General features: G+C 43.0%; 3 protein-coding genes across 14 annotated transcripts in view; 2 read left to right on the forward strand and 1 right to left on the reverse strand.

Annotated features, from left to right (window-relative positions):
- Nucleotides 1–678: 678 nt before the first annotated feature.
- On the forward strand, nt 679–157,743 carry ZRANB3 (zinc finger RANBP2-type containing 3). 10 transcript variants are annotated; one of them, XM_084775786.1, is made up of 21 exons: nt 679–1,585; nt 8,660–8,827; nt 48,549–48,567; nt 61,832–62,010; nt 64,727–64,958; nt 67,600–67,685; nt 83,644–83,815; nt 85,153–85,269; nt 109,341–109,460; nt 112,913–113,032; nt 117,339–117,518; nt 122,068–122,217; nt 133,889–134,294; nt 137,055–137,249; nt 142,135–142,226; nt 144,762–144,863; nt 146,009–146,151; nt 150,552–150,662; nt 151,718–152,108; nt 156,088–156,219; nt 157,074–157,743. In XM_084775786.1, exons 1-21 carry the CDS (start codon nt 1,524–1,526, stop codon nt 157,170–157,172), a joined length of 3,276 nt encoding a protein of 1,091 aa, XP_084631912.1. In that variant the 5' UTR covers nt 679–1,523; the 3' UTR covers nt 157,173–157,743. The 10 variants fall into 10 exon arrangements, with proteins under 10 accessions (XP_084631912.1, XP_084631910.1, XP_084631914.1 ...); XM_084775784.1 differs by having other exon boundaries at nt 680–1,585; nt 142,132–142,226; XM_084775788.1 differs by lacking the exon at nt 679–1,585 and adding an exon at nt 8,306–8,421 and having other exon boundaries at nt 142,132–142,226.
- A 12,577-nt stretch (nt 157,744–170,320) lies between these two features.
- Nucleotides 170,321–234,922, reverse strand: RAB3GAP1 (RAB3 GTPase activating protein catalytic subunit 1). 2 transcript variants are annotated; one of them, XM_084783822.1, is made up of 25 exons: nt 234,849–234,922; nt 234,698–234,753; nt 228,367–228,442; nt 220,723–220,855; nt 218,986–219,064; nt 213,381–213,500; nt 210,631–210,796; nt 207,353–207,452; nt 201,920–202,001; nt 199,533–199,601; nt 197,417–197,490; nt 192,726–192,818; nt 192,103–192,269; nt 189,606–189,695; nt 189,144–189,316; nt 187,490–187,544; nt 186,883–187,242; nt 185,121–185,258; nt 182,194–182,421; nt 176,230–176,326; nt 176,033–176,136; nt 175,603–175,718; nt 175,083–175,185; nt 172,611–172,631; nt 170,321–171,855 (listed from the first exon to the last, which is right to left on the reverse strand). In XM_084783822.1, exons 1-25 carry the CDS (start codon nt 234,864–234,866, stop codon nt 171,619–171,621), a joined length of 2,955 nt encoding a protein of 984 aa, XP_084639948.1. In that variant the 5' UTR covers nt 234,867–234,922; the 3' UTR covers nt 170,321–171,618. The 2 variants fall into 2 exon arrangements, with proteins under 2 accessions (XP_084639948.1, XP_084639949.1); XM_084783823.1 differs by lacking the exon at nt 172,611–172,631.
- Nucleotides 234,923–244,062: 9,140 nt separating this feature from the next.
- Nucleotides 244,063–257,950, forward strand: part of MAP3K19 (mitogen-activated protein kinase kinase kinase 19) — a 38,808-nt gene continuing 24,920 nt past the window's right edge. The window contains exons 1-4 of one of the 2 annotated variants that reach the window (XM_084796089.1): nt 244,063–244,331; nt 248,184–248,379; nt 250,892–251,080; nt 257,420–257,574. In XM_084796089.1, coding sequence (XP_084652215.1) covers nt 244,285–244,331; nt 248,184–248,379; nt 250,892–251,080; nt 257,420–257,574 — 587 coding nt within the window. In that variant the 5' untranslated portion in view covers nt 244,063–244,284. The remainder of the gene's footprint in view (nt 244,332–248,183; nt 248,380–250,891; nt 251,081–257,419; nt 257,575–257,950) is intronic. The other variant, XM_084796090.1, reaches the window with a different exon arrangement.

Genomic DNA, 257,950 nt, shown 5'->3' on the forward strand with positions numbered 1-257,950 from the left:
CGCCACCTCCCGGATCTCCAGGGCTCGCAAGAGCAGCAGCTGCATGCAGTAGGGACGCTCGGGGGAACCTGTCCCCAAGCTCCCCCGCTAGGCCTCAAGGGGTTGGCGCTGCACATGGCCCCCAGCGAGGCGGCGGGCACCGCGCGGTGGAAGCGGCCGACGGGTTCGCCTCGGAACCCGACGGCCCCTGCCGGGTGGCCGGGCGGGCGAGCGGGGAGGGACGGCGTCTCCTCTGCGCTTAGCTCCCCCGGCTGCTGCCTCAGACTCCCGCTCCGTTAGCGCTACCGGTCGGTCGGCGGGCGGGGGAGGGGAGCGAGCGCGTTATTCCCGGGGCGCCGCGGGGGAGGGGACGGCATCTCTTACCCGCGGTTACTGAGGAGAAGGAGCAGGAGGAGGTGGCGGGAGCGCGGCGCGGCGGGGCGACGGCGGGGCCGGCTGGTTGCAAGGAAGAGTCTCACGGAAGGGAATTAACCCCATCACCAGCCCGGACACCGGCTCCAGCGGCAGCCGCGGCGGCAGGATCCCGCCCCTTCCCACCACGCACTGGCCCCGCCTCTCCGTCGCGTTGACGCGGAGCTGGCGCCCTCATACGCTAGATAAACACTGAGTGACAGAAGGATTACCCAATCGTTGCTTGAAAAGCCACCTTGGCCCCACCCCCATTATCACTGCGGGCCGCGGAAAAACGGGGCTAACTCTATCTCCACCCCCAAAAGAGAAAGAACCAATCCCTGGCAAGTGATAGCCCTTGAAGGACGCAAAAGACAACCAATAAGGAAGCCAGGAGGACAGCCATTTTGCCCACTTGTGAAAGAGCCACCTTTTCCCACGAGTAGGAACCTGAGGTGGGCGAGTTCCGGGAGATTTTAGACAGTGGAGATATGAAGGACAACTATATATCTTCAGGGAATGATTTTTAGAGTTTTCAAAGTACGAAAGGAGACATTTGTCCTTCATGGTGGGGAGATGTGAGGAAGGCTTTAAGGATATGGCTCCGCCCCTTAGCGGTAACGGGCTCCAAGCTGAACACCTGGTTTCTCCAGTCTCAGTGGTGGACGGCAGGACTACTGAACACTTTGGCTTCTGAGACTACAGTTCCCAACATGCTTTGCGAAACCCATGACAGTTTCCTCGGTTTGCTTCCTGTGGCATCTCATGGGAAATGTAGTTCTCGAGAGGCTACCGCGCACCCTCCCTTCTCCAGATGAGTAAGAAGAAAAATGAATAGTTTGAAGTTGAGATGAGGTAGCCACACTGAAGGAGGAGCAGGGGAGAAAACAAAAAAATAAAAGGTCGAGAGATTTCTCGGGACACCACAGGTCTTGTATTTGAACTCTCCCACTATCAGGTCATTCCTTTAGCGTCACTTCCGCTTAGCTGAAGACACTTGCAAAAAGCTTGGCGGGAATTGTAGATGCCGAAGCTAGTGCACCAGTTTTTGCGGTCTGCAAGTGCTGTGTAGGGCAAGAGATGGAAAACTGCGCTTTAAGAAAAGAGTGGATAAGAGTCGGGCGTGGTGGCTCATGCCTGTAGCCGCAAGAAGCCGAAAGAAAGGTCGCAGCGAGTTCACAGCCGGAGCTACAGAGTGAGTTTTGGAACAGCTGGGACTACAGAATTGACCTTGTCTAAAATACCCCCACCCCTCAAACACACACAGAACCCCAGCAACATGAAAAGGCATGGATGTAAATCCCGAGCCCCCAATGTAATTTTTAAATCCTACTTTTTAGTCCAGCGACCCCAGTGTTTCTTATCAGACCCGCTCACTGGTAGATTGCACTTTCTTTTAGTTTGTTGAGGATGCTTTAACTAGCCTTTAGCCACTACATGAAGCAGCATGGGTTTATGTCCTCAGTTTGACTAGACTTGGAAGTTCCGAGTAACCCCCTTCCACCCCCTTTTTTTATACAAACATTCTCCAGAAGTTGCGTTTGAAGGAAGAAGAAAGTTCAGGAATGTTGGCATAATGGAATGGTCTTATTACCATTCTCTCTTGGAGTAATCCATCCATCACAGTAAGTGGCGACCAGGTGACACCTCTAAAACCCCCGATGACAAAAAGACATCATCAAAAAGGCTTCAGAATTCACAGCCTGGTAAACGTCACAAAGGAGGCATGCTTCTTAAAGTCTCCTCCATCATTTTTTACCGATACTTTGTCTTACAACTTTTCTTATATTTAGTGAGTATACCAGATTTAAAAGGTTGAACAATGCACAGACAGGTAAGTTTTTTCTTTAAAAGTAGTGAGGAAGAGAAAAATTAAACAAAATTTATGTCATTTGGTCTTTTAATAGCTCCCTAAATTTCACATCTGCATAGTCATGTTTTCTGTGTTGATTTGATTTCCTCTTTGCTTTCTACCTTTAGATTTACAAAACCACGTTGTTTTTCTATTTCTGTTATTTTTAGTAAAGTATTATTAAGTCGGTGTCCAGTATTGATAAGAGGTGTTTATGTTGCAGGTGTATGAAAGACGTAACTGGTGGAATCCTAGATAGAGAAATATATCTGTCACTTCCAGGCAGACAAAGCAGTCTTACTGTTTGTTTGTTTGGGTTTTTTGTTTGTTTTCTTTTCAAGCCAGGGTTTCTCTGTGTAGCCCTGGCTGTCCTTTGTGGACCAGGCTGTCCTCGAACTCACAGAGATCTGCCTGCTTCTGTCTCCCTGTTGTTTTGTTTCTAAAGAAAAAATGGTCTTTGCTTTTTCAATGTAATCTTGTGTGTGTGTGTGTGTGTGTGTGTGTGTGTGTGTGTGTGTGTGTGTGTGTGTGTGTGTTTATAAACTCTCCCAGAGTAAATCAAGTCAATATGTAGTGGTAATGACAATCATATTGCTGATTAGTTTTATCTGAGCCAAAAATGGGCTCTGTGTGTTTAGTATATTTTCTGTCCCACATCTGTGTTTTATTTTTTGAATGCTGGAGAAAAACCGAGGGCCTTGCATTTGCTAGGTATGTGCGCTATCACTGTCTCACGTCCTCAGTCTTGGTATTGCTTAATAATTGAAGAAATTGAAGCCCAGCAACTGCAGTAAAACGTTACAATCTGATACCCTTAGTCAAGACAGTTTGGGTCTGTTTCATTTTGTTTTTAGCCGGGCATGGTGGCACGTGCCTTTAATCCCAGCACTCAGGAGGCAGAGGCAGGCAGATCACTGTGAGTTCGAGGCCAGCCTGGTCCACAAAGTGAGTCCAGGACAGCCAAGGCTACAAAGAAAAACCCTGTCTCGAAAAACCAAAAACCAAACCAAAACAAAAAATTATTTTGTTTTTAACCCTAAACCATTACTTCTCAAATCTCTGTAAATCTCATAGACCTCTGCCTTCCTCTGCCACCAGAATGCGGGGAGTAAAGGCAGTTACCACTATGCCCAGCAAAAATGCATCACTTTTTGTTTTGCCTTTAAAGATGCATTTATTTTGTATGTGAGTACATGCATGTGTGTGCACTTTGTACATGCGTGAAGAAAGCATTGGATCTCCTGAAACTGAAGTTCCAAGTGGTTCTGAGCCACAGCGTAGATGCTACTAATCTAACCTGGGTCCCTCTGCAAGAGCAGCAAGTGTTCTTAATCACAGCCCCATCGCTCCAGCACCTCTGCAGAAAGACCTGTGTTAATGACATGCTACTGCTTTATTTAAAGCTCGGTGGGTTGACTATGACAATATTACTGTTATTTAATTTTTAATGGCTACTTGTATTCCATGATATAGCTCAAACATAACCTGTTCATTGCTAATGGCTACTTACAGTTTCCAGTTAGTAAAAAAAAAATTTTTTTTTTACCATAGTGAAAGCATATAGCAAAATCTACCATCTTAAGTATTTTCCCCCCAAGACAAGGTTTCTCCGTGTAGCCTTGGCTGTCCTGGATTCACTTTGTAGAACAGGGTATCCTTGAACTCATAGAAATCCACCTGCTTCTTTTACAGGTATGTGCCAACGCACCGGACATCTTAAGCATTCTTAAGTGTGGCCATTGCAGTGCATTAACCATTTGTACCTTGTTGTACAATACAGCTGGAAACTGTTTCTCTCTTACACAACTAAAGTTCTGTCTTCACTCTTCCCTGGCCCCTTGCAAACACCATTCTGCTTTCTGTTTCTAAGAGCTTATTTTATAGCTCATGTAAAGTAACAAGGTCCTGCAGCATGTGGCATTTTGTGGCTAGCTTATTTAATTTGATGCCTCCAGAGTTCGTTCATGTTGGATGTGGTAGGATTTCCTTTGCAGGCAGGGCTACTAACATACCACATTTTATAAATGAATTCAGCTGTTGGTAGGCATTTGGGTTGCTTTTCCCTCTTGGCTTTTGTGGCTAGTGCTGCAGCAAACGTGGGAGTGCAAATTCTTTGTTTATGTGTGTGCACAAGCACTGTGGACTGTAGAGAGAAGAGTTTAACCTGGGATACTCAGTTCTCTCCTGTCACGTGGGGCTAAAGAGCAAGCTCAGGTCAGTGGGCTTGGTGCTAGGAGCTGTCACCCACTGAGTCATCTGCCTGCCTAACTTTGTTTTTGTTTTGTTTTGTTTTTGTTTTTTTGAGACAGGGTTTTTCTGTGTAGCCTTGGCTGTCCTGGACTCACTTTGTAGACCAGCCTGGCCTCAAACTCACAGTGAGCCTCCTGCCTCTGCCTCCCGAGTGCTAGGATTAAAGGCATCTGCTACCATGCCCGGCTCTGCCCGCTCAACTTTTTAAAAGGAGGTTTAGCCACGGGGTCTCTGTAATTCCTAAGTTGTTCTCCAGAAGGAAATTTCCATTTTCTTTTTGATTTTTTTTTTCCCTCCCCAAGACACGGTTTCTCTGTATAGCCTTGGCTGTCCTGGACTTGCTTTGTAGACCTGGCTGGCCTTGAACTCACAAAGATCCACCTGCCTCTGCCTCACTAGTGCTGGGATTAAAGGCGTACATCGCTACTCCTGGCTTTATTTTCTTTATTATAGCACTATTTGAGAGAACTTGTTTCCTACGTGCGTGTGTGTGTGTGTGTGTGTGTTTGTGTGTGTGTTTATGTGTGTGTGCTTATGTGTGTGTGTGTGTGTGTGTGTGGTGTGCAGCTGCAGTCCCTTTTGTGGGAGCATGTGGAAACTAGACTTTCACTTAGGGATTTCTTCCATCTCTTCTCCACCATACTTTTTGAGGCACTGTCTCTCATCGATCCTGAAGTTTCCCATATCAGTTAGACTGGCTGGCTTGGCAGCTGCCAGGACCCTGTTGTCTTTGACACCCCCTACCCCACCCCATCCCAGTGCTTGGGTTACAGTTTAATTTTATTTGGGATCTGAAGTCTGAACTCAGGTCCTCAGACTTGTACAGCGAACATGTTACCCACTGAACCATGCCCGTCCTCTACCCCCTCCCCCCCATTTCCCATCTCTTTGCTCTACCCTGTCTGATTGTAAAGTGAGGACTCATTAATATAATTTCTATCTATTTGAATCCCACTGGTGCTGCGCCGGTTTTATATGTATCTCCCCCACTGATGGCTAGTTTCTTTTGTGTAGCCTGCTGCTGCCCTAGCATCGTAGTAATTTTAAAGTTAATACTTCAGGCTAGGCCTGTCGGCACATATCTTTAATCCCAGCACTCAGAAGGCAGAGGCAGGTGGATCACTGTGAGTTCAAGTCCAGCCTGGTCTACAGAGGGAGTTCTAGGACAACCAAGGCTACATAGAGAAACCCTGTCTCAACATCCACCACCCCCGCCCCCCCCCCCCCCCCCCCGCCCCAAAAAGAATACATGACAGGTTTTTTTTTTCAGATTGTCTTATATTTTAGGAATCCTTACATTTAAACTTTTCTTTTTTAACTTCTAAATGCTGCTTTTTCATGTAAAGAGTTTAAACTACTTTAATATTTAAATCTAACAGTTATTTTTTTGTAGTGTCAATCTATGATGGTGAAAGTAGTTATCCACTCTAGTGTACAAAAAAAAAGCATCATTAAATTTTATAGTTACCTGTATTATTCTTAGTATAAAGGATAAAATTGGGCTTATTTTGTAAGGTGCTGGGGTTTTAACACAGGGGTTCCTGCTTTTCATCACTGAACTAGCACTTGGTCCTGCTTTGTATTTTTAGAGGAGCTTCAAGTAGCTCAGGACAGCCTTGAACTCCCTATGTAGCCTTTTTCTCCTGCCTCTACCTCTGGAGGTCTGGGGTTACAGGCACATGCTAGGCACTCCTTAGATAGTGTCAGGTGACTGATTTGGAAGCTGTAGAATGGAAAAGTTCAGACTTTTCAATCACACCGGTCCGAGTCCTAGACTCAGTATCATGACCAGTAAGTTTTAAGACCTGTGTATATTATTTATTAGCTCAGAACCTCATTTTTAACATGCAGATGGAATGAGAAAAAAAAAAAAAAGAAAAGAAATAAAAAGGAAAGGAACACGACTGTTCCTAGGTATGGTAGAGGAGAAAGTATATGGTAGGGGAAAGGGCAGAGGCCGGACGGCTAGAAGAGTCCAGAGTGGACATGGCCAGGCTGCGCTGGGCTGTGGGAGAGACAGGAGAGAGGGGAGCCAGGTGCAGGAGCCAAGAGGGCAAAAGTAGAAAAGGGGCAGGGAACCAACATGTCTGGATTATATAGGGAAGGGCCCGTGGGGGGAAGGGCTGCCCTGTCCCTGGAATGAACAATTTAGGGTGGAGGGGAGGGTCTGCCAGTCTTACCCTGCAGCAGGTAGGCACTGAGGGATGCTGGGAGAAGCTGGCAGCCTGGAGTGGTGTGAGGAGAGGAGGGTCTGCCAGTCTTACCCTGCAGCAGGTAGGCACTGAGGGATGCTGGGAGAAGCTGGCAGCCTGGAGTGGTGTGATAGGTAAAGTAGGCCCCTCCTCTGCCCAGGGTTTGAAGTGTCGCACAGATAAGAGCATTTTGTGGGCCAGTGACATGACACAGTGGATAAAGGCACTTGCTGCCAAGGCCGAGGACCTGGGTTCAGTCCCCAGATTTTGCTTGGTGGGAAGACGGTTGGCTCCCAGAAGTTCTCTGATCTCTGCACAGATGCTGCAGTGCTCTCAAGCACACACCCCCACACCCACACCCACACAGGATGAATAAATGTAAAAAACAGGAAGCATATGCTTTGTAAGTTGCTTTGAGAATTACAGAAGAATTTCTTAGCATAGTGTCTCCATGGACGGGATTTTCCTGTAAGTGGGGCTTGGTGTTGGAGAGCACAGCTGCTGTTAAGTTTCAGACTTGGAACAAAAGGCTGAGGCTGGGTTCTCCCAGCATCCCTCAGTTCCCACCTGTTCCAGGGTACTGCTGGCATACCCCTTTCTCCACCAAGAGCTCTCCAGCCCACGGGACTGGACTGCACCTCTCTGTGCGGTCCAGACATTTTGGTTACCTGCCCCTTTATACCTTTGGCATCCTGGCTGCTGCTCTTTGTCTGTCCCCCACCTCCCCCTCCCCCCAACACACACACACATGGCTCAGGATCATGACCATTCTGAACTCTCCCAGATGTGTCTACCTCTGGCTATGCTCTCCCACATGTCTATAATAAAATTTCTCCTAGGAGGTAGCTAGGAGCTACCTAGGAGCAATTATGACATTTACTTACTTATTTATTTATTTTCGCTCATCTGTCATCCAATAAGTAGAAGTTATTTTATCACTATTCTAAAAACAGTTTCCTATGGAAGGAACGGAGTCTTTGCTTTTAAAGTAATGGCAGCTTAAGAAGCCTTGTGATAAGTAAGTCAGAAAATACTATGTGATTCTATGTTTATTGTAATCGATATACTATGTTCTAGTATTAAATTTTGCCAACAAAACATTCCAGTTTATTAAATGAAGACTTTAGTTTACTGATGGCCTATAAATATAATTATATGGGGCAAGTGCTGCCAAGAGCTCTGAGAGAGGGACCAAGTGGTGGTTTTCAGAGCACCTCAGTGTCCGTTGTATTGAAAACTGAGTTAAGGAGGAAGTGGACATGGCCAATACCAGTTAAGTTCTTCCAGGGATTCTGACTAGTGACAGTGGTGGGGCAGGCCAGGCAAGTAGATTTGTAAATGATTGGATACCATCAGAGTGCAGAATCAGGAGGAATCTGGAATTTAGAGGCGTTCCTTGTGTGTAAATGTGGAAGTTGTTGTCAGAGAAATTACACTTGAAACCATGGGAGTAAGATAACCCTTAAAAATAGCGAGAGCTCCTAGGAACTGAGCCTATTCCATGCTGCCTTAAAAGTAGACCAGGCGTGAAGTTTAGACTAAAAAGAATTACCTACCGGTGAGGTGGGATTGGAACTCTGAGGATTATGTGTTCTAGAATCTGAGTGATAATATGATGGAATGAGGAAGGATTATGCAATGAAAGGGCCAGTGCCTGTCTTTCCTAAGCAAGCCAGTGGCTCTGTATGTGCTGGAACTCTTCCAGGAACACTTTTTTGATCCCTTCTGCTTTTATTAGTAAGGTAGTTTATTATTCGGGCTTCAAATTTAAAATATATGCATACTATTTAATATATGCACATATATTAAGCTTAAATAAAGGATATATATATATATATACACACACACACACACACACACATATGTACGTAGACAGTATACCCAAGCCAGTATAAGTAATGTAATTGTCATGTGTGTGATTCTGCAATACGGACAATAATATTTCACTGACCCCTTTGTTTATCCTTGTTTTTAGGCCCACCATGCCTACAGCTGGCAACAAAAAGAAGGCTCCTACACCTCCGATTTCTTGTTCAACAAGCAAATCATATACACAGCTGGACTATTTACCTGACAAGCTCAGAACAAGGCTGCTTCCATTCCAAAAAGATGGCATTGTTTTTGCCCTCAGAAGAGATGGCAGGTATAGTACTTTGATAAGGCATGCAAAAAATTACTAAAATATGTGTTAAAAAACCAAGAATCTATTCCTTTCCTGTATCTCAACTATTTCTTTGGTCAAACTGATTATAAATGAAATAGGCTCTACCCATAAGCTGTAATTGACTTATACTTCAGGTGGAAAAGCATTTAACAACACTGTTCTTTAATCGCTTTGTATTTATTTATGCCCTTGCTGTACATATGTGCCCTAGTGTACTTGGTGAGTCAGCTTGCCAGAATAAGTTCTCTCCTTCCACCATGTGAGTTCTGGGAATGAAACTCAGGTCTTCTGCTATCGTGTGTGTGTGTGTGTGTGTGTGTGTGTGTGTGTTTTGGAGACAGGGTTTCTCTGTGTAGCCTTGGCTGTCCTGGACTCGCTTTGTAGGCCAGGCTGGCCTTGAACTCACAGAGATCTGCATACTTTGCCTCCCTGAGTGCTAGCATTACAAGCATGCACCACCCTATAAGGCACACTCAAATTCTTGTTTATGGCATATCTTCTGATTTGAAGTGTTTGTCTCTGGAATTCTGCATTCCCGCTATAATTTATTCAGCATGGTTTCCTTTGTAATCCCATTTTGGATCTTTGAACACAGAAAGTCCGTGATTAGTGTTGATTCTAGGAGGAGAGGTAGTACCGTTTCATTTCTCTCCCGTCCTCTCTTTTTCCCATAATTCCAGCTAGCCTTTATTTCAAATTCTTTTTACCCAGTTGGGCACACTCCCAGTGCAGGGGAGGCAGAGGCAGGCGGCTCTCTGTGAATTTGAGGCCAGCCTGGTCTACAAAGGGTTCCAGGATAGCCATGGCTGTTACACAGAGAAACTTTGTCTCAAAAAACAACCAAACAACAACAAAAACCCCAAAACTTTTACTTTGCCTTGTTTCTATTAATGTCTCTTACGATGTCTGTGTGCCAGATGACGGCTTTGCTTTCATTGTTGGGTTGTTCTTGTTTTTCATACAGGGTTTCTGTACACATCCCTGGCTTTCCTGGAGCTCTCTGTGTAGATCAAACTCAGAAATTAGCCTGCTTCTCTCCCCTGAGTGTGGGACTAAAGGCATAGGCTGCAATGCCCAGTTTGATAATGGCAATTTAAAAAATGTTCTCTCGACAGGCGTGGTGGCACACACCTTTAATCCCAGCACTCCGGAGGCAGAGGCAGGCAGATCACTGAGTTCGAGGCTGGCCAGAATTACAAAGGAAGCCCAGGACAGCCGAGGCTACACAGAGAAACTCTGTCTATGGAAAAAAAAAATCTCTCACAGTTCTAACTTAATGTTTAACAAACCTATTCCGTTTTTAATTTTTTTCTTTTTATTCTTTTTTTTTTTAAAGATTTATTTATTAATGCATTCTATGTGTGAGTGCTCTGTCTTCATGCACACCAGAAGAGGCAATCAGATCCCATTGCATTGGCTGGGAGCCACCATGTGGTTGCTGGGAATTGAACTCAGGACCTCTGGAAGAGCAGACAGTGCTCTTAAGCACTGAGCTGTCTCTCCAGCCCTCTTTCCTTTTTCTTTTTCTTTCTTTTCTTTTTCTTTTTCTTTTCTTTTCTTTTCTTTTTTATAAACAGGACTTCTTTGTGTAGCCCTGGCTGGCCTGGAACTCACAAAGATCCGCCTGCCTCTACCTCCTGAGTACTGGGATTAAAGGCATACGCCGCCATCGCAAAGCTAGAAATATAAAGGCTTATTTAATTTACATATATGAGTATTCTACCTACATGTTTTTATACCACTGCGTGCCAGGTGCCTTCAGAAGTCCAGGAGTGTTTCAGATCCCCTGCAGCGAGGCTTACGTATGGTTATAAGCCACTGTGAGCATGAGGAACCAGAGCTGGGTCCTCTGCAAGAGCAAGTGTGCTTAGCTGCTGAGCTTTCTGACGTGTTGGCGTGTAGTGGGTATCTGAAAAGGCTACACTCGGGAAGCATGCGGTTCCGGAAGTAACAAGAACAGCTACAAAAAGGGACAGCCCCGGAAAACGTGCTTAAGTTTTAAGTAAGGTTATGACTTGAGACTGATCTGTATTCACAGTTACTCTAGGGCGCATGGAGCCTGTAGGCTGCACGCTGGCCACACACGATGCACACTCTTGTGTGTAAGTCTTCCACTTACCATCATTGTGAGAATAATCTGTATTCTTGCATGTGGCTATACTTTATAAATTCTCCTCATACAAGATTCCATTGTGAGCCGGGCAGTGGTGGCGCACGCCTTTAATCCCAGCACTGGGGAGGCAGAGGCAGGTGGATCGATGTGAGTTCGAGGCCAGCCTGGTCTACAAAGTGAGTCCAGGACAGCCAAGGCTACACAGAGAGACTCTGTCTTGAAAAACGGAGGAAAAAAAAAAGATTCCATTGTCTGACTACAACAAAACATGTTCACTCTACTTATGATGGTCATTTGGTTGTTTCTGGGTTTCAGGGCCTTACCACTACTAATTCTTACACAAATAAACACTCGGATAAACATATATACAGTTTCTTATGTTCATCTCCCAAGAAGAGCTCCTGGATAATAAGATGCATGTGTTCTGCTTTAGTGGATACTATTTGTGTGGCCTGATGGGGTATCATAATCAACGTGTCACTATCAAAGCCGTTAACAAATACATTGCCTCTCACTTCCTGGGGTTAGTGGTCCAAAATCAAGTTTTTGGCCAAGTTGATGTTTTCTGAGGGCTGTGAAGAAATGGTCTATCTACTTCAGGACTGTCATAACTGTTTCCTTATTTTGTTTTGTTTTGTTTTGTTTTTTCAAGACAGGGTTTCTCTGTGTATCCTTGGCTGTCCTAGACTCACTTTGTAGACCAGGCTGGCCTCAAACTCACAGAGATCCACCTGCCTCTGCCTCCCGAGTGCTAGGATTGAAGGCGTGCACCACCACCGCCCCGCTTGCCCACCTTTTTAGATATCTGTGCCTGCTGCCCAGAAATGAAGACGATAACCTCTGGACTGCCCATCTTGGCTTAAAAATTGTTTTATTTATTAGAATAAGAATGTTTGTAGCTAGGTGTGGTGGTGACCGCCTTTAATCCCAGGGAGGCAGAGGCAGGCGGATCTCTGTGAGTTCAAGGCTAACCTGGTCTACAAAGCAAGTCCCTGACAGCCAGAGCTACACAGAGAAACCCTGTCTCCAAAAACAAAAACAAATACAAAAACAAAATAACATATATAAGGGAACCCAAGCTGTACAGAAACAATATATCATTTGCTCTCTAGAGAGCCAGAAAAATGGGTTGAGCATAGTTCACTATGATTACAAAGACCGGAGAACAAGGTAACTTATGGCGAAAAGCCTGCCTTTGAGTCCTGGACAACCAAGAGCTCTCTTGTCCAAGGCAGGCCACAAGGAATCCTGGCTTTAATGGAAGGACGAGTTTTTGCTTGTAGTTTTTTTTTTTAATATAACATTTCTTTCATTTTTCACATCAACAAAATTTGTAGTTCACATGGAATAATTTTTATTCCTGGTACAAAGTAAAGTCACAATTATTTTTTAAGCATGTCCAATGGGTCTTTCTTACTTTAATGAAAAAGCTGACCTAGCCCACTGGCGTACACTGACATCACTGTCATTAGTCTGGGTCTTCTCTTTAGGCGAGTGCTGTCTAGTGGAATGTTCTGCCAGCACGGACATGTTCTGTATATAGACCATTCCAATCAATACCTGCCTTAGCAACCGTGGTTATTGAATTCTAAAAAATGTACCTAATGCAAGTGAAGTGTGCATTTTAAAGCTTGGCTAGCTTGAATTCACTTAAATTTAAGTCTGAAGAGTCATACGTATCATCTGGCTATGATGTATCATAATGCAGCTGTACATTTATTTCTCTGTTAGGAACTTTTTTTATTCATTTATTTTATTTTATTTTATTTAGTTTGCGTATGTGTGTTATGTGTGTGTGTGTGTGTGTGTGTGTGTGTGTGTGTGTGTGTGTGTGTGTGTGTAAATGCTTGCATGTGCCTATGTATAGCTAGAGGTCAGAGGAAGACATTGGATATCCTGTTTTATCACTCTATTTCTTTTGGGAGGGGCATAGTTCGAAACAGGGTTCCTCTGCATGGTCTTTGGCTGTCCTGGACTTGATTTGTAGACCAGGCTGACCTCGAACTCACAGCGATCCTCCTGCCTCTGCCTCCCAAGTGCTGGGATTACAGGAGTGTGCCACCGTGCCTGGCTCTCACTCTATTTCTTAGTCCTTTGAGACACTGCCTCATTGAACCCTGAGCTGGACTGGGAGCTTGTGAGCTCCAGCAGCCCTCCAGGCTCTGTCTCCAGCAGCTCTGATGGCAGGCACACAGTCATCCTCAGCCTTTTCTATAGGCTCTGGGCCTTTGAACTGAGGCCCTCGTGCTTCTGTCTGTAGCAAGTGCTCTTCCCCAGCGAGCCACCCCTCTCTTTAGCCCACCAATTGTAATTTTAATGATTTGTTTTGTTTTTACTTATGTGTGTGACTGTGTGTCTCTGTGTGCGTGTATAACACATGTGAACAGGTGCCCAAGGAGGCCGGAAGAGTCTCAGATTCCCTGGAGATGGAACTAAAAGCAGTTGCTAAGCACCAACCGTGGGTGGAGGGCACTGAATTCAGGCCTCTGCAAGGATGGGAAGTACTCCTAACTGCTGAGGCATCACTCCAGACTTTATTTTTAATCTTTTGTTCTTTTGTTTTGTTTTGTTTTTGTCTTTTTTCTTTTCTTAGTTTTCTGAGACAAGGTTTCTCTGTGAAGCCTTGCCTGTCTTGGACTTGCTTTGTAGACCGGGCTGGCCTTGAATTTAAAGAGATCTGACTGCCTCTGCCTCCCTGAGTGCCGGGATTACAGGCGTGTCTCACTGTGCCTAGTTTATTTATTTATTTAAGAATTATTTAATTTATGCAGTGTTGTGCCTGCATGTGTGCCTGCACGCCAGAAGAGGGCACCAGATCTCACTATAGGTGGTTGTGAGCCACCATGTGGTTGCTGGGAATTGAACTCAGGACCTTTGGAAGAACAGCCAGTGTTTGTTTTTTTGTTTGTTTGTTTAGGTTTTTTGAGAAAGGTTTCTCTGTGTAACAGCCCTGGCTGTCCTAGACTCACTTTATAGACTAGGCTGGCCTTGAACTCAGAGAGTTCCACCTGCCTCTGCCTCCTGGGATTACAGGCATGTGCCGCCACGCCTGACCTGCCAGTGTTCTTAATCTCTGTGCCATCTCTCCAGCCCTACTTTTAATCTTAATACTAACTTTATTTTAATTATTAATGGAGAAGCACCTGTAATCCCAGAGCCTCGGGAGGCAGAGGCTGGCAGATCTCTGTGAGTTTGAGTCCAGTCTGGTCTACAAAACGAGTCCAAGACAGCCAGGGCTACAGAGAGAAACCCTGTCTCAAAAACGCATATATATATATATATATATATATATATATATATATATATATATATATATATATATATACACACACACACACATGTATATATATATAATATTATATTATATTATATATTAATGGAGGAGGCACATGTGCTGTGTCATGAGTGTGGAGGTCAGAGGGCAACCTTGTGGAGTTGGTTCTTTCCTTCCCCTGTTATGTGTAGGGCTCAGGGATTGAGCTCGGGGCACTGTGTTTGCATGGCTGAACTGTCTTGCCTGACCTATCCTCCAGTTTGTTGCCCTTCCTCTTCTCAAACAGTACCCTTTCTACTTTTCATACAGATTCTACACGTGAAAGAAATCACGTGACCTTTATCTTTTTCGGTTTTTCTTACTTTGCTTAACATGGCGACCCCCCAGTTCCATCCATTTTCCTGCAAATGACACAATTTTGGTCTTTGTGGTTTAATACGCTGTATTTAATAGGCTGTATTATGGTTATGGACCACACTTCCTTTACCCTTTCATCTGTTGCTGGGCATTTGTGCTGATTTTGCAACTTGGCTGTTGTGAATAGTGTTTCAACAAACTTGAGTGTGTGTGGTTCTCTCCTGTCTGCTGTCTTTGACTCTCTCATTTCTGTGCCCAGGTATGCTGGATGTGGTAATTATATGGAGCGTATAGGGATCATATCTTTAGCTCCCATCAAGTTTTATTTAACTGACCCATTCTGAGAGAGGACCACACTATGTCCCCTAAGCTGGCCTGGAACTTGCTGTGTAGCCAGGCTTGAGCTCACACTGGCGTTCCTCCTGTTCCGCCTCCTGTGAGCCAGGCTTAGGTGAGTACCATGATGCCTGGCTGCGTTTTTAGTACTTTGAGGAGCCTCCATAGTTACTGCCGTAGCGTCTGCACTGATTATATTCCTACTAAAACTGTATGGACTCTCACACCGTGCGCATCCTCAGGAGCTTTCCGTTGCTTGGTGATAGACAGCCTGTCTGGCGGGTGCTTTTCTCTTCTCTCTGGCTTCGGAGTAATTTGTTCTTTCTGGTTCCCACTTTCGTTCACAGTCCCAGGAGGGAAACTTTCAGCCCAGCATCTTTTCCCATGAGCTCATAATTTTTGTCCTCTGCAATGACTAGGTCTTCAATATCAATTTCCAATGTTATTCCTAGGAAATTAAGACATTTGATTGTTATAAACTGTCATTCTGTTATAGTTTTCTCACTATCCAGAAGTTTTATGTGGTATAGTTTTCTTTATTCTACTTGACTTATGGGTGATACTGTGCATTCACATTAAAGATTTTACAGTTGTTACCTGTACCAGTATCTTTTTAAAGGATCCTGTTCATGTAATTATTTGGTTTGTGTTTATATGTGCACATGCACATGCCACAGTGTACTGTTCTGTCTTTGGGACTGTTCTGTCTTTCCACCATGTGACATCTAGAGGATAAAACTAAGGTCATCAGGCTTGGCAGCAAATGACTTTACCCACTGAGCCAATTGGCCAGGTCCCAGTGTTATCTTTGTTCCATTCTTTTCCTCCTTGGATTCTGTTTACATCTATGTTAGACCTTTCTTCACTGTTTTTTATATCTCCTACCATCTTTGTGTGTTTGTTTGTTTGTTGGGACAGGGTTTTTCTGTGTAGCCTTGGCTGTCCTGGACTCACTTTGTAGACCAGGCTAGCCTCAAACTCACAGAGATCTGCCTGCCTCTGCCTCCCAAGTACTGAGATTAAAGGCGTGCGCCACCACACCTGGCTCCTACCTTCCTTTTCACTTTTATTTTTTGCTTCTTATATCTATAAAAACATATGTGTGTAGATGTGCCTCCATATTTACCCGTTTGTGTACATTTTCACGTACACACGTGTGCTTACCTTCACTCTAATTTACTACCTTTTACTGTTTGTTAGACCAAAGCCACTTGTTTTCCATTGCTCACGTGGGAGAGTTGTATTATTAAATATTTTTTGCACAGAACAGTTTCCATCACACCAGGCTTTGGGAAGCGTGGACATGTTTGAGGATTGGCTGGGTTTCTGTGTCCAGCTCAGGGATTAGCTGACTAGTGTCAAAGGACAGTCAGTTCTTTCCTTTCCTGCAGTTAGAGAATAGGAGCATTGTGCACTTCACTCTTAGTTCCAGCAGGGTATTTTTAAATCCTGTCATATCCACTTCAAGTCTGTTGTATCTTGTTTCTTCTCATGTTTTGGTTCTGTGTTTCTTTCTGTATTATATACATGAGGGCAAATTTGTTTTTGTTTTGTTGCTCTCTCTTATATATTTTTTTTAACATTCTAGTTTTTTTTTTCTGTTGCTGTGATAAAACAGTTTGACTAAAAGTAACTTACAGGAGGAAAAGGTTTACTTGTATTATGCTTCCAGATCACAGACTTCATTGAGAGAAGTCAGAGTAGAAACTCAAGCAGAAACCATGGAGGAATTGTGCTTGCTAGCTGGCTCAGAGGCAGGACTACCTGCTCAGGGAATAGTGCCACCCACAGCTGGCTTGCCTCTCCTCCCTAATTAATAATCATGGCATACACACACACCCCTGCCCACAGACCAGTCTGATCAGGTAGTTCATCAATTAAAACTCACTTCTTAGGTGACTAAAGGATGAATCAACCTGACAGTAAAAGCTTACTAGGGTGTCCTACATATTTTCTGGTAATTAATCATACATTGTCTCAGTAATTAAGTATTTTTGGTTTTCTCAAGACTGAGTTTCTCTGTGTAGCCTGGGCTGTGTTGGACTTCCTCTGTAGATCAAGTTGGCCTCAAAGTCACAGAGATCCACCTTTCTCTGCTTCCTTGAATGCTGGGATTACAGGTGTGTGCCACCATGCCCAGCTGAATTAAGAATCTTAATGTGTAGAAGCCTCAGTGATTAGTAAATTCTCATAATGAACATTAGCCAAGCTGAATTCTTTGGTCTTTCCTTGGCCAGCCATGTAACATAAATATTAAATTCATTTTCAGGAAAACTTCAGGGTGTGATTTTTCTTTTTTTGTTTGCTTCAGACATGATCTTCTATAGCCCAGGCTAGCCTTGAGCTTTCTATGTAGCTGAAGGCAGGTCTTGCTTTCGGACCTGCTAACTCTGCTTCCCGGGTGCTAGGCTTATATGTGGTCACTGCTTTATCTAGCATTTGACAATTCCGAATTTTGATTATCAAATCATGTCAGATGTATTTGCTTTTTTGACCTAAAATTTAGATATGATTTACCTCAAAATGCACAGTGTTTGTGTGTGTGTGTGTGTGTGTGTGTGTGTGTGTGTGTATGTGTGTGTGTGTGTCTTTTAAGGCTCTTGTAGGTTTTGTAACCGCAGACTGTCATCAGTCACATCATAGCTATTCCTAATCAACTGTCTCCTAAATTTGGCAACACTGCTCTGACTTCTTTCACCACCGTGCTTTTCTTTGTAATTTCAGTTTTGTTTAGTGTATGCATTGTTTTGAACAAGAATGGTCTTCATAGGCTAATAGCTTTGAATGTCTGGTTCCCAGTTGGTAGACTGCTTGGAAAGCATTGAGAGATGTGTCCTTGTTGGAGGAGATGTGTCATTAGGAGTGGGCTTTGAGGTTTAAAGTCCGTGCCAGACCTAGTCTCTCTGTCTCTCTCTGTCTCTCTATCTCTATCTCTCTATCTCTCTCTATCTCTTTCTCTGTTACTCTCTCTTCTGTGTGCATGCATACACCTCATGCTTATAAATTAGATAGAGACCCTGATTTAAGCTGCTGCCCCAGTTCCACGCCTCCTTCCATCCTGTTTCCCACCGTGATGGCCGTGGGCTAACCCTCTGAAACTGTAAGCAAGTCCCCAGTGAAGTGTTTCCTAAGTGTGGTCATGGTGTCTCTTCACAGAAGTAGAAAAGTAAGGCCGCTTCCCCGCTTTCCTCCGTAGTGAGCAGAGTTTCTTCCCCCTTCCCATTTTGGCAGTCAGAGCACAGTTGGCCTTGGTGCTGATCCTTACGCATCTTGTTTTCTTGATTGGCTATGGTCTCGTGTTTTCTTTATTTCTTTCTATTGCTTGAAGCAGTATTTTCCGTAGCTCAGACTGGCTCCAAATTTGCTAAGTAGTTGTGGATGACCTTAAACTGTAATCCTACTGTCTTGACTTCCTAAATCCTGAGATCGTAGGAAGCTGTGCTCTGGTTAAGTTGACCACACCCATCATTTTCCAGGAAAAGGAAACCAAGACACACTTCACATTTTGTAATCGACACTATACTGGCTAGGGGCACAATTGGAAAATTAGAACATTCCTTATGGAAAAATACTAATATTATCAAATAGCTGACTTTGTTAGCACTGGTCTTCAGCAGACTTTTGAAAGCAGAGAGAAAGTTGCCACATTCAAAATGTGAGCTGTGTGTTGGTTTCTTTTCCCTGGAAAATCATGGGTGTGATCAATTAAACAGAGGCAATTGAATCAAAGTTTCGTATAATTGCCAGACTTGGGAAGTCAAGGCAGTAAGATTAGAGTTTACGCCATCTACAATGCATATTTGTATAATACATATCTAAGTACATGAGTGACTGAAAAGCCAGTGAGCGCTGAGTCCTGCATAGATTACTGGTTAAGATTCTGGCTTCCAAGCCGGGCGTGGTGGCGCACACCTTTAAACCCAGCACTCGGGAGGCAGAGGCAGGCGGATCACTGTGAGTTTGAGGCCAGCCTGGTCTACAAAGGGAGTCTAGGATAGCCAAGGCTACACAGAGAAACCCTGTCTCAAAAAAACAAAAAAAAACAAAACAAAACAAACAAAAAGGATTCTGGCTTCCTGTTGATCTGTTCTGCACTATCACTTTCACCTCATTTTTTGCTTCCAGGTACTCTGTAAGATTCTGGGCCCTATGAAATGTGCCACCTTGGTCCCACTTGTCCTTCCTTGTTTGGAGGTTACACAGTTGCTCTAGGCATAGTCTCCTTGGACCATCCACTGCTCCCAGCTGGCTCCAGCTTTCCTGTTGGTTCTACCTTTGAACTGCACTAGGGCAGGCACCAGGAAGCTGGGCTAGACTTCAGTTATGTGTGCTTATCTGTGACCTGTCTGCTGGCATTTCATTTGTCAATTTTGCCAGTAGCCTCCTGAGCTCCTGTACCTGTGCTTTATCCCTCTTTGACAATTCTTTATGTGTAAATTCATGACAAATTTGTGGCACACACCTTTAATACCAGCATTCTGGAGGCAGAGGCAGGTGGATCTCAACGTGTTTAAGGCCAGCCTGGTGCAGAGATAGTTTCAGGACAGCCAGGGCTACACACATGCGCGCGCGCGCGCGCACACGCACACACACACACACACACACACACACACACACACATACACACACACACACAGAGAGAGAGAGAGAGAGAGAGAGAGAGAGAGAGAGAGAGAGAGAGAGAAAACAAACTCCAAAATTTTGTCTTTCCAGACTAACGTTTTTCTTATTTATTTGTTTTCATTCAGGCCAGGCATGGTGGCACACATCTTTTATCCTAGAACTCTAGAGGTGACACAGGGAGATCTCTGAGTTCAAGGCCAGCCTGGCCAACCCATCCTCCTGCCTCTGCCTCCCAAGTGCTGGGATTAAAGGATGTGCCAACATGCCCAGCCTAGTTTTTAAAAATATTCAATATTTAAAATTTCTTCATTTATGAGAGAGAGAGAGAGAGAGAGAGAGAGAGAGAGATATTACATATATGTGTGTCTCAAAGCATGCGGTAGTATTTGTGTGGAGGTCAGAGGCCACCTTGTGGAATTGGTTCTCTCCTTCTACTGTGTAAGTCTGAAGGATTGCACTTGTATAGTCAGGCTTGGCCACCAGTGCTTTTACACTGAGCCATCTTGCCGCTCAATATTTAATATTGTTGTGACCTGTTTTATCATTTAGATTTTTAGGTACCCTTAGATTTTTTCAAGGATAATAGGTAACCATGCATTAAATCTCTCCACCTTTGCTCCATTATGCTCAGCATGAAAAGAAAAATGAAATTATTGACCCTCTCTCTATGTACATATTTCAGCTTACATGTATGTATTTGTAGAAAGGACTGAGAAACAATATATGAGGCTGTTAGCGTACAGTTTGTTACGTATATTTTCTTCTGAGGAGACAGGAGAAGCCTGTCTGACCCTGCAAGACTTGTTACAAGGCTTGATTTTGCATCTTGTGTCTACTGCCTCCATCCGTGCTGTGGTGTGTGGATGTCATCTGATGTAAAATGTATTTCCATTTCTTCCGGAAATACTGGTAGAGTGATTTGTTTTTACTTTGCTGTCTGAATGGAGAAGACTTTAGCTCCTGTTCAGAAAGATCATGGAGGCCCTGCAGTAACTTGTGTCCTGGAGTGTATCACTAGTGATGAGCTAATCCCTTTCATCGTTTTCCTTTTCTCCTAAAACTGAAGTTTTCCCTTTCACTTTAGATTAGATGCTTTTGTAGTGCTGTGATCTATATTTCTTTGGTGGAAGACACATTCAAATTTGAAGCACTTGGTGATTTTGTTACAAAAAGATCCTTGGTTAATTATTTTAGTATGAAGGCATAAACTTTCCAACTTATCATCCGAGTTTAATAATCTAAAGATAATTAGGATAAGTATGAAGGAAATTCAAGTGTAACTTTTAAAACCTGGAAAAAGCTTTAAAAATGTACTAATTGATTACATACAGTAGTGTGTATCACGTTACCAATAAGAAACCAAATCTTAGCTGGGCATGGTGGCACACGCTTTTAATCCCAGCACTTGGGAGACAGGCAGGAGGATCAATGTGAGTTCGAGGCCAGCCTGGTCTATGGAGTGAGTCCAGGATATCCAAGGCTACACAGAGAAACCCTGTCTGGAAACAACCCCTCCCCCCCCAAAAGAAACCACTCTAAACAATTTGTTTTGTACAGTTATTTCATTATTTTCCATTGTCCCAATCCAGTATAGAACTTTATAGATTGTCAAGTGAGAGATTTGGCTCCCTCTGTCTGAAAGTATTGTTGACACGTACCATATGTCAAAAATTGGTGTGTGTGCACGCCCATGTCATATGCATATGTATGCACGAGTTTTAGGGTGCATATACGCATTGCTGAGTCCAGTGATCAGCGTCAAGTGTCCTTTCCTACCACTCTCTATCTTGTTTTTTTCAGAGAGTTTCTCACTGAGCCTGAAACTCACCATTTCTGCTAAACTAGCTGGCCAGCAAGCCTCAGGTCTCCTCCTGCCTCTGCTTCCCCAGTGCTGGAGTATAGGCGTGGTTTTCATGTGAGTGCTGGTGATCCAAAATTAGGTCCCTGGGCTTTTAGAGGAGATGCTTTACTCACTGAACCATTTCCCCGGTCCCAATAGTTATACTTTTTAATAGATGGACTGAATACTGCTTTTTATCTCTTTCATTAGGCTCTTTGTTAGGAAAGAGCTTATAAATGTAACCCTTATTCACCTGTTTTAAATGTGGTCTTAGAAGCTTGCTGCCTCTGTCTGCTAACCTAGGCCTAGTCCTGGAAGCTTCTAGCCTAGGCCTAGAATGTTTTCAGCCTCTGAGACTCACTGCTTAATAAACTCACCCTTACTTGTTCTTTCTCAGCTCTGGGCAGGTTGGTTCAACTCAGCTGTTCTGGCTCAAACTCCTCTCCAAGCTGACTGATTCAAACTTCTCTCGCCTCTGACTGAATTGCTCTGTTTGACCTTAAACAACTCTAGCAATCTATTCTAATCTTTTGGCTTCTTCTCATTCTGTCTCCACCTGTGTTTAGCTTGTTGTCTGTCTCTGCAACCTGTCTCTGTACAACTGTCCTGATACAACTGCCTCCTCCCCCCCTCCTCCCTGCACTGCTCTCTTTTAAGTCACCTCTCTTTGATCTCTATTGAGTGAGAATTGGGCATCTCCTGTTCTAGCAAATCTTCTCTGATTCATTACTTTTTCTGCCCCTCAATTAGACATTATTTTCAAATATGAATGCTTCCTTTTTTTATTTGTTTGTTTTTGTGTTTTGAGACAGGCCTTCTCTGTGTAGTCTTAGCTATCCTGGACTTGCCTTACAGACCAGGATGTCCTTGAACTCACAGCGATCCATCTGCCTCTGCCTCCCGAGTGCTGGGATCAAAGGCGTGCGCCACCACACCCAGCGAACATACATACTCTTTGTTGAAAATACATATAACAGCAAAATTAGAAAAGCACACACTCACCCTAATGGCTCAAATGTCTATCTATGTATATAGCTATAGGTCTGTCCTCCTAAAGTATAGCTATCTTACACTATGGTTAGAAAGGGAACTTGCCCCAACTGCTGTGGAAAGCAGCTTGACAATTTCTACTACACATCAGCCAATGTGTTCTCTAATCCACTAGTTTAACTTTCTGAGCTTATGAATGCGCATATATGATTACTAAAAGATAGTTCATAGCAGCACTGTTCGTAACTACCTAAACTGTCTACTAACACAAAATAAGGACTACTTGTGGTATGATGTACAATAGAAAATTTACAGCAATGAGAATGAATTGTTGTATGGATCCTCAACACCACAAAAATATGTGTGCTTTCATTATTGTTTTAAGGCAGGGTCTTTCTGTGTAGCCTTGGAGCTCACTGTGTAGAGTAGGCTGGCCTTGAGTTTACAGAAATCATCCTTTCTTTACCTTCCAAGTGCTGGTAAAAACACGCGCCAACATTTGGTGTATATATATGTTCATACAAAAGCATGTGTGTGTGTGTGTGTGTCTGTCTGTCTGTCTGTCTGTGTGTCTGTCTGTAGAGGAAAGGTGCTGAGTTTCCTATCTTCTCATAAAGGTCTAGGCAAAAGTCTGCCAGCGTCCTGCTAAGGGTCAGAATGTGTGGGTGGGAGCATGTAGATGGTGTGTTTTGAAATAAGGCAAGGGTCTTTAGACTTGCATCTTGGTTCTGAGTCTGTAGTCATCCCTGGCATCATGAACACACAGGCTCCTCCCTTTTTTATTTAAGATTTGTAACTTAGAGCAAAAAGTTCCTCATACCTGAATATGCAATACTTCATAGTGCTAGCAAACTAAACTAAACTAAACTAAACTAAACTAAACTAAACTAAACCGGATTGGATTAAACTAAAACCAATTTCTTTCTTTCTTTCTTTCTTTCTTTCTTTCTTTCTTTCTTTTTTTTTTTTTTTTTTGAGGGGAGTGGTTCAAGACAGGGTTTCTCTGTGTAGCCCTGGCTCTCCTGGTGCTTTGTAGACCAAGCTGGCTTGGAACTCACAGAAATCCCCCTGGCTTTGCCTCCCAGAGTGCTGGCATTTTAGGCATGTGCCACTGCGCCCAGCTTAAAACCAAGTTCTTAAAGTTTTATTTATTTTTACTTTATATGTATGGGTGTTTGTCTGCATGTTTGTATGTGTACTACATGCATGTGTACTACATACATGTGGTGCCTTTTGAAGTGAAGTACATTATATCCTCTGGAACAGAATTGTGGACGGTTGTGAGTAACCATGTAGGTGCTGGGAATTGAGACCAAGTACTTTCAAAAGAACAGTAAGTGCTTTAAACTGCGGAGCCGTCTCTCTGTTCCTAAAGCATAGATTTTTTTAAAAAATGTTTTTATTAATATTCTGATCATATTTGCCCCTCTCTGCTTATCTCCTTCCCAAGTAGCCCTTTCCACTGTCATGTCGTGTGTGTGTGGGTGTGGGTGTGGGTGTGGGTGTGTGGGTGTGTGACCCCAAATGAATTTAATGAGGGCTTCTTACAGGATCAGGGCGGCAGGAGTGTTTACAGGAACTTAGCAGTGCCCCTTTGTACCACTGAGGAAAATGTCTGTTCTCGCCCAAACAACCATTATTTCCTGTAGGTCCTTGAGGGGTGGAGGCAAGTGTGGGGTGGTGAAATCTCTTGAGGCCCTCCCCCTACTTACAAAACCCCTGAATTTTCTCCCAACTATGTGAAGTTCTATTCTAACAGGTCCAGGTTGCTAACATGGTCAAACATGGCAGAATCTGATGAATTCATATTCTTCACTTAAACTTAGCTGAACCTATAGTAACTGTTCTTGATATTAGCATCCTCCAGTAGCTTTTAAAGCATGGTTTTCCTGTCAGGTGAACGAGGTTCATTAAAAAGGGAGATTTTTTTGTGTGTGTTGTGAGGTTAGTGCTGTGATAAAATGTTTTCCATTGTTCTGGGCCACATTGTTCCACTGGGGTGGGGGTGGGGGTGGGGTGGGGTGGGGTGGGGTGGGGTGAGGGGTGGGATGGGGGTGGGGCAGCAGGAGGACTGCCATGGCAGTGTAGCCAGGACCAGATTCTCTTGACACTCACCTTGATCGTCCTAAAACAAATATGAAGATACTGTGTGTGATTTTATAGTTATCAGAATAATCTCATTGCCTAACATTGTAGAATGATAAAGTATTATTTTAAAAATTAAAAGCAATGTGTATTTTTATGTTTCTTCTTTAAAAAATATTACAATCTTGAAACAAAGGTAATATATATTACCTGAGTTTTATGGGATAGTACTATGTATTACTTCTAGAGTATTGAATGGACAATTGAAAAACTTCCCATGTATACCATAAAATTGACCTGTCAATGAATGTCCCTTACCAACCCTTATTTTTGAGCCTATATAAAGATTTTGATATTGTTTGTATACACATATATTTGGGATCGCGTAAGCTGTCATAGCTAAGTGTGATGCTTCTAGACTGTTTGACATTTAATATACAATTGAAAGACAAGTACTCTTAACAAGTTACTTAGGATACTGATATTCACAAAGACAGAACATTCGTGTTTATCTGAGGCAAGAGAAGGAGAGAATCCCGAATGAGTTAAAACAAAGGGCTAAAGAAAAGGTTTAGAGGTTAAGAGCACTGGCTGTTTTTCCAAAGGTCCTTAAGTTCCGTTCCCAGCAACCACATGGTAACTCACAGCCATCTATAATGGGACCTGGTTTCCTCTTCTGGCCTACAGGCACAACACTGTAAGCATAAGAAATACATTTTTTTTTTTCTTTTTGGCTTTGTGAGGGAGTTTCTCTGGGTAACCTTGACTGTCCTGGACTCGCTTTGTGATCAGGCTGGAATGACAAGTCAGAGAAAGATTTGACAGAATGAGTCAGGATAGTATATGCCCCACTCTCACCAGAAGAGACAGGAAAAAGAGGACTTAGGAGAGCCACACTGAGAGGGCGCGGGGGGGCGGGGGGAGAGGTTGAAATTTTACAGGGACAGTTGTACAGAGACACGTTGCTGAGAGAGAACAAGCTAGACACGGGTGAGGACAGAATGAGCCACAGAATGAGAAGGAGCCAGAAGATTAAGATTTCTAGAGTTATTTGGGACCAAGCAGAGCAATTCAGCCAGAAGCTGAGAGGAGCCAGGATGAACCAGTCAGCTTGGAGAGGAGTTTGAACCAGAACAGCTGAGTTGAACCAACCAGCTAGAAAGAGTGAGCTTGTTCAGCAGTAAGTCTCAGGGTTTGAAAACATTCTAGGCGTAGATTAGATTGTGTGGAGGCTAGAAGCTTCCAGGACTAGGCCTAGGTTAGCAGATGGAGGCAGTAAGCCTCTGAGACAAGAAGTCTGGCAAATCCAAGTTACTTTTACATATAGGAGCTGGGGAGATGGCTCCCTGGTTATAAGAGTACTTGCTACTCTTCTAGAGGACCTGAATTTGGGTCCTAGTGCCCATGTCAGTCACAAGTGCTTGTGATTGGCAACCGAGGGAGCTGAACACTGTCCACAAGCACCTACACTAACACGCACGCGAACACACATGCACATGCATGCATGCATAGGATCAAATATAAAAATCTTTAAAAAATAAAGTTATGTTTTGTTACAAACAGTTTACATATTTCCCAAATATCTTTTCTAAATTATTACAGCATTAAAACACACTGGAGTGCTATTTTTGAAGCCAAAGAGTTTTGTTACTGACATGATAATAATTTGTTGTTTATACATTTTGCAAAATATTAAAATGTTCCAAGTTACCATATTCTTTAAATAACACAGGGTAAAATGTTGTCTCTAAAGTGTTGGCTTGTGAGTAGGAGGGAAATTATACATTACTGTGTTATATAAAAGTGACTCACGAGTGGGGGAAAGATCCCAAGAAGACCAGGACACCCACACTAGAAAAAGCCAGCATGTGCTTTTCCTTTTTATACCCTGTTCCAGCAGTCTGCTTAATGAAATGCTATTCATTAAACAAATTTCGGCAATTTCTTCATTGCCGTGGTGAATATCTTTCTGTTTTTAAAAGAATGAAGTAACAATTTTAAATCTTGAAAATTGCTCAGAAGACAAAAAGTTTAATTTCATGTTTGAAGTAATTTTCTTTGCTTCAGGGTTTCTTAAACTTAAAATCCACAGAATAAAGCAAACTAACATGGGAGTATTTTAGGTTATCTTTAAAATAAAATATCAGTACAATTAAGTAATATTTCAGCAAATCGGGTCCCTAGTCTGATAAAGAGACCAAGCTATTTTACTGAATGTATTATATATGTTTCATATCTCATGTTCAGTCTTTTTGATAGTTTATTTTTTTAGATTTGTTTATTTAATGTGTATGAGTGTTTTGTCTACGTGTATGTATGTGCACTACCATGTAGGTGTCTGGTGTTTGCAGAGGGTATAAGGAGGTATCAGATTGACTGTAGCTGGAGTTATTAGACAGTTGCAAGCCACCATGTAGATGCTGGAAACAGAACCGTGGTCCTTTGGAAAAGCAGCCAGGGTTCTTAACTGCTAAGCAGTCTCTCCAGCTCTGATAGTTTAATTTTAATAAAGGCATACTTTTGTGTGGTAGCACTAAATAATCTTAACAATATTTCTTATGTTACCCCAAAAATGTTTAAGTTGGATATCACAAATAAGGTTTTGTTCACATGAAGAACTTTCTGGTGTTTTTCTTTTGTTTAGTTAGCTTTGGTTTTAGGTTGCTGTTATTCTCAAGCAAAAGTAAAGTGAAAGGTTATTACAGAAAAGAAACACAGCCGGTCGCATCGCAGGCAGAGGAACTGTAGGAGGAAACACAGAGCTGGCAGTGCAGCTACACCGCAAAGATGTGCATTTCATTCGTGGAGAAGGGTTTGAATATTCATGCCCTTTCAGGAAAGATTTTGAGTCTTGATGGTTTTCCTGGTAAGGAGGGGATTTTAATTGTGCATGCTTCCTTTACACAGGCCTCAAAGCTAACATGTCACAGAGAGGGCTTAATGAGGCAGTCAGATTCACAGCCATCTGGGCAGTCATGGGTCTGAACCAGTTTCCCATGGCTCCCTGTTTCTCTACACACTTAGTTGCCTGCCTGCTGGCTGGGAGTGTGAAGCCTGCTTGTTTTGTTTGTTCTCACATTGTAGTCACTGCTGTAGCAGCAAGCTGCTGGGTTCCTATAGAGTATCCCCATACTGTACTTGCTTCTCACTCTTAAGGGAAGCTGAGGGACACGGGTCCACTTGTGGAGCTGCTGAAAGCTTATGTGGGACTGTTGGCTCTACTGCTAGAGAAACACAGCTCCTTATATGCCTGTTCCCAGCCCCGATTTCAGGATTTAGGTTGTCACATTTGTCAGTGGTATGGCCTAGAAGGTGCACATGCTCGTTAAATTGAGATGGAATTGTTTGCATCCTGGAGAACACAAACCTGACCAAAAGTTTAAGAAATTAATAACAGGATTATACCTGTTATTAGAAGTCCTAAGAGGCATACACCCAAGTTACACTATGTAGAGCAATTTATATTCCTATGAACCTAGTGTCTGTATGTCGGAAACAGAACATTATTGATTATTTTTGTCTTAAAAAATGTTCAACTATTTGTGTATATGGTGTGTGTGTGTGAGAGAGAGAGAGAGAGAGAGAGAGAGAGAGAGAGAGAGAGAGAGAGAGAGAGAGAGATAGGCAGGCAGGCAGGCAGACAGGCAGACAGAGAGAGCTTTTCAGAATTGGACTTCTTTCTTATTTCAATTAAGTGTATGGTTCCCCGGCTCTTGGGGTGCAGAATTGAATGAGAGTGTCTTATAGTCAAGAAGTTCATTGCCAGGTAGCAGAACACACACAGAAATCCGTGTCACAATGCAATAGATTCCACAGTGGAGGCATGGTGACAGCATGCAGGGCATCCTGGCTGCGGCTGGAAGCCAGAAACACGTGTGGCCTGGAACTAGCTCGCAGAGGGCTGCTCCAAACTGGATCTTGAAGGTTGAATACGCATTTACTAGTTGAATAAGGTGGGATATAGGAAGGGAACTTCCACAGGATCATTTTAGGCAGAAGGAAAGCGATCCACCTGCCTCTGCATCCTGAGTGCTCGAATTACAGCCTTGTGTCACCGCATCCGGCCTAGGGAGATTTGTTAAAGAGGAATACTGGTATTATTCTAGAAAGTTTTTCTTTCTTACATTTGTAGGAAGGCCTTTTCTTTATTTATTTGCGTGTGTGTGCGTGTGCGCGTGTGCGTGTGTGCGTGTGTGTGTGTGTGTTACTGTATGTGTAGAGCTCCAAGGTCAGCCCTGTGGGATTAAGTCTCTTTCCACCATGTAGGTTCCGAGTACTTCAGGTCATGACAGTTGGTACCGCGTGCCTTTACCCACCGAGTCACCTCACCAGCCCATAGACATTTGCTAAGATTATTACTGTTTTGCTTTATTTTGTTTTTTGTTTTGTTTTGTTTTAAACAGGGTTTCTCTTTAAAGCACTGGTTGGCCTGGAACTTGCTTTGTAGACCAGGTTGGCTTCGGACTCAGAGATCTGCTTGCCTCTCTGCCTCCTCAGTGCTGGGATTAAAGGTGTACACCATCACTGCCTGGCTGTATTTTCATTTTAAGAAAGACTTTGTGGCCAGGCATGGTAATGCATGCCTGTAATCCCAGCACTTGGGAGCCAGAGACAGGTGGATCCCTGTGAGTTTGAGGCCAGCCTGGTCTACAGAGCTAGTCCAGGACAGACAGCCAAGGCTACACAGAGAAACTTTGTCTCAAAAATAACCAAACCGTGTATGTAAAGTTAGGCAAAAGATTCGTTTATCACCACGTAACCTGTTACGTTGGTTAGCTCCACTTGAAGTAGTAGAAAACTGAGGCACAGAGGTGAGCTCATTCAACCATGCTTACCAGCAGAAATGCTGGAAGCTACATCCATTTGCTTGCAGAGCCTGAGCTTCCAGAGCTCATCGTAGCTCAGGGGGTCTGAGAATTGGGACGAAGAAAAGCACAAAATGAGGCTGGAAGCTTGCTGGTGAGGAGCTAGAGGAAGGCAGCCGGCAGCTGGACTAGCAAAGGACCAGGAACGATTTCTGTTTAATTTTACAATGGCAATGCTTAGTGTGTGTGAATGCCAATAAAAATTACCCAGCAAAGAGCAGGAAAAAAAAAAACGGGTCAAAGAAGAGAAAATCGATACTGAACTATTATGTTCGGGAAGGAGCGAGATCTGAGCATCGAGTTAGGCCTGAAGGAGTAGCAGCTGGGATAGAAGGCGATGAGCGAGTGTGGAGACACAGTTAAGGCTGTATATCTCTGCGTCAGCTTTTTACACTGCTCTGCTTCTATGTATAGTACTTTAAGTAGCCACTGATAGAAACAATCCTCTCTCAATACAGTTTATCTTTTCATAATTTCAATTGCAGCAGTTGTGCTTTAAAAATGTTAAATGGAAAATTCGAGAAGCAAGCGATTCATAAGTATTAAATTGCACGACATCCTGAAGTAGCAGAGTGGAATCTGGCGACATGCTTCCATAACCCTTCTCGCGTGTGAACGATCTTTTGTTCGGGATGTCTGCTGTATACACTACCCACATGCTGGTTATTAGATCCATTGTCGCAGAGTTATAGTGACAGAATTATATGTTTAGGTAATGTCTTCCAAGAGAGTGTATGAGAGAACACATTCATATAGCGTTCGCTGCCTCATATTAGTATAATTGCGGTTTCTTTATTACTTGTTAATGTCTTACTGTGTCCAACATGTAAATTAAGCTTTACTGTAGGGATGCATGTAGAGGAGAAATGGTATTTATTTAGTATTTGGTGTCTAAGGTTTCGGGCGTCTACTGGAGTTCCTGCAGTCTATCCTTGAATATCCAGGGGAGTCTAGTGTACCTGTATGAGCCTCATACTAGCTGACGTGCTCTGGAAATCCATCTGGGAATCTGCACAACTAGATGGAGGGTTGGTTTCTGAGGGTTTTAGATACAGCAGTGGCCCGATGCTCTGCTGTAGTGTTTACGTGGAAACAGGCAATGAAACCTGCCTGGCAGAGCACCAGACCTTCAGCTAGGGTACAATCAGCCACAGGAGGAGGACTGTCCTGGGACCCAAAGCCACGGTTACTGCCCACCAAAGAAAATGAAGTCCTGACACCCAAATCAACAGTAGCGGTGCTATGCTTAAAGAATGTAAACTTCTTCCAAGCACTTGTGTTTACAGTCATCTTTCAAATAGCAAGATCACAGAATCCCAAAGCTTGCTTACTGTTATGGACTATGTAATAGAGGAGAAAATTGATACCTATAATTACTATTTGATTCCCAAACATAGCTTTTGGTAGAACTGCTAGTTCTTTTCTTTTTTTCATCTTGTTTTTTCAAGTCAGGGTTTCTCTGTGTAGCTTTGGCTGTCCTGGAACTCACTCTGTGGACCAAGGTGGCTGCAGATGCATAGAGATCTATCTGCCTCTGCCTCCCCTACCGCTGCGATTAAAGCCATGCGCTGCCACCACTTGGCTGCAAGTTCTCTTTATTAAAAGAGATTTTATTATTTTGCTTTTGTCTATGCATACATAGTTGTGTATATATGCACATGTGTCAGTTTGGGTTTCTACGGCTGTGAAGAGACACCATGAACGTGGCAGTTCTTTTTTTTTGGGTTTTTTGTTTTTTTGTTTTTTTTTTTTTTGGTTTTTTGAGACAGAGTTTCTCTGTGTAGCCTTGGTTGTCCAGAACTCACTTTGTAGACCAGGCTGGCCTCGAACTCACAGCGATACACCTGCCTCTGCCTCCCGAGCGCTGGGATTAAAGGCGTGCGCCACCACGCCCGGCTGGCAGTTCTTTTAAAGGTAAGCATTTAACTGGGTCTGGCTTACAGTTCAGAGGTTTAGCCCATTGTCACCATGGCAGGAAGCATGGTGGCACACAGGCAGACATGGCGCTGGAGAGGGAGCTGAAAGGTCTACATCTGGGTCAACAGACAGCTTGAAGAGAGCGACGCTGGACCTGGCTTGAACATATTAAACCTCAAAGCCCACCCACAGGGACACACTTCCTCCAACAGGCCACACCTCCCAGGGCCACTTCCTATTGATCTATGGGCCCATTTTCATTCATACCACCACAATACATAGTCATGTAAGTGTGCACGTGCGTGTGTGGTGAATAGTAATTGATGCAGGGTGTCTTTTTTCTATGGCTCTCCAAACTTTTTGAGACAGGGCCTCTCACTGAACCTGAAGCTTGCCAGTTTGCCTAGACTAGCTGAGCACTGGTGATCCTCTTGGCTCCGCCTACCGAGTGCTGCTGAAGGTATAGCTGAAGGGACCCTCCCCAGGGACCCCAAACTCCCCCAAAGACCCCAGTTACTTGCCTAGACCAACCCCATGACAGGGTTCAGGTTTTCACTCTGCCTAACAAGGCCAAGTTTCTAACAATTCCTGGAAATACCACAAGTTATGGACAGCTAGTCAGCTTATAGAACAAAATGACCGGATACCATGTTTTTATTACGTCATGGCCTTGGTAAAGAACACAGCTGGCCCCATCCAGTCCTGAATTCTCTCGTACACTATGACCCAATTCTGTCATCCCAGACCCCTCCAACTGTCTATAAGTTGAGCCTGCATGCTTATTTCGGGGTCATCCTTTAGAGGAGAGAGGTGATCCTAGCATGATAGAATAAAAATACTCTTTGTTTTGCATACTGCCTTGGGGTCTTTCTTCAGCAGATCATGCGAACCCTATCAATAGCCATGCACATCTTTACCTGGTTTGGTTTGGTTTGGTTTTTGTTTTTGTTTTCATGAGTTCTGGGGCATCAGACCTAGTTCTTTATGTTAGTGGGGTAAGCACTTTACCCACTAGTTATTTCTACTCTAAACTACATGTTCTTTGTTTGCTTGTCTTGTCTTTTGTTTTATTTTGTTTTGTTTCTTGTTGTTTTTGTTTTTCAAGAGGGGTCTCTCTGTGTAGCTTTGACTGCCCTAGACTGGCTTTATAGACCAGTTTGGCCTGGGACTCACAGCGATCTGCCTGCCTCTGCCTGCGCCACCACCGCCTGGCTTGTTTTTTTGAGACAGGGTTTCTCTGTGTAGCCCTGGCTGTCCTGGACTTGCTTTGTAGACAGGGCTGGCCTCGAACTCGCAGCGATCCACCTGCCTCTGCCTCCCAAGTGCTGGAACTAAAGGCGTGCACTCCTCGCTCAGCTTAACTACGCGTTCTCACCTCACAGTTCCCTATTATTTCACCCACACTCTCACTTCAGTAACTTTAAAATTGCTTCTTCAGATTCTTTGCTTATATATTTAGGATTCCTGTTGTGCGTGACGCACATCTAAAACATTTTTACTTCTAATGCTTATTCATTTCTTTCAAGTCCTGCTTTCAGATTGCTCACCCGTTTCTTCCTAGTCCTCAGCATCTAATTGGTGTCCCTCTTCAGATATGTAATTTAGATGGTCAGTTATGTTTGTAAAATATCTCTTGTATAACACTCCCAATTTATTATTTTGGATGAAATAGGGTACATAGTATATGGCTCTTTCTTGAGTTCAATCCCCAGGGTCTACATGGTGGAAAAAGAGAATCTACTCTAGGAAGTTGTTCTGTGACTTCCACACGTGTGCTGTGGTATTCTGCCTCCTGCTCTCATATCCGTGTGTCATACACACAATAATGAAAGTTTTTAAGGTTATATCAGCGATTCTTTTTTTTTCTTTTTTCCCCCCTTGTTTTGTTGTTGTTTGTTTGAGGCGGGGTTTTTCTGTGTACCCATGGCTGACCTGGACTCGCTTTGTAGACTAGGCTGACTTTGAACTCACAGAGATCCACCTGCCTCTCCCTCCCCAAGAGCTGGGATTACAGGTGTATGCCACCATGCCCAGCTCAGAGAACTTACTGTTTAGGTAAGTTCTTATAGGTGTGCTGTTTATCACTTAATTTTGTTTGTAAATATCTAACTTTTTTACCATTTGTTTTTATTTATATATAGCATAACTTACAAATAGTACATATATATATATATATGTATATATGAATTACCCAGTACTGATGAAGCACCATGGAGAAATTTCACTCCTAATGGGGATGTCAGCCTCCATGACCATTTTTAGCCTGCAGTTGAGTTATAGCAAGTGACACTTGTTCTTATGTCTAATGTGTTACCTAGTGGCTACTGTGCCTACAGAGCATGGCGGAGGGCATAAATTTCTCATTTCAATTAATTTGGATTTTTAAATTACTCATAAACTAGTGACTACACTATCAGATAGAACAGCTCTATTGGGTTATAGCTTATATTAAATTAATTATGTCATAAAATGTTGATGTAAAAATACTATACTAAATTGAATGTGTTGCTGAGGTTCTGATTTGGACAAGAGGCATAATTTATTTAAATTCATCATCCTATCTATGTACAGAATAACTTAAAATTATCACTGGGTATTTTTTTTGTGGCTGAATGTGTAAATCAGTGTGACATAGGAATTCTGAGTCAGCTCAGGAAGAGGCGTTTGAAGTTTTCCTGCGCTCAGGCTTTCTTTCCACCCATCACAGGCTCCCTCTCATACAGTGAGGAACGCGCCACCAGGTGCTCCCGAGTGACAGGGCAGGGACAAGAGATGGGAAGCTGTGGGGTAAAGCAACAGAAGATTTGTCACTTCAAGTTCTGGTTTTTTGTTTGTTTGTTTGTTTTAATTCTTACATCTATTGTCAAATTAGTGTAAATCAAATCAACATAATTTCTTTAAGTCATTTTTAAAGTTAGTGTTCCAGAAGGCTTGTCACCAGTCAAGGTCAGTCCCTCTACGTTTGACTGCATTGCTGCAAGGTTTTTGTTTTGCTTTCTTATTTTTTTAAGGAGAATTTATATATCCTACACACACACACACACACACACACACACACACACACACACACACACACACACTCAGAAGCAGATGAATTCTTTTGCTTTTGTTCAGATCTCACTTTCTTAGACCTTTACTTTTTTCTCCAGATTTTAAATGACAAGTGATGCGACTAAATGGATTTTTCTTTTAATCAAAGAAGCAAATACTATTCTCCCTTTGTGTCTTCCTATGACAGAATAATCATAGGGCATTGATAATAAGAGGAAATTACAATGATGTGATATTCATTCTTGTCTGGCCACATATGATTTTTTTTTCTTATTCCTTTAATTTGAGGCTCAGCTTTTACTGAACAATTTAGACACTGGAAAATGTATCAGAACTAGATAGAGAGATGAATGTGCTGCTCTGGTGATGGGTCTGTATCCCAATGCATTTTGAGTATAAGTGTTGATTGAGAAAAGAGTAAGGCAGAGGAGTGGCTCAGAGACAGTGATCAGGGTTCCCTCAAATTCTGATGCCACTATTGCCGTATTGGGCCTTTCTGAACTGTGAAAATCTGGGAGTTATTCACTTATAAAAAAGAAAGGCTGTCGGGCAGTGGTGGCGCATGCCTTTAATCCCAGCACTCCGGAGACAGAGGCAGGCGGATCACTGTGAGTTTGAGGCCAGCCTGGTCTACAAAGTGAGTCCAGGACAGCCAAGGCTACACAGAGAAATCTTATCTCAAAAAACAAAAACAAAACAAACTCAAAAACAAAAAAGAGAGAGAGAAAGGCATGAATGCTGTCATTTCATTTTACAGTCACCCCACAGAAAAGTTAAAGAACTTTCTTGGTCTCCGTCTATAGCTCAGTTGGAGGAATGCTTTCCCAGCATGCATCATGCACTTAGCTTGGTACCCAGTAGTGCACAAGCTGTGCATGACGCTTATGACTGAAAACCTCCCCTCAGGAGGTGGAAGCAAGAGCATAGAAAGTTGGACGTCATCCTTGGCTAACTAGTTGCTAGGCTATCTGCATTATAATCTACAGACTTCAATGTTTATTAGATTGGGAAGTCAGAGACCTGGGTTTTAGATTTTAAAAAATTGTGTATTTACTTTTGTTTGTTTGTTTGTTTGTTTTGAGACAAGGTTTCTCTGTATAGCCTTGGCTGTCCTGGGATCACTTTGTAGACCAGGCTGGCCTCGAACTCACAGCGATCCACCTGCCTCTGCCTCCCAAGTGCTGGGATTAAAGGCATGCGCCACCACGCCCAGCTCTGTGTATTTATTTTGTGTGACATATGTGTACATGTTCCACAACACGAGCGAATATCAGAGGACAATTTGTGGAAGTTAGTTCTCGCCGGTGATGTGAGTGTGGGATCAGACTCTGATAGCTAGCCTTCCAGCAAACAGCTTTACCGACTGAACCGTCTGGCCTGCCCCCTGGGTCCAGTTTTTGCTCAAGTATTAATTAAGTTCCTGGCCTTGAGTAGGTGGTTTTGAGCAGTGTTTTATTTTTCCCTTTAAAAAAATCTGGTATAATTTGATCACCCTTAAAATAATATTTCCAAAGTACTGTTGGTGTGTGTGTGTGTGTGTGTGTGTGTGTGTGTGTGTGTGTGTGCGCGTGCGCGCGCGCACACACACACACACGTGCACGCTTACTGTCACTATAAAAACATGCTTAAGATAATGACTTTTAAAAAGAAAATGTTTACTTTGGCTCACGGTTTTAGATATGTTAGTCCATGATTTGCTGGCAGAAATCTATGGCAGAGCAGGACTTCCCGCGTAACCAGGAAATGAAAAGAAAGGACTTGAGTCTCAGTCACCCAAGGGCCTTGCCCCGGTCCCCACCTCTACACAGCTCACTACCTTTCAGTAGTATTATATTTTTTTTTTTAAAAAGTTGCCTCCTGGGAACAAGGCTTTAAGATGCAAACTGTTGTATGGAAAAATAGTACTAGTTATGTATAGTGGTTCTTTTGTTTAATTCCAGTACTTGGAAGGCAGAGACTGGTAGGTCTCTTGAGTTCAAGGCCAGCACAATCTACAAAAGAGTTCTAGGCATTCCTCGACAGTGAGACCCTATCTCAATAGTGATAATAATAAAATTAGTATAAACTACCCTACATCTCAATTTAAAAGTAGAACATTCATGATGCATTAATTCCACATGAAATGATTTTGTTCTATTTTAACATAAAGAAATTAGACTTCTAAATTTTCCACTATGACATCTCTAACTTGTAATAATTTTTTTCCCTTAATATTTCTTCCTTCTGTCATGAGTAGTTCAGCATCCTTCTGCTACTAGAGCAAACATGACTAGCATGGTGTGTAATGACTGTGATGATGGTATTAGTACCACTTTCTTCTTCCACCAGCTGTGTAGACCCATCAGTACTGCATAAGTCACTGACGTGATTTATGATGCACATACGACCTTTCTTTGACAGCTTTGACAGCTACACACGATATTGTCTCTTTTGCATCTCTGAAATACATATTTAAATCCAAGGTGCCTAAAATTGATAAATATTATAGATCCGGAGGCTGAAGAGATGACTTAGCACTTAAGAATACTGTTGCAGGCTGGAGAGATGGCTCAGAGGGTAATTCCCAGCAGCCACATGGTGGCTCACAACCATCTGTAATGTGATATAATGCCCTCTTCTGGCATGCAGGTATATAGGTAGGCAGAGCACTATATATATAAATAAATAAATCTTTAAAAATAAAAAAGAAAGAATACTATTGCTTTTGTAGAGGATGTAGGTTTGGTTCCCAGCACCTACATGGTGGCTCACAACTGTTCATAAATCCAGTCCCAGGGGATCTGATGACCTCTTCTGTTCCCTTTGGCATCTGATACACATACAGACAGACAGACAAAACACACAAACACGTAAAATAAAAACAAATCATCTTTTAAAAAATGTTATAGATCTTATACCACCCTTGTCATAATTCTAGAAGCTTTCTCTCCCTAGAACTGACAAGCTGCTACCAGCCATGATATGGATGTCAGACCTGGAAAGGCTGGTATAGGAACTCAGTTCAAGGCCAGAGGCCTACAAGACAGTACAGATGGGTTACATCGTGACATCATCTCAGCAGAACTCCCCTTTTTATTTCTGCTCATCCTCCCAGGGGCTAGGTGCTGTGCACTCACATTGCTGAAGGTAGACCATGCTGACCTCAAACTCACAGAGAGCTATTTCTTCTGCCTCCTGAGTGCACCATGCTCACTGGCTTTCTTTTTGAGGCAAGTTTCTCAGCTATATCTCACCTGGAATTTACTGTCCTCAAAGCTCCTATCCTTGTGGCTCAGCCTCCGCTGTGCTGAAGGCATAGCTTGTCCTGATTTAAGTTTGTTTTTGTTTGTTTGTTTGTTCTAGATTTATTTATTTTATGTATATGAGTGTTCTGGCTGCATGTACACCTGCAGGCCACAAGAGGGCTCTTAACCACTGAGCCATCTCTCCAACCCTCCTGATTTAAGTTTTGACTAAAGTTTTCCGTGTGAACGGAAAGCACACCCTCAACAATGTAACTGAATAGCTCTGTGAATTTTTCACAATGGGAACTAGGATTTGGATCCAGAAATATATTTGGCTAAACCCAAGACATCCAGGATGTGATCTCCTCATACACTATTACCTCCTTTTCCAACTAATCATTTTTATTTTTATTTTATTTTATTTTATTTTTTTGAGACAGGGTTTCTCTGTGCAGTCTTGGCTGTCCTAGACTCACTTTGTAGACCAGGCTAGCTTGAAATCACAAAGATCCTGAGTACTGGGATCAAAGACGTGCACCACCACACCCCGTTTCATTTCAGAATATTTTATAAGAAAAATCACACTTTGCTAAATTGTGTTTGGCTTCACCCTAAAACATAAACTACTTGGCAGCTGCTTTCTGTGAACTTTACCCTGTCATTTGTATAACTACAGATTGTTGATTCCCAGGGTTCTACAAGAGTCCCTTCTAAGAATGTCCACAATTTCCTCACTGCTCCTTCCCGTCGTGTTGCTGAACCTGAGGTGGTTTTGTTTCGTTTTTGTGAACAGCACCACCAGGAACATTATTGTTTGTTTAGTTATTGTATTTGTTTGAGTTCTAAGTTTAAGAGCTGTTCCCAAGGCAAGCACAGACATTAAGTAATGCTAAGCAGGGCTGTAAGATGGCTCAGTGGTTAAGAATGCACACTGCTCTTCCAGAGGGCCTAAGTTCAGTTTCCAGTATCCATTGTGAGTGTCTTACAACTGCCTGTAACTCCAGCGCCAAAGGATCTGGTGCCCTCTTCTGGCGTCTGCTGGCATCTGCACTCATGTGCACCAACCTGCACCCAGTCACATACATATATGTAGTTTAAAAAATCTTAAAGCCAGCCAGGCATGGTGATCCACATCTTTAATCCATCTTAAAGTAAGTACATGACGAGGGAAATAAAAACTAACCTTTTTATTCATAAGCATTCCTTGTGTGACCTTCAAGATTGCAAATGTTTGTGTCCTTGACTTTCTGAAAGCCTCTTTTTTTTTTTCCAATTTAACATGCTCTTGTTACGTTCAAAAATAGTTGTGTTATGATATATATAATATAAATTTTAGTTTTTTGTTTTAGTTACTTATTACTGTGATAAAATACCTGACAGAAACAACTTAATGACGGAAGGGTTATTTTGGTTTACAGTCTGTTGTGGAACAGAAGACATGGGACAGGAACATGTGCTGGTCATGCTGTGTCCAAAGTCAGAAAGCTTAGTGGTCCTATTATATTCTGAGGGGCTCTTGATTTCTAATAACACTGTCTACCTCATCCTTATATCTGTCCATGAAAATTGAAGTGATATTGTCTGACTTTATTATGAAACAATTATAATGCGGAAAGTTGTCTTTATTTACTTACATATTTTCATAGACTCGATCAAGCATATCTGAGTTACTTTTGATTTTTGGGGTTAGGTAGGAGCATGCTCGTCAGAGGCAGCTTGCTGGACTTGGCTCTCTCCTTCCACCAGGGGGGCCCTGAGCCTCTAAATTAGGTTGTCAGGCTCGGCAGCAAGTTGCTTTGACCTCTGGTTTATCTCACTGGCCTTAGTATTTGTATGTAACTATATTTTTGTTTTTAACTCCATAATATTCAAACAAATGTTATTGTTAATAAAATTTAGGCCGCAAAAATTCTGTATGAATTGTTAAGTCAACTAGGTATTTTTTCTTTTTACTTAAAGGCTTGTTTTGTTGTTGTTGTTTTTAAGGCCAATTATTTTCTTCTTTGCCATTTATTCATTTTCTACAGTTGTTGATTGAATATAAACTAGAGGATATTTATGGGACATATTTCTGTGGCAGTGTTATTAACTAAGGTTACAGTATTATTATTATTTCTTTAAACAGTAAACATTTAAAGAAATAGTAAACAGAAAGAAAGCATAGTCATTTATACTTGCCGATATATTCAACATCCCCAGTGATAGTTACTCTTTAGCATAAACCTAAATTTCTATCCAGTACTATTTGCTTGAGCCTTCTCCCCCCCCCCCCATGTAAGTCTGCCAGTCTGCAAGGAATTACTTGGCTCTTGTTTATCAGAATGTTTGTTTAGCTTCTTGATTTGGAAGGGTATTAGTGTTGGGCAGAGAGCTATGGGTTAATAGGTTATTTTTTTTCTTTTTGGTAATATAGTGATAGTATTTCATTCTATTTTTTTGATAACCCTTGGCAATTCTTTTTTTAAAATATATTTTATTAATTAATTGATATTACATCTCAATGGTTATCCCATCCCTTGTATCCTCCCATTCCTCCCTCCCTCCCATTTTCCCCTTACTCCCCTCCCCTATGACTGTTCCTGAGGGGGATTACCTCCCCCTGTATATGTTCATAGGGTATCAAGTCTCTTCTTGGTAGCCTGCTATCCTTCCTCTGAGTGCCACCAGGCCTCCCCATCCAGGGGTATAGTCAAATATGGGGCACCAGAGTTCGTGTGAAAGTCAGACCCCACTCCCCATGCAACTGTGAAGAATGTCCTGTCTATTGGCTAGATCTGGGTAGGGGGTTCGAAGTTTACTGCATGTATTGTCCTTGGCTGGTACCATAGTTTGAGCAGGACCGCTGGGCCCAGATCTGCCCTTCTTCTTGTAGGTTTCTAGGATCCTCTGGATCCTTCTGTTTCCCCATTCTCCCATGCTTCTCTCATCTAGAGTCCCAATAGGATGTCCTGCCCTCTGTCCCACTTTCCTGGTAAGTGAAGACTTTCACGGGATATGCCCCTTGGGCTAGTGTCCAGATAGAAGTGAGTATATACCATTTGACTCTTTCTGCTTCTGGGTTAACTCACTCATTATGATCATTTCTAGTTCAATCCATTTGTCCACATTTTGGGAATTCCTTGTTTTTAATAGCTGAGTAGCAAGCATTCCATAGTGTATATGGACCACAGTTTCTTTATCCATTCTTCTACTGATGGACACTTAGGCTGTTTCCAGGTTCTGGCTATTATGAATAAGGCTACTATGAACATGGTAGAGCAAATTTTCTTGTTGTGTGCTGGAGCATCTTCTGGGTGTATTCCAAGGAGTAGAATAGCTGTGTCTTGAGGAAGCCTTATTCCCAGTTTTCTGAGATAGCGCCAGATAGATTTACAAAGTGGCTGTACTAGTTTGCATTCCCACCAGCAATGAAGGAGTGTTCCTCTCTCTCCACATCCTCGCCAGCATGTGGTGTCACTTGATCTTAGCCATTCTGATGGGTGTAAGATAGAATCTCAGCGTTGTTTTGATTTGCATTTCCCTGATGATTAAGGAGGTTGAGCATTTCTTTAAGTGTTTCTCAGCCATTTGATATTCCTCTGTTGAGAATTCTCTGTTTAGTTCCAAGCCCCATTTCTCAATTGGGTTATTTGGTTTGGTGGTGTTTAATTTCTTGAGCTCTTTATATATTTTGGATATTAGACCTTTGTCAGATGTAGGGTTGGTGAAGATCTTTTCCCAGTTTGTAGACTGTCGCTTTGTTCTCTTGACAGTGTCCTCTGCCTTACAGAAGCTTCTCAGCCTCATGAGGTCCCATTTATTAATTGTTGACCTTAAGGCCTGGGCTGTTGGTGTTCTGTTCATGAAGTTGTCTCCTGTGCCAATGTCTTCCAGGCTCTTCCCAACTTTTTCTTCTAACTGATTTAGTGTCTCTGGTTTTATGTTGAGGTCTTTGATCCACTTGGACTTGAGTTTTGTGCATGGTGACAAATATGGGTTCAATTGCATTTTTTTACACGTAGACATCCAGTTAGACCAGCACCATTTATTGAAGATGCTATCCTTTTTCCATTAAATAGATTTGGATTCTTTATCAAAAATTAAGTGACCATATGTGTGTGGATTCATATCTGGGTCTTTAATTCGATTCCACTGATCAACCAGCCTATTGCTGTGCCAGTACCATGCTGTTTTAATTACTGTTGCTTTATAGTACAGTTTGAGATCAGATATGGAGATTTCCTCCAGAGGATCTTTCATTGTACAAGATTGTTTTAGCTATTCTGGGTTTTTTGTTTTTCCATATGAAGTTGAGAACTGATCTTTCAATGTCTTTTTTAAATTGTGTAGGTATTTTGATAGGGATTGCATTGAATCTGTAAATTGCTTTTGGTAAGATGGCCATTTTTACTATGTTAATTCTCCCGATCCACGAGCAAGGTAGATCATTCCATCTTCTGATGTCATCTTCAATCTCTTTCTTCAGAATTTTGAAATTTTTTTCAAACAAGTCTTTCACTTGCTTGGTTAGAGTAACTCCTAAATATTTTATATTGCTTGTGGCTAACGTGAAGGGTGTAGTTTTCTTAATTTCTTCCTCTGCATGATTGTCATTTGTATATAGGAAGGCTACTGACTTTTTTGAGTTAATTTTGTATCCAGCCAATTTGCTGAAGGTGTTTATCAGCTGTAGTTTTACTTAGTTTTATAAACAATAGTAAATATGTAAAAGCTAATATAAACTATTGGCTCAGGGTTATTTTTTAAAAGATTTATTTATTTTATGTATATGAGTGTTTTGCCAACATATGCAGATGTGGGCCTCATGTGTACCTGGTACCTGCAGGTGTCAGATGAGGGTGTAGGATCCCCTGAAACTGTTGTGATTGTGGATTACCACCTGGGTTCTGAGAACTGAACCTCTTGCAAAACACCCACTTGTCAGGTCAGGGATCCATGGGAAAAGCCGTTCTGGAACAAGAGTGGGGGTCAAGGCACATCCAAACCACAGAAATCTCATCCCGAGATTGACAGGAGCAGCATTACTCCCTTTCCCCCAGTCTCTCCATGGCCTGAACTAGCCTGTGCCCCCCACTTTGCCCTCCCCAGAGGAGGTCATGTAGCCAGGTTAAAAGGGGCAGCACAGGAAGGCCCCTTATGCAAATGAGATTTCATCACCCTGAAAGCCCATACCCACCCCCAAAGGTTTAAGTAGCCATTGCTTCCCCATTAAATGAGCTGTCTTGCTGAAGCCTAAGTGTTTACCACTGCCTGAGCTATCTTTCCTCTCAGCCTCGTGTCCTCCTCTCAGCATTCACCAATTGGAATTGCCAGCCAATTGCTCTGCGATGGCGGAGAAGTGGAGCAAGAAGGCACTGGTGAGCCATATCTTTAGCCCCTCAGCTGGAATTTTGATGTATCTTCCTAAAGCAGGAGAGGAAACCATTTTCTCAGTATGTCTACCGGGACACGAAGCTAGTTCCTGTTTTATTCTTTATTGGTAAAACTGCATGGCAATTTTGTGCTAATGGGGTCAGACTAACGAAGCATATTTTCGTGCTATTACAAGCATTTGACTAGCTTAATATTTTTTTAAAGCTAATAGACAGAAAAGGCAATTCTTTTAAAAATTCATTAGGTTTTCAGAACATACAGAAGCTTTACTTGCATTACCCTGTGTCTCTATGTACTCAGAAACTGTCGGAAGCTTTTCTCTCTTTCCGGTACATGACTTATATTAATGGTAAAAAGCTCTAAATTAACAAAAACATTAAATGTGACTTTGTTTTTCGGGGTCTTAGCTAGTAGCCATTAGCATTGCCTCAGTCCTTCCTCTCCTTTAGGGTTGTGTGTGCCTTCCATGTGCTCCTGAGGTGGCGGCTGAGGACATGTCTGGACCGGATGAGAACGGTGAGATGATAAGGCTTCTGTTCCAGCTTTATTCCTGTTGTTGTGACCAAAAGCAACTTAGTGGGGAAAGGTTTGCTTTGGGGTTTGTTGTTGTTGTTTGGTTGTTTTTTATTTGTGTGTGAATGTGGGGGGGGGGTTACTTTGGATTACAGTTACATGTCACTGTCCATCATTTTGTGGAACATTTTTAGATGCTTTGTCATCAGAGAGTGGCACTACTTAAGAAGAAATAGGAGGTGTAGCCTTGTTGGAGAAAATGTGTCATCTGGGGTTGGCTTTGTGGTGCCCCTCCCCCCTCCTTCTCTCTCTCTCTCTCTCTCTCTCTCTCTCTCTCTCTCTCTCTCTCTGTCTCTCTTCATGTTGCCTACGGGTCCTGATGTAGAACTCTGAGCTCCTTCTCCAGCACCATGTCTGCCTGCATGCCACCATGCCTCCCACCATGATAATGGACTAACCCTCTGAGCTCTAAGCCAGCCCCAATTAAATACTTTCTTTTATAAGAGTGGTTCTAATCACAGTGCCTCTTCACTGCAATAGAACACTGACTAAGACACCAGTTAAGAGTGATTGTAGGAGTAGGCATGATGGCACATGCCATTAGTCCCAGCACTCGGAGCCAGGGGCAGGTGGACTGTTGTGAGTTCAAGGCCAGCCTGGTCTACAAAGGGAGTCCAGGACAACCAGGATGACATAGAGAAATCTGGTCTCAAAAAAAAAAAAAAAGTGATTGTAGGAGGTGGTACAGACCTAAGCTCTCAGTGGTCCTCAGGATACCAACCAAGAGCAGGCCTCTGAAGAATAAGGCAGGAATTGTGAGTCCCCCAAAGCGAAGATGAGTTCCCTCCCAGAGGCACTAGTCATGTTTGAGCATGAGCCAGTTTCTGTTGGAGGCAGGGTGGTACCTGAGCAATGTCATCTTTCATCTTCCTCTGCAAGCAAGCAGGTTAGTTTGAGGATAGAGAAGCTGGAGTAAGTCTTAGTGGGCGAGGCACATGTTTGTGATGGGAAAGGAGTAAAGACCTCTCAGGAGAGACTCTGCCAAAGTGTGAAAAGCTCTTAATTGGCTGTCCTGGACTCACTGTAGACCAGGCTGGCCTCGAACTCACAGAGATCCACCTGCGTCTGCCTCCCTGAGTGCTGGGATTAGTGGCGTGCGCCTTCCTGTTTCCTTCACATATAGTGACTTTATTATTGTTTCATTGTCTTGAGTTGACTCCTTCAAACAAACAAACAAACAAAAACCATTCCCTCCTCGAGGGAGGCTTCTCAGGAAGTAAAGGAAACTTAGAAGGCTCAGGAAGTAAACAAAACTCAGAAGAAATTTACAGGATTCACAGTGAGTGCTCCTTCCTGCAAGGTTAACCATGATGCAACAACACCTGTTGAGAGAAGACTCCTTAACCAGAACAAACGTTCCCAATGCAGGAAATTGCCACATGCAGCCCTCTTGCATTAACTCCCATACACGTGTTAATCACTTCAAGTCAGGGTTGGAGGGCACCCACTGAGATTTCCAAGTTTTTTGTTTCTCAGGACAAAGAATCACACCTTTGTGATCGCATCAGGGAAAGGCATATGCTCAAAAGTACTATGCAGTAATGTGCATGATTCTGTACAAACCATTTAAATAGCACCTGTATTCTCCTGTGTTTGTATAGTTTTTCTAGTGCGTTCTCTGTTATGTGTATGTAGACAGGTGGGGAAGGGTTTCTAGTTGTTATTTCAGCTGGTTCTTTTCCTTTTTTTTAAATTTTTTTGTTTTGTTTTGTTTTTGTTTTTCAAGACAGGGTTTCTCTGTATAGCATTGGCTGTCCTGGAACTCTCTTTGTAGACCAGTCTGGCCTCGAACTCACAGTGATCCACCTGCCTCTGCCTCTTGAGTGCTGGTGGAATCAGCTGGTTTCTTTCATGTGCTGGAAGAAGGCACGGGATCTCTTGGAGTCACAGTTATTTGTAAGCTGCCTGATGTGGGTGCTGTGATGTGACTTGGGTCTGCAAGATAGAGCAGTAAGTGCTCTTGTGTTAATCTAGACACTGTTGTCTTCAGTCTCTGCACTTCTGCCATGCTGATGGACCCGAATCACAGCAGTGTACAACTCAGTATACTTGGAAAGAAAAAGGTCATCTCTCGGTTGACAAAGGATGGGAAATAGCAAGGACTTGGCTGCTGTTTGTACTACCTACAGCCATGAACAGAACACAATCAGGGATGTTATAATGTGCTCTGCGGCTCTACATCTGTTCACTTTCCCATTGGCATTGTTATTCAGGAGAAGTTTCATGGTATCTGAAATTTCTTGGGTGGCAAAACAGATCCACAGGGCTTGGATGACAGCAGGTATTGCTTGCTCAGGACTTCAGCCCAGTTATTCCTTAGAGGAAATGATATTGAATTTGTTTTGAGTTCAGCAGCTAAAAACCAAGGATATAAGAAAAAAATTGGATGTTATCTATGTCTCTGAGAAAGAAACAGTGCGGCAGGCTGCTGAGTAAGGCCTGATTTACCAAGTTGCCAATACAAGGTCCTGGAGTATAGCACTAACTTTGGTGTTTTAGTGATTCATAATAATGAAATATTTTATGGAAAAATAGTTAATCTCTCATTTGGTTTGAAAATCATGCCTTTATGCTTTTAGAGGTAGGGGTGTGTGTGTGTGTGTGTGTGTGTGTGTGTGTAAAATAAAAATGTACTTTATTCATCTCATAGTTTTATATTTTTCCCTTTTCCTGTAGTTGTAAGCCCCTCCTGGCTTGAGTGACTAGGCCTCCCCACCCCCACCCCCACCCCACCCAGGCTTCTCTAGTGGTCCTCCCTTACATTCCCTGTTCTCTATCATTCCTTACCCTGTTTTAAATAGACTTAAGTCATGTCGTTTTTCTTCTAGTCACTACACATAAGGGAAAGATCAAGTTCACTATCTCCCCAGAACAGTGATGGTTATACAATAGACTCTGAATAAATAACATACACCTCAAGAGGCATCTTTAATTGATTTCAATCGGGTTTTATTTTCTTATTTAGGGAGAGTGCACTTACCTGTGTGTGACTGGTGGAGATTGGAGATTGACTTGAGCCATCTTCCTGTCTCACGCTCTACCTTGTCTTTTGTGGCAGGGTCTCTTACTGAACCCAGAGCTCAGCATTTGGTTAGCCTGGCTGGCCAGTGAGCCCCAAACATCCCCCTGACTCGACTTTTTCTGTGCTGGCATTGCAAGGGAGCTCCACCACACCCAGGTTTTATGTGGGCTTTAGAGATTGGACTCAGATCCTCATAATTGCATGGCAAGCATCTCCCCAGCCCTTGACTTGGATTTTCAATCGAAAAAGTCGATATTCATATGAATCTGTCTGGAAAAAATTCCGTGTTATTTCTCGCTTTCCTACTTTCTGTAAAGAATGTAATAAACCAATTTATAGTAACATAATTGAGTTTTAATTTTTCCTTAGTTGAGATTATTTTTTTGTTCCCCTGATGTGCTTGCTGTCTCACATGGACCATTGGTTCTCCCCACCGTGCTTGCTGTTCTCTTCTGTTTATTTCTTCTGCTTAGAATCGGTTCATGAGCCCAGCCCTCACTTCTCACTGCATCACATTTACTTCTATAAACTATTTTTTAAAAAAGAATTCAGCAGATTGGGGCGATAGCTCAGTTGGTGGGATGCCTACTGCACAAGTATGAGCACCTGAGTTCTGATGCCCAGGACTCATGTAAAAATCCAGATGAGGTGCTCTATGCCTGGTGACAGGTGACTCCCCTGGAGCTCAGTAACCAGCTAGCCTACCCAGGTCAAAGAACTCCAGGTTCAGTGTGAGTTCCTATCTCAAAATACGGTGTTGGAGAGACCTTTCATTCTGGCGTCCATGTGCATGGGAACACACGGAGAACATGTACACATGCGCCCACACCCTCAGTCCTCCACACAAGCTTTTAAAAATAAAGAAAATGTAGCAAAAATAATAGAAATCAAATACACTTCAACAATAAACTAAGCTATAGCACACACACTTAGATGCAGCATGTAAAGTTAGACATCAGCTCTGTGGCAGAATGTGGCTGCTAGTCAGCGTAATGACTAGTCTTGTCAACTATACGCACCTAGAAGCACTTGGCCAGAGTCTCCGTGAGTCTAGATCACGTTGGCCTGTGGGCCTGCATAGGGGCTTTTGTGCATTGCCTTCATTGATGTGGGGGGCCCAGCCTGAATGTGGGTAGCACTGTTAACTAGTTTGGGGTCCTGGGCTGTCTAAGAATAGAGGAAGCAGGCTGAGTAGGAGGCATGCATGCGTTAATTGATTTCTGCTCTTGTTTGTGGGTGGGATGTGGCTGACTGTTTTGAGTTTTTGTCGTCTTGACCTCTGTGCTGTGATGAGATGGACTAAAACTGTAGGCTAAGTTAAACCTCCCTGGTCTAAGTTACTTTTTGTTGGGAATCTTCTGTTTGTTTATTGCAGAAACAAAATGAACACCTTCATTTTCTCTAACTCTATCTATCTATCTATCCACCCATCTATCTTATCTATCTATCTATCCATCCATCCATCCATCTATTCATCCATCCATCCATCTATCCATCCATCCATCCATCCATCTATCTATCCATCCATCCATCCATCCATCTATTTATCTATCTATCGAGACAGGGTCTCCCTAGGTAGCTCTGCCTGGCCTGCAGCTCACTATATAGACCAGGCTGGCCTTGAACTCAGAGGTCCACTTGCCTCTGTCTTCCAAGTGTTGGAATTCAAGGCTTGGACCATCACACTGTTCTTTAATCCAGTATCCTTTTCATCTGTAGAAACAGCTAGGCTTATTCATAGTTTAAGGAAGGAATTAGAAGGCATTCTTCACAATCTTGTGCCATTTTGCTCCTCAAGGATCTTTTTGGCCGCCTCCAATGGCCAGCAGTGGCAACAGCTTATCTGAAGCCTTGCCCCTCCCACATAGACGCGGGTCATTGGCAGCTATAGAGTTGTGTGAAGTCATCACTATCCAGCGTTCTCTTGCATTTACCTCAACCTCTCTGGATTAATCCTTTAGCATTTGTAAAGTGTTCTGTGGTGAGTTATCAGAACTGTGAATGTGTTTCACTTTGATGATTAAGACATTAATTTTTGGTTTTTTGTTTTTTTCTAGGTGTATGGTGGCGGATGAAGTAAGTACTTTAGAGCCATTTCTAAAAATATACAACCAGTGTTTACTATCTTCTGTGTTTTATATTGACTATATAACTCTGTTTTCTCACGTGATCCCTATCTATTTCATGGAGGAAAACACAAACAAAAGTAAATTTACCGTATAATAGCCATTTCCTCTTAAATATGTCTGTGTACAGCACATATAATTGTGTGTGTGCATGTATAAACCTTAAACAAACAAACCAGCTTTGTTGAGATAGAAGTTAACACTATTTGCAGTCTTCACAAGAACGTCTCTGGAAGAGTTCACAGCCATTGTACACTTTTGAACCTTGGCTATCTTAGTAACCTCCCATTGCTGTGATAAAGTATCATGACCGGGGGCAGCTTAAGGTGAGACAGGAGTGTGTTTAGACTTACAGTGTTGTGCCTGCATGTACTCCTGCACACCAGAAGAGGGCACCAGATCTCATTATAGGTGGTTGTGAGCCACCATGTGGCTGCTGGGAATTGAACTCAGGACCTTTAGAAGAGCAGCCAGTGCTTGTAACCTCTGAGCCTTCTCTCCAGCCCATAGACTTACAGTTTTGAAGGGGTGGAGTTCATCATTCCTGGCAAGACATAGAACAGGCAGGCCAACATCCCCAGCCCTAGTATAATGAATTTAAAGAATTCATTTAATAATTCCACAATACTTTTTTTTTTTCCAAGACAGGGTTTCTCTGTGTAGTTCTTTGTACAATGATCCACCTGCCTCTGCCTTTATTTTTTATTTATTTATTTTTTGGGGAACACTTCCGTTTTAATCCGATATGATTACCTCTTTCTTTTCTGTAGCTTTTTGAAATTTTATCTTTTTGTTGTGGTTGCATGTGTGTGATATGCAGGAATGTGCATAAGTATGTTCAAATGTGTTTGGTGCACATGTGCATACATACACGTAATTCACATGGAGGCAGAGGTTGCCATCAGGTATATTCCTAGACTGCTCTGCACTTCCTGACACATGCTGGAGCTCACAGGTTCATCTACAGCAGCTGGTCAGCTTGCCGTGGGGTTTCCTAATGTGCCTCCAGCATGCAGGGATCCCAGGCCGGCTGCCCAATGTCTGCCTAGCTTGTCTATGGTTTGTATGGATCCGAACTCAGGTGCTCAGTGTTTATACTGCAAGCTCTTCAGCCTCTGAGACATCTTCCCAGTTTCTTGAAGAGTAATTCTTCTCTATCTGTTAGGCTTTACAGGATTTGTGATGTGAAATCCTAAGTAATAATACTAATTAAGAAAAAAAAATCCTTACCTTTACACATGAGGGTTTTTAAAAACTAAGCTTGTAGGAATGTGTATCTAAGAGCATACCTTAAGTCACTGATACTCTCTGTAGTGGTGAGTATAAATGTTATTTTTTAAATATAATATTAATATGGTTAAAAGTTCTGAAGTAAGCCTTGTGGTGTTGCTGCAAACCTTTAATCCCAGCGCTTGGGAGGCAGAAGCAGATGGATCTCTAGGTTTGAGGCCAGCCTGGTCTACAGACTGAGTGCTAGGACAGCCAGGGCAACACAGAGAAGCTCTGTGTCAGAAAAGAAAAAAAAGAAAAAGAAAAGAAAGAAAGAAAAATGAAATAGCTCTGAAGTAAAATGAGCACACACATTATCTATGTGAACTCTGGTTTGCCCTTCGTTCTATAAACTGCCTTTATTTTTTTGTTCATCCTCAAGATGACATGGAAGTTTTCTAAAAAGTTCAAGTCATGGCCCGAAGGCCAGATGCCTTTTGACAGTTAGAGTCAAGTTTTCGGTAGTGAATACTCCTCAGTAGCTGGAAGCCTTAGAGCAGTTGTCTGTGTGGCTGAACCTTCTTGGAGATGCTCGAACACCTGTGGGGATGTTGGGGACTTAGCTACCTGTGTGACCTTGCTTCTCTGGCTTCAGGAGCATAAAGCCAGCATCGCTCCTCACTGTTCCCTCTTTCCTGTGGTCCTGTCACACCTGAGTCTTTGAAGCACTGTATAATCCAGTTATACTATAAATGACTCCCGTTGACTACACATTAAAATGATGATTGAAGCATTGCTTAATTCAGCTTAATTATGCAGTCGTTATGCGTTCCAGTTACATCATAGAACTCTATTTCAAATAAGCAACAAAACCACAATATTTCATAAAATAAACTATAAACTCCACTTAAACTGTTACTCCCCGCCCCCCTCATCTCTTGGATCAATGTAATAGAGGGTTGGTTCAGGGACTGTGCATTGAGTGTATAAAAAAAGTAGACACTTTTTAATGTAATAACTTTTCTTTTATTTGAGAATTTCGTACATGTATACAATATATTTTGATTATATTTACCTTTCCCATCCACCTTTTCCTGGGCCCCTCCGCCTACGAGCACATGTCAACAGTTACAAATTTCTATTGCATAAATAATGACATTTGGATTTCAACTGGTACTGGACATAGTGTAGTATTATATGTTGTTTTGTAATGATTACTTTTCAAGCATTGTTAGAGAATTGTCCTTCCTTATTTGAGATTTATGGAATTGTTAAAATTTTATTCACAGCCAGGGGGTGATGGTTCCCGCCTTTAATCCCAGCACTTGGGAGGCAGAGGCATGCAGATATCTATGAGTCTGAGGCCAGCCTGGTCTGCACAGCGAGTTCCAGGATAGCCAGGGCTACACAGAAAAACAAAACAAAACAAAATTCTTTTTTGGCTCACAAGATTATGTTTTAAACCTTAATTTTTTTTGTGTCAGCACAAAACATATAATTCAAATGATAGTATATAGTAAAAGTATTAACTCTACCTTATTTTCTAGTGCTTAAAGGTTATCATCATTCATGCTATAAGATTATAATTTAGAGAGTTGTCATAATACTTTTTACTTAAGAAGACAGAATGGACAGTCTGGATTGATATGACTAGCCTATTATTGTGTCAGAAGGGAAAATGGTTAATGAATTGACCTAATTAGTTTTAGTTGTCAACTTGAAACAGCCTCAAGTCACCTGAGACTGGAATCTGAATTGAGTGATTGCCCAGATCAGATTAGCCTGTGTGGGATTGCTTTAGTTACTAATTGATGGAGGAGGACCCAACCCTCTGTGAATGGCACCATTCCCTGGGTGGGTAGTCCTGGGTTCTGTAAGAAAGCTCGCTGAACATGGGTTTTGAGGAAGCCATTAAGCAGCTTTCCCATGGTTTCTGCAATACTTCCTTGGCTAGAAGTAAGTTCCTTGGTCTGTGTTAACCTGTGTGGAATAGCAGCCATGCCTGCCTTCAGGCTCTGCTTTGACGCTCCTCAATGATGCATAGTGACCTGGAAATGTAAGGGGTTGTAAACCCTTCCCTCCTCTCAGCTGCTTTGGACATGATGTTTATCACAGCCAACTATCTGGGATGTATCTAGAAAGGAAACTAGAAGTGACTTCTCCTGACTAAAGTTTCTATCATGAAATCCTAATAATATCTTTTTGGGTGTTTAAAGCTTTAATTTGAGAAAATTATATATATTGTATATTGTATTGTACTGTACTGTATTGTATTGTGTTGTGTGTGTCGGTGTGGGTATATGCACAGGAGTGTAGGTGCCTGTAGACGGCAAAAAGAGTTGAGTCCCCTGGAGCTAGAGTTACACACTATTGTGAGCCACCCTACAAGAGTCCTGGGAGTAGAAATTTTTTTTCTTTCCTCTTAGTGTAGCACTTTTAATCACTACTTGCATTATAGCCCCACCACCGATGAGTGCTTTGATTTTGCTGTTATTACTAGAAAAACCACTTAACACAGAAAAGAAGGCAGTATATCAAATAAAGGGAAAGAGACCATTTGCTAACATAGAGGTGGTTCTCGGCTTCATTTATCTGATGGGCCACTTGGACATATTTATAGATAAGAATTTCTAAACAAACAAAAGTATTTCTAAACATAGTTACTGTTCCCAATTCTTTTCTGTCATGTTTTTCTGGAACAGGAAGTTGGAGAACAGAGACTGTGGGAGGTGTTCATTGCTACTTTAAGCTCATAGACATAAATGTTTCTGAAGGCATTTATTCTCAAGTAATTTCAGTTAAAGAAGAGTTGAAAAGAAGAGTTGACAGACTATGCACTTTTGAGCCAATTTTTCACTTAGTGTCACTTAGGACGTTTGGAACTATTATTAAATCCTACTGAAGGAAAGGGGAGGAGAAAGAAGAGAGAAGTTATATAATAATCTACTGGTATTATTGGAGAAATAGTGTGGTATTCCTCCCCCAGGGAAACATCAGAAACTAAATAGAGTCCAAGATTCATGATGACTGTGCATTATAGGAGAAATTGCCTGTAACTATGTCTAACCCTGATGAAATTAGGGCTTTTTGTTTGTTTGTTTGTTTTTGTAGTTGTTGTTGTTTTTTGCTGTGACAAAATGCCCTGACAAGAAAGAATTCCAGATTATAGGACAACATAACAGAACTCACAGTGGTAGGACTGGAAGCACCTAGTCACACTACCCTTAGTGAAGGGCAGAGGGAAATAAATGCATTATTTTCTTAGTTTGTGTGTCCTGCTCTCCTACAGTTCAGGACCCAAGGAATGGTGCCCTGTCTCCCTGTTGGCTGGCTCTTCCCATGTCAATACACAATGAAGGCACACACACACACACACACACACACACACACACACACACACACACACACGTACTACAGGCCAACCCAATCTAACAGTTCCCTCATTAGGACTCTTTCCAGATGATTCTAATTTGCGTTAGGTTAACAGTTAAAAACTAACTACCATGGTAATGTATTCATATCATTATGCATACACATAAAGAAAAAAAACCTGTATTGTTTGGACCAAAAATACATACTTTTGATATGGGATGGTTTGTTTTTAGGTAAAAACAAAATATTTGTAAACATTCTCTAAATGCATGAAATTTAATTTCAAGCTGTATTTAAAAAGCCCTGATGGGGGCTGGAGAGAAGGCTCAGTGATTAAGAGCATTGGCTGCTCTTCCAGAGGACCTGGGTTCAATTCCCAGCATCCACATGGTAGTTCCTGAAGATCCAACACCCTCATACAGATGTACATGGAGGCCAAACACCAAATGAACATAAAAGTAAAAAATAATTAATTAAAAAGCATTGACAAATTTCTTTTCCCTAGGTGTTCAGTTGTTTGTTTTTCTTAGGCATCCTAATCCATTTAAGTTAGAAATACTATTGTTTGTAATATTTCATAACCTTGTCTTAGAATGACAAGGTTGATATTACAGCCTGATGTCTCTGACATTCTTGTTTCTGTTCCTACATAACCTTGGCTTTCCTGGCTCCCCTTTAGCATTTACAAATTATACTGAGCCGCTGCGGTTTCCTTCTGGTCAGTTGTGACATTGTCCAGCTGCTAAGGATAGCCTTAAGTAGCATTTTGTTTTCTTGTTGCCTCCCTCATCTTTCTGGGTTTAACAAAATTATTTTTTCTTTGAGAATATCATACATGCTTACTGTGTATTTTGATCATGTCCACTCACCATATACCCCTGCCAGCACCTCCGAGAAAACCTACCCCAACAAGTTCACTGTGAAACAGGGACTCTCAAGTAGCTTAGTCTGGCCTCCAGTTGGCTATGCAGACAAAGATGAGCCCCTGCGTGTTGGATTGATGGGGACACCAGGCCCTGGGCGCTAGACAAGCATTCTAACAACTAAGCTACATCCCTTGCCTTCTTTCCTTTAAAGACAGGATCTCACTATGTAGAACAAACTCACAGAGATCTGTCTGCCTGTGCCTCCCAATTGCTGAGATTAAAGGCATGTGCCACTACACCCAGCTAAATCTTTCTTTTCTTTCAATCCTTTTTTTAAAATAATGTAAAAAATGTTTTAATTGTGTATTTATATGTCAGGTTTTACGGATGTGGGAATAAGTCCCCATGGAGGCCAGAAAATGTCAGATAACTGCTAAGCTGTCTCTCTAGCCCTTTAACACTTTATGTCTTTAGTCAAGGCCTCTATTTTCACTTTGGTGCTGTGTGTGTGTGCATGTCTCATTTTTCAAAGGTCTCAGTTCTGAATATTGCATAGAGAGTCTTTGGCATTTTTTAAATGATTTGTTAATTTTATTTTATGTGCATTGGTATTTTTGCCTGCATGCATGGCATGCATGTCTGTGTGAGGGTGTCGGATCCTCTGGAACTGGAGTTTACAGGCAGTTGTGAGCTGCCATGCGGGTACTCGGAATTGAACCCAGGTCCTCTGGAGGAGCAGCTAGTTCTCTTAACCACCACGCCATCTTTCCAGCCCCTCTTTTACATTTCTTAATCAAACTTTTCAAAACTTTCCCAACTGAACTTTCCAGTTTGTTTTGGGTTCTAAGCTGATTTCTATATATCAACACATGGGTTGCCAGATGAGTTCAGATACTTGTCAGCCAGAGGCATCCTAACAGCCTTGAAAACAGTTGTCTTGCTAAACGTTTGAATAACTTGCTTTTGATTGATTTGCATTTGATTTCTTGTTTTGAAAGCAAATATAACTTGCAATTTTATTTATCTCATTCTACCATAATTATATGTGTCATTATTTATAACTGAAAAATGTTATTATAAAAGACTGATCTGAATTTCAACATGACAGCCTTTATTCCTAATTCTGATGTTATGCTCAAATTAATTACAGTGTTGCCATATCAAAAAGACTGTAACACATCATACTGTGGTTATTACAATACTGTGCATCTGATCGTTTGTCATATCCCTACCTGAACTGTTCTATACTTGTTAATAATCAAATACAAGTTTTTAGCGTCTGTCCTTTGTTTCCTGGTCTTGGTTTTGTTTTAATCATTACTGATCCCCAAAATGCAGCCTCATCACCATCCATATGAGACTTTATTTTTCATTAAAATGCTGTTTCCTCAATATGAAGAAATTGTCTTTTTAGTAATAGCAAATAATTTAAGAGCTTTTTTAAAACATTAGGAATGAAAATTAAGTTTTATTAGTTACCTTTTTAACATTTAAAGATTATCTTATGGGAGCTGGAGAGATGACTTAGCTGTCCAGAGCACATTTCCTCCTTTTCCAGAGGGACCTATGTTTGGTTCCCAGGAGGCACACCAGATGGCGCATAACCACCTCTAACCTTCATTCTAGGGGAATATGATGCCCTCTTGTGGCCTCTGAAGATACTTACACACTGTGGCATATATACACAGAGACACATAAATAAATGTTATAAAAAAGATTATTATAACATTTTTATCTTTACTAATATGATGCGTTGTAGTAAAAATTTCTTATATTGAATATTTCTTGAAGTAGAGCTCTTGGTTAGGACTTGTAAAAATTATTTTACTGAATTCTGTATCCTAATGGTCTACTTAAAATGTCTTTACCATTTCATAAAATGTTTTTACCAATGCTTACATACAGACTTGATCACTATCTTTTGTGGTGCTTTTTTCTTAGTATTAATATTACACTGACTTTTAAATTATTTTTTAAAGAATTAGAAACATTTCCTCTCATTGGCATCTAGAATAGCTTAGTGTCTTTTCATTGTAAAAGAAGAGTGCTCTTGTTCTTCCTCTAAGTAAAACTTATGGTTCCTTTCAGAGCTGTGTGCTTGTGTTTCCCAGTCATTTATTTAGAAGTAATTTCACAGTTACAGCAAAGTTGAAAGACGTGAATAATTCTGTCTGTCTGCCTATATATGTATGTGTATGTGTGTATACATATATATGTAAATATAATGTAAATATATAAATTTAATATAGATTAAAGATATATTATATATCTATATTTGTGTATGTATTTTAATCTATATTTCTCTGATAATATTTACCTACTCATAAGTCTGCAACTAATAACATTTCCTAAAAACTTGATATAAAAATGCCATCTTATGTCTATATGTAGAAAAATGCAATTAGACTCATATTTATCACCCTGCATAAAACTCAAGTCCAAGTGGATTAAAGACCCAACATAAAACCAGAGACACTAAATTGGTTAGGAGAAATAGTGGGGAAGAGCCTGGAACACATTGACACAGGAGACAACTTCCTGAACAGAACACCAACAGCCCAGGCCTTAAGGTCAGTCATTAATAAATGGGACTTCATGAGGCTGAGAAGCTTCTGTAAGGCAGGAGACACTGTCAAGAGAACAAAGCGACCACCTACAGACTGGGAAAAGATCTTCACCAACCCTACATCTGACAGAGGTCTAATATCCAAAATATATAAAGAATTCAAGAAATTAAACACCACCAAACACAATAACCCATTCAAGAAATGGGGCTCAGAACTAAACAGAGAATTCTCAACAGAGGAATATCGAATGGCTGAGAAACACTTAAAGAAATGCTCAATGTCTTTAGTCATCAGAGAAATGCAAATCAAAACAACTCTGAGATTCCATCTTACACCCATCAGAATGGCTAAGATCAAAAATTCAAGTGACACCACCTGCTGGCGAGGATGTGGAGAGAGAGGAACACTCCTTCATTGCTGGTGGGAATGCAAACTAGTACAACCACTTTGGAAATATATCTGGCGCTTTCTCAGAAAAATGGGAGTAGAGCTTCCTCAAGACCCACCTATTCCGCTCCTTGGAATATACCCAGAAGATGCTCCAGCACACAACAGAACATATGCTTAACCATGTTCATACTGGCCTTATTCATAATAACCAGAACCTGGTAACAGCCTAAATGTCCCTCAGTTGAAGAATTAACAAAGAAACTGTGGTACATTTACACCATGGAATACTGCTCATTTATTAAAAACAAGGAAATCCCGAAATTTGTGGACAAATGGATGGAACTAGAAATGACCATACTGAGTGAGTTCACCCAGAAACAGAAAGACTCACATGGTATATACTCACTTATAATTGGGCACTAGCCCAAAAGGCATGTCCCATGAAAGTCTTCACTTACCAGGAGATTGGGACAGATGTGAGGACATCCTACTGGGATTCTAGGTAAGAGAAATGTAGGAGATGGGGAAATAGAAGGAACCAGAGGGTCCTAGAAACCTACAAGAAGAACATTATGATGGGTGGATCTGGGCCCAGAGGGGTTCTGCTCAAACTACTGCACCAACCAAGGACAGTACGTGCAGTAAACATCGAACCCCTACTCTGATCTAGCCAATGGACAGGACATTCTCCACAGTTGTGTGGAGAGTGGGGACTGACTCTGACATGAACTCTGGTGCCCCATATTTGACCACCTTCCCTTGGTGGGGAGGCCTGGTGGCACTCAGAGAAAGAATAAGCAGGCTACCAAGATGAGACTTGATAGCCTATGGCCATGTAGTGGGGGAGGAGGTCCCCCTCGATCATAGACCTAGGGGAGGGGAATAGGGTGAAAGTGGGAGGGAGGGAGGATTGGGAGGATACAAGTGATGGGATAACAACTGAGTTGTAATCTGAATAAATTCATTTAAAAATGCCATCCTAAAAAACCTAGTATCTAATGGCTGTGAGAAATGACGTCACAGTCTTGCCACACACCTTCACAGATGGCCCGTGTGGAGACGTGTCTCTGCTTCGCTCTTTGCCACGGCCCAGCAGTGCTTCTCCAAAGCCGTCCTTCCGTCTGTGGGCCTACTCGAGACCTTTCCCCAACCCACCACAGTGCTTAGGGGCGGGGGTGGAGAAGAGAGATTGATATGTGTTTTATTCTCTCCCTCCTGCTAACTCTGCACAGTCTTTGACCTTTTTATCAGTGGATTCTCTTTAAGAGAAAGACTGCCAGCCAGGCGCTGTGGCGCACACCTGTAATCCCAGCACTCAGGAGGCAGAGGCAGGCAGATCTTTGTAAGTTCGAGGCCAGCCTGGTCTACAAAGCGAGTCCAGGACAGCCAGGCCTGTTACACAGAGAAACCCTGTCTTGTAAACCAAAGAGAGAGCGGGGCAGGAAGGGAGATTGGAGAGGAAGAGAGAAAGGGAGAGGCAGAGGCAGAAAGAAAGAGAGCTCAAGAGCAAGCAAGCCTGCCCCTGCCAAAGGGTGAGCCAACCAGCAGTGAAGTGTTGATATCTTCCCTGAAGTGTGGCCTCAGTGAATCTTCAGTGTGGAGAGAGAGTGATGGAGCCTGAATGTATTCCTGTGGCCACGCCCTACTGTGGGTCTCCTATGAGACAGGAACATTCAACACACACACAGAATTCTAAGAAGAAAGTTTTCACATATCCCACCTAAAACTCAGTAGGAAAGAAAACTGTAATTTAATATTAAGAAGATAAACTCACAAGGATATTGTTCTACTTAAACAAATGCCCGTTAAAATCAATGAATAATAGAAAATAGACTTTAAGTCTTACATTTCCCTGTGTGGGTTTTCTTAATTTAAGTCTCTTAAGATTTTAAACCTGCTTACTTAAAGTAGTTTCCCCAGGGAGCCTCTTCTGGGACAAATAGGACATCCGGTTTAAAAATAATCTCTCCCACATTTCTACACTAAAAAGGTGCTAGCAGCTACTTTTAACTCGAAAGTTTGACATTTTTCCAAGTTGAAAAGGTTCTCCATAACTGGCATGGTCAGTGTTTAAAAACTGCTGTATGAAAGCAACCACAGTATGCTGGGCCACAGCCCCAGCACTCAGGAGGCAGAGTCAGGCAGATCTCTGTGAGTTTAAGGCCAGTGTGATCTAGAGAGCAAATTCTAAGATAGCCAGGGCTACACAGAGAAACCCTGTCTTGAAAAACAACAACAAAAAAGCAATTGCAGCATAAAAAATGGAACTAAAATTCTGTACTGAAATCCCTGTTATTTAACTGTTCCTTTTAGTTTTAATGGAAAACTTGACATTATTTTTCCAAATTAAATGGTGAATTACTATTTTTTAACCATTGATAAAATGTAGTTAAGTTTCTATATTGTACTTAATTCTCATGTAGATATCTGTGCTATCAGCTACTTTTAACTCAGAAAGTTTGACACTTTTCCAAGTTAAAAGTCAGCTTTGGTTCTTAGTAGCGATTTAGTCTCAAGTGTGAAGGAACACTGGAGGTTCCCACTTTAACAAATTGAAATTTAGTCAATTAAGTATAGTTTTCATATACCAGTATTATGTGGTGTATTGCTGCTTTACTTGAGTGTTAGACTGTTTCAAATTCTTCTCAATATACTGATGTCTAAGTAGACAATGTAAACACTTATATCTAACAATAACAAGGAAACATAGTCACACACAGTAATCTTCCCTGTCTTAGAGATGGGACTGACGTTGTGACTCCGGCAGGCTTTAAAATCGCAAGGTAGACCGGGATGGTTTGAAACCCAGAATCTTCCTGCACCACTACGACAACTACCTCAATTTCATCCTTAAAACATCTTGATCTGGGCACTGAAGAAATGGCTTCAGAGGTTGAGAATCCTGCCTGTTCTTCCACAGGTCCTGAAAATTGCACAGTCTGTGGGTATAGTGAAGTCATTAGGGGTCAGTTTAACTCTACATCCATTTGAGAGAACGGTATTAATACGTTCTCTCTTAGGGTCTGTGGCCTATCTAACTACAGGGTCATGGACCACGTGGTAGTAGCAGCTATAAGTTCCATCTGGTGCTTGGTTACCCTGTAACATCTGTGCCATTATACTGTTGGGTGTATCTTGTTTAGCCCACAGTGCTCCCCTTTTCTCCTTCCTGTCACTGCACCCCATCTCCTCTCCCTTGCTGTCCCCTCCCCATCGCCGGTCACTAGATTCCTGCCTCCTGTGTTTTCCATATGAAACACATGAGTCTAAAGATCCAAAGTTAGCATCCACATACAGAAGAAAGTGGGATGCTTGTCTTTCTGGGTTTGTATCTGGGTTATTTGATGGATTTTTATTTGGGTGTTGAAGAGGAATGAAGTTGTAAAATTCACAGGTAAATGAATGGAGCTGGAAACAGCTGTCCTGAGCGAGGTCACTAAGATTCTTGTTCGTACTAGCAGCCATGAAAGGAAAAACACATAGACAAGGTTTCTATAGCAGACCTGCTGAAATTCCCAAACTCACTTCTTTCTTTAATCTCACTCACAGCAATCGAAACTTATTCTTTTAGGATTTTGTCCATTTTCTTCCTTCTCCTTCCTTTTGAATAGTCTGTAAAGCAAAGCCTGTATATTTTAGGTTTTTTTTTTTTTTTTTTTTTTTTTTTTTTTTTTTTTTTTTTTTGGTCACAATTGTTAACGTAATTTCTTCTTTGTAAATGTAAGGACCATTGTGGTGAAGGTGAAATTTACCCAGATGGATAAACCAGGTGAATTAACCTTGTTTTTGTGTTGTGTGTTCTCCTTTTAAAAATTTTTATTATTATATGTGATAGGGAGGGTGTAGCTCACCACAGGCAGATCTCTGTGAGTTCAAGGCCAGCCTGGTCTACAGCCTGGTCCACGGCAGCCAGAGCTACACACAGAGAAACCCTGTCTTAAAAAACAAAAATAACAACAAAAATTAAAAACAAAAATAAGCCGGGCATGGTGGTGCGCGCCTTTAATCTGAGCACTTGGGAGGCAGAGGCAGGTGGATCACTGTGAGTTCGAGGCCAGCCTGGTCTACAATGTGAATCCAGGACAGCCAGGGCTACACAGAGAAACCCTGTCTTGAAAAAACAAACAAAAGAAAAAGAAGGTAACACTTTGCTCCCTTTTAAGAAGTCAGCGCAGGAGTTGCTGGTGGTTGGGCCGGGTGCCCACCATCTGCTGAGCCAGAGCTCTATGCTGAGCCACACCCTCCCCAGCACAATTTACTCCTTTTCATCTGGGGACATTTGGCTAGAATGTCCCAGGTAGAGCACATTTGAATTGTCCAGTTTCTGACTATTGGGAAGAAAACCTTTATAGCAGTTCATTTGGGAGCTTCATTTTCCATGGAAATAGCCCAGAAAAGATTGGTAGGAATAGCATAGAGATGGTCAAAGGAAAAAAGACACCACAGACCCTGAATCTCATCCTAGTTTTGCATCAGGTAGCCATGGTTTATATAACTCAACCTCTCTATCTTACTTTTTCTTTGGAAAACGCGTTTGGAAAATGATTTTCTGCTAGGTAGGAAAAGCTATGATGTTTATATCTAGAGATCAGCTGGCTTTAAGTATAATAACAAAACTGTTTTTAAAATAGTAGAATTTCCTTAGTGACTAAATCTTCCTAGTAAGCCTGAACTTTTTATTAACTATGTATTCCAATTAGCATAACAAAATTATTGATGTAATACTTCTTAATATTTGATCATTCTTTCCAGATATATGGCTTTATTTGTAACATTTTTTTTTTTTTTTTTTTTTACAAATTTTGTTCAGATGGGTCTAGGAAAGACAATCCAAGCAATTGCAATTGCTTATTTCTACAAAGAGGAGTGGCCTCTGCTGATAGTCGTCCCTTCATCCCTGAGATACCCTTGGGTAGAAGAACTCGAAAAATGGGTCCCCGAGCTAGGACCAGAGGAGGTCAATGTTATCATGAACAAAACAGACACTGGGTAAGAAGAACTGATTTGTCCTGAAGCAAATAAAGTATGTGTTCTTTGCACTTAGTTCATACTTACATATTGGTTTGCTTTTGATTTTTTTGGCACTTATGATCAAACTCAGCACTTGACACATTACATTCATGTTTGGAATGAAATGTCAACTGCCGTCATTAGAATAAGGTGATGTAGTTTGCTTTGTTTTACATTTTAAAATGTGAATTAGTTACCTAAATCCCAATACTGCATTTAATCTCTATTACCTGTGGTATACTTTTAGAGATAGTGTAAACTATGCATACTTTAAAAGGCATGCATAATTATTTCTATATACTTGAAACTAGTTTATGATTCAAAAATAAATTCTATTGCTTCATCAAGACTGATGTTGTGTGAGCTTTTATCAACAACCCTGACATGGTTTGCTTTCCAGGTTGGTGATAATGACAGTTTTATGTATGACTCAATTTTAACAGGTTTGATTTTATTGGGCTAATATATAATTTTGCTATTTTAGATCTTGAAAACATTTGCTTTATTTGATAGTTACTTATAGTCCTTGCTCTAAAGATATAATATTTCTTTCTTATTTTGTTTTTTGTTTTTGTTTGTTCGTTGTTGTTGTTGTTTGTTTGTTTTGGTTTGGTTTTGGTTTTTCAAGACAGGGTTTCTGGGCTGCTGGGATTAAAGGTGTGTGCCACCACTGCCCGGATTAATTTTTAATTTGTTTCACTTGCTTTGTAGCAACTCAACTAAATCAGCCTATGTGAATATGTTACTGTATAAAATATACAGTTGAATGATGCAAATTATCTTGTTTTCAAAGGCATACACCTTTAGTCGCAGAGGCAGGCAGTCTCTGAGTTCAGGGTCAGCCTTGTCTACATAGTGACTTCCAGTCCTGCAAGGGCTACCTAGTTAGATACTGTTTCAGAAGAGGGAGGGGAGCCAGGCATGGTGGCACATGCCTTCAATCCCCACACTCAGAAGGCAGAGGCAAGCAGATCTTTGAGTTGGAGGCCAGTGTGGTCTACAGAGCCAATTCCAAGACAGCCAGGCATACACAAAGAAACCTTGTCTCGGGTGAAAAAAAATCTACATTTATATATTCTTATTATCTACCCTTTTTCATCTTTTTCTAAAAGCATTAGATCATCTATTGTTCATTATTTTTTAGGAAGTATATACTCTTGTGATTGAATAGTGACGGTGGCTTTCATTTACATAATATCTGGAAGATGCTAACCAAGGACATAAAAGTTACTCCATGTCTTCTCGATCCTTAAAGAAGCAGTTTTAGATACATACCGACCCGTGGCAGTGTACCTGCCTAGAGAGATGACTCCCAGTGCCAGCTGGTCCTGAACTGACACCCAGTCCTGATAGGTCAGAACAGGAGCCACTGAGATGGCTGCGGTGACTGTCCACACCATTGTCTGGGGTATATTCCTCATGTGTTCCCTAGCTAGCCCGTCTTTCTCTTCTACAGCCTCTTCTGCTCCCTGAGCACACGGAGGAACCCGTAGTTCTCTGTGTTAATTAGATGTATCCAGGCCTTCAAGTGCTACTCACGACTTAGAAGCTCTTGCTTCTTCCCTGGAGGGTAGAAAATGGAGCTAGGGAGTAGGGAGCGGCTGTGAGGATAAACACCTCTAGCTTGGGCATGGAGGCCTACCTCCATCCTCTGCACATCAGAGGTGAAGAAAAGGAATAGGACGTAAAAGCTGGGCTAGCATGTTAGCCTACCAGTAACCCCAGTCCTTGACTTGTGCGGAAATGACAAGGGGCCCAGGGCAAGCTGGCTAGCTAGACCAGCGGGACTGGAGAGCTCTAGGTTCAGCAAGAGACCTCGCCTTATTAATTCTGTGCAGAGCGAAGGAGGAAGACGCTTCATTTCAACCTCTGGCGTCCATAAGCATGCAGACAGGTGCAGTACGCCTTCACATACCATGTGCCTACATGCATACAAGCACATAGGCAAAGGAAAAGAAGGTAGCAGGTGAACGCTAGCCTGTACTGTTCCGTTGGTGATAACAGAGAATGCAAAAGTGGTATGCGTTAGTGTTCAAGAGCTTTTCTCCTTACTTCATCCTAGGCTAGGAGCAGAGCACTTTGTGTAGAAAGATGAATGACGCGTGTTTCCTTCCCTCACCAGTTTCACACATAGTAAGAAAATGTGTATAGGAATAATTCATAATAATAATGAAAGACATTTGCAGATAGATGTCTATAGAGGGCAAAGGTTTAAGGGGCCACTTTATTTTAGCTCAGTGGCTCTCTGTATAAGGGGAGGGGCCTTCTAGCCTATCCCAGCACCCAGCACCACAGTGCCTGAGGGCCGCGGGGGGGGGGGGCAGGGGGGGGGTGGGAGAGAGCAGCAGTGTGAGTGCACAGCAATGTTAGGTGCTGTCCTGACAATGCCCATGGCACCCAGGTTGAAAAAAACAAAGGCATGGAGGAAAACGTTGTCATAAAGTAACATTCTTGTCCCAGTAAAATGTGGCTTTCTAGTCATCAAAACCTTACAAAATTCAGCCATTTGACCAGAGTTCTAAGTCTTGGCCTAATATATTTGAGAACTGTAAAATCCGAGCTGTGTGAATAGTTGAGGGTTAGCAGTAAGCCCATCTTTTATTTTTTCTCCTTTTTTTCCCCCCTCTCTCTCTCTTTTTCAAGAGCTGTTTTGTTTGTGATGCATTTTTTTAAGCAGGTGGGTTTCCTTTTCTAGGAGAATACGGACCAGCAGAGTGACAGTTCTGGGCTATGGTCTCTTAACCACAGATGCTCAGGCTTTGGTGGATGCCCTCAACAGCCAGGACTTCCAAGTGGTGATAGTGGATGAGTCGCATTACATGAAGTCCAGAACTGCCGCCCGCAGCAAGATTCTCCTGCCTGTGGTGCAGAAGGCCAGGCGAGCCATTCTTCTTACAGGAACCCCAGCTCTGGGAAGGCCTGAGGAGGTACTAGGATTGCTGTGCTCCGAGGAATATTACAACGAATCTATCTTCTGCTTAGTTTCGAGTCAGATGCTTCAAGTGCCAGAAGAGTAAATTGGAAAGTTCCAGGGCTCTATTAATGATTAAACATTATTTTTTGTTATGTCTGGGTTTTTAAAACCTGTTTATTTCTAAGTCTTAGCCATATTTACAGGTGTGTATTCAAGATAGTTTTACCTTTATTATAAGGTTTACTTTTCTTTTTCCTTTCTTTTTATTCTTTCATTTGCTTGCTTGCTTGCTTGTTTGCTTGTGGGATGGTTTGTTTTGACCCAAGGTCTTATTATGTAGCTCTGGCTGGCTTGGAATGTGTTGTGTGGTAGACCATGCTGGCCTCAAACTCAGTCACCTGCCTGCTTCTGTCTCCTGAGTCGTAGAATTTAAGATATGTACCATCACACCTAGCTATTATAAAGTCTCTTTATTTAGTACATATTGAAATTTAATCTACTGTGTGTGTGTGTGTGTGTGTGTGTGTGTGTGTGTGAGAGAGAGAGAGAGACAGAGACAGAGACAGAGAGACAGAGAGACAGAGAGAGACTGACTCCTGCCATGTGACCTGCTATCTCTCTCAGCTGCTTTCCACCTGATTTTTTGAGGTGGGATCTCTTGGTTTCCCTGGCCTCGCTGGCCAATGAGCTCCAGGACATCTGTTGTTATACTGCATTGCTGAGCTTCTCTGTTGTTCTTTTCACTTCAGTAGCTGCACTTTAGAAAACAGAGTCAAACGATGGCCCATTGAAGGCCAGGTTTGGCGTCTAGTTAGAGAGGAACTGAAGCTAGGAACATAGACATGCTCAGAGTGGCTTTCTCAGTCACTTAGTTCTTTCTGGCCATTGTATCTAAGGGATCTAGTTTACTGGCAAACAGTTTTTATAGTGTCGTTCTCAAGTACTTTGTATCTCTATGAATGTGGTGGTGTGTGCTTATGTATGCCTAATTTTAGTAAGCTTTTGTTTCATTGGTTAGCTAGCTAAAGTTTAGTCAGTGTTACTGGTTGTTCTAAGAACCAGTGTGGGTTTGCCAATTTTCTACTTTATTTTCATCAAAATGTGTACAGTGCTTTTTCTTCATTGCTTGCTTTTTCATTTAGCTTTCTAGCTTCGAAGGCGGGTTGTTGATTAGAGATCTCTGTTTTCATGTTAACACAGGTGCATGCGGCAAAAGACTGTACTCTGGATGATTCCTTTTATATGAAATACCAGGAATAGAAAAATGTATGGAAGTAGAAAATAGCTTAGTGCCTGTCAGGATCAGGAGGGAAGGGAAGAGGGCTTTGGTTACTAAGGGAGGTGGGTTTCTTTGTAGGAGGGCACAATACTGTGCAAGTAGTAGTGTAGCTACTGATGTATAACTTTATGGCTACAAGCCACTGAATTTTGTACTTGAAAGGTGAATTTTATGGTATATTAATCATATCAATAAAGCCATTACATTAAATAACCTATTAAAAATAACAAAAAAAAACCCAAAACAAAACAAAGAACAAACAAAAATAACAGTAAAATGTTATTGTGTGCAGCCTATCAGAGTTGTGAAATGAAAAAGCATGATACTATTGGCCCAAATGGTAAACTTGAACTAATCTCTAAAGGATATTTTTAGGCTCAGCAGGTATAATACTTAATGTGCAACTGTGAGGCCTAGAGTTCAATTCCTATGACCGCACATAAAAGCCAGGCAGGTGTGACAGCTGTAAGAGGAGGAGACAAAGAATCTCCCAACAAACGAGGTAGCCAGACCTGCATAAATGCAAGTTCCGTGAGAGATTCCACTTCAGTTTATAAGGCGCAGAATGATTAAAGAAGACACTGAAGTCAACTTCCCACCTACACATGAACGTGCACACCGCACACAGAGATATAGATGCCAACAGAAGAGAAAAAGCATTCTCCTGGGGCCAGGGATTAAGCTTAGTGGCATAGCACTTGCCTACCATACCTGAGGCCCTGACTTTAAACCCTAACAACAACTGTTCCATCTAAAACTTACCCAACAGGGATGCAACTGGGTGGTTGGGGGTCTGGTAGCACACGCCTTTGATCCCAGCATGCAGGAAATCAAAGCAGGAGGATTGAAGTTTAAGGCAAGCTTGGCTACATAAATGTCATATTTCAAACAAACAAATGTATTTGAATGGATGGATAGATAAGTAAATAAATCACTGATGCTTATGAGTAGCATATATACACAAATATAATTATGTAAAAGTACTTATTTTTATAACTTCATAAGACAGAAGCAGCCAATACATTCACTATTAGGCATCTTTGTAAATATTTTATCACATATATACAATAATAGATAATTATTCAGGCTTTTAAAAGTTCTTTATTATTATAGTACACTGCTTAAAAATTATATACAGGAGCTGGAGAGAAATCTTTTTAAGAGTATATTTTTATATCTGTGTGTATGTGCTATATTTAGAAACATAATTTTTGTCACTGAAGAGTAGATAGGCTGGGGGAAAGAGGAAAGAAAGGCCTTGACAAAGAAGTATTTTTGCTTTTATACCTCTTACTATTTTTATTAATTTCTTTTATCATCATAATAACTTAGTTGAAAATATCGTGAGCTATTAAGAACATTTGTGTTGTTTCAGCTTTTTATGCAGATTGAGGCCCTTTGCCCACAAAAATTTGGAACTTGGATCGAGTATGCTAAAAGATACTGCAATGCACAGATCAGGTAGGATAACTGTTCTCCATAAGCTTTTTTCTGGACATATTTAAACCTCTAAACATTAACCACTGTTAGCCATTCCTTATTCCGATGGTTTTCAGACTTGTAGCTGTGGAAGAATTTCTTCAAGTAAAAGCTTGTATGGGTGCCCTGCATATAATGTAAAAGAAATAGACAGGTGCGGTGGCACATGCCTTTTGTGCCAGCACGTGGGAAGTAAAGCAGTAGAGTTCCTAGAGGCTAGACTTGGCCTACACAACGTCCTTGTCAAGGAAGAGCAAAAATGTGCCTGTTCTTGAGATGAGTATGTGCAAGGAGGTGTGCTGTGCTACTTTCATTGGACTGTGTGGGGTGAATGGTTTAGAGGAGACAAGTTTTGGTGTTACAGGATTGTCTAAGTCACTATTCCATTGCTGTGAAGAGACACCATTACCAAGGCAACTGATGAACGAAAGCATTTAATTAGGGGCTTGCTTACAGTCTCAGAGGGTCCGTCCCTGACCATCGTGGTGGGAGCAAGGTAGCAGGCAGGCAAGCAGGGATGGAGCTGGAGCAGTGGCTAAAAGCTTACAGCCACATCTGATCCAATGGTTGGAGGCGGAGAGCTAGACTGAGCCTGGTGTGAGCTTTTGAAATCTCAGAGCCCGCCTCCAGTGATGCACCTCTGCCAACCAGGCCACACTTCCCAGTCCTTCCCAAACAGTCCACCAGCTGACAACCAGTCACTCAAACACAGGAGCCTAGGGAGGGCATTGTCACTCAGCCCCAGGAAGTGAAGAGGTATATGGAACCTGGTATCGGCCGGTGCAGGACCTTTCTGGACTCTGTTCCTTATTATGTCTTGGTATATTTTTGTTTTAGAAAACCATCTTGATTTGAGATTTCAATCCCTTATAGACAAAGTTATGATTCCCATACATTCCCCTTTTGATGATGTGCATTGTTCCCGTGATAGGTCTGTTTGTTAATAGGTTTAAGTATTGATTAATAAAACAAAACCAAAAAAAAACCTTTATGGAGATGCCACAGTTTGTTGACATGATATATATTTCCTAGATTTGGTACTGAACAACTAGCACAGGCCTGTCTGTCCTACTGTCTGCTTCTTGATTAATATCTGTCATAGCGGAAGTGTGTACCTCACTCATTAGTGCCAATGGTAATTCAAAGAGAAATAGTTTGCCTTTGTGAAATCTTGTGTAATGGTGGAAGTTATCGTCTTTTTTCTTCTTGCTAGATAAAGTCATTTCAAGATCAACACTGTGCTTCTCAAAAGCATTTTCTTTCCTTTTCTTTCTAATTGTGTGTTTGTATGTACATCTGTGAATGTGTGTGCACTTGTGAGAGCAGGTAGCCATGGAAGCCAGAATAAGGAGTCAGATCTCCCATTGCTAGAGCTTTAGACATCCAAACGGGTGCTGGGAACTGGACTTCGCTCCTCTGCAAGAGCCGTATGCATTTGTAGGAGCCATCTCCAGCCCTCTGAAGATGCTCTCTTCTGCATCCACTTCAGAGGCCTTCCTAGTCCTTTCTATCTCTACCTTGACAGCACCGTGGTTCCATAAGCTTTGATTCAGATCAAGGCATTTCCTGGCATTTTAGGTTAGTCTGTGGGATGCTGTATTTCTTTCCACGGTGTTTTTATTCTGGAAAGGTGTCATTTTCACACTATAATTTTACAGAGTGCAAATTATGGATCGTTGTTCCATTCTAGACCCATATTTCATATTTGAAATGTCATGCTGCGCTCAAAATAAAGTGAAGTGCTCAACCAAGAGTGTTACTTTGTCTTTAAAAAGTGTATTTAATTCCTGAGAACGGCCTAAAGAAGGATGTTAATGCAAATGCAATCTGAAGAAAGAACTTAGGGTGTAAGTAACCAAATACCACATGCCCTGTTTGATTTGAGAGACACAGAGAGAAGGGATTACGGAACCAGGGTACCCTTACTCAAAATGCCTCTATATACGTGAGTTCCATGTAGAGGCAGCTATAAAGACAAATAGGATCTGGAGAGTGAAGTTCAGTGAATAAATCGATCAACGCTGTTTAAGCAAGGGAAGGTTTAGAGCCCACTTAGTGCCCTGTGTACCTTTGGGGGTTAAAATGCTTATCCTGTATCTTGCTATTTTCTTTTCTGTTTCTCCTCATTTTTCTTGGCAACATGAGAGACCTCAGAAGTGGCAACTTTAATAAGTTCTCCTGGACTCATAAAAAGAAGACATGTGGGTAATCCAGGCAAGCGTCATCTGTCGGGAGCTATCCTTAAGTGTGTGCTTTGGAGCCAGGGATTGTAGCGCAAGCCTTTTATACCAGCACTGGGAAGGCAAAAGCAAGTGCGTCTTCAGTTAAAGGCTATTCTGGCCTACTCGGTGACTTCTGATTTTGAATCATCCTGTACTGCGTTGGAGTATGAGGTCATTCCATCATACTGCCTCTGGTTTGATTTTTAATTAATCTGTTCACTCAAAAATTAATTTTTTAGGGGGATGGAGAGATGTCTTAGTGGTTAAAAGTCCTGTCTACTCTCCTAGAGGACCCAGGTTCCATTCTCAGCACTCACATGTCAGTTAATGACCATCTGTAACTTAAGTTGCAAAGTATCCAACATCCTCCTCCACAGACACTAGGTGCTGCACAGAAATACATTGTGGCAAAACACACACACACACACACACACACACACACACACACACACACACACACATATATATATATATAATAAAAATATTTTTAGGTTACCTGGTATATGCCAGGCCATGTGTTATCCATCAAATATGTTCTAGGGATCAAAATGATTCAAGCTGTCACTGAATTGTCAAGTCCCAGCACTAACCAGGTGATTATAGGTTTGATGATGTCATGGGAGGGTGGGGGAAGGAAGGGAGGTTTTCGGTGGCTGAGTTTGCCAGAGTGAACCAATCAAGCCAGTTCTGAAGCATCCTGTGTGTACATATATTTCTTTCCTTTTCAGGAAGTGGGAAATCTATATGCTAAAACCAGAACAAGAGAGACCACTGTGCACTTGAGGAACTAAATATTTGGCTGAATATTGTAGAACTAAACTGAGGTCTCTAGACAAAAACAGATAGTCAGGAGATAGATAAAGATAGACTTAGGTAGGAGTCAAATTACAGTCTTGTTCATCAGGATGCTAATAGGAAGACATCGTGGGCGTCTTTCCTTTTACTCAGTCTTTTGCAAGCTTTGGTTATTGCTATTCTGGTTTTTTTATTTCAATAGAAATACGTAAGAAAATTTACTATTTAGCCATTTTAAGTGTATAGTTTAGCTTTAGGTATACTCACATTGTTATAAAACAACAGAACTTGGCTGGGCAATGGTGGCACACGCCTTTAATCCCAGCACTCGGGAGGCAGAGGCCGGTGGATTGCTGTGAGTTTGAGGCCAGCCTGGTCTACAAAGAGAGTTCTAGGACAGCCAAGGCTACACAGAGAAACCCTGTCTTGAAAACCAAACAAACAAACAAACAACAAAGCAACAAAACACACATACAAAAAACCAAAACAACCCAGAACTTTTCGTTTCTAGCACATTCCATCACTCTAGTCTAAACCTCTGTACCCAAGTGTTCTCCGCCTCTTTATCCAGCCTCTGCACTGTGGAGTTGTAAAGCGTGGGATTGTTATGTGTGATCAGATTTACAAGTTTCTTTGTTATTTTTAGTACTGTATTTTTACGGGGTTCAAAATCTTAAACCAATAGAAGAGTAAGCAAATTCTTCTCTTTTTTTGAAAAAGGATTGTTGTATCAAAAACATAAGCATTTTTGTACTTTCTAATTTTGTCCCTTTTTCTACATAAGTATTTGTATCCCTTCTTACAATTGTGTGGCATATTATTGAATTTATATTATAATTTCAGAGATGTCAGTGGGTTTGCATTACTAAGTGGCATATTATTGGGCCTATACCATAGTTTCTGTAGTGACAGGGCTTAGGAGAGCTTATATCTCATGACATTTTCTTTTCTTTTTTCTTTTTTCTTTTTTCTTTTTCTTTTTTTTTTTTTTTTTTTTTTTTTTGGTTCCTTTGGGGTTTTGAGACAGGGTTTCTCTGTGTAGCCCTGGTCTCATGACATTTTCTTATGAAAGAGCGTTTGTTGTGTTAAAGAAATGAAGAAGTAGGGGATTTAAAGTGTGAAAGTTTGACGTGGTCTGAACTTCTGGATGATGGGAACTGAGACAATGAGATAAGTACCATATGGTGCGGTATATATCCCCACACTGTGAACCCTGAGGTTGTGTTATTTACTGGAAAAACCTGTTTCTACTTGTGGTTTGGCTCAGCCTCAGCACACACTTTTAATCCAAGAGCTTTCTGCTTAAATATTGTAAACAGGATTAAATAAAGTCAACCATAGCTCAAGAGGCCGAGCACACCACCAGTTGCCAGGAAGGGAACATAAGATTAGTAAGAAAAAAAAAAAACCATAGAGTATAAGAGGAAACCAGGAGGAAGGATAGAGAGATGTACAGGAAGTAGAAGGGAAGGACATTCAGTTTCGGAGTCCTTCTGGGATGGCTGTTGAGGAGGAAGGTCAGCCGGGTCCTTTCTCGGCCTCTCTGAACTAGCAGGCATTCACCCCAGCATCTGGCTCCAGAGTCTTTATTGGTAAACTCAAACAATTGAAGTTTTGTTTAAAAAACATCTCTAGGCTTAATAGCAATGCTGAGTAGCCATTTGAGATCAGGAATCGATTAGTAGCCGAGCCAGACTTCTCCATGGTGTTTCCACAGCTGTGTGGTATAGGCTAAAGTCTGTATGCCTAGTGTCAGATCTGTCCGATATTGAAAGTTTTGAAGCAACTTATAATGGATCTATGAAGGACAAGGAAGCGTAGTTATCTTAGTAAGACTCAGAAGTCAGCATGGGCAAGGAAGGTGTGGGAACAGGAAGGGTATCATGATGCTGACAAAGTAAACAGTGACATCGTAATGAGACGGGTACAGTGCGGGTGAGTCAAGAGGCACCCCAGAGGACTGGGCACAGACCAGGGTCATTGTTATTTTAGTTTCCTCCTATGCTGTGTTTAATAAATCAGAGCTCTAAGGTAAAGATTTTTATTTCATAAAGTATGAGTTTTTTCAGGACGAGGATAAAGTAAGCACCATTTCCATCTGTTGCTTGTTGTGCTTGACATTATAAATAGAGTCGTTTCCAGCTCACCTAAATATTCACCTACACACTTATTGGAAGCTTCTCTAGCCTTTCCTCAGTGGTAATTGCTGATTTTCTGAATTTCCCTTTCCTTGAGATAATTCCAGTTTGTTTTCTTCATAGAAGGCTGGGCATTAGGGTCAGCAGTTAGACATTCTGTCAGAGCAGAATTTTCTTTCTGGCATTTTACTAACATAAGGATTTTGGCATCCTTGCAACATTTAGTAAACCCTAAACTTTTTCAGAGCACCTCTCTCTGTCCTTTTCTCTATTTTTAGGATCAGAACATCTTTCACAGCATGTCTGAGATGCTGCCCTACAGGGTCCAGCATCATCTTGGCAGGTAGTTAAGAAGGCAGCCACTTGGCTGGAGCAGAAAGAGATACATTTAAAAAAAGTTTCACTTTACTTTAAATATATTAAATTATGTATATGTCAGGGAGAGGGAATTGTGCACATGGGTATTGGTGCCCTTGAAGGCCACAGGCAGCTGATCCTCCTGGAACTAGCTACAACAATTGCAGGTGGTGAGCCATCTGACACATAGGTGTCCTCTGCATGAGCAGAAAGCTCTCCTCAGTACTAAGCCATCCCTCAGCCTCCAAGGGCAGACGTTTTTAGTTTTCTAGATAAGGCTGGTTTGATGACAAGATTATAGCTGTGAAAATGAGATGCTGGGAGTAAACTGTAAAAAAAAGAAGTACAAGGATATAACATGGACTTAAAAATCATTATTTTGGGACTGGAGAGATGGCTCAGAGGTTAAGAGCACTGGCTGCTCTTCCAGAGGTCCTGAGTTCAATTCCCAGCAACCACATGGTGGCTCACAACCATCTGTAATGTGATCTTCTGACCTGTAGGTTTATGTGCATACAGAGCACTGTATACATAATAATAAGTAAATTAAAAAAAAATAAAAATCATGTTTTAAGAAGCATGGGCGGCAGTGGTGCACACCTTTAATCAATGCACTCAGGAGGCAGAGGCAGGTGGATCTCTAGTCTACAGAGCCAGTCTGGTGTACAGAGCAAGATCCAGGATAGCCAGGGATGTACAGAAAAACCCTGCCTCAAAAAATGGAAGGAAGGAAGAAAAAGAAAAATAATATTTTCTTTTTTATATATGATTTTGTTATAATTTTTTGAGTTTATAGTCACATCGTTTCTTCCCTCCCGTTTCTCTCTCCAGTGCCTCCCATCTACCACCTCCACCCCTCAAATTCATGGCCTCTTTTTCTTTAATTTTTTGGTGTGTATGGGTGATGGGTGTGTAGATTCCTAAATAAATGAATGCAACCTCCTTAGTCCATATACTGTTACTGTATGCGTATGTTTTCATGGCTGCCCATTTCATACTGGGTAACTAGCTGGCGTGCTATCCCTGGGAAGACTGTTCACCCACTCTCAACAGTGCTTAGTCGCATGTAGCTCTTTGTCTAGAGCGGAGGCCCTGAGTTTCTCCCCCTCCCGTGTTAGCATGTCTATTGCTGTTGTATCTGGGAGAGGGTGGTCAGTTCAGCTCTGCCAATGCCTCCCATTATTGATTGCCTGCTCTACTTAAGACTGATTTTCAGTTGCGAGTGAAGTGAGACAGTCCTCAGTCTTATGAGGCCTATTGGAATTTGAGAAAAGAAGACTGTAGGGGAACACGTCTTTAAATATTTAAACATCTGTCACAGCTTAAAGGAATTAGGCTTTTGTCATTATGTCACTAACAGAAAAACTAGTCCAGCCATGGAACTTACTTGAGTTGTAGATTTTGGCTTAATGTGAGAACATTAAAACTATACCTCCTTATATGTGTAGGATTGGAACAGTGGGTTCTGGGGACCAAAGTCCCCGGTCCTCATGTTTGTGTGGCAAGCACTTTACTGAGCCGTCCCTCTAGACAGCTAGTATAGTTTCTTCCTGACATGGTGGGTGGACCTCAAGAGTGAGTTCACCTGGACCTGGTGCTCTCCCCTTTTAGAAGATTATTATTTATTATTTTCAATAAATACAGACTTCCTTAGATTGTCTCTTTCAACCCCAATGCATCTTTTGTGTGTACTGCACAGGAGCTGTACATGAAGAAAGTGATCATGTTGTAGAGCTTCATTTCTCAACCCTATTGTCCCAATGCCCACCTTTCATGAGGAATATGCAGTACTCCCTTGTTACACTGGAAGAAACTCATAGGCATAACCGTTTATATCCACATGTAGTTTCAAGGAAAGAATCCAGCTTAAGGCAGAGAGAAATAAAATTAAGGAAACCATAAACGGGTGCTTCGGTATGTCAATATGTGTGTAGGAAAAAACATTAGAATATGATTTAAAATGAGTGTAATAAATAAGTTTATATTTATGGTTATATGAAATCCAAAACTTCATCAATTGTGACATCTGCACAGCTGTGTTCAGATGGTAGCCAGTACTCCACAGCTGTGTTTAGATGGTAGCCAGTACACCACAGCTGTGTTCAGAAGGTAGCCAGTACACCACAGCTGTGTTCAGATGGTAGCCAGTACACCACAGCTGTGTTCAGAAGGTAGCCAGTACACCACAGCTGTGTTCAGAAGATAGCCAGTACACCACAGCTGTGTTTAAATGGTAGCCAGTACACCACAGCTGTGTTCAGATGGTAGCCAGTACACCACAGTTGTGTTTAGATGGTAGCCAGTACACCACAACGGTGTTCAGATGGTAGCCAGTACACCACAGCTGTGTTCAGATGGTAGCCAGTGCACCACAGCTGTGTTCAGATGGTAGCCAGTGCACCACAGCTGTGTTCAGATGGTAGCCAGTACACCACAGTTGTGTTCAGATGGTAGCCAGTACACCATAGCTGTGTTCAGATGGTAGCCAGTACACCGCAGCTGTGTTCAGATGGTAGCCAGTACACCACAGCTGTGTTCAGATGGTAGCCAGTATTCCAGAGATATGTTAAAATAGTGGTTAATAATTAAAGTTATGTGCATTGCATCGTAGCCACCAGCATGCTTTCAGGGTCAGCGGCATGGTTTTCTGCACTGACAAAGTATTCTAAGCTGAGTTTCTGAAAAAAGGTAGCATATCCCTTTTAGTTAGCATCACTTACAATTTCTAGACTATTCACTGTATAGTAAATGAGTAACATACTTCATTGCTTCAACCCTGAGTTCTTAGCTCTCATTGCCTGTTCTCAGCTGTAAAATGATTAGACTTATTACTTCAGCCCTGCCCTCTTTACACTTTTGTTCTCTTTCTGAGCTGCAGAGATATTTGTCTTGTCTTAGTCCCCAAATGTGAGCTTTTGTTTTTCTTTTTATGTTTCATTGAGCCTGGGTTTGAAGCCAAGAGCATACATCAAAGTTGTATACATTTTGTGAAGTTGTTTCATTTAGTTTTTGAAGCTGTGTGTATGTATTGCTTTAATAAAGATATTCTTTTAAAATATAGCTCTGAGCTGGCTCTGGTGGTGTAGGTGCTGGTGAGCCAGCCCTGAGGGCATGAGAGTTGGAGAGCAGGCTCTGCCCCTTCCAGACTACAGCCATGAGTAAGTTCACTGCGGCAGCACTGGAGGGCTCGCTCTGGTTGTGTGGGTGCAGGAGAGCTGGTGTGCTGACCAACTCAGCTACCACATAGGTCCAGATCCAGGGCTTTGAGTTGGCCCACCCAACATCTACCCAATTTATAAACATGTGAAGGGGCTGGTCCTGCAGATCCAATGCAGGATCTCCATGACACAGGACAACAACGGGATATCCAAGAGGAGTCCCAGCGAGGATCCAGTATTGATGGTGCAAGCAAAAGCCTGAGGCCTCGGACCAGAACAATGACTCACTGCCATGAACATTTGCAAGTTAAGGTGTGTGGACAAAAGGTTTGCATTGTGGGACACACTGTGACACACCACAGCTTCCGTGAGATTTTTGTGGTTGTGATTTTGTTTTATTTTTCACTTTCTTTGGCAGCGGGGGTGAGGTGGGGGATGGTTGCAAGGGCAGAGGGCAGATATGAAGGGATAGAGATGAGTGAGATCGGGGTACATGATGTGAAATTCACGAAGAATCAATAAGAAGTTTAAAAAATTATAGCTCTGAATGTCATGTGCTATCCAAAGTAATTTCTAAGACTAGGCTTGATTGGGTACTCCTGAAATCTCAAGCACCTGACGAGTCATCCTTGGGTACATACATACTGAGCTTGAGATCACCCTGGGCTATATGATACTCTGTCTTTAAAAAGTTAAAAAAACAAATACAAGGAAGGAAGGAAGGGGGGAGGCTGGGAGAGAGAGAGGAAAGAAAGGAGAGAGAGGAGAGGTGCAGGGTGGGGGATACTGGCTGTAACAAAATATAATGTGGTCCCTTGCTGACCCAGAGGAAGGTCTGTGAAGGATCTCTGTGGTTGGAATGAGTGGCTTTTCACTGGCATGAGGGACTTCACTGTGGTGTTGTACACACAGTTCTTCGTTTGCATGAAGGTCTACAGAGGTCAGTGCTAGCACCTTGGCCACACTCTTTGATGTGCGCTGCTGCACACTGCTGTTTTTTAGCTATCACCCTTTGTTGCTATAATCAAGTAGTAGACAATGGTGCTTGCACATGGTACTCTGTCCATATATTTAATTAAATAAGAAAATAAAATAGGAGAGAAAATAGTACTTAGTAAATAGATTGCTCAGCTCTTTTCCACCCCACAATATTTATCATCATTGCTAATATAAGATATATACTGTAAGTGTTATGGTATGATGTACAAGTTAAGAACAAGTGTGTTTTTAATTTATTTTATTTTTAATGAAAATATAATTACATCATTTCTTCCTTCAACTCCTTCCATGCTCCCTTCCCCCTAAAATTCATGTGTTCTTTTTCTTTTAATTATTATTGTTACACACAGTTGTATTTATGCATTTATGTATTCATATATTTATTGTATTTAGATTTATATATATGAGGGGGAGGCAAGGAGAGAGAAGGAACGCTAGTGGGTTATAAGCAAATAAATGCATAAGTACAACTGCAGAGTCTGCTTAGTGTTGCTTGCATGTGTGTATCCAATACCACTAGGTATTGAATAACCATTTAGGGACCCTGAGGGGAACAGCTCTCCCTCATTCAGCATTGCTTAGTGCCTGTTGCTCCTCATCTAGCTGTGGGGCCCCATGAGATTTCCCCCATCTACTTCGGTATGTCTTTTGGTGCTGTCATTGTTTAGGCAGCTATATTGTTGGGGTTTTGTGGGTATAGCTTCTTTGTCATACAGAAGACACAATCTTACAGGATTCCTAGTACTCTGTCTCTTAATTGTTCTAAGCCCTCTTAGGTGTTGGGATTGTGTTGTAAATGTATCAATCGAGGCTGGGCACCGCACAGTCAATTATTCCCCACATTTTCACCAACTCTGGATTTCTGTAATAGCCTCTGGCCTACTGCAAAAAGAAGCTTCTTTGGTGAGAGGAAATTCTCTAATCAGGTTGGCTGGAGCACGGGATGTCTTAATATTGTCTAATAAAGCACAAAGGCACCAATAGGACCAAGGAGACAAGCTTCATGATTATGAGGCCAGAGATGTACACTGAAAGAATGAAATTTTAGGGCAATAAACTGAGAGCACTTCCCCTAGTTAGTGAAATTTGATAGGTACCATCTATTCTCTAAAATCGCTAAAACACTTGATATAGAATAGTGTTTCCAAGTTGGGTTTTTTTAAATGCACCTATGGACTTACGGCATGGCTCAGGAGGTAGAGTGTTTGCCACAGAGTCTTAACAATCTGAGTTTGATTCCTAGAACCCACATAAAGATGGAAGTAGAAAACCAACTCATAACGGTTGACCTCGGAGCCAGGCATGGTGGCTAATGCCTTTAATCCCAGTACCCTGCGAGGCACAGCCTGGTCTACAGATCAAATCTGGGACACCCAAGGCTACATTGACTCGCCCCCCCCCACCCCCCAACACACAAAAAAAAGAAAAAAAATTGACCTCTGACTTCTACATGTGCCTCATGCACACACACACACACACACACACACACACACACACACACAGAGACACACACAAATAAATAAAAATAAAAATACCCTGAAAGTCTAATAGCTGTCTATACCTTACTGCCCATGTGCAGTCCATTACTGTGCCCTGCAGACCTTACTGCCTTATTTTACTTTGTTTTAGTTTTTGAGACAGAGTCTGTGTTGCCTGCCTAGGCTAAACCTCACTATGTAGACCAGGTGGCCTCACAATTACAGTACTTCTGCCTCTGCCTCCTCAGCACTGGTACTGATGTATGTTTACAAGTTGGTTTTGTGTGGATTTTTGTTTTGTTTTGTTAAGACAGAGTTTCTCTGTATAACCGTTACTTTCCTGAAATTTGCTCTGTAGACTCTGACTGTCCTCAAACTCAAGAGATCTACTTACCTCTGCCTCCTGGGTGTTCAAAGCCGTCTCTGTAAGTTCAAGGCCAGCTTGGTCTACAGAGTAAGTTTCAGGACAGCCATGGGTGCACAGAAAAACCGTGTCTTAAACAACAACAACAAAGACAGTGATGTGGTGGAACAACTTAATAGCCATTGGAAAGCTAGGATGTATACACCATATATAAAAATCCACTCCCCAAACTTCAAAGAACAGAAAGCAAAATCAGCACCTGGTAGAAGACCTTACAGGAAAGCATCATGATAAATCTTCAAACTTTGAATTTACTAAGGCATCCCTAGATAGGATGCTGACATCAGGAGCCATGGAAGAGCAACTGGATGACATCTGTTCTATTGCAATTAATAACTTCAGTACTTAACAAGAGATAATACCATCAAGAAATTCAGCCATGCATGGTGATACTTGCTTAGAGTCCCAGTGTTTAGCTGGCTGAGGCAGGAGGATATCAAGTTTGAAGCCAGCCTGAGTACCATGAAAAAGATTATGCACAGAATGGGAAATATATTTGCAAATTGTATACTTGATAGATGAAATGTGTTTGATATGTGGATAGCTCTTAGAACTCAGTATGAAAACCAACTCAGTTAAAATGGGCAAGTGATTTAAATAGACATTTCTCAATAAAAGATATATAATTACCACGAGAGGATGCAGCTCAGAACTGTTAGAGAAGTACTGTATTCATGGCCAGATGACAGGTATAGCGAGCATGTGGAGACATTGTAACTCTTGTACAGCACTGAAAGATGTCATGTGTTACGTCCCTGGGTTCCTTCCTACACTGTTGATAGGTATGTAAATTGCTTTAGAAAACCTAGTAATCCCTTCAGGAATTAAATAGTTACTGTTTTAGTCATCCTATGCCTAGCGTATACCCAAGAAAAGTGGAAGTGTGTGACTTGCACGGACTTTTCCTGGATGCTTAGAGCAGCTCCATCCGTAAAATGCAGAATTTGGGGACAAACCAGATGTCCATCCGTGGGAAAATGTGTAAAAACAATTGTAGCCTCTTCGTACAGTGGTATTGTATTCAGCTGTTGAAAGGGATGAAAGGTACGTTAATTCTGCTGCTGCACACAGGAATTTTAAGGCACAGTATATAGTGAAGGAAGGTAGTCATAAGGGAGCAGGTAGTGTAGTCCCACTCAGACTGCAGGTCACCAGGCAACGTGAGAGGGACAAAAGCTAGACAGGTAACCTGGGCATGCAGCCACACCCTTAGTCCCACGTTAGTCAGGGACTGAAACTCTGTCTCAAAACAAGGAGACAGGTAAAGTAGTTTTGATTATGACACAGAGTTCTTTCTTTCTTCTATCCTTCCTCCTTTTTCTTTTCTTTTTTTTAAAGAAGTGGCCTCATATAGCTGAGGCTGCCCTCAAACTCATTATGTAGAAGAGAATGACCTTGACCTTCTAATCTTCCTCCCTCCAGTCCCTGAGTGCTGGTGTTACAGGTGTGCACTGCCATGCCTGATGTGTGCGGTGCAGGGGCTAGAACCCAGGGCCTGATGTGTGCAGTGCAGGGGTTAGAACCAGGGCCTGATGTGTGCAGTGCAGGGGCTAGAACCAGGGCCTGATGTGTGTGGTGCAGGGGTTAAAACCCAGGGCCTGATGTGTGCAGTGCAGGGGCTAGAACCAGGGCCTGATGTGTGTGGTGCAGGGGTTAAAACCCAGGGCCTGATGTGTGCAGTGCAGGGGCTAGAACCAGGGCCTGATGTGTGCGGTGCAGGGGTTAAAACCCAGGGCCTGATGTGTACAGTGCAGGGGCTAGAACCAGGGCCTGATGTGTACAGTGCAGGGGCTAGAACCAGGGCCTGATGTGTACAGTGCAGGGGCTAGAACCAGGGCCTGATGTGTGCGGCGCAGGGGCTAGAACCAGGGCCTGATGTGTGCGGTGCAGGGGCTAGAACCAGGGCCTGATGTGTGCAGTGCAGGGGTTAGAACCAGGGCCTGATGTGTGTGGTGCAGGGGCTAGAACCAGGGCCTGATGTGTGCAGTGCAGGGGCTAGAACCAGGGCCTGATGTGTGCGGTGCAGGGGCTAGAACCAGGGCCTGATGTGTGCGGTGCAGGGGCTAGAACCAGGGCCTGATGTGTGCGGTGCAGGGGCTAGAACCAGGGCCTGATGTGTGTGGTGCAGGGGCTAGAACCAGGGCCTGATGTGTGTGGTGCAGGGGCTAGAACCAGGGCCTGATGTGTGCAGTGCAGGGGCTAGAACCAGGGCCTGATGTGTGCGGTGCAGGGGCTAGAACCAGGGCCTGATGTGTGCGGTGCAGGGGCTAGAACCAGGGCCTGATGTGTGCGGTGCAGGGGCTAGAACCAGGGCCTGATGTGTGCGGTGCAGGGGCTAGAACCAGGGCCTGATGTGTGTGGTGCAGGGGCTAGAACCAGGGCCTGATGTGTGTGGTGCAGGGGCTAGAACCAGGGCCTGATGTGTGTGGTGCAGGGGCTAGAACCCAGAGCCTGATGTATGCCAGGGAAGGACATGGGATTCCTTCTCGATATGATAAAAATGTTCTAAAATGTGTGGTAGTTAAGCTGCTATAAATCTATGCATATACTAAAAAAAAAAAAATCACTGAATTCTGTATCTGGAGTGTGTTGTATGGAAGTATGAATTCTCTTTCAATAGGGCTGTTTTTAAAATTAGAATATTTGGGCTGATGAGACGGCTCAGTTGGTTAGGAACCCATATAATGAGAGAACTAACTCCCGCACGTTGCTGTCTGACCTCCACACAAGCACCATGGCATATAGTCCCTCCCACATAAATAAATAAGTGACTTTATAAAAATTATCTATAATCATTATCAAATATAGTGGGAACCAGTCAGTTGTTCGTGGGTGGTGGCTGTTCTAGGCCCCGTTCATCTCTTCCCCTTGCTTCCCAGAAATGAGGTTAGAAAGTCAGTTAAGACAAGGTCTCCCTTTCAAACCCTTGCTTGCCTGGAATTCCCTACCTAGACATAGCTGTTCTCAAACTCACAGAAATACCCCTCTACTTCCTAAGTGGTGGTATTGATTCAAGGCATGAAACCATTCTCGGCCCCAGTCTCTTTTCTTTAATAGAATAGTTTTGCTCTTTGAGAGTTTTACATATGCATACAGTGTATTTGATCATAGTCACCCCCATTTCCTTCCCCTAACTCCTCCCAGGCGCTCCCCACCCAACTTCCCAAGCTTCCAATGTTCTCTGGAGTGGGTGCCACCTCTGGCTCCTGAGCATCTGCTGAAAGGAGGTGTGGTGGCAGTAGATGGCGGTGAGAAATAACTTCGGTACTCCATGCTTCATGCCCAGCATAGGGCTTATGGTAGCTGAGGTGAAACGCCCAGCAACCGTTGCTCATGCTTCTTTGACTCACAGTCTGCAGGAAGAGGAGAGAAGCCTCCTCGTGGCACCTAGCACTACTGTGCCATTCTGATCTTAGATTGCTCCAACTTCAGGCTGGCGACGGACTTGCCTAGCATGTGTGGGCTCAGTGCATAGTGCTACAAAGAAAAATAACTGCCTAGACGCCCATCCTTCTGAAACACTGATGTTGGGTCTCTGCAAGAGGCACGTAAGACCTGTTTGGTGATCTGTGCCTGTCTGTGTACAGCCATGTCACTGAGCATCCAGCTAGCATGTTTCACACCTAGGAAACATGTCTGAGGATCAGCTAGTATGCTTAAGAGTCCATTTAACTCTGGCATTTCATTCTAAAAACAAAATTAAAGAGCCCTTCCAACTTCTTTCTGTGTTGGCAGTCTATGTCTTAGGTTTCTTTTTATTAACGATGTGGTCAAAAGGCACCTAGTGTGGTGAATGGAAAAATATGCAACAGAATCAGATATTAGCGAGTGTTTTCCCAAGTACTGGGAGTAAAGGCATGCGCCACCATCGCCTGACATTTTCCTGCTTTGATATGTATACAAAAGTTAAGTATGAGTATAGAAAAATTAAAGAAAGGGAACTACGTCAGTGGCATGAACATATATCAGGCGAGGGTGTAGTTCTGTTGGTAGGATGCCTGCCTCATGGTCCCCTGCCTTAGTCCCTTCAGCATAGACGCCTTAGGTTAGCTTTTTCTTTTTAAGATTTATTTTTAAATTGTGGTGGGGGAGGGGATGTGTTTGCCTTCAAAGGCCATCAGATCTGGAACTTGAACTACAAATGTTGGGAGTACTAGAGACCAAAGTTAGGACCACTGCAAGGGCAGTGTGCCCTCCTAACCGCCCAGCCATCTTTCTAGCTTCTTAGATTAGGTTTCTGAAACAGAGTTTCATTAAGAAATAACAGAAGGGAGCCATTGTTCCCTATTATTAAAAGGGAGGGCATATCACACACATGGATTCCCTACTGTGACGTTTAGCTTTGCCCTTTGACTCCTTGTCTTAACAGATACTTTGGTAAAAGGCGTCAGTGGGATTGTAGAGGGGCATCAAACCTCAGTGAGCTTCACCAACTGTTGAGTGACGTAATGATCAGAAGACTAAAGAGTGAAGTTTTAAGCCAGCTGCCCCCAAAAGTCAGACAGCGTATTCCATTCGACCTTCCACCTGCAGCTGTCAAGGTGAGCGCCTGCATTTAGCTGAAAGGCTTCCTTTGGGCATTCTGAATTATGGCGTTAAGGATTGTCTGTCGTACTTTACAGAAAAGCATGCTTTCTTAAAACAGGGTTCATTAGTAGAATGAACAATTGGTTTTATCTCATTTCAGGGAAAGCACAAGAAGATTTTAATATTAATTATCAAACATGTGACCAGATTTCTTAGTGATTCAAAAAAAAATTTCTAAAGAATATAAAAAAAAAAACCCCACTGATTTAAAAAAAAAACTATTTAATATTTTAAGGCATTTTGGTGCTGCTGAAATGAGGTGGGAACAGAGACATGAGAATCCCAGAAGCTTTCAGGCCATAGCGGTGAACAATAGGATACCCTGTCTCAAACAGGGGGAGAGGGTAGGCTCACATCCTGTGTTGTCCCTGACACCCGCCACACACAAGTGCCATAGAGTGCATGACTGCATGTATGCATGTACACACACACACACACACACACACACACACACACACACTACAAACATGAGTTGTTTTCTTTTTAAAATATAAATAGCTATATTATAGAATAACTTGAAGGTTGCTCTGTTGGAGACAGGGTTTCTCTATGTAACAGTCCTGGCTGTCCTGGACTCACTTTGTAGACCAAACTGGTCTCGAACTCACAGTGATCCACCTGCCTCTGCCTCCCAAGGCATGCACCACCATCGCCTGGCTGCAGGATGTAATATTTAACCCGTTTGAAAGCAAGATGTTTATTTTCCCTGATCCTTATCTGTACTTACATATAGTACCTGTACAGTCTCTGAATCATTTTTCTATCAGGATGCCACTGACTGGACAAGAAGTTTTCATTGTTAAATCCTAGAAGTTAAATAAGTATCATGTAAACATTGGGTGCTATGGTATTTCTCAAATAAGAATGATTTTTTATGTTATTTTAGCATTTGAGAAAAAAATAAATCAATTTATGACCACATTACATTTCATGTAACTAATAGTTCTCTCATCCTTATGCTTGTTTAAGTAATATATCTTATTACAAAATAAATTTTCACCCCCTGCTTTTTTATGCATTCATATTTTTTTCACTTTATAAATTGTTTTTCAAGAGGAAGCTCCAATTGCTTGACTGACTGTGTGACATAGCTTGTCACTGGCTTCTGTCATTGGCACAGACATGTAACCAGTCTCTATTGTAGTTTTAAATGAACACATGGTATCTATGGGAATTTTCTTTTTATAACTTTCTATACAGAGAAGGAGGAAGTAAGACCTGATTCATGACTGGATTAATTGTTCTGTTCTTAGTGCTGTATTCTTAAACAATGTTATTCCTTCCCACGTAGGAGCTGAATGCCAGCTTTGAAGAATGGCAAAAATTAATGAGAGCTCCAGACTCAGGCGCTACAAAGACAGTTTTGGGGTTGATAACGAGCATGTTCAAACAGACTGCAATTGCTAAGGTATTCCTTGTTAGGCCGTTATGTATTTGTCTTCATGAAAAGTTTTCAATTATTCCAGTAGTACTTAAATACTACAACATGTCACTGCTGTTTCGAAATTGTTATGGAAAAACCAAAGTGTATTGAAAACAGACTTCAGTGGGAAAAAATACAAAACACAACTTTATATAGTTCCACATACACCTTATTTAAGGGATGTACAGATGGTTCTCTTTATTACGTTTTGGCCTGGTTTCTCTACATGAATCCTGTAAATAAGCTTTTTAGAAGTTGAGGTACCATCTTCTTTTGTATTCTGGAATTTAATGAATTAGGTACATTCACATTACATAAACTTTAAATATTTGTTGGGAGTTCTTGCATCCATATGACTATCAGATAAACTAATTTTGAGAAGTGTGATAGTATTTTTAAATATGAGTATGATTCCTTTCAATCTTGATATGTTAGGAATTGTTTGGTTTTGTTTTTTGTTTTGGTTTGTTTTGACACTGAGTCTCACTATCAAGCCCTGACTTGCCTGGAATATTCACTGTATAGACTAGGCTGGTATGGAATTCACAGGGATCCACCTACTTTGCCTCCAGAGTGCTAGGATTAAAGATATGCAAACTCAAATTTGGCTTGTGTGGTGAAGAGTACATTTAAGAATTTTTAGGGTTTTTTGGGTAGTTCTTTGGTTATTGTTGTTTTATCTTCTAGAATCCTCAAATCTAGTTTATTTATAATAAACTACATACAGTAAGAACAGTTATGAAACAATCAGGAGCTGGGTGTGGTGGCACATGCCTTTAATCCCAGCACTTGGGAGGCATAGACAGGCAAATCTCTGTGAGTTCGAGCCCAGCCTAGTTTACAAAGCGAGTCTAGGAAAGCCAAGGCTACACAGAGTAACCCTGTCTTGGAAAAAAGAAAAAGAAAACAAGAAACAATCAGGAAACTGATATGTTGTCTAATCCCAGTGCTTCACTGTGCCATCACAGTTCCCTTTTGAACCATCACAGTCATCCTCTGCCCATAACAGTGAGGAATTTTATCATCGCTGCTCTCTGTTGTCTCATCACTGCTCCATTGTACCTTCATAGGTCTCTGTTCTCCCATCACAATTCCCTAGTGTGCCGTCCTGGTTCTCTCGTGTGCCATCCCCTTCTCTACTGTCCCACCACAGTGCTACATTGCACCATCACTGTTCTCTGCTGTTACTTCACAATGCTTCGTTGTGTCATCACAAATGCCTATTGTTTTATAACAGTGCTCTATTATCCCATCGCATTAGTCTATGGTGGGATCACAATTCTATATCGTCCCATCACAGTGCTCCATTGTCCAATCACAGTTCTCTATCATACCATCACAGTGCTCCATTGTGCCCTCAAGTTCTCTAGTGTGCCATCACAGAGCTTCGTTGTGTCATCCTAGTTCTCTAGTGTGCCATCACAGTTCTCTATTGCACCATCACTATCCTATTTTGCACCATCACAATTCTCTATTGTGACGTCATAGTTCTGTATTGTCTCATCACAGTGCTCCATTGTGTCTATCACAGTTCTCTATTACGCCTTCACAGTCCTCATTGTGAAGTCACAGTCCTCTATTGTCCCATCACAGTATTCTATTGTGAAGTCACAGTCTCCTGTTGTCACATCACTCTGATCTGTTGTGCAATTGACATCACAGTGCTCCATTGTCTCCCAATTGTTCTCTATTTTCCCATCTAAATACTCTATTGTGCCATCATAATTCTATGTTGTGCCATCACAACATAGTCTGAGTCCACTATTGTCACTTCACAGTGCCCCATTGTGCCATTACAGTTCTGTTTTTCCTATAAAAGTACTCTTTATACCATCACAGTTGTCTATTAGTTTCATGACAGTGCTTGTTATCCAATGACCGTTTTCTATTGTCCATCAGTCAGTGCTCCATTGTCCATAGTACCCTTTACTCCCATCACAATACTCTACTGTGCCATCACAATTTTATGTTGTGCCATCACAGTTCTCTATTGTGATTTCACAGTCGCCTATTGTCCCATCACAATACCCCTTTATGCCATAACAATTCTGTATTGCACTGTCACAGTTCTCTATTGTGAGGTCATCGTCCCGTATTATCCCATCACAGTGCTCTCTTGTGCCATCACACTTCTCGCTTGTGCCATCACAGTGCTCCATTGTGTCACATAGTTCTCTATTATCCCATCACAGTACTCTATATGCCATCACAGTTCTGTATTTTGTCATCAGAGTTCTCTATTGTGAGGTCACAGTTCCCTATGGTCCTATCAAAGTAGTCCATTGTGCCATCACAGTTCACTATTGTGAAGTCACAGTGCTCCATTGTCCAGTCACAGTTCACTATTGTGAAGTCACAGTGCTCCATTGTCCAGTCACAGTACCTTATAATCCCATTGAGCTGTCCCTGTCCTCTATTGTGAGATCCTGGTCCCCTATTGTCCCATCACAGTGCTATATTGTGCCACCACAGTTCTGTCTAGTGCCATCGCAGTGCCCCATTGTGTAACCAAAGTTCTCTATTATTCTATCACAATACTCTATTTTGCCATCACAGTTTTATATTGTGCCATCACAATTCTCTATTGTGAAGTCACAGTCCCCTGTTCCATCCCTGTGCTCCATTGTGCCATCAAACTTCTCTATTATGAAGTCACAGTGCTCCATTTTTCCATCACAAATTCATATTGTGCCATCACAAATTCATATTGTGCTGTCACAGTCCCCTATAGTCCCATCACTGTGCTCCATTGTGCCGTCACAATTGTCTGTTGTGAAGTCACACTGCTCCATGTTCAGTCACTGAACCCTATTATCCAATCACAAGACTATGCCATCACAATTTTATATTGTGCCATCACAATTCTGTATTGTGCTGTCACAGTTATCTATAGTGAGGTCATAGTCCCCTATTGTCATCACAGTGCTCTATTATGCCATCGCAGTTCTCTCTTGTGCTGTCACCATGCTCTATTGTGTCACCATAGTTTTCTATTATCCCATCACAATACTCTGTTGTCCCATATTGCACCATCTCAGTTCTATATGGTGAGGTCACAGTTCCCTATTGTCCCATCACTGTGCTCCATTGTGACTTCACAGTTCTCTATTGTGAAATCAAAGAGTTTCATTGTCCAGTCACAATACTCCATTATCCCATCACAATACTCCATTATCCCATCACAATACTCCATTATCCCATCACAATACTCCATTATCCCATCACAATACTCCATTATCCCATCACAATACTCCATTATCCCATCACAATACTCCGTTATCCCATCACTATACTCCGTTATCCCATCACAATACTCCATTATCCCATCACAGTACTCCGTGATCCCATCACAGTACTCCGTGATCCCATCACAGTACTCCGTGATCCCATCACAATACTCCGTTATACCATCACAATACTCCATTATCCCATCACAATACTCCGTTATACCATCACAATTCTATATTATGCTTACACAGATCTCTATTGTGACTTCACAGTCCCCTGTTGTCCCATCACTGTGCTCTATTGTGCCATCAGGGTTCTCTCTTGTGCCATCACAGTGCTCAATTGTGTCACCCTAGTTCTCTGTTATCCGATTACAATACTCTCCTGTGCTATCACCATTCTATATTGTGCCAACACAGTGCTCTATTGTGAAGTCACAGTTCCCTATTGTCCCATCAGTGCTCCATTGAAACATCACAGTTGTCTATTGTGAAGTCACAGTGCTCCATTCTCTAGTCACAGTACCTTATAATCCCAGCACAATACTGTATTGTGCCATCACAATTTTTATATAGTGCCATCATTGTATTGTCACAGTCATCTATAGTCACATCACTGTGCTCCATGGTGCCATTACAGTTCTCTATTGTGAAGTCATAGTGCTCCATTATCTAGTCATAATACTCCATTATGTTATCTCAATTCTTTATTGCGATGTCACTGCTCTTTCTTGTGAGGTCATTGTCCCCTATTGTCCCATCACAGTCCTCTATTGTGCCATCACATTTCTCTCTTGTTCCATCACAGTGCCCTATTTTGTCACCAATGTTCTCTATTATCCCATCACAATACTCTCTTGTGCCATCACAATTCCACATTGCGCCATCACAGTTCTCTATTGTGAAGTGACAGTGCTCCATTGTCCAATCACAGTACTGTATTGTGCCAACTTAATTTTATATTGTGCAATCACAATTGTCTATTGTGATGTCACAGTCCTTTATAATCCCATCACTCTGCTCCATTGTGCCATCACAGTTCTCGATTGCGAAGTCACAAGTTCCATGTGCAGTCACTGAACTCTATTACCCCATCCCAATACTTTATTGTGGCATGTCAGTTTTATACTGTGCCATCACAATTCTCTATTGTGATGTCACAGTCACCCAGAGTCACATCACTGTAGTCCATTGTGCCATTACAGTTCTTACTGTGAAGTCACTGTGCTCCATTATCGAGTCACAATACTCCTTTTCCCATCACAATACTCCATTATGTCATCTCAATTCTGTATAGCGCTGTCACTCTTCTCTATTGTGAGGTCATGGTCCCCTATTAGCCCATCACAATGCTCTTTTGTGCCATCACAGTTCTCTATTGTGAAGTTAGAGTCCTTTGTCCAGTCACAGTACCCTATTATCCCATCACAATACTCTATAGTGCCATGACAATTTAATAATGTGCCATTCTGTATTGTGTTGGCATAGTCGCCTATAGTCCCATCACTGGCTCCATTGAACCATCACTGTACTCTGTTGTAAAGTCTCAGTGCTCCATGTCCAGTCACTGACCGTATTATCCCATCACAACACTCTACTGTGCCATCACAATTTTATATTGTGCCATCAAAACTGTCTTTTGTGATGTCACAATCCTCTATAATCCCATCACTGTGTTCTATTGTGCCATTACAGTTCTCTATTGTGAATTCACTATGCTCCATTGTCCAATCACAGTACTCTATTATGTCATCACAATACTGTATTGTGCCATCAATTTTATATTGTGCCACCACAAGTTCTCTATTGTGAAGCCACAGTGCTCCTTTGTCCAGTCACAATACTCCGTTATCCCATTACAATACTCAAATATGCCAATTCAATTCTGTATTGCGCTGTCACTCTTCTCTAATGTGCGGTCATGGTCCCCTATTGTCCCATCACAGTGCTCTATTGTGCCATCACAGTGCTCTATTGTGCCATCACAGTGCTCCATTGTGTCACATAGTTCTCTATTATCCCATGACAATACTCTATAGTGCCATTATAATTCTGTGTTTTGCCATCACAGTTCTCTATTGTGAAGTTAGTGTGGTCAATTGTCCAGTTTCAGTACCCTATAATCCCATCACAGTACCCTATAATCCCATCACAGTACTCTATAATCCCATCACAGTACCCTATAATCCCATCACAATATTCTATAATCCCATCACAGTACTCTAATGTGACATCACAATTTTCTGTTGTGATGTCACAACCCTGCATTGTCCCAACACTGTGCTCCATTGTGCCATCACAGTTCTCTATTGTGAAGTCCCAGTGCTCCATGTCCAGTCACTGAACCCTACTATCCCATCACTATACTCTACTGTGCCATCACAATTTTCTGTTGTGCCATCACAATTCTGTTTTCTAAAGTCACTGTCGCCTATAGTCCCATCACTGTGCTCCCTTGTGCCAGTACAGTTCTGTATTGTGAAGTCACTGTGCTCCATTATCGACTTTCTCCCATCACAATACTCCATTATGTCAACTCCATTCTGGATGGTGCTGTCACTGTTCACTATTGTGAGGTCTTGATCTCCTATTGTCCCACCACGGTGCTCTGTTGTGCCATCACAGTTCTCTCTTGTGCCATCGCTGTACTCTACTGTGTCACCAACGTTCTCTATTATCCCATCACATTACTCTCTTGTGTCATCACAACTCTATTTTGTGCCATTACAGTTCACTATTGTGAAGTGACAGTGCTCCATTGTCCAATCACAGTACTCTATTATGCCATCACGATACTCTATTGTGCCTTCTCAATTTTATATTGTGTCATCACAATTCTCTATTGTGATGTCACAGTCCCCTATATCCCATCACTGCGCTGATTGTCCCATCACAGTTCTCTGTTGTGAATTCACAATGCTTCTTTATCCAGTCACAGTGCCCTATTATCCCGTGATAATACTCTCATGTGCCATCACAATTTATATTCTGCCATCACAATTCTCTATTGTGATGTCACTGTCGCCTATAGTTCCATCACTGTGCTCCATTGTGCCATCACAGTTCTCTATTGTGAAGTCACTGTGCTCCATTATCAAGTCACAATACTTCTTTATCCGATCACAAGACTCCATTATGTAATCTCAATTCTGTATTGCGCTGTCACAATTCTCTATTGTGTGGTCATGGTCCCCTATTGTCCCATCACAGTGCTCTATTGTGCCATCACAGTTCTCTATTGTGAAGTCACAGTGCTCCATTGTCCAGTCACAGTACCACAGCCAGTGATCCCCAGCTCCCCTGCACTGTGGGTCCTGTAATCGTCCTGGGTCTCTCAATGTGCTTTGGGTCAGGCCAAAGTGTACACAGCCTTCTGGGTTCCCTTGTAGCACCGGAGCTCTCCAGGGACTGAAGCAGGTTGGGTGGAGGGGGTCTGATGGCCACTCTACTCCCTGTCTCCCCTAGATTTCGTTAGTCCCAGAGCTTTGATGCTCCGCTGGTCTGTGGTTCCCGGTAGTGTTTCAGGAACCAGACTGCTCACAGATTCCAGGTTAGTGTCATGGGGCACAAAGCACAGATGCCGTGAGTTCAGCTTGGGTCTTTGGACGCAAACGGGTCTCAGGGCCTAATCCATGCACTTAGTCTTGTTAGTGCTGAGTCCAACCAGGATCACGGGCCCAAACCGCACACTGAGCTCTCAGCGTCTCAGGTCTGGGACTGTGTGCCAAGTTCAGCTAGGGACTCTGGGCCCAACTGTCCACCAAGTTCAGCCAGGGACTCTGGGCCCAAACCACGTGCCACTTCCAGCCATAGTCTCAGGGCCAGGACCAAGCGCCAAGCTCAGCTAGGGTCTCAGGCACTGAACTGCACTCCAAACTCTGCCAGGGACTCTGGGCCCAAACCGAGTGGTGAATTCAGCCAGGGACTCTGGACTCAAACTGCACGCTGAATTCAGCTAGGGACTCGGCCTGTACCATGTGCCGAGGTCAGCTAGAGTCTCAGGGGCCAGACTTCATACCAAGCTCTGCTAGGGTCTCAGGGGCCAAACTTCACACCAAGCTCTGCTAGGGTCTCAGGGGCCGAACCAAGCGCCGAATCCAGTTTGGGTCTCAGGGCATGAGCCATGTGCTGAGTTGAGCTTGGGTCATGGGGCCCAAACTGCATGCTGAATTGAGCTTGGATCACTGGGCCCAAATGGCACGCTGAGTACAGCTAGGGTCGTGGGACCCAAATCTTGCAGAGTCCCCTCGCCCGCAGCAGTTCACACTGGTCACCATGTCTATCACCTCTGCTGGAGGGTTCCCAGCTGCAAACCTCAGCTGCTGCCACTGCTGCTAACGCTCTGGTCTGAGAAGATCCCCACTCTTCCCTTGTGCACGGGTACGCAGCTTTTCTGTATTTTGGTCCTTTCGAACTCTGGAGTACTCCCACTGTATTGGGGTGGGCACCTTGGTGTTCCTGGTTCAGAATTCCATGCAATGCCCTGAATCGTTTACTGCAGCTTCTAAACACAGTCCATGCTGCTTGCCACCATCTTGGATTTGTCCACAATTCTCTATTGTGATGTCACAGTCCTTTATAGTCCCATCAATGTGCTCCATTGTGCCATCACAGTTCTCTATTGTGAAGTCACACTGCTCCTTTGTCCAGTCACAATACTCCATTATCCCATCACAATACTCTATTATGCCATCACAGTCCTATATTACGATGTCACAGTTCTCTATTCTGACACCCTGGTCCCCTATTGTCCCATCACAGTGCTCTATTGTGACTTCACAGTTCTCTCTTGTGCCATCACAGTGCTCCAATGTGTCACATAGTTCATCACTATACTCTCTAGTGCCATCACAATTCTGTATTTTGCCTTGTGAGGTCACAATTCCCTATTGTCCCATCACAGTGCTCCATTGTGCCATCACAGTTCTCTATTGTAATGTCACAATACTCCAGTATGCCACCACAATACTTCATTATGCCATCACAATTCTATATTGTGCTGTCACAATTCTCTATTGTCCAGTCATAGTGCTTCTTTGTGTCATCATAGTTCTGTATTGTGAAATCACAGCGCTTCATTGTCCACTTACAATATTCCATTATCCCATCACAATACTCCATTATACCATATTGTGCTTTCACAGTTCCCTATTATCTCATCGCTGTGCTATATTGTGCTATCACAGTGCTCCATTGTGTCACCATTGTTCTCTATTATCCAATCACAATGCTGTCTTGTGCCATCACCATTTTATATTATGCAATCACAGTTCTCTATTGTGAAGTCACAGTGCTCCATTGTCCAATCACAGTACTCTCCTATCCCATCACAATGCTCCATTATGCCATCACAATTTTATATTGTGCCATCACAGTTCTCTCTTGTGAAATCACAGTGCTCCATTGTCCAATCACAGAACTCTATTATCCCATCACAATAGTCTATTGTACCGTCACAATTTTGTATTGTGCCATCACAGTTCTCTATTGTGAGGTAACTGTCCCCGTTGTCCCATCACAGTGCTGCATTGTGCCATCACAGTTCTCTCTTGTGCTGTAATAGTGCTCACTTGTGTCACCATAGTTCTCTGTTATCCGATCACAATACTATCTTGTGCCATCACAATTCCATATTGCACCATCACAGTTCTCTATTCTGAGGTCACAGTACTCTATGGTCCCATCACTGTGCTCCATTGTGCCATCACTATTCTCCTTTGTAAAGTCACAGTCCCATATTGTGCCATCACTGTGCTCCATTGTGTCACCGTAGTTCTCTATTATCCTATCAGAATAATCTATTTTGCCATCACAATTCTGTATTGAGGCCTCACGGTTCTCTTTTGTGAGATCACAGTCCACTATTTTCCCATCATAGTCCCCCATTGTGCCATCACAATTATCTTTTATCCAATCACAGTGTTTTTTGTCTTCACAATTCTCTATTGTGAAGTCACAGTGCTCCATTGTCCATTCCCATCACGATACTCTATTATGCCATCACAATTTTATATTGTGCTATTGTGATGTTACAGTCCCCTATTGTCCCATCACAGTGCTCCATTGTGACTTAGTAATTCTCTATTGTGAAGTCATAGTGCTCCACTGTGCACTCACAGTACTCTATTATCCCATCACAATTCTATATTTTGCCATCGCTGTTCTATATTGTGAGTTCACAGTCCCCTATTGTCCCTTCAGTGTGCTCCATTGTGCAGTCAGTTCTCCATTGTAAATTCACAATACTCCATTATGCCATCATAATTCTATATTGGGCGGTCACAGTTCTCTCTTGTGAGATCACACTCCTGAAATGTCCCCCTCACAGTGCTCTCTTGTGCCATCACAGTGCTCCATTGTGTCACCAAAGTTCTCTATTATCTGATCACAATACTCTCTTGTGCCATCACAATTCCATATTGTGCCATCACAGTTCTCTATTGTGAAGTCACAATGTTCCATTGTTTACTCTATTATCCCATCACAATACTCCATTATGCCATCACAATTTTATATTCTGCCATCACAGTTTTGTGTTGTGAGGTCACAGCCCCTAATTGTCCCATCACAGTGCTGCATTGTGCCATCACAATTTTCTGTTGTGAAGTGACAGTGCTCCATTGTCCAATCACAATACACTATTATCCCATCACAATACTCTATTGTGCCATCACAATTTTATATTGTGCCATCACAATTCTTTATTGTGATGTCATAGTCCTCTATAGTCCCATCACTGTGCTCCATTGTGCCATCACAGTTCTCTATTGTGAAGCCACACTGCTCATTGTCCAGTCACAGTACTCTATTTTCCCATCACAATACTCCATTATGCCATCACAATTTTATATTGTGCCATCACAGTTCTCTATTGTGAGTTCACAGTTCCCTATTGTCCCATGACAGTGCTCCATTGTGCCATCACTGTTCTCTATTGTGCAGTCACAGTTGTTCATTGTGCCATCACAGTTGTCTTCTGTGTCATGGCAGTGCTTTTTCTCCCATCGCATTACTGTATTGTGAGATCACAATTCTATATTGTTCATCACTGTGTTCCATGTGTCCTCATAGTTCTCTATTATGCCATCAAATCTCTCTATTGTACCACCGTTATTCAATATTGCGCCATCATAGTCCTCTGTTATGAAGTTATAGTCCCCTATTGTCCCATCACAGTGCTCCTTAGTTCATAAGTTGTCTGTTGTTTCATGGCAGTGCTTGGTAATCAGCATAACCCTTCTCTATTGTCCATCAAGGTTCCATATTGTGCCATCAGTGCTCCATTTTCCAATGAAGGTATTCTACAATCCCATCACAGTACTCTGTTTTCCTATAACTGTGCTCTTTATGGCATCACAGTTGTCTCTTGTGCCATCACGGATCTCTGTTGTCTCATCTTGTGTCATCACAGTTGTCTTTTTTTCATAACAATACTCCACTGTCTCTTCATATCAGTGTATTTTGACATCACATTTCTATACTGTACCATCACAGTCTCCATTGGTGAATCACAGTACTCTGTTATCCCATCCCAGTCCCCCATCCTGCCAATGCAATTCTGTATTTGTACCATCACAGCTCTCCAGTATGAAGTCACAGTCTCCTACTGTCCCAGACAGCCCTCACAGTTCTCTTGTGTCCACTGATAGTGCTCCAATGTCACGTAACAGTCTCTGTTGTCCCATCACAGTGCTGCATTGTGCCCTCACACTCCTCTTTTGCTCCATCACATTGTTCCTTTCTCCCATAAAACTTCTCTCTCTTGTACCATCACAGTCATCTTTAGTCCCATCACAGTGCTCCATTGTGCCACCACAGTTGTCTATTTTCTCCTCACAGGGCTACATTGGAACATCACTGTACACTTGTTCCATCATAGTGCGCCATGTGCCAAAACATTTTCTAATGTCTCATTACAGTGCACTAGTGTGCCACAACAGTTCTCTATTGTCCTATCACAGTGCTCCAGTGTCCCATCATTGGTCTCTCTTCTGCCAGCACAGTTCCCTGTTGTGCCACCACAGTTTTCATCACAGTGCTCCATAGTGCAATCGCTGTTCTGTTGTTCCATCACAGTCTTCTATTGTCCCATTACAGTTCTCTGTTGTCACATCACAGTGCTCCATGGTGCCATAGTCATTCTCTCTTGTCTTATGATAGTGCCTCATTGTGTCATTCCAGTTCCCGATTGTCCCAGCATAATAACACATTTTGTCACCAATTTTCACTGTTGTCCCATCACACGGCTCCACTGTGACTTCACAGTTCTCTGCTGTCCCATAAGTGTTCTTTAGTGCCATCACAGTGCTCCATATTCAATTACAGCTCTCTATTATCCCGCCACGGTTACCTTATGTCATCAGAGTTCCCTTATGTCATCAGAGTTCCCTTATGTCATCACAGTTCCCTTATGTCATCACAGTTCCCTTATGTCATCACAGTTCCCTTATGTCATCACAGTTCCCTTATGTCATCAGTGTTCCCTTATGTCATCACAGTTCCCTTATGTCATCACAGTTCCCTTATGTCATCACAGTTCCCTTATGTCATCACAGTTCCCTTATGTCATCACAGTTCCCTTATGTCATCACAGTTCCCTTATGTCATCACAGTTCCCTTATGTCATCACAGTTCCCTTATGTCATCACAGTTCCCTTATGTCATCACAGTTCCCTTATGTCATCACAGTTCCCTTATGTCATCAGTGTTCCCTTATGTCATCACAGTTCCCTTATGTCATCACAGTTCCCTTATGTCATCACAGTTCCCTTATGTCATCAGTGTTCCCTTATGTCATCACAGTTCCCTTATGTCATCACAGTTCCCTTATGTCATCACAGTTCCCTTATGTCATCACAGTTCCCTTATGTCATCACAGTTCCCTTATGTCATCAGTGTTCCCTTATGTCATCACAGTTCCCTTATGTCATCACAGTTCCCTTATGTCATCACAGTTCCCTTATGTCATCACAGTTCCCTTATGTCATCACAGTTCCCTTATGTCATCAGTGTTCCCTTATGTCATCACAGTTCCCTTATGTCATCACAGTTCCCTTATGTCATCAGTGTTCCCTTATGTCATCACAGTTCCCTTATGTCATCACAGTTCCCTTATGTCATCACAGTTCCCTTATGTCATCACAGTTCCCTTATGTCATCACAGTTCCCTTATGTCATCACAGTTCCCTTATGTCATCACAGTTCCCTTATGTCATCACAGTTCCCTTATGTCATCACAGTTCCCTTATGTCATCACAGTTCCCTTATGTCATCACAGTTCCCTTATGTCATCACAGTTCCCTTATGTCATCACAGTTCCCTTATGTCATCACAGTTCCCTTATGTCATCACAGTTCCCTTATGTCATCACAGTTCCCTTATGTCATCACAGTTCCCTTATGTCATCACAGTTCCCTTATGTCATAACAGTTCCCTTATGTCATCACAGTTCCCTTATCTCATCACAGTTCCCTTATCTCATCACAATTCCCTTATGTCACACAGTTCCCTTATGTCATCACAGTTCCCTTATGTCATCACAGTTCCCTTATGTCACACAGTTCCCTTATGTCATCACAGTTCCCTTATGTCATCACAGTTCCCTTATGTCATCACAGTTCCCTTATGTCATCACAGTTCCCTTATGTCATCACAGTTCCCTTATGTCATCACAGTTCCCTTATGTCACACAGTTCCCTTATGTCATCACAGTTCCCTTATGTCATCACAGTTCCCTTATGTCATCAGTGTTCCCTTATGTCATCACAGTTCCCTTATGTCATCACAGTTCCCTTATGTCATCACAGTTCCCTTATCTCATCACAGTTCCCTTATGTCATCACAGTTCCCTTATGTCATCACAGTTCCCTTATGTCATCACAGTTCCCTTATGTCATCACAGTTCCCTTATGTCATCACAGTTCCCTTATGTCATCACAGTTCCCTTATGTCATCAGTGTTCCCTTATGTCATCACAGTTCCCTTATGTCATCACAGTTCCCTTATGTCATCACAGTTCCCTTATGTCATCACAGTTCCCTTATGTCATCACAGTTCCCTTATGTCATCACAGTTCCCTTATGTCATCACAGTTCCCTTATGTCATCAGTGTTCCCTTATGTCATCACAGTTCCCTTATGTCATCACAGTTCCCTTATGTCATCACAGTTCCCTTATGTCATCACAGTTCCCTTATGTCATCACAGTTCCCTTATGTCACACAGTTCCCTTATGTCATCACAGTTCCCTTATGTCATCACAGTTCCCTTATGTCACACAGTTCCCTTATGTCATCACAGTTCCCTTATGTCATCACAGTTCCCTTATGTCATCAGTGTTCCCTTATGTCATCACAGTTCCCTTATGTCATCACAGTTCCCTTACGTCATCACAGTTCCCTTATGTCATCACAGTCCCTTACCTCATCGTAGTTCTCTAGTGTTTCATCACAGTTCTTTGTTCCACCATAGTTCTCCATTTTGCCATCGTTGTTTTCTATGGTTCATAATTATGTTCCGCTGTGCCATCACATTTCACTATTGTCCCATCATAAGGATTTATGGTTATCACAATTCTCTGTGGTATCATCACATTTCTCTCTTTTTGTAATCACAGTTCTCTCTTATTGCATCACAGTGCTCCTTTGTGCCATCACAGTTCTCTCTTGTTGCATCACAGTGCTCCTTTGTGCCATCACAGTTCTCTCTTGTTGCATCACAGTGCTCCTTTGTGCCATCACAGTTCTCTCTTGTTGCATCACAGTGCTCCTTTGTGCCATCACAATTGTCTCTTGTTGCATCACAGTGCTCCATTGTGCCATCACAGTGCTCCTTTGTGCCATCACAATGCTCCTTTGTGCCATCACAGTTGTCTCTTGTTGCATCACAGTGCTCCTTTGTGCGATCACAGGTGTCTCTTGTTGCATCACAGTGCTCCTTTGTGCGATCACAGCTGTCTCTTGTTGCATCACAGTGCTCCTTTGTGCCATCACATTTCTCTCTTGTTGCAGCACAGTGCTCCTTTGTGCCATCACAGCTGTCTCTTTTATGTCACAGTGCTCCATTGTGCCAATACGGTTGTCTCTTGTTGCATCACAGTGCTCCATTGTGACATCACAGTGCTCCATTGTGCCATCACAGTGCTCCTTTGTGCCATCACAGTTCTCCCTTGTTGCATCACTGTGCTCCTTTGTGCGATCACAGCTGTCTCTTGTTGCATCACAGTGCTCCTTTGTGCCATCACAGTTCTCTCTTGTTGCATCACAGTGCTCCTTTGTGCCATCACAATTGTCTCTTGTTGCATCACAGTGCTCCTTTGTGCCATCACAGTTCTCTCTTGTTGCATCACAGTGCTCCATTGTGCCATCACAGTGCTCCATTGTGCCATCACAGTGCTCCATTGTGCCATCAGAGTACTCCATTGTGCCATCACAGTGCTCCATTGTGCCATCACAGTGCTCCATTGTGCCATCACAGTTCTCTCTTGTTGCATCACAGTGCTCCATTGTGCCATCACAGTGCTCCATTGTGCCATCACAGTGCTCCATTGTGCCATCAGAGTACTCCATTGTGCCATCACAGTGCTCCATTGTGCCATCACAGTGCTCCATTGTGCCATCACAGTTCTCTCTTGTTGCATCACAGTGCTCCTTTGTGCCATCACAGTGCTCCATTGTGCCAGCACAGTTGTCTCTTGTTGCATCACAGTGCTCCTTTGTGCCATCACAGTTGTCTCTTGTTGCATCACAGTGCTCCATTGTGCCATCACAGTGCTCCTTTGTGCCATCACAGTTGTCTCTTGTTGCATCACAGTGCTCCTTCATTGTGCCATCACACTTGTCTAATGTTCCATCAGAGTGCTTCTTTCTTCCATCACATTATTTTATTTTCCCATCACAATATTCCATTGTGCCGTCACAGTTTTCTGTTGTGCCTTCACAGTGCCAATCACAGCTCTCTATTTTTCCATTACAGTTCTCTATTGCGCCATGAACGTCCTCTATGGTCCTATTACATTGGTACATTGTGCCATCACAGTTCTGTATTTTACCGTCACAATCCTCCATTGTCTCTTCACTGTTCTTCATTTGCCAGCACAGTGGTCCATTGTGCCACCACAGTCCTCTATTGTCCCCTCACAGTGCTCCATTGTCATGACGATGTGATCAATTCCCCTTGGTGGGCACACAGAGGAAGAGGAAGCAGGCTCTCTGGATGAGACCTGATAGGCTATAGTCATATGGTGTGGGAGGAGGTCCCCTTCTATCAAAGGTTTAGGGGAGGGGAATAGGGCAGAAGAGGCGGGAGAGTGGGAATGGGAAGATACAGGTGAAGTGATAACAATTGGAATGTAATCTGAATAAATTATAATAAATTTAAAAGAATTTGTGGTTTTAAATGGACAGTGGTGCCACACGCCTTTAATCCCAGGCAGAGGCTGGCAGAACTCTGTGAGTTCGAGGCCAGCCTGGTCTACAAAGTGAATCCAGAACAGCCAGGATTGTTACACATAGAAACCTGCCTTCAACTCTCCCACCCACTGACCCCCAAAATAAGACGCTGTTGTTGTAAGTTGTAATGGATGGTTATTAGAAGCAAGTTGACACTAATTCATGAAGACCCTTGAAGGAAAATAAAGGAGACTACAACAAGCTGTCCCCAAATGGCGTTCCAGTCTTTAAAGTGATGGCACTCGGCACCTGCAGGCCTTAGTCATCCTCCCCGCTGCACTCTAGAGGCTCTGGTTCCAGCCACCAGTGTATTCTGGGCTCTTTCCTATTCCTAGACACAGCCAGAAACCATTAGTTCTTGCCATTAAGAAGTGGGGATGCTGGGTACGTTTCCCATTTGTTACTGAATTCTAATAGCTGGAGACTATTATGATTCTGAATAATACAATGTATCTACCATGTAGGCTAAGTGGGCTTTTTAGGAAATAACTAGTTATAATTCTATGATGAAATGTGTTGCTGAATTCTCCTGTACCCATCTGAAAATCAAATCGAAGTCATCCAGGTTATAGATTAGTTAGTACAGTGTGTGCATTCGTGTTGAGACTTCCTTTTTAAAACAAAACGAAAAGCCTGTTTATTGATTAATAACAATGAGTCCCTGTTGTGAAATGGGCTGCTGGAGAGGCGTGGTGAAAATGACAGAGTCTACTTCTCAAAGAATTTGCAGCCTTTTGGAAAGACCAGTGAAATAAATATTCACCTACAAAAGGCTTTGCTTATGCTCCAAACTCTGGTGCTAAGGAAGTGCCCAGGAGAAGGTTACAGAAAAGCTGTCTTAAAGGAGTGTACAAGTACATGTAGCCAGTCAAAAAGAGACGTCTATGGGGCTGCTAGGGTATAGGTCCAGCGCAGGAAACAGTTTGTGCAGACTCACAAAGATTACTGAGAACTGGTATACCAGACAGCCAAAACTAGGCAAGCACCTCTACCTCTGAGCTGCCTGGCCCCAACAAGAAAGACATTGTTGTTTGTTTGTTTGTTTGTTGTTGTTTCTGTATCTATTTTGTTTGTTAGTTTGTTTTTTAAGACAGAGTTTCTCTGTGTCACAGCCCTGGCTGTCCTAGAACTTGCTTTGTAGACCAGGCTGGCCTCAAAGTCAGAGATCCACCCACCTCTGCCTCCCAAGTACTGGGATTATAGGCGTGCGCCACCATGCCTGGCTATTTTATTTTACCTTGTAATACTTACTATGCATGCAACTGACAAACATGAAGATTCCTCAGAATTAGACTTAACATAATACAGTCTGGCATATCTGGCAGATATTCAGGGCTGGAGAAGTGACTCAGAGGTTAAGCAAACATACTGCTCTTGCCCAGGACCAGAGTTTGATTGGAAGCATCCACGTCAGTGGATTCACAAACACCTGTAATTGCAGTTCCAGAGGATACAGTACCTCCGTGGGCATCTGCACTAGCATGTATATACATAATTTTCAAAGACAGATCTTTTCAAAGATCTATTTACCTTATGTGTGGGTGGTTTGTTCGTATGTATGCATGTGCACTGTGTGCATGCAGATCCTATGGAGGATATCAGAGATTATCGCATCTGCTGGTACTGGAGTTACAGTTGGTTTTATGCTGTCATGTAGGTGCTAGGACTCAAACCTGATTCCTCTGCGAGAGCATCAAGTTCATCACTTTAATCCACTGAGTCATCTCTCTCACCCTCCAATGGCCCTTTAAAAAACAAGATATATGTAGTATATTTGGTCCAACCAATTATCATTTATTTGGGGGGCACATTATGACATTGTCTTTTTTTTAGTGAAAACCATTTCAAGAGAAATGTCAGCTTTTTAAATGAAAATTATTTAAAAAAACCAACCCGTAATTTAAATACCTGTCGCTTTGGTGATGATAGCATTCTTCAATGGCTTGTTTGCTAAAGGGAAGTGTCTTTAAACATGTCCCCTTTAGACACAAATTATGTATCCTATTTAATTCCTTTAGTATATTAACAGAGGTAGAATCCCACCTAAAAATGCAGTGAGGGATAATAAGGTCGGTACAGTGTCCTCTGCTGCCCACGGCCTAGGAGGAGCTGCAGAGAGCTTATTTCTCTGCTTCATCTGTAGTTTGGGAAAGTCTGACTCTGAGCCAGGAACAGAGAGCCTGCCTCCTCTTCATTAATAGAAAGCAGTTGACAGTAATCAATAAAGCGAATATAAAATGCTAGTACTAGTATCTTTGTAGAGGCAACAGTATGAAAAGGAGTCCCAAACACTTAAAATCTGTGATTAGGACTGTGATGGTGCCTTGGTGGTCAAAGTGCTTGCCATGCAGCATACAGACTGGAGTTTGGTTCCCAGAACCCTTGTAAATCTAGCACACCTGTGATCCCCATCTGAGGACTTGAGGGCTTTAGAGGAGGCTTCTTTTGTGCCCTCATGCCCTTAGCTGCAAGCTGTGGCTGTGAACGCGGAAGTCATCTGACTCTTGCCAAACTCTAAAGAATACTCTGCAATACGGGTCACCTCCACCATAATAGGAAAGAGAAGTTGGGCTCAGCTCCAAAACTATAAAAGCAAGTGGGAATCTGTGTAGGTTGAAGAAATGAGTGGATGGACAGTTGCTTAAAAAGACACGTGATGGGTTGGGGGATTCTTACAAAACTGACCTGACTGAATTTTTTATTTTTTAATATTTGTGTTCATGAGTGTGGTATTCATTTGTATGAGTACTGGCAGGGAAATACCGTGGCGCATATGTACAGGTCAGAGGACAAGCTGGGCTGGAAGTTCCTGTCTTCTGTCTTATTTGAGATAGGGTCCCTTCTTTGCTAGAGCTTCTCTGGCCAGCAAGTTTCCAGGGATCCTGTCTCCATCTCCCTCCTCACTGAGGAGCTCTGGGGTTACAGGTACCTCCCTGAGGAGCTCTAGGGTTACAGGTGCCTCACTGAGGAGCTCTGGGGTTACAGGTACCTCACTGAGGAGCTCTGGGGTTACAGGTACCTCACTGAGGAGCTCTGGGGTTACAGGTACCTCACTGAGGAGCTCTGGGGTTACAGGTACCTCACTGAGGAGCTCTGGGGTTACAGGTACCTCCTGCCACACCTGGAGAAGAGCATATTCCTAGCATCTTTCTCAACCCCGGGCTCTTTTTGTCTTTCTGCCTCACCCTTTTCTAGGTACCATCTGTGGCTAAACCCTTGCAGACACTTATTCTCAGCATTTGAACCATTTACTTTTAGGGTATATATGTATATGTGTGATGTACCATATATGTGTGCTCATGTATGTGCAGGTGTGCATATCCATGTGCATGGGTTCCGAGGCTAAAGAATGGAAGTGAGTGGTTTCCCCTGTTGTTTTTCAGAGTGTTCCTTGAGACAGGGTCTCTCACTGAACTGGGAGCTCCCTGTTATAGCTGAGCCGGCTGCCCAACAAGCTCCTAGGATCCTGCCTGTCTTCACCCCCCCAAAATGGAGTTACAGACATGGGCAGCCTGGCCCAGCTTTGAGGTGGTACTGGGGATTTGATTCAGTTCCTCATGCCTCTGGAGCAAAAGCTCTTCCCCACTAAGCCGTGGCCCCAGCCCCAGCCATAAGCCTTTCTAAAGCAGTGGATTGAGAGAGCTTGGGCTTCTGTCAGCGGTTCTGGTCCTGATGCAGGGTAGCTGATAAGAGGAGGGTGGCAACAGCTCACATGGGAGGAAGGCATATGAAACCAGGTTACAGCGGTTGTTCCAGTTGTAAGTCTAGATTTGGATTGTCATGGCTGTACCCTTTAAGCATTCCAACTTGACATTGTGCTTACTGAAAAGCTTATCCCCATAAATATAGCTCTTTAGGCAAACATGCACTTTATTGAAGTGCTTCAGTTGCCATGACAACATCTCTGGAGTTTATAGCAGCTTGTTTTGAGAGAACTTCATTTCCACTCTCTGGGGCTAAAGTTCCTTCCAGCCTCCAGGCTCGCCATATGATGAATTCCATTGTTCAGAAGATTTAGACATGCAAAATACAGCTTGCAGAATAAAACTTGGGCCTTTGCAGTTAATGGATATGAATTTTAGATAGGTAGTTTTTTAATTTTTAATTTTCAAAAAATTGCTTAAGCTATGTTAACAACCAAACAGTCACTCCAAAAAAATAAGTCTGTCAACTTTATTCCCCAGTGGCAGACACTTTCAGTTCATGGAAAAGCTGAGTGTTGCTCTTTGTTTTAATTCACTCAAATCTCAATGCTATGCTTTTGTAGCATCTTAGTCTATATTACTGCTCACATTGTAGTTTCAGCTATATCAACTGGTTTGTCAATAGACAAAACAAAATTTTACCTCTTTGCATCTCTGCTCCACTCCCCAGATACATACCTGTCTTCTTCCCACTCTTCCATTCAAGTGATATAATTTTACTAATTTTTAAAATTATGCTAATTTTGGCTTGATCAGTATCACTACATATGTTATTAGACCCATGTTTAAAATATTTGCAAGTGTACCATGGGATATACTGTTGGTTTATTTTTATGCCATTTAATGTACTAAGGTATTATGTATTTTTTTAAATTAATTTATTCATATTACATCTCAGTTGTTAGCCCATCCCATGTATCCTCCCATTCCTCCCTTCCTCCCACTTCCCCCCTACTCCCCTCCCCTCCCCTATGTCTGTGTCTGAGGGGGACCTCCTCCCCCTGAATATGCTCATAGGGTATCAAGTCTCTCCTTGGTGACCTATTATCTTTCCTCTGAGTGCCACCAGGCATCTCCATCCAAGGGACATGTTCAAATATGGGGCACCAGATTTGTGTGAAAGTTGGATCTCCTTCTCCACTCAACAGTGGAGAATGTCCTGTCCATCGGCTAGTCTGGGTAGGGGTTCGAGGTTTACTGCCTATTTTTTTCCTTGGCTGTTGCCATAGTTTGCGGAGGACCCCAGGGCCCAGACTCGCCTGTAGTTTTCCAGGACCTGCTGGATCCTTCTATTTCCTCTTTCTCCCAGGCTTCTCACACCTAAAGTCATAATGAGTGAGTTCACACAGAAGCAAAAAGAGCTAAATGGTATATACTCACTTATATCGAGACACTAGTCCAAGGTGTACGTCCCCATGAAAAATTGTACCTACCAGGATAGTGGGTAAGAGGGGAGGGCATCCTATTGAGGTATTATGTATGTTTAAGTCAGGGTAAACATGCAGTGCCGTTTTTATGGTGAAAACACTTAAAGTTCTTTCTTCTAGCTCTACCTTTTTGAAATATGCATTGCAATGTCCGCAGCCACTGGCTGTGAGGACACCAGAATGTCTTGCTTCTGTTTAATTACATCTTTGTTTTCAAATATCATTTTCTTTTCCCTACAACTCATTTCATTTTCTTTGGAGTTAGTCACTTTCAGAATTATCACCATCCTGTTTTTCTCATTTCCCTTCCCTTTCCTCTTTTTTCCCCTTCTTCTTCCCTCCCTCCCCTCCCTCCTCCTTCTCCTCCTCTCCTGTTCCCCGTCTTCTCTTTCCTCTTCCCTCCCCTCTTCCTCCTACTCCATCCTTTTTCCTTCTTTTTTTCCTCCCCCTCCCCCTCTTGTTCCTCCCCTGCTCTTCCTCCTTCCTATCTTCATTCACTCCCTCCCTTCTCCCTCCCTCTTTTCTTCCTTCATTCCTTTCTTCCTGCTAGACATCAAACCTGGAAACTTGTACATACTAGGCAAGTATGTGCTTTATCACTGAACTATATAGCCAGTCCTTCAGAATCTATTAATATAACCTTTATTGAATCTTCATGATTTGTATGCATTCTGCCCACTCCCTGGTTCCATTATGTGCTCTGTAACAGAATACTTGAGGCTGGAGCATTTATAATCAATGTAAGACTATTTAGCTCACAATTCTGGAGGCTGGACAGGCCAATATCAAGATATCGGCATCTGTTGAAGGCCTTTGTGCTGCTTTACCCCACAGCAAAAGACAAAGAGCAGAAGAAGAGAGAGAATAAAAAATTTCTTGAGGTCTCCAACCTCCTCATAAACAGCACCCATTCATTCCTGAGTGTGGAACCCTCAGAACACCTCTCCATAGGCTCTGCTACCCACCACTGTGGCAGTGGAGATCACGTGCTTAGTGCATCTGCTTTGCGCACGCCTTCACACCATATTGCTTGCCCTCAGTCCAGGATCCTACTTATCCAAACAAACTCAGGCTTACCCCATCGGAAGAATGTGCCTGCAGTTTGCTGCCAGGATGGGTGGAGTCTGTACCTGTGGCCTGGAATCTGTAGCCAGGATGAGGCCCAGGCTTGTGCACAGCCCTCTACTTCCTCATCCTCTTAGCTTGTTCCTGTTCTAGCTCGCCTCACCCTCTCCTTCCTGAGCCTTCGACATGACTACAGAGGAAACATTGACTGAATGTACAGCCTTTTCATAAACAGCATCCATTCGCTCATGAGTGTAGAACCTCTCCTGAGGCCCTGGCACTCAGCACTGTTGCACTGGGGATTACATGCAGCATGTATTCCTGTACATTCCATATGGCCAGCTTAGGACCTCTCAGAATGGAGCATCGCTTTCCAGGCATCATGCACTTCTTAGCTTCCTCAGAGTCTGCTTTTGACGTTGATGCCTACATCCTTTGCTGATCTTAGACTAATAGGTTGAATGAGTTCAGCCTCCTATCTTTATCCAAAATTTCTAAGTAACTGTATTTTTGTTGTTTATTAAGACATTTGCTTTCATTTTGTTTATATGTGTTTGTATGTATTTGTGCATATATATGAACATGCATTTAGGTGCCTGTGGAGGCCATAAGAAGGCATCAGTTCCACTGTAGTTACAGGCAGTTGTTAGCCACACAGTGTAAGTGCTGGAAGCTGAATTTGGGTTCTCAGGAAGAGCAGCAAGCACTCTTAACCACTGAGCCATCTCTCCAGCCCAGCCCCCTTTAGTTTTTTCATTTTGGAGCCCAGGCTAGTCTTCAGCTCACTGTACATCCCAGGCTGGTCTTAAACTTGTAACCTTCCTGGCTCAGTCTCCTGGAGTGAAAGCATATACCCCACAATCACCCAGTAACTAGAACTAACAGTTAAGAGATAGTATATTTATATTTTAAATTTAAGTTACCCCATATTTATCTCTTACTCTTTCTGGATAACTTGGACAGACTTTAGCTAAGAATGCCCATTCACAATTTTTATTCCTTCTATATAAATTTCCCCATATATTCTGTTATCTTAGACTTTACCTCTTGTGCTCTTGAGCCTGTCACCTCAGGTTCTTCCAGAACCTTCTTGTTTTATTGTGATTCTGCTGCTTTGGTAACACACCGTGACCAAAAGCATCTTGGAAAGGAAAAGATTTATTTCACCTTGTAGTTTATAGTCCATCATCCCAGGATGTCAGGGCAAGAAGCTGGAGAAAGGAGCTGATGCAGAAGCCATGGAGGGTACCACTTACTGACTGTTCTTCATGGCTTGCCCAGCCTACTTATAGAACCCACGGCCACCAGCCCAGAGGTGGCAGCATCCACATGGACTGGGCCCTCCTTCATCAATCATTAATCAAGAAAACATTCTACAGGCCAGTGTCATAGAGACATTTTAAAGTACTTATTTTTTTCTACTTTAATCTTAATCCTTTCCTTTTTACTAGTGTAAAACTATTTTAAGATCTGAACAGTGGTACCATTCTCCTCTTACCCATACCTCATTTCTCCTTCCTCTCCTCTCCCATACCCCACCTGTGCTGTTGTTTCAGTCTGAAGTGCCCCCCAAGGCCCCTCTGCTAACTACGGGCTGCGGGGATCAGAAGGGCACTGATCTCATCAGAGGCTGACTTCACTCAGATTTGTCATGGGGTGGCATCACTGGGGAGTGGTGTGGAGTAGCTGGTCAGAGCCTTGCCGAAAGAAGTGGCGTTCTGAAAAGATGTTTATCTTTTCTCCAAAAAGTCTGCGGTGCCTTTACCCGCTGCTGCATCGCTGCCGCGAGATGAGCAGCGACCTCCATGGCAGGCTGCCTGGGTGAAGTTCCGCCTCCCCGGGACTCAGGACTGACCAGAAGTTGAAAGGAAACTTGTCGCCAAAACAAGCTTTCCATGCTTAAAACTGATTTTGTCACAGAAATAAGGAAAAAAGGGGGGAGGGGGGCCATACTCGGATAGCTTTTCCGCAAGCCTCGTATATGTGGGAGCTCCAGGTTAGTAGGCTGCCTGGAGAAAAAACAGCCAAAGGCCATGGTCATGTGTGTCTACAGATACTTGCCTTCCCCCCCCCCTTTCCCCCTTTATTAAATAAATAAAGGTGCTTTCCCCCCCTTTATTAAAAGTGGCATGATGCTTTGATAAAAATGTCGGCCACGTTAGTGAAACTTGACTTCCCTGTTTAGGCAGGTGCAGTGAAGGACTATATTAAGATGATGCTACAGAATGAGTCTCTCAAGTTTCTGGTCTTCGCTCACCACTTGAGTATGCTCCAAGCTTGCACAGAGGCTGCCATCGAAAATAAGGTACTGTGATGATGTTTCTATAAAATAATGTTTAGAAGGTGTATTTTCACTATACTAAGTATCACTTTTAGTCTCATGACTTATGTAGGGGTTTTTTTTTTTTTAATCTTCTTAGGATAAAGTTTTAAAAATACTTTATTTAATCAAGAATTTATTAAGTATTTTCTTTAAATTTTTAATAATATTATTACTATTTATACTCTTCTTTATATCAATCTTAAAGTTTTCTTCTGTTTAATTTATCTGATTTAATTAAGGCTATTCTGTCTTGACAACCATTGTGGGAACTCCCTTTCTGACCCTGGAGAATGTTACTATAATGAATTTAAATCCTAAATGGTTTAGGATTTTACCAATGACTCAGGAGCCAGATATTGGGGTGAAAACCTGCTAGCAGAGAGTTAAAGAAAGCACTCAGATGACCTTCCTACACAGCTTACATCCCGATGGAAAAAGTCAAAAAGCCACAAGCCAGAAGATTGCTAGTTTACCCAACAGCCCAGGAGGAAAAAGCTAAAAGCCAAAAAGCCTGAGTTCCTTCTACTTCTCCACAGTGTCTTAAATAACCACCTCTCAAAGTCTTTTCTTTCTACTTAATCCCTGTCAGCTGATTTCTTGCTCCACCTCTTGACCTAGGGTTAACTTTATTAAATCCTGTGTACAGAAAGCTCTTGGGTTAAAAGTGTGTGCTAGGGCTGAGCCACACCATAATCACTTGTTTACCATAAACAGAAAAATTTTGGATTAAAGGTGTGTGCTAGGGCTGAGCCACACCAAACAAGAAAGAGGTGTTTACAGTTCATGATCTCCGGTCCACAAATGGGATCAAATATCCTGCAACAGGAGATACAGGGCATGAAAGTGACTTAATCGCACCACCACCTAAATGTGATTAATGGAAGAGAACAAATCCAAGGAAAACCATTGCCCCCAAAGTATGTGACCACACGCTACAGACACTTGTCACTAAGAACGAGCGTAGACTCAGTAAAGCGCATGGCCTCTCCGTGAGGTCAGGGATCCTCCCCGACTCCTGAGATCCACCTCAGTTCCAGTGTTCACGTCAGTGACAGCATCTCCCATTGTTCATTTCAACGTTGTACTTGCCATCTGTCCTGTAAGTGCTTGGCGCTTGCTCGAGTGTTCGGAGGCAGCTATAAGAAATGTCCTGGCACGTGGTGTGCATCTTGTACAGGTGGAGGAATACAGCCGGTACAGGTCGATGTTATCACAATCAGGACTAAAGCCAGGTTAGACATGAACTAGTGTGTTCATGATCTGATCTGGTGTCTTCCTTCACAGAAGGATTTACGATGGTATTGTGTGATGCCGTACCATGTCACCGATACTTTCTCATTGATGTTCACTCTCTGAGAAAGACTTTATTAACCTTGCAACTAATCTTTTAAATACCTAACCAAAGAAAAAAATAGATTCATGTTGTTTTCCTATTCTGAATTTATTTAATTTTAAATTTTCTGGATTCTGATCCAGGCACAGCAATCCACTTCTCCTCCTCACATCTGTCCTACTGATGTGTTGGACTCTCAGCTTCACAGAGTTAAAAATGTAGATCTTCATGGAGGGAGGTGGAGTTCTCCCCAACTTTCCCTACCCTAACCGTATATTTTCTTTAGAAAGATCCTGCAAGGATTTTAGAATCTGTAAGGGATTCTAAGTGGCTCATTGGTCAGGTTTGTATGCTTCGTGAAGGAACAAAGTTACTAAGTGAAGGCTGGAGAGATGCCCTGGTGAGTGAAGTGCTTGCTTTGCAAGCTTGAGGTGCAGAGACACAGCAGGTGTCTGGAATCCGAGTCCTCCTGCTGTGAGGTGGGCAGGGGACACTGGAGGATCCTTGAAAGCTCATAGGCTGCTGCGAGCCTGTTGTACACAGCAGGAAAGCTAGGTGAAGGCAAGGACCGCCCCCTGAGGGGGTTATCTGACCTGCACTTCCACACCATGGCAAACACCTGCACTCACACATATGAACAGGTTCGAAAGCCAAAAAAAGAAAGATAGAAAGAATCATTTAATGATACTTGATAGTCTCTTTTTAAAAGTAAATACATTTATTTTTTAACTTTTATGTGATTTTTTTTTCATGGAATCTATACATATTTAGGGCAACTTATTTTTATGAGGTTGAGCTAGTTCTTTTTAGCTACTTCTAACACACGGCTCTTCTTCACAGCTTAAATTGCTCTTGAAGACAGTCTGTTCAGTTTAACACTTAATGATTCTCCATTTTTTTAAAGGTGTGTGTGGGTGTCTTAATTCCTCACTTCAATGAATACAGTCATCTTACACAGTTCTTTTAAGTTTAATAATGTGAAATAAGAGGTCATGAAGAGTAGATTTAGACTGTTACTTTGCCTGGTAATATTTAGTTATATTTCAGAAATGTACATATCACTCACCCTTTGTACCTTTCTAATACCTGAACAAAATCATCTCTCCTTTCTCTCTCATATGGTTTTGGTTTTACTCCAGAGTAACTGCTCCTGTGACCCTAAAGTTACTCCTCCCTGCTGCCTAAAGGTTGTATATTAACTTGCATAGACTGTTACTGGAGAAACATTTGCTTCATTTGAAAAGTATGCACAGAGCTCCTGTTGTGTAAAAGCAGTCGTCCTTGGCATTGGTGGTTGTCTAAGTTATTTTTCTATTGCTGTGTAAAGATACCAAGGCAGCCTTTAGAAGGAAGAGTTTACTGGGCTTACGGTGTCAAGAGTGTGAGTCCGTGACCATCATGCCAGCGGGCAGAGCAGCAGGCAGGGTAGTGCTGGAGCCAAAGCCAAGAAATCAGATGTTGAGACTACAACCACAAGGCAGAGAGAGAGAGAGACTACCTGAGAATGGCATAGGCTTGTGAAACCTCCACACCTACCCCTAGGAACACACTTCCTCCAACATGCCCACAGCCCCCAAACCTTCCCAAACCGTTCTACCAGATGGGGACCAAGTGTTCAGCATGTGAGTCTCTGGACTCACATTCTCATTCAAGCCACCGTAGAGGTATGAGGATGCATTAAACAGAGAGCCTATCTTCAAGTAGATTACAAAGTCAGAAATTGGAGTTGTGGGCAAAAGGTTCAGCAGGTAAAGGCTCTTGTCACCCAACCTAATAACCTGAGTTCAGTCTCCGAAACCAACATGGTAGAAGGAGAGAACCAACTCCTGTAAGTTGTCCTCTAAACTCCATATATGTACCGTGGCACTCACACATGTGCACACTCACACACACACACACACACACATTCATGCATGTGCACACTTGCATGCACGCACACATGTATAATAAAAGTTTTAAGTAAGAAATTGTTATATTTGGTTAAAATTCTTACTATATAACATGTGCTGATGTACCATTTTACCCACGTTGCATCTTTATATGACTGAACTAAGGCTGCCCAGGGCTTGTCTAATTTTGCTCTTTCCCTTATTGATGCTAGGCTCGCTACATCAGGATAGATGGAAGTGTTCCCTCTTCAGAAAGGATCCACCTGGTTAATCAGTTTCAGAAGGACCCCCACACCCGCGTGGCTATCCTGAGCATTCAGGCTGCTGGCCAGGTAAGGGATCCAGGTCCTGTGTGATAAGAAAGAGTGTCATGGACATAACAAAAGGCCCATTGACTCTAACTTTATTGTAATTTTATATCTAGATGTCAATTGTAGTAAGTATTCGCTCTACTTAAGAGTGATGTAAAATATAGAAGGCAGCCTCATACTTTTAGTTTTTGAAGTTTTCATACAGGTATGTATATGTACCTTAGCCATGCCCCCCCCCCCTTACTGCTTTCTTCAGCTCCCCTCACCCTCCTCCAACCCTCCTAACTTTGTTCCTTTTTTTTTTTTTCAATAGCCCATTGGGTCCAATCAGTGCTGCCCATGTGCACATGGGTATGGGGTCACCCACTGGGTGTACGCATCCTACCAGGGTCCATTCTAACCAGAGAAAGGTGACTCAGGCTGACCTTTGGCCTCTGTGCATGCACACACATGAGGACTAACCGATGAAATGTTCTCAGGTAGATTCTTTCAGCCTGCACAGTAATAGTTCCACAAAATCCTTAGCACCATCTCCCTTCTGGCATTTTTATTTTGTATTGTTTTGTTTGTTTGCTTGCCTGCGTGCTTGCTTTTTTGAAATGAGGTTTAACTTTATTAGCCCTGGAAGACCTGGAACTCACTTTGTAGCCCAGGCTGGCAGGTCCACCTGCCTCTGCCTCCCAAGTGCTGGAATTAAAGGCGTGTGCCACCACACCCAGCCTCCAAGCAAGGATCTCTTGTCTAGGAGGGCAGCTCACATTCCTCCCTCAAATGACCAAGACAATCCATAAAACTTAAAGGGGGGGGGCATTTAATTGGGGACTCAAGGTTCCAAAGGGTTAGAGCCCATGACCACCATGGCCGCAAACAGTCAGGCATGGTGCTGGAGCACTAGCTGGGAGCTTCCATCTTGATCCACAAGCACAAGGCAGAGAGCTTAACTGGGAATGGCATGGCTTTTTGAAGCCTCAAAGCCTGCTGTAGTGACGCACTTCCTCCGATAAGACCACGCCTCCTAACCTTTCCAAACAGTTCCACCAGCTAGGGGCCAACTATTCAAATATATAATCTATGGGGGGCATTTGTATTCAGATCATCACGGTCCAGGCTGCCCACTGACAGTCAGGTGTCAAAGCTAAAAAGGTCTGAATAAAGTAGATGTTTTATAAAATGTGGCAGTTGTAGCCACATTAAGTGAGAAAGGATCCTTTTGGGCTTCTGCCTCAGTCTAAAATATTTTGATATGAATCCCTAAACCAGGCCCGTTAGCATGGAGGCAGGAGGAATGGTAGTAACTGAGTGTACTTCCATGGTACGCACTTGATTTATACCAGAACAGCTCTTACCCAGCTAATTAGAATCTAGAAAACTCTGTGTGTAGAGAAATTAGGAGGATTCAACAGGTTAGGGACCCACTAGGGGTTGCCTAAGGAATTCCTTCATGTTGGATTAAAGTTCCTAAAATCTAATGTATGTATCAGTTAGCATATTCCAGCCATAGACAATATTACCAAGGACGTAAAGTTAGATATGGAGTGAGTGCTTCTGTCAGAGAATACAATAGATAAGATGAAACCAGGCAGGAAAGCCTGGGCTATCATACACTTAAAATAGGAGTGTAAGAAAAATACATACATACATACATATACATACATACACACACACACACACACATTGAAATTAAGAATGTATAGGGCACTGGGCATGGTGGCACACACTTTTAGTTCTAGCACTGAGGAGGCAAAGGCAGGTAGATCTCTGTGAGTTCATGGCCATCCTGGTCTACACAGTATGTCCAGGTCAGCCAGGGCTACACAGAGAAACCATGTCTCGACAAACTAAAAACCAAAGCAAAAGAGAAAGTTTTTGAGCACTCACATTTATTCAAGGTTGTGCTGCTGAAACTCTTACATAAGTCAGCACCCGTATGCATGAAGACTGATTTCATAAGAACAAAGGGAAGAAGGGAGGGCTTTGTTCTGGGTGACAGCTCACATTGTGGGTTGACTGTTCCTTAAAAGGATAGTGATGCTGTGAACATGGCCATATGTACGTATGCATGCTTATGTATATGTGTATGCATGCATGTGGAGGCCAAATGCAGGTCTCGGGTTGGGAATTGTAACTCAGGAATCATCTACCTTGTTTGTTTGGTGCTTGGTTTGTTTCTTTGTTTCTTTGTTTTGGGGATGGGGGGCGGTGGAGGGGGCGGGTTGAGACCAAGTGTCTCTACGTAGCCTCTCTGTCCTGGAACTCACAATGTAGAGAGGCTGCCCTTGAACTCTCAGACTTGTACTTGCCTCTGCCCCCTGAGAGGTAGAATTAAAGGCACACGCCACCATGGAGGACTTTTGCTCCTTGTTTTGTTGAGACAGGGTCTCTCACTGAGACCTGGGCCTTACCAATTAGCAAGGCTGACTGGCAGCAGGCCCCGGGGAACTTGCCTCTCTCTGCATCCTGAGTGCCAGAATTACAAGTATACACCACCACATTCAGTTTTTTATGTGGGCTCAGAGGAAAGAACTCACGTCCTCAGATTTGCAAGACAAGCATTTTCCTGACTGGTTTGTCTCCCTGCCCTGCTCAGATGCTTTTTACAAGCTTAACAGTGTCCCTCTGACAATACTACTTGGTTTTTTCAATATTACCTCTAATATAAGGCTTTGGGGTCCTAAATAGCAACATAAATTTAGTATTTATTTAGTTTTATTCTGGTTTTTATTACTTTTGACCCATTTTAGGAGGTGACTAATTTTCAAGGACTTTGTTGCCCTACTTAATGAATGATCGTATAATTTTGTTACAACACAAAATATTTTAAGTTAAGGTAAAAATAATAGTGTAACAGTCTCAAAAATGCCTCCCTCAGCCAAGCATGTTGGCAGAGACAGGTGGATCTCTGTGAGTTCGAGGCCAGCCTGGTCTACAAAAGCAAGTCCAGACCAACCAAGACTACACAGAGAAACCCTGTCTCAAAAAACAACATCAATAACAACAAAATGCCTCCCTCACAGAAGCTGGAGAACAACAGAGATTAAACCATATTTATAAAGCAAGATAGACTGCCCACGCCATTGACTGTATGGGGCCACAGTTTTGCATGCCTCAAAGTTCACTCAGCGCACAATCTTAGAAGCAATGCAGCTTGACACATTTTCATCTGAGCAATTTGCCTTATTTCATGTATTGGTTGTAAAACAAGACTTAGAGCTTTCCTGCCGCAGTATTTCCAGTTCTTAGAAAATCCAGGCGCACAGAGAATGCAGCAGCTGCATGACACATGGGAACTGGAGGCAATAAACTCAGAGTGTTGGAGTTATAGCATGGGAGAGTTCATAGGAGGAAATCACATGGCTAGAGACATGTCTCCCTCACTTTCCAGCACAGTGGTTTGAATTAAAGGAAGAACATGTGAGTGCTTGATGCCTAGTTGCCATGGCACCATGTGTTACAAATTATATTCTCTTTTATAATATATTTCGTTAGATTTCCCTGCAGTAAAGTGAATCTAACTATTCATCTGAGGATAAAGTGGTTTTGTTTGTATATATGGTACCCATCAGCCTGCCTATTGAAATGTCTTTCAAATACGTTTTCTTGTAGTTCATTTAAGTATCTTGCAAGTGTCTTCATTTGTTGTTCATGAGTTAAATCTTCCTAATTTGTCTTAAGATGCATGACTTACCTTTTTTAACCTTCTTATTCTACTTTCACCTCTGTTGCTGTGATAAAAATACTTTGACCAGAAGCAATTTAGAGGAAGAAAGGATTTACTTCAGCTTAGAGGTTACAACTCATAATTGAGGAAAGTCAGGCCAGGACCTCAGGCAGGGTTTGAAGCAGAAACACTGTTCACGGCTTCAGTCACTCACGCTCAGCTAGCTTTCTCACAACCTTGGCTCAGGACCACCTGCCCAGGGAGTGCTGCTGCCCACAGTTGGCTGAGCCCTCTTACATCAGTTAACAATCAAGATGACCGCCACAGTCAGGAGTGGTGGCACACACCTTTCATCCCAGCACTTGGGGGGCAGAATCACATGCATCTCTGAGTTTGAGGCCAGCCTGGTCTACAGAGTGAGTTCCAGGATAGCCAGGGCTACACAGGGAAGAAACCCTGTCTCAGAATAAACAAAAACTGATTGTCCACTCCCATCTCAGGTGATTCTAGGCTATCAAGTTGATGGTTAAAGCTAACTAGAACACTGATTTTCTCTCCTTGTAATGTGTTCAAGAAGGCTTTATTACATGTGAGTCTCATGCTACCTACATGTACACATCTCATGCTCGCCTTGTGTGTGCCTCACTTACTTTCCTTTGTTTTGCCTAGGGTTTAACGTTTACTGCTGCAAGTCACGTTGTCTTTGCTGAGTTGTACTGGGACCCTGGGCATATCAAACAAGCTGAGGACCGTGCTCACCGGATTGGACAGTGCAGTTCTGTGAATATTCACTACCTGATTGCAAACGGTACTCTGGACAGCCTAATGTGGGCGATGCTGAACCGAAAGGTAGTGTCTTTGTGACAGTCTGTGTACTGCATGAGTTAGGAGGCTGGGTGTTGATGTGCACAAGCAAAGGCTACTGAGGAGTACCAAGATAATGACAATAGACTCGGGTCACAAAGCATTCAATTCCTGCTTCGTTTCTTGCCATCCTCCTGTCACACCAAGGCATCAGTTTCCAGCATGGCTGTTTTTTTCCCAAGCCCTTTTTATTTTCTTTTTTAAAGAAGATGTATTTTTAGCTTTGTGTTTGTATGTCCATGTAGGGGTGCCTGTGGAGGCCAGACAAAGGCATCAGGTCCCCTAGAGCTGCAATGACAGGGGCTGTGGGTTCAAGGAACCAACCTTGGGTCCTCTGCAAGAGCCATCTCCAGCTCCCGTGGGAGCCCTTTTCCTGTTGCTTTTTTTTCCCTCCTAATTTTCTTAAGTGCTAAAATTGAACTCAGTGTCTCACACATGGCTCGCGCATGCTTCACACAAGTTTTCACAGCTGCTTCCACTGCTTTAGAAGGAGGCTACAGTCAGCTGGAACCTAACATTTTGGAAGCACCACATCTTTTTTGTGACTGAGACAAAACTACAGAATCTTTTCCAAAAAGATTCTTGAGTTTTCAACTAATGTTAACAGAAGGCAGCCTGTACCCTCTCCTTATCTGTCTCTTTTTCCCAACATTGCCAACACTGAAGGATGCTTTTAGAAAAGGCTTGACTAAGAGGAGGATTTCTTAGTCATTAGAGATGCTATAACGGATACCATACACTGTGTTGTTCATAATAAATGGAATCATATTTCTCCCAGTTCTAGAGGATGGGAAATGACATCAGGGAGCCAGCATGGGCAAGCTGGGCAAGACTTCCTGTTGGAGCCTCATATGGTAAAGAGAAAGTGAGAATGCTCCCATTTTACAGGGTCAGTGATCTCATTTGTGAGGTGTTGTGCTGCCTAGTTTTATGTCAACTTGACAGAAGCTGGTGATCAGAGAGCAGGGAGCCTCAGTTGAGAAAATGCTTCTATAAGTTTAGGCTGTAGGCAGGCCTATAGGGCATTTTCTATATTAGCGATTGGTGGGAGAAGCCCCAGCCCATTGTGGGTTGGTTCCTAGGCCCTGGTTCTGTAAGAAAGCAGGTTGAGCAAGCCATGGGGACCAAGCCAGTAAGCAACACCCTTCCATGGCCTCTGCATCAGCTCCTGCCTCCAGATCCCTGTCCTGTTTGAGTTCCTGTCCTGACTTCCTTTGATGAAGAACAGTGATGTGGAAGTGGAAGCCAAATAAACCCTATCCTCCCTAAGTTACTTTAGTCATGGCTCCATCACCATCAGTGACGAAGTTTCTACCTCCTAATGCCGTCACATCAGTCATTAGGGTCTCAGTATATGAATTTTGAAGAGACATACATTTTAGTCTATTATATTTTATCCTATCTTGTTGTAGTTTCATTTATGTTGCCCTGACTTAAACACTCTCTCTCTCTCTCTCTCTCTCTCTCTCTCTCTCTCTCTCTCTCTCTCTCTCTCTCACACACACACACACACACACACACACACACACACACACACACACAGCAACTTAAGGGAGATAGGGTTTGTTCAGCTCATAACTCCAGGTGACAGGTTACAGTCAACCACTGAGGAGAAAGCAAGGCAGGAACGTGAGGCAGCTAGTCAAATCACATGCACAGTCAAGAATGGAGAGAAATGAACGCACGCTTTACAAGTCAGCTTGCCCCTCCACTCTTTTCTTTTTTCATTTTTACACCATGCAAAGCCATGGCATGAGCAGTGCCACCCAATTTGGAAAACAAAGCCTCAGCCAGGCATGATGGGAGGCAGAAGCCGGCAGATCTCTGTGAGTTCCAGGCCAGCCTGGTCTACAAAGCGAGTCCAGGACAGCCAGGGCTACACAGAGAAACCCTGTCTGGGGGACAGAGGGAGGGAGGGAGGGGAGGGGAGGGAGGGGGGAGAAAAGAAGCCTCACATGCATGCCCACAGGCTCACCTGATATGGCAACCCTCATTAAGATGCTTCCCAGGTGATTCCAGGTTGTTTCCAATTGTAAAACTAACCATCCTCTGTGCCCACAAAGCCCACGAGCTTCTCATATACAAAATGTATTCATCCATTCCGTCCAAAATCCAACATTTCATCTCCATGCTATCCAAATCAGATGAGACTCATCTGGAGGTGAAGTTCCTCTCCAGTTGTAGATCTGAGAAACCAACTATGTTCTATGCTTCCAAGCTGCAGCTGTGAGAGAGCTGACTGCAGTACTCACACTCCAAGAGGAAGAAAACGGGGAGGAGAAAGGGCTAGCTGGTCCCAAGTGAGTCTGAAACCTCACAGGGAAAGCTGAGTAAGGCATCAAAGCTTGAGATTAATCCTCTTTGGCCCTTTACTGTCCTCCATGTCACCTAGGGCCGTTGCCCTGCCCTCTGGGTCCACTGGGATGGAGGTTTCAGCCTGTCTTAGCTACACATTGGCCACACACACAGTCTACAGTGACTCCGCCCTGCCCTGGCTTTCAGGTTGTCTGGGTGGACAGAATTCAGAACTCCAGAGCTCAACTAGGCAGCCCCACACCCTGCTGCCCCCTCACCATTGGATTTTAGTGCCTGGCAGGGACCACTAGGGACTGAACTGCCTGTGTAGTCTTTCTTCCCTTTGTTGTATTCCAGCCAGGAAGTGCTGGGCTCCAGTTCTGTGCAGTGCAAGAAGTCTGACAGGCTACCCTCACTGTGTCCTATTGTCTGCGGTTGCTTCCCACCCCGCCCCCGCCCCAGCTGATGCCGTCCTCTCTGCTGCTAACTTTTATTAAGTGGCCTGGTTAAGTTTGCACTTTGTGTCCGTGCCAACTGTTATACGGGATGGCCACTTGGACATACCTCAGTGTTCTCTTCAAAACAGTTTTTCTCATTTGTTCAGACTTGAAGAGCTAAGAGTTTCCCAAAATTTAACTTGTTACCTTTTCACGTCACAATTGTGTCTGTATTTCCTCTTCTTGCATTTACTGCAAACAGTCAAAAGGAACCGTGCTGCTCCTTCAGCACATCCTCAAACATCTCAGCAGGATGCAGTTTCACTGCCTGCAAGCTCTTTCTCCCAGAAATAACTAGAGCGTTACCCATGCAGCTAAATTCTTTTCCTCCAGTTTCCAACAGCATGTTCCTCGTTTTCATCCGAAAGCTTATCCAAATGGCCTTTGCAGTCTCTGTCCCAGCAATATTTGATTCATGATTATGGGGGTCTTCTTTACGAAGAGAGATGCTTTCTCTTTTGCCCTCCTTGTTGACTTGCAATGCCTTTAATTTTTCATTTATGGAATTATCTAGCATGCACACTTAATCTCCAGCTTACTTATCTACTTAGTAAACACCCCCATACTTCCAGGCAGCCACCTCACTTTGGGGGGCATCAATTTCTATATAAGAACTTTGGGCTACTGCAACAAAATACCATAAAAATAAATAGGAATACATCCTGTCACTAATCCCATGGAAGAGGGCCCCCGCCTTCATGACCTGATCACTTCCCAAAGACCCTAAGGAATTCAACATGATGAATGTGGTGGCCGGCAAGGCTCAAATAACATTCTTTTGCAGTGAGTTCTGAGTGGTGATCATAAGCATTTAGAATGGCCAGCCGTGCCTAGGGAAAATTCCCAAGTATATAAACATGGAAATAAAAATGTCATGAGGAAAGTGAATATTGCATCATGTTTCTGTTAAATCTCCCTAAACCTTTGGTAATTATACTGTAATTTTGTTTTTCAGGTTTTTCTTTAACTTTTTACTGATACTTTGTGAGTTTCACATCATGCACCCCAATCCCACTCATCTCCTCATCCCTTGTATCTGCCCTCCGTTCTTGCAACCTCCCCTCCAAAAGAAAATGAAAAACAAAAACAAAACAAAGCATAGAAACATTTCATCATGGAAGCTGTAGTGTGTCACAGTGTGTCCCACAGTGCACCCTTCTGTCCACACATCCTTACTTGCAAAAACGTTCATTGCAGTGAGTCATTGGTCTGGTTCGAGGCCTCTGGCTTCTGCTGCCCCGTCAATGCTGGATCCTCACGGGGACTCCTCTTGGATATCCTGTTGTTGCCCTGTGTCATGGAGATCATGTGGCTTTGGATCTACAGGACTAGTCCTTTTATACACTCCAGCAGCTCATCAGTGGGGTAGATGTTGGGATGGGCCAACTCAAAGCCCTGGATCTGAGCCAGGGTGTAGGTAGCTGAGTTGGTCAGCGCAGCAGCTCTCGCACACCTGCACCACCAGTGTCAGGGCTAGCTCACCCAGCGCCACACCCTGCAGGGGGCAGAACCAGCTCTCCTACTCTCATGTCCACGGAGCCAGCTCTCCCAACTGCAGCAGGTGGCAATTCAAAATTGAAAATTGTAATTTTGAATAACCATATTACTAAAGCCATGATCTGTTCAAGGCCTAAGATTCTTCTCAGTAAGTAACTTTAAGACTTCAATGCAAAGTCAGGGTACTAAACAGAGCGTCAGCTGTGGGGTGTCTGTGACAAGAGCTTTGTGTTTCTGCCCCACAGGCCCAGGTCACAGGGAGCACACTGAATGGGAGGAAGGAAAGACTCCAGGCTACAGAAGATGACAAGGAAAAGTGGGGGTTTCTGCAATTTGCTGAAGCATGGACCCCAAGTGACAGCTGGGAAGAGCTCAAGGATGCTGGGTTCACTCATGTAAGAGCGAACTTTCTTTCCTACTTTCTTACTTACTTATGTGTGTTTTGTCTCTCTCCCTCCCCCTCAGGGGGTGGGGGGTGGGGTAGGGAGGTGTGGTCACCAACACCTGCTGTCTTCCTCTATTGCTGTCCACTTTATGTTGGAACAGGATCCACCAGTGAACCTGTAGCTTGCCGTTTTGGTTGCCCTGACTCCTTGCTAGGGTTATAAGCTTATACCACTGTACCCAGCTTTTCCCTGGGTGCTGGGCACCCACACTCATGATTGCCCACTGAGTCATCTCTTCAGCGCCTTCCTCTACATTTTCGTTTTGGGGTTTGTTTGTTTGTTTGGTTGGTTGGTTTGGTTTTGTTTGGTTGTTTGTTTGTTTGGTTTTGGTTTTTCGAGACAGGGTTTTTCTGTGTAGCTTTGGCTGTCCTAGACTGGCTTTGTAGACCAAGCTGGCCTTGAACTCACAGCGATCCACCTCTGCCTCCTAGTGCTGGGATTAAAGGCATGTACCACCATGCTCGGCTTCCTCTACATTTTCAATACCTGGAAAATGTACTTTATCCTGTATGATTGTAATCAGCAATTCTCTGTTATTTATGTTCTTGAAAGGCTATTTTACTTAAAGATTTAAAAAACTTGAAGAAGTGAAAATTAACTTTGCTACTGGACTAGCTTGTATTTTCCAACAGTTTCAAAACTTAATGCTCAGCTCTTTTGAAAAACAACCTGAATAGAATCTAACCTTCAGAAGATAATACTGAAGAAAATGTTTTTATGACCTTGAAGGTAGGGAAGGATGGAGGTGTGCCTCAAAATACACAAGCAATAATGGAAAAGATTGAAGTGCTGACCGTAGAAAAACAAAAAGCTTTTCCCTTACAGGGCTGAGTCACGAAGATTGTGAGTTTGAGGCTGGCCTAAACTACATAGAAAATTCTCTATAGCCAAGCCCTGTCTCCAAAACAAAACCAACCAAAACTTATTAATAAAGTAAGGCAGACCATACTGATAATTGTGATGGCTGCCATATCGTGAGCCTAGCTGCTTCCCAAAAAATTGTGATAAGCTAACTATGATCAGCACTTTGAGAGCATGTGGCCATCCTGTTCCCATACCTCCCCTGTGGTCTAGATTTCATCAGTGACTTTTGCCTGAATTGGTTCTGAGTGATGGTTTTGACTTTCTAGTTCTATCATTAGCCTATATTTATTAGCTGCGTTTTATTATTTGTGTGTGCATGTGTCTGTGTGTGTGGATGCATGTGGTGAGAGGTGCCCATGTCAGTCAGTACACATGCAGGGGAAGGCCAGAGGAGAGTATCTGGTGTTCTGCTCTATGACATAACCTCTCATTCCATTGAGACAGTCTTCTCACTGAACCTTGAACTAGATTGACAGCCAGCAAGTGCCAGTGATCCCCCTGCTTCCGCACCCCCAGTGCTGTGGGAGTGGGCCAGGTCGCTGTCGTTGGACATAGCTATTTGAGGCTTGAACTCCGGTTCTCATGTTTACGCAGTACTAGCTCTATCTACTGAACCATATCTTCGGCCTCTCATCCCCACATTCCAGGAGGGTTTCCTTGCTTTCTGGAGGACAAAATATCCCAAATCCACGCTGACCTTTATCTGTCCCAGACTTGACGCCGGCCTTTCCTTTAAGGAGCTTCCTAGTTCCTTTTACTGTAAGATACTTTTTGAAAGTCAGGATTGTGTTTCCTCCTTGGGGATAGCATTGCTGCAGGACTCCAACTCCTTCTATGTGAAGAGCTGCATGCAGACATATGTGTGTGTGCACAGAAACATGACTACGTGCTTTGTATGAGCTGGTCAGAGGACAAGATGTCCTTCTTGTCCTTCTGTCCTTCCACTGTGCAGGTCTCAGGGGTCAGACTTCAGTTGGCAGAGTAGGCAACAGAGACTTTTACCCCACCCCTGAGCCATCTCACCAGCCCACGTTTTATTTCTGTATTTATTTTATTTTATTTTTTCGCTTTTGTTTTAAACCAGCATAGCATTGGTTTGTCTTGTTCTTTTTTCTCTGTGCCTGCAGAGAGAAGCTAGGTGTACCCGACAGCATGCCACTGTTGAGTTTTTCCTCAGCTACATGGAAATGGTCTGTTTGGAAAATCTAGAGGGGTGGAGAAAGCAGCGATTTCCATTTCAGGGTAATTTAAACACATTTTTTTCCAGTTAGTCAATTAAACCCTGACTCGGCCGGCCACTCTCATCCTCTGAGAACAGACTGTAGAATTCACAGATGTGAAGGGTCTTCAGCTACACTTCCAGTCATGCTGCTCCCGTCATCGTTTCTAAAGCAGGGTTATTAATTCTGTTAGGAATGGAGCCGAGTGACAGGAGGCAGCAATGCTTCTTGCAGAGGCCCTTTGATCAGAGCCTACTAACCCTGACATCAGCGCCCTCACACTGGTGGCCTGGTCTCTGCTGCATCAGCACCAGCTTCGAAGTGCTTTACTGTTCTTGTGAGTTTCACTGCATTTCCTTTTCCACTCCTTCAGCTCTAAGAACTAGCTTCTAGTCCTACCGTTGTGGCCAGGGCATTTGTCTCAAAAGACCCTGCACTTACCATAAGTCAAAACAGAGCTGATAGGGGTCCCCCAGCCTTTCAGAGAAAACGCACACTAACCAGCACAAGCACTCTGCCGTTCTTATCCTAGCACTTCTCCCCAAAGTCAGTATTGCTTCTCTTATTTTTATTAAGCAGAGGATAGGGACACAGTGACTGTTAGCCCTGTAACCAAAGGGAGCAATTTCTTGTCTGTCCATGCAGAAGCAGCTTTCTCCTCAAAGGGACTTAAGAAATGCTTTATAGTTGATCAATCTGAGTCGCCATGTCCTGGCAGCATGGAGTCTAGTGGCACGTTCCAGTGTGACAATGGATCCATGAAGTTTTTATAGTTAAAGAACGAAAACAAGTCACAAGTCAAGGCATTTTGACAGCCATAGAACCTGGAGGTCAGCAGCTTACGGACGAGTAGGGAACTCTCTGCTGTAGATTACAGGTGCTGTCTGCTGACAAGAGCTTCGGCACTGGTGGAAGCTCAGGAGCGTGTGTGCACATCCCACAAAGCTTCATAGGAGAAGGCCAGGGAGCCAGGCATGGCGGCACATGCAGGAGTCAGAAACAGAAAGGCCGTGGCAAGGTCACGGCCAGCCTGCTTGGCATAGCAAGTTCCAGGCTGCGCGGTGTCCACTAGAAGGAGGGGATAGGACACTAAAGGTTGCCCAAGAAGATTTTGGCTCTGAATTTGCAACTTTTATCTGTCCACAGTCCGGGAAGTTCTAATCAGCCAGTCAGCCTCGTAGGCTCTTTCACACAGGTGTAGCTTCTTTTCTGGGAAGTTGGATTCTCACTAGAGATGAAAATGTCTGTCAATATCTCCTATTTAGAAATGCCTGCTTCTAAGTTCCTTACTCATCAGACATAAAGAGACTCACTTGCCGTAATTAAGGGGCAAATAGCCCTGATGAATGGGATATTTCTCTGTAATATCATTACAGTGACTTTTCTAAGTGCAAGAATGCCATAAGCTATTCAGTAACAGTCTTACTAGCTCATAAAAAATATCTTTCTGTGTTACTGCCTCACTAAGAAAAAGAATGGAAACAATAGTTATTCGTTTTTAAAATAAACTGCAGGACTGGAGATGGCTCCGTGCTTAAAGAACACTAGCTGCTCTTGCAGAGGACCTGGGTTCAATTCCTAGTGCCCCGTACACAGTAGCTCACGGCTGTAACTCCAGTTCCAGGAGATCCAACGCCCCCTTCTGGCCTCTGTGGGCACCAGGCATGCATGTGGTGCACAGACATACGTACAAGCAAACCACTCATACACAAGTCTTTTTTAAAGTAATAATCGGCCTGACAACGTGGCATGAGTTAACCTGTCAGGATAGGTACTGAAACCTGGAGATCCCAGTCTGCTGTGGTGAGATCGTCAACCTTATTTTTTCAGCCTCTAAATGACAGGTGAAGTTGTCCTCAGATGCTCCAGTCCATGCATGCAGGGAGGGGTCCAGGAGTGTGACTGTCTCCTCTCAAGGCGACGGGACTTGGAAGAATGGAGCCAAGAAATAAGGCAGAATAAATTCTCATGCAATCGTCAGCTTTACTCAGAGCATCAGACAGTTCATATTCCGAGGGTTAAGGAAGTACACGGGTAAAGTTCTCATGAGTACAAGCTGTATACAATCACCAGGGCAAGTCATGTGTGGCAAAAGCATGTTTTTCCACAGAGGCATATAAAAGATAGTTTAATTACTTAATTGAATAACAACAGCAAGCAATCATGAGTAACCTGAGGTAAACTCACCCCTATCTGCTACATCTAGGAGGAGCATGAAAATACATTCCAAGAACAATTCCATGTTTTGAAACACTGAGGTCACAAGATTCTTGTTTCCTTGGAGTGTTCTCACACGCACACAGCGTTCTCCTCACAGGACTCCATTCCTGAACCTGGTTCCAACTGTCACCAACACTAAAAGTGGATGGATGCTCAGCTTAGTAAGAAAAGGGCAATATAGAAATCACTAGAGAAATGGGTATTCAGGCTTTTGCCTACAGTCTTAGCCCTCAAAGCAAGAGGGTCAGCAATTCAGGGTCTCTTTCTGCTATACAGAAGGTTCAAGGCCATGCTGGGTACATAAAACTCTGTCTCAAAAAAAAATTACTAGAAGCATTTTTGTTGTTTGCTTGTTTTTTAAACAGCTTCTTATGTATTCCAAGCTGCTCAGTCTGTATAGCCAAAGGCTGCCCTTGAACTTCTTACAATCCTGGTGATTGGTACACCATACCTGGCTCTACCAACATCTTGCAGACATTTTGAATTTAATATAGTGTGTGTGTGTGTGTGTGTGTGTGTGTGTGTGTGTGTGTGTGTGTGCTCACGCGCATGCGTGTGTGTCCAAGTCAGTATGATGTGAAAAGCTTCTTCCGTTTTGTTAACCAGCCACGCCCCAAACACCTACCTCTCTGCTGGATGTCCGTCCTATCTGCAGATGGACGTGGTGCCATCACTGTGACTCATCTCACACTATTAAGGACAATGTGGTTTGTTTTAAGCTGCATGGCATTTGAGTCCTTTCTCTGTAAGATTTATATTTTTTATTTTGTAGTGTGTGTGTTGGGGTGGGGGGAGGCCATGCTTGTGAGTGCAGGTGTCCATGGAGGCCAGGCGTATGGGGTCCTCTGGAGCTGGAGTTACAGGTGTTTGCAAACTGTGTGATCTGGGTGCTAGGACCCAAACTTGGATCCTCTGTAAGAGTAGTCCTTGTTCTTAACCCCTGCGCCATCTCTCCAACTCCCACATGTGAGTTCCTTACATTCTTCCAGAACATTGGTTTCCTAGACTCCTTGCATTTTTTCCTCCACTCGCCTCACCCACAGTGCCCCTCTTTCAGCTGTGTAAACAGTGCTAGGCCAGTTCATCTCTGAGAGCACAGTTGCAGTGATGGGCAGAGACCCTACAGTGGCATGCGCTCTGGCTGCACCAGAGTTACCCTGGGTATATCTCCATCAGATTTTAAAATAGTATTCTTTGACGCCCGAGAGGTTTGCAAGTATTCAGATACTTCTGCAAAACAAGCCAGAAATGGTGGCCCCTGCCAGCGTTATCCTTCCTGGGGAGGCAAGAGCAGGAAGATCTGGAGTTTCAGGTCACCCTTGGCCACTGAACAAGTTCCAGGCCAGCCTGGGATATATGATATCCTCTCTCAAAAAAGAAAAATAAAATAAAATGCATACTTTGTTTCCTTGGGGTGGGGACATGGCTCGGGTGGGTAAGAGTACTTGTCGTACAGACATGAAGCCCTGAGTTCAGATGCCCCTACACAGAAGGCTGGGCATGGCCCCCAACACCGTCAGCTCAGCACTGTGAGGAGCTAAGACAGAGGATCACTAGGGCTGGCCACCCATCAGTCCCTTCTGAAAAGTGGTGAGGTGTAGGTTCAGCGAGAGGCCTTAGCTCAAGGGACTAAGGCAGAGAAAAATATAACAGGACCCCCAGTGTCCTCCAGCCTCCCCGGGCAGTCATGAGCATCACTCCAATGCACACACACACAAGCACAGACACTACACACAAAGGCATTCACTCATGTGTGTGCATGTTCACATGTGAACCCTGGAACCCTCTTTACCTACTTTAACTTGGTGAGAGAAATGGCGCTAGTAGAACATGAAGTCTTCAGATACCTTATTCTCATGATCTTGCCTTAGTGGGATTCTTTTTTTTTTTTTTAAAGATTTATTTATTTATTATTATGTATAGAGTGCTCTGCCTGCATGTACACCTGCAGGCCAGAAGAGGGCATCAGATCACTTTACAGATGGTTGTGAGCCACCATGTGGTTGCTGGGAATTGAACTCAGGACCTTCGGAAGAGTAGACAGTGTTCTTAACCTCTGAGCCATCTCTCCAGCCCCTTAGTGGGATTCTGAGTTCCTCTGAGACTGTGGAGGGAATAAAGACCTCCCACAAAACAAGTCTCTACAGTCAGTCCCAGAGGCTTTCCAGACCCTTAGAGGCTTGTAAGAACACATATCACCAACCCTTCTCAGTCTCCAACCAGCACAATATAATTACCTTTAGGAAATATCAAAGAGATTTTCTCTCCTGTTTTTCTGCCAGTCATAGCTACTGTATGTCAAAGAGCCCTCATCAGTAACTTCCTCAGGTACCCAGAGGCTCTAATCAGCAAGCTCAACTGATTCTAGGAGTCAAGTTTCTAGCTGATGGCCATAAAGGAGACCTCTGCTCCACCAGCCCTTCCAGCCCCTGGCAGCTCTACAGCCAAGATTCTCGCTTGTAAGTTTCACTGCCTGCGACAGCATTCCGCAGTCAACCATCCTTACAAAGCTAACTGGAGCCCTCACCAACTATGCACTATTTGCAAGAATATATTCTTGACATATCCTTTGGTTTGAGAAATTATTACAATGATGTATTTCTAGCCACTTCCCCCTTCCTAGACGTCATTTGCTGACGTCTCAGTCTATATAATACGTGGTGGCTTTCAGATCAGCACACACACTGGAGTCACCACCGCTACCACACACCCTTGGTGATCTGCACAGTGGTGGAGGCTGACCTCTGTTTCCATTGCAGTCTCTCACCACTGCACACCCCTCTCAGTTCCCTCTAGCACAAAATGAGAATTTCCCAGATGCCACTTTCCCAAACTAGGTATTCTTTAAATAGATTTTTTAAAGTTCTTTTTAAAAAAAAAAATAGCTTAAGTAAATTGCTTTACTTAAGGAGGTCTGCTGTATTTGAAGGTCCTGAAAATTCCTTGTTAGAAGATTACTTTAAAGGTTTTTGTTGGGAAGATTGCTTTCATTTTAAGAACTCCTGTACACTTTTTTCTTTTTGATGTTGAGATGTGAAAGTAAGTCTTTAAAGAAACAATTATTTAAAACGTAGACTGGGGGTCTGGGCATGACTTGAGGGGGGACCGATTACAGTGCAAGTGTGAGGACCAGAGTTTGGGTGTGCAGAACCCACTAAAAGCCAGGTACCTGTGGTGACCCACCTACAACCTCAACACAAAGGACGTAGTGGCATGGCTTGTCAGGACAGCCTGGCCAGCTAGACTAGCCAAACCCTTGAGCACTGGGTTCAGTAAGAGACCTTGCCTCCATTTATAAGGTGGAAAGAGATGGAGAAATCCAACCTTCATCAAGCTCCGGCCTGCACACACATGCACACATACCACAATAAAACACAGATATTACCAAACACAACTGGATGTATGTGATGGCTTACTAATATGCATTTCATACATGACTATACTGACTGGATTCTCTAAAGTAACAGAACTTACAGAATGCATCTCTCTATCTATATAGGAAGGGGATTTATTGGAATGACTTACACGCTGTGGTCCAGCTAATCCAACAATGGCTACCTATGAAAGGAAGGTCCAAGAATCCAGTGGCTCAGCTGGTCTGTAGTATATGCTGGAATCCCAAGGAAGTAGACCCTAAAGCCACCAAAGGAGTGGACTTGCTAGCACCATGAAGGAAAGCGGGCAAGGAGAACAGTGTCCTTCTTCTAAATTGTTATATAGGCTGCCAGCAGAAGGCGTGGCCCAGAGTAGATTTGGATTAAAGGTGTGTCCTCCTACCTCAAGGTCTGGATTAAAGGCATGTCCTCCTACCTCAAAGATCCAGATTATAAGTGGATCTTCCTACTTCAGATGGAGCAAAAGTCCCTCACAGGTATGCCTGCCATTTGGGGTTTTAGTTAATTCCAGATGTAGTCAAATTGACAACCAAGAAGAGCCATCACACTGACATATGGTTCATTTGCTCCTCAGTCAAAAGAAGAAAAGTTTGAGCTGTTTATCTAAGAAAAGAGGCAGCTGAGGTGACCTCACTAACTTGAACACAAGCAGACGAGGGGAAAGACTTTAACTATAAGATCTTTACCAGGTTTGTTCCTTCTGCTCCCTGGTGCCACCACTGTGTCATCTGAAGACACAACCACACCAGACCAAGAAGCCTCTTTGAGACTGTGAGGCTCTTCGGCAGAACCTTTATTGATAACTATACTGTGAAGTCTTCCTTGTGGAAATTCTTAAATGTGAGCAGACACAGTAGTTAGTTTAATTAGGGCTGCAAGAGAGCCCAGTGGGACGGGAGCCCTGCTGCCAAGCTCAGGACCTGAGTTTAACCCTTAGAACCCACATGCTGAAAGGAGAGAACCAACACCTGCACATTGTCCTCTGACTTCCCACATACACCTGCACAAGCACACACACACACACCTGTATATGCATGTGTGCACCAGCACACATACACACATGCACCTGTATGTGCCTGTGCGTGCGCGCGCGCGCGCGCGCGCGCACACACACACACACACACACACACATACCCACATGCAAAATAATAAATGATATTAAAATATGTTTAGAAATAGCTTAAGGAAGTCTTTGTTATTTTTGTTTGTTGTTTTGTTATTATTATTGATTTTCAAGACAGGGTTTCTCTGTGTACCCCTGGCTGTTCTGGATGCCTTTGTAGACCAGGCTGGCTTTGAACTCAGAGATCTGCTTGCCTCTGCCTCCCAAGAACTGGGATTAAAGCTGTGAGCCACCACAGGCTGGAGAGATGTCTCAGAGGTTAAGAGCGCTGGTCCTGAGTTCAATTCCCAGCAACCACATGGTGGCTCACAACCATCTATAATGAGGTCTGGTGTCTTCTTCTGGTATGCAGGCACACATGCAGGCAGAACATTGTATACATAATAAATAAGTACATCTTTTAAAAACGAAAAACAATCTGAGTTCTTTATGCCAAGAAAGGGCCACCAATAAAACAGTGACCTGAAGAAAACAGAGCACAACAAGCAAAAATGTCCTTAATAGCCACAAAAATTATAAAAGAAATTGTTAGATCTGTGAAATGAAACTAAGGGGAGAATCAGCAAACAGGGACTGAAACTAAAAATTTCATAATGCCAAAATTAATAATTTAACAAGTTAAAAAAATGAGGAGAAAGTCACCTAGAAAGGATAAATAAAAAGACCCAGAAAGAAAAGATAGAGAAAGGGAAAGCAGTCCGTGAAAACGGCCATCAAAGCTCCGGCGGGACCGCACTGGGTTTAATGAATGGCGGGTGACGTCCCGCGCGTGCCCCCCTGAGAGCTCAGCGGCTCCCGTCCTCCTTGATCTTTCATGTCCTCCCGTCTCCGTCTCACTTAGTCTTTCCTTCTCCACCTGCACATCAGTCGTTCCTAGATGTCCAGGTCAGGTCTCCTCATTCATTTAGCCGTACCCACCCTCCTTCCTTCCCCTTCTGAGACTCATCCTGGCACCCGCTGGTCCTCACATGGCTGGGAGGGAGCTTTTTTCCTTTCCTCTGCTCCTCTGGTCTTCCAGTCGAAAACATCAGTCTTAGTATTAACTCAGAGACCAGGAGGCCAGGGTGAAAGAGTCTATCACCCCGTGTCCCAGCATGTTTTTAAATTCTCACATGGAACCAGAATGCCCTACCCCATCTTGGTGACCAGCCCCTTGTGTCCTGAGTCCCATAGCAGCCTTCCCATCCCATGCACTGGGGGTCAGAGGGCCGCCGCAGTCGGTGGTTCCGCCTTCGAGGTGTCTAGGGATTGAGCTCAGATTGTTGGACATGCACAGCAAGAACCGTTACCTACTGAACCATGCCACCAGCGCCCTCCCTGTTTCTCAGTCCTTATGCAGAGGAACAACCAAGGGTCACTGACTGTCCGACGAGGAAGTGACAAGGGTAAAGAGAAGCAGGTAAACACAAAGGTAGATGCTGACGATAACCTTTTGAAAACTAGTTAGTAGCTTCAGACTGCAGTGATACTGCAAATGGGAGTGAGAAGGGAGCAGGGAGAAGAAGCCACTGTTGGATGTTACTATTAGATGTTAAATGCATGCGACAACCAGGCTGAGGAGATGGCTCAACAAATAAGGGTACTTGCCACCAGGCCTGATGACACAGTTGTAGGGGAGAACTAACTCCTACAAGTTGTCCTCTGACCTCCACACATGTGCTGTAGCACCTAAGGGTCCACACTAACACACACCATACATATACATAGTAAATACATGTAGTAAAAAAATGTAAATACACATGACTGCCAAATTAAAATAATCACGCAGCGGAGAGGGAAGCTAAGTAGAGGAAAGTTTAATGTTTTAGAGGATAAAGAACAAAAGGAAAATATATGCCTAAGAAGAAGAAGACGTAAAGGGTAGAACCAAAATTATGCAAACGGGGATCCCAGAAAATGGAAAGGAATTTTTTAAATTTTATTTTTAAAAATCATGAAAATTTATAAGAGAAAATTTTTATCCAATTTGAATAAGGTATCCTGAGTGCAGAGTAGAATTTTGAGGCATATAAATATAGATTATATAGATGGAGGTAATTATGAAGTTTTAGAATACTAGGCTAGAAGTTAACAAGACCCTTGTAACCAAAGGAAAGGTTTTTCTCTTATTATGTGTGTGTGTGTGTGTGTGTGTGTGTGTGTGTGTGTGTGTGTGTGGTGTCTCTGTGTGTTTGTGTGTTTGCAGGCATGGGAAATACATGTGGGAGTGCATGTTCACGTGTGCGTGTGCTCACATGGAGGTTAGAATGAATACTTTAATGCTATTTGAAAATGTTTTCCGGTGAGTGTAATATCTTAATATGAGTGTCACAGTTTATATACAGTGTGTTTACAGTTTGGCCATGAAAGCATTTTTCTAGGTTCTTGATTGACTTAAAATGTATCATTTTATTTGCTTAAAATGCTTAAAATACGTGATTCCTTCTTCTCCCAGATGTTCACCAAAGGCAGGTAGTTTAGGAAGTACATTTTTATTTCATAACTTCTCTAGCTAAGTTCCTAACGTCTCTAAACTGTTCTCTCACCTGATGCCTCCTTCATAGGGCTAGCGTTAAAGTTAAACGAGTTCAGCACACAGTAAATGCTAAGCAAAAAGATGCAGGAAGTGTGTGCTGACGTCCTGTGCCGACGTCCATTCAGTGCTTGGCTGTGTTCATTCCGTTGAGTTGTATGTATTTATGAAGAATGGTACTATAATTGGATTCATTTTCAGTGAGTCTGATTAATAAAAAATGCTAAGTTCTTTAATTTAGGAAGAACAGTTGCCCCCTCATTTGATAACTGTTGGCTGATTTTAGTTTGAAAAAGAAAAACAGCACGATATTCGATCGTTCTTCTTACCAAAACCGAAAAAGAGACAGTTGGAAACATCCTGTGGTGAGTCAGAGGCATTCAAGGAGAAGGTTACAGTGACCTCAGACCCTAGAAACATGGCTACAGGAGACAGCACTGAGGACAAAAATGGTTTTGAACCTGAAGCTAAAAGATTGAAGTCACTTGGCACCAGGGACCACAGCAGTGCCCTGGAGGAGAGACCATCTTTGCAAGCCAGAGCCGTGTCCATGGAAGGCGTCCATGAGGCCCAGTCCCCGCCGGCCTCCTCAGCCCTTCCTAAGAAGCGGTGGCAGTGTGGCTTCTGCACATTCATCAATAACCCCGACCTTCCTTACTGTGAGATGTGCGAGAACCCTCAGGGCAGAGCTGGTGAGTACACGGAAGGGGAAGGTTAGGTGGAGGGTTAAGGGGGGTGGCTCAGGCTGGTGTCTGAAGACCTTCCAAGCTTTCAGATACTATTGTTACCAAAGTGCCTCGTGACTCTGCAGGGCCTAAGGCCCTTAAAACGGAGTTAAGAATTTCACTGAGTGAAGATTGTAAATTCCTCCCCTGTGGAATGTGAAGGACTCCTGGTTCTGTCGAGAATGTATATCCTCGGCATTGGCATTTATTTGGCACAAATGGGCATTTCTGATTAATGTCAGCAGGATGTGGGCTCAGTGGTCAGGAGAAGCCTTGTTGCTATGGTAGCAAATGTGCTGCCTGTCAGAGACCTGCTGTTATAAAACAAGTAGATATTCTTGTTTTTAAGGAAATTATAGAGGATTTTTATATTTAAATGGAATTACTTGGTAACTGCGTGGCCTGCTTAGTATTCACTGTGCCATGTTTTCTTGCTTGACAAGTCGTGAGTTCTTCTCAAAGTCTTACTGAAAGAATCCGACCAATAACATAAGCTTACAAAATAAATACAATGTAACAGAAAAACGCCATTTGTATCCTCTCTGTTTTCAGTTTCAGAGAACATTTTATGGCAGTGGAAAATGCCACGTTAGCAGTATTGGAGACTAGAAACAGGTCATTTTATCAGTGGCCTGGTTGTTCACCTCTGTTCATTCTCCCGACAGTTGGTTCAAACAAAGACGGAGCTAAGAGGGCTCTGACGTCACAGTTCTCTCACTCCTCCCTCACTCTTAATTTTGATCTGAAGGAAAAACAAGAGTAGCTAAGTCTTTCCTCCCTCACTTCTGAGAACTCTATCAAAATTGACAAGTGGCCATCTGGGCAGTTGTATTTGTGATGTGGGCACCTGTTCTCTGAAAGTAAGCTAGAACCACACGCTTTGCCCATGCAATCAATGTCCTTGCCACAGTTAACACAACCCCTGCAATCCCAGCTGCTGCAGACAGTCAAAACAACGCAATCTGTGACTATAGAATAATGTCAGTTCACGGTAAGTATAAAGTGGCTCACTTAGGAAAAAAATCATCATTTATTATGTATTTGATCGTTATGATGCCAAGAGCAACAACAAAAGTCTCTAGACCTATGACTGAATAAGCTGCCCACCAAGAAACTTCAAAAACTAAACTACAGTTGTGAATATGAAACAACCTGCTTAATGATTTAAAAAAAAAAAACTTTAAGTAATAGTGGTCTTAATGCATCTCAACATTACACTGTCAGTTTTACATTATTGCAGTTGGCATAATTATCTCACACCTTGGTTTGTTTGTGCCCCCTAAAGTATTAAAGGGCAGTTAAATTTTTTATAGTGCTTTCCATGTAACTCTCTGAAGAAACAGTAGAATCCAAAAGATTAAAGGAGTCATAGCAGGATGTTGCAGTCTGTGGAAGCCACTTCAGGCCTGTGGCACTTTGGAGTAGACTTGGCATAGGATACACTGGGCGACATGACATAACAACTGATAGCTGACCCTGCCCAATTCTATGTCTCTGACTTGAATGTCCCAGTGCTTTATCCAAAACAGCGTACAAAACATTGCTGCTTGGGTATCCAAAGAGAACTGCAAGCTTACCAAGTCCAGGCTAGAGTTGCAGGGCTGGAGAGAGATCAGTCTGTCAGCTGCCTGCTACATAAGTCCTGGTGCTGCTGCTGCAGCACAGACCTCCAGTCCCAGGCAGAGGCGGGTAGATTTCTGGAACTTACCAATTGCCCAGCTCCAAGTCCAGTGAGAAACCAAAAGAGGGTGGGAAATGATTGAAAAAGACGCCAGATGTCAACCTTTGGTGTGCAGGCTTGTCTGGCTTGTTTCCCAGCACCCACAAGGCTGTTCTCAACAGTCTTTAATGTCCTCACACCATCTTCTGGCCTCCATGAATCATGCACATACATGGTACATAGACAAACATGCAGGCAAAAATCCATATGCTTTAAATGAAAATAAATTTTAAAATTAAAAAAAATAAACTCAGTTGTTTCCTTGATCACCTTCTCACTTCCCTTCAGTTGTTAAAACTTAAGCACACCCCTGTGCCTGCCGCTTACTCCTGTTATCACCGTGGAAACCAGCAGCAGCAGCTTTATCGAGACCCAGTAGCATCCCCCACTCCAGTCTTGCCCTTTGGGATCTTTACATGCAAAGCAGTCAGAATCCCCCTTTGGTAATGGGCATCATCTGGGCATGGCAGCATAGGCCTATAACCATAGCTCTCTGGAGGCAGAGGTAGATGGGCCTCTGAGTTCCAGGCCATCCTCCTGCGGGCGGGGGGGACTGTACTCACCATTACTCCTGGCTGAGGGTCTCTCTGCTGTCCAGTTCCATGTAGGGTATATACCCAACAGTGTAAGCTCCCGGGCTGGGCTCAGGTGGGGCTCTCGGAGCACGGCCCTGAGAGCCTGTGCTGTGTAATGCTCTAACATTGCCCCGTTACAGTTCTGGATTCCACCCTCTCCTAGCTGCCCTTCCTGCCTCCAGTTCTCTAAGACAAGCCCAGCCTGACTCTACTCATCTGTAGATGCGTTTTTATTTGTTGGTTTACAGTTTTGTGTACCCGTGCATCTTAGAAGGGATCCTCAGGAGGCAGGGCAAACTGTCCCTTCCCGAGCAACGTTTTGTGAGCCTGAGTAAACGTTGTTAACTTTTTTTTTTTTTTAAGCAAAACTGAGCTGTGACATTTTAATCTATGCCTGTTACATTTAAATCACCTTATTTTTAATCATTCTAGCTGGCCTCCGCAATACGCAGGATAACAACAAAGCTGAGGAAGACGGTTCTCAGAAAAGCCCCTCCAGAAATCACCAGGCTAGTTTGGACTGTGTAAAACAACTCCCTGACCGGTCAGAAGCTGAGCAGGCCAGTAACAAGGAAGAAACATTGGAAGGTGCGAGGGAAGGCAGACTGACATCCTCGGCAGGGGTTGGTAAGTCCCGCCTCTATTTCTAGTGCTCAGAGAATGACTGTGTGTGGCCCAGGGATGTGGACCTCTCAGCTACCGTGCCCGAGTCAACAGCTTCAATCCCCAGCACTGCATAAACCAGTTGTGGTGGCAAAAGCTTGTAATCCCAGCACTCAGGAGGAAGAGGCAAGAAGCTTGGGAGTTCAAGGTCATCCTTGGTTACATAGTGAATCTGAGGCCAGCCTGATTATGAGACCCTCTTTCAAAACTAACCAACTAAATAAATATGTGCCACATGCTTTAATACATAACACTCTTGCTAAATTTGTGGTTGATGCCTTATCCCAAGTACCTTCTATGTTAAAAACATGTACCTCTCTCAGAAACCTCTTTAAGTACCAGATGGCTCTCTGCTGGCACCAACACTATGTAGCATCGCAACCAATAAATTGCTGTTGCCACCAAAATGTCCCCCTGTCCAACCATTGACAGGGGGACAGCTGATCCCCACCAAACGCATACAGAGCTATCTGTGACACACACACACACACACACACACACACACACACACACACACCTGTAAACCCAGCATTCAGTGCAAATACACACATTCTACACAGACACAAAGACCCAATGAATGACTGCACTTGGAGTCTTCGGTGTTGAGCTTTTATTTATTTGGTGCTTGATCCGTTTGTGTTACTTACAGCTGCACTAGTCAGTGAATTCCACCCTGCAGTTGCACATGGGCCAGCTGGCAGACTACTGCGCATGATTTGGGATTATTTTCTTTTTAACTCCCTTAGTGATCATAGCACACTGCAGATTGGTACACACCTTAAAATCATCCCAGATTGTTAGATGAGGCCCCTGAAAACTTTCTAAGTTAACTGCTGTCAACATGGATATAATTTGGAGGGAGAGTCATAGCTTCAAAATGAAGTGTTCATTTAGCAGTTTCTGGACCTAACTGGTGATGGTACATTTCTTTAATCCCAGCACCCAGGAGACAGACGGGTGGATCTGAGTTCAAGGCCAGCCTGATCTACAGAGCTAGTCCCAGGACAGCCAGGGCTACACAGAGAAACCCTGTCTGAGGGAAAGAAAAAAAAAGATATATTCGAGTAAATGCTGTCTGGATCTGATAAAGAGGGTACAGCTGGAGGGCTCAGCTTCCTGTGTCTGTAGTTTCTTTCTTCCTGCTGTAAGACCAATCCCCAAGAGCTAATGAAGCCTGGGACCTGGGATGGCATACACCAGTGAACAGCTGCTGTCAGCTGACCCTGAGTCTCCTCCTCCTGGCTAGGAGATGGTGGGTTGCTCGCTCTGCCTCAGTTCCTCGGTGCAGACATCTGCCAGCTCGTTCCTATGAATAAGAGCTGGGATGGCAGCTCATTTGCTGCAGTGCTTTGCTAGCATGCACAGAGCCCTAGGTCCAGCACCAAACATAAGCATAAACCAGTGCTGGTACACACTGGGAGGGGATGGCAGGAAGATGAAGGTTCAAGGTTGTCCCCAGCCACATAGTGAATTCTAAGTCCGCCTGGACCACAGGAGACCCTGTCCCAAAAAACCAAAGCTGGGGCCAGCAAGTGGGTAAAGGCACTTGCCACCAAGCCTGACCCACATAGTAAAAGGTCCTTTGACCCACACACACACACACACACACACACACTTTAATAAATAAATACTTTTTAAAGATTCGCTAGCTTTTAGAAGGTCCACTCAGCCTGCAGATTTGCTTCACCATCCACTGCAGACACATTATCGTTTCCCTGTACTGTCTGTCCCTGCTTCCTTCTTCCTGACCTCTCAGACTATCCGCCCGAACAATCCAAGTAAGAGATATGTTTCATATCTTTCCAGTAAGCATAGACTTCTATGAAAAGCCAAGATAAAGAAGGTGGTGGTGGTGGTGGTGGTGGTGGTGGTGGTGGTGTGTGTGTGTGTGTGTGTGTGTGTGTGTGTGTGTGTGTGTGTGAGAGATAACATCCTACTCTGGAGCTAAGGTTTTGTTCAAACCAGAAACGTACAATCTGGAAGGATAGCTGTCAGCAAAAGATTCATCTGTAGTCTTAAACTATCAAATTATGCTTCGTGGGAACACTGAAGAGGGTTTGTTCCCATAATGCACCTCTCAGCTCCCTAGAAGTGTCAGCTGCTTTGGCTCTGACCTTATATATACCTTTTGTCAAAGAATGACTTCTAATCTTTACACATTAATGTCCAGTTCTTCAAATATGATGCGCCCTGATGATAAAATGCTCTTCTGACCAAGGTCAGCAGATAGAATCAGTACCTTACCCAGAGCCCAAACATGCCACCTGTGGCTGTGACTTCTGTTTGTCCTGAGGGATCTGCACCAGCAGTGTCTGCTGCCTTCAGCTGCTTTGTTATGTATATAATAGGTGACCCTTTGCACATGCCCACGAACCAAACATGAGATGGCATCCTCATGAGAGAGTTTAGTTATTCCCCCAGGAATTTGTTTCTTTGCTTTGAAACCTGTACTCTCCTGTATCCTGGCTTTTTTGATATTTATATTTTCTCCTTTTAATTCCAGAACATACTGAAAAATACTTTTTAATTTTATTTATAGTAGTAACAGTAGTAGTAGTTGTTGTTGTTGTCATTGTTATAAAGAAAATTCCAAACATTCAATTTTACCAATGAAGACTCAGGAGCCAGATGCTGGGGTGAAAACCTGCTAGCTCAGAGAGGCAGAGAAAGCACCCAGCTGAACTTCCTACTCAGCTGACGTCTCAGAAGAAAAAGCTCTTTCTTCTTCTCCACGCTGTCTTAAATACCCTCAACTCAATGTCCCTCCTTTCTGTTTACTTACGTTCACTCCCTTCCGCCTGGTTGGTTCCTTGCTCCACCTCTTGACCTGTGGTTGACTTTATTTAGCTCTTGGGTTAGGAATGTGCTAGGGCTGAGCCACACCACAAATAAATGGAAAGCTCTTGTGTTAAAGGCGTATGCTAGGGCTGAGTCACACCACAACAAGAAACAGGTTTGTTTGTTTGTTTTTTCAGTTCAAATCTAAGGGTTCACAATGTGATAAAATGTCTTGTTATTGTTGTTGTTATTATTGTTGTTGTTATTATTGTTGTTGTTATTATTATTATTATTGTTGTTGTTGTTGTTGTTATTGTTATTATTAGCAGAATAGTATTGTGTTGTGATGGCCGAGGGGCATGAGTGTGCCATGTCACACGTATGGAGGCTAGAGGACAACTCCATGGAGTTGGTTCTCCTTCCATCTTGATGTAGATTTGAACTCAGGTCAGCAGATGTGGAAAGCAGTTGCCTTTATCCACTAAGCCATCTCGCTAGCCCCATACTGAAGTGCTTATAAATCTTGAAGTTAAGTAGATTCAATACATATAATAGCAGTGCATGTACACCGTGTGTGGCTTTGAGGGACAGTGGTGCTGTAGCCATGGCTGAGCTCACATGGGCTCAGACAACAACCTCACAGCTGCCGCTTAGATTGCAACGTGCCTTTGTTGTCACTGACTGGTTTCAGAGATTTTTGTTTTGTTTTGGTTTGGTTTTGGTTTTGTTCTTTGAGACGGGGTCTCTCTCTATGTAGTCTTGGCTGTCCTAGAACTCGATCTGTATGCCAGGCTGGCCTCTAACTCACAGACATCCACCTGTCTCTGCCTCCTGAGTATTGAGATTAAAGGTGTGAGCTGCCACCACCCTACCAGGAATGGGTTATTTTTCATATTTGTATAAAATTTTAATTCATATAAAATAGTATGAAAAAACTCTTAGATGAATCATACCAAACAGTTTTCTTTTGGAAGAAATAAAACCAAATTTACATTCACTAATTGTGAAAACTAGGGGCTTTTCATTATGCCAGTTCCATATGTGCATATTGTGTCTTCACCATGTTCTTTGTTTCTTTTTCATTTATGGTAATAAATCACAAGCTAGATTTGTAAAGCATCCAGTGACTATTCTGGAAAACTACTATGATGATGAAGATGATGATGATGCCTACTGGATGGCACGCAGAGCCAAGCTTGCCAGTTCCTGGACCATTGCATGTGTTTAGAAGGCATTAGCTTCACTCAATATTCACCTGTGTTTTGGGGTTAGATTTTAGTAGTACTGGAGATGCAAGCCAGTGTCTTTGGGCATGTCAGACAAACTCCTCCAATGAGCTACAACCCCAGCCTCTTTGACTCTCATTATTGTGTTGACTTGCTTCCATAATTTTTGTCTCTCCTGAAGAATTCTGGGTAATGGGACTAAGAAAATACTTTAAGTAATGATGCAGAAATAGGCATGTCTAGTCATCTCCTTGTGCACAGGGAGCTAGGCACATCAGTGGCACTCGGCAGAGCTGCCCTGAAGCTGATAATCAAATTGGGATGACTTGGTCCCAGCTGTAATATGCAATAGGAAAGAGTCTAAAGCCTTCAAGTCTGGTAACAGCCTTCTGGTGTTGGTTATGTCTAACTCATATCTGTTCAGCTGATCCTGAATCTATTTGCTTCTTGTTCAGTCTTTAGCAAAGAAAGCCCCAGTTTCCTATATGCTAATGCTTCCAGAAGAGCTGCCTTGGGCGTTTTATTTCAAATTTAGACTTGCTATCCAAATGTGTTAGTATTTATATATAGCTATTTCACCATTCTAATCTGCAGAACAGTAAAATAAGCTACTTTTTGAAGATCTATTTTTATTTTATTTATGCTTCTGAGCATGTGCATGACTGTGTGTGTATGTATGTGTATGTGTGTGTGTGTGTGTCTGTCCCTGGAAGCTGGAGTTACAGGTGCTAGGCTTCAAACTACAGTCTTCTGAAAGAACAGCCAAGCCCTCTCTCCAGACCCCAGATACGCTACATTAGACATAGCAGGTGGCCTTTCAGAGTCTCTTTTGTCTTCTTCAGCAGGGCAGTTGAGTAACTCAGGCACTCTGCCAGTGTGTGAGACCTTCATGTTCTGTGCAAGTCAGAACACCGAGCGCATCCACCTATATACCAAGGTAAGTGTCACACAGGTGCTGGGTTGTGAGCTATGACAAGCTTCCTTTCTCCACTTTCAGTTTCCACTTAACAATAAGATAGGTACCCATGTAACTTGTCATCACATTCCTATGTGACATCTAAAGACTTCAGGGAGAGGCCTTGCTTCCCTCTGTTACTGTACTGCGATCTTAGACACAGCAGCTGCTCTCTGCTTCGTTTCCTCAGCTCTAAAATGTAGGGAAGATTTGCTGCAAGGATAGAACGGGCTCACCCCTGGAGAGCGCTCGGCACTCGAAGCAGCACTTTTATACCCGCCTAACCCCACCCCATCTCCCCCTGCCCATGCCCTCACCTCCCACAGCCCACCCTTGATCAGTGTCAGAGACAAGCGTTGTGATGGGACCTCTCAGACTGCTGCAGGAGCCTAGGCTAGCAAAGGTCATGCTGTTTAGTGGGAGCACCCCTTTGTATAATGAAATGTATTCAAGACTCTAAGAGCTCTTGTTGATATGAGTTACTCCAGTCTGTGTTAAAATAAAGACATTTAAAATAGCCATGCATCATTCACTTTTAAACTAACATTTACTACAAATAACATACGTTTTGGGCCTGGAGAGATGGCTTAGAAGTTAAGAGCACTGACTGCTCTTCAGGAGGTCCTGAGCTTAATTCCCAGCAACCACATGGTGGCTCATAACCATCTATACTGAGATCTGATGCCCTCTTCAGGCATGCAGGCATACCTAAAGATACAACACTCATACATAAAATAAATACATTTTTTAAATGCATATGTTTTTTAAAAGTAGTTGTATTTTCTAAAGCAAAGTGCTAGGCTGAGAGCAATACACTCGGTTTTCAGCAGTCCTCTGGCTTCTATATAAGACTGTGGATCTGGGTAACCCCAGCCCTGGGGAAGGTGAGGTAGGGGCAACTCCAGCTGGACCCCACCTGCGCTGTTGTAGCAGGATCTTGTCTCAGCAGGACAGATGAAGACTGCTAAGGACAGCACAAACAATCATAAGGAAGTAAACTTGACAGGCAGATAACGCCCCGTAATAGTACAAAACACTGTGACTTTGTGACCCCTCTGAGAAGAGCTTGGAGACCCTGTGACAGTCTTTCTCCTAATTACACTGATATGAGTATGGAAAAGTTGGCCAAGATTTCAAATACCTCTGTTCATTCAGGTTTGAGCTTCCAATAAGTTGGGATGTACAATTTATATTTGTCATTTTACACAGTCTGTTCTGTTGAAAGGATATTCGTCTCTTTCGCTCTTACGTGTCTCTAGTGGAGGGGACATTCCCATGCTGCTGCATGTGTGGAGGTCAGAAGACAACTTGCAGGAGCCCGTTCTCTTGTCCTAGGTGTGGGCTCAGGGGATTGAACTTAGTTTAGCAGTCCTGGCAGCAGCACCTTCCCCTGAGTAGCCACCTTGCCAGCCTGGAGGAATGCATTCTAAAGCATGGCTTAACAGTGCTGAGGAACGAGGAACAGCCAGCACAAGTTTATAAAACTCCTAGGTCACTCCCTAAAGTGTGAAGGAGAAGTTGGTAACAAGTTTAATGGCCCAAGTGGTGTCACGAGAGAACTGACCATTGCAGGGAGAATCCCAAATCCAGGGTTTGGAACTACATCTCCAAACTTTAGAATTATGTAGTTACACACACACACACACACACACACACACACACACACACACACACACACACGTGTACATATAGTTTTCTTCTTCTAACATGACTGTGGATCACTAGCATTTGTTTTGTAGACCAGGCTGGCCTCGAACTCAGAGCAATCCGCCTGCCTCCGCCTCCCGAGTGCTGGGATTACAGGCATGCGCCACCATGCCTGGCTATTTGTTTTGACTAAGAGAATTTGAATATGAGAAACTGTTGTTGATCTGGTGAACCTTCATATGGCAGCCATCCTCTCCTTTAAAAAAGGAAACGACATTCACTCATATTTGAAGATGATTCTCCTCAGTGTAGTTCCAACCTCCTCTGTGGGCGGGGCATGGACCGTCTCTGGAGCAGTAGTGTAGTGTGGCTTTGGGAAAGCAGATTTTGAAAATAATTCTCTAGAATTGTCGTCTCCCTTCCCCTGTCAACAACCACGGTCAGCTGTCTCAACACATCGTGGAAGGGATACTCAGATGTTTATCAGTGTCGGTCTTTGATCGGAGTGATGTTTTCAATATTATAAAGAAGGTCACTTGGGAATTTGGAGATGGTTGTCCTCCTGTTAACTTCACGGATGTGCTCTTCTACTGTATTTACAGATTTTCATCATCTCCATGTGTATTTCCTAGGTTAGCCAGTAGGGAAGTATGTTGGGGGAATGGTCTGTGTACAGGCAGAGTAAAGGCCTCCCCCACTCACCTCAGCCCTGCAGGGGTGCATGTGAGATACACCCTTGTGTAGAATGGGCCTCCCAGCTTATTTTTAGGAGATTGGTCATTCTATATCATAATTAAACTTTTCTTATAAAGTAGTTACTAGTACCTACAGACTTAAATGCATTGGTGCTGTCTCCTCATCTGTTATCAGGATGGAAAGCCGATGAACTGTAATTTCATTCCTTTGGATATAAAATTAGACCTTTGGGAAGACTTACCAGCAAGCTTTCAACTGAAACAGAATCGCTCTGTGGTAAGAAAAGTTTTAAATAATACAGTTGTACTTATGCTAAATAAACCTTTAAAAATTCTTTGAGAGATCATTTTTAGTTTAACGAAAGAAGACCTCATGGCCTGAGGCAGAGCCAGATTGCAGGCTGCGTTTTTATCCATCCAGGCAGTGTCTATTAATTCTTCCGGTGCTAAGAATAAATGTGGCATCTGTTTCCTTGGTGAATGCCCACACCTAGCACTGCTGCTGCTGAGGACAGACTCACCCTCACACTGTTCTGCTCTCATTCATAGGATTAGCAGCAGTGATGTAGCTGTCAGAATCACACTTTATCTCTTAAGGTTAAATTCTAAGAGTGGCACGTTCCAAGAGCCAGCATAATACCACACCACGACTCCAGACTTGCTGCTTCAGCCTTAGCGTGCCCTCCACCACTTATACTTACCAGAAGGTGCTGGGGCCTTTGTTCACTTGTTTAGTTTTTACCACCCTGATAGTGGAAATGAAGCAGAGCCCAGGGGTCAGCTGCACCCCACAAAAAAAAGGAAGAGGTAGCAGTGAGCTATTTTCTTTGGCATTAGTTAATACTGACCCTCAGAGTCAAATAGATAGGTGATAGATTAGAAAGATTGGACAGACACTATAGCTACACAGATCTATAATACATAGTAGATATACGTAGATGGTAGGTAGATAATAAGTAAGTAAATAGATGATAGATGGATGGATAGATAGATAGATAGATAGATAGATAGATAGATGATAAAAACCAAGGGTTGATAAGGAACAATTGTGACAACCCTCCTGTAGTGACCCAGATTTATTGCTGGTATCTGACCTGTGGTTCTGAGGCATCTGATACAGTGTGACTGTCATAAGTTGTGTCATTCACTGTGGCCCCTGCATGATCTGCCTCCCTGGGGCCAGCTTTCCCAGGGCTGCTACTGGGGTCTATCCTCTGTTTGGGTCTCACTGTTGGTGCCTGTGTGTTCAGAGCATATGCCGGGCTGCTGAAGTGCCTTTAGAGATGCTGGATTCAACTGGACATGGGCAATTTATAATAGTGCCAAGGTGAAGAAAGAGTTAAACTATACGACTTCAATCTGTTTGAGGGATACCATAAGACAGGAACTGTTAACTCTTCGTCGTCATCTCTTTTCTGCCAGATTCTGAGGTTCGTCCGAGAATGGAATAGTCTGACTGCCATGAAGCAGAGGATGATCAGGAAAAGTGGGCAGCTGTTCTGCAGCCCAGTCCTGGCCTTGGAGGAGATCACAAAGCAACAAGCCAAAGAACACAGTACCAAAAGGTAAGAGCCGCCTTCCCTTCGCACCCTGTAGTATATTGCTTTCCATGCTGTTTCTATAGGAAATCTGAGGCATCTCATGGGACCACTAATGGAATTTTGGTTAATTAGAGGAAAATTAAGCTGGGGACATAGTTTGTTGATAGAGTGCTTGCCTAGCATATAGCAAAGCAATGGGTTCCCTCAGTAGGACTGAATAAACCACACTTGAGGGCACACACTTTTAATTTCAGCACTTAGGAGGTGTAGTCATGATGATCAGGAATTCAAGGCCATCCTCAGCTATATGGGGAGTTCAAACCTGGTCTGGGCAACATGCAACCTTGTTCTCAGAGAGGGAGGGAAAAAGAATCATACTTAATGGTTATGTCATTTTATAGCAACATAGCTATATGTGTAGTGAACTTAATCAGATCTGCTAGAAGACATCAGATTGTCTGCTTTCCACTTACCAGGAATCCTGCTTGTAAACAGAGAGGCCAGGGGCTGGGCTTGGTACACCTGTGACCTATTAAGCCTCAGGTGTTACTAACAACAGAGAGACCCTTACCCTTTAGAGTCCAGAGCATGGCCTGGGACCCGTCCGCCCTGCTGCAGCAGGGGAGTTGGTTCTATTTTAACACACTACCCTGTTCCCAGAAGTGGGAAATAACTGTCAGGTCCATGGTTGGAAAGTAAAGGTTAATTGTGACACATGGGTGTATCATCCACCAACTTCACCACAAGTCTTTTCTAATCGCCCTACATGACGTCATAAGCATCTGCGTCTCACCTCTATGAACCTCTCTGTGATCATAAACCCTGGTTCTCTTAGCATGGAGCAAAGGAGACACTGACAGCTGTTCCGTTTCAACATTCTCTCTCTGGAGGGAATCACAGAGCAACAAACCTACCTAATACACCTTCCTCCATAAGTCCACACCTGAGTTAGTGAGTAAGAAACTGCGGAGATGGCTCCATGGTTAAGTGCTCTGCTGCTCTTACAGAGGACCTGGGTTTGGTTCAAAGCACCACGTAATGGCTTACAACCGTCTGTAGCTCCAGTTCACGGGAGCTCCCCCTTCTGGCCTCCATAGGCACTGCACTCCAGCAGTGGAAAGTAACTGTCCTGCAGACAATGTCTGGAGACATCTAGATGACCACAGCTATAGGACGTACCTAGGGTCCACCTTATTTAAGGGTTCAGCCATGGGACCAGAAGGAGGAGGATGAGGGACTCTCTTCACAGCGCTCATCCAGACACCTGGTGACTGATCAGAGAGCAAGGGAAGTCCTTCAGGGAAGCCTTGTAGCCGCAGAAGGAATGAGCTCCGCAGCACTGGTGTCCTGTGTTGGAGCCTCAGTTAGCGGCGGTGTTATGGGTAAAGCTTATGTATAGAGCAAGGGTGGAAGACCGGGCTGAGCAGCAGAGCACTGCCTGAGGCGGCATTGATAGCCTTCTCCTTCTCCCTTGCCATCCCACCTGGTGCTTCCTAGAGCCTCTTAGAAACCCGCAGCACCCTTGTTAAAACAAACAAACATGCAAATGATTTAAAAAGCTGGGCATGAGGAAAATCATATTTAAATTCATGTAGAATTTAAAATATCTACAATATGGTAAACTAGCATAGAAACTGGGTCATAGCCAGCATGGTAGTACACTCCTGTAATCCCAGCACTTGGGTGGCAGAGACAAGCGGATCTCTGTGAGTTTGAGGCCAGCCTGATCTACAAAGCCAGTCCAGGACAGTCAAGGCTACACAGAGAAACCCTGTCTCAAAAAGAAAGAAAGAAAAAAAAAGAAAGAAAGAAAGAAAAGAAAGAGGAAGATGGAGCTTGAGAGATGGCTCAGAGATTAAGAGCACTGACTGCTCTTCAGGATGTCCTGAGTTCAATTCCCAGCAACCACATGGTGGCTCACAACCATCTATAATGTGATCTGGTGCCCTCTTCTCTCATGCAGGCAGAGCAGCTGTATACATAATAAATAAATAAATCTTTAAAAATATTTTTAAAAAAGAAAAAGAAAAGAAACTAGTTAGAAGAAATTAATTTGGTAATTGCATTTCACCTATTAAATTCCCCATCACCTTTGACTGAATTGATTTCCTTTTTACCTCCAGCGCCTAAGCCAGGCGTTACTGATAGTGTGTGTGAGAGGGTCTGATTCCCACCTCAAAAGGGCTTTGTCCCTGCAGGAGATTGTGGAGAGCAAAGGCTGCTGCTTTTGGCAGCAACCTTGAGCTCATGGGAGATCCACTTGAACTCAGCTAAATAAGTCGCTTTACACAAACCCTGTGCAGTGTTGTAGCTGACTGGGGTGATTTGCTGGGATCTCAAAGAGAAGTTCAGAAGAGGAGGGCCACACATCCACTCTCTTCCTCCCTGGAATTTTTTAAAATTGAGTGTTTCAGTTTTCTTGCTATGATTAAAACACTCCAGCCAGTAGTAACTTGGAGGAAAGGGTTTGTTTGGCTTACACTTCCAGGTCACTGCTGGGTGTGGTGACGCACGCCTTTAATCCTAGCACTCAGGAGGCAGGGACAGGTGGTTCGCTTTGAGTTCGAGGCCAGCCTGGTCTACAAAGTAACTCCAGGACAGCCAAGGCTAATACAGAGAGACTCTGTCTCAAAAAAAGAAAAAACAAAACAAAAAACAAAAAATACTTCCAAGTCATTGTTACAGTAAAATGTATCTGTTCGGCCTATGAAGCTGGACACAAAGAGACTGAAACGTAATTCAAAGCTGCAAACACTACACGGGGCAGAATCTAAACTGTTATTAATCTAACAAATAACTAAAATAAACTACTCTAATCCTTACAGCCTACGTATATCCCAAGCACTTGCCAGTCTGGTCCTTATAGGGCCACTTTTTTCTTCTAACTCCCCACCAACTCTCAACTGTCCACTCTGTCAACTGTGGACTCCTCCCCCTCTCCAGGAAGTCCCACCTTCCACTTCCTGTCCTTCTGCCCAGCTGATTGGCTAAACAGCAATTTATTGACAGTTGTTACATCCACTCAAGACATTCCTCCACAATATTTGTTATAATGAAATGTATCTGTTCAGCCTAGGAAGCCATTAACTGACACAAAGAAACTGGAAAGTAATTCAAAGCGGCAAGCACTAAGCAGGGCAAAATCTAAACTGCTATTAACCTAACAGATAAATAAAATAAACTGCTCTAATCCTCATAATCTACATATATCCCCAGCAGGTCATGCTCCATTAAGGAGGCAAATTGGGTTGGGAACTCAAGGAAGGAACTAAGAGGCAGGAACCTAGTTAGCTGTCTGGCTCACTCATGCTCATGGTCAGCCAGCTTTCAGATAAAAATAGGACCATCTATCTGGCCAGGGGATGGTGCTGCCCACAGTGGGCTGGGACCTGCTACACCAATGAGCTTTCAAAACAGTCCCCCACAGACAGGCCCACAGCTAAGCGGATCTAGGCAGTTCCTCAACTAGGCTTGCCTCTCAGATAATTCTAGGCAGTGTCTACTTGACAGTTTAAAATAGTGAATGAGTCATGAGTTTCTTGGAGAAGTGAACTGATTTGGAGGAAAGATATGTTTCTCTCATAACAAATAGCAGCAAGAAACCAAGCACACTACCCCTGGGCACGGTGGCACACGCCTGTAATCCCAGCACTCGGGAGGCAGAGGCAGGAATAGCTTTGTGAGTTCCAGGCCAGCCTGGTCTACAAAGCGAGTCCAGGGCAGCCAAGGCTATACAGAGAAACCCTGTCCTGAAAAACCAAAATAAATAAAACCCTCTGACTTGCAACAGAGGGGGGAAGGAGGGAGGAGAGGGAGATTATTTTTAAAAATACTTAAGGGGCTATAAAGCTGGCTCGGTAGGTAAGAGTATTTGCAACTTACAGACGATCTAGCACTCACATTAGATATTGCTTTGTAGACCAGGCTGGTCTCGAACTCATAAAGATCCTCCTGCCTCTGCCTCCGCTAGTGCTGAGATTATAGGCGTATGCCACTGAGCCTGGTGGTGGTGCACATTTTAACACTAGCACTTGGGAAGCAGGTGCAAGCAGATCCCTGTGAGCTCAAGGTCAGATTGGTCTATAGGGAGTTCCAGGCCAGCCAGAACCACAAAGTGGGACTCAAGACAAAAGAACCAGAAGCTCTTTATGTGTGTTTTATTACTCTATTAATTGTACATAATAATGGATTTCATTGACATTTTCAATACATATATTCATTTTGATCATACTCCACCCTCTCTTGTTGTCTCCCCCACCCCCTGACTTTATGGGTGTGACCTAATGAACTTACATAGAGTTGCTTCCAGGAGCAAGTGAGTTATTTACTGGAGCACAGACAACCTTACCAATGACTACACTGAGCAATGTCTACTCCCCCAAAATTCCTATGAGAAAAATATATTTAACATCTAATTGTTGTAGATACATCACTAAAGAAGACGTTGCCACGGCCTCCATGAACAAGGCGAAGAGTGCTGGGGGCCACATCCGTTTGATCACCAAGGAGACCAGGCCACAGGATCCTTCTACAAAGTAAGATACTTACACATGGTAACGAATACTGCTTCAGAGCTAGGTGCAGTGGCACACACCTGTAATCCTACCACTTGGAGAGGTAGGGACAGGTGGATTTATGTGAGTTCAAGGCCAGCCTGGTCTACAAAGAGAGTGCGGGACAGTCAAGGCTACACAGAGAAACCCTGTCTCAAAAAAAAAAAAAAAGGAAAAAAACTGCTTCAAACCAATTTCTGTGATAACAACCCCCATGGTGTGGCCACTTTAGAGGTAACAAAACAGTATCATGATCTAATAGCTTTCCGAGCCTTCTAACAACACTCTTAGGCCCAGGACCTCATCATCTTAGGCATTAGAGATGAGAGACACCCAAACCCAGTATCCTGTGTGACCTGCCCCAAGCCTGGGCAAAGATGCAAGAGACCTGAGCTTGGCCTGAGCTCTGTCTGCCAGCCTGGCCCTGTCTCAGCCATATGGACTCAATGCGGCTGGATCCTAATCAAATGAGCATGCGTCCTGTTGCCCTTCATTTCTAATTTTTATCTGGTCAACTTGGCATTTACCTGTTCTGTAGCTCTGGCTGTGATAGTCCCTTCTCCCTGTAAGGCAGAAAAAACCAAAACAGGTAGATTGCTAGGAGTTCGAGGCCAGCCTGGTCTACAAAGTGAGTCCATGACAGCCAAGGCTACGCAGAGAGGAACGCTATCTCAAAAAAACCAAAAACAGGAAGAGCCCATAGTGCCCTGAGGCTGGGGAGGTGTGTGGTGCAGCTGGGTGAGGAGCAGAGCGGCCAGCAGGCTTCTGTGGAGCACTTCAAGGACATCTCGTGGTCCAGCAGCCTCTGATGTCTGGAAGTGGTTAGTAGGGAAGCACTTCAGGGCCTAAAAGAGGATGCTCATGTCAAATGCATGTTTGTGGCATGGCTCTTCTCAAGTTGCCTGGACTATGGGGTCCTGAGCACAGGTATTCACCCCCCCACCCCCCCACCCCCACTGAACACCAGATCTCAGGCATCGCTACAGAGCAGTGGCCCAGCGTCATTACTTACCTATACATGCTTTGTTCAACTGTAGAGAGCTTGACAGAACCTGTGTCCTGTCTCCGAATGCCGGCCCAGCTGATCTTGCTGTTGAGCCGTCGCCATCCAAAGGCTACGTTCAAGCTGTGGATAAGGAAGGAAGGCCGCTCTGCCTCCGCTGCCAGCAACCCACCTGCCAGCCAGAGCAAGGGTCCAAAGCCAGCGCCTGGGACTCACGGTTCTGCTCCCTTAAGTGTCAGGAAGAATTCTGGATCCGATCCAACAACAGTTACCTGAGAGCCCAGGTGTTTGCAGTGGAGCACGGTGTGTGTCAGCTGTGCAGTGTGAACGCACAGGAACTCTTCCTGCGAGTGAGAGATGCCCCTAAAAGTCAGAGGAAGAATCTTCTAGACGCTACCTGGATTGCAAAGCTGCCATTGGAGCAGGTAGGTTATCATCGCATGTCAGGGGGCAGTGGTGCAGTCATCGCGGATGCTGACTAACTCTGTCAGGTTCTAACCTTGTCCAAATATGCACAAAGGGAAAGAAAATGAGGAAGCCACATGCCGCCGCCCAGGTCAGCAGTCACTGTGCTGCTGCTGCCTTCCGTCTGTCTCTCATTCAGTGATGAGGAAACACTGCCTGCCTCCATCCATCCATCCCCGCCTTCCACTTCTCTCCTTCTCTCCTTTTTTCTTCCCTGTCTCCTTCTCTCCCCCATCTTCCCTCCTTCCTTTCCCTCTTTCTCCCTTCCTCCCTTTTGTCTCTCTTACCTCTCTCATTCTCACCCGTCCCTCTCCCTCCCTCTGTCCCTTCTCTCAGCTCATCCTTTATAAAAACACAGTCCCAGCACAAACAACTACAGCCAACAGAATTATAATTCCTCGGTTGCAGAAGTGCATGCTTGCTTTCCACGGTTGTCTCGGTCACTTTGTGTGTCGCTTCGGCTGCAGTGCCTTCCGTGCTCCGTCAGCCTCTAGCGCCTCCTCCCCCTTAACATCACTGTGGTGTTCCGTCATCCTGTGTGCTCCACTGTATCCATGTGATGTTCCCTGGCTTGTTTTCCTGGCCTGAGAGCTTCCTGGGCAGGCTGTACGATCCAGAGCTGTGCTTGGATTCTGAGTCTGTGGTAAAAAGAGATTAAGTAATGCTACATGGCTGCTAACAGCTCTTAGATCCACTTCCAGTGTGTTAGTGTCTTAGGACGGGGTGTAAGGGGGCACCTTAGTTAGGGCTTCTATTGCTGTGAAGAGGCATCATGTCCACAGCAACGCTTCTAAAGGACAACATTTCATTGGGCTGGCTCACAGTTCAGAGGTTCAGCCCATTATCATCGTGGTGGGAAGTGTGACAACATGCAGACAGACATGGTGCTGGAGAAGGAGCTGAGAGTTCCTTCTCTCAAAAGCAGAAGCAACCATGTCCCACACTGGGTGTAGCTTGAGTATATATATGACCTGAGAGCCCACCCCACAGTGACACAGTTCCTCCAGCAAGGCCACGCCTGTTCCAACAAGGCCCTGTCTCCTAATAGTAACTCTAGTTATGGGCCAAGCATTCAAACACATGAGTCTGGGCACGGGGTGGGGCATACCTATTCAAACCACCACAGGGAGTAACCCCAAAATGCAGCTTGCAATAAAAAGGCTATGTGGCCATTCCATTGTAAAACACAATTTTTAAAAAGATTTATTCATTATTTATATAGTATTCTGACTGCATGTATGCCTGCCCACCAGAATAGGGCACCAAATCTCATTATAGATGATGGTTTGAGCCACCATGTGGGTGCTGGGAATTGAACACAGAGCCTCTGGAAGAATAGCCAGTGCTTTTAACCTCTGAGCCATCTCCCCATCTTGTAAAATACAATTTTAATAAAATAGTTTATAGCCAGTTATTATTCCTAGCATGCTCGTGAGTATTCACTTAGCTTCCCAAAGCTTAGATAAATGGATGGTCTTCTTAGAAAAACTAATCTATGTTTCCAACTAAAAGAAAATGTTTAATTTTGTGGGGTGCTCAACCAGAAAATGGTCACCTAAACAATCCCTGCCCACTAAAATATTAGATGAATTCCTGTCAGCTAAACAAATTATATATTTTAGCCTGATGTGGTGGTGTACACCTTTAGTCCTAGCACTCAGAAGGCAGAGGCAGGCAGGTTTCTGCTATCCTGGTCTACACAGTGAGTTACAGGACAGCCAGAGCTACATAGTGAGACTCTGAATATATATATATAATTTTTTAAATGAATTATATATTTTAATTTAGTTTGCCCTCTACAATATCATTGACATAGATAATAATTATTTCTAAAAGATAAATCTCTTGCATATAGAGAAGTATACTATTTCTCTAATAATATTCCTGAGATATCCCTTGGCCTAGTTGATGAGGAATATACTGTACCCTTGAGAGGAATGTCAGCGAACTTCCCTGCTATCTGCTATCTGCTGCCTGGGCATTGCAAGCTTCCTGAAGTTTTGCTGTGAAATGACCCAAGGTCATCTGGAAAGTGACCTGTCTAGGACTGTCGCAGTCACGGGTTAGACCCGGCTCCCAGACGTGCTGAGGGGAGACACCTCAGCACTAGGCTCAGACCGAGTGAACAGGGGTCTGTCAGGAGGCAAATTCAACGTGTTGAGAGCTGCTGCTCCCACGGGATGTGGGAGTGAGGGTGGGGTGGGGTGGGGGTGGGGGCTACACATTTACGAGGAAGAATAAAGACACTCCTTCCAGATCATTGAGTCTGTCAGTTGAAGCTGCTCACAGAGAAAGAAATGGTTGAAAAAGGCATACCCAAATGGAATTCTTTTCTAAGAAAATGGCATTTAGAATGACATTTGTAGTTACTTCTGAAACTCTGTATCTTCCGACAGAAGGCCTGAAGTGCAGCACAGAAGGGAGACAAGCAGGCAGTGACAGTGACCAGCGGGAGCACGTTCCCTGCACCAGCCTGCTGCCTCGGAACTGCTCAGAGTCGCACTGTTGGTCACTGGTCCTTCCCAGAGTCCTGTGTGCTTCCCTAACAGTGCTTGACAAATGTCCAGTTTGGCCAGCACCATTTACTGAATAGTTTGTCTTTTTTTCCAGGGTATATGTTGGACACTTTTATCAAAACTTAGGGGATCACAGCTGTATGGGTCTGTTTCGTGGTCCTCTGTTGTGTTCCATTGGTCTATGTGTCTGTCTGTCTGTATATTGGGTTTTTGAGAAGGCTTTCTCTGTGTAGCCTTGGCTGTCCTAGACTCACTCTGTAGACAAGGCTGGCCTCAAACTCACAGAGCTCCACCTGTCTCTGCCTCCCAGTTGCTGAGGTCAAAGGCATGCGCCACCACACCCAGCCTTTGTGTCTGTTTCTGTGCCAGCACTATACTGTCCTGTCCCTTTGAGGTCAGGAATATGATGCCTCTCTCTGTATTTCTTTCTGATGTAGGCTTGAAATAATCATGGTTTGTTTCATTTATGAAATTAACTCTAATTTCTTTCTTATCCAAGACTAAAAAAATAAAATAAAAACAACTGTCATACTGATGTTTAAACAGCTGCAGTAACCTAGTGCATGGGTAAAGTGTTGAGATTGATCTCATTGAAGCGTAGGGCATCACTGGTCAGCGTGTGTGCACAGGCCTAGACACTAGCTGGTTTAAGTAGCTATCTTTGTTTGCTTCAGATATCAAAATACAGGCGTTTGTTGTAGAAATTTCATGCCATGCCAGTCCATGGCACCTGGGAAATTGTCTGGTAAATAATGAAGTCTGGCCAGCCTCAGGCGCAGTTCAGTTGGGAGAGAGCCTGCCTGGCACACACGGAAGCCTGGGTTCCATCCCCAGCACTGCGTAACCCCGGTGTGACGTAACCCCACACGTGGGAGGAGCAGAAGCTCAAGGTCGTCTTTGGCTGCCTGGTGGGTTTGATCAGACCTGAGACACAGGAGGTCTTATTCTGGAAAGTAAAAGACATTGTGAATGGTCGTGTTACCCTGCCAATGAAATACAACAAATTCAATTAGGTCAACAATGAATTGGGAAGCTTTTAATTTCCAGTATGTTCTTATTTTCTCACTTTTGGGTTCATAAATATGTAAAGCAACTTAAAGTGTCAAAAAAAACCAACCAGTTTCCCCCCCAAACCTGTCAGGAGCCTTGGGATCTTATACTTGGTTTATAAGGCTTTTGGAATGTATTAGGTAACATGGCGGGGAAAAGACTCTTTCAGATACATACTTTATTGCTTTCAATTTGCTAACTTAGAGGGTTTGTCTTTTTTTTTTTTTTTTAACTTACAACAAAAGCTATGACAAGCCATCCTACTGTGTTTCTCCCTGAGATTTTGCTCTCTAAAGAGACTGACTGCACAGCACGCAGCCCACGGTTCCTGCAGCAAATCGGCAAAGTTGCTGACTGTATGTTCTTCCCACAGCTAAATGAAATGCTAAGAAGCCCAGGAGAAGGCCACTTCTGGCAGGTGGATCACATCAAGCCAGTGTATGAGGGAGGGGGACAGTGCTCCCTGGACAATCTGCAGACTCTTTGCACAGTGTGCCACAGAGAGGTCAGTGACACTCCGGCATGCGCGTAGGTCCGAGCAGCCCTGGGGAAACTGTGCACACGGGTGGGTGAGACTGTGGAGGGGCATGCAGCCCATCCGGGGACAGAATGGCCTGCCGCTGCTCTTGTCCCGTCCATTCCTGGATGCAAGGCCGGGTGCCACTCTCTTCACCCATGCTCTGGGCTGAGGATGCGGCGCTGTGGGTAGAACCATTGCTTAACAGCAGAGGCTCTGGGTTCCACCCCAGCACCGCGCAGATTATGTGCGTTGGTGCTCTTGGGAACTGGAGAATCAAGGGTAGCGCAGCACAGGAGAGGTGGGCGGAGCTGAGGTCAAGGCCAGTTTGGTCTACACAGTAAGTTCCAGGATAGAAGGCACCAGCAATGAGAATGCCATCTTTTCTGTGCTTGTTTGCTTTTTGGACTCCTGTGAAAATCTTTATTTTGACTTAACAGAAGAATCCAGCTCTATCCCATTTGATTTTGTACAGTCTCTTATGCATTGAGCTGGGAATGAATTTTCTGACCTGGGTCCAGAAAATAAGAAGTGGACAAACTTTTCCCCACTGAACGCTGGAATTTTAAGATGTGTGTAAGCATCCGCTTAGATGAGAAGATCCGTGCCTTCTCCTAGTCCCCAATGCAGGGCTCATGGTCTTCGAGTGCTGAGATTGTCTCCACGAGAATGTTTTCTTCCAGCTGAGACCAGGAAGCCTAGGCTCCCAGGACCCTGGCGGTGGCCCGGAGCGCATCCTGTGGCTAGGCACTGTGTGCGTGGCTAGTGTGCGTTCCCCCACTCCCCTCACTATGGCACAGAGCCGCCTCCCTAACCTGACCCCTGCGTTTGTTAACTCCTAGAGAACCGCCCAACAAGCCAAGGAAAGAGGTCAGGCAAGACGACAATCTCTGGCCGCGAAGCACGGGTCAGACATCACTCGGTTTCTGGTGAAGAAGTGAAGCAGAGCGGACGGCTTGCAGGTGGGAGGTCTGGCACGGTGCAGCTTCCTGCTTGCCTAGTATTTTAAGAGAGAAAAGTTGGTAAACATAGATCAAGAGCTGGAGTTTAATTCTTGTGCCAAGTCCTCCTAGGGTGAAGTGCTTCACAGGAACGGGTGTGTTAGGAAGCGCGTGGGGTGTGGATTGTCAATTACGTTTCCGCAAGATTTTGTTCACTGCCTTGTGCATAGGTAATATGTGATAAATATATCCCATTCACCTGACAGTTGCTTCTTGATTAGCATTGGTTCTGAACTCTGTGGTTTAAATGGAACATTCCAGAACAATCGGGAAATTTTGGAGATGAGCCTCCATTATTAAGAAATTCTGGGAAGAGTGTGGCCAGCCTGCTTCTTGTACACGAGCCCCCAGACCTAAGCTTGGGTGCATGTTCTGGAGTGTTGCCTCCTTGTTTTATTTCTGGGCCAGTCATCTTTACTGAAAAGATACTTTTGTAACCATGCATGGTATCTATGTAGAATTTGTAATCATGAGAACAAATGATAGAACATAAAGTATAATGCCACACAAGCCCCTTGCTCTGTTTTCTGTTTGCTTGCTTGTTTGCTTTTTGCATTTTCTTTTTAATGTATATAACTGTCAAAACAGCTTTTGTCTCCTTGTCCTCATTTTCTGGTTTTAAAATCCTGGTAATATTTTATTTTGATTTGTTTTAATAAACCTTGTATTTTTAAAGATGTTTAAAATTACGTGTATCTGCTCCCCTGTGAGGGGTATGTGCCCCTGAGTGCAGTTGCCTGCAGAGGCCAGATGCCCTGTATCCCAGACCTGGTGTTATAGGCAGCAGTGTCAGCCAGGATGCTAGAAACTGAACTCAGGTCTTCTGGAAGAGCAGCAGGCACTCCTAACCACTGGGCCATCTCTCCATCTCAACTCCTATTTTAGTATTTATGTGTTTATGGCACCTCTTTTAAAAAGGAATGATGACAAACGACTCATATTGGTGCACACCTTTAATCCCAGCACTCAGGTGGATCTTTGTGAGTTTGAGGCCAGCCTGGTCTACAGAGCGAGTTCTAAATTAGACAGAGCCATGTGGTAAGGCCCTGTCTCCATAACAAGTGATGGTGGAGTTGGAAAATGGCTCAGTTGATGAGATACTGGCCACATAGCATGAAAGCCTGAGTCTGCACCGAAGAATCTGTGTAAAAGCCTGGGTGTGTTGCCCACCTGCAACCCCAGCACCGAGAAGGCAGAAACAGAAGGTCCCCTAGGGTCCCTTTCCAACAATCCAGGGACGAGGTGAGCTTCAGAGTTAGTGAGAGATCATATCAAATATAAGGTAGAGCACAATCGAGGAAGACACCAGATGTTGACATCTGGCCTCTATACACACACTCTCTCTCTCTCTCTCTCTCTCTCTCTCTCTCTCTCTCTCTCAAGACAAATGGTGATAAAATTCACTATTTAAAAACATAATCAGAAGGTTAAACGTACTTTAAATACAACGGTAACATTAAAGAAGTTAGTGATAATGTTGGACTGGAAAGGTGGCTCAGTGGGAAGAGCACGCATGAGCTGCTCTTCAGAGCGCCGGGGTTGGATTCCCAGCACCCACATGACAGCTCGCATCCATCTGTGACTCCAGTTCCAGGGGCCCCAGTTCCCTCTTCTCGCCTTGGACACCAGCACACACACAGTGCCTAGCCACACAGGTTGGCAAGACTCCCATACACATAAGAATAAAATAAATTTTAAAAAATTAATTTTTAAGTAACCTGTTAAAAAGAACAAGAAACTGGTGATAATGAAACGACAGGGAAGCCACTGCTGCCATGTGCACCATCAGGAAGGGTGAAGAGTCAAAAGAACATCACTTCCGGTTCTAAGGAGGACTTACACCGACCGGTAAAGGCTCCTGTTTGTAAATACCACTGGGAGGCGTAAACCCATGCCAAGTGCTTAGTTTACGCATTTTTACCATTTTAATTAGCAGGTAGTAGTTTCTGCCTTATTTTTAGAAGGCTGAGCTTGCCTTGCAGAGCTGTTAGGTCTGTAGGGACTCACGAAGAGAGCAAGTGGCGCTGTCTGTCTTATAAATGAGACCTGGTGTTTGGATGCTGTTCTGCTTTGCACACCTGGCTCTTTGCAGCTTTTGCCTCATTTTCAGGAACCTAGGAATCATCACAGTTCAGAGTCACGAGGCCCAGGCCCAGCTCACCGCCTCTCCCCTGCAGCAGTGGAGTTTAAGTAGGTTAAAGTCAACAGAGCTTGCTCTTTACTCACACTGCAGCAGGAATCCTCAGGAGAGTTCGCAGGTGTAGTTCTGCATGATGGTTTTGTTACGGGGCCCCAGACCTTAGCACAACTGACTCCATGATGGAAGTACCCTTCGGGCTGTAAAGCTCAGCACACGGACAGCACCACCTGCTGAAATGAAAATAAAGAACCTAATCCATCAAAGTCCATACATAGTTATTGGAAAATGTGAATGTACTAACCTTGGTTTTTGCCTTCTGTACCTCTGCTTCCGGCTAACGGTTCTTGTTAACTGAGGTATGTCAACTCAGAATATGGTTTTTATGCCTCAGAGCTTACCCTGAGAAAGGCTCCATGCTACCCTGGGATCCCCAACACCCAGTGTTGTCGCCGGCTGGCTAATAAAGACTTCTATTGGCTTAAATTTATGTCTGCGCTGTCTTCTCTGGTGGATGTGCCACGGCATTTCAAGGTGTGGCCCATGGAGCTGGGTTCTTGTCCAGAACAAATATCCGCCATTCAGGTCGCTGGCTGGCTCATCTCCATCTCTTCCTGACTCATCTCAGCTACTTTGTCCTTCCCTGGTTTGCCCCCAATTTACAACTACACTGACATGAAGGTTAGGGGACTGAAAATAAAGACAGAATTTGACCCCATGGCTGTCCTGACAGTCTGAAGGAGAAGCAGTTGTGTGTAACCAAGGGGACAGGAAAAGCCTTTGCCCAGGATGTCAGACCCTGGGTTCATTGCCCTGTGCTACAGAGGGGGGAGAAGAGAGGATTTGTGGTTAGGGGTTGGGAGTGTAGCTCCGTGGATGGAGAGCTTGCAGAAAGCAATAGGCCCTGGGTCCATCCCTAGCACCACAAAGGCCAGGTGTGGTGCACGTGCCACTCACCTCAGCACTGGGGAGCTGGAGCCCAAGGATCGAGAGTGCAAGGTCATAGTGAACTTGAGGCCAGCCTGTGGTGCATGATTCTCTGTCTCAAAAACAAAAAATCTAAAAAGAACAAGTGGGGACCAGAGAGAAGGCGAGAAAGTGTGGGGGCAGGAGAGCACACCCGTGTGCCAGGGAGGATGCCAGCTGTGGCCACACAGTCAATGCAACCGATGGGCTCAGCTCTGAAAGACTCCGGGAAATGAAAAAGGAACACGTCTGGACTCAGGGACTAGAAAGGGGCTGTGCGAGTCAAGCCACTCAGTGTCAACCGTGTGGCCCTCACCTGGCATGGCTGCACAGCCACGTGGGGTGAACTTCCTGAGCAAGGCGGGCTGACACCCCAGCCATGTATGCATGCCCGGGGTCACGCCTTCCTGCTACAGTCTCTGAGGGACATTAATCCCAGTCTGTGATGACTAATAAAAACCTCTCCCTTCAGCCACGGAGGAAGTCACACACTTTTACCTAGTGCTCAGGAGGCAGAAGCAGGTGGATCTATGTGAGTTCAAGGCCAGCCTGGTCTCCACAGTGAGACCCTGAATAACAACCGCCCCCCCCTCAAAAAAAAAGAAAGTCTTTTGCTCAAAGTTAGTGACAGCTAAGGTGCATTCTCAGGGAGTTTGGTGTGACAAATGAATAGCCGCCCACACTGCCTCCTGTGAATGGGAGGCTGTCTGCCCACACATCTCCTGAATAAATGAGACCTCTTCTTCTGGACTTGAATGAAACAGCTAAACTATGGGTGCTTCAGAAATAAAGGTGTGAAGCGCTTAAATCACATGCGAAGGAAGCCAGTGCTGGGTGAAGTGGAAAGGGGTGGAAATCAACCATCAAAAATAGACTGCGAATAACAGCTCCCTTGCTGTGGTGGTACTTCCCAGCCTCCTACTTCCCACCTTTTATTCTCTTAAACTGGAAACTTGCAAGCCTCGCATGGGTGTGTGAGATTCCGTTTGATTATATAACCACCAGGAAAGTGCCCCAAGTCACCTCTAGATTCCCAGCTGATCTCTGATGAAGAGGGTCTCTGCCACCCAGCTGTGGCATGCTCTTATTTAGCAGCAAGAAATGTCACCGTCTCCCGTCGGTACTCTGGGTTCTAGCCACCTGCTTCTCTCCCTTAGGAGCCTCTCTCCTTGCTCTCGAGTCACTGGCCAGTGTCTTTCCAGTAGCCAGCAGCAATAGAGCTCCGGAACACCTTAACAATAGCATTGTGAGGCTGGGGCTCAGCGTGTAAAAGAGCTTGCTATACAACTGTGAGGACCTGAGTTCGGATCCCCGACCCCCCATGTCAAGCCTGAGGAATCAGTGCACATCTGTAACTCCTGCTCTCCTGTGGCAACAGAGAGGTAAAGACAGGAGAAGCTTGCAGGCCAGCCATCGTGGTAGACCCGGCTGTAAACAGCAGAGACCCTGGCTTAAACATGGTGGAAGTGAAGAGGACCCTAGCTTGTCTTCTGACCTGCACTCGCAGCTATGGCATGTGAGCACCTGTGAACACACACACAAACACACATGGGGGCGGGGAGGGAGGGAGAACAATTATTGTGGGCTAAACATGGTAGAGCATGCCGTGTATGTCAGCACTCGGGGCAGAGGCAGGTGCATCTCAGTGAGCTTGAGGCCAGCCTGGTCTAGACTGTGAGTTCCAGGCCATGCAAAACTACATAGTGAGACCCTGTCTCTCTCTACATATATGGTAACTAAGTAGGTAAATACATACAATTGTGAGTTCATGGCTAGTATATTTTGCAGTCTTTGTTATTAGCCTTCCCTATATCCACATGTCAGTGGTGGATTGCAGAACTTCAACACACACACACACGTGCGCGCGCGCGCACACACGCGTGCACACACTCATACACACACACACACACACACACACACACACACACACACACACACACGCTCTCCATTCACATCCTCTTTCCTCTCATACAGACCACACACTCCTGGCTGAGAACATCTTCCCTTGATGATGCAACTGAGTTCTACGTTAGCTCGTGCCGGTGGGAAGCAAGCCCTGGTTTTAGCTGGGCTCTCGGAGACTAAACATTAGCCATTTATTCCCAGTAGCTGAGCCATGGGCGGCTGGAGAAGACCCTGTAGCTAATTAAGCCGTGAGGCCCAGGCTGAGCCGTACCCAGCTGGCTGGCCCGGCTGTGGTCTATCAAGTCAATTTCCTCCAGAGCTTCCTGAGCACCCTGGGTGAAGACTCAGAATCTGCTCTTCGGGCTGCTGGGGTCACAGGTCGGTTTCTTGGGTTGCTGCAGCTACCCAGGTTAGCTGGTCTAGAACTTTCCCTCTTCAAGGTATCAACGCCATCAGCAGGTTCTGGAGCAGAGCTGAAGTTAACGAGGGTCATCCGGGCATAGGTGTGGACCCTGCCAGGCCTGGTGCCCGGTGTGCGAGGCCTGGGTAAGTGCTCTTTGGATTTGGCTTTTTATACTGAGTTTGAGGAGCCATCTTGGTCTGGATGAAAGCTGTAGGAATCTGGGCCACACAGAATTCGAATAGGGAGCAGTGGGAACAGGGCTATCTGTAGAGAGGCCTTGGTTGTCTGATGGGGGTTGAATTAAAAATAATAATAATAATGATACTAAACCTCCCGGTTGATAAAGCAAGGCTGCTGGAGAAAGTCCAATGTGAGCTGTAGGCAGGAAGCCGCAAGCCTCCTGTGCCACTTGGCCTGGTTTGTCTTAAGGTGACAGAAAACACTGACGGGTGGGAAGAGGCCGGCTGCGAGCAGGCCTTGCGGGGTTTTCAGTGACTTGCCTGGCCAGGCTGTCCGGAATTCCACCCACTTTCCCCCCTACCAATCCCAGCCGCAGGCTGAAAATGCTGTTTGTCAGGCAAGCGGGAAGCCCTGAGTTTGAGCCTCAGCACTGCATAAAGCAGGCGAACACACCTACAGCCTCATCAGCAGAAGCGGAGGCCGGGGGATCAGAAGTTCAAGGTGCTCCTCATCCACGAACAGAACTGCATGCGACCTTGCACTTAATTTGCTGTTAACCTTGGCAGAAATAATATGAAATTGTGGTGAGGGACGTTGGGGGCAAAGCTGTTAGAACAGAGGAGCCCTTGAGCTCAGGGACCTGGAATCCCTGTAGCGGTCACTGGCTGTATAGGAAGTTTGGGGGTGTGTCATTTGAGAGTGTTTCTTGGTGCGGCAGTTTCAGCGGTGGGGGTGGGGTGGGTGTCCTAGTCTGCACCTAGAATAAAGGCGGCCAATTGCGGGTGGGAAGGCCTGAGGCTCGGGTTGGTAACGAGCCTCAGCAGTGTCCAGCGCAGCTTCCTGGGCATGCTTGGTGGGCAGCAGGCTTTAGGACCAATGTCTCTTTTAGAAGAAAGTGAGAGCGTCTTTTGAGTCAGCACCCGGAAGTGGGCAGCGTGGTGGGCAGTGAGGAAAGTGCATAGAAATGACCTTTGTGCTGGGCATGCAGGTGTTGGGGACTCCTCTGAGGAGAGCTCATAGGACTGACAGCCTAGTCCCACTGGAGGTACATGTAGAAGGCAGAACCTTGGATTCTGGTGTGTGCTGACTGTATTCAGTCTAAAGCAGGCGGGGCCCACCTTTGAGCCTTGTGATATATTGACATCTCCAAAGCTCCCATTTGCGAACTGCACAATCGGGTTATCAGATGAAAACATCGCAGGAAGATTCTGCTTATGATTTTGGTATGCAGCTGCATTCTCGGCTGTAAGTACAATTCCTGAATTCCTGGGATGCCCTGCAGGGGGTCAACCTAATGCCTCAGACATGCTCAGCGCGATCTCTACCACTAAGATACACCCAAAGCCAGGTGACTGACAGAGCCAGCGATACATGCATAAGTTACATGATTGAGAATAAAGGACAGTTTGTGGGTGAACGTCTCACAATTTGGGGAACATTTCAGCAGCCTGCATTTTCAAAGTTGTTAATGCTTGATCTGGTGCAGAAGCCTTTGGTTGGTTGGTTTGGTTTGGGTTTGTTTGTTTGTTTGTTTGTTTGTTTGTTTTTTGAGGCAGGGTTTCTCTGTGTAGCCTTGGCTGTCCTGGACTCGCTTTGTAGACCGGGCTGACCTTGAACTCACTGTGATCTGCCTGCCTCTGCCTCCCAAGTGCTGGGATTAAAGGTGTGCGCCATCGTAGCTGGCACAGGAGTCATTTTTAAGTTAAACTCACTACAGAATGAAATGTAGTTCTTACCAGAGGGAGCTTTTTTCCCTGCCTGATGAATGGGACAGGCTATCAGATCTGCCTAAGGAGCAGCTGCTATGTGAAATGTGGACCGCGACCTCACTGAAGTATTGAGCCGTCATTTAAGTCAGTTGAGACGTACAATCGTCTCCTCATGTTCCGAGGATGCTAAACTGTCTTCTTGTAAGAGCTGGGACTACAAGAGAGGGAACAGATGCAGCCCCTTCCCTGGAGGAGTGTGTCAGAAGCGTGTGGCACACTGACTCTCAGCTGTCAGCTGTGAGGTCACCTGAGGTGCTGTGGAGAGCGCCAGTCTCTGGACATGTGGGCGCTCAGCTTGAAGTCCTCACCTCACTAGTTTTGTTCTGAGTCTTGGCCCTGCTTCTGGTTGTCCTTGCTGTTTGTTTCTCGCTTCTTCTGAAACAGGTTCTCACTATGTAGTTCAGACCTGGCCTCCCACTCATCCACCCTCATGCTGCGGCCTCCTGCATGAGGATTTACAGGTGCGAGCCATGATGGCTTTACCTCTGTTTCTCTAAGTGCTGTGAACCTGTTGCTGGTTGGAGTTCCCTCACTGCTCTGGTGCAGGGAAATTTCCGGATTTGCAGTTCGATTCAGTTCGGCTCAAATAGATTGGCTGGAGGAATTTTCTCCTTCAATGTTGCTAAGCAACTTCATGTCACCTGTAGATGTGATGGTGACATGACACTGCTGATAGGTGCCTTCCTCTCAATGCTCTGCTTTATTTGTTGGGTTCGTTACTCATGTGTGCGGGTGGTTTTGCCTGTGTGTCTGTGCTTGGAGGCTGAAAAGAGGCTGCCAGTTACAGACTGTTGTAAGCCACCACTGTGAGTGCTGGGAATCAAAACGGGGTCCTCTGCCAGTTTTGGTGGTGCACGCCTTTAATCCCAGCACTTGGGAGGCAGGTGGTTACACTGTGAGTTCGAAGCCAGCATGGTCTACAAAGCTAGTCTAGGACTGCCAAGATAACACAAAGAAACCGTGTCTCAAAAAAAAAAACCTAAAACAAACAAACAAAACTGGGTCTTCTGGGAGAGTTGGTGATCTTAACTGGGGTCCTTTCGCCAGCCCGGTGCTTTTAATACCATATTGACGTTAATGTTTGTTGCTGTGTGGATACGACCTTTGCTACAGTCAAAGAATACCAGGGTTTGTGGTCTCTGGATTTTGTGTAGTGTGTCTGAACACTCCTCACCCCATACAGAAAGGTCTGTAACGAAGGCCCTCAGACTAGGGTACATTCCAGAGGGTTTGGCTTACCCAGACACAGCTACCCTACTTCAGAGCTTCCTGCTCAGGTATGCTGAGTGACCAAGGAACTGGTCTCTCATTTTTTCAATTTTCTTTTGTGAGCATTTGCACTTGTTAGTGCGGGTGCATGCACATACGTGTGGAGACCAGAAGTCCATGCTAGGTGTCTGCCTCAGTCTCCCCACTTTTCTCTTTCCTCTGATACAGCATCTCCTTATGCAGCCCTTGCTGACTGGAACTCACTCTGTAGACCAGGCTAGCCTTGAATACAGAGATCTGTCTGCCTCTGCCTTTTGAGAGCTGGAAATAAAGGTATTTGTGATTGTGCACACCTTTATCCCAGCACTCAGGAGCCAGGGGCGGGGGAAATTTCTGAGTTTAAGGCCAGCCTGATCTACATAGGGAGTTCCAGGAAAGATAGGACTACATACAAACTCAGTTTCAAAAACAAAACAAAAGCCAAGTATTGCCAGCTCACTTTCAGGTTTTGAGACAGGCTTTCTCACTGTACCTGGGGCTTGTGGGAGCTAGCAAGGGATCTGCCTGGCTCAGTCTTGCCAGCATGCTGCCACACCTGGCTTTGTGTTGGGTTGTGGAGATTGAAATAGGGTCCTGGGGCAGCAGAAACTACATGAACTGAACCATCTCCCCAGCCCCAGTGATCTGGCCTGCTCCAAAAGCACCCAGGTGGTACTGACACTACTGGTCTAGGATCCGAGCTTTAGAATCACAGCTCAGTCTCTAGGGTGTGTGCATGCTTGGTTGACATCTTAGGTAATGCAAAATCATTTCCAGAGTTGTAACAGTTACACTCCAGTCAGCCATGTGTCACACTGGAATGTTACCAGTGTGCTTGGCTCCTGTGGGTAAGACGCAGGCTCCTCCTGCCTAACTCTTGAACATGGCCCCTGTGTGTGAGGTGACATCTCCCTGAGCCTGGCCCCTGTGTGTGAGGTGACATCTCCCTGAGGCCTGGCCCTGTGTGTGAGGTGACATCTCCTTGAGCCTTGCCCTGTGTGTGAGGTGACATCTGCCTGAGCCTGGCCCTGTGTGTGAGGTGACATCTCCCCGAGTCTAGCCCCTGTGTGTGAGGTGACATCTCCTTGAGCCTTGCCCTGTGAGGTGACATCTGCCTGAGCCTAACTGTGTGTAAGGTGACATCTCCCTGAGCCTGGCCCTGTATGTGAGGTGACATCTGCCTGAGTCTAGCCCCTGTGTGTGAGGTGACATCTCCCTGAGCCTGGCCCTGTGTGTGAGGTGACATCTCCCTGAGCCTGGCCCCTGTGTGTGAGGTGACATCTCCCGTGCCTTGCTCCTGAACTGTGTCCCCCTGGTGATATGAAGAGGGTTTTAGAACATCTGCTCTATCTGCTGTGGACCTTCCTTCTTCTCTGGAAGAACAGCCAGTGCTTCTTACCCATCATCTCTGCAGCCTGAACTCTGTAGGTCTTTATGCAGCTCGGATATTGATTGCCTGTCTGATGCGTAAGTTGGCAAGGATGTCTTTCTCATCCCATAGGCTGTTTTTCTTGGGAGTAGCTGAGTGATACAGTGCTTGTCAGCATGTGCAAGGGCCCGGGTTTCATCCCCAGCACCAAAAAGGAAAGAGAGAGAGAGAGAGAGAGAGAGAGAGAGAGAGAGAGAGAGAGAGAGAGAGAGAGAGAAAGAGAGAAAACAGAAAGCGAGCTGGGTATGGTAGTGCACACCTTCAATCCCAGCACTCAGTAGGCAGAGGCAGGAAAATTTCTTTGAGTTTGAGGCCAGCCTGGTCTACAAAGTGAGTCCAGGACAGCCAGGGCTGTTATAGATAGATAGATAGATAGATAGATAGATAGATAGATAGATAGATAAAAAAAAAAAGATAAGCATAGGTTCTAAAGGCCCTAAAACCCTCTCCACACTGCTGAAGCTCCTGCTTTGCAGTACAAACTTTTTGGCTATACATAATCCTATATGTCAATTATTAGGATAACTTTTTTTGTGCCTTTGTTTTGTTTGGTTTTCCGAGACAGAGTTTCTCTGTGTCACCTTTGCTGTCCTGGAACTCACTTTGTAGACCAGGCTGCCCTCAAATTAAAGAGATCTGCTGCCTGTGCCTCCCGAGTTCTGGGGTTAAAGGCGTACACCACCACACCCGGCTAGAATAATTTGTTGTGGTGTTCAAGTCCTGTCTAAGGAATCCTTGCATGTACCTGTATCTTGAGGTGCTTTAAATCTGTGCTCTCATCTGGCAGCTTCAAGATCTCACACAAAAAGAGGTGAGATGTTGGGGTGTGACTGTCTAGTTTTTTCGGTGGCTAATGCTGGTGTTGACCTTTACTGGAAGTGTCTGATGTCCCCCAGAGCAGCCTCTGCTGGCAACACTTAGCTGTGCAGCCTATGGGCTGAGCAGATTCTCCTCCCCTCCAGAATCATGCCAGATTACACCCTGGGGTGGTTAATGGTCTAGCTGGGTAGTGGTACCTCCTGGGTGCATTGGTCTGCAGTAAGGGGTCACTGCACCAAGATTTGGACAGCCTAAGGGCCTGCCTTTGTCCTGGTCCTGCTGGAGAGATGCAGCTGTGGACAGCAAGCACCCCACCTTGGTTGTCAGCCAGAATCGCTAGGTAGCCTTCTGCCTCTGACCACAATTTTGTTAGCCAAGTGACAAATGACCATTTGTCATCGGTGTAAAAGCTTCGTCCAGCACTTCCATGTGAACAGAACTGACCCTGCCCTGGATCTGTCTGGCCCCTTCTCTTGTGTGAATCACTGCATGGAGTCGGGATTTACCTTAATAGGACGACAGTAGTTGTCACTCCCTCCCCAGGAGTAACAGAAGTTGGAAGTACATGGGGTCATGGCTGGCCTCACACAGCTCCTCAGAGTCAGAGCGGGAGGATCTGTGGAGCGCCAAAGTTCTGGGCCAGCCTTGGCAAGACACCACCCGCTTCTCTCTTCTTTAATTTTTATGTATGTATGTATGTATGTATGTATGTATGTATGTATGTATGTATGTATGTATGTCTAGGAGGGTGTCAGATTAGAGACAGTTGTGAGCTGTTATGGGGGGGTTCTGGGAGTTGAACCTCGGTCCTCTCGAAGAGCAGCCAGTGCTCTTAACCTCAGAGCAATCTCTGCAGCCCAAGATCCTTTTAAGGGAGACAAATAAATGAATCCCTGGGCTTTGTGTAAAAAGGGCATTGGTGCCACTGGGACTCACTTCTGAGCCTTCAGGTAAACTATGCGACAGCCAGAGACCTGTCCTTGCCACCACTCTCTGCTCCCTCACTGCCCCAGAGCGCGGAGAATTTCTGGAAGAGTCACTCTCTAAAACTACTTCCATGTCTCATGTAGGCAAGATACTGTAGGAGAGTGACAGTGGCTACCAAGAATAAGGTTCTGGCAAAGATTAAACCTGGCCAAAATTAGGGTTCAGGAAGGTAAATCAATGGTCCTTAAACCCCACTACTTACTCAAAACGGTTCGTGGGCTATGAACTTGGAGTTTTGCTCACTGTCCACTGAGTCCTTGTGGTGGTTGGGAGAAGCCACCTGTCTCTTGTCATAAACAAAAGTTGCCTAGGGTCAGCTACTAAAGGATTGGTCGCAGCATAGTGGCCCATGCCGTCCCCCAACAGCACAGGTGACTACGGGGGCTCAGGATGCTTGGGGCAGTAGCTTATTCATGATTGGACTGAGAAGTGACTAGATTAGTAACTCAAAGCCCTGCGAGTCTGGGAGGATTTTACAGAAAGGCCAAAGGGCTAAGAACCCACCTAAATGGGGCAGGAGCATCCTTCCACAGACCAGCGGCCCAAGGCATGAAGAGGAAACTGAGACAGCCACTGTCCTTCCCTCCCTCCCTTTCCTCCCCTCTACCCCTGGCAGCTGTGTGAACTTGTGCTTGGTATGGACGGAGACCGCTGGGACCGTAAGTGAGCTTTGCGTTTGGTGACGCCCTGAGCTGGCGCAGCATCTGGACAGCCACTTTACAGACCCTGGGTGCTTGGATGGCGTAATGTGCATGACTGTGATCCGAGGTCAGAAGAGAGTCAGCTCTTGGAACTGCATTAAAGAAGGTTGTCAGCTGGAATCTGAAACTGGTCCTCCACCAGAGCAGCCGGTGCTCCTCTCAGATTTTTTTCAAACTTTCAGCTCCAGGTACTGTTCCTCAGGACCCTCCACGGTCCTCACTAGTGATGAGTGGGCTCACGAGGCGTGCAGGATCGCTAAGCACACCTCAGAGTTTTCTATGCTTCCTATTTCATGGACTTGTCCTAGGCTGCCTACACTATGCTCCTGTGGCCTTACTTCAGTCTTCCCGCCTTCATGAAGGGCAGAGGACAAGAGCACACTGCGCGCTGTAGCATCTGTGTACATGTCACTGGCACAGCACTGACACAGCAGGCATTTGCTAATGTCTGAAATGACGGGCAGTGTAACAGTAGGAAGAGCTGGGCCAGCAGGCACTAGGTGAAGTAACAGAGCACTCTCGGGGAAAAACACAAGTAACCACATAGACACCAGTCCTTTTTATTAGATTAAACAATGCCATTTCCACCAGCCTCCGCACTGTAGAGTTCTGTCGTCAATACCAGGGAAAGCACATGGACACTGTCCTGGGAACCATCTTCCATTTGTCATGGTGGCCCGGCCCCAGCCTGTGTCTATGGGTTTCTAAGAGGCAAGGCCCAGCACCTCAGAGGAGAGTGCTGTGAGGCCTAGGGGTCGGCAGCTGGCCCCGCCTACTCATGGACAGACACATCTGCACACACTATACAGATAAATGTATAGTCTTTTTTTTTTTTTTTTTTTACAAAAATAACACAGGGTTTATGCAGTTCTATTAGTTTTTAAAAATCACACAGGCAGAATTTATACTTCAGCATAACTATTTTTTTACTTTGGGTTCAGGTGGGAATTTTAGTTCCCAAAATAATTTACAATCATCAAAGAGAGGTCCTGCAGCGACACATTTAATGCATCCTGAGCTGAGCCGCACAAAGGACAAAGGACAGTGCCCTCAGTCCTGCACTGCGGGCTTCAGCCGCAATCACAAGGCTACAAGCGCCGAGCCGCCATCCAGTTCTGCGCACTCCTGGCCTCAGCACATCACCTACAGCTCCCCAACCGCACGGGGATCTACGTTCCTCATAGGACTTCACCAAATACCAGCCCCAGCCAGCAGCACAGAGAAGTAAAGTGCAAAAGCAGGGGTGCAACAAACAGGACAAGGCGATCCACACACAGACAGACAGACAGACAGACAGACACACATACACACACACTGCTAACCTGCAGCCACATTTCATGTAGAGATTGATCTGAATATATTTGGTTACAGTGACTTGGAAAAACAGAACTGAAATTCTAGTCTTTCTCCTAGAATAGTCAAATGTTCATCAAATACCATAATAAAGCGGACCAGCAGGTGACTGAATAAACAGAATGCCACATGGCAGTTTAAAAACACAGATTCTGGGACTAAAAGGCTACTAGCAAACTACCCAGAGTGGACAGACACTCTATTTTGCATATGTGACCCTAATAAGGACAACCACTAAGTGTTTACACAGATGACTGTCACAGGAGAATGAACAAACTCTGTCCCTCAAGGTGAGAGGCCCGCTGATGTGTGGTTCCCCCACACAGGGCATCTCCCCCTGGCAGAAGTCTTTGACACCTCAAATTTATCCCTCTGGCTCAAGCTTGCTGGAGATGACTCCAGATGCTGGTGTGACTCCTGCTGTTGGCTGGACAAGGTCGTCTTGGTGGCCCTGGGGTACCCATGGCAGGAGCTGCCTCCCCTCCTACCCTAGAAGAAGGAGGTGTCTGAGGAAAAGGCACCCGCAAGTCTGAAGTCCTCCTTGGTGAGCACACTGTACATGCGCTGTGGCAGGGCTTTGGAGTAGGGCGCAGGCCGAGGCACTGTGGCCCTCAGGATGAGCTCGCGGCCCGCAGGAGGTGGGAAGTCGGACCCTGAGTTCTGTCTTCTCTCCTCTGGGCAGCCCGGCCTCTTCAGCTCCTCCTCTGGCAGAGCCACTGCGGCAGCCTTGAACAGAACCAAAAGCCACATTCAAGAGCTGGTTGAACGCTAAGCTGCCTAAGGGCGATGGATACACACGAGAAACACACAAAAGGCCCCGCGTTACTTGGAAATGCATTATGTTCACCGTGTGCTATGGCTGCTCAGAACAGAAACGGAAAAGCAGGAAGCTGGAGAGAGCGTGAGCACTAGCAGGCAGAGGGTGGGCGCTGGGCACTCTGCTCTGAAAAGCGAGGGCATCAAGGCGCCTCAGCAATGGTGGAGCTGCACTGCTGTCTGCATTTCTTCAGGCAGTGACTCAAGTCCGAGTTAGATGTTAACCAGGCCGACTTGCTCTTAGGTCTGGAAAGGTGATTTTTCCCCCTTTAAATCTCTGCTCTCTCAATCAGTTCTTTTCAGATTCTCTTGCCAAATTAGAACCAGGAACACTGGCTTTGATTGCTGGGCAGCTAATGTGACAGCGAGCTAACAGATGCCTGTGGCACGGCCACAAAGGAAAAGTGCTCAAGGATGAGGGCATCTGCTTTTACATTCAGACTGCAGCCCAAGTGGAGCCTCCAGAACTCAATACTGTCCTCCTCCCATGATTCCAGTGCTTGGGAGAACTCTCTGGGCAATGGAACCATGAAGCCATGGTAAGCTGTACAGCAAGAGGGGATGCCATATCCAGCCGGTTAGAGAGGCGGTTAGTTAAGATGACCTTATGACGTTAGAGGCATGGGGACGGACGAAGAACTGAGGGACATAAGGCCATTTGTTACCTCATCAGAAGATTCAGTCAGCTTGAGGAAGGTGAGAAAAGAAACAGTGATGAAAGGGAACGAGTGAGGTGGTTAAAGAGCTGGGCGGACTCAGGGTCAGTTCAGGAACAGCATGCACTGTGGGGTACGACTCCATCAAAGGTGCACAAAACCACACAAGGACACCAGACTCCTGACATGGCCAGCGCCTCAGGCTCATGCATCTGATGGCCCAATGGGTGATGTGCAGGTCATTAAATGAGGGCATGACTGAAAACCTAACTCATTAAAAAAGATGCTATTTTAAAAGGTGGCTTGGTAGGTAAACCATACATTTAAGAAAGGTGTCTGAGAATAATTCAATTTAGAAAGACTGAAGCAGAATCAGGCATTTTTGCTGAATTCTATTTAAATACATACATACATACCCAAACCTATATAATCATAGCCAACTTTATTAAGTTCATAATTTTAATATTTTACATTTTGGGTTTTTGAGGGAAGTGTGCATACATGCACATGCACATGTTTATGCCACAGCACACATGTGGAGGTCAGAGGACAACTTTCAGGGTGGATTCTCTTCCACCACGTAGGTTTTGGGAAATGTATGCTATAAAAATTCAGCTAAGCCTAAAATATAATTAAATCTCCATTTTTTTTTTTTTTTTTTTTTAGTAAAACTGATCTGAAGTATCTACTCATCATGAAAAGCTACATAACACTCAATAGTTCACGGGACCAGACAGCTAGAGCTGAGTTAAAGCTCAGGTCCCTGAAAGCACTCACTATCAGCTGGACTCAGAATCTGTACCATGTGAGATACACTCACAACTTTAGGTCCAGGAGGAGGATCCTGGAAAGACAGCATCCTCCTCTTAGATATGATAAACAGTATAAGTAGAAACAATAAAGCATAGAATATCCTGAGTGAAGAAACACAAATTGGTATGTAAGATATTAAATGCTACCAGGACTGAAATGCTGACTTGTTTTGTTTTCCTAGCCTCTGAGCAGTTAGGAGAAGAGCTGAAGAGACTATTCAGTTCAGGAGAAACAATTCTGACCATCCCAAACAAGCAATAGTCTCTCGACATTTCTTAATTCATGACTTTTTTTTCTTTTCTTTTTCTTTTTTTCAAGTCAGGGTTTCTTGGCTGTCCTGGACTCACTTTATAGACCAGGCTGGCCTTGAACTCACAGAGATCCTCCTGCCTCTGCCTCCCTGCGTGCTGGGAATAAAGGTGTGCGCCACTCATGATTTTCTTTAAAAAAAATCACTGTTGAGAACAGGCTGCCGCAGGGATGTCAGCCTCTGGGTGTTCTGCTGGTGGAGGTACACAGCATGTGAGAACAGAAGACAGGGGAAAACCAAGGAGAGGAGTATTGCTTCCTAGAAGCCACTAATTTATACACAAATAAAATAATTTGGTCTTTAGCTTGAAATTTTTAAACTTAGGGAACTACCCCATAAATAATATTAACTTTTCAATGAGGACTACGCAACTGTTAGGCCATGTTTGATACAAGTTATAGTCATCTGAGAAGGAGCCTCAATTGAGAAAATGCCTCCGTAAGACCCCGCTATAAGGAAGCCTGTAGGGCATTTTATTTACTGATTGATGGGGAGGGTTCAGCCGTTTGCGGTTGTGGCCCTGGGTTCTATGAGAGAGCAGGCCGAGCAGGCTATGGGGAGCAAGCTAGTAAACAGCACCCCTCCATGGCCTCTGCATCAGCTAGTGCCTCCAGGTTCCTGCTCAGTTTGAGTTCAGTATGACTTGCTTCAGTGATTTCCTCCCCAAATTGCTTTTGGTCATGGTGTTTTATCACAACAACAGTAACCCTAACAAAGCCCATGTGTGCACCAAGGACAAGTCTTACTTGGTGGAGAATGACTATCTGAAAGCTGAGCTAATGTTCTTGTGTCTAGGGTCATCTTGTCCCATGACAGTGAAAAGTATATTTAATGTACATCTTAGTACTTTCACCTGGATCCCTGATATTAATGTCCCCCAAGGGGGTAGCACCTGCACACAAGTGCATGTGTGTATGTGTGTTGGGGGGCTGTGTGTGCACATGTATAAACAATATCCCTAATCAATAGAGGAGGGGCTATATAACTTAACTTCCTACTTTCACAAGTGGAGAGAATGACGAAGATCATTTTCCAAGCTGGACTTCCTGCTGTACTGAGCCTGTTTCCACAGTCCTCACAGCCTGAAACCCTTTTCCTTTTAAGACAATCTCTACTACCAGCTAGTCAGAAACTGAGGCTATAAACATGTTTTCCCTTGCTAAAAGTCCCCACCAGATTCTAGAGCAATGGGTGCCAGAGCCTTCTAGTTTCCATAGTTTAGTCTGAACACACTCCTTGTTTCCCTTAACCCAGGACATCAGGCCTCAGAAGTCCTGGGGCCTGTTCCTTCTGTGCTGTCAGCCAGGCCTTGGGACAGAGCCCTGGGCCACGGGCAGCCAAGGAGTGCTCTCACATACCCGCTGAGCGTTCACAAACAGCTTGTGGATGATCCGGCCTGCATGTCCTCTTCCTGCCCCAGTGACAGACACTTCAGGCTGCTCCAGCAGGCAGCTGACAAACCTAGAGGAGGAGAGGGAAGGGTGAGGTGCTTCAGGCAGCCGGAGCCTCAGCCAGGGTGGATTCCACTGACACACCTTCCTAACCCACCCATATTAAAGTAGGGGTGACAGGATTGCCCGGTGGGAACTTAGCAGAGCTCTGATCTGAAGAGAATTCAGTATTTCTCTGTCTCTAGTCAGAGGGGCAGAGCCTCTTTGTTTTCTTCTTGTGTTTCTGGGCAGCCCCAGCTAACCTCAACAACTCACTGTGTATCCCAGGCTGGCCTTTAAATTCAAGGTAACCTCTTGCTTCGGCCTGGCAAGTACCGGGATTATAGCCACAACCCACCATACCATCATCTCTCAGAACTCTTAATGTTCTAGGAAGTCGAGCAGCTGGCCCTCCTGCAGACAAACTGAGGCACACATGTAACAGTACCTTTCAAGATCTTCCTTTTCTTCCTCTTGCTCACATTTCTCAGTTCCAAATTTTGCCTTGAGGGAGCGGGCTCGGGCTATTATAGCTTCCACATTAGTAATCTGCAGGATGATTTCCTAGGGGTAGATAGAAGGGAGGCAGAAGCACTGAGACGGCAGAGATGCACAGCCCTTAAAACCCTTTTCAGAGTCAGGGAGGTGGCTCAGCAGGGACGGGTGAGTGCCACCATGACATCCTGAGTCAGGGGGTGGAAGGAGAGAACCAATTCCTGTCCTCTGCCCTCCACACATGCTGACATGCATGCACACCATCTGCACCATCCCATAAATAAGTGTAAAAAGAACATTTGAAACACAGCTTAAATAATTGTGAAGTAATGATTGCCAGGTGTGGGGAGGTCTTGGCAAGACGCTGGCAAGCACACACTTACTTCCAACTTCTTGTCCTCGGGATTGGGGAAGTGCAGAACTTTGCTGGAATGGGCTATGATCTGCTTTATAATCTTCTTAACAGAAGGAATGTTTTCTAGGCTTTCTACATATAAAAAGATCAAAGCCACGGTTAAAAGCGACACCCAAGCCATCTCTTTGGAAATGCACTTCGGGACGACTCAATGGAGACATTTACCTTCTTCCTTTACCTTGAGAACAGCTGCATGAATCACACAGGGCAGGAGGTGCCGAGCTAGGTCTGCAGGCTTCTGCATGGCCAGGTAGTGCAGCACCTGACGGAGACGCAGGGGACACAGAAACACTGTAGGTGGCATCCCCAGAAGCCTGGCCTCGGCTCAGCAGCAGCCATGGCAGAGGTGAGGGTCTGCTGCTTTTAGGAACCACAGTAACTACTGTCATAAATGTTTCAAGTCTTTACATTACACATGCAAATTAGGAACAGGCAAAGAGAACAAGGATGACCCATAAGTCACAATACCAAGTGACAGTTCACAGCAGTGTGTTTCAACCTAGGATTTTTTTTCCTAGGGTATTGGATATAAACACTAATAATTATTGTGTAAATATTGTTTTGTAACTTGATCTTCTACAGAGTAGAAACTCTTATTTCTTCTTGTAAACATCCATGGACCCTCCCTGTAGACACCAGCAGTAAATCTCACAGTAGGGTTATGCAGTAGTTCATGGGCGTCAGCACCAACTAGCGGTAGCACCTACACCTTGTTTGCCTGGTCTCTATGTCCATTCAAATGCAGAAAGACAGATGGAGTCTCTTCCTTAAAAAAATCACGTATTTTTTAAATAGTCTGATCACTTAATGTGGTAGATTTTTATTTATTTCTGGCTTAGAATGTGATGGTTACTAGTGCTAGTCACTTGGGAGACAAACCTCTTGGCTTGTCACGAGAGATTATCTAAACTAGGCTGGCTAAAGTATGAACCTGGCCCTAAGTGTAAGTGCCACCGCCCCACAGGCTGGAGTTCTGACTAAAGAAAAAGAAAGTGGAAGCAGGGTGTGGCAGCACACACCTGTAATTCCAGCACTCGGGAGGCAGAGGCGGGTGGATTGCTCTGAGTTCAAGGCCAACCAAGGCTACAAGGAGAAACCTTGCCTTGAAAACAAAACAAAAACAAAAAAACAAGCACCAGCATTCACACTCCTCCCTGCTTCTGACTACGGATGTCATGTGACTTTCACAAAACAGCTATCTAGTTATCCCTACACTATGTGATATAGAGACACTGAGAAGCCATTTTTACTACATGCTGAGTTTCTACATGGATTTACAAATTAGTAGTCTGTTTCAGTAGGGCACTAAAGCACTAATACCACACTGTTTACACAAGAAGCCAGTCCTGTTTCCTGATGATTGGTTCTTTTCAGCCTAGCTTGAGCTGTTTTTACATGCCTATTATAAAGTAGAGTTCACTCACTCAGAAAACATATCCCAGCACGGTATAGTCGGTAGTACAGCCAAACACTTAACAGTTCTTCACCACTCTAAAGAAGTCCATTTACAGCCAACTGTGTGTCAATCCCAGGCTGAGGCTTTTAGGTTTACTTTTCCAAATGAGCATTAGCATCAACTAATCCGGCTACATAATAACATCTTTTGGTGTTTTCCTTGTAATTATTAATTACATATTAATTATGTAATTAATTATATGTGAACATATTAATCAAATGAAAGTAAAATGACTTTAATGATGTCCTATGTATTCAGGTGCTTTTGAGGCTTTCTTCAGATTTTAAGTGTTTACTGTTAAGTTTATGGCTAGTTATTTTATATTGTCCTCGCTTATCTAATGACGAAAAAACTACATCTCCCGAGTGGCATTTCTCTATATAAAAGCTCTACTAGCTGCTATCTAGAGAACTGTGTTGTTGGCCCATTTTCAGATGGGGTTGTTTGATTTCTTTAGTTCTGAGGTCTTTGTACGTTCTAGACAGCATCTTCTCTGAGACATGGAGGATCTTCTAACGCTTTCCAGTCTCATAAGGTCTCAACCATCAACTGTTGGCATTACTTCCTGAGTGCCTTGAGTCCTTACCTGCGATCTGTATCCTGAGGTGTTTCCCCTAACTTTTTCTAACAGTTTCAGAGTTTTGGCTCTTTGATCCATTTGAAGCTGATTTTCACACACAGTGAAAGTCAGGGATCTGGTTTCATTGTTACACGTGGATATCCAGTTTCTAAGCACCATGTGATGAGTACTGGTTTCCTACTCATCTCTATCTTATCACTAAAGTGTGGTTTTTCGTAGCCTTCTGTGGGTGTGTTTATCTTCAGTCAAAATGAATCCTTCAAGTATCTGTCTCGGGGGCTGGTATGGAGGCCAAGAATTCCATCACACTGATTTTTTAAAATATTCTTTTGAAATTTTATACATGTATACATTTTGTTGTTGTTTGTTGTTTGGTTTTTGGTTTTTGAAGACAAGGTTTCTCTGTGTAGCCGTGGCTGGGCAATTTATTTTTATGTCACCTATTCTCCCCGCCTCCTTGCAGCTCCCCTCAGGACACAGCAAGTCTATCCCTACTGACCTCATGTCCCTTTTAGTCCGATTTTACCATGTGGAGTTGGTTTTTGGAGTGTGTGTGTGTTTTGTTGGTTTTTCAAGACGGGGTTTCCCTGTGTAGCCTTGACTGTCCTAGACTCACTTTGTAGACCAGGCTGGCCTTGAACTCACAGCAATCCACCTGCCTCTGCCTTCCCAAGTGCTGGGATTAAAGGTGTGCACTGTGGGCTGGAGAGACGGCTCAGAGGTTAAGAGAACTTGCTGTTCTTCCAGAGGTCCTGAGTTCAATTCCCAGCAGCCACATGGTGGCTCACAGCCATCTGTAATGTGCTTCAATGCCCTCTTCTGGTGTGCATGAAGACAGTGTACTCATACACATACATCACATAAATACATCTTTAAAAAAAAGGTGTGCGCCATGACGCCTGGCTACCATGTGGAGTTTAAACTTCAACTGTGCAAGACAGGTTTTGGGTATAGTAGTCTGATTTGACAGGTGTCACCTTTCAGAGCTTCGGATACATCACTCCAAGCTGTCCTGGCTTTTAAGGTTTCTGTTGAGAAGTTGGCTGCTATTCTGATGGGCCTGCTGTTACTTACATTTCGTCACTTGTATCCTTTGCAGCTTTCAATGTACCTTCTTCATTTTGGACATTCACTATTTGGATTATAATATAACATGGGATGTTTTTCTTTGGCGTAGTCTGTTTGAAATTCTAAATGCTCCCTGATCACAGATGGGCACCTTTCTACCTAGATTTGGGGAAACTTCTGATACAATTTTAGCGAACATGTTTTCTGTACCTTTAGCATGAAATGCCAGTAATTCATAGATTCGGTCTTTTCATAGTGTCCCCATAGACCTCAAATGTTCTGTTAGTACCTTCTTACTGAATTTTTATTTCCAGCATTTTTTTCTCTGTTTACTGAATTCCAATTTTATGTCTTTTGTTGTCTTCCTATTTCACCCACCTATTTAGTGTTATCTTGGAATTCATTCAAGAGTTTGTGATCGCTGACTTTTTCTTTTTAAAGATGTTTTATTTTATGTGCATGAGTGTCTTACCTGCATCTGCAAATGTGTACTACATGTATGCCTGGAGGCCAGAGAAAATATGAGATCCCTGGAATTCGAGTTACAGGCAGATGGCTGTCAGCTATCATGTGGGTGCTAGAGACTGAATCCAGGTACACTTTTTTTTGAGACAGGGTTTCTCTGTGTAGCGTTGGCTGTCCTGGACTCTATTCGTAGACCAGGCTGGCCTCGCCTGCCTCTGCCTCCCGAGTGCTGGGACTAAAGGCGTGCACCACCACACCTGGTTGAATCCAGGTACTCTTAAAGAGCAAGTGGCACTAACAACGGAGCCACCATTCCAGGACCACCTTTAAAATATCTTTGAATGCACTTAACAATCATTCTTTTTCATTTCTTCATTTCACCTAACTCACTCATGTTGGATACTATTGTTGCATTAATGATTTTTTAAGCACTCAGGCCACCAGGTTTTCCTCCTGCTTATGTTGAGATGTATGCATCTGAGTTAACTACCCTCATCTGCTCATTGGAAGTATCCGAGATGTTAAAGAGAGACTAGGTTGTAGTAGGGTTTCCTCTGTGAGCCTGGTGTTCCAGTTCCCTGTGCGCCCCTGACAGAATACTGTGTAGCTCCCCACTGGAGCCCAGGCTCTCTGCCATTCCTTCCTGGGCTCCCCAGTGCTTGTCATATCCCTGGGCAAGCTGCTCAGATCAGTGCACAGATGCTGGTCTCACCTCTGAACAGGTATTGAGAGACTGGACTGTGTCCGCTACACTTGTCATCTCTTTGAGGTCAAGTTCAGGTCACGGATGCCAGTCACACCTCTGTGCAATCACACAGTAGTCTGGGTGAGATTGATGAGCCCAGCTCTGAGCTGCCATTCTGATCAATGTTGGTATACCATTTGAAGTCTGCCTAAGTCCTTTGCTGGTTGTTTCTGATTACATTTTCACCCTAGTACTGTGAGGTTCTGATGTAGTTTCTTTCCCACAGTCAAGAACATCTGGGTGGCCAGGTTTCAGCACAAAATGTCTGTATCACTTGAGCACTTCCTCTAAACTTCCCAAGAGTGAGGCTTAGCAAGGGGTCTGGCACTAAGACATCTTGCCATTGTTCCAATCTGGGGTCGAGAAGACTCTCCTAACAGTGCCCCCCTTCCCTCTGCTAGTGCCATGTGAACTTCTGTCTCTTTCCCCCCTCTTCTTCATGAAGTGCCTCTAATGCAGAGCATGTGGCTCTGGAACTACAAGCCTTGATGATGAGACTTTCCCAGTCTGCTATGATGCTTAGTAAAAAAAAAAAAACCAAAAAACCCAAAAAAACAAAAACAAAAACAAAAACAAACCCCTATATATAGTGCTTACAATACCAATGTTGCATTTTTGCTTTTAAAAGTAGTTTTATATGTGTATGCTCTGCCCTTCTTTTTTTCTGGTAACATCACAACCTGAAAGTGCCACCTTCTGCAGCTTCTGTAATGAAAAGCAAGCAGTGGGGAGGTGGACTATCATCCTTCATTTCTGTAGAGTACGTAAGCTTCCCCTCTTACTGACTTACCCTCTTTCTGTCCCTCAGGGGCATCATCTCCATAGACAGCCATGCAATACTTAAAGATGGGAATATGTTCTCAGAAATCAGCACTGATTTCATTAGGTATGAGCAGGAAAGAGCACTTTAGACAAACCACATGATGTGTCCGCCACTGGATGCAGCCTCTTGATCAGTCAAAGGACATGGTGAACAACAGGTGGCTGAGGCTGCTGCCAGGATACCCAGCTTATAGTCAGCTACGGTAAATGCATTCCAGTAACAGCTGTCTATCATTATCACCAGTATTATACAGAGATGGTTGACGTGCACCACTTTCTATGCACTGGCAGAAGCCCACAGTCGTGTAAGACTGCCTTGCCCTCTGATGTTCTGATGACTAAACACTAAGAAGCAACACGACCACATAATCTCCTGGGGCTACCCTGCCTCCGGGGAACCTGAAGAATCACTCTACAGCACCTACAATGAAGACTCTTTCCAAGGCGGTGCTGTCAGTGCTGTGCTGAGGTAGCCCCTCTCTCCCTTCCTTGATCACACCCACAAGCTTCTAGCAGTGGGAACACCACTGGGCTCTGGCTCAAGACCTCTATAGTTTCTGTCTCTAATATGCTAGAGGCATGCACCTACTCACTGGTAAATTTACTCACGGGGCCCCTGTAAGGGTCATCAGGACCCAGGCATGGCCACTAGTCTCCAGAACTGCTTTTTTTATACATGTAAAGTTTGACCGTTTCTCCTTCTTCACTGGACTCCGACCAGCATTTGTGTTCCCAGATCCCTGTGTCTCTCAGTATTTCCCGAGTAAACATTTTGCTGGAATTCTAAGGACATGGTCACTTTTAACACTTCTGATATAAAGTATAAAACAGTATACAATGCAAGAGTTCTATATAAACCACGGCTGTCTTTACAACCAGCCCTAAAATCTTAAATGTAATATTAGGTACACAAAGCTTATTGAATTTCAATGTTTTGTTTGTTAAATGAGTATAAACTCTCATATCTAAGATTTAATAATGATTTCCTATTACCTTTTCAGCCTCTCGGGTGTCATCAAACAGTCTCCTCTGGCGTCTCGCTGGAACAGGCTTAGCAGTTTCCCAGGCTTCCACCCACATGTTGCTGGGGATCTTCATGCGAGCACTCAGCTCTCCCTTTAGAACCACATTGCCCTTCTCATCAGTCACCTCCTCCTCAATGTAATCTCTCGGTGAGTACCACCTCACAAAGTCTTCCAGAGAGCACCCTGGATTAGCTGCCTGAGGCAAAATATACAGCAAAATGAAGTTAAAAAAAATTCAACATTTACTTACAAGCCTAGTTGCAAAATTATATATATACTTTAAGTTTGGACATTACATTTTAAATGGAAAAACCAAAACCACCATTTCACCTGATGACTGTGCACAAACCTTGTTTACAAAGGGAAGTGCAGAAAACTGAATAGTGCACAGCACAACCAGATTAACAGTGACAGAAACTCTGTTCTCCTCGGCCAGGCACTGCCAGCACTGCTGTACATATCAGCTCACTCACACAGGTTTCTAATCAGCAAGCTCTTAAGCCTTCATATAAAACACCTCCACCTAAACTACTACTGTGCTACTAAGGAACTGAAATCCCCCTATTACTAGTCACTGCACAACTACCTAGAATTAACAATGATTGACGCCAAAAACTTTTCAGCGATTCTATTTTCAAGCCTAGAAGATACAGAGGCCTCATGATGCTTGTGGTAAGACGGGGCATTCTTTCTTCTTCAAGTGTCCAGTATTATTAGCAGAGTACTAAGGATGAGAACCGTCTGTTTTAAATGTGATGGCTAAACTCACGGGGCTTAATAACATCTAGCCTGACCACCCTTAATCCCAAGGGAGCCTAAGGAACCAGAAGGAAGTTCTTCACTAACTCTAAACCCATTCCCCACGCAATCCCCCGCTCCCCCACCCTACTGCACCCCCTTGCTGGGAGCAGCCAGTGCTCTTAGCCACTGAGCCACCTCTCCAGCCCCCTAGGACCCATTCTTATAAGGCTGTGCCATGGTTTGTGACATTGACTATGATTTATACACAAAGGTCTGGATCCTACCCAGGCAGCACACTGTCTGAGTAAAGGCAGTAAACTTCACAGAGAGCAATCCTCAGCTCCTATTTACAGACTAGTGAAGGCTTCACACCAGAACCCTCCCCTTACTATCACATTGGGCTGGAGGGACACCTTAGCCATGGCTTATCCTCTCTTTACTGTTAAAAGATATATTATAAGGGATGGCCCAGAATGAGCCCTGATGATGTATGGGTGTATCTCTGCCGCACTCTGGGATGTCCAAGTGGCCCTAATAGTACATCGTTCCTATATAGGAAGAGAAAGGCAACTTGTATATTTAGAGCAACTATTTATTATTTACCTACCCCACATAGCTGTATTTCCAAGAGCTACCTTACACCTTCTGGTTAAAACACTGTAAACAGAGGCCCAGCTTAATCCAAAAGAGTTAATGAGCAGCAGTTCTGCTCATGTACAATGTTAGAAGAGCCGCACCATTCCAGTTTATAACACGGTCTGTGCCCAGCTGCAGAGCCCCTGCTGTGGCACAGACACACTAAACTAGGAAGGCTGCTGGACGCCAAGAGAGAATGAGCAGTGGAGCTCAGACTTCTGCTGTGGTCATCCACACCAGCCGACTCTTTTTGGCTTCATCCAGAAAGCAGCCATTTGGCTTCTCTTTATGAACCAAGTCAACTATTGTTAATACTGAATAGAAGCCACAGATTTCTATTATTTTAAAGTTCTTATGGGGAAAATAAGCAGAAAATAAAAGGCTTCCTTTATTATCACTTACCTCCTAGCCGGTAGAGAAGTGGAAAGGATAATCATGCAGTGATTGTGTTTAAAAAGAAAACACACGTATTTCAGAAGGAAATCAAACTCAGGTCACCCTGCAGAGCAGATACGGACTGAGAAGGGCTATGAACTGGGGAGACAGAGGCCACTGTGGACTTAAAAAGAAGCCCAAGCCTGGGAGATGTTTCAGAACTCTATGAGTAGATAGGGAAGCCTTTGGTCCACTGACCTCCTCATTGGAGTTACTTTTCACATTCAGGTTGAATACCCTTTTCCCAAAATACATGGAGCTGGGAGTGTTTTGAACATTTTTAGATTTGTGAATTTTCAGATACACAGAATGAGTCAAGTCTAAACCTAAAATCCAAGTATCTTTCTTGCAGACTACACCTCCCACATTACCATAAAGGTGATTTTATACAATGAAATAATTTTACATATGAAATGGTTTCATAATGTGGATATACATGCCGGCAAAATATCCATACCCATAAAATTAAAAAGTATCAGATATTGGCTCGTGTAGTACCTTAAGGTTAAGGACACTCAAAAGCCACTGTTACTTGAATTCTGGGTATTGTACATCCAAGCCTTTATCCAAACCCACAACAACCCCCTCCAGGTAGCAAATACCCACTCTTCCAAAACACTGACTCTTCTGAGAACCTTCCAATACCTGCTCAACAAAGCAGCCACTTCTTTGAAGACTACTAGTAGTTATATATAAGTCCTCTCTCACAAGCTCAACAACTGAATACCGTATCTCCTCCTCCTCCCCCCCCCCCCCCCGCTTACTCACAGTATGTGGCACACAAATGTTTGTTGAGGGAAAAAAATCCACATTAAATCCTAAGAGTTCCCAAAAGTCTTAAATTGACTAAGCACACACAGAGAATTTATTCAGTTCTCAACTTTGGAAAGCAGGTTCATTTTCTTTATTCAAACAACAAGTGAGTCTGACATGTCCTCTGTGGGCTGAGGTAGCGTTCTGTAACAAGTAATAAATCCAAACACTTAAAAAAGACACGGCCTTCATGTCACTTTTTTAGTATTTTTCACAGTTTCATCCCAGAGTAGCTGAAAATAGACCCAGAGTTCTGAAAGTGTGACCCACCTTAAAAGACTCCATATCGGAAAGCAGACAGGCACTCTGCATGCGCGCGCGGAGATGCGCCCCCTCAGCAGATGTCCCTAACTTAGCTAAGACCTCTGACTGCTCTTCCAGCAGATCCTCTGTCATGGGTGCCGGCTCCTGCGAAGCCCAAGAGGACAAGTCACCAGTGGCCTTTGTAGACATAGCAGGACCATAAACACAGAGTAAAACGATATGCAGCCATAGCGCACACATTTGAAAGAATTCAGAGATATGCAAAATTTAACAAACCTCCATTTAAAAAGTAACAAATTAAGAATAAATGGCTGGGTAGTGGTGACCCACACACTTTAATCCCAGCACTTGAAAGGCAGAAGCAAGTGGGTCTCTGAGTTAGAGGCCAGCCTGGTCTACAGAGCAAGTTTCAGGACAGCCAAGGCTATACAGAGAAACACTATCCTGAAGAAAAAAAAAAAAAAGGATAACTGGTTGTCAGGTTTTCTACAGCTGACTGACATGTCTATTATGTTTCCCTTGTCAAAGACTCACAACTAAGAAGGATCTGCCATTTACTGCACAAGTTTCTGCCTACTAGTGGTAGAGAAAGTCATAATGATTGTCATCCCAAACTGCAACAAAAGTTTTTAGTGCGAAAATGGGCTGTGACTGATCAGTGTGATCAGTACTGATGTGAAGTCACAGAAGTTTGCTCTCCTGGTTCTACAGCGACCACCTGTCACTTTTAATTAACAATGCAATGCCAGGTAAGACTCACTGACATACAGGGTGGGCAATGATTGACGGGCAAGGCAGGGTGGCACAGTGGGTCAGACAGTTTCTATACTAGAATCCCACTATGTGACCATAACCCCTTCCTGGCACATACTGAGTAAGCACCTGCAGTTGTAAGCAAAGCACAAACTCCAGTCTGTCTCCCTAACGGGGTTGCAAATTCAATGAGCTTCTAGTGAAGCAGCACACTGAGGAGCACAGGCCCTGACTCCTGCTATCCAGGGGATACTTTTTATTGCCCTGTAGGTGTGAAGTCACAGGAGGGAAGAGAAGGTATAGAAAAATACCAAATAATAAACAGGACTGAACCACCAGTACAATAATATATATGAATCCAAAGTAAAACTATGATGAAAGAATTACACATATAAACATATACTGTGAGGTTAAGAGCACTGACTGCTCTTCCAGGGGTCCTGAGTTCAATTCCCAGCAACCACATTGTGGCTCACAACAATCTATAGTGTGATCTAGTGCCCTCTTCTGGCCTGCAAGTGTACATGCGGGCAGAGCACTGTATACATAATAGTAATAAATATTAAACATACACTGTGATTGGAGTGATGGTGCATGCCTGTAGTCCTAGCACTAGGGAGATGGAGGCTAACAATTGGTAGGCTAACCATGCTCCCCTGGAGCCCCACACTGAACAGTATACAGGTAAAGAAACCTGGAGTTGATGGGGTATTTAAAAAAGAAAAAAAGGACACAAAGTTAGGGAGGGTAAGGAAGGTACAGGTGCTAGAAGTCAGGGGGGAGGGTGATCAAAACACATTGCATGGAATTCTCAAAGAATTAATAAACCGCCTTATATAAAGTTAGTACTATCTACTAACGCTTTAAAACACTGTTCCATTTCAGAGTGACAGACCTCACAGTTCCAAAGTTCACTTCAATTCCAAATCTAAACACAGACTTTAACCAGTCACTCCTAGCAAAAGCACTCGTCTGCCACTCGAGGACACTGAGGCTGACAGCGGGGCGAGGCTACCTGGGTCACTGGGATGTAGAGAGGCTCTCCATTACGCAGCAGGGTGAGCTTCCCGTGCTGGTGCAGGCGACCTTCAGGCTTTAAGTCAGCCGTCTCCTTGGGGCCCTTCTTGCCACTGTCCTGGCCATTTCCTTTCAGGTCTTCAGTGTCACTCAGGCATTCAAAAAATTCTTCTTCGCTATCACTCCAGGAATCCCAGGATTTCCCTACTTCTCCCTTCTCCTTCTCTGTGTCTCTGAGATGGTCCAGGCCTAGCTGGCTTCCGGCTTTCCCAGCATCCCCTGGATATGCATTATCGGAGGGGCTCGTCTTTTTCCCCTCATCACGTGCTTTCTTCCTTTCAATACAACAATTTAACATCTGAAGAAAACAGAATAACATTTATGGTTGAATTAGAGAAAAGCTAACTGCTTGATTATTTCTTTTACTCTTTTCCATGACCTTAATAAAAATTATAGGGATTATAAGCAACACATAAGCAGCACAAGGAAAACAACCTATATAAACCATCACTACACTGAAGTGTTACATTAAGCTTTAAGTTTTACATATATATGCATACGTATGTACACACACACACACACACACACACACACACACACATTACCTGTAGTTTCTGATGTAGTAAACAACATCTTAGATCTGGTGGTCCACTTGCTAGTCTACCAAATAAGAAAAAGAAATCGTAGTTTTAGTAAAACTATATCAGATAAGCCTATTTATACATTGCCATATTTTTAGCTATATTGTTAAGAAACTAAAACTAGATTTTTATACTTAAGAAAAGCAGGTTCCAGAGGGTGCATATGATTAAAAGTTCACACTGATTTTATCCTATCTCACAATCAACAGCAAATAGAAAAGACACCTGAAACGTAAGGCAAACCCACAACAGCTTCCAAGCTAACTAGAAACATGAGTCCACACCCACCACAGGAATAACTAGTGCGCAGCACTTTACACAGCACACAAACTAAACTCATCTGTGCGTTCAACTTTCTATAATTAGGTGGATTCTCATTACACAAACCAACGTCTCTCTCTACCCCTATTTGCCAGGGAGATCCTGGTCTCCCTCTGGTTCTAAATCACTAGCGCCCTCCACTCAGTGTGCATCTGAATGTTGGTAAATTCCAGAACAGAACAGAAACAGCCACGAGAGAACCTAGATAAACAGACTGGCACACGTCCTAACGCAAAACACTTCCAGGTTAGTGGCCATTTTCCACTATTCACATCACCCAGCATGAGTGGCAAGCACTAGCCTAGTGATACCGGCATGTACGCTCAGTAAGCAGTCTATTCATTAGTGGATTGTCAATATAAAAAGATTCTGGATAAAGTTAGTGCCTGAACTTAGAGTGCATTTTATAGGTATTTTCTTTCAAATAATCAAGTATATGTACAGATGACTTAAGAAATACAAAGAAAAAACAAAAAAAGAAAAATGTACTTTCATACCTGGAAAAACTATTAACACGACTTTATTTCTCACCAATCTTTCTTCTACACCTACATATCATCATAATTGAAAACATTCTATGATGTATACCATACCTAATTACTAATATTGTTTTTATGACTTAATCTTGTTTGTTTGTTGAGACAAGGTTTAACCATGTATCTCTAGCTGGCCTGGAACTTGCTACTCAGAGCACACTGACCTTGAATTCACAAGAGATCTGCCTGCCTCTGCCTCTTGCCTCCTGAGTGCTGGGAATAAAGGCATTTGCCACCATGCCCAACATATATAGTTTCTGAGTTAAGGTTCTTGACGGTGGCATATGTAGCTCAGTGGTAAAGCACTTGCCTAGCAAGTATGAGGCCCAGGGTTCAATCCTGCATACAACACCTTAAACAAAACAGGAAAATTCTTGAAGCAGACTTTGTAGACCTGCAACACAATTTACCCAGTCTTCTGTTGACATGTGGTTGCCGGGCCTTCCTCCTATTGGACAGGAACTGCACTCAACACCTCTGAGTCAAACTGTATCCACACTTCTTACTACTTTTTCAGGAAAGAATTCCTAAATCAATCAGATATTTGGTGATTTAAAAAATAATAAAAATACTGCTTGGTGGTGGCGTATGCCTTTAGATCCAGTACTTGGGAGGCAGAGGCAGGCAGATCTCTGTGAGTTCGAGGACAGCCTGGTCTACAGAGTGCATTCCAGGACAGTCGAGGTTACACAGAAAAAAACACATCTTAAAAAATAAAACAAAAAATTCCTATTTAAACAATTAGAAATTAAAATTATTACCCTGGAATCAGAAAGTTGTTTTCCCATCTGAAGCGCATTTCAAGAACAAATTCCTGCCAAAGATGCGCCACTCCCTTCAGCCCTCCATGGTAGAAGTTGATCATACAAAGACACAAGGCCAGTTTGTATGTTAAACTGTCAGATGGCGCAGACTTGAACTGATTGTAGAGAGTCTAAATTTAACAAAAGAAAAACAAAGCAGAACCTGTTAACAGCAAATCTGCATATTTAAGCAAAAAGTATGTAAGAAGAATCTTACATCAAAACTAACCCACCAGAATCTGCTATAAACCAAACCTAATGATTGATGATAACTATGACTAAGGGGACCGTGACAGCTGTGCACAGCATGCTTCTCCAAGATGGCTTTTAAATGAAGGATACTTAGCTATCTCTGGGTGTTCGGCAAACCCTTACAAACTAGGTGCATTTACAGTATTTTCATGTTGAACTCTGACTTACATAGTGTCCCGCCTCGGGCAGAGGGTTGCTATTGTCTGTAGAAGCAGCTCCATCTAATGGCTTCTCAGAGGCGGCGTCTGGGAATAAGAACTAGGAGACGTCACAGGTTAGACTTGCCTGCTCTGGTGATTTTTCACTTTTTTCTAAGAGTCAGGTCTCGCACTACAGCTCTGGCTAACTTGGAACTCGCTCTGTAGACCAGGCTGGAAAACATTCACAGAGATCCACCTGCTCTGCCCCCAGGTGCTGGGATTAAGAGTGTGAGCTGCCACTTCTGACTATTCTGTTAATGTTTGTAACCCATAGATGACACTGACTTTCCAGTGAATCTGCTGTTAAAACTATGGGACTATTCTTACTATGATGTCTAGATGATTCTATAGTCTGTCAATTAAAAGAAAAATATTTTCAGCAATTCAGACATTTTTCATTCAAATAAGCACATGATTCTGTGACCTGAGCAACACAGAAGAAAAAAATTTCGTCACACCGATTCAATACTCTTCAAATGTTAGTAAATCTCATATAAAAATGAGAATGCCTTTAAATAGTCAGAACTCTAACAGACAATCTAAAACCTGTCTGTACTGAGGAGAATCTGTGGTAAGAGCATCCACAGGCTCGTCTATGAACTGCTAAAGGCATGGTGTGAAACACCCCTAGAAACGAGGAGCTCACATGGGCAATGGCCAATGTATCATCTCTGATTAGCACTGTGTATGTGCGTAGACAGAGGTGGGATGGGGGTTCAGTGTAGATGACTCACTGTTTAATTTACACTCTCAAAACTTTTAAGGTTACTTTTTCTCCCCCTGCACAGGGCTTCTCTATGTAGGCTTGGCTGTCCAGGACTCATTTTAAAGACCAGGTTGGCCTCAAACTCACAGAGATCCACCTGCCTCTGCCTCCTGAGTGCTAGGATTACAGGCTTGCACCACTGTGCCTGGCTTAGGTAGGTTACCTTTTTTGAAGATAAGGGTTCACTATAAAGCCCAGGCTAGACTTGAACTCATGACCTCCCTGCCTTAGCCTTCCAAGTACTAGGCTTATGCCACCTTACCAGGTCGTATGGATACATTTTTAAGAAGTCTTCTCTGCAGAGACTTGTTTTAATTATTACCAAAACTGTTTTCTGATATTGCTAACCAAGAATTCTGTCTTCTTTGGGATGTATTACAGAACAAGCTCAAACTTTTTAGTTTTTTAAACCAATATTTCACAGACTTATAAAAATTAAAGTAACTACTAAGTGTTAACTGCCAGTAGCAGGTGCATTTACAAACAATATCCAGTTTTCATCTTGCCTGTACGTATGATATACCAGCTAAACATCTGGCTAAGTTTTCTTCAGAAAAATGACAAGATATATACTAAGGTCAGCATCAGATCCAGAAACAGCATTCTCTTCCCTTTATTACACTATTTTTCAAGGGTTTCCCTCAGGGCTATATTGTAACTACAATTGCAATCATGAATAAAGAACTACCACATGCCAGGCAGTACCACATAAGGCCCTTTACTCTTTTTGAGACACAGTCTCTCCATTATGCATTTCTGACTGTCCTAGAACTCTCTCTATAGACCAGAACTCACTGAGATTCGCCTGCTTCTGCCTTCTAAGTGCTGGAATTTAAGGCGTGAGCCACCATGACTATCAGCTTCATCTGAGACATGAGAAAACGGCAGGGACTTGTTCAATGTTATACAAAAAGTCAGTGTCCACCCTCCTATGTGGCTCCCAGGCTGCACCCACTCCAACTACACTATAGCTAGGACCCATCTCAACCTTCTTCTAGTCCTTACTACATAGATCTGTCACAAGAACATCTTAAATGTTCAATTTCAGTCACAAACTAATTTTCTGTTTCAAATAGTGTTAAGACTGTAAGAAAGTACAGCGCTACATTATGCAGGGTTCCTGCTACCTGCCCACACTTACCCTTGATCACTCTTAGGGGAGAACACCACTGTTCAACAAGCGCCCAGCCATGGAAAAGATCATAGATTTGATCCCCAGCTCTGCAGAGCAAAACCTCAGCTCCCAGTCCTGTGCTTATTGACTTAGCTCCCAGCGCCTGGGCTCTTGTTTGTTTTGTTTTTTGAGACAGGGTTTCTCTGTGTAGCCTTGGCTGTTTTGGTCTCACTTTGTAGACCAGTCTGGCCTCGAACTCACAGTGATCGCCTGCCTCTGCCTTCTGAGTGCTAGGCATCGTGACTTCCACTGTGCATGTTAGCACACATAGCCACTCACGGGCACACCGACACCCACCCACACATACACACATGTCTGCCCTCTTCTCACTGCCTCCATGTCCTGTTTCTAACTTGCAACCCAGGACTGGAACTCCACTGCTCTTCTTCCCCTACCCAGAGACAGTCTCTGAATGTGGAACTTTGTTTCCTACTTTACGCTCCGATGCAGCGCTTGCCCTAAGGGAATGAATGAATAATGAGCACACGCTTATGCAGACACACACGGAAGCAAGGCAGCTATTACCAAGAGAACGGTATTGAGGACATCGTTGCTCAGTGGTGACTCTTCTCCTCTGTGCTTCCGCATTTTCTTCTTTGCGGTGTGCACCATGTTAGAAACTGATAATTTATGAATTGGAACTGGTGCTGGTTCAGTCAGCTTTGACAGAGCATGAGTTATATCAGCAACTTCTATAAAGTAGAAATGAATGTAAATTATATCACCAAAAGGGGCAGGAAGTGATCAGTAAACTGGTGACATTTACATGTTTGAGTTCCTCTTTACCCAGCATTAAATGCTCTCAGATTTATAAAATTAAAAAGTTCTGACTCACATGTTTAGCATTATGTGAAAGCATGAATGTTAGAGATATCACACAATTTATTTTTCCGCTGGAGACTTCAAATATGAATATGTAAAACTTTACTTTTCAAAATACCTTATTACATTTTTCCCATTGGGAAGAATTGATTAAATGCATTTGCTTTCATAAGCTTTCGGTACAGTCTAGAAAGGCAGGCCAGATGTACAGACCATCAACACTTGTTTCTTCAACTTAATTGAAAGTGATAAAAAGTTGTCAGAATAGATGTCAAAGAGCAAGGACAAGGCTTTGGAAAGAATGTAAAAAAGGAAAAGTAGGCCACCTCTTCCTTCTTCCTCAAATGTGGATCTTCCAAGAATTTCATCAGTTGATTCCTTTCGACGGCAAATTTTTAAAAATTCGGTAACAAAATCACCTACAAAGAAAAAGAAGTTACTCATTTTTGATATTTAAGTCCAAGAAATCAGTTCCACGTAAGTATACATCTCTTAACTAAGCTGCAAACTAAGATATGTATGTGGTTTGGAAGGCAGTGTTGATGGGACACGCTGTTAATCCCAGCACTGGGGAGGGAGAGACAGTCGAATCTCTGAGTTAGAGGACACCCTGGTCTACAGAGTGAGTTACAGGACAGCCAGGTCTATACAGAGAAGCTGTGTCTTGCAAAACCAAAACCAGAAAAAAACATACAGTTGAGGGAAATTTTCAGTTTTTCTCTGAGGAAGATAAAAACTGACCCTACTTCAGCAGTGAACTTGTTCCTGTCTGCATCTGGGGACAGAGAGGAGTCTCTCCTCAGCACCCTCAGTTTGAGCTGCAGACTTTCCCTGAGCTCAGAAGCCTACTCCAGTCTCCAGAGTGCTTTCTCTCTCAATAAGCTGCTTATCTATTTCTATAACAAAAACTTCCTTCTAGAATGAAAGAAAAACAAAACATACTTTATAATAGTAAGCTCTTTCTTCAGGTTTCAATGTTACCAATATCCACTATCATTAAATCATAAAAGTAACAATATTATTATATATCATTTTCTTCCTGTTATCCTACAATACTTCTGAAACAGCTAATAAACAAGAGTTTATTTAAAAATAAACTGTGAAGATGTTCCTAGAGGATCAAGAAACCATGTACTGTGAAGCTATTACATTGTTGGTTGCATACTAATGATATACTTTGTGTCACTATAAAGACAAAAATGATTTTCTCTGTTTTCAAGAGCTGCAGAATTGCTTGAGGCTTGCAAAAATGACTCATGGAGTCTATTTCTGAGACACACATGGTGAAAAGGTACATGAATGATATATTTCCCTCCGTAAGTGTAATAAAAAATGTTTAATTAAAAAAATTATATATAGCAGGCTGGTCATGAACTTGCTAACTTCTTGCCTCAGCCTCCCAAATACTGATTCCAGGAAGCTGCCCACAGAACCATGGCCGTCTCTTCCACAAGCTTTTCATTGGTGGGGGGAACTAGGTGTCTTCCCTCTGTCAACTCCTTTCAATTACAATCATGAACGGCAATGTACCCCTGTAATAACAGCACTTGGGAGGTGAAGGAGGAAAGATGTGGCATTCAAAGTTATCCTTTAACCTACATAGTAAAGTGAAGACCAGTCTGGACTACTACATAAGACACTGACTCAAAAAAAAAAAAGTATACATTTAAGTTTTGGGATTTAGCAACATTTCTTGTTTTATTTTTCAGAAATGTAGAAAATTCTAATAATTTTGTCATCAAAAACTATACAAGCACACACCTATAATCCCAGCACTCAGGAAGGCAGAGGCAAGAGGATCTTTGTGAGTTCAAGACCAGCCTGATCTACAAAGCAAGTCCAGGACAGCCAGGGATACACAGAACAACCCTGTTTTGCGGGGGGAGGGAGAGAGGGGATGGGGGACGTTATTCAAAGAGGTAGGATGAAATAATGGTCCCATGATTTAACTTAAAATCAGAACGCTTCTCAAGGTTTCTGCAGTTATTACAAAAGCCAGCAGATCAGAAGAAGCAGCAGCTATTAGAAAGGCACCTAGTAGGCAAATCTGCCAATGTAATTCTCATTTATTATACAGCAGACACTGCAGTTTCTAAACAACAGGACAATGGTTAAGTGTGGCATGCATACACACAGACTGTTACTTCGCTTTGTCACCCTAGCACCCATGAGGTGTGTGCTGACTTATCTGTTTCACTATGAGGCTGCTGCTTGTAAAGATTAGGATGTGGGGCTAGAGAGATGGCTCAGTGGTTAAGAGCACTGTCTACTCTTTCAGAGGTCCTGAGTTCAATTCCCAGCAACCACATGGTGGCTCACAACCATCTATAAAGAGATCTGGTGCCCTCTTCTGGCTGACAGGCCCACATACAGACAGAACACTGTATACATAATAATAAATAAATCTTTAAAAAAAAAAAAAGATTAGGATGTGGGTCTGTTCAACACTCACTAATGACACTGCTGCCTAAGACCCAGACAAACTCACCAAAGACAGAATATTTTCTCCACAATCAGGGACCATAATGGCCAAGTGCTAACTGACATTTGATGAACAACACATAATGAATAAAGAGGATTAAAAAAAGTATAAAATCCAGAAAGAATGAAAAAATATTATATTTTAAAAAGAACTAAAAAATACTTAGAAGAAACATCACTGTCATTAGTAAGTAGTATTTTACTAGCCATCAGTTGAATGTAATGTCAGGTGATACAGAATAAAGGGAGGCATGACTAAATAGAAGAAATGGAGAAAACATTTTCCTATGTACTGAAAGGAAAGAGGGGAAATAAAGAAAGGTTATGGGTTTCAGAAGACCTAGAGAGAAGCCTAAAAGAGGAGAAGAGAAGTACATGTCTTTAATCTCGCACCAAAAAAGCAGATCTCTGAGTTCAAGGCCAACCTAAACCTAGTCTACAAAGTAAATTTCATGCTAACCAGGCTGCACAGAAGAGATCCTATCTTAAATGGGGTAGAGGGAAGGAAAGATAAAAAAGAGAAAATTCCAGACACAGATTCTGAATGGCAATTAACTATTTTTCAAGGTACTTTAAATTTATGTTAGCTGGCCATGGTGGTACATGCCTGTAATCCCAGCACTCGGGAGGCAGAGGCAGGCAAATCTTTGCGAGGTTGAGTCCAGCCTGGCTACAAAGTGAGTCCAGGTCAGCCAAGGCTACACAGAGAAACCCTGTCTTTAAAAACAAACAAACAACAACAACAAAAAACCAAAAACAAACAAAAAATGTTGTATTTCATTTAATCTTCAAATCACCTGCTAGATGAACAAAAGTACAAAAGTGTATCTAAACACCCATTTTTCTACAAAATAGGCATGCAGATGTGATATAACTTGGAAGAAAAGGTATACTGCCCGCTTCTTAAACTGTGGTCACAATTTCGACGTTAAAAAAAATTGCAAACAGTACAAGGCCTCTGAATGTGTTGTGATAAAAAATTAACTCAAGGGGGCTGGAGAGATGGCTTAGTGGTTAAGAGCACTGCCTGCTCTTCCAAAGGACCCGGGTTCAATTCCCAGTACCCACATGGCAGCTCACAACTGTCTGTAACTCCAAGATTTGACACCGTCACACTAACACATATAAATTAAAATTAAATAAAAATATTTTTTAAAAAATTAACTCAAACTCAAACATGTAATAAGTCTAAGATGTTTCTGGCAGTGCGCACGCAGGCTGCATGGAATTCCAGTACAGTCCTGGATGCAGTCTGCACTGCAGATGCTGTGACTCCACAGAACACAACTACTGCTGCCTCCAACACGGTCAGAGCAGACTGCACGCTATGCACTGCACCATTTTAGTGCACATATTAGTACACAAATTTGTTTCATCTCTAATAAATAGTAAAAGCATATTTATGCATATATACATATACACACATAAATATACAAAGAGCAAAGAAATGTCCTAGAATAAATTTCTCAGTACATGTTTGATCTGCATACCTATTTTATATATACCCAGTATCATGTAAAGATGCCTCAGTGAGCAAAGGATCACAAGTGGAAAAAGTTTATGCAGCCCTGCTTTAGTGCACACTAAGCCAATGCTCTTGTGCCATTACATCACAGGCCCCGAGGGACATCAAAAGACAAAGAGGCAGTATTAGCTGGTTTTGTGTCAACTTGACACAAGCTAGAGTCAACAAAGAGGAAGGAGCCTCAGTAGAGAAAATGCCTCCAGGAGATCCAGCAGTAAAGCATTTTCTCTACTAGTGATGAATGCGGGAGGGCCCAGCCATTGTGGGTGGTGCCATCCCTGGGCTGGTGGTTCCGGGTTCTGTAAGAAAGCAGGCTGGGCAAACCACAGGGAGAAAGTCAGTAGGTAGCACCCTCCCAGGCCTCTGCCTCCAGGCCCTTGCCCTTTTGAGTTCCTGTCCTGACTTCCTTTGGTTATAAACAGAAATGTGGAAGGATAAGCCAAATAAACCCTTTCCTCCCCAACTTGCTTTTTGGTCACAGTTGCAGCAATAGAAATTCCTCACTAAGACAGAGGGCTCAACTGAAGATGCAGTCTGTGCAGGAAAAAGGTGACATAGTAACATAAGCAAAGTAAGACAAGATGTGAGACTGTAATAGAGAATGCTTTAGTACAGATTCATTAAAGGAAAGAAATCCTGCCATTGTTGTTAACAGATTCACTCCAACTGGTAAAGACTTTTTCTACAACATGTTAACTGAGGAGGTCATAAAAATGTAAAACAATATTTTGAATATGTAAAGTATAAAGAATGTATTCAGGATTCCAATTTGGAAAGTAGACAGATGTGTGACAGTTTAGAAAAGGAAGTACCGAGGCTGGAGAGATGGCTCAGTGGTTAAGAGCACTGCCTGCTCTTCCAGAGGTCCTGAGTTCAATTCCCAGCAACCACATGGTGGCTCACAACCATCTATAATGTGATCTGGTGCCCTCTTCTGCAGATAAAGTACTCATATACAATAAATAAATAATAATAATTTAAACAACAACAAAAAAAAAGGAAGTACCTTACCTAGTAAACACTGAGGATTTTCAGCTTTTCGAACTCTAACAGACCAATGGGGAGCCTGAACAGGATCCAAGTCACTAGAATAGAGTATAAGACAGTAATTATGACTCCACCCCAATGCATGTCCACAATGAAATGGAATGAAGACAGGTCCCGTGGACACACCCGTAATCGCAGAACCTACAAGCTATAGCAGGTGGTTCAGCAGTAGGAGGCCAAACAGGGTTACATATTGAAACCCTGTCTAAAAATTTAAAAAAGAACAAAATAAAATAATTAAATAAAAGATATTTTATTGAACACTCTATAGGGAAAAATAGTCTGTAGGGGGGAAACAACCATTTCTCACCCTTTCCCCTATATTTTGTAGACAAGCTATCCAACTCTTGATTGTTCAGCCTCGACCTCTGGTGTGCTGGGATTGCCAGTGTACACTAGTACACCCAGCTACATTTGTTTCACTTAAACTTAGTGTTATGTTACCCATACATACATTGTCAATTGAGTAAGTTGTTAAAAATATAAAATCTTTGTTTGTTTGTTTGTTTAAGACAGGATTTCTCTGTGTAGCCCTGGCTGTCCGAGACTCACTTTATAGCCCAGGCTGGCCTTGAACTCACAGGGATCTGCCTTCCTCTGCCTCCCTGAGTGCTGAGATTAAAGGCATGCACCACTATGCCTGGCAAAAATATAAAATCTTAAAACATGAAATTTGAAGATGTAAATACATACATACATACACAGGTCACCAAGATCAAAGCAAACAAAGAAAACCCAAGAAGATGTACACTAATAACCAAATGAGACAAATACATTTTTAAAGAATACAATAAAACAAAAAGCAAGTATACATAATTATCTTTTTAAGGTATTTTTTTCAGCTCCTGCATAATCACCTTAAACAACCTGTTTTAATTTAATATCTCTATTAATGAAAACAGAGACTACAAACCTTAGACAGAACCAAAACTATCCTGTTTCCTCAGGTGTATTGTAGAGGATCTACTCAATGAGGTACTATATGCAATACTTTTTACAAAAACATCCATGACCAGCAAGATGGCAGGTAACGGTACTTGCCACCAAACCTGACGCCCTGCTGTCAATCTCCAGGACCCATATGGTAGAAGCAGAGAAGCCACAATTATTCTGATTTCCTGCACCACAGCACACAAACACCCCAAAAGACATAAGATATTAAAATAATAAAGAGAACTGATGTATAAATTTAAACTTTAAAACCATCTACACTATGGATTAACAAGCTTTTAAAAACTATTTTCTTCTTTACACCTAAATAACCTAAGTGAGAACGTTCGTGTTTCTTTTACCAAATTTGTTTATCAATTTGTTTCATTCAACAAATACAATGAGTTTCCCTTAACTGTGAAAAGAAAAGAAATCCATTTCTTACTGTTGCACGTCCAGATAAGAAGGAACTAAAATGCTTTTTTTTTTTCACTGCATTCCTAACTCACAGACAGCTGTGAGCTGCCATGTCAGTGCTGAGAACTGAATCCGGGTCCTATGGAAATGCAGCCAATGCTCTTAACCACTGAGGCATCTCTCTAGTCTCTCACTATTTTTAAAAAGCATTTTATGAAATAACTGTGTGGGGTGTGTGTGTCAAACCTAGGGTCTTCCATACACTGGGCAAGCACTCTACCACTGAGATATAGTCCCAGCCCTACAATAATTCTAGGATGCTAAGAGGAGTTCAAAAAAAAAAAGTTACACAGTAAATGGTAGAGACCACCAAGCTGTATCAGTAATATTTAAATAGTTCAGGGGGGATTGACGGATCACTTTCCCAAAGCAACTCTTAAAAACTCATCTCTATGCGCCTTTAATCCCAGCACTTGGGAGGCAGAAGCAGGCAGATCTTTGTGTGTGTGTTCAAGGCCAGCCTGGTCTCATGTCTAAGTTCCAGAACAGCCAAGGCTACACAAAAACCCTCTCAAAATACAAACGAATGGACAAACAAAAACCAAACCAAACAAAAAAAACCCCTCATTTCTAAGTCCACACAAATAGGTCTAAAAATGACTTTTAAAATACAAAACTCTAAACTAAGCACTTGGTGGTTAACTTACTGGCATCAAGTTCTTAACATACTTACGAATAAACATCATTGTCCACAATGATCCCTTCTGTCAGATGAGGCCATGTTGTTGCTAAATGAAGTTCACTAAAATTAAAAAAAAAAATTAAACATAAATATGCCCAAAAGGTTTAATTTTATACGTATGTCCTCTGACCCAGTAATTCTATTTTGAGAAATGTATCCTGTGAAAACAAGTAAAGACGTATAGAAAGTGGTGGTGTAAGGATTGTTAGGGGAGGGAGACATTTCCTTCACTGGTGTAGCTCCCAGTGAGTTGCTCAAACTCTTGTAAACAGTCCTTCACCCACACCTATGCTCCTGTAAGCAACTCACTGAGTCACCAAAAGAAAAGACAAGGAAAAAAATAATGAAAGTGAAAGAGGTTCTGTGGTGGTTTGAATGAAAATGGCCCCCAGTAGGAAGTGACACTACTGTGGCCTTGTTAGAAGAATGTCCCTGGGGGGTTCAGATGAGGTTGAGGTTTCAAATGCTCAAGCCAGGCCCAGTGTCACTCTCTCTTCCCGCTGCCTGCAGATCCAGATATAGAGCTCTCAGCTCCTCTCCAGCACCATGTCTGCCTGCACACTGCCATGCTTCCCACCATAAAGATAATGGACTAAACCTCTGAACTGTAAGCCAGATCCAACTAAATGGTTTCCTTTGTAAGAGTTCCCTTGATCATGGTGTCTCTTCACAGCAGTAGAAGCCCTAACTAATTTATAGGTACTAATTAGGAAGAGAAAGGGAATCATCATATATAAACCTATAAAACCCAATTTGTATAATTAATATATGCTAATAAAAACTCTAAAATGAACATTTAAAAGGTAGTGCCATGCATAATAAACTGAAAAAAAAAAAAACAGTTTAAGAAAGGAAAGAAACCAGGCATGGTGACACATGCCTGGAATGCCAGCACTTGGGAGGCAGAGGCAGGCGGATATCTGTGAATTCAAGGCCAGCCTGATCTACAAAGCCACTCCAGGACAGCCAAGGCTACACAGAGAAACCATGTCTCAAAAAACCAAAAAGAAAAAGAAAGGAAAGCATATCCACATGAAGTTGTCTTATGAACATAAAATGTTACATTATATAGCAAACAAAACATTAAGTAAAATGTCCATTAGCTGAATGGATAAAGAAAATGTGATACATAGTAAACATAAAGCATATCCACATAATGGCAAATTGGAAAGAGTTTCTTTTTAAACTAACTGCTTCATGCTGTAAGACAGATGACTCTCAACACCCCTCCCCCATCTCCACACCCACTCCTACCTATGTCCTAACTCAGCCCTAAACCAGCTTGTTACTAACTAACTAACTGGCTTTTCCCCTTTCCTACTCCTCCCTCCACCTGCTGCCATCCCAACACCCAGATCAAGCACCAAAGGCCCTAGAGCCTGCTTCGTTAGTGAGGCCCTTTTGCCTAGTGAGTTGCTCCTTCACTCTCCCATCCCATGCTTCCCCTTACACCCACAGGCCTAGCCCCAGAACAGGAGCCATCTTTACCTGGTCTAATTAAACAACTTGTGCACCAGCTCCACCCACCCCGCTCTAGTCATCAGCTTGTGCACTGGCCTTCACATCAGACACACAACCAAAGAAATAAGTCCACATGCCCAGGTTACATCCCAAAAATAAAAACAAAACGAATGACCAAAACAGCTTGTTCCTCATGAGCCCACTGGTCCAAGAGAGATGTTCCCTAATAAGAATTTCCTAGATAAAAAACTCCAGGACACAGAATTTAAAGGAAGCTATATCACAGAATTCAAAATTTAAAAGACATGAATAATCATACACAAATAAGATAAAATTTAAAGGAACAGTTTCTCTCTGCAGTATTTAAAATGTTTTAATTTATATAATGATTATGTCTGCATAAATCTATAATAAAAGCCACCAAACTACACTTTGAAGTGCTGAACTTCACATTAGACGAATTTTCTTAGTTTTGAAGAAAAAAAATCATTTTATAGAGATGATGAGCTGGAAAACTTTTCATGTAAAAGCCAAAGAGCAAATATTTGGCTTTGTGAGCCATGTACAATCTGTTCTTCTTATGTGTGTTTTTTTAATACTTTAAAAAATATAAAACTACTCTGAGCCAAACAAAAACAGACCGTGGCGAGACCTGGCCCACAAGGCACAGGCTGCCAAACTCTCTATGCTGGGACTGAACCCAGAGCTTATGCATGCTATGCAGCCCCCTTACAACTAAGCTACACCCCAGCCTCACGGTCTGCCAAACCTTAAGAAGATTATTAATTTGGAAACTTCCCATATGAAGTTACAACTAAAGAGAGCAAGTATAGTATAAAATGTCATAAAATGAACATCAATATCATCTTATAAAGCAAAATAATCCTGTCATTCAAGTGACAGACTGAAATTCTCACCTGATAGGATCTTCACAGGCACCAAATGGCAACTTGCCGAACTCCAAGCCTCCAACTTCTCCTCCTACAAGGGCATCTATATCTAAACAAGGGGAAATGTATTCTTTTATTTGGCGAAAAGTAGAAATAAGCACTACAAGGTGACTTCCCAACTAGCCAGAATTGTACGTGAGAGCTTGCACTGAGGGGATGTCTGGCTAAGTTAAACCTTTCAGAAGGTTTGAGGTGCCTGGGACAGTACAGAGAGCAAGTTAGCCACCGCCCAGTGCCGCAGCCAGGAAAGGCGTCTGAGAACAAGCCTTAAGGGCAGAACCACACTTCTCACCACCCACTGCTTCAAGTCAAGCCATCCATTCTAAATTTTACTCTTGTGAAATATTTCTCAACAACTATTTGAGAAAGTAAAATTATTGTACTTCTCTCCATTTTATGAGTATGATTAAGAAAATGTTAAAAAAAAGATTCTAGTACTAAAATACTTAATCACCAATCTATAATCATTTTTTGTCAGAAAATTCTGATTAACAAATTATCAGATTTGTCATCATTAGTAAAATTCTCTGTCTGTTGACCAGAGATAAAATACTGAAATTCAGGAAAGAACCTCTTTTACAGTATGAGTGGTCTCTCTATTGTAGTAAAGCAGAGAAAGTGTCACTAAATGGTTAATTCCATACTTCTTGAGAAACTCATAAATGCTTCTAGGATATAAAAAGGATTTCTCTTTCTAAAATAATATATATGGTGGTATTTAATTGTTAATATTATACTAGGAATTCATAAATTCAAAATCTATTGTTGAGTTACAAATGCCACCCAAATTTGTTTAAAAACATTTGACAACCTATGCCCTAAATAAATTACTAAAAAATACTCATTAAGTATGACTAATTACTCAATAATTCTTCAATCAATTCATCTCAGTTTTCCAACTTAAAATGCTTACAAAATAATCATATGACTAGTTTTACACTTCAAAATATGTACTTTTAAGAGCTTCAAACTTTATAAGCATTTTCATAAATTAATACATTAAAAATAATTACCAAAAAATGAGACCACAAAATTTTAAATTAAATTACATATTGGTATGTAACACTAAGGATGAAAAGAACCAGGAAACTGAAGTTTGACTGATACATGAAGGCAAACTTGATCAACTGGATAATCATGTAACATTAGCCTTTCTAAGTCTTATATATATATATATTTTTAAGTAACAATGCTCACAGCATATAGAAACTAAAAAGAATTAAGTGGGGCTACAGAGATGGCTAAGTGGTCAAGGGTACCCATTGCTCTTCCCAAGGTTCTGAGTTCATCCCAGTACCCACATGGCAGCTCACAACTGGTGTGCAGAAGTACCCATATACTTAAAATATATAAATAAGTTAATCTCTTTTTTAATAAACAGTATTAAGATAAAATGCCAAGAATAGTATCTGGCCCATAATTACTGCTGGCCCTTCCCTCTTATAAGAGAAAATGCTAACAGTTTATATAGACTCCAGCTCCTAAGGAATGTTAACATTTTTATCCACATTTCAAAAAATCTGGCAACACAATATCATCAACCACGAGAATTATAATGTAGGAGTCTGGCCCTTGGGCTTCTTAAGATCATTAGTGACTACACCTCTTGGAACTGGGTAATTAGGATTAAATCCAAGGCCTCACATATGCTAAGTGTATACTCTGTTACTGAGATACGCACCAAGGTTCTACCTTGGGAAAGGTTTAAAACTGAGTAATAGAATAGCCTTGGAAAAAAGGAAAAGAAGAATGGAAACTTGCCAGTAGAAGCAGATTATAAACCATCCAATGGTACTGCTGTTTGGAAAGCAAAAGCTTAGCTCTTACTCCCCTTTGCTGTTATTCAGATGTAGCTCTCACTGGACATTAGAGCTCTAAGTTGCTCAGTAGTATAAGAGCAGCAGTGGCATACATAACTGCCAAAAGCTGACTATGTACAACAGTAATTTCAGTAGCATCTCTAACCTAGCAATTATTATGAACCTTACAGTCAAAGAGCTGGAACAAAATAAAGCATGAAAAATATTCTCATTTTCTTTAGAGGCAGTACACTAAAAAACGTTTTTAAACTGTAAGTTTACTGACTTGGGTCAATGGGTGTAGTGACTCATATCTAAATCTCAGCATTTGGTGGGGCTGAGACATGAGGATTGCCATAAGTTCAATGCCAGCATGGGCTACAAAGTCAGTACCTGGCCAGCCAGAAATTCACAGCCAAGATCCTGTCTCAAATAAAAGGGGGGGGGGTAAGTCTTCTAATTATTTACACGTCTTTATTTTGAGATATAAAAACCCACAGATCTAACCTACAGGAGGCCCTCTTTTTAAAAATGGAGTGGATACCAAGAAGAGACTTGATACCCCATGAGCATATAAAGGGGGAGGGGAGTAAGGGGAAAATGGGAGGGAGGGAGGAATGGGAGCATACAAGGGATGGGATAACCATTGAGATGTAATAAGAATAAATTAATAAAATAAAATTTAAAAAAATAAATAAAAATCCTACCTTTAAAAAAAAATGGAGTGGAGCTACAATGATAGTAAGCAAAGTGCTTGCTGTGCCCACATAAGGACATGAGTTTGGATCCCCAATATAGACATAAAGGCTGGGCACAATGGTCAACTGGAGGGTGAAGACAGGCAAACCTGAGGGCTTGCTGGCCAGCCAGTCTAGCTGAAGTCATGAGTTCCAGATTCAACGAGAAATGCTGCTTCAAAAAGAAGATGGGATAAAGAAGGCTGCCTGGGGAATGCATGCATGGTGTGGAGCTCACTGATGGTCCTACACCCTCAACAGTGAGGGCTGCAGAGTGGGTTTCCAAGAAAGCACCTGCAGAGCCGAGGACCAGAACATCCCATGCAGGGCACCCTACAACTGGAAGAAGGAACTTAGAGCTGACTGCAAATCCAAGTGTGAGAGCTGTGGGTCATGTGATGGAAGCGCTGGTACCAAGTCTACCAAGGTACCCTGAAGAAGGCTTGGTACAATGCCTAGTGCTAACAGACCATCTACACGAACAATCCCTGCACCTACAAGACCAAAGCCAAGAAAATAAAAGGGCTGAGGCCAGGCCAGGATGCCAGACAGCCTGTGGCCTTACCTGAGGCCTAGTGGGAACCCTCCCACACCCCTTCCCCCACCACCATGCCTAGTGTAACAGCCAGTGATGCCTTCTGTCTTCTTGTCAACACTACCAACCATGCTCTGCCTCAGCCCTCTCATGGCCTATTCACAGCCCATACCAAGCACCTAAAGTTGAGAGGAACAAAGAATTATGAGACGTTTGAGTCTTCCCACAAAAGGATGTAATTACCAGCACCCCCTTTTGTTCTTTCCCACCCTGATACTTGTTACTAAGAAATGAATAAAATGTAAAAATCCCTGATAAATAAATAAGATGGAGGATGATAGAGGAAGACACCTAATGTCAACCTCTGACCTCCATCTCTATGCACACCAGTTATACAGCATACACGCACGTGCCCCCACAAATAATTGTAAATAAATAAAATTCAAAATAAACCATCATGCCGGGCGTGGTGCCACACGCCTTTAATCCCAGCACTAGGGGGACAGAAGTAGGCGGATCTCTGTGAGTTCGAGGCCAGCCTGGTCTACAAAGTGAGTCCAGGACAGCCAAGGCTACACAACGAAACTCTGTCTCAAAAAACCAAACCAAACCAAAACAACAATAACAACAAAAAACCCTATCATATAATCCAACTTTACTACAAATCTAAGTCAGCATACCACATACATACTTGCACTATTCACAACAGCTCAGATATGGAACCAGCCTTGATGCCTTCTAACAGATAGAGAAAGAAAATGTGATGCATAGATGCACAATGGAGTTTGACTGCACCATACAAAAAAAAAAATTATGTCATTTTCAGGAAAATGGGTCATCATGTTAAACAAAGTCAGACTGACCCAGAGAAACAAATATTGTATGTTTTCTCTATATTGAGAGGTGTGTACATATGTGTGTGTGTGTGTGTGTGTGTGTGTGTGTGTGTGTGTGTGTGTGCAGGCTGTGTGTGGAATGAGAAGGTGTAAAGGGAGAGAACAAATGTAGATGGTGAGGGATGAGACAAATATTGCTTTCTCCCATATGCAGCATATACACATACATTTGATAACTTAAATGAACATTGCTTTAAGAAACATCACTTTGAGCCAGGTGTGGTAGCACACACCTTTAATGCCACTACTTGGGAGGCAGAGGCAGGTGGATCGCTATGAGTTTGAGGCCAGCCTGGTCTACAAAGTGAGTTCAGGACAGCCAAGGCTAACACAGAGAAACCTTGTCTCAAAAAAAAAATGACTTTGTACAATGTATATGTGATAAGAATTTTTAAAGCGGGCCAAGCATAGTGGCATATGCCTTTAAACACAGCACTTGGGAGGCAGAGACAGGAGAATCTCTGCGTTCAAGGCCAGTCTGTTTTACATAGTGAGCTCCAGCACAGCCAAACAAAACAAAACAAAACAAATTTAAAGGAAGTACAGGCATTATTTCAGAAACAAATTGAATTACAGAAAGGATATTGGCAAGACTGTTTAGCAAGTAAAGGTGCCTGTCGACCTGAGTTCCATTATCAGAGCCCACATGGTAGAAAAGAATCAATGCCAAGTTGACCTGTGATTTTTTCTGATGTCACACACCATGGCACATGTGTACCCACACATATACACACAACATTAAATAAATAGTCGTTAAAGGAAGTACTATGAACAATTAATTATATCCAACAAAGTAAGTAGGAAAAAACAAAACCTCAGTTAGGTTCTATGTGCTTCCGGCTGAGTTTTCTAGAACTGGCTGAGTTCTCAACCTTCCTAATGCTGCGACCCTTTAATACAGTTCCTCATGTTGTGGTGACCCCAAACATAAAATTATTTTCATTGCTACTTCATGACTATAATTTTGCTACTGTTAAGAATGGCAATGTAAATATCTGTATTTTCCGATGGCTTTAGGTAACCCCTGCAAAACCTTCAAAGGGGTCACAACCCACAGGCGGAAAATTGCTGCTCTAAGGTTTCTACATTACTGTTTTCAGCTTCTGAGGGTGGCTTCTCTAACATTCTAAAAATGGGTATTTTAATCATTCACTATATGGTAATGCACGCACACAATGCTCTATCACAGGGGATGCTTTATAAATCATAGCAGCCTGCACAGACATACTGTCAAATATAAAATAACACTGTCTCTAACAGACGTGAGAACTTTTCTTCAGGAGAAAAAATTACAGACAACAAAATCAGCAATTACATTTAAAACGAGTTTGGGTATTTCTAGTATGGAACACCATTAGGTAACTTTGATTTCTTAATACACTTTCTTTTCCATCTGTATTTATCAGGTTAAATACAATTCCAAATGTTCTCACCTGGAGGCTGCTGAGGCCAGAAGTACTGCTGCCAGTCCTGCAGCACGTATGTGAATCGAATGGCAATGCTAACTGGAGGCAACGGAGTTAAAGGGCAGCCCTAGAAACACATGCAAACACAACACCGTGTAAGTGTGTTAGCCTCTGCTCTAAACACTAGTACCACTGTGTCAAGGTTATGGACTGCTACCCTTAAGAAACCAGGACATAGCTGAAGCATGGGAAGGAAAAGATGACCGAGTTTGTAGTGTATAACTTGGAAAGCCAAGAAGGAAGAGACTAGCTGAGCATGGCACACGCCTTTAATCCTAGCACTCGAGAGGTGGAGGCAGACAGATCTCTGTGAGTTCGAGATCTGACTGGTCTACACATCAAGTTCCAAGCCAGCCAAGGCTGCATAGTGACACCTTGCCTCAGAAGTAAGTAAATAAATGTTTGGAAGGGGGAAGACTGCCATTCCAACTGACACATCTACAATGCAACCCCAAACCTAAGTCTCAGAAAGTACCACAGAAATGGGGGGTGGGGGGGAGGCGGCAATTTTAAGAGCCAGATCTTACCTTTTAGTGTTTATATGCATGGAAGCAAGAGGTTGTAGGGTTAGGTATAGCCTGTGAAACTAGACAGGGAACTGTGAGAGGGGGCCAAGAGATGCTGAGAAAGGGAGATGGCAACATGTCCTATGTGACATTCAAATGGAACGGGGGTTTGTGTGGGGGAGGGGGTAGGAGAGCAGAAGGAACAGGGAGAAGTGAGGACGGAGCAGCAGAGATAATTTAAAAACACCACAGCCGGGTTGGTGGTGGTGCACACCTTTAAGCCCAGCACTTGGGTGGCAGAGGCAGGCAGAGCTCTGTGAGTTCGAGGCCAGCCTGGTCTACAGAGTAAGTTCCAAGACACCCAGAGCTGTTACTCAGAGAAACCCTGTCTCAAAAAACCAAAATAAACCAAAACCAAAAAGCCCCAAAACAAAAAAAACCACACCACAATGAAAAGTAATTCTTTTGAAGCTAATAGATTTTTGTTTTTGTTTTTTTGTTTTGTTTTGTTTTTCAAGACAAGGTTTCTCTGTGTAACCTTGGCTGTCCTGGACTCACTTTGTAGACCAGGCTGGCCTTGAACTCACAGAGATCCACCTGCCTCTGCCTCCCTGAGTGCTGGGATTAAGAGTGTGTGCCACCACGCCTGGCTGAAGCTAATAGACTTTTTATGGAAAGAAAACAGAAAGAGGGAGAGGAAAGGGACAGCACTGGCAACTGTCAGATCTTGTTTTAAAAACTGGAAAAGCAAACTCCGTAAAGTCACTATTATTTGTAGAGCAAGATATCTCTTTAATTTTTGCATACTTTTCCTGTAAATGGTTTCATCTGATGAAAAAGCTATGTAGGAAATAAATAAATAAATAAATAAATAAATAAATAAATAAATAAATTTGTTGTGTTCTGTGATCTTACAGTCCTAGGGCACTCCAGGCCAGCCTGAGCAATACAGTCAGACCCCATGTCAAAAGCCAAAGAAACAAACACAAAGGTCTAAAAACAATGCCAGGGAACAAATTACTTTAAAATAAAGCACTCACACTACTACCAGAAAAGAAAATATCAACTCCCATTAAGAAAGTGATCTTCGGGCTGGGCGTGGTGGCGCACGCCTTTAATCCTAGCACTCAGGAGGCAGAGGCAGGTGGATCTCTGTGAGTTCGGGGCCAGCCTGGTCTACAAAGTGAGTTTAGGACAGCCACGGCTACACAGAGAAACCCTGTCTCAGAAAACAAAACAAAACAAAGTGACTTCAGCTTTGTTATAAAACACAATTGTGTGTTTGTATGTATGTGCTGCCTGCATACATGTCTGTGAACCATGTGCATGTAGTACTTATGGGAACTAGAAGAGAGCTCAGATTCTCTGGAACTGTAGATGTTTTTAAGCTTCTATTAATGTGTGTGTATGTGTGTGTGTGCGTGTATGTGTAGCCTCTAGCCCCTAAAATACTTTTATTACTATCCAGTTCAGATACTGACTGTCACAGAGAGTGGTATGCTTTTTAAAGTATATCAATACATTTAGGAAAATGATGACTTTCTTTTAAGTAAAATGGAAATAAAAGTCAGGTTAAATAAATAGGTTAACAAAAGAAGGCTTAGAATTATCCATAAATTCACTAGCAATAATAAAAAGTCTGTGTTCTTGACTTCTCTTCCACTAAGCAGAATGAGATTAAAGCAGGTTCAGACTGACAGCAAATACCAATGACACCTCATAATCTTTGATTTGAAGATGTCCAACACACCTGACAAATGAGTGCACTGATTTGGCATTTACATAAGTAATGTCAACTTCAGCACTCAGATTCTTTTACCCAAGAGCATGTTAGCCAAGGCCACCATCTCTGTGATCGTGTTTTTACTTTAAAAATATAACATAATAATGATAATAATAATAATAATGATAATAATAATAATAATAATAATAATAATAATAATAATAATAATAATAATAATAGCACCAGCTTCTGATGTTGGAGAGATGGCTCAGCAGTGAAGAGCACTTGCTTCTCTTGCACAAGACTCATGTTTACTTCAGAGGACATACATGGTGGCTCACAACCATCTGTGACTCCAATGCCCACTCTGATATCCTCGGGCATCAGGCACACACATGGGGCACAGTCATACATGCAGACAAAAGCACTCATACACATTCCTTCCATGTATTTATTGGAGAGGAGGTGCATACATGTGCCATTATGCACTTTGTAAAGGTCAGATGACAATTTGGTAGAGTCAGTTTTCTTCTTTTATGGGTCCAGGGGAATCAAGCTCAGGCAGTCATGCCTGGCAGCAAGCACCTTACCAGTTGAGTCATCTTGCTGGCCAACGTTTTTATAGAATATCATAGATATATTAGGTATACTTCAGTAGCCCTGCAGCTCTCAGCCACACTATATGTATTAGACCTAAAGATCAAACTGACTTCAAAAAAAATTTTTTTTGAAAGAACAGAAAAGAGGAATTCAGAATCCAACAACCTGAAGCCTACTAAACTGGTGGACCATCAAAAGTATTATAGAAGAATAGCAGAATCAGTAAATGCTAACAAGAAAACATGTAAGTTCTTTGTTAGGTATTTTCTTTAATGTATATAGTAATATATAATCTATTAGTTTTCTTATAGTTCATTACATTATTGATATTAGAACATTTCTATATGCTTAAATTACCAAACTGACACTTTTTATCTGGATCCCAAATAAGACTGACAATACCCACGTCAACTCACAATCTTCGATTTGAAGATGTCCAGCAGGCCTGACAAATGAGTGTACTGATTTGGCACTTTGCGAAGATGAACCATTTCAAAGTCAGTTCGAACACCAGGACCTTGACATTCTCCCATGTACATCCTTCGCCATTTGTGATGGATTTGAACAAACAATGGTACCTGGCTATAGGACATGGATAAAAAGGGCCAGAAATCAAGCTCTCTCATTAAACAGTAAGTAATCCTAAACCTCAAAACTGTTTTTGTTATTTTATGATATTTTAAACATTTTGACATTTTCTGATATTTTAAAATTAGACTTTGTAGCAAAATTCATCCTTCATCTGAAATATACAAAAAATACAGAATTTTCTTTAGGAATGACCTCTCAAAAAGGTTTTATTTAAAATATTTAGATAATTTAAAATGCTGCATAAAACTTTTTTTCTTAATTAGTTTATTATGCATACAGTGTCTTGCCTGCATGTACTCATGCACAGCAGAAGACAGCAAATTTCATTACAGGCAGTTGTGAGCCACCATGCAGTTGCTGGGAATTGAACTCAGGACCTTTGGAAGAGCAGACAGTGCTCTTAACCTCTTAACCACCTCTCCAGCCCTAAAAAAAAAAACTTCTAAATCACAGATTTTCATTTATTATGAAGATATACTTAGTTACTCCTCTCTTTACCCTAATAAGCTGAAGAAGCCTACTAGAACTTTGGGGAAAAAAAAAAACCCTTTAAAACCAACTTTGTAATGAAATATTTATCATTTAAAGGTAGAGTTAGTTCTTGCTAGTCATAGACTTCTGCATTTGTAAGTTAGCCTGCTCACTAAAATTTTATGTTACTCCCCAAATCAATACTAGTTATTTGCAGATATGCAGAACAGCAAGAATCTGAGTGTCTAAAGTGTATGTTCCCAGGTGAACTTAAATTAGGTAATGAAGTGCTGTAGTGAGAATCAGTTTCTTTAAAAACCCAGTTATGTTATATGAATATGTTTTTGTTTAAACCCCAGGTGTGGGATAAGAGGCTGTTTCACAGCTGGTGATTATGGTTTGCCTTGTGCCCTGGCAGAGGCGTGATTTTTGCCAGTTGCAGATAGTTTATGTATGGAATTCTGAGGACCCTTGAGAGGGGATAAGTCCCAGAGGCCAGAGAAGGGGCCGTGGGCACTCTGAAGAAGTCTGCTGCTTCTGGTTGCTGTTGTTGCAATTTGTCAAGTGGTCATGAACAAAGAGACAAGAAGTTGGAGATACCCCGACAATGAAGATTAGACTGGCCCCAAAGAACTGGACGTCCCTAATCAGCAGGAAGAAGTTTAAGAAGGTCTCCAATTATAAACAAGCGTCCTGTCATGATATAGGTGATCTGAAGGTAGTGTTCTTAAGTGCCAGAAGGCTGTAATATGTCTTACAGAATACACGTGTAAGAAACACTTCATTCAACACATGTCTTCATGTGTTGGCTGTGATGTTAATCTTAGTGCGTCAACAAAACATATTGATAAATAAGAGCATAGCTTGGCATCTTTAAACAGAGACATACATGAAACAAGATAAAAAATATACAGTTGATAGGAACGTGACCATAAGCTCACAAGAACCTATTCATTTCACCCTAGGAATAATGGTTGATATGATACAACACCTACGGTGTTTATAGGATACAAATATAGTAAATTACAAGAACATGCTATAAAATATATTCCCAAGTTAGCATTGCCACATTGGTAAATACTTCCACATTCCACTCTGTCAGGTTTTTTAAAGGAGGAAATGGCTGGAAAGATGGTTCCACCACATTGAAGGCTAGGCTTATGCTACCAAAACATAAAAATGTTTCTTAAAAGGTCCAAAATATTCCTTAGGACACTTAGGGTACGCTAATGCATCAATTTCTCCACTAGTAAATTTCATATCTGATATGCAAAGAAAATACAACTTCAAATAGCTGAATATGGTTAAAGTTAACATCATGTTCTTAAATAATTATACTAAGAATAGGCGGTTGTTGAGCATGGTGGCACAGGCCTTTTTATCCCAGCACTCAAGGGAGAAAGAAGCAAATTTCTGTGAGCTCAAAGCTGGCCTAGTCAGTGTTCCAGATCAGCCAGCCACACCTACACAGTGAGAACCTATTTAAAAAACAAAAAAATAAAAAGGAGGGAGGAGGCAGAGGGTCATAAAAATATTTTTTAAAAATTCTTTGAAAAGTTAATTCCAATCTCTGTGAGTTTGAGGCCAGCCTGGTGTACAAAGTGATTTCAGGACAGCCAGGGCTACACAGAGAAACTCTGTCTCAGAAAATAAATAAAAAGAAGAGTTAATCCCCTAATACTACAAAAATGTAAAAATTAGACTTTGCAGTGAAATTCATCCTTCATCTGAACTATACAAAGAATACTGAATTTTCTTTAGGAATGGCCTCCCAAAAATGTTTTATTAATTAATTATACTCCTTTTGGCAGTCTTGGTTTATTTCTCTTTTGAGACAAGGTTTTACTATGCAGTCCAGGCTGGCCTTTGAGTTAGGATCCTCTTATGCAGGCCTCTTGGGTGCTGGGATTAAAGACTTGCCCCACCATGCACAGTTCTAATTTTATCCTCATATATCAAATTCTAATATAATAATATCCAGAGGTAAGTGCTAAATTCTTCATTACAGCAGGAAAAAGGAACATTTAATAATCAACTACCTTCCTGGGTTATATCACTAAAAGTATTTCAGCATGCTTTCAACATCTGTGAAAAGGCCACCTACCAGCCAGTGTTTCCCAAAGCAATAGAAATGGAACTAAGAAGGAGGTTGCACTTGGATTCACTGAGAACAGCATCACTGTGTGCAGCAGGAGCAATCACCACAAACTCACGCAGGCCATACCTTCAAGAGAGAATCACCTCAGTAAAGACAGCCATTAAATAATATGAGACGTTTCCCTATGGTAAATTTAAGCCAAATTTGTACTATCAGACTTTTTACTTTCCCCTGTCCCCATCCCACATGACAACTGGATGTCTATACATTCGAACCTTTTCTTTTAAAAACAAAGCAAAAATCAGTGAGTGTATGCGTGTGTGTGGTCATGCCTGTGCCACAGTGCACATGTGAAGGCCAGAGGAGAACTTTCAGAAGTCAGTTCTCTTTGGGTGGATTCCAGGGATTGAATTTTGGTTGTCAAGTTTATGCTCCAAGCATTTTCACCTGCTAAGCCGTCTTGCCACCATGGCCTCCACCTAAATTTCTTTTAAACTTTTCTCCCTGGGGACAAAAGCAGGGTCTCATGATTGCTGCCCTATACTGAGCTAATCCCAGGCCCTAAGTTTTCTTTAAGAAGTACTTCCATTTTTTTCAGTCCCTCTTCATTAGAAATGAAGTCATTTGTTGAAATTATACTAAGCACTAAATAACAATTTTGTCTTAAAAATTCAGTTTACGGGGCTGGAGAGGTGGCTCGGAGGTTAAGAGCACTGGTTGCTCTTTCTGAGCTCAATTCACAGCAACCACATGGTGGTTCACAACCATCTATAATGTGATCTGATGCCCCCTTCTGGTGTGCAAGTGTACATGTAGGGAGAGCACTGTATACATAATAAATAAATAAATAAAAATAAATAAATATTTTTTTAAAAATCCAGTTTACAAGGCCAGTAAGAAGGCTCTTGTCACACAAGCTTTGCAACCTAAATCCAATCTCTAGAACACCCATAAAAATAAAGGAGAAAACTAACTCAGCAAAGCTTTTCTCTGACATCCACAAGTACACGGTAGCGCACGCATGCACACACACACAGACACACACACACACACACACACACACACACACATACCACACAGACCACACACAGAAATAAAACTCCAGTTTATAATATAAAAGAATAAGTGAAATCTCGCCTTAAATAACTGATGGTATTGTGTCCAGCAATGTAGAAAATGAGCTAAATAGACTACCTAACGGCAAGAAATAATTACCAGCCCTGATACACATGTACTGTTTAAAATGATATACAGTTATAAAACATCCTAAAAGATTTCTTGTATTCCTTTACTCAAGAACACACATTAGACAGGCACCATCACATTATTAGGAAACAGCTTCCTCTCGCTACTGTATCTACAACAATGACATTTTCTCATTTAGTTGCTAAGTCATTTAAAGCCACAAATTTGTGTGTCTCTGTATGTGTTTGAGTGATGCGCCCACATGTATGTCTATGTTTTACATGCATGGCAGGTGCTAACACAGGCCAGAAGAGGGGTGGGATCCCCTGGAACTGGAGTTTCAGGTGGTGGTGAGCCCCTGTGGGTGCTGGGAAGCCCAGCCAGGTCCTCTGGAGGAACAACCAGGAATCCTAACAGCTGAGCTGCTGCTCCAGGCCCTTCTGCCTGTCTTTTTACAATTAGTAATGATTTAAGGCCAAGCTGATGGTTGTTTCTGCCTAACAACAACTCATCTTGGCATTCTTAAGTACATTATTTAATAATTTTTAAATAAGGAAAATAATTTATAAATGATATTACTCATACTCACTTGCTTATTTTACATTAGTCTCTGCATGTGCATAAAACTCCTAGTTTTAATGAATTTTCCCAAGAAACCCCTTGGAGTGCAGTATATAAAAACTCTCCTTTACCTCCACCGCCAGATTGGCAGTACTGAGACACAGACTGTCTTACAAGCCTATATAATAAGTCCTCTCATAATATAAAAAAAAACTCTCCTTAAAGTCTAACTCACACTCCGTTCACTGTTTAGATGCTGTTATGACTCTGATACAGTTTAAAGGTTTCCCCAAGGATTCATGAGAAAAATGTATTTCACTCCTCAGATCACCTCTACCCTCTGAGGCATGAAATCAAGATTCACCCTGTGGAGGCAGCAGTAGATAACTAAAAGATTCAGGTGTGAACAAATTTTCCTTGGAAGAAAACAAGTCTCTTGGCGTTCTTCCAGAAATGTCCCGCCTGTTCCTGACTGCCATGGGTCAATCTCTACTGACCAGTTCTGCTCCCAGGTTGGTGGTGCTGAAATAATTTAATGGGCGCATTCTACAAATGTATCTGTACAGCACATTCCTGGAAGTTACATCCTTCAATAAAAAGAGCATCTGCCTTCCTGAAACTGTTGCCAAATAATGCTTTTCACTTAATAAAATGTTGGTGCCTAAAAAAGGGCTTTTTCTTTTTCTGCAATATCTTCTACCCCATGCTTTGTTTTCTGTGTGAAAACACACACACACACACACACACACACACACACACACACACACACACACCACTAAATCTCCAAATCTTTTTTCCTTCCCCTGCCCTTGGTTTTTGAAACAAAGTTTCTCTGTGTAGCCTTGGCTGTCCTGCAACTAGCTTTGTAGACCAGGATGGCCTCAAATTCACAGAGATCTACCTGCTTCTGCCTCCCAAGTGCAGGGATAACAGGTGTGTGCCCCTGCGCCTGGCTCCAAATCTTAAGGAGTTAGCTTAAAGATCAACTGGTGGCCTCCATTAAACATACACCCTTCTCTGAATTTTAACATCTTTTCCCTATCATTATGATCTATAAGCTGTCAAAATAATTCATTTGTTTACATTTCTTCACAAGCTCTACTTGAGACCTGAACTATTCGCTTCACCAAGTTAACAAACACCAGTATGGGTATTAAGGGGGGGTTGAGGGGAGGCAGGCACAAAATAACAAAAAGTAAATGACTAGACTAGATTTTTCTAAATTTTTTCCTTTCTTTGACAGGATCATACTGTATATCACTGGCTGGCCAAAAACTCATAAAGATCTGCCTACCTCTGTCTCCTAAGTGCTGGAATTAAAGGTGCACATCACCCTTACCAGAAGCAGCTAGATTTTTAAATGAACAAAGAATTTGAACAGCTATCATCTCCCAAAGGGTTACAAAAAACGTAAAAAAAAAAAAAAAAAAAGTCACATGAGAGGATGGGAACACGAGTAGTTACCAGGAAGCATGTGAATCAGAATCATCATGAGACACCACTTCACAATCATTAGGATACTATTACCAAAAATGAAAGACTAAGAAACTGGCACTCTAGTTTTACCAGTGGGAACAGAATGTAGTGAAATGCTGTGAGAAACAGTATAGCAGTCTTTAAAACATTAAAAACAGCCAGGTGTGGTGGTATACACACTCGGAGACAAGAAGATTTCTGAGTTCATGTCCAGTCTTGGTCTACTTAGCAAGTTCCAGGCCAGCCAAGACTACACAGTGAAACTCCATCCCAAGAATTATATATATATATATATATAATATGTGTATGTATACATACATATACATGTATACATACATACATATATACATATATATGTGTGTGTGTGTGTGTATTGTTGTGTTTTTCGAGACAGAGTTTCTCTGTTAAGTCCTGGCTGTCTCACTTTGTAGACTAGGTGGCCTCGAACTCACAGAGATCTGCCTGCCTCTGCCTCCTGAGGCATGTACCACTGCACCCAACAACAAAAATGTTTTAAATTAAAAATGAACTACCACTAGGGCTGGAGAGATGGCTCAGAGGTTAAAAGCACTCATAGCTCTTCAAAGGTCCTGAGTTCAATTCCCAGCAACCACATGAGGGCTCACAACCATCTATAATGTGATCTGGTACCCTTTTTTGGCATGAAGGCACACATACAGGCAGAATACTATATAAATAATAAATAAATAAATCTTTTTTAAAAATGAACTACCACTCTGACTTCTGGGTAAAGATCAAAAAACAAAAGCAGGTACTCCTGTTCATGGCATCCAAACAATTGTATATCATACAATTAAATAATTACCCTTTAAACAGAATAAATGCACATAAATGGACCTTGAAAAAATAAGCCAGTAAGTCACAAAAGGATAAGTGCCCAACTTTTATAAGTACTGAAAGATTCAAATTCATACAAATGGGAGAACAACACGGGTTCACCGAAGCTTACAGAAGACCGCCAGTTGACTGATGGCTATGGTGGGCATTTCATCTTCAACCCAAAACAGCCTGGCTTCCTCTAGTGTCCGTCAGAGCTAGGGGGCATAATCAGCTCTTCTAAGAAACATTTTTCTGAGTTGATCTATGTGCATTAGGAGGGTAAACCCTCACCAATCTGTGCTGTGCTCCATGGGCATCTATCTCACAGTGTGGCCACTGTCAATGTCCGGGCTAAAGCCATCGCTTACTGACGTAGGAACTTGTTTCAGTATGTCTGTGTTTGGCTCACAGTGTTTGAAAACAATGGTTTTTAAATGAAAGAAAATACATGCACATTTAATATGTTTAATTTTTAAATAATTGGCTGCTGTTTTTCTAATTTTTAGGAGAAATAAAAGAAAAATCTCCCAGTAACTACCAGCAATATAGCAAACATTTTTAAATAGGGTCTTTTCTGCTTCTACTCCTGAAGCAGAATTATACTGTGATTACAGGCATGTAACAGCACATCTGCTTTATGAGGTCCCATGGATCAAACTGCCTCTCAAGCTTGCTAAGCAAGCACTCTACCCACCAAGTTATGTTCCCTAGATAGTATACTGAAATGTACCCCTCCAACATAAAGTTCAGAGACTGAATGACTGGGAAAGATAAAAGAAGGCTGTCAAATGTGAGGCACCTCTTACAATCATGCTTTTACAGATATATAGCCACGTAGGTTTTAATTTTATCACATACCTGCTTAAAGTCAACATTTTACTTAAATTTATAATAATATACACTAAATCTATAATATTTAAGTGTTCTGTGCGGCTCATGAGAACTGCAGCAAGAAGGTATCACGTTGAGTTATGAAGTGCAGGGGCAGAAGAGGTCAGAGCAAGCGCGAGACAGTAGCCCTGAGACATGCCTGTCGAGTTGGCTCTTGAGTAGCATCTGGGAATCTGGACTTGGGGAGGATTCTCATTCCCAGGCTAGTAAAAGGCTTGCTTGGTGTATTTAAGATGCTTGTACAAATAATATGGTTTATGCTCTAAACCTGTTGTCCTTTAGGGAGTCTGAATTTTGGTAGACACTATGCAGACAGAGGATGAGGCATACTGACCAAGCCCTCTAAAGCTTTGAGGAGAGAGCCTCTAACAACCCTTCCTGCTAGACTAACCTATAGGACCTCATTAGAAACAGTTCTTCCAAGCTTGATGTCTGCAGGTTTTAAATCCCTTTCTTCTGCCTCTGCAAACCTTTAATCCCACCACTTGTGAGTTTGAGGCCAGTTTGGTCTACGCAGAGTTCCATGACAGCCAGTGGTACTTAGAGAGAGACACTATCTCAAAATAAACTAACAACAAAAACAACACACACATACACACACACACACATACATTCGCACACACACACACACACACACCTGAATAAAAAGGATACGTACCATCTTACCAGGCAATGTGCTCTTGGAGGAAAGTCATTATTCATACATAGCAAATCTTGCATTGCCTGTGGAATAGCATCTACAAAAACATATGATAGTAAAATATATGTCCATTTAAACTTTCAATTTAATGTGATTTTATACATGCTTTGAGGAAAGCATGTCTTACTAGACTGCACATTAGCAATTACTAAAGGGTTAGACTCCTGACAAACCCTTATTACCTCTTATATGTAGCCTTTCTATTACCCTAGACAGCTTTAAAAATTTTTATAAATCCTTTCTCTACTCAATTTCTCCATATCTTAACCCATTTTTCTTTAGCACTTAACATTCTGATCCATAATCAGGCACTGATACAAATTATCATCACATGCATTTATAAATATTTAATAATTTAAAAATATTAAAATATATAATATATAATATTTGCTTATAAAATACACCCTTGTTAGATATACTTTCTTAGCAAATTTATTACAAATTTTACTAATATTATAAAATAAATGGAAAAGTATCAATACTTGGAAACCCTGATTAACCAAAAATAATAAAGAACTGCAAAACAATGGAAGTCAGCTCTCAGCCTTCCAACTGTTGATAATAAAGCTTTAAATGTATCTCTAGGTTAACTAAAATTTTTCTTCTACTTTCTCCATTAGTTACAGCTTTGATCACAGGCAAACAAAAAGGAAACTTCACAGTATACTCAGAAGGAGCAACAACAGTGCCTTCACTCTCCTCATCCTCTCTTACACCAATCCTCTTCATCTGTTTATCTCAGAAACACCAAAGCACCTCACTTCAGCAGCCTACCTCTAATATAAGGTCTTTCTTAAAATCAACAAAACTTATGTTTATTTTGAACATGTTCCTTCATTTATCAGTATAATCCTGGACTCAGATATCCTTGATTATCATCCCGCAAAACGCATTCATTTCCTTCCTCTTCTTTCTCCCAAAACAGACACCGATCTTATCTTTATGTTGTTACATAATTATCTTACATAGGTGTGTCTACTTGGTCAACGTTATCACTCTACTTTCTCAAACTAAACGCAGAAGTTATATAGCTTGGTTTGCAGGAGTATAATGTACTAAATGCCGAACTCAGATCAGATAATGGAGTAAGGGTCCAGGTACACTATCTCCTCGGGCCTCACCGTAACCCTCCAGGTACTTAGTATTACTTTACAGGTTCAGAGAGGTGAATAACTAGCCAGTCCAAACAATCAGAACGTTAATGCACTTCTTACAAGTAAATCAGCCCACAAGGCCGCTCCACTTGCATTCCTTCACAGGCCAGCTTACCTGCTTCATCTTCCAACAACCTTACCTGCTCTCTTTCTCCTGGTTCAGTCACCAGCCCACAAACCTCAGTGGAGTCCTGTCTGTCCCTAGGATGTCAGTTACCACTTTCTACCTCCTTTTGCAGTTACTGCAACACTTCATCCTCCCTACTGAAGTACACAGCCCACAAAAGATTTCATTCAAAAAGACTTAGCAGAATACTCAGAATGTTAGTCACTCAATAAGTAAGTGCCGACTCAATCAATGTTAAAGTGACACGTCACTGTAGCTCCTCCTCTGCTTCAGATGCAATACTAGCACATAATCTACTTCAGATGTGATTACAAAAATCTCCATGGATATTACTGTTATGAGAACTAAATTAATAACTAAATGTTATAGACTCTTAAAAGACTGTACAATATAACAAAGAAAAGAAGGCCATACCCTCTGATTCTTCATCCTTCCCTTCTTTATCAGTCGTCTCTTGAACAAGATAGTGATGAGTGACTGAAAACTTGAAGTCAGCAAAGGAAATTTCATCTGATCTCTCTTCCCAGGTGCCAGAAGTAAATATACCCTGCATTTCACAACAGAAGGGAAAACAGCCAGCGTATTCAGTCATTCCAGTGCCTTTCCCTTTTTCTACCTATTAATTATGTTATGTCCTATAGTTGTCTTCTACATAATAAAGGCCAAAAAAAGTATAAATGATTTATCACAGTGCTAATGAAAAAGAAGAGCCTTGGAGCCAGCAAGATGTCCTGAAAACCTGAGTTTGACTCTTGGAAATCATATAGAAAGAGAGCCGGGAAGCCTCCAAGTTGTGCTCTAACCTCCACAGGAACACCACAGCATGAGCACGCTCACCCTCTCACCTGCTCGCTAATAGACTCAGGACCCCTCAACATGTCTGGTACTGGAAGCATGGCTAAGTACTCAGTGAAGTCATGGTTGCTGCAGGAGAATCTAAGAACATCTGTCCTTATCCCCACAGATAAGTGTACTTTTCACCCCTCATCAAGGACACATCTCTTTGCAATGTTGTAGAACATTATAAAAAAAAAAAAACACAAGCAGTCAAATTGCAGAGGTATGGAGCCCAGTCCCAATGGATACATCTAAAACACTCCTGTATCTAAGAGTCATGGAAGACTAGGAAGAGTAGGCAGAAAGATGATAAGAGCCAGGGGATAAGGGAGTTTGTTTTAAGGCTGTACTTCCTAATAGTATCAGAAGCTACGTCCCAAAAGCTCTCACCAGCATGACTGCCCAAATGTCAGCTGAACAAGAATGATGCCAATTAACATGCCCAACTTGACAAAGTAAAGCCCACAAGGCCTAAAACACTACACAAAGAACTATAGGCAACTGAGCAAAGTGGGAAAGGGTTGTTCAACTGGTTGTTCATTGCCAATCAGCAAGTCCTGAAAACACGTACAGGTAGCATTATACAGATTGAACAGGCTATATCTAGAACTAAGTGTGTATGTATGTACATGCATATGCATGTGTATATATGTGTGTATATAAACATTTGCGTGTGTATATATACATGTTTATATATAGACATATATACATATGCATGCAAAAACAATTTAAAAAGAGGCCATGAATTTGAAAGAGAGGAGAGGGTATACGGAAGGGTTTAGAGGGAGAAAAAGGGAGAAATGCTGTAATTAAATTCTCAAAAAATCTTCAATCCACTTAAACTTGAGTTTTGTGCAAGGTGATAAATATGGATCTGTTTGTATTTTTCTATATGTAGACATTCGCTTAGACCAGCACTATTTGTTGAAGATGCTAACTTTTCTCCATTGTATGGTTTTGGCTTCTTTGCCAAAAATCAAGTGTCCATAGGTGTGTGGGTTTATTTCTGGGTCTTCAATTTGATTCCATTGACTCACCAGCCTATGTCTATGTCAGCACCACGCTATTGTTATTACTGTTGCTCTAGAATACAGCTTGAGATCAGGGATGGAGACTCCTCTGAAAGATTGTACAGGATTGTTTTTACCTATTCTGGGTTTTTTGTTTTTCTATATGAAGTTGAGAATTGATCTTTCAAGATCTGTAAAAAAAAAAAAATGTCTTTTTATGGTTCTATTGTTTCAGCATATGTCTCAGCCATGATTAAGTTTCAAAAATTATATTGACAACTTTACAATCTTTATGCTGAAAAGTTTACTTATCACTCAGTTATACTATAATTGGTAAGCTTTTTTTTTTTTTTAGGTTTTTCAAGACAAGGTTTTTCTGTGTAATAGCCCTGCCTGTCCTAGACTCACTTTGTAGACTAGGCTGGCCTTGAGTTCACAGAGATCTACCTGCCTCTGCCTCCTGAATGCTATGATTAAAGGTGTGTGCTACTATACCTGGTGGTAAGCAAATCTTTAAAAATAAACATCTACAAATATCCAGGGAGACCTCTCATCTATCTTAAACAAACTTGGGCTTTTCAGGCATGGATTTATTATATAAAAACACTCCTTAAGCGCTACGTGTTTAACAGCTAGGTGCTCCAAGGAACAATGAATCATTTTTTTATTACAAAAACTGCTAAGTTGTTCTACATGCTTATATCAAATTTGTTTGTAGCCTTTTTTTACTTATGTATCATTTGCTAGCCTCTGAGTATACGTAAGAGTGGCAGTAATAACAGCTCATGCTGACTGAGAGTGCAGTGTCATAAACAGATGAGCAATAAAACGAGAACTCTAAGATCACCATGTGACTTTACAGCCCACAAGTATCCCTACTCCTGAAGAGCTCTCTTGCTATCTACACAACAAAGAAAGAAGTCAACCACTACCAGATAGAATGAAGTTCTTCTCCAACTTCAAATTTGAAAGTAGGAAACATAATAAAATACCACTTATTTTCCTTATGATACCCAAAGACACAGTCAATACTATGGTTACTCCTTAGACACAAAATGAAAACGAAAATGAAAATGAAAAAAACAAAATAAGAAGACCTTATTTTAAATAGTCCTATTCCCCTAAAAATTGTGTGAGCAGCTCAATATTGCTTTTATTTTTCACTTCATTTTAGAGTCATTGAATTCTCAGTGACTGTCCCTTATCTAATTTCTTAAAAACTTTAAAGTTGAAAAAAAAATCTTTATTCCGCTAGTTCAATGATTCATAAAGCACCCAACTGTTCTGAATGAATACAAATCCTATTTACAGTTTCTATCTGCCACAAATTTAACTTATGGAAAAGCTATAGGATATCTACAGTTAAAGGCATTTTATTGATGGAAGTCAATGGCATGCCAGACTGAGAATGAAAAACCCAAACTCATTTCAGTGCTGCAGTCATTAATCATTAGTCGTTAATCTTCTATTAATATTCTAAAGTTAATGATTCTTCTTCCATGAATTTTTCAGATGGATAAGAATTGGTCTATTACAAGATCATGAGATATCTAAATTTAACTTTCATAAGAAAGCATTTGCAATTTTTGCCAGGTACATAGAATCTAAAATTCCTAAGGTAAAAAGAATTTAAAGAGCCATTTCTTTAATTTTCACCCAATTTAAAGTAAAATCATAGGTTTAGTTGTCTTATAAAGCCCAAGACACTAAAATTTCAAAAAGCTCCCTTAGAAATGTACTTTAATTCTTCTGAAAGTAATGTTACATTTACTTAAATTTTATCATAGCAAAACCCACCAAGTAAAACAGTGAAACAATATGCATTTGAAAGGTGAAACCTAACTTTAACCCCACTTTCATCAACTGCCAGCAAAGCAACTGGGCAAATTATTACATGAACTCCAGACCACATCCCACACTCATTAACTAGGAATACGGCATCACTGGAGTTTATTAAAGGAGTAAGTCAACAGTCACAGTCTCCAAAATAGTGTATGGTATCACACACATGCTCAACAACTGCCATCCCCTCCTAAATCATTTCCCAGCAGTTTAGGTTCTACAATGGTCAAGTAGCTCAATCACAAAAACCCTCCCTCTGATGAAAATGAATCTAGCTGGACAAGTTTTTAAATTTTACTTTGCTTGCGTGTGTGCATGCACATGTATGTACAAGCAAATGCATGTACCCACCGAGGACAAGTAGAGAGGCAGAATTCCCTGGAGCTAGAGTGGTTGTGAGCTACCCAGTGTGGGTGCTAAGAACCAAACTCAGGCCCTCTGGAAAAGCAGTGAATTTCTTAACTACTGACTAAGCATCTCTCCAGCCCTTGAAAGGACATCTTAAGGCTCTGTACAACTGTTAAATGTAACCACAAACTGGAAAGGAATTCACCTGTGAGAGGAAGTGTATCTGATGAGATCTGCATGTGCTTTATCTTTTTGTCTTGGGCAGTGGTTCTTAACCTAGGACCTGGTTATACTCTTTAAGAAATTACTGATGGTTCCATAATTTAAATTAAATGTAAAAGTAACTTTTATTCTCCAGATCTAATTGTCATCTCAGAGAATTACTGCCTCCGTTTATTTACCTAGGCCTAGTCCTGGAAGCTTCTAATCTCCATAAAATCTTATCAAAGCCTAGAATGTTTTCAGCCTCTGAGACTTAATGGTTAAATAAGCTCACCCTTTCTAGTTCTTTCTGAACTCTGGCTGGCTGTTTCAACTCAGATGTTCTGGTACAAACTCTTCTCCAAGCTGACTGATCCAACCTGGCTTCTCTCAGCCTCTGACTGAACTGCTCTGCTTGGCCTCAAACTAATTCTAGCAATCTGTTCTAATCTTCTGGCTCCTTCTCTTTCTCTGCCTTATTCTCTCTTCCCCCTGTCTCTGTAAACTGTCCCAGTAAAACTGCCTGCTCCTCCTCTCCCTCTGCTTCAAGTTGAAGGGGCCATGCAGTGATGAATCCCCCTGCCCAACTGCCCCATGCCTCTTCTGCCACCAGGTTCTGCAGAAACAATGGACACCTTTGGGTTGGCTGCTGTGTTCTACCTAGTCAGCATTGCCACTAGGCTGGCAAACACCATCCACAGATCAGTTTCTCTTAAAAGAAAGCACTTTAGCAAGCCCAAGGCCCTAGATTCAATCCCCAGAAACAAATAAGAAACAATTACAAATTATTTATTGCATCACTTACTGTAGAAATAACTACTATGTAAATATAAATTCTAACTATGCTTTTCAGAAAAATAGAAATAAAATACTATTTCACATCTTAAGTTTTAAAATTTGTTTTTATTCTTTGTGAGTTTCACCTCATACATCCCAGGCCCACTCATCTCCCTATCCCCTCATACCCACCCTTTGCCCTTGCAACCTCAACATAAAAAACACACAAACAAAACAAAAACAAAAAAGCATAGAAAACATCTCATCGTGGAAGCTGTAGTGTGTCAGAGCTTTTCCCACAATATAGCCCTCTGTCCACATACCTTCACTTTTTCCGAGTTTTTTTTAACATATAGAGTTTGGGGAGCTTTTTTTTTTGGTTTTTCGAGACAGCTATGTGAACATGTGAGCAAAGGTGCCCACAGAATACAGAAAACAATGTCATATCCCCTGGAGCTGGAGATAGACAATTATGAGTTGCCCGTCATGAATGTGGGACGCAAACTCAGGTACCTAACTGCTGAGCCAGCTCTCCAAGTCCATGGTTAAGTTTTAAAATGGTAATTTATTTTAAACTCTCTCTCAGTAGAAGAGAACTGGTAATCACTGTCCTTTACATATATGAAAACTTAGGCATTATCTAAACTGTTTTTGTTTTTGCTTCTGTTTTTCAATATAGGGTTTCTTTTTTGTTTGTTTTGTTTTTGTTTGAAAACAGGGTTTCTCTGTATGTAGTTTTGGCTGTCCTGGAACTCAGTGTGTAGGCCAGGCTGGCCTCAAACTCACAGAGATCTGACTGCCTCTGCTTCCTGAGTTCTGAAACTAAATGTGTACACACCACCTTTCTTTTCTACAACAAATAAACCCTGTCACTTAGACTTTCTTTAATCCTTCCAATTGACGCCATCTTAAAATCTGCTGCCTTCTCCTGTCCACACATTAAGAAAGAAGTGGGGGAGCTGGGTGTGGTGGCGCACGCCTTTAATCCCAGCACTTGGGAGGCAGAGGCAGGCGGATTGCTGTGAGTTCAAGGCCAGCCTGGTCTACAGAGCGAGTCCAGGGCAGCCAAGGCTACACAGAGAGACCCTGTCTCAAAAACAAAAACAAAAAGAAAGAAAAAAGTAGGCTCAAGCTAGCACTTCTGTGTCCTCAACTGTATGCCTGGAGTATGGAGCTGCTATGAACATACTACCCACTTAAATACTAATCTAGTATCCTAATCTTATTTCCTCATTACTTCCCTCTCACTTTTACCTTGATGGCAGCATAGATCTTCCTTTGTTCACTATTCTACTACTGTCGCTTGATACATACCAAGTTCTTAGTAAATAGATAGCAATCAAAGGATTCTAGGATATAGTATCAGATCTCAAAAGTACCTAGGATAGATTTTGTTTTTACAAATGCAAACCTTTTTGCATTTCAGATAAATCTGGCTCACTGTGCTGTTAATCAATCTTGTCGCAATTTATGCAAATGTTGCTATGTATGTGTTTCAGGTGCCAACAGAAAAATCTGTGCTTAAGAACTTCACATTTTTCTTCATTCAAAACTGTAAATGAAAATATTTTAGTATAGGATACCAATTTACATTGTATATTCCAACGTATCTTTAAATGCTGCAATTTCTATAGTAGTTGCTTTTTTGCTCATATAAATATGGGGGAATAAAAGTCATACTGCCTAAATTCTGTTATCACTACCGTGAAGCTAAAACGCCCTAATAAATATTGAGATTGAGAAGTTTTTTCAAGATAATAATAAAAACAATATCAATTGTGCTATAAAAGAATTTAGGAGTCAGGAAGTGGTGATGCATGCCTTTAATCACAGCACTCAATAGGCCGAGGGATGTGGATTTCTGTGAGTTCAAGGCCAGCCTGGTCTACATGGAGAGTCTAGGACAGTCAGGGATATACAGAGAAACCCTATCTTGAAGAAAGAAGAAGAAGAGCAAAAAGAAGAAGAAGAAGAAGAAGAGGAGGAGGAGGAGGACGAAGAAGAGGAGGAGGAGGAAGAGGAAGATGAGGAGGAGGAAGAGGAAGAATAATTATTATTTAGGGACAGCAAAATGACTCAACATGTAAAAACACTTGCTGCCAAGCCCAATGACCTACTCTGATTCCCCAGGACCCACTTTATGGAAGGAGAGATCCAATGGCTACATACAAATATATACACATATACATATCTAAAATCAGCTAAGCATCTATATAGCTGAAGGTTAAATTATATTCCTTCAGTAACTCAAGAAGCCGATCCTCACAATATTCTCTTGAGGAAGCTAGAGTGTGGTTTGTTAGCACATTATCAATACAAACTGAGTAAAGTAACTGCAGCTGATAATTACACCATGAGTTGTTATACAAGAAGTTTCCTCATTAAATGAACTAGTGGTTAAGTCCAATTTTTCTCTGAACAATTAAAAACACTTTGGAAAAAGCCAGGAGTGGTGGCACATGCTTTTAATCCCAGCACTTGGGAGGCAGAGACAGGTGGATCTCTGTGAGTTCGAGGCTAGCAGCCTGATCTACAAAGTGAGTCCAGGACAACCAAGGCTACACAGAGAAACCCTGTCTTGGGGGAAGGGGGACCCCACAACTTTTAAAAAATATATACTGGCTAAAGGAAAACTTAGGTTTTGAGAAAAGTAAACCCAGAAGAAATTAATGAAATTCACAAGCAAGCCTTAGTAGTGCACACCTTTAATCCCAGCACTTGGGGAGGCAGAGGCAGGTGGATCTCTGTGAGTTTGAGGCCAATCTGATCTACAGAGTGAGTTCTCGGACAATCAGAGCTACACAGAGAGACCCTGTCTCAAAAAATCCCAATCAACTAATATACAAATGAGCTTTGCAAATGTCTTACACATATCATTTGCTACAAACTCAAATCCAAATCCAGATGCTATCTGATATTCATCAGACTTTATATAACCTAAGAATTAAACACTTAATTCAAATGCACAGTTTGTAGCAAACGGCATAAAAAGAAAGATTCCAAAGTAAGTACTAATCTAGAGAAACAAGGGAACAGATCTGACCTTTTCCAGTGGCTTTCCCAGAGAGTGTCCAATCAGTTTCCAGTCATTCAGGACTTCTTCGACTTTGGAAATAAACCTGAGGAGGAAGGAAAACTTTCTAAATATATAACCATGCATTTTTTCCTACTACTATACAATTTTTTAAAAAAGACATTTCCTTATATGCTAACATTTTACAAGTTTAATTCTGCGAGCCTGTCTTAGAGATGGAATAAAGGCAGAACAATGTTGTTTAGTTCAAGAACTCTTAAACTTTGATTAATTTAAATCTATTCACCCAATAAAAATATTCTTTCCATAAAACAAAAAGTAAGAACAAATCCTCCTTTGATATGATATGATAAATTTAGCAGAGAAGCAAAATCTGGCAGATCAAACTAACACTTATAAAGGGTAGTTATACAACTGGTCACTTGTCTCTGCCCTCACAACTTCCGTTCCCAGCACCGCACAGTGGTTCACAACTACCTGTAACTCTAATTCTAAAAGAGCCAGTGGCTTCTTCAGGCCTCAGAGGACCAGGCACACATGAGATGCACACACAGGCATGCAAGCAAAAACATTTTTACACATACAATAAAACAATTAAGTAAATCTTTAAAAGCTGACTAAACTTGATTTGCAACTTGGTCAATGTGAGCAAATGAAAACTGTCAAGCTGCTTATGTGAAGAGAACTGTGCTGCAACCTAACAGCAGCCCCGGTACCTAAAACTTCTAGAAAGGCTTCTAGTGTAATCACAGTCAAGTGTCGTCAAAGGCATCAGACTGTTTTCTGCATTGGCATTATGAGTTAATGCATTGAAGACAGTAACGGCATCAAGTAATAAATCAGCTTATGATTTGACTTAGCCTTCTCATTAACTCCTTAAAATTAAAACAATAGTTACTTATATATGAATGCACTTTGGGGGAGTTCACATGAATGACAATTACTAAATCTGAAAATGAATGAACCAAAAATAAGCTTACATTTACAAAACAAAAACTATATGCAGAGGGGCGCAAAAATATACATTAGCATATACTGCAGGGGCCTAGGAATACAGCCACGGTGTAAAGTACTTACAGAAAAGTACTTACCAGAGAGACTATTCCTTCCCAAGCAACCCCTAGCCACAAAGAAAAGCACTGAAACCACACTGCACTTTTGTAAAAGTAAAAATTGGAAGCTACAACTGCAGCAAACAGTTGTAAGTTAATGATCCATCTACTCAGTAGACAATGTGTCCCCATTAAAATTGTTCTGAAGAACATCCGAGGAAATAGAAAAAGGTCCATGTGTTAAATGGGGGGGGGGGGGGACTGTACAAACAAGCATTGATATAGTTTGATCTTAAAAAAGAAAAAAAATACATACACAATTGAAAGAAATTGTCAAATATTTAATAGGTATTTTAGGTGAAAGGTTTAAAGGTATTTTGTTATTTTACAACAAAATATTATTGCGATAATGAATATAACTAAAAACACAATTTTCAGAGTGAAAGAACCATCTTAAAACACTTTACTTAAGAATTCTAGTACTGACTAGGAGACAATTATGTCTTACAAGTATTGAGATTTGACTAGAAAAATGTAGTAACTTTTTCTTTAACAGTTCTCCATACCTTCGCTGATGAGTCACTTAGCTCCTTTTCCTATATTAGGCTCTTTTGTACATGCTTTTGGAATAATAGGTTTCTTTTCATTTCCCTTTGTAGCTTTTAGGTCAAATTGTAATTATAGACTCAGTCATATTATCTGACTCATGTCTGTCTCTTCTGCTAGACTATATTTTCAATAAGAGCAGGAATCTTAGGGAGCGGGGGGTGGGGGAGCCTGTATGTGTAGTGGTATATGTCTTTAATCCCAGCATTCAGTGAGGCTAAGGCTGGCGGACCTCTGAGTTTGAGGCCAGCCTGGTCTGCAGAGCAAGTTCCTGGACAGCCAAGGCTACACAGAGAAACCCTGTCTCAAAAGACCAAAATGAGATGGGGGCGGGGAGAGATTCTTATTTTTTCTTTTTTTTACTACAGAACTAGTGATAGAACCCAGGACAATGATCATGCTAGGCCTTATCTGTTTTTACTAGCTACTAAATCCCTAATGTCTTACACACGTACATTAAGCAAATACTTTTTCAACTGAAAATTAGTAGTTTCAGGTTTCTACTTCGTCCTCTCAATAAATTATCTGTATGGTACATAACACACTTGTTAGGTCTCAAGAACTTCCTTTTGTCAGTCTAGCATTTAAACAAAAGCCAGCATTCCCTCAGGACTTAAAAATTGCTAATGGGACCGGGTGTGGAGGCACATGCCTTTAATCCCAGCACTTGGGAGGCAGAGGCAGGTGGATCTCTGTGAGCTTAAGGTCATCCTAGTCTACCGAACGAGTTTCAGCACAGCCAGGGCTGTACAGAAAAACCCTGTCTTGAAAAACAAAACAAAAATCGCTAAAGGGAGTCATTCTCCTAATCTATGGCACAAAGGAAAAATGACTTTTCCATTTACCTATACTTGTGGTATGTATTAGCATAGCAAGGCTGTGCTAACCTTTAGGCTCCCTCAGTCCCTCCTGTTACAGAGTCATCCTCGCTGGCATACCAGCCCTGTTACCCTAAACCTCTCCAGCCCCTGAGCTTTGCTTCCCTTGCCCTGGCTTCTCTTTTCCTACATACCCCACCACCTTGGCCATGCGTTCTCTTGGTCTCTGAGCTCCCATGTGTTCTCTTTGCTCTTTCTCTTCTCTTCCTTTCCCCTAGTTCAGTCTGGATTCTTCCAGATGCCTCTCAATATTCTCTCCCTCATATTTATCATAAACCTTCTCCTCAACCATGCCTAGGATCAGTCATGTCCTCAGTTTCAGCCAATACTGAGAACTTTTCATCCAAACACTAAAATCAAGGCTTAAGAAACTTCAAAGTCACAGGGCCATGGTGGCACATGCCTTTAATCCCAGCATGTGGGAGGCATAAGCAGTAGGATCTCTGAGTTCAAGAACAGCCTGGTCTATAGAGTGAGGTCCATGACAGCCAGGGATACACAGAGAAACCCTGTCTTGAAAAACCAAAATAAATGAATGAATGAACAAATGAATGAATGAATGAATGAATGAAAAAAAATACTGGTTTTATTCCACACAGTGAAACTTAAAAGACAAAAGCTTAATTTCGTACTTGTAACAGTCCTTATAATTTTGCTAACAATTATTTCCACAAGAGCAAATAAAGGATTTAATATTCCCCTCAGGAAAGTTTTTGAGCCAAAATTTTTACTTATTAATTTCTTGCATTTGACATCTTTGGCCTGAGATTCTTTGCCATTGTCCTTAACCATGACATATCTGCCACCAACCACTTTATGAGGCCCACCCATCCCCCTAGTCTCTTATTAACAACCTGAATCAGGTTGATCTGGTGCTCAGCACAAGGTGCTCCACCAGCTTGGCATCACAGTCGGATAAAACCCACACGGCTTTGACAGCTTAGTATATGCCACATGCTAGGCTACCGGGGAGGCGGGCTGCCGCTCCCCAAGTCCAGCTCTGCTACGGTAAAGAGGAGAGAAGAGAGGAGGATCTATGGTAGGGAGAATTGAGCAGGCGGTGAACAGCTGGTTAAGGGAAACCAACTGTTGGTTGAACAACTAACTAGAGGAACTAGTTGTGTGGTGAGGTTGAGGAACGGAGGAAAAAGAAATACTTGGAGACTCGGGCCTGTGTGGTACAAGCTGTAGGTCACGAGTTTTCTTCTGGCTCTCATCTGTCTTGCCTGCTGTCTGACTGATTGCCCGCTCCTTGCTCACTCACTAGCTTGCTGTCTTTCTATCCCACTATCTTCTTGTTTGCTGTTACCCACTTTTCCGTCTCCTTGCTTGCCCAGCTCTCCATTTCCTTGCTTGGTGCTGCCCATCTTTCCCTTCCTCTTGCTGTTCTCAGTATTTTATTGGAGTTCTTATCCTCATGCCTGCGGCAGAGGGCCGTCAAGCAGCACTGGCATCCACTACACCTCTAGCAGCAATGCCTTCCCTGGCCATGTCGGTAGATTACGGGTGAGCCTGAATCCTAAATGTACCTGAGCCTGAACCTCTGCCTTCACACAACGCAGGGGGAGCACGCAGAAAGGCTTGCTTTATCTATCTATTTATTTATTTTTATGTGCATTGGTGTTTCTCCTGCATGTATGTGGGGGTGTCAGATCCCCTAGAACTAGAGTTACACAGACGGTTGTGAGCTGCCATGTGGGTGCTGGGAATTGAACCTGAGTTTTCTGAAAGAGTAGCCAGTGATCTCAACCACTGAGCCATCTCTCCCACGCCATTAAATTAATTAATTAATTAACTTTTATGCACATGCTTGTTTTGCCTGCATATATATGTCTGTGCACATGTGTGCCTGGTGCCCATGGAAGCCAGAAGAGTATGTCAAATCCTCTAAAACTAGATTTACAGATGGTTGTAAACTGCCACGTGGGTGCTTGGAATTGAACCTGGGTCCTCTGGCAGAGCATACAACACTCTTAATCTCTGAGCCGTTTCTTTAACTCCCCTCAGGAAACTTTGAGTTACTTAACTAGGGGGAAATGAGCATTTTTCCATTCCAACCACACTGGCCACTGATGTTTCCTTATCACTCACCCTCCAAGACCAAATTGTATTTCTCTAACTACCTTCAAAATATCAACTTTCAAGTCAACATGCCCACAGCTGCACTCAGTGTGACTTTGATACTTCTCTTTGTTCTTTTAGGCAAGAAACTGAAGTTTCATAGTTGAGTCTTCTCTGAGACTTACATCAAGCCTACCTACCTAGATCTAGTTCATTCTATTCAGCTAATGACAGTTCCATTTTATGAATCAAGATCAGTAGTTTACTTCCTTTTACCACAGTGTAACAACTAAAGTCAAACAACTCTAGTACCATACAGTCAAAATCTCTTACAGCTTAGGCAGCAGTTTTTTTCTAAATACGGTCTTCTGACCTGCTAGCATCTGTAGTACCTGGGACCATGTCAGAAAATCAAATTTGGGGATCTGACCTAAAATCTACATTAATGAGAAATGATCAGAGTAGAGAGCTGCAGATTCTGATGCACAGTCAAGTTTCAGAATTTTCAGTCTGGTGCACCCAGTCTAGATTACGCCCTGCGGCCTTGGAAGCTGACCTCACTCTCATATACTGCCTCACTCGCATGTCTAGCAATGTCAGTCCCCTCTCAAGTCTAACCAAACCCTTAACCATTTTGCACTTTCTTTCTTGAGGCAAGATCTATTAAACTGCTTCGGTTAGTCTTAGCTCAAGTGATCCTTCCAACTCAGGCTTCCCAGCAGCCAGGAGTAGAGGCAAGTGCCCCTCACCCAGCAGCCACTCCCCCTTTCCACTTTCAAAGCAGGGTATTTCCTGTCTTTCCCCTACAAAAACATCAACAATTTTGTAGTCCATGCTATCCCTATTTAACTATCTTGTTTTGTTTTTGTAGTTAGCACCAACTGGCTTACATTTAACTATATTTTGAGCTTTTTTTTTTTTTAAGGTAGAGATTTCCCCATCCTTAGGCTAGCTCAGGACACACAGCACTTGCTCATAAAGTCTTGCTAGGGTGTTAATCTTACTGACCCTATTAAGTGTGGGGATGGGCACACAGGTCAAACTACTATTTTACTAAGGATCTCTTATATTTTTCTATGCCACCAATTGATATGAGAGGCACAAATCCGGAAAGCCTACAAACTTGCAACAATATAATAACTTCAATAGCTATCTACGTTTCAAGTCAACAAATGTTTTCAACTAACAGGCGATAAAATAATTTCATAGGAACTCAGTTGTTTATCTGAATTTGACAAGCTCAGAAAGCCTGGGCAAATAACCAAGTTTGAAATGTAAGATCGTGAATCAAAACATTCCAAAGACGTATGTAGACATACTGGTTTGTAAAAAAAATAAAGTAGAGTGGCAACGGGGAAGGTGAACAGAAAGGAAAGGAATAGAGATTTTTTTTTTTTAATAATTCTGGAAGACAGGATGAAGATGGTGAGGGATGGCAGATGAACAGCCATCGGTATATTAAAGAAAAACATCTTCCAATAAACATGGAAGAAAACAGAAGCTGCTTGCCTGACTACTTATGACAACTGAGGCAAAACGAAAAAAAAGCAGAAGACACAGGAGCGACTTCGGAAATGGTTTTCGGTGCCAGGGAAGTGATCTGGAAGTAAACACAACTTTTTTTTTTTTAAGGGCGGAGGCCAGGTCAGGGAAGAGAGACGAAGCGTGGGCGTCTCCCTCTGAACCAGCGTCACCTGTGTGATGCCACCCCCTGGGCCAGTGACAACCAAGCGCGCTACTCACCTTTCCCACTCCGAGGCTGTGGTGAAGTCTGTAATCTCAAACACCTCGGACTCGGGCTGCGGGGAGAGAGAAGGACACAGACAGTAAGCTCCCGGCCGCGGGTGTCAGCGGCAGAACTCGGTGACAGACGCACCCAGGGTGCGGAACTCACCTCACTGTCCGCCGCCATCTTGCGGAGCGGAGCGTCAGGCCGCGCGCGAAGGCTGCCGGGAAGAAGGGAACTTGGAGGCGGTCCGTGGCAGTGGGCGGGACCTCTGTGCGGAGTGGGTGGAGCCTCGGGGCAGTCCTGCCCACAGAGGACCTGATGGAAGGTGGAAGGTGGGCAAGACATCTTTGTTCGGAGCAGGAGAATCTTAGGGTGAAATATACTCTCCCTTAACGTGGTTTATCAATATTTTTTTTTAATTCTGTAAGGTCTGGAGAAATGGCTGTGCTGTTAATGGTACCTGCTGCTCTTCCAGAGGCCCTAGGTTTGGTTTTCAGCACCCACATGGCAGTTCACAACCATTTGTGACTCCAGTACAAAAGGATTGGATGCCCTCTTCTGGCTTCCATTGACGTCAGGCATGCACGTGGTGCACAGGCGTACATGCTGACAAAACACTCATACACGTTAAGTTAAATTTTAACAAATGTTTTTAAAAGACTTTAAAAAATAATAAAAATCAAGCAGAGCTGATGGACCTTTTGACATTGTCACGTGCCATTGTCATCTACAAATGGGTCACATTCCTAGATATCCTGGGACACATGCCTGTGCGGTCGAAATTGTATTTAAAAACCTAAGGCACTTTGAGTTTCCGTTCAGATGTTTTCCGGTTTGTTGTTTTTGAGACAGGGTTCCTGAGCCAGCCTCAAGCTCACTGCAGTAAGAAGGGTGAAGTGGAATTTCTGATCCTTTTGCCTCCTCCTTCTGAGTATCCTGAATGCAGGCGGATAGCTCCAGGCTTCAATTATGGGATGGTGAAGATGGTAGCTAGGACTGTGCATGCTAGGTGGAAGAGAGAGGTGGGCATCTCCCTCAGAACCAGTGCCACCTGTGTGCTGCTGCTGGGTTAATGCTTTACCAACTGAGCTACATCCTTGACTCTTGTTCAAACTTTACTAATTTGCAGACACTGACCAAGGTCCTATAAACCCACGTCTCCTTTCCTAACCCCCCCCCAAAAAAACCTATTCAGCTGAAGTTATTAAAAAAAAAAATTCATCAGACAAGTTTTGTATTTTCTGAGAAGAGCATCATGCTGTTTGATGAATGTTTCACTTTTAAACCTCTGAAGAACAGGAATACTAACTAGCAGTTAAGAATTCTGTTTGGACAGTCAAGGATACACAGAGAAATCCAGTCTCGAAAAACCTAAAAAAAAAAAGAAAAGAAAATTCTGTTTGGCGGGGTGTGGTGGCGCAAGCCTTTAATCCCAGCACTCAGGAGGCAGAGGCAAGCAGATCACTGTGAATTCGAGGCCAGCCTGGTCTACAAAGGGAGTCCAGGACACCTAGGGCTACACAGAGAAACCCTGTCTCGAAAAACAAAACAAGGGCTGGAGAGATGGCTCAGAGGTTAAGAGCACTGTCTGCTCTTCCAGAGGTCCTGAGTTCAATTCCCAGCAACCACATGGTGGCTCACAGCCGTCTATAATGTGATCTGATGCTGTCTTCTGCTGTACATGCAAGCAAAGCATTGTGTATATATATGATAAATAAGTAAATCTTAAAAAAAAAAAGAAAAGAAAAACAAAACAAAACAAATTTGTTTGGGCTGGGTGGTGGTCACCCATGTTTTTAATCCCAGCACATGGGAGGCAAAGGCAGGTAGATCTCTGTGAGTTAAAGGCCAGTCTGGTCTACAGCTAGAGTCCCAGGGAGAAACCCTGTCTCCAAATAGGAAGAGGAGGAGGAGAAAGAGGAGGAGGAGGAGGAGGCTGGAGAGATAGCTCAGAGGAGAAGAGCACTGACTGCTCTTCAAAAAGCTCTGAGTTCAATTCCCACGACTTCGTGACTCATAAGCATCTACAATGTGATCTGAAGCCCTCTTCTGGTGTGCAGGTGTACATGCTTGCAGAACACTGTATACATAATAAATAAATAAATCTTAATGATGATAATGATGATGATAATTCTGTTGGGGATTGGAGAGGCGTCTCAGCAGCTAGGAGTGCTGACTGCTCTTGCAGATGGGCTGGATTCAGGTCCCAGCACCCACACAACTGCATACAATTCTCCATACCTCTAGTTCTAGGGAATCTAGCACCTTCTTCTGGCTTCTGTTGTAAACAGAAATGCACACAGTGCACATATATACATGCAGGCAAAACACTCATATATATAAAATTTTTAATTAAATAATAAATCTTTTTCTGAGATAGGCTCTGTCTATTATGTAGCTCCAGCTGTTCTTGAACTCACCGTGTAGACCAGGCTGGCCCCAAACTCACGAAATCCACCTTCCTCTGCCTCTGTTGTAGTACTGGGATTAAAAGCATGTGCCCCCATACCCAGCCTTTAAATAATAAATCTTAAGGACTAAAGAGATGGCTCAGAGGTTAAGAGCACTGTCTGTTCTTCCAAAGGTCCTGAGTTCAATTCCCAAAAACCACATGGTGGCTCACAACCACCTATAAAGAGATCTGGTGCCCTCTTCTGGTGTGCAGGTGTACACGCAGGCAAAACACTATATATTTATAAAACAAATCTTATTTAAAACATTTAAAAATAATAAATCTTCAAAAGAAAAACTAATTCTTTCTCAGACCAGCTAGATGGCTCAGCAGTTAATGGCACTAGCTGCCAACCCTGAAAACCTAAGTTCTGTCTCAAGAACCAACATGGCAGAAGGGAAGAATCAACTCCTGCAAATTGTCCTCTGACCTCCACAATTCTGCCAGCCTTTGCCCTGCCCCCCACCAACTAACTAACTAACTAACTAACTAACTAACTAAATGCAGTTAAAAAATGACCTCCACATATGTGGTAGGCAGTGCTTTCAAAAGCACACACACACACACACACACACACACACACACACACACTCAATTAATCGATCGATAATAAAGTGTGAAGAATTCTGTCATGTATAATGAAATACCGTAGATGAGCCTGGTTTGTGTGGCGCTACAGGTGAAACCCCTTTGTGCATGTCTGGCAAACATAGTACTAACTGAGCTACATCTCCAACCCCTTGGGTTCCCTGTAAGGCTAACAAAGTAGCCAACATTCTCTTTCAGCTGTACATAGAAACAAAAAAGAAGGAAGAAGACCAAATACATTTTGATGGTGGAAACAAAGTAACAATAACCTCTCCTAGTTTAAAAAAAGAAAAGGAATAAAGGGTTGTAGCCCAGTGGGTAGCATGCTTGCCTGGCACACAGAAGCCCTGGGCTTACTCCATACCTTCACTGGATGTGAAGAGCAGGCCTTTAATTCCAGCACTTTTAAGCCAGCCAGTCTAGGCAAGCCAATGAGTCCCACAAACGAACAGAAAGAAGGACGCAAGAGATGGTTAGAGACATAGGGACATTTGTATACAGAAAAGAATTTCTTTTCTTCTGACTTGGTACTTTGCCTGAATCGCCTGTGTGCTCTGCCCACAGAGCCCAGAAGCCAGAAGTCAGCATGAGGTCCTCCAGGCTGTGAGCTGCCAGGATCGAACCTGGGTCCTCTGTGGGAGCAGTTAGTGCTCTTAACCCCTGAGCCATCTCTCCTGCCCCTGAAAAGAATCTCTTTTTCCTATTTTAAGATCCTTAAAGTGAAGTAAGTTCATGGGTCTTAAGATCAGACAGATCTGATTTTAGACATCTGCTAACTATATAACTTCCTGTAAAGTATTTAACTTCCTTAAACTTGTTTCTATTAGGAAAAAAGGACCTGTAATACCAATTACTGTATTAAAGAATGAGTCCACATAAAAACAACCCAATATCCAGCCTCAGTAGGTAACCAATTAGAGTAGTAGTTTTCATAATGAACGCTCCATGGAACTAGGAGACATTGCTTACAATACGAGGCATTACTCTTTTTTTCTCTTTGATGAGTACTGAAGATAGTTCAGTAACTAAGATCAGAATCTAAAGCCATTTCAAAGACTTCGCTTCCTGAAATTAAATCTTAGACAAGATGTGGAGCTGCCAAATGAGGATGCTAAGGTAAGATTTCTTCCAAGATATTTTTGGCTTCTTGTCATCTCCCTGGAGACATTTTTAAAATAAGTTATTTGTTACAGCCTAAGTGTGAAGCCAGGATGCTAATGGTGTGGAAGCCCACGGGAGACACACTTTTATTAGATATTCCCCTCCCGCCGCCCCCACTGGCTTAAAAAGCAGAAAAGATTCTGCTTCTCCAGGATGAAGGGCTGTTTCCGTGTGCATCCTGAGGCAACCGCTTTTCCTTTCAAACTTGTTTCCTCACTCATATAATTCAGTTATTTCAAGGTGTTACCAATAATGACCGTGGGGAAGCTATTTTGACGCACAAGCAATTTAAGAGATTAGAAGCTTTGGAAAAAATCACCCTCAGCTGGGACCTCAGGGGACCATGGGGGCATAGCAGTTTAATTAGGTCATAGAGAAACAGAAAACATCGTTCATATGGGACGCTACTCTTTGCATCTATCTGTCTTGATAGCCCTGTGCAGGATAAAATAGGAACTCTCCAGATGCCATCTCATACCCTACAAAAGATGCTGCAACTGGAAGAGGAAGACACTAGGAGAACAAGAATCTTCAGAATGAGAATCTTCAGAGAGAGAGAGTCTCTAAAAAGTCAAAACTGCCAAAAAAAAAAAAAAAAAAGTTTGTTTTCTCACTCGTTCAAGTGTCTACTGTCAGGATCATATAGATGATCCTATGGAGGGTTTCAACAAAGAATAATCCCCTCCCACTATGTTCTCAGTCTTAGGACAAGAGACAAGAAATAATAATGTGATTTAGAAATGTGATGCTTGCTCAATTTCTTTCCTTTTTTTTTTCTTTTTTCTTTTTTCTTTCCCGAGACAGGGTTTCTCTGTGTAGCCTTGGCTGTCCTGGACTCGCTTTATAGACCAGGCTGGCCTCGAACTCACAGCAATCTGCCTACCTCTGCCTCCCGAGTGCTGGGATTAAAGGTGTGCGCCACCACGGCCCGGCTAAGACAGAAATTATAAACTCATCCTTCACTATATAAGCCAGCCTGGGTCACATAGAATCCTGTTTAAAATAAAATGAGATTAAATAAATAAATAAATAAATAAATAAATAAATAAATAAATAAATCAATCAGCTACTATGTTCTTCTCTTTTACAATTCTCCAGGCTGCTGGAGCGCTTGGACCTCAATGATTTCTCTCTCCATCCACAGAGATGCCCTGTTTATCTTGCTTTCTTTCATCTTCTTCCCAAGTAGAAAAGAGGAGGATTAGAGCAAAGCCCCAGGGAACTTCGTGTTTCTTAAAAGCAATAGACCCAGCGCTAGAGAGATGGCTCAGCAGTTAATAGCACTTGACTGATCTTTCAGAGGTCCCAAATTCAATTCCCAGCAATCATCGGTAATTGATCTGATGTGCATGAAGACAGAGCCCTCATATACATAAAATACATGAGTAAATAATTTTCTGAAGCAACAGACTCAGGCTGGGGAGATGGCTCAATCAGTAAAGGTCTTGCCCTGCAAACATGAGGCCTGGAGTTCAGTTCCCCAAAACCTACAAAATGAACACAAACATGATGGCATGCACTTGTAATCCCAGTGCCCCGGAGCCTGAGAGGAAGAAAGGAAGAAAGAAGGAAGGAAAAGGGGAAGAAAGGAAGGAGGGAGGGAAGGAAAGGGAAGCAGAATTCTAAAATAAAGATGGCTATATTATCATAACAGAAATACAAAATGACATAAGAATAGAATGTATTAGGAGAATATATTGGAGAAGTTCATTGGGTGTCTTTTTGTTTGTTTTTTGAGACAGGGTTTCTCTGTGTAGCCTTGGCTGTCCTGAACTCACTTTGAGCCCAGGCTGGCCTCAAACCCACAGCGACCCACCTGTCTCTTTCTCACTGAGTGCTGGGATTACAGGCATGTGCTACCACACCTGGCTTCTCATTGGTTATCTTAGTTAGGATTTCTATTGCTGTGATAAAACACCATGACCAATAGCTACTTAAGGAAGAAAGAGTTTATTTCCTCTCCCAATTAGAGCGTCACACTCCATCACTGAGGAAAGTCAGGGCAGGAACCCGGAGGCAGGAGCTGATGCGGAGGCCATGGAGGACGCTGCTTACTGGTTTGCTCCTCTTGGCTAGCTCAGCATCCTTTCTTATAGCACTGAAGACCACCAAGCTCAAGGATGACACCGCCCATGCTGAGCTGGTCCTCTCACATCAAGTATCAATCAAGAAAAAGCACCACAGCTTTGCCCACAGGCCAGTCTGGTAGGGGCACTCTCTTACTTGAGGTTCCTTCTTCCAATATCTGGCCACCAGAGGGAAGTCTTGACCTCTGTTGTGTGCCTTGTCCTACCATGCAACCCACCAAGAGGACATCTCTTAGGGACCGGTGATGTGGCTCACCATCCGCCATGCAAAGCTGAGAACCTGCGCCCGATCCCTGGATTCCACCATGGAAAGAGAGACTCAACTCTCCAAAGCCAGCCTCTGCCCTCCGTATGCTTGCTGATGCACACGGGTGCTCACATGCTCACACAGACATATTTACACGTGCAACCATAATAAATAAATACATTTCAAAAGTAAAACAGCTAGTATACCTCTCTCCCCCCAGGAAAAAAATAGTCACCTCTTGGGGAGATCTTCCATGAGTACAGAGTCTAATGATATCCCCCCAACTCACAACGACTGGTCTCCATTGTTGGCATTTTCTTCGTAGTGTTTGTAACTATCTAACCCCATGGCTATTATGGCTTTATATATTATCTGTCTTGTTTGTCTGATAGCTCTGCAGTGGTTGAACTGACACTTTACCCTTCTACATCCACACAAAGTCACATAGTGCGTGCCACCTGTGAACAGGTGCCCGATGAAGCCAGAAGATGGGGTCAAATGAACCACGCATCCAGGGAGCTGGGAACCGAACCTGGGTCCTCTGTAAGAGTAACGAGCGTTCTTACCTGCTGAGCCATCTCTCCCTCCCTGAGCTTCACGTTCTCAAATGCATCTGGAGAGTTTCTTGATCGGACAGTTCTATCTCATTTCATTGAAAATATGGGCTGGAAAGCCGGGCGTGGTGGCGCACGCCTTTAATCCCAGCACTCGGGAGGCAGAGGCAGGCGGATCGCTGTGAGTTCAAAGCCAGCCTGGTCTACAAAGCGAGTCCAGGACAGCCAAGGCTAACACAGAAAGACCCTGTCTCGAAAAACCAAAAAAAAGAAAAAAGAAAAGAAAATATGGGCTGGAGAGATGGCTCAGAGGTTAAGAGCACTGTCTGTTCTTCCAAAGGTCCTGAGTTCAATTCTCAGCAACCACATGGTGGCTCACAACCATCTATAATGAGATCTATTTGCCTTATTCTGCAGGTGTACATGCAGGCAAAGCACTGTTTATATAATAAATAAATAAGTCTTTTTTTAAAAGAAAATATATAATATCACCTCTTTAAAGAAGAGACCTCAAGCCTGGCATGGTGGCGCACACCTTTAATCCCAGCACTTGGGAGGCAAAAGCAGCCAGATCTCTGGGAGTTCAAGGCCAGCCTGATTTACAAAGTGAGTCCAGAACAGCCAGGGCTCTGTGTAACAGAGAAACCCTGAAACAGAGAGACCCCACACACCCTTCAGTAGATAAGGGTGTGTACCTTGGTGTTTTCACTGCATGTATGTCTGTGTGAAGTTGTCAGATCCTCTGGAAAAGGAGTTATAGACAGTTGTGAGCTGCCATGTGGGTGCTGGGAATTGAACCCAGGTCCTTCGGAAGAGCAGTCAGTGCTCTAAACCGCTGAGCCATCTCTCCAGCCCATGGTCTCCCTCAATGCTAGGTTAGCTGTAGTCTATGAGTCAGATAAAAATGCCCTCAATTTGCTGAAGTCTTTGTGCTAGAATACTACAGACCTTTCTAGACAAGAAACGTAGCCCCCAGGAGCAAAAGCAGGTGGGTCTTTGTGAGTTTCAGGACAGAGTGAGTTCTAGGAGAGCCTTAGCTGCAAAGATAGACCCTGTCTCAAAAAATGAAGAGGACCAACTTTGGAGGAAGGAAAAGAGGAAGCAGAACAAGAAATATGTTCTAATGAAAGGATTTCTGAAATGTGGGTCAACGAATACCACCAGTCCAGGGGCAGTCTATTGGACTAGATTCTTATTACCAATGTCATCAGGTTAAGAGCCTAAATCTTGCCAACACGCCTTTTATCCCAGCACTCAGGAGGCAGAGGCAGGTGGATCACTGTGAGTTCGGAGGCCAGCCTGGTCTACAAAGTGAGCCATGGGCAGCCATGACTATACAGAGAAACCCTATCTCGAAAAACCAAAAAGACAAATCAAAAACAAACAAAACAAAACAAAACAAAAACAAAAAACAAAAACAAAACAAAAATACATCAAAACATAACAAAAAACAGAGATACCCTGTCTCAAAAAACAAAAACAAACCCTCAAACAAACAAAAAGAGCCTGTCTTGGCAGTCCCTAATAAGTCAGGCTGGGCCACTCACCTTCAGTAGGCCACTTAAAACAGACAAGTAACAGGAAAGGGCAGAGAAAGGAGATTTATTCAATGTTGCCAAGCTGGGAAGAGTAATAAAGGTTCTCATGAACCCACCCAGAGCCATCACTGAGATCCTGACAGAGAGCCTAGGTTGAAATAAAGGGCAGGAAGTGTGCATAACTAAGCAGACGTGGCCAAGATGCCATCCTGCCCAGGACTGAGCCACCTTAGTCTGCCCAGTCTCTCCTGCAAAGCGGTCTGACAAGTTGTGTGAAATCACTTCCTGGGAGACAAGTTCCTCCTCTGGCTGGCCCCAGGCTCCAGCCTTTCCTTTTCCCAGCATGGGACTTCCAGTCTCTTGAGGGTCCATTGCTTCAACAGTCTGACAGCCTAAGGCCAGGGTACCTGTGTCTTCTTAGAATGGCTTCACCCCAACCTGCATGGTTAGACTATCCCTCTGGCCTAACTTGGATTTGAAAAGGGATTTTTCAGCACATAGCAGGGACTGCAGAGGCGTGACTCTTCTGAAGGAGACCGTCTCACTGACTAAAGTGACAGTGGCAGTGGGTCAGCTACGGATGTGCACAGGGGCCCCCAACTTTTTTTAACCACCCCAACCGCAGCCTAGAAGCATGCCCATGTCCACTTGTTTTCCTTCCTCCCTGAGACTGTACTGCTTTTAATTCTCCAAGCTAAACACACAGCGGCTGGTTGCCTGGGTGACAGCCTGTGTAAACTAAGCAAGTCTCCTTGCACTGAGCCAAAAGGTTTGTGCACCCAGAACCAGTTTTAAATTCCTTTTTTTTTTTTTCAAACAAAGTGTTCGGACTGTGCAACACTGGGACAGAATCAAACAAAGGGTTCTAAATCTGTGCTGCTTTTAAACGGAGACCTAGTTGAAGTGAGGGTTGATAGCTGGGCCGGAAATCAGAGCCGCGAAGAAGTAGGAAGGTTTGCGCTGCTGCTCGGCTGATGCTCCTTCAACTGTGCCCCAGCCCCCTCATCGAAACACACTCTAGGTAAGCCATTTTTCGCCCTGTTTTAGATAATGCCGAACGTTGCAACTTTTTGTTTTCCTCCGGAAGAAAGTCCCAGGGGAGGAACGCGGGGTAAACTGATGGAAGAAACTGGGCCCTAAGCTTGAGTAATTATATCCTTAGAGTTGTAGCGAGCTAGTTTTGACCTTACAAATAATCCCTCCCAACGCTTTATAGAAATGCCTCCAGACCATATCGAAAACTAGTGATGACAAGATAGGTATATTAATTAAAAAAAAAAAAAACTCTTCCATTGACTGCCATGTAGAAATAATCTTGTGCTTTAATCACCTAAATATTTGTTAAACACTTCGTAACTACTCACTATTTTACACATATTTGGGGGCACATTTTATTAATGTAAAATCAAGTTTTGGTTGCTTTGAGCCTTTCCTATACAATATTTCAAGCCAAATGTAGATGTTAACAAACAGTTTTACTGGTAAGATAGCATGCTCTGATAAGCAACCCGACAGGGCACAAAGAAAGACAGCAAGAGGCCAGAAAACAAAAGAGAGACCGGCTGGGAAGAGAAAGGGCCTTAGCAGGTGTGAGAAGCAGACAAGAGGGTAATGGGAGGAAAATACGATCAAAAGAAATTATTACATATATGAAAATGTCATCATGAAATGCTGTGTTGTGCATGGTTAGGTATAAAAGTTTTGACTTTACAAGTAGATAATACAGCTCAGAACAAAGATGAGCTGGGTGTGGCGGCGCACGTCTTTAATCCCAGCACTCGGGAGGCAGAGGCAAGCGGATCGCTGTGAGTTCGAGGCCAGATTGATCTACAAAATGAGTCCAGAACAGCCAAGGCTACACAGAGATACCCTGTCTCAAAAAAAAAAAATGATGTCAGCCAACAGAAGATAAATTTTCCACCTTTAACCTCATAGAACAAAACACTATTGTTTAAAAATCAATTGCCCAAAGAAATACTTCTAAATGGGAAGTTGAGAAAAGTTTTCTCCATGCAAAACGTAAAACTGAAGCGTTCAGGCTGGAAGTCAGAGGAGGCGCTCAGCCGTAAGAAGCAGTGTGAGTCAGTCCAAGTTACCTGAGTGATGGGTGTGTGGAGACACTACAGAGGGGCCCTGACTCTTTAGGCAACCCTGAATGTGACACAGATCACCAAATAATGATCACATTGCCAGTCTTCCCATGCCTGGATAACTTTGAGATTGCAGTTTAGCTAAATTCACATTTGTATTTATTTATTTTTATATTAGCAAATAGATACTACTTGTGACGTGATCTCTTAAAGATTATACAAGATCCAGGTTTGGTACACAATGCCGTACCAGCACTCAAGAGTCTGAGGCAGGAGGATGGAGAGATTGAAGCCAGCCTGGGACCTAGGCCAACCCAAACTGCAAAGCCAACCCCTACCTGAGGGGGAAACACACACACACACACACACACACACACACACACACACACACACACACAAAGGGTAGTTGAAAGAGTTAAAGCACAGACTCTAAACATTCATTGCTAGGTAACAATCTTGGATAAAAAAAAATAGTTGGAGGTTTGAGGTTTTATTTCTCTTCTATGAGTAATCTGACCTATTTCTCTCATAGTTGTTATTTGAATACATGTTTTTTTAGCTTTATTGAAGGACAAGCTGTAATTACCTTCTGTTTATGAAAGCAATTATCCTCTGTAATTATCCCTGTTTCTTAGCCTTGGAGTGTAATACTGCATTTTGAGGAACAACTTATGAAGGTAAATTCAAGTTGCAAAACAATTTGCTAGGAAGTGTACGTGTACTGGCTTAAAATTATTCTGTGGCCCAATTTTGAACATATTGCCTGTTCCTGCCACCTTTAGTTAAGTTACAAGCTGTCCCCTTAGTAAATGCTAATGATCAGTGTGATGACTGAGTGACTGCAGTCACTTATGCCTTCTTAGATGAGCTCCAAGAAAACAGGTGGCATCGGTGGTGGTGCTGCTCGCTGAGGTCATTCTTGAGAATGTCTGGCACATTTTAGTGAAATTGAATATCTTTGACACATTAAGTGCAGAAAAGCTTTTGGGATATGCATAACAAGGCTCCAGGAGGGATGCTGCCACAGTGACGTTTTCTGAGTGGAACACTGGAAGCAACTTAGATCACTGAGAGAAGAAATAATAAAATACAGTAGCTGTGTGACAGATAGCAGGAGGTTACACATAAATGCATGGATGTACGAAAAGCAAATAAGTAGCAATTTATGCATTACAGTATTGTTTACATAATTACAGTCTTTAATTTTAATTTATTTTGGTTTTTTGAGACGGGGTTTCTCTGTGTAGCCCTGGCTGTCCTGGAACTCACTCTGTAGATCAGGCTGGCCTCAAACTCAGAGATCTACCTGCCTCTGTCTCCTGAGCACTAGGATTAAAGGTGTGTTCCAACACTGCTTGGCCTTTTGTTTTTATTTGTTTGTCTGTTTATTGGTTATTTTTTTCTGGGTTTCTCTGTGTAGCCTTGGCTGTCCTGGACTTGCTGTATAGACCTGGCTGGCCTCGAACTCACAGAGATCTGCCTGCCTTTGCCTCCAGGAGTGCTAGAATTACAGCTGTGTACCAGCTTAAAGATTTATTTATATATGCACTTATTTATTTATGTATGTACTTTATGTGCATGGATATTTTGTATGCATATGTGTCTGCACACCAGAAGATGTTAGATCCCATGGCACTGTAGTTACAGACAGTTGTGAACTGCCACGTGGGTGCTGGGAATTGAACTCAGGACTCTGGTAGAGCAGTGAGTGTGTTTAAGCACTGAGACATCTTTCCAGCCCCAATATTTTTGCTTTTCATTACATTTTCATTTAGGGTAGGTATGTGTGTGTCTGCGTCTGTGTGTGTGTGTGTGTGTGTGTGTGTGTGTGTGTGTGTGTGTGTGTGTGTAGGTGTGTGCCATGGCACACACATGGAGGTCACAGGACAACTTGTAGGAGTCTGTTCCCTTCATCCACCATCTGGGCACTGGGGATCACACTGGAACTTTTTTCCTTATGAGTGCTCAAGATTTGATCTCAGGTTCTCATGCTTGCAGTGCAAGTGATCTTACCAACTGATGCCATCGGATGTGAGGGCGACCTGGCTGTGACATCTATCACTCCATTGACCACCAGGGTTGATTTGGCTGATCTGGCTGGCTAGGCGGGCATCTCCTTCCTCCCTCACCGCTCCATGTGTGTCCCTCCCAAAGCCATGCACACATGCTTGGTCAAAGGGGATGACCTTCACCGAATAGAGGAGGACCAGTCTTCATTCAGGGTGTATGGGTCCCTGCACTCCCCTGCTAGAACCTGCAAGCAAGCTCCCAGGTCCAGCGGAACTGATGCCATCTCCCCAGACCCTGCTTACCATATTTTTACATCTGTACGTGTGTGAGTTGTGTGCATGTGTATATGTGTGTGCATGTGTGTGAATGCATGTTGCATGGGCATGCAGGCATGTGTACGTGCACATATGGAGGCCTAAAGTCGGGCATTATACTTATTCACTTGCCCCTTATTGGTTGAGGGAGGGTCTCCGTACCATCACTAGTCAGCTTGTCTTGGGGATTCTCAGTCAGCTTCCGGGGTGTTGGGGTTACAGGTGGCTGCCAAGCCTGCTTAGCTTTTCTGTGGGCTCTGAGAACTTGAACACACTGAGTGGCAAGGGCTTTGTCCACCGAGCCACCTCCTCGTCACAGCCAGTTTTTCCCTATAAAGAATAACTATAAAGATAGAGCATTTACATTGGAACCACCCACTGTTTTGCTGGCATTTGTGTCATTAAATCATCTCTCTCTCTCTCTCTCTCTCTCTCTCTCTCTCTCTCTCTCTCTTTAAGGAAATTATATGGGACCAGCAAGATGAACAAAAACAAACTGATTCATGATTTCCTTGAAGTGGTTTCAAGGGGTGATGTGGAGCGCATCTGTGGCCATATTCCTCAAGTCCATTCCGTCCTTGGAAACCTTGACTTTCAGCACCCACAGACCGGAAATACGCCTCTCATTACTGCAGCGGAAGAAAATCTGTCAGAGGTAGAGTGGGGAGAGAGAAAAGAGATTCTGGCAGGCAGGAAGGAGAGCTTTCCTTTAGTTTCCTGAAGCTTGGGAGCATCCTGTTCCTCCATCAGTGAACTCCTGTTTCCAGTCTTGGCAAAGCTCTAGCTCAGTGTCCAGTTTCCCTTCATAGTGCTTTCTGACACATCCTGGGGGACTTGCAGCCTTTATTATTTTTTTTTGAAAGTTTTCAATAGCTTGTTAGAAAAAATGTAGACAAAACCAAAAAACACACCAACCAGCTCTCATACAGGAATGCCCAGAGGCCTACTTCCCAGGTAATTCCAGATTCTGTTCAATTGATAACTAACACTACCAAGGCTGGCCTTGAACTTGCTATACAGCCAAGGATGACCTTGAACTTCTGGTCCCTCCTCCTCCACCTCCCCAGCGAGCACGGGGATTACAAGTGTGGGTCACCACACCCAGTCTATGCAATACTAGGGACAAACTCTAGGACATCATGCATGGCTGCCAAGTGCTCTACCTTCTGAGCTGTATCCTCCGTCCTTGTAACAACTCTCTTCTCAAGTCCTCCTGGGCTTTGAGAGACAGTTCACTGGTCTTCTGCATTCACACGGCTCCAGCCTCCTGCGTTCACCTCTGTCATTACACTCGCCTCACTGTTTTCGCCACATCTGTCTCTGTGTTCCTACCACACCACGGGTAGCTTAAAGTTCGGGCAGTTACCTGGTTCACTGTTTAGGGCTTAGACCAAAGACAAGCCATGACACACATACACCTACTCCATATTTGCTGAAAAAATAATCACTTCAGCATTTGATTATAGCTTATGCACCATCCAGAAATACTTAAGAGACATATTTGCAGCATTCAAGACTCTGTAAGCCAGGCCCAAGCTGGAGTAGATTGCATTCACCTAGCTAGTCCAAGACCCCGAGCCCAGTGCTTGCTGCTGTACAGCTAGCTAATAGAAATGTAGCTAAACGGTAGATCGTTTCTGGGGTGGCGGTGGTGAGTAGGTAGATGATAGGTAGATAGATGAAGGTGACAGGTGTGAGAGAAACAACAGCTGGTTGGTGGTAGGGAGACAAATGATAAATAGATGACAGACAACGAGTTCCATTTCCCCAAGTATAAACAACGCTGACATGTTGGGAGCTGTGGTTGTGGCTCAGCTGACAGGGTTTGCTTAGCATGCAGGAAGACCTGAGCTTGTGCCCCGGATCCAGCACCATATAAACTAGATGCCATGGCGCACACCTCTCATTCCAGTACTTAGGAGATAGAGGCAAGAGAATCAGAAGTTCAGGTTTCTCAATGATAGCCTGGACTACATAAGATCCAGTCTCAAAAAAAAAAAAAAAAAAAAAAAAAGAAGAAAAAGACTTCAATGTTCATATGGCTTTAGAAGAAAATATTTATGGAGCTTTGTCTAAACAGAAAGTTCCTAGAAATCATCCATGTCACAGAGTTGGGATTTTGATGTCGTTGTTGTTTGTTGTTGTTGTGGGGTTTTGTGGCGCGGGGGAGTGGGCAGGGAATCACTATGGAGCCCTGGCTGGCCTGCAACATGGTGTACACCAGGCAGGCCTCAAACAGAGATCTGCCTGCCTCAGCCTCCCAATTGTTGGGATTAGAAGAGAGTACCACCACACCAGGCATCACAGAGACCCAGTTTCAACATTTAAAAAGGTAAATAATAGTGACCTGCTTTCTAATTGCTTGCTTGCTGGGGGGCCATGATCTCCAACCACTGAGCAACACCCTCAGCCTGCAATTCTCCATTTTTATACCACCCTTATCTGCCTTTATCATAAATGAGAGCCATGACTATGTTAGTCTTCTATCCAGCACCGCAGGTACAGCTGACACTAAGAAGTATGAATATTCTAAGGATGGAGCTAGAGAGATGGTTCAGCACTTAAGAGCATTTGCTGCTCAGTCATGGAGACCAAAGTTGTCTTCCCAATACCCACATGAAGGCACATTTTGCCTTCATAGCCACCCACAAATAGCCACCCACACCCACACATTAATTAATTAATTAAAAGTAACTTTGTAAGCCAGCAAGCCAGCCATGGTGACACACATCTTGAATCCTAGCAATCAGAAAGCAGAGGCATGCAGATCTCTTTGAGCTTGAGGCCAGCCTGATCTATATAGCAAGTTCCAGAACAACCAGGGTGACATAGTCAGACTCTATCTCAAAGAAACAAAACAACAGCAACAACAACAACAACAAAACATCTGGGTGGTGGCACACATCTTTAATCCCAGCACTCAGGAGGCAGAGACAGGTGAATCTATGAGTTCGAGGCCAGCCTGGTCTACAGAATGAGTTCCAGGACAGCCAAGGCTACACAAAGAAACTCTGTCTTGAAAAATCAAAAATCAAACAAACAAGCAAAACATTTTTTTTAATTGGGGAGGGATGGAAATGTGCTCAACAGCTATAATTATGAACATTTAAAACTGAAAATAAAGACACAATTTTTTTTTTGACCTTAAGGACGTTACTGTTTTGCAGGTTGTTGAGATTCTTCTGGAGAGGGGAGCGGATATCACCCTTTGCAACTACAGCCATCAAACTGCGCTCCATGTGGCTAATGGTGACATCCAGAGACAGCTCTTGTCAGGCAAGGGAATTCAGGCTCCCCAAATGCAGCTCCTACGAAGTTCCTGGCAAGGCGATCTGGAACAGCTTCAACACTTGCTGGTGAGTCACGATGACATTTACATGGGCAACGGTGGGCAGATGTGCAGAAGACAGACTGTGCCCAGTACATGCCCAATACAGGACTCCTCTTTAAAAATTGCTTTTATTTACATTTAAACTTTTTAAATTTTGTTTTTAATTATGTGTATGCATGTGTGCATGCATGTGTGTGTGCATGTGTGTGGACACAGGTATACGAATGCTCCAAGAGGCCACAGAAGTTGTCAGGTCCTCTGGAGCTAGAGTTATAGTCAGATGTGAGCCAATGGGTTTGGTAGCTGAACTCAGGTCCGCATAGGAAGAGTAGCAAGCAATTTTAACTGCTGAGCCAGCTCTTCAGCCCCCAAGAGTCCTTCCAAAGAAGAAAAAAAAAATTATTTTCAAATGCAGTCCCAGAACGTTTCAGGCAAGGGGGATGAGAAAGATACAGGACCAGGCAGGACACAAGTAGAAAACAAGATTCTAAGAGACCAGAACAGCTACCTATTTCCATCCCCCTCTAGCTAAGAGCCAGAGTGAGGCTGCACTCCCCCCTGGGAAATGATGAACCCCAGGAAGACCCAGAGGACCGCTGTCAGCTTGCTCAGAGCAGTTCCCTGGATATCACTGCCATTTGCACAGTTGCTGTTTAGATCCCTTTGGGCCAGTGGCAATTATTATCTTTATCCTGAAAGGGGAATCAGAGAGCTTACACAGTGCAAAATATTTAGCTGTGCCCAAAGAACTTTAGGGGACAATGTGTGTGTGTGCGTGTGTGTGTGTGTGTGTGTGTGTGTGTGTGTGTGTGTGTGTGTGTGTGTTAATGTGCACATGTCTACACATGCGTGTGAAGGCCAGAGATCAACTGTAGTATCCATTCCTCTAGTGCCAGCCACTTTGTTGTTTCACATCCACTGGATCATCATCAAGTAGGATAGGCAGGCCTTTTGGTTTCTGGACCAATGACAGAACAAAGTATAGATACCACCAAAGAGATGGTACTTAGGATGGAATGTTTAATTTTAATTGGGCATGTTAATTAGATGAACCAAAGGGGGCTTTTGATTGCTGGGTTTCAATACTTTGATAGCTGAACTCTGGTAGTCAGCCTCAGGAGGAGAAAGTGGCCAAATAAGGGAGCAGACCGTGGTGGCTAGCTTTAGGGTCGTAATCTAATGGTTTTTAGTGAGGCAGAGGGAATGTCGGAGAAGGGCAAAAGCCTGCCACAGCCATGCCTGCTGTGCCAGCTCATGAAAGCTGGAAACCTGGAGCTCACTGCACAGCCTGCGGCAGCTCAGTGGGTGGAGGAGAATGTCCTTAGCAGTTAGCTCAGTTGGTCTGAACCTCATCCAGGTAGCTTGGCTGCTGCCTGTTTCGTCCAGGCAGTGCAGAGCTGAGTTTTCTAGGTTGTAGATCTGACAGTGACTCTCAGTAGTTTTTATGGGAATAAATCTGTTCGGTTTCAGGGAGTTCCTGAAGCTATTTTTGAGTTGTTCACTTGCTATAGTTTTTGTTGTTATTGTTTTGTTTTGTTTTCTGGGTAGACATGGCTGACTCATTGTGTAGACCAGGCTGGCCTTGATCTCATAAATCCACCTTCCTCTTCCTTCCAAATGCTGGGATTAAATGTGTGCACCACCACTACCTGGTGCTTTTTGGGCGGAGGGGTTAGTTGTTGCTTTGGTTTTTTGAGATAGAATCTCACTATGTCTCCCGGCTTCACATCCTGTCTTAATGAGCTTCCCTGAAAGATGAAATGTTTGACCTCCCTTTAAAATCTTATATTTTGATGGGCTCATCTCTAAGAGGGACAGTTTTTGTTTGTTTGGTTGGTTGGTACTTTTCAAGACAAGATTTCTCTGTGTAGCTTTGGCTGCTCTGGATTCACTTTGTAGACCCAGCTGGCCTTGAACTCACAGCAATCCATCTGTCTCTGCCTCTCGGGGTGCTGGGATTACAGGCGTGGGCCACTGTGCCCAGGAAGATGGGCAGAGGAAACTACTAGGCAACACATGCCTGGATTTTTATTGGGCACTGGGGATCAGATTTCAGTCCTCATATTTGCATGGCAAATGCTTTACCAACTGGGACGTCTCCCCAGCCTGAAAATATATTTTAACCATTTATTTCTGTTTTTGCTTGTATATCCATGTGGGTGTCTGAGTGTGCACTTGGAGTCTAGCAGAGCACTGGATCTTTTGAACCTGGGAGTCACAGGTGATGGTGAGCATCCCAGCATGGGTGCTGGGAGCAAACCTCATCACTCTAGCCCCAAGAATGTATTTTAAAAACATTGTCTTTGGGGGTTCCCAATCCTCTTTTCTTTTCTTTCTTTCTTTTCTTTTTTCTTTCTTTCTTTCTTTCTTTTTTTTTTTTTAGTTTTCGAGACAGGGTTTCTCTGTGTAGCCTTGGCTGTCCTGGACTTGCTTTGTAGACCAGGCTGGCCTCGAACTCACAGCGATCTGCCTGCCTCTGCCTCCCGAGTGCTGTGATTAAAGGGGTGCACCACCATGCTTGACTCTCCCAATCCTCTTATTTAGATATTTCACCCCCAAAACATCTTGCAAAATTTTATGCATAACTAAGGACATTAGCTGTTAGCAATTTCTCGCTAGTGACATTGCCCTTCAGTGCTTCTGTGAGACCCATGTGATCTTCCAACCAAAAGAAAATCAATATTGCTGCTAGGAAACAGGTTTTTTTTTTTTCCTAATCCCCTATGGTAAAGACACAAACAGATCAAGAAATGAAAGATATTCTAAACAGGTCAAGTTCAAGGACAGTTGTAACAAAACCAAAGGACCTTTCCATTCTTTCGTTGTATTCAATGACAGTCTAAAAACACCATTTCACCATTTCCTGAGTTGAGGCTTAGAAAATTAATGGTACTCTGGTCATATGAAACTGTAACCCAGTTTCTGTTTTATAACCATATTACTTTTTTTTAACCCCTGAAGATTTAGCAACCAAGCTTTAAGCAACTATTTACTGGCTGGAATATGAACCCGAGTTTAATCAACAGATGCTAAATTGATGTGCTATTGTACTGTGCCTCTCAGCTCTAAACTCTCATATTGACTTAGATAATAATAAGCATTGATCTAAGAGGTAGTTTCTTCTCAGAGACTGAGGAAAAGAAATTAACTAATTCCCACAGCACCCTGCTGAGGTAATATCATTAGCTCCACTTTGCCCCAAGAGAAGCTGAGGTAAAGGCTATATTGCCATGGCAGAAAGTGAAGCAGATGAAAATTAGCAAGTTACTTTGGTTTATAAGACAAGCAGTTTGGATATTTTTGGCCTTCCAATAGCTTCTCAGTTCTGACAGTCTGAATTAAATTTTACTTCTTTCTTTTTTTCTTCCTTCCTTCCTTCCTTCCTTCCTTCCTCTTTCCTTCAGTTTTTTACTTTCCAGATGTCAACATTTGAAGATTTATTTATTTAATGTATATGAATATTCTATCTGCATGTATACCTACTGCATCAGATCACATTATAGATGGTTGTGAGCCACCCTGGAGTTGCCAGGAATTGAACTCAGGACCTCTGGAAGAGCAGACAGTGCCCTTAACCGCTGAGCCATCTCTCTAGGCCCCAACACTGGGTGTCTTTATCAACCACTGTCCGTCTTACTGTCTGCGGAGACAAGGTGTCTCACTGAGCCTGGAGCTCACCAGTTTGGTTAGATAAGTTGGCCAGCAAGCTCCAGGCATCCTGCTGTCTCTGCTTCCCCACTACTGGCTTTATAGGCATCCACAGTCACACTGCGCTTTTTCTGGGAGTGCTGGAGAGCTGAACCCAGGTCCTCACATTTGGTTTTCTGCTTGTTTTTGTTTAGTTTTGTTTTTCGAGACAGGGTTTCTTTGTGTAGCCTTGGCTATCTTGGACTCGCTTTGTAGACTATCACTCACACTTGCTTCTGCCTCCACAAGTGCTGGGATTTGTAGACTATGGCACACACTTGCTGCTGCCACCACAAGTGCTGGGATTACAGGCATGTGCCGCCACACCCAGCAGGGTCCTCACATGTGTAAAGCAAGTATTTTTTGCAAGTGAACCATTTCCATGGTCCAAATTTTACTTTTACTAAAGCAACTAATCCTATGCACATGCCCCTTCCGCTTTGTCTACATATATGCAGTGGGATGGCATGTCTTCCTGTCGTAAATCAGTCAACAGTGTTCAGGGAGCACCTGCCCTGGGTCATGTGCTAAGTGACTTTCATGTGGCACTAGTCTTGCAAGCAACTCTATTAAGGAGACGTTGGTATGTCATCCATACAGCGCAACTTAGAAGGTCAGAAAACAGAGTTGCTAGAGCCAGCAGATGGCTCAGTGGGTTAAAGCTCCTGCTGTGTAAGCCTGAAACCCTAAGTTCTATGTTCAAGACCCACAGTGGAAGGGGAAAAACAACTGAAATTGTCCTCTAATGGTATATGCACACCTGTAGTCACACACACACACACACACACACACACACACACACACACACACACACACACACACACACACGCACACACACACACCCTTATCATACATACATACATATACATACATACATACACACACAATAACATTTTTTAATATTGCAAATAAAAATACAGGATAATTAGTTATGTTTGGTATATCAGCTACAGAAGTGAGCATGTTAAATTTATATTTAAGATAAACAATTTGTTGTTGATTTTGTCTTGTTTTTTGAGTCAGGGTTTCTCTGTGTGGCCTTGGCTGTCCTAGACTTGCTTTGTAGGCTAGGCTGGCCTCGAACTCACAGAGATTCTCCTGCCTCTACAGATGTGTGTCACCATGCCAGGCTAAACAAATTATTTTGTCTGGTTGGTTTTGTTTTGTTTTGAGACAGGGTTTCTTTGTGTAGCCTTGGCTGTCCTGGACTCACTTTGTAGGTCAGGCTAGCCTCAAACTCACAGCGATCCGCCTGCCTCTGCTAAAGGCGTGCACCACCCACACCCAGCTAACAGATTATTTTTTTAATGTACTTATATACCAAATGAAAATTGTCCATCATTTAACGTCTCATCCTTTATCTTATTGGGGTTATTTTCTTCTCTGTGTGTTTGTGCATGTGCACATCTTCATGTGTAAATATTGGCACATGTGTGCAGGTGGAGGCCAGGGGTAACATAGTGGGTATTCCTCAATCACTTTGCTCTGTCTCAGTGTCTCTCTGCTTCTGTCTCTCTAACTCTCTCTCTCCCTCTCCCTCATCGGAGACAGTCTCTCACTTGCCCAGAGCTTGTCAAGTGATTACCGAGGCCCAGGGATCAACCCGCCACACCCTCCCCAGCACTGGCATCTTGGTGCACGCTGCCACCCCTAGCTTTTTTATGTGGATTCAGGTTATTGACTTCAAGTCCTCATACTTATTCAGCAAGCACTGCGCTGACCGAGTCATATCCACAGGCCTATCAAGGGGGTGTTTTCATCAACCATTTAACAGAGCATCTCTGACACACCGTGCACATCTCTTAAATAGCCAGCTTCGGGAGCCAACACTGAAACACAGGGCTGTCTCTTTCAGGCTTTTACTTTCTCAGCCTTTCAGGCCAGGTACTGAGAAACAGGACACTGAGGGTGCTGGAGACGTGGCTCAGCTGGTAGAGTGCTTGACTATCAGGAATGATGCCCGGGCTCAACCTTCAGCACCACAGAGACCAGGTGTGGCGGTGCACACCTGTAATCTCAGAATTGGGAGGCAAGAGGATCAGAAGTTCAAGGTCACTCTTTTTTTTTTTTCATTCCTACTTTTTAAATTTATTATACTTTATTTACATTACATTCTGACTGTTATCTCCTTGCTCTTATCTTCCCATTCCCAGCCTCTTTCCCTCTTCTGCCCTCTTCCCCTCCCTCTGACAGGAGGGACCTCCTCCCCCACCATATGACCACAGCCTATCAGGTCTCCGAGGGCACTCTTAACCACATAGAAAATTCAAGACCATTTTTGACCTACATGAGACCTTCAGAGACCTACATGAGCGGCTCCAGATTTGATGTGCAGCTCAATGTCCTAGAAAATGGCAGAGTAATCTCCTCCCATTGCATCCGTTTGTCTCCTTGTACTGACAACCTAGGCTGCCATCATCAACCATAAAGTAGCAAGACAAGACAAAACACCCAAGAGGGAAAATCCTGGCATTCTAAGTGAAATATAAATAAAAGCCCTTTGTATGGGGGTGGAGGTAGGGAGAAGATATCGAAGTTAAGGCTGAGGTAATCCCCACTCCAGGGCAGGGAAAAAAAGTCAAAATGAGAAATTGGCCAAGCAATGAAAATGTAAAGATTGGCTTAAGTAGTCATACAATAAAAACATAGCAGAAACCAAACCTCTTTATTGTTAAAGGCATGTGAAGAGTTCCTGGATATAAATTTCCCCAATCAACACGGCCTGACCCCTCTGATGCTGGCTGTGAGAGACGTGGACCTATTTGAGAGTCTGGATGTATTGACAGTCTACAGACCTGCCGAAGTTCTAGCCGAGCTCCTCAGGCACCACGCGTGAGTATAGGTAGTCAGCGAGCACCAGCTGGAAGGTGGCTGTTCTGCTGCAATTTGCTGAAATTACATATAAAAGGGCCTTTACTGTAATTTTGAGGAGTGGACTGATATTTAAATCGACCATTATTGTTAAGATATCTAGCTCTTTATCGGTTTAGATGATTGTTGTTTGGGCACTGGGGATGTGGGTCAGTTGGCAGGTACGGTAGTAGGTTCAGTCTTCAGTATATGAGGCACCTGAGCAGTATGTCTCTGTTGCCTTAGCATGTGGGAAGTAAAGGCAGGGTCAGAAGTTCAAGGTCATCCTCAGCTACATAGCTGAATTTGAGGCCAGCCTAGAATTATAGGCAGAGCGCTACCATGCCTGTCTTATTCG

Source organism: Acomys minous (genome assembly GCF_964271855.1).
Source record: "Acomys minous genome assembly, chromosome: 1".
Classification (NCBI taxonomy): domain Eukaryota; kingdom Metazoa; phylum Chordata; class Mammalia; order Rodentia; family Muridae; genus Acomys; species Acomys minous.

What these genes read in the sequence shown, in the direction of transcription:
- RAB3GAP1 (XM_084783822.1), bottom strand. An exon ending in AACAACTTTCTGATTCCAGG is followed by an intron (nt 187,545 to 189,143) that starts GTAATAATTTTA and finishes CTTATTTGGTAG; the next exon opens with ACTAGCAAGTGGACCACCAG. An exon ending in CCGATATGGAGTCTTTTAAG is followed by an intron (nt 182,422 to 185,120) that starts GTGGGTCACACT and finishes ATTTTGCCTCAG; the next exon opens with GCAGCTAATCCAGGGTGCTC.
- ZRANB3 (XM_084775784.1), top strand. Translation starts at nt 1,524, where the DNA reads ATGCCTGTAGCCGCAAGAAGCCGAAAGAAAGGTCGCAGCGAGTTCACA. An exon ending in TTCACAGCCGGAGCTACAGA is followed by an intron (nt 1,586 to 8,659) that starts GTGAGTTTTGGA and finishes CCTTGTTTTTAG; the next exon opens with GCCCACCATGCCTACAGCTG. An exon ending in GCACAGTGTGCCACAGAGAG is followed by an intron (nt 156,220 to 157,073) that starts GTCAGTGACACT and finishes GTTAACTCCTAG; the next exon opens with AGAACCGCCCAACAAGCCAA.